This window comes from Equus asinus, chromosome 24 (assembly GCF_041296235.1).
Source record: "Equus asinus isolate D_3611 breed Donkey chromosome 24, EquAss-T2T_v2, whole genome shotgun sequence".
Taxonomy (NCBI): domain Eukaryota; kingdom Metazoa; phylum Chordata; class Mammalia; order Perissodactyla; family Equidae; genus Equus; species Equus asinus.
In genome coordinates, this window is record NC_091813.1 from 65,675,306 (window position 1) to 65,963,663 (window position 288,358).

Sequence of the window (288,358 nt, forward strand, 5' to 3'; positions counted from 1 at the left end):
CACCAGCTTCGTGTCGACAACAGCACTCGGTGCCGTGCATGTGGGATCCGAGCCCCGTGCTCAGCTGGACTGAGAGCAGGCGAGCTCAGTCAAATGTGCCTCCCACCATCAGAACATCAACAACAACAAAGTGAGCTCTACCATGTGTCAAAACTCAATGAGAATTTTGTGCTACGATTATGGAGAAAAATGCCCATCTCTTGTTTCTATACCCAAAGCAGGCCCCACATGTGGGCAGCAATCTGCACGGTCAGATTTGGGGCACTGAGAAAGCCTTGGGCCCTCATGTGTCTCACACTGAGTTCCCCGTAATCTCTGAACATCAACGTTCGTCAGTCAATCTTTCCCCTGGGCTAGAAATATCTTCTTTGTCATTTTTTTCATTCTTTTCTTTTATGATAAGAAGAAGCCAAGGGTTCCTATAAAACTCCTGGAGGTGAGAGCAGGTGAAGAAATATGAATCTAATCTTGATGTTGTAAGAACTGAATTATGTGCTACGTGACTATTTGGACTGACTCCTGCCACCAAACTCCGGGGTAACTCCCAAAAATCTTTGCCAAGTTCACAGTGGTACTTCGGGCCAGACACAGCTATTCACAATTTATAAAAAATAAACCCACAAAAGAATTTTTTGCATAATTTGCCAATCTACTTTTAAATGTATTATTTAAAAAATTCTACTCATATTTTTTTCCCAAACCAATAGAGTAGAGGCAAAACACTCAGGGGAATTTAATCACCTAGCAAGTCTGCTCGAACACATTCATTAGGAAGTTATTTGGCCAGTAATGCAAAGAAATCAGATCCTGCCCCCTTCCGGATCATCTGAGGCCGAGAGAGGCTGAGTGTGGAAAGACTGAGACGTGGCACAGGTCAATGAATTTAGGGTGGAGGAATGGCCTCAGCAAAAGAGTTCCATTCTCTTTATGAAAAAGGCCTAGCCCAGTGAGCTGTGGCTTTGGATGGAGAGGTCATCTAAGAGTCATTTTTGGAGGACAGAATCAAAACCATTCCTCAAGCTGTAGTAGTGGTAGGAAAAAGATCTCTTCCCAAGAGAGTTTATTACTTGTCCATTAGAAGGCTTAGCATCAAATCCCACACTGGGGAGATCTAAACAAGGGTTATGTGATAGCTGGGTCGCCCTGCAGTGGCAGAGACAGCCTAATTACCACCCAGGCTGCTCCTTCACTGACTGCGAAGTAACATGGAAAGAGCGAAAGAACGGGAGGGGGAAACCAGTAATATGATCTATTATTCTGCAATTAACTCGAGACTAGCCCCCGTCCACTGTCAGCACTCACACTACACTCACATCACACCCACAGTCACACACTCATACCATGCACACACACTCATACCACACACACACACACACACGAGGCTGGATCTCCAGAAACCCTAAATCAGTTTCCTTCTGTCTCTCACCCTCAGGGTGGCTAAGCCAGCCTCACCTTCTTCTGCATCAAATCTCAGGGACCAGGACCCCAGGCTCCCCACTCACCTGGGAGAAACTCGGCTAGAGATTTCATTTATGCGCATGTCGCCTCTACTGCTCTTCCGTGATGCCTGTTTCATGACACGGATTGCATCATGTAGTTTAAATGCAAATTATTAGAAAAATCCAAATATTACCTAACTAATTATATTTGGCTTTAATTACAAGTACTAATTGGTGTGGCCTCCTAGAAAAATACTGGTTGATATCAATTATATAACTTTACTGGAAAGCAGGTCCAATGCTTACTGGCTTATCCATACTAGCTAATTAAGTAAAAATTCATTGCTAAAAACTCAAGCAGATTAGCATCATTTGTGTATTTTAAATTATCACAAAAGTATGGAAAATGAAAACCTTTGCAAATATTGTAAAATAAAATGCAAGGTATTATTTGTACATCTTTATCAGAAAACTCCAAAGAATTGTTTTAAAAACTATTAAAACTAATAGATTTCTGAAAAGTAGCTGATTGCGAGAAAAATATACCAAAACAAGGAATACTAGTTCTCTTACATATCTATGTACCTATGGAAGTGAGAGAGAGAGAGAGAGATCTCTGTAGACAGTAACAACAAAAATATAGATTACTTATATTAGTATTTTTTTAAATATGAAGGAGCTATACTAAGAAAACAATAATGTGTCCAAGAAGACAATAAATGAAATGAAATCCCATGTTACAGATTACAAACATTATTTTAAAGATGTTTATCTCCTGTAATTACTTTTCGAGTTGAACTCCACCGCAGGTCTCCAAATCCAATGGCGCAGGTATCGTGCAGGAGAAGCTGGGGCTCTTCCTGATGGATCTAAACGTGCACCTGGCCCAGGAGTTGGAGAAGACGAAGGCGGATCCGGAGGCATCGGCCAGGTGAGCTAGCAGATATGCGACAACACGTGTGAGCTGCCGCAGTGCCTGGTGACCCTGCACCAACCTTCTGAGCACGAAAGGCTTATGTCCTCGCTTCGCTTCCACCTTCTAAATCTCATGCAAAGGTCTCTTCTGGCCCAAACAAATGGAATGACGCGGGGAACAGAATTCTGTGAGACGCACTTGCAAGTTAGCCGAGTTGACACGACACAAATTCACCACAATCATACAGACACAAATTTTTCAAAAGCTGCGATTTATAGATCTTTGAGGGTACAAAAAATTTTTCTAAGCATGATACCAAAGGCAAAAGACATCAAGGAAAGACTGAGAGATTTGACTTCATAAAGTTATTTTAATTCTGCTTAAACAACAACAACAAAACCAAATGTAAGTAAATAAAAAGACAAAGAAAAAAAGGGAAACACTTGCAATATAGTGAGAGACAAATAGTTAATCTGTTTAATATATAAAGAAGCTTTCCAAATCAATAAAAAAGAGATGAACAACTAATATTTAAAATGTACAATGGATAATAACTTTTAATTCACAAAAGAAGGAAGAAAAAGAAACAAAATGGCCAAAATACATTTTTAAATGTAAAGACCCATTGGAAATCAAATAAATGCAATATGGTGTTCCCCAATCTGTTGGCAAAGGTGTAAAAATAAGTATATATCCTAATTTGAAGAAGATATTGGGAGATCAAAACTTTAATGTATTCATATACTTTGACACTGATTTTTAAATTTTTATTAATTTATCCAGAGGAAAATAACACATCACAGAATGATTATCACAGTATGCCAAGGCAAAAAACTAATAAATATTTTTGAATGGATGTGAAAAAATTCTTCTGCTATAAGAATGTTTATAAAAGCAAAAAATAGAAGAAAACTGAAATGTCCCAAAATAACGCATTAGTTAAATAAACTTAGCCATCTCCATTCACTAAAATACAGTCCAGTTATTGAAATTTTTTTGTTATAAATGTAGAACTATACTATATATCAATAAATGAAAAATAAGCAATTTAAACAGTTTTGTCCTGTGGTCTCATTTTTTGTAAAAAATGTTGTATATCTACGCATACACAATCACCCACAAACATAGATAAAAGTAATGGAAGGATATACACTAAATTATTAATAGAATCACTGTATTTATTTTCAATGAATGTGTGTTATTAATGTAGTACAAGAAGCAATAAAAGTTACTTTTAAGTACTGTTAAAAATCTTGAACACATGATAAAACTATTTATTTTCCCTTTCTTCCTCCCCTGAAATGTCTGTACTCTTACTGAGTGTATGAAGCATGAAAATAATGAAGAGAATAAGATGGATTTAGCTGGAAGGATGCGGGAACTCTTCCTGAAAGAGGCGACATTTGAGATACGTCTTAAAGGATGGGCAGAATCTTAAGTGGGAGAGTTGGGGCTGGCGGGAAACGCCGGTGGATGTGGGAGAAGAGACGAGCTCAGCTGGAGGAGGGGCCGGTGTAGAATTGCATGTCAGACATGCAGCTGAAAGGCTGGGTTCAAAAACGATAGGTGGGCTTCTCCATCCTAACGAGGAGCAGAATTTATCAATAAGGACACATTGCATATTGATGTGTAACCTGGAGCAAGGCCTGGAAAGTGTGTCTTGACCTTCACTCGTGGGTCATGTGCCTGGAGCCCTGTAAAGGGCCCAGAGCCGAGGATTCTCGGTACAGTTCCACGCAGTAAATGGTCACAGAGATTGATCCAGGTGATTTGTTTATGAACACAAAGGTATTACCACTAAGCATTCCCGATGCATTTGCCGCCCACAGAAATCATTTTTGAAGATGGATATTGATAATCTAGGTCAAATGAGTATGAAGCACCATATTCCTTTGCTCTGGTTAACATTATTAATGGTAAATAAGTGAGAATGGATCCTTTTTTTTCTTTTTCATCCCACAATATTCTTGTAAGATCCTTTTCTCTGGAATGTGCACATGTCACTCTGAAGGTAAGCCCAGGCCCACGGGTCTGATTGCCACAAGGCAGATCACGGAGCTCCAGATCCACGGGACTCCACCTCCACTGATCTCAGAACCCACCCTCCTAGTTCTATGAGTCTTTGTCTAAAAATGCATAGAGTTTGCCCATCTTGACTAAAATGACTAGTTATTTCAGGTCAAACAAACAATTCATGTTGATTTTTTTAAATTACACATAGTGTCTGCCCATTTTCATGGGACCGACTGATTCGATCAAAATCACCCAACAAGTCTGCACCCACCTTCGGAAAGGATTCCCAACCATTCGTCAAGGGGAACCACTGCGTGCTCTCTCCACGCCATGGACAAGACTGTCGTTGTGGTCTGTTATCACTGCACAGAACCGCCGTTGAATGTTAATTGTGTATCCCTCCAGCTGACTGACTCTTATGACTGGAAGTGAGCCTCACAGAATAATTACTGTGTGTTCATTGATAAAATGGGAAACAACACCATCACCAATCATGTTTAACCTTCAGCTTCTAACTAGGAATAGCACAAAACCATACATTTTTATTATTTCCATAGATCATCCTCCACACTCCTGGAATGATGTCTCTTCTTCCCACCCTCTCCAGTCTGAGCCTATCCATCCTCTATCATTTTCTCTAGTGTTTTAGATGATTGGTCACTTAATGTAAAACTCTCACTAAAGCTTATGTAATAGCCACAAATAAAAATTTAAAATATAGAAGACTCTAAATTAAAAGTATCTCTTCCAAGTGGAATTTGCTATTTAACCAAACCACGCAAAGCAGTGAATAATGAAAGTGTTCTGCTCACTGGCCCAGTCCAAAGAGGGCCACTTCTCCCAGGTCAGTTATTGCCCGTACCGCTGACGTATAGACAAACTCTGCTCTCATTTCTGTACAGTGAGGAAAATCCTAGGAAGAGCAAGAAAATTGTTCACAAATTAAACTATTCTGAAATTTGATATCATGAACCATGAATCACAAACCAAAGAAGCCAGAAATACGATGAAAAGTGTCTTTAACAATTAAGAAAGCACTGACTTTAGATCACTTCTGTCCAGATGTACAGCTAATCCTCAAAATTCTTACCAATCTTACTTGAAAGTGTACATAAATACACTTCAGAAAGTGTAAGTCTGTCAAGGTGTTAGGGCAAGAGATGTTATGAAAATTATGTGCGAGTGCTTAGTTGGGGTTAGGAATCAATTTTCCCAGTGTTTTTGCTTTGCTCTCCTACTGCTTTCCAAAGTTTGATGTTTCTCATTTACAAAAAAATTGGAATATATTTCATTTAACAGAAAAGTTGGATTTAACTCTATAATTTGTAAATATTTATGCATATTTTCAAAGAATACATGGGCTTAACTACATTTTTCCCTGATTACTTATATGCCTAATACATCATGTTAGATCTCACATCTCGCACTTTCACAATAAAACGTTCAGATGAGAAGGCGATAACCCAAACAACCTGACAACGAATCAGCAGACACTTGGAAAGAAGAAAACCTGAAGTTAGATAGAATCTATAAAATTGGTGCAGATTTAATTTGAGGGCTATTTTCTACTTAAACTTCAAAAAAAAATTTGTGTGTTCAAGGATGAAATTTCTGTTCAGATTTTGCAGAGGGTTAATAAACAGCCTAACAAACGACCAGCTGGTGTCAGCGACCCTACCCCATTTCTCTTCCACCTTCACTCACATGGCAAGTGGGATATGAACGCGTTGTTCTGCATCGTATTCAAGGATGACACTCATGACAGTGATTGCTCCACTCCTGCTGTGTGACTGAGAAGCCCAATATGGTACCAGGAGTCCTTTCTGTAATTTGCACATACGAAGCTTGTTGGGAGATTTGTGACTGCAGCTGCCTTTAACAGAGCCTGCCATTGTTTATATCTCTGCCTCCAAAATACAAAATGGGCCGCTGCTAGGAATGAGCCACTTCATTTCCTGACCACCGCGAGCCAGACTGATGTCTCTGCTGTTCTTTCCCAGATGTTCCCCAGCACAGCCATGTTGCTGGAGAGTTGTGTTTTGCCTCGTTCAGGGATGAACAAGAGAAGTTAACTTGAATGGTAAGCATCCCTTTGGTTGAGGACTGTGTACACTGCATTGACTCAACAATAAAAAATGAGAACCGGTTCTAGGTAGGTACTCTGTGTTAGATAGCTGTGATGAGCGGTGGACGGAACACAAAGAGCGTGAAGCCTAGGCTGTGCCGTCGAGGTGTTTACGAGGTGGACACACTCCTGAAATGGTGCAAGTCAATGAGTGACAGCACAAGGACGGGACAAGGACTTCTACGAAAGTTAACTAGAGGCAGAGACTGTTTCAGGTGTGGGCATGAGGAAATCCTTCATGGAACAGAGAACATTTGAAACAAAATGATCAGAGAGGGCACTTTGAGCAGGTAAGGTGTGAAAAACAACACCAAAGTGGCAAATTGACAGCATGTTTTGGGGATGAGTATACAGGCTGGGTCCAAGGAAAAGACTAGAGGATATAAGAAAACAAAGCAGGCTGGAGCCCGAGCGTCAGGATGCAAGCCATTAGAGATTGTAAGGAGGCTTAGAAAAGAATTCAGTTAAGGGGTAACCAATCCATGAGCATGCTTGAGTAGTCCTGATGCTGGCACAAACTAGTTGTATGATACCGATCAAAGGATTTAACCTCAATTTTCAAATCTGCAAACTGAGAAGATTAGAATAGAAAAGTAGTTCTCAACATCTGAGTGCAGGAATATTTAGAAAATTATAAAGGAACAGTTACGGCTCCCACGAAGACTTGAGACAGGAGACAGGTCCATCCTGGCATCGAATGGACCTAACCAAGGATGCGTGATGTTCTGTTACACATGGAACAGTCCCACCCAAAAATGTCCCCCAGGCATAGTGGAGTAACCTATTCATTACTATCTGAGCCTAGAAGCCAATTCTGTTCTAAGTTCTAAGAATGTTGTGTGCAGGTCGAAAAACTGTGTATGAATTCTATTTCAGCTAGCAAAGAGGATGGTACAAAATATTTATAATTCAAAGGGTCACTGTGCCCACTGTGGTTGAGAACATGGGGTGAGCTGGTCCCCAAGGCCCTTCCAGATCAAACCATCTATTATCGTGCTGATGAGACAGAGTCTGGCTCAGATGTGTCCAGTGAACTCTCAGAACCTCGGCGCGCGATCCTTTTGCAAACACAGCCATAGATTAGTAAGTGATTCCTTAATGGACCAAAGGAGCAATGCCAAAACAGATCCTTCTTTCACTAACTGAATTCTATTTATCCCTCGGCTATTTACTCTTCTGGTTAAGTATAAGCTTGAAATCCTTAGGACTTTTCAGTAAAATCCTCATCAAAAACAAAGGGCTTTTCCCTTTACTGTTCTGACGCATGCCTCTGGTACCCTATGCCTGCTAAGCATATTCATCTGATGGATTTTAAATGACATTTGAAATGTCATGACACACATTTTCTTCCCCTCCCATTCTCATTCTGCCTCTTGCGTGAAAGCAGGCCTGGCAGTGATATTTTTCACCATGTCTTCGGTTCAGCAAACGTAGATTTAAGCCTTTACACTTTCAGCATGTTCTGGACTGTCCCCAACACACCTTGAGCAACCCCCTGGCCAGCAGTGGGTGCAGGCACAACTGGAGCCTGGACCATCGGAAGACCCCCGCTCTCCCTGCCGGCTGTCGGATGTTTGCAGGGCCCCAGGGAGACGCTCAGCTAATCAGTTACAGGCTGCCTCATCTCTCCAGCGCTTTGACTATCTGCCCGATCTCTCCAAGTTCCTAACCTCGTGCTTCCTCTTTCCTCCTACTAGATGTCCTTCTGGGAGACACTGGATACGGGATGAAACATTTCGACTCCTCGGGCCTGTGAGCTGGTCAGCATGTTCAGCCCCGGGGCCCGTTGCTTTGTTTATCTTTCCTACTTGTCCAGTGGGAGGTTTGGCAAAATGGGAAGCCTTCAGATTGTGAGTCTTGGAAAAATATCTGAATGGTTTGTTGTTGTTTTTTTAAATTCCAGTCATTAATAACAGAGGGCTGACACTGTCTTGCTTGAAAATGAAATTGTGCGGTTGAATATAGCAATCTTTCCGCTCTGACAATACGGAGGATGCTTCCCATTCTACCGTGTTCTTTTAAAACTGGAATCAGGGGTCCATTAGTGACTGTTTCACGCAAATCGAGGCTAGCAGCACCAAAAGTAAGATATCTTCATGTTAAAGAAGCAAAAATGTTCTTTCCCAAGTAGAACCCTGTTGACCGTCAGTTAAGCCATGCTTTGTTCTTGACAGACTGAACAACCTGAAGGAAGAGAAACTTGGGGATAAAAATTTTATGGATGCTCTCTGTTTTTTAATGATAGAATAATGATGACGTTTTCTTGTGGAGACACTATGAAGGGAACTGAAGCAAAGAGGCCTCTCAGTGAAGGATAAATGTCATGAAACCTGATCATCGTGCTCAACGGGCTTAGAAGCACTTGCAGATCTGGGTCCTAGGCAACAACAATGTGGATAATCAGAGCTGGATGGATTCTTGACCCTTGATGTGGCCATACCTCTCCTCTGGACACAGAGGCCTTCAAAGGGGCCTGCTCCTGGAGGAGGGTTCTGGTGAGCCAGGGGCTGAGACACTGGTTGAATAACTTCAGTCTCTGCAGAGCTGTTCATCACAGCTAAGCCTGTGAGTGTTGGAATGATGTGTATGTTATAGGCGGGTAAGGCCTCAGCTTCAAAGGCTGTAAAACACAGTATGTGGTATCTTACATCACTTCTCAAATCTGTGCGAATTCTGATTTCCCTGTGACAAGGCCTTCCCGTTAGAATGGGAAGTTCAAAAGTACAGCGTGGTTTGGATTGACTGTCCAACAATAAACATCCCTGTGAATGAAAAAGTCAAAAGTAATTGATAAATCTGCTAGTCCTCAGGATGGGCCACAAACCTCTGTCATTTATGAGATATCATTTATCCATCAACTGTAATGTACCTTCTTCCTTCTCCTCATTTCCTCTTATCCTGTATGATAGCTGATTATTATCATTATATCTTTGTTAGTCTGAACTCCAGGATCTGCAATAAAGGTCTTGTGGACTGAAATAGCACAATCTGTCATGCGCTGGAATTCGCCTGCTTCACAGAGACTTCGAGTGAAACACATAATTGGAGCGCTCCTTTGTCTACACTTTATCCACAGCCATAAAATAGGGAACAGGATAGGGCGAGAAGTATGGTGTTTCAGTTGAAACCAAAACACTAAAAGTGTTCTAGAGTTCAAAACTTCTTGAGTAGATAGCCTATCACATCTACAAGAGGCATAGCTACAGTTAAATAACTAGTTCTCTCTGCTAATCTGTAGAAAGTGTAATCAGCTAACCTAACCGAGAAGTCGGTGTGGAATATCATTCTTTTGCTGTATTGTAATCATTCAGCATTTTCAACAGTTCTACAGACACTCAGCTCATGACACAGTCTTTTCTCATAAGATAAGCATTCTTGAAAGAGTAGATTGAGAGAAAATAAAAAGCATTTAGAAAAACATTTCCACTGACATGACTTTCCATTAAGATAAAGAGTTTTTCCTTAAAAAATTAAAAGCGAAGAAAAAGAATAGAAAAAGAAAGAAAGAACAATTACAACAAACATCAACCACGGTTGTGGGTTTCTAGGAGCAAGAGAAAACAAAATAAACCACTGAATCTAGAGACCTGGGTTGGAAGACGAGGCAAGTCACAGGACCACTCATTGGTGGGATCGGAGGAGTTGGGAAGTATCTAGGTTGTTACGGTCACTTAAAACTGGAAAATTCTATGACTTAAATGTCGTAGATGAACTTGGTCCCTTCACATGGGGCCAGGTTATCAGTGGTACTTGCAGCTCAGCCCAGTTGAGAAAGGGTTGTGTTTTCTTGAGGGCAGTTGTTTAGTGAACTAGGCAGAGCCGTGTACTGGATGGTCAAAAAAGCTGGTGTCTAGCCCCCTCTTCAGAGGCAACAAGCAAAACATGAATCCCAGTGCTTCAATGTGTCCACTAACAAACCTTGATTCTGAGTACTTTCTTTCGTTGGTTTAACACCAGGTCTTACACTGTAATATAAAAACAATAAGACAAAGTCCTCGGAGGTCCAAAACATGGCTCAGGTGACATGTTTGGTGATTCCATTTGGTGATTATCTTTGACATGCTACTGCTTTGATCATTCACACCTTTAAAGAAGCCACTTTTTGAAAGAACAAACTTTAGAAAATTTTTAACTAGAAAACAGAAGCCTCCTTAGATTTATGGGTATTTATTTCCTCTCCAAGGCAGAGTAGTGATTGCTGCCCCACCTTCTATTCCTAGTACTCTCTGATTTTAGTAGCTACTGATTTTGCCAAAAGCTGAAGACATCAAGCCCATTTGCGATTAGTTCTACTGGGCAAATAACCTTTTAAAAAAAGGATTTTACCCCAATTGGTTGCAAAATTGCTAGATTTGAGTGGGATATTTCCTTAAGTCTACTAAGGAAAATTAGATTCTGTGGGTTTAAAAAATACTTTAAAACCAAATGTAATCAGAAAGAAAAGAGCCAGAAGTCATCTCATTCCCCTACGTGGTTGGTGGCCAAAAGCTGGGAAGGGACAATAGTCAATAGTCTCCCTGACTGTGAAAGGTGATCCACTTGCTGTGGATGGTATGGAAGCCAAGAGTTGCCAGACTCAAGTCCCATCAGGTCTTGCCTCATGAGAAAACTGAAACCAGAAATCTTACTTGGCTTTGAGCTACATTCAAAGGGATGTTTTTTAAATTATTGGGATAAAATCTAACTAAGCCTGATATGATTTAAGAACACAAGTCTTCTCTTCCTTGGTTATTTCTTTCATCTTTCTTTTATTCCATCTCCATCACCTGAGCTTTCTTTCTCTCCAAAAATGCAGCAAAGATGGGAAAAGATAAAAAGCAGATTGGCCCATTGCGTATTTTTTTATACTGAGATACTTTGAAACAACCATTTTTTTGTCCCAAAATGTTTTCAAGGTCAAGGGGCTAAAGGACCCTGAGTGAGCTAAAAAATTTAGAGCATCCAACAAATTAAACTCCTTCCCTTAGCATGTCCATTAGGATCTTTGAGTCTTTAATATAATTTAAAGCATTGTCCCCATAGGGAGGTCTAACATTTTGCACAGTTACATTGAAATAGTTGACCTGCCTGAGGAAACTAGAAGAATTTCAAGGGTATATTTCAAGACCTTGTTTCTGTTGATAATAGTGTTCCAAAATTTATATTTATTAATATTGCTTTATTTTGGTCAGACTCCCACAGGAAATCCTGAGGAGTGTACGTTTCTGGCATATTTTATCTTAGATAGTTCCATCCCTTTGGTCTTGCATCCTGATGGCTAGACGAAGAGTACCTTTGAAAGGCTCTGCTCTTTAATAGAGCTGAGGATGACAACAAGCAGGAACTTCAACACTCTAGGAAGACAATCTATCTACTTTCTCCAGTTATCATTAAAATGTCTTTTAGACGTAGGTCATAACTGGAAACCTATAAATGATGTCTGTGTAGTAAGCACTTCCCACAGAGCTGGAGTCCCAAGTGATTAAAATTTATCACATTGTTCTTATGGTTACAAATACTGCTGATATGTGTCATTACTTAGAAAGTACTATTCATAACATTTTGATTTCAGTCCAAATAGTTTTTTTCCTGAATTTCCCATAAAATGCTCTTGATCTTTTTTTTTAAAGGTCGGATCCACTTCTCCTCTGAAAGAACAAAGAAAAAGGGGTTGATTGTTCTCTAGTTTACATTTTGTTTCGTGTGATATATTTATTGCCTGGTGGGATGCATCTAATTTTCCACTGGCTTTTCTGAGAAAGTAATTAGGATAGAACTTAATCCTGTGCAACAAGCAGGCTCTAAGCTCTTTCATGAATTAAAAGTTATGGGGTTTAGTATGTCTATTAAAATGATTTGTAACCACAAGACCTCATATTTGAGCAGTGCTTTGTTTTTCAAATATGCATCTTATGAAAGCACAAATTTGCTCTTCGATTTAATGGCACAATATGCATTGGTGTGCCCCAGAGTGAGCCCTTAGCCTGGTAGGATTGGTTAGAACACAGGACCACAGGGCAGCCTCTCTTTTAGCCTCCTGGAGAGCTCAAGATTTAAAACATTTTCAGCATGATTTTGTAACCCTCATGCATTATTGCCATGCTCCTGAGAGTTTATATCTTAAGGCAAAAGGTTAGCGCAGTGTCTCCTCAGAGATTCGATTCTTAGGAAGTATCTTGCCTGGAAAGCAGTGGATTGAACTGGCTTGTATTTTTTGAGAAAATAAAGTTATGGAGACAGCATGCCATCTGCTCTTCTGCCTACATGTTCATTTTCTGAAAGACAATTTGAGATGACTCTGGCTGGACACATCTAGTTTGATTTCTAAATTCTGGAACTAAGTGTACCGTGTAGTAACATTGAGCTATCAAGAAAGGGAAGGGAACAAGATGCTAATGGACTTTAAAAGCAAGAGTTTGTAACTAAGGAATATATCAAAACTCCTACCATGATTTCGACTCCTAGTTATGAAAAGTTCAACACCATCTAAACATCTAAATTAACAGACAAATATATACACTATTATACTATAATTTATCATTCTACATTTTACATTTCAATGTAATTTAATGTGACAAGAGATGCTATTTAAAGATGCCCCAAATTTTTACCTCATAGTTTTAGAAATAAATGAAAAAGATAAGGTGAGCCTCTTCCCTTAGAATTCTGCAGTCAAGAGAATTTGAGGATTAAGTAGGCAAATTTCCAAATCTAGGATTTTTTTTTTAATTTTCAAAACAAAATGTACTAGTTCTTTCCATTGCTGACATAGTTGGCTCTATGTAACTTTTGGAGCAAATCTCTTTTTGTATAATTATCTTGCAGTTTAGAGTCATTTGTGGTGGGAAAAAAAAGCCAGCTGGTGGCTAGAAGAAATGAAATATAAGGGGTGTTGATAGGAAGAAAAAAAAAAAGGACCATAGAATTGTTTTTATGAATCTTATTAAACTCCAAGGAACTGACTTATTTTGTCATATGGGTATTTTATAATATCAAATATTCTTGGAAACAAGAGAACCATTGGCTGGCACTTCACAAGCATTTGTTATCTAGAGATTTTTTGTTGTATGTTAAAAGACTAGAAAGAGACAATGGCACGTAAATGCAACCAACACAAAATTTCTGACAGTAAAGGAATTTTACAGTTAATGTACTTTTCAAACTGCTTTGATCGGGGTTTTATGTATATTTGTTCTAATTCATTGTGCCTGTTTATATTGAGAATTATATTGAAAAGGCATGTATGTAAGCAAGACGACCAAATAACCAGAAAAACAAGCCATGTCTCCTAGATACCTGAGCATCAAAATTGAATTTTCCAGTCAATCAACCAGTTTCTTTGTCTATGTGATAACAGAAGCTAGCTTGGTGTTTTGCTTTTATGTTTTGTAATGTCTCTAAATTTCCTAAAATAACTGATTGTTTCAGAAGGTTTGCATACCAGAAAAACATTTGTAAATATTCTAAACATCCTTAGAATTGCACAATACCAGATTCAGAAGGGACTACAAAGGTCTGGGTCTAAATTCAATGTGTCAGTCATCTTTCTTGAGCCTCTCCAGCAGGCGAGACGTGCTGATCACCTGAGGCAGCCCATTCTGTCTACACAGGATTGACTATAAGTTCATCCTTATTTGGAAACTCCTATGTATTGGTCTTTGTATACATTTGACAGTAGAGAGAATAGACCTTTTCCTCTTTAACAATAAAGCTCTTCTTTCCTCCAGATAAAACATCTTCTGTTCCTGTAGTTTTTCTTCTTTTGACATGATTTTATATCTATCCTCTCACCAAGTACATCTTGTGTTTTTCAAAGCGTGATCTCTTAAAGAGTGGTGCCTAGATATGAACTCAGGATTAAAAAAAAAAAGTTTTGACCACTGTGGAATGTTGAGTGGGGTTATCACATCTTCCTTAGCCTGGAAAGTTTACTCCAACATTGACCTAAATCCTATTAGACTTATGGAAGCTCCATTGTTCTGTTGAGTTATTTTGAACTCACTATTACCTAAGAGACCTAGGCCATTTTTTCCCAGCGTTTTCAACGTGAACTATTTTTCCAGCTGGTTTTCTGAACCCAGGTACAGGGCTATGTATTTGTTGTTTACTCCTATTAAACTTCGTTGTATGAGTTCAGCCATTTGTCCAGCCTGTGAAGCTCATTTTGAGCCTAGTAGTGTCATCATCAGATTCAGTAAACCCCAGCTCATTTGACAAGCTGCCTGCCAAACCATTGAAAACAACATCTGGAAGGCAACCCATTCCAACATGCTCAACTCTGGCCCCTAAACCTTTCTCGCTGAAGTTTTAATCCTTTCCCAGGTAAGGCAAGATCTCAAATAGACCATGCTTAAAAAATGGACTTATCAACTCACATCCTTGATTACTAATAGCACTTTATTTTTAAGCAAGAATAGCATGCCTACCAAAGTAAAAATAATCCAGGGAAGCACAATGCATCAAAGTCATTCATTATGACAACATCTACTTTTGATTATTTATCTTGTCTTTATATGAAAGTGTTGATGATGAAACTCAGATTGTGTTTACCATGTTAGATCTTTTCTTTCCTTAACCTCATCTAAAGTGAGGACAGGCTTAAGCAAAGGACTGTGAAATCTCCTATTAAATAAAAATGAAACCAAGGCAAATTCTCCAAGTCAAATAGAATTTTTGTATCTAAGGGTTTTCAAACTCTGCTTGCTGAGCTACGGTGCCCATAGGACTTATGCCATTGTTAGACACTATGAAATAATAAAAACAAAATAATACTGTTGGTAAAATGTAACGGTTACCAAAACTTCCCCCAGAAGCACGCACACACACACACACGCTAATCATCGAGACAGAAGTCTCTGCATTTAACTTTAAAATGTACGATCATCAAAATGCTTGAGCAGCCCATGTGTAGGAGTGATAGGTCTCGCACATATTTATGAGCCGCCTTAAATCCTTTCTGGAGCAAGGAGGAAAGTAAATAAAAGACACAGCCGCGTATTTAATGAGGAGGGAGAGAGAAATCTAAATTGGTATGCAGTCACTGCTCCCACAAACCATTTTATTTTGTAAATAATGAAATCTTTAGATGCCTCCTTTCAGCTGACACTGCTAATGCAGGAGACACACTATATCATCCAATGTCATGGATATGTTGGACATCGTTAAGAAGAAGTACAGTAACAAAATGGCTTTTTTAATGATCTATTACCCTTTGAAATTTAAATAAATGTAAGAATGCCACCTGCCATCCACAGAGTGGTTCCCAATCGTCCTCAGGGGATATGCCTTCTTCTGTGACTCTGGGAGGAATTCCATGGTACTGAGTCAGAGCAGAATGTCTTTAGTTTAGCTGGAACTCACACAGGGATAATACAATTCTGCCTGTCTTTTCCCCCACTTAAAAATTAAACAGGAAACACATATGTACCATACATGTAATATAAATGTATCCTGCTGGTTTTATTTAATTTTCTCCTCTCTAATCCAAAAATTTCATCCTTTTCTCTTTTCATTTTTCAGAAAAGAATAACCAGACACTAGTAGTTTATTTGCAGGTTTGTTGGAAATCATTTTATTATACGTCTCTTTGAACAGAGAAGTCCTTTTCATCAGAGACAATGTTTTGTTCAATTGCTTTTTGTTTTCAATTAAGTGACATAAATTACCCCATTCATAGGGCAAACAGGTGTTCATTTGTAAGGTAATCTTGTTTTTGTTTAATTAGTTTATTGAGGTCAGATCGGCTTATAACATTGTGTAAATTTCAAGGGTACGTTATTATATTTCAGTTTCTGTGTCGACTGCATCACGTTCATCACCAGTAGTCTAGTTTCCATCCATCACATGTGCCCCTTTACCCCTTTTACCTTCCCCCCTTCCCCTTCCCCTCTGGTAACCACTAATCTGTTCTCCTTATCTACATGTTTGTTTATCTTCCACATATGAGTGAAATCATACAGTTTTTGTCTTTCTCTGTCTGACTTACTTCACTTAGCATAATACCCTCAAGGTCCATCCATGTTGTTGCAAATGGCACTATTTTGTATTTTTTATGTCTGAGTAGTATTCCACTATATATACACCATATCTTCTTTACCCATTCATCCATTGATAGGTGCTTGGGTTGCTTCCACATCTTGGCTATTGTGAATAATGCTGTGATGAACATAGAGGTGCATGTATCTTTCTGAATTATTGATTTCATGTTCTTTGGATAAATATGCAGCAGTGGAATAGCTGGGTCAAATGGTATTTCTATTTTTAATTTTTTGAGAAATCTCCATACTGTTTTCCATAGTGGCTGCCCCAGTTTGCACTCCCACCAGCAGTGGATGAGGGTTTCCTTTTCTCCACATCCTCTCCAACACTTGTCATTTCTTGTCTTGCTAATTATAGCAATTCTGACAGGTGTAAAGTGGTACCTCATTGCAGTTTTGATTTGCATTTCCCTAATAATTGGTAAGGTTCAACATCTTTTCATGTGCCTGTTGGCCATCTGTGTACCTTTGCAAAATGACTTCCTATCCTCTGCCCATTTTTGGATTGAGTTGTTCATTTTTGTTGCTGTTGAATTGGATGAGTTCTTTGTATATTTCAGAAATCAACCCCTTGCCAGATATATGATTTTCAAATATTTTCTTCCAGTTGCTAATCCTGTTTTAGGATTAAACTGTTTATCCTACATATGGCAAGAGCAGATCCTCTGTCATTAAGCCCCAGCCCACCTCCCTCAGCACTCCTTCCACTGCTCCCAGCCTTACACACACTCCAATGAAGCCCAAAGGCATAGCATGCCAGATTTAGCAAAAAACTTACAGAACGCCCAATCAAATTTGAATTTCAGATAAACCACAAAGAATGCGTTAGTATAAGTATGCTCCAAATATTGCACAGGATATACTTATATTAACACATTCTTTGTGATTTATCTGAAGTTCAGTTTTAACTGGGTGTCCTGTATTTCATCTGGCAATCCCGCAAACACATCTTCTATGCATTGTTTCAAGCCATTTTGTGCAGATTTTCCCCTCCACCACAGATGACCTACTGAGCCTTGTCAACATGGAAGACCCAGCTCAATTGGCTTTTTCCCCTCCTCCATAAAATCTCGGCTGACTTGCTTCATCCCAACCCCAGCAGAGCTGACTATTCCCTCTTTGTGCTGTGACTACGCCCTGTACATACTTGAGTGTAACAGTTACAAGCAGTATCTCACCATTTGTGTGTGTCACATTGTGAGGTCTCTGGGACACAAGGCACTTTACTCATCCACATCACCAGTGCTAAAAGATAGTAGGCACCACCGGAGAACTTCCAGGTGGAGGCAAGAGCAGAGGGTTGGAGCCAGAAAAACGATGGGTATCCTGGCCTCTGTCACCCTATTATTAAGACGGTGGACAACACAGTTGGACTCTCAGGGCCTAAAGTTTCTCAACTATGTATTTCTCTGAATTAAAGATCCCTGGCCAAGTAACTGTTGAAAATTAAATGAAGCTGTTTATATGTAAGGGAACTGTCACCAAGTGCACGGTCTCCAAAATAGTCACCTTCTAATCACACTGCCCTCGTCCAACTGAGGGTACACTGTCTTTCCTTTTCTTTCTTGATCATCTGGAGAGAATTTCAATTCCAATTTTCAAAACAAGTTTTAAATTTTGTCTGATAGTGGCCTAATATACTCCCCTTTCAATAAGATATTTTGGTTGTTTTACCAACTTTATCCCCAAATTCTGATCGAATGCCTGGTTCTGCATGTTCTCCCTTTGCGATCAAACAGTGCTTCCAATCCAAGCATAGAAAGGGAGCAAAGCTCTGCTCCCAAAAGCTCGCAAAGGAAGAGAGTTTCTAAAAATTACTCTTGTCTCATCTGTCTGACTCACATTCATCTAAAAATAAAAGGAAAACTAGGAGAAAAAATAAACGAACAGGGGATAACGTGCAGCCTCACGTCTCTAAGTCAGATAACGAGATAATTTTTCTGCCTGCTCTATATTTCACTTTACTCTCCAAAATGACCTTTCCACCCCCTCAGCCCTATCACTAAAATATAAATCCATTAATGAGGAATCTTTTCTTCCCCTGTCTTTTTTCGTATCAATCTCAGCAGGATGCTAGTCTGTTCTTTGCGTTCATTCACTTTATAGCTATTAAAAAGAAAATATAGTCTGGAGACGGCCTGTCTCCAATTGGTTAAGCACAGGATGAAGAAATAAATTCCTGAGTTTCTAGCCTTCATCTACCACTTGTTTTCTATGCAAAGCCTAAGGAACTTTCCAAACCTCTTTTTTATTTTTTCTCTGTGAAATGGGTGAATCATTTCAAAAATATCTTTCACTTATACCATTTTTTAACAGAAAACAAAAAGTTCTTAAACCATTAGTGTTATTATAGTTAATGGTTTTCAAAATATACTTGCCTGACTTTGGGTTCCATAGGATTTAATGTCATCGCTCATCAGATACTATGAAATAATTATAATAATAATAGTAAAATGTAACAGTTACCATAACTTTCTCCAGAAGTACACACATTCTAGTATAACTTTCAAAGCTAAAGAAACTAGAAGGATCACTGAGAAAAATGTGTAAGAATCAATTGGCAGACATCTTAAGAGACATATATAGGGTGGTGCCAATCCATTCACCCATTTCCTTGTTCCTTCATCAAATGGTTAGTGAGCATATACTATAAGCAAAGTTTGGTGACAGACTCTTTCTGAGTTCCATTTCCTCAATTTCCTCATGGCAATGGGACTGTACTAATAAGTGTACAGCAAGCATAACTCAGGGGTTAATATCTTAATGTCCCTAAATTAACCCTCTAATAATTTTGTCAATATAAACATTCACTGAGCTTTGCTGCCTCTGAGATCACATTCGTGCTTTCCTAACAGAATGGCTGCCTCCTGAAGACTAAGGTAACTTTCAGTCGACACTGTGCATGCCCCGTGATGCTACCTTCTCTGCAAGGTAAACCATGAAGGGGTTACTAAAATCTTCAAAGACCTTCCTCATCTTGAAATTGACGTTAAAGGAGTCTGTAAGGGGCAGAGTAACCAAGCCACCCAGTTTCTAAAGAGCTCAGTGGTGGCCTGGCTCCAATGTCCACAACAATATTTACTGTTCACCTACTCTGTGCAGGACCGGGGTATCTTCTCCCTCTTCCAGTAGGACACCATCCACATATAAACCTAATGTTAATGAAAAACTCAAAGCTTCCCCAGGATGTCTATTTGATAACACCTAGTGAGACATACTCCATGCTAAGAAAAGATGAATGATAACTTGAGCTCCCGATTCCAAGGGTCCCATGGGTATCTTATGTAATTAAATTTTCTCTGAATTAGGGTATGTATGTAGATCTTAAAAAGAAAAGGAGAAACAGAGTTTATGCAGTTTCATACCACCTTTTGTGCATTCCTAGAAGCAGCTTTTTCAAGATGGCTTGAGAATTCGATCAGGAGGACCACATCTATGCATATACTCTGGAATGATGACTTTTGCTCTACCCAGGAAGGTCTCACAACCCACAGCCTCAAGGGACACACAGAGAGGAGAGGGAGAAAGAGTGAGACCACCTGAGTAAACCAGGGTATCAATAAACTTCATAACTTCATCATCTCACATGTAGGTAAGTTTCTTCCAATGGAGGGAGGGAGAGATCTTGAGATAACAACACCTTACCATGAAGGCCTCAGCAGGGTACCTTGAAGATCTAGCACAGGTAACCCTGTGGCATGGAGAAGCCTCTGGAGCCAGCCTGAACCACGCTGTTAGAAGTGCAGGAACCATGAAAATAAGGCCTCAAATCCTAGTCCTAAAAGAGTGATCCTAATGAAAGTCAGGAAGGCAATGTAAAAGAGATGAAGTATACTTTTACTACACTGCTTGAAGTTTTTGTAATAAGCATGCATCACTTTTACAAAAACAATGAAAATGTTCCTAAAGAGAAGGAAGGAAGGAAAGGAGGGAGGGAGGAAGGGAGGGAGGAAGGGAGGGAGGGAAGAAAGGAAGGAATGGAGGGAGGGAGGAGGGAGGAAGAGAGGGTACCTGCTTTGCCCTTTTAGAACTGGTACTCATAGGAGGCTGTGGCTTGCAAGACTAGAGAACACAACCGAGTGCCTTTAACCATATGGTTCTCTAAAGCACTTCATCATTTCTGAGCCCAGATGATGCTCTCTGACTCCTGCAGCCGTAGAGGTTAGTGTAGGAACTTTGGATCAGCTCCCATCTTCCCTTAGTTCCTCAAGAATTCACTTTGGGTGCTGCAGCACAGAGCGCTGGAGAGGAAAAAGAACTCCCTCCACTTAGAAGAGCAGATGAGAAGATTCTCAAAGCTTTCTGCACTGACGGGAAATCATCATTCTTGACCTCTTTCTCTCTCCCTCCAGAGGCTCACAGCTCTTTGTAGACACAACTGGAGAGATTGAGCAGTTTCTCCCATATTTCCAGGTCAAAGGGGCAAGGCTAAAGTTGTTCAGATATTTACTGAAAGCCTAATAAGCACAAAACATAATATTTGGCACTATACAGATCCAAAGAAATAAAAGATACGGTTGCCACTAGAGCAAGAACAAACATATAAGCAAAAAGTAGACGACAAATGAGCAGGAAAACAAGAGATTTTAAAAGGTTATGGCTAAAGGCAAACATACAGACCATGAGGGCCCCCTTGACCAAAGCAATGTATCTCTATACACTGCCTTCTTGAAAAATGCATTTACCAACATCTGTTAAAGGCACACGTGCACACACACGCATGCACACATATAGATATACACACACACACTCACCAGCCTTTTAGAATAAAATTTTTAAAAATAATCAGCAGTTATAAAAATATACAAAGTTTAACTATTACAGGGAGGGCAGAGATTAAGAATAGATGGCATATACTGAGCATTTGACAGTGTTAAATGTTCTAAATGCATTTGCTCAATTAATTCCTGCAAAAAACTCATGGGATAAGGATTATTACCATTTTATATCTGAGGAAACCAAGACTTAGAAAGGTTTAAGTAATTTGTCTAAGATGTCACAACTAACCCCATGTCCCTGACCGCAGCGGTATGTTAGAGATAGAGATATCCCCGTCGGGGATACGTTAGAGGATCGTGGGCAACATTGTACATACACAACACTAGCCTGTTCTTAGGGAACTTAGTGTTTCAGACAGATTCAAGAGTGCCGTAGCACCAGCTTAGTTATTCACATAAAAAGACAATTATTAGGGGCCGACCCTGTGGCTGACTGGTTAAAGTTCTACACCCTCCACTTTGGTGGCCTGGGTTCGTGGGTTCGTATCGCGGGTGTGGACCTGCTCCACTCATCAGCCATGCTCTTGTGGCATCCCACATACAAAGTAGAGGAAGATTGCGTAGATGTCAGCTCAGGGTAAATCTTCCTCACACACACACACACAAAGACAATTATCACAAGAAAGATTCAAGTAGGTTTTGGCAAATTGGCTAAAGAATAGGATTAGCTGAGAAAAATTGTTTGAAGGAAATGGAGGTTGGAAGTAATTTGTAAAGAAAAGCACATGGACTGTTCATTCATATTCATCATTAAACTCCTGTTGAACATCTAATATTGCAAGTTCCTCCCTTTGATGATGACAACAGAAATATGAACAAGACAGATACAATTAGCTGCCTTCAAGGAGCTAATAATAATCCTGTGGGAGGTGATGGGATGGCGGAAAGGTGAAGAGGAAGTGGACAGACAACACAATGGGCAGTAAGTCCTATTATGGAGCCGTGAACAAATGTGGAAGAGGAGGGTGGAATCCCAATCTCCACCTGCGGGAGCTGGGGATGGCTTCACTGAGGTGACGACAGCTGATCTGGGCCTAAACAGATTGGCAAAGTTTGCCTGAAAAATAAAAGATGGGGACATTTCTGACAGAGAAGAAAGTAGGTACAAATGTATGAACTTAAGAGACTAGGTTTTCTGTAGGAGAAAAATCAAGCACTTCTAAAATGCAACGAAACTAGAAGCTCTATAAGGTAAACTTGGCCGTGGCCTACCGGAAAATAGGGAAAGGGAGAGGGGCAAGCCCAGTTAGTGTGAGAAGCAGGAAAAAGGAAGAATGGTGAAGAAATTATGGCTGCTCGTCGGGAACTAGGAGGTTCAAATGCCTCTCCTTTTCTAGGCCAGAAAACGTCATCCTAGTCCATCCCGTTGTTCAACCCAGAAACCAAAGCATCATGCCTCCTTCCACTCCTTCTTCCCTGCATCCCGTCAGTCACCAAGTCCATCCATTCTGTCTCCTAAAGCCTCTCCTAAAGCTCCACTCCCTTCTCGGCACCCTCAGTGCCACCCAGCTAAGATAGGTCCTTGCATTCTCTTGCTCGGGAAAGTGCAGTGGCCTCCCAAGCGTGCCCTGCCAGGCCATTTGCTCCCTTTAGCCAGCAAGGTCTTGTTAAACACACAAGTCCACTCACGTCACTGTTCCAAAGGCTTCTCAATATCCTTAAGGTAAAGTTCCAACTGATTCCCATGCTTCCCAAAGCCCTCTCCAGCCTCTCCGTGTTGTTCCCTGTACCCCCTCCCGACTCTGCCAGCCCTAAAGCGCACACACACTCCGCGGTCCGCTAATGTTGAACTCCCTTCCTTTCCTGACACGGGGTGCCCTCTCTTCTTGACTTTTGCTGGTGCGGTTTCCACTGTCTGACGCGCCTTCTGCACTTCAGTTGGCTGACTCCAACTCACCCTGTGGGTCTCACTGGACGCGCCACCTTTTCTGGGAAGCCTTCCCTACACCGGTTTACGCATCCTCCCCAGTGACTACCCGACACATTGATCTTCCTCTTTCCCAGCCCCCTGAAGTATGTAACTGCCTGTTTACATATCCGAGTTCCCAAATAGACCTTAAGTTCCAAAGAGCAGGACCACATCCATTGCGTTCATTTTATCCCGTAGCAGCTGGAGCGTCATTAGACAGGTAACGAAGGGCTGAACGAATCTTACTGACTCTGGGCCAATGCTGACGGGGGATAGAAGACTGGTGAATAACAGTGGATAAGTTGCATGAGGTTCAGCTACCAACTCCCAGAGCAAACCAGCAGGGCATCTGAGAGTTAGGCAGCTTTGATCAGGTGGCTTCCAAGCAAAACAGGCTCGGGGCTGCCCAGGTGTTCTGTCCGCCTGCACCTGACTGTGCAGCTTAGTGGAAGCCAAGAAACTGAGTCCCCTTTCAGGGCTGGGGGAGGTTCTCTTCACAGCTGGGGTCCAAAGGAGGGGAGTCCTACAACGAAAAAATCTTGAATGTGAGGCTTGGGCCAAGCTGGGGTGAGAAAGTCAAGAAAGCCACAGAGAAATGATCTGACATAGCCGATTGGAGAAATACCAGAAATTAGTTTTTAGTTCTCTACTGTAAGAAAATACCTAAAATATTGGACATCCTATTATAAGAGGTGCAGTAGATAGCAATTTATAATTTATTCCATAAAACAATAGGTACTACGTACTTCAAAGAAACGCAAGAGTCTAATTTTCTCATCTCCTAAATCGAAACAGTCTCTTTGTCCATGTCCTCTACTTTGCACCTGAACTTTATTTCATTCTTTCACTGTAATCATCTTCCCTGATGTTTATCAGAGTCCTTGTACTGGTTTAAATAAAGTGGCAAGCAAAAGCAAATAAACCATGGCAACCTGCTCTTCATGACAAAAGGATAATGCCCTAAAGTTGGCTTAACGCAAATTCGAATAAATATCTGGCTATTTGGAAAAGTCAGAGGAGAGGGCAGGAAATGACACTAGATAAAGGAGGGCAACGGTACCTGGCGAAGGCATCAGAAAGGTATGCTGCCCTGCTGTATTTGAGATCTGGATCTCGTCCTTGCAGTTGGCGACTGGTCTCCTTGGAGCAGCGTCTGTCTGGAGGTAGGAAAAGCTCGTCATTATCTGGGCTTTAAATTGTGTATAAAGGCTGATAACACTTTCTGTTTTCGAGAATAATTTAAGCTTTTCTGAACTTTTTTGGGTAAAAGCACACTTCATCATCATGGAGCACAGCTGGAAGCTGGCCAAATGCAGGACAATCAAAGAGCTTTCTCTCCAAACGCGCTGAGCCGGATCCCCCAGCATCGGATAAGGACTAGTGGGAGAAAGGCAAGGACCCGGGTTCTGGAAATCTTCAAAAACTTTCTGAGTTAAAGCAGATCCTTCTACCCTTCGGAGTAAAACTTCAGACTGGAGCATGAAAAGGAGTGAATAGTCCACGAATAATAATTTTTATTTAATAAATAGAGAATATAGAACAGTGTGCAATTAACAGCCATAAAGATAATTCTCAAGCAAGAATTTCTTCTTTAATTGACTTGTCTGAATGTCCGTCCTCCCTTCCCCCCCAAAATAAACCAAACTATTACTGGCTTTGGCAGTTTTATACTAAAATGCAAGGTTATATATAATCTGGGAAAACCTAAGATAAGCACATCCTTCCTAATTGCCTCTTTCTAAGTTATGTTTCTTGTAACTCCTCATGTTCGAGGTTCAAACTATATTTCCAGGGTATTTATCACCTTTTATGCCTCTCACTGTGCAGTGTTAGATCTCATGGGGCCCATGCTAGGGAAAGAGATAGAGACACAATTTAAGTGACTCCCTCCTTCCTTAACAAACCACACTGGCTGTCAAGGCTAGATGGTCTTGTTCCTCCATTGATAATGAAGCTCTCATTTCATTTTATACACAATTGTGAAAATAAAGAGAAATCAAGGACTTGGAAATGTATCGGCCGATAGTGACCAACTCTGCTTCTGCTCTGTCCTTGACTGGAGCTGATCACTTACCCTTCTGTGCCTCACTTGCTGATTTTACAACTAGGGATCGGGGCCAGAATGTTCTCAAAACCCCTCTCTAAAATTCCAGGCTTTCTTGACCTCCTCTGGAGGTATCATATAAAAAAATATAAAATTTGTTCTATATGACAAATGTCACCGGTCTGCCTTCAATTTTCATGTTTACTTTGCAGTTTTTTTTTCTTTCATAGTTCCCTATGTTTTGATACTTTCATAGTCTAATTTTTTTATATGTCAATCCACTTGGAACTTTGTAAATGTTACAATATGATACAAGACAAAATTACATAAATCTCAAATATTGGTGAAGTCAACATTAATGCATACCTATCAAAACAGAGCTTTAAAGCTTTAAAAGGCTTTGAATTTCTTTTAAGTTTTTAATTTCCGAAAATACATTGTAATAAGTATTCCTACTTATTCGACTTTGAAGGGTTTGACTGAGTTGTAAATAATGTGGTAAGATAGACTAAAGATAGACTAAAGATCATATGATTTTGTTTTTTAACATACTAAGAAATAATGCTGGCTTGGAAAAATATAAATTATTGGGTGTCTTACTGTATTCAGTGCCACCTAGTCCTCACTTGGTACATGATCAGATGGACTATTCCACAGATTACTATGGGCAGAGAGCAATCGGACGTCCATATATTCCCATGGATATCAACATTCAAGTGTCACTGCCTTGAGCTTGAGGTATTAAACCTCCTTTTGGAAAGAACGCTTCCTCTCCTCTGCCTCTGCTCCTATTTCCTATCCCATGTTACAATAACCTCCAGTATTCTGAGAACTTCTGTTACCGAGTTGTTGTGTCTGCGTAGCTCATGCTCTGTCCATAGCCTGCATTCTTCTTCCTCCAATAAACATTTACGAAGTGCTTACTCTTGAGGGCCAACGCTGAAGGCCACAGAGTCAAATGGACACAGTGCCTGCCCCGGTAAATCCACGTTCTCAAAAAGCTATGCACCCCCTCTAAGGCTCAGTTTCTTCATCTATAAAGAGCTAACAGTAATTACTACATGAGCTTTTGTGAGGATTAAATGAAATAACAATTTCTAAATACTTGGCAAAATGCTTTGGTAAATACCTAACACTCAATAAATTCTGTTTATTCCATTCCATTCCCTAGGTACTATGGTAGGAAAAAACTCAAATAAGGAGATAACGTTTGAACCATATCTCAAAAAGGATTGGTCCTCAGAGGAAGGAAGATGGAAAACAGTCCAGATATTGGGAATAGACAGTCTGAATATAGGAAGTTTGAAAGAGCATGTCATATTCTATTTTAAAGAAGTGGAAAACTGTCCCATTGAGCTAGAAAGAAAAAGCAGATTTGAAACCGGAAAGCTAGGCTGGTTCACTGGGTTTAATCCTGCATAAAACAGAGAACTGACAGGGACTTTGAAAAAAGAAAATCACATGATTCTACTTGTGCAGTAGGAAAATCAACAGGGTTTCCATACGGAGAGTGGGTTGGTGGTACAAGAACCTGAAGGGAGCGAAATCAAGTAAGAGAATACTGAGATCAGAAAAGAGAAGATGATATCTGAACTAAAACAATGGCAGTTATTGAGTGACGTAAGTCGAATCAAAAAATGTTTTAGAGGTGGCATCTATCATATGTGACCACTAAGTGAATTTTGGGGTGAGGGGTGACCCTGAGGTTTTCAGTCTGGTGGCCAAATTGATGAATATACCATTAACTAAAACAAGGACCACAGGAAAAGGGTACGTGGATTGGGGAAGCAGAGGGTGAAGGGATGTAGAAAGTAGGAGATTATGGACATGGTTTTAGACATGGAAAAACCCAATGAAAGACTAATCCCCCAAAAGGGCAGGGCAAAGAGAAGGAACCATACTGAAAGTCTGTGAAGAAAGGGTATAATCAGAGACAATAATGCATCGGAAGCCAAGAGAACAGAGAGTTTCAAGAAGGAATTAAATATCCATGCCAATATCATAGAGAGGTCAAGTAAGAGAGCTAGGGGGAATCTGGCTCAATCTTCTAGCCCCAGGCCTGGGGGAGAGAGAACGTACAGTCCCCTCCGGATGGGTTTGAGAAAGGGAGTGTCATCACAGCAAATTAACGTTTCAGTTCAGTTGAGAAGGCAAAAGGGGCACTCTATAGAAAGCTTAACAAAGTGGGGAAGAATTAGGAGGTCCAGTATTCCAACGAAGATGGTTGGGAAGACAGCCAGCAGGCGGGGGGGCGGGGGGGGGGGGGGAAGTCACCAGACCACCAAGAAAGGACAAGGCTGACCTGGATAGAGATAAGAGTATGGGAGGATTCATGATGAAGGGACTCTGATTTCTTTTTATCTTTATCTTAAGTGAAATAATTTTCAGCACTTCAAATTCCTTTCTGATATCACATTAACTTAATAATTTAATCCCCTGGGTGTTCCGCAGTTCTACCCCGTATGTGAAGGCGCTATGCCAACCTAAGCAACAGTGGTGCCAACCCCCGTAATGAGAAAGCACAGCAAAGTTGTTGCAAAACTGTAAAAACTTTTCCCACTTAGGTTGAAAGCCACCAGTTCCCCTGTAAGCTTCTCAAGTGTCACCTCGGGATTTAATGACAATCTTGATATGCTACACAGATAGCTGTTTATGGTGGACTCGTCATTTTCCCAGCAAGGAAAATGCAAATCTGCATTCTTCTGATTTAGCTGCTTATCTCTGTAAAACACATATAGAACTGTTACTTACCAGCCAAGCCAAGACATTATCCTGCAGGAGCCGCCTGAAACCCCAGCGCCACCACAGAAGAAAAGCTGGCAGAGCCTACGTGTGCCCCTTGCAGTTCTTCAATAAACGAAGGAAAAAACACTGGGTAAACCACATGTCTAAATCAAGAGATAAAGTTCTGAAAATTGTTTTTGTCACCAGATATGCCTTGTTGAGAGCCCTGTTTTCTTTTGCCAAGATGCTGACTCTTAATATTTTACAGCCAGCTTTTTCGGCAGTCCTGTAGTTAGAAGAAAAGATGGGCTGCTACACTGACCACATCTGGACCAGCGCAGAAGTAATTTAATCAACCTGGTGTGAAGGACGTTGTTCAAGCGAGCGGTTTTCTCTGCTGTCAAATTATGAAATAAACAGATCTTCAAGGTAATTTGTTGATATGTTTACCCTAGTGTGGTAAACTTAGTACATGGCCCCAAAATTCCAGGACGCAACTCCTATCAAAATGCGGGGTCTATATTCCATCCCCTTGAAACCTGAAAGCCTCATGATGGCTTCAGCCGCAGAGGAAGGTATAAGTGAGGTGACCTCCGAGACCAAGTCAGAAAAGGCTCTAGAGCTTCTGTCTGGTCCTCTTGGGACACTCTATGGAAGAAGCCAGACATCATGAAAGACATTTAACTACCCTGCAGCCACGATGCTGGAAAGGCCACCTACAAACACTGTCAAAACCTCCAGCTGAGCTCCCAGTGGACAGGTGAAATCAACTGGCAGCCATGTGAGTGAGGCTTCTTGGACATCCAGGCCAACTGAGCTTTCAGGCAACTGGATCCCCAGCAACTGCATGGAAGACCCCAAGAAGAATTGCCCCTTCAAGCTCTTTCTGAATTACTGGTCCACAAAATCACAAGCAAAACAATAAGATCATTTTAAGCTGCTAAATTTTTAGGGTAATTTGTTACACAGCCATAGTAACTAAAACAGAATTTATCACCTGGAAGTGGGATACTGCTGAAAACAATAACAACAAAACCCTAAAACCTGTGCATTGACTTTGGGACTGGGGACTGGATGATGAGAAAAAGCTGGAAGGGCCTTGAGGAAACTGCTCAAAAGTCTAATGGCCCTTGAAGAAATTGTCAGTGAGAGCTTAAAGGTAATTGAGGAAGACGTTATTGGAAGCTGGAGGAAAGGAGATCCTTGTTCAATAGTGAAAAACTTTAGCAAAACTATTTCCTGCAGTAACATGGAAAATAGAAAATGTACCTCATAAACTGATGGACTGGGCTAAAGAGATATCCAGGCAGAGTGCCAAAAAATGCCAACTGGTTTCTTTTAGCATATACATGTCACGGATACAGCAAGATAAGCCAAAGAAGAAGTTTTTCCATTTCCCGGATTATGTAGAGAAACTATAAGAGAACCAAGGTTTGATGGGCTCAAATATAAAACTCTTTCCAGTCTCTTCTAGAAGAAGATTCTCAAAGTAAAAAGGATCTTAAGAGACATATCAAATCTAGAAAAATGTGGTCTCATGGTAAATACAAAGCCAATATTGTGGCTACATTATTAAACCTTCAGAATTATTCCGGTGGTGCCTCAGAGACATTTTCCAAGAAGAAAAGCCCTTCTACATTTCCGTGACCCCTCCATTAAACAATAAGGCTTCTAAGAATGATGAGTGTTGTCTCTCAGCAGCTTCCTAGGGAGCTCAAGGTAAAGAAGGGCTCGCCTGGAAGAGATTTGTGAGCGTGACTTTTACCTGATGGAGTAGATTTTAAATTGGCACACTGGAAGCTCATAAAGTTTTTGAAGGAATTGTGCCAGTTTGGACTGAAATGGGCATAGTACAAAATGAAGAGAAGACTTTGAGCAGGAAGCAGACAGAAAAGTACTCAGCTGCACCAAGGGCCATTTCTCATGAAAGGAAGGATTAATCATAGGACAGAGCCAAGGTTCTCAGGGCAAACCAAAATCCACAGAGAATTAGTCCTAGGGAACAGCACTGATCCCTAATTTAAAAACCGGCAATACCTGCCCAGCTGTAGTTCAGATATGCTGTAGATCAGTGACTCCTATGCCTTCTGTTTTCCCCCTTTTTGGAGAGGAGTGTTTGGCAGTTACCCAAGGCCTATTCCACCATTTTTTATTTGGTATGTGGAAGCAGATAACTTGTTTATTGAGATTACAGATCTTCAGATCGAGAAGAATAGTATTCACAGAGCTGAACACAAGGAACTATATCTGAAGAAACTCTTCTCTCTAAAGCTGCTTTAGATAACAAGATTCTGGATCTCATCAGGTCTGAGCTTGATGTTGTAATGGGATGAAACGTGAGCAGGTGGAACGGGGGTGGATCCTGACAGAGGATGAGTGTATTTTGGATGTAGAAGGAATGAAAATAATTGGTGACCAGAGCACAAACAGTGGTTGCTTAAAACATGGCTCCAAAGATTTTTGACAATCCTTCCATCAAGAGGTGGGCTATGTGGGTGGACTTAATGACTATTTCAATCAGTAGAGTATGAAAGAAGTGATGCTATGTAACTTCTAAGTCTAGATCAGAAAATTACATACACCTTCTGCCTGGTATTATTGGAATTCTCACCTGTGAGAAGGTAGCCACCATGACAGATGTCCTACTACTCTGCGACCACTGCGCTGGAGAGCTCATCCACAGGACTCCAGTCCACATCACTGATACCAAACACCAGCCACGGGAGGAAACTATCTAAGTCATCCAGCCATGTCAATTCTTTAGATGACCAGCCCCAGCCAATATCTAACTACAGCTTCAGTATGACTCCAAGTGGGAACTCCCCAGCCAATCCCTTCCTGAATTCCTCAAAATATTGAGCAAAACAAAATGGTTGTTTTATGCTGCTAAGTTGTGAGGTAATTGGTTACGCAGCAGCACTAAGTGAAATATCTAGAAATAGTTTTCAGTGATAAATATTGCCTTCCAGGAATGAAAAGCCCCTCCTCATGGGTTCAGTCAGAGAGGAGGAAGATCAAATGCTTGGCATAAACCACATGGAATCCAGAGACAAAGGCTGGACAACATGGATATCATAAGGAATATTTTGAAGCCATTAATTGAAAGTTTAGGGCTATTTGATTTGACTTGGAAGGATTTCCATGAGGAAATGTTAAATGAGAAAAATAAAATGAAGAAGAGTGTATTAAACATCTCCCCTCATACATGTGTGCATCTGTATACTTGAGTATGTATTTCTGTGTGCGTGTGTGCGTGCATATGTGTAGAGAGAGATATTTTCAGTATATGTGCTCTGGAGGGCTGTGCATGCATTTTATACGTATGTACGCATGTAATTTGTAAGCACAGACAAAATATGGAAGGATACAAACCAGCTTGCTAATACAGTTACTCTGCACACGGGAGACAGGGTTTAGTAGGTAAGGCTAATGCAGGAGAAGAGAGGAGAGAGGAGGAAAGAGAGCCCAGCAACAAAGGAAATGAAAAAAATGACTGTATTAGGAATATACGGTAAAACATTTATGACTTTGAGTAAGATATATACATATATGCTTACATTATTTAAATTATTTATATATGAGCACGTGTATTTATACAGACTTTTTTTTTATATTGGGAGACTGGGACCAGAGACCATGGATGGCAATATTATTAACGGCTGTCAACAGGATTAAAAGAGAGAAACAGACACAGGACCAAGACAGCCATGACAAAACAAAGAAGGCTCAGAAGCACAGGTGTGAAGCTGGCTAAGCCCAGGAGAAACCACAGTCCAGGTGACAAGCCCTGAATGAATGATCTGAGGAAAGCATTGATACAGGGGGTCAAAGGGAATAAACAAATCCATCTGAATCAGAAGACTCCAGATACTGGACAACAATAGGAACATTGGGAAAAGCAGGGGAGAGAGTAAGGAATGAGAACACCCAAAATAATAGGAAAGGCAAGGCGAGGTATAGGGCAGGGACAAGGTTCACGGCGCAAGCGAGAAGTCTGAGAAGGAAATGCTCTGGGCTGCCAGCCACTGAAAGACCTGGAGAACTGAGGCCGAGTCGTGTCTTGGCCAAGGAGCTCAGATCATGATATGTGTAGATTACTTTGGGCAGGCAGTCATATGGTTTAATTACATCTAATTAGGGCCAGCCTAGGAAACTCAAAGGCTATTAAAGTAAAGCGACTTAGGATGGATAGAAGCAGTGTTCACCAAGCTTTAGAAACTCTTCGGAAGAGCCTGAACGTGTTGTCAGAGGTCGATTCTAGGGTCTGCCTATCTGCTCACAGATTTGACAACGAGAGACATCGTTACTACGTTTCCTTGGAAATTTCGTGTTGACTTTTGTCCAACAACTAATTTAGTTAAGCTATTTTCACCGCTGTCTAGGCAGCTTGAGTTTCTTTCTCTAGAGATCAAAACCACTGTACATTTATACGTGTTATTTAATTCATTTTAGAACCACAAACATCCCAATAAAAACGTACTGGTCCATACGTGAATCTCCTAAGTCCTTCAGGTGGAAATTGTAAGTATGGTAAAGCTTGCATCAATCAAAAGTTTCTCTTCCCCAATGTGTCAATGATATGCATCATCCAAAAAAGTACTTCAGAATTGCCTGTCTACACTAGGGAAAATAGTAAAACTTGGTGGAATAAAGCGTCAGGCAAAACTGACTGGGGAAAGTGTCTGCAAATAATTTCATTCAAACAGAGGTACAACCAGCCTAGGCAGAGAAGAACTAATTACTCTGACTGTTCTGTCCTCTCCTAGTTCACAGAGAAAGATAGCATTATCACATATTTTTTACATTATGTGTTAACGGCATTCAACAACCATGCGAGCACATACCAATAAGTTAATAAAGACTCTCCTAGGAAAAGGACGAGAGGTGAGGGAGTTCGAATTTTTGTTCTTTATTTCATTCTGAATTGGCTTTTTTTAATAAGTTTCCATTATTTTAATATAATATAAAACTTTTTAAATAATTTAAAAAATTAAAACAGCAGGAATAATATCGCAAGTGGTTTCATGCCAGTTCCATGCTTTCTCTTAAACAACAAAAATTTAAAAGTTATTCCCAGTGAAATTGTATTAATAGGGCATAAATAGCCTTTCTCATTCAGGCAGCATTCAGTGAGATATCCACTGCCACAATTCGATTTTCGACTTTAGAATAAGAGCTCTCACCGTCACAGCAAACCATCCATCAAAATGACAGCTCTTCACATACCCTTTAAACACATGCTGAAATCACCTGTCACAAGTCTTTTTTAATTATTATTTAAGGATAATATTCTCTTTGCTCTCAAACTCTCCTAGGACGCATTTTTTAATGGAAAATTTAGGTCAATTTTTTCTATTGAAATTTTGTTTTTAACATCTGTTATGGGTTTTCTTTCTTTTTTATTATGGATTTTCAGTGAAAGAAAGTGGAGACTATGTAGAGAAGTTCATGTCAACATTTGGATGTCTATACTTAAAATTCAAGCATAAGAAAAGTCAAACCTCAAACTTGAAATGCCAGATGCATAAAAAATTATCGAAGGTGAAAAATATTTTTTATCTCTGTAGAGTTTATTTTTAAGCCTATTTTTCAACTGCACCAAGTTATATTTCAAGCCAATTTGGACTAAACTGAAGTCTGAAAGAGAGTGGGAAAAAATCAGTAATTCAAAGTCATTTCAAACTTGGACGCATGAACTAGCATGACTCAGACAGGGCGACAAAAATGTCTAAATGTCCAGGGCCTTACAAGACTTGAAATTTTCAATCTTTAAATCCTAATGGTTTACACTTGATTTAAAAATACAAGTACATGGAAGATTTCTAGGCCTGTACCCAAAATAAAACAACTTTTTTTAGCTATTAAATTGGTTCATATACAAGTTATATTTTCACTCTTTAAACTAAAATAGATTTGTATATTTGACCCAGGGTTTCTTCATAATTCATCTTCTACTAATATGGAATGAAATGTAGGCAGATAGAGAACATTATTCAAGTGAAGAGGGTCTGAAAACAATATCTCTATTAGCTCTGACTAGTGTTAGCAGTAATATCAACCACATATTTATACCCTTAAGTGTTTAAACAATACCACTTAAACTGAGTAATAAAAAACATTGTTTGGATTTTTGACATTGCTTCTCTACCTCAAATGCAGGGCTAGAGTATAACATAATTCTAACATTTATTTTTATTGCATTTTTTACCTATAGTATAGTGTCCTAAAGCCTGTGTCCAGAATAATGAAAGACTTTGTTGAAGGTAAAAATACAAATTTAAACCCTAAAAGAAAAAAAATAGAAAAGTAATGCCTGGTAAAAACATTTACAAATACATCACACATTGTTTTTATTAGGTATCATATGGTAAGTAATAGATTTAGGACTTATGTGTTTTATTACTAAAGCAATTAAGTAGAATTTGTTTGTGGTTGCTAAATGTCAGAATTTGTAATGTATCAAAGCACTATTACATGCACTGTGGGAAATTATAGAACATGAAAGATGATTCTTTCCTCCACAAAACTCTACATCTGTTTGGGAAATTAGCACATAGATTCAATGATAAATTGAATTACTTAATTTGCCCACATTCACTCATGTTCACAAGGGATCTAAGACACGAAAATTTAGGTATTAACAAACAAAAATTAAAATTTTATTTATATTCCATATTCCCCAAAGGATGTGAGAAAGGAAAAGTTAATAATAGAGCAAGCACTTATAATGTAGGTAAGAAATCATACCAGGGAAACGTTGTAAATTTCAAATGAACAGAACAGATATTAGTGCAAGAGGAAGAGAGACGAGAGAGAGACCCACAAAATACCATTGAGCAACTGAGCTAACACCCCATAATAACAATTAGCACTTTATACTCATTTCACTAGTCTTCACATGAACCACCTCCATGAAAGAGCTTATAATTATCCAGGCTCTATAAACAAGATCACGGAGGCTCAGAGCGGATTAAGTGGCACAGCCAGGATCTCAGCCCGGGGTGTCTTCCAGATCAAAGTCTCTGTGATAACCAGGCGGCTGCACAACCCATCAATTTTGTGCCCATCCCTGAGTCCCCCGGCCTTAAGATGTCCCGAATCTCACCAGTACCTTTCCTCCTGTGATAAGAACACCACCAGCAAGCAATTGCCCAAACAGAATTAAATTTTTTCTCCCAAAAATCACTGGAATGAAGTGTGCCAAGCCATTTTGGATCAGAGCCAGATGGGCATTTTGTGTTTCTTAGGCGAAAAAAAACAACCAGTTTTGATACTGGCCACTTGTCAAGTCACATCACATGATGAGTCTTTTCAACAATAGGCCATACTACACATAAGCGCTGCTGCCTTTCTTGAAAAGAAAATGCTGTTGTCACTCTTACCTCAAGAAATCGTCATGATGGAATTGTTTCTCACTCTGATGCAGGCCACACGGAAATCTTCCAGGCATTGGACACAGCCAAGGTTATCCACGACCGTGGGAAAGGTTGTCAGTTCTGGGGAAATTAATTTTATGAGAGAACTGATGTATACACATATATTCCAAGGCAAGTTAAAGATTCCTTTTAAGGATTCTAGATTCATTCTTTCCATCCCTGAGACTGTGTACTTATTTCTGGTATTCAGAAGAAGTGAAACTTTCCATATCAAACTACATATTTTCGTGTCTAGTTTTCTTTTCTTTTGCAAAAACTGATTATCAAGCTGAGTAATCCAGTGCTCCTAGGACCTGACTGAGCAGCTATGGACAATCACAGTAAAACCCTCCCCGTTAGCAGTGATACTTAAATGCAGACTAATTCTAGAAATTAAAGCAGTTCAACAAAAATATCTGCTAAGGGTGAAATCTAGGCTTCATTTAATCTTTTTTATTTTGAAAAATAACATTTAAAAGACAGGAAAGTACAAAGAATAATATAACTAACACCTGTATTCCCACCACTCAGAATTAAAAACTGTTAACATTTGGTTACATTTACTGCAAGAAAGTTTTATATATGTACTTTAAAAAACTTATACAAGTAATATAATCCTATATCAGAAGAAAGGAAGGGTGGGGAAAAAGGACCGAGGGACAGAGAGAAGAGGGGAGGGTGAGGTGAAGAAAGAAAAGATGAAAGATGGAAGGAGGAAAAATGGAGGAGGGAAGAGGAGGGAAAGCGGCAGGAAAAAGCCAAAAAGAACAAGAGACAGTGTTGAAGAATTATAGATAAAATTAAAGACCCCTTTGACCACGCTCACTATCCCACCTTCCAGTCTCCTCTGCCAGAAAACGTCCACCATCATGACTTTAATGTGCATCCTTATAGCACATTCTAGAATTTTTTTTAAAGATTTTATTTTTCCTTTTTCTTCCCAAAGCTCCCCAGTACGTAATTGTGTATTTTTAGTTGTGGGTCCTTCTAGTTGTGGCATGTGGGATGCCACCTCAGCATGGCTTGATGAGCAGTGCCATGGCTGCGCCCAGGATTCAAACCGGCGAAACTCTGGGCCGCAGAAGCAGAGTGTGCGAACTTAACCACTCGGCCATAGGGCCAACCCCATCATTCTTTAATTTTATGCTTGTGATTTATTCCATCATACTGATAACATACCCACTGTCATTTGACTAATTGCTTTATTATTCAACATTAAGTTTTGAGTTCCAGGCATGGTGACGTATATAGGTCAATGCCATCTATTTCAATTGCTGAATAAACAGCATCTGAATACAATACATTCTAATTATCAACATCCCTATTTGATGTTCCCAGTTTTTCCCTATTAGAGCTAAGGCTGCCATGTACATCTTTCTGCATATTTTCTTACCCACAGATATAAATATTTTTCTAGGGAATAAACCTAAGCTACAAATAAAATAGCTTGGTCTGAATATTTTCAGTTGTACCATAAACTGCCAAATTGCTCTCCAGATTGGCTTCACAAATGTATACCAGCACCACGGTACAGGACAATTCTGTTTTTGCTATACCTTCACCCACCCTTGATATTGTCAGAATTCCAAAATTTTTCTAAATGTGATGATTAGAAAATTATAGTTCATTGCTGTTTTTAATTTGCATTTCCCCAATTACTAGTGAAGTTGAATTTTTTGTATGCTAATTAGCCACTTACAAATGCTATTCAAAAAACAAAAGACCCCGAATAGCCAAAGGAATCCTGAGACAAAAGCTGGAGATATCACACTCCCTGATTTCAAAATATACTACAAAGCTATAGTAACCAAAACAGCATGGTACTGGCACAAAAACAGACACACAGATCAACAGAACAGAATCAAGGGCCCAGAAATAAACCCATACATCTATGGACAGCTAACTTTCAACAAGGGAGCCAAGAACATACAACAGAGAAAGGAGTCTCTTCAATAAAGGGTGTTGGGAAAACTGGACAGCCACATGCAAAAGAATGAAAGTAGACCATTATCTTTCACCATACACAAAAACTTAACTCAGAATGGAGTGATGTCTTGAATGTAAGACCTGAAACCATGAAACTTCTAGAAGAAAATATAGGTGGTACATTCTTTGACTTCGGTCTTGGCAGCATATTTTCAAATACCATGTCTGATCAGGCAAGGGAAATAAAAGAAAAAATAAACAAATGGGACTACATCAAACTTAAAAGCTTCTACAAAGCAAAGGAAACCATCTACAAAATGAAAAGACAACCTAACAATTGGGAGAAGATATTTGCAAACCATATATCTGATAAAGGGTTAACATCCAAAATATATAAAGAACTCATACACCTCAACAACAAAAAAACTAACAACGAACAATTAAAAAATGGGCAAAAGATCTGAACAGACATTTCTCCAAAGAAGATATACAGATGGCCAACAGGCACATGATAAGATGTTCAACATCATTATCTATTGGGGAAATGCAAATCAAAACTACAATGAGATATCACCTCACTCCAGTCAGAATGGCTATAATTATCAAGACAGAAAACAACAAGTGTTAGAGAGGATGAGGAGAGAAGGGAACCCTCATACACTGCTGGTCAGAGTACAAACTGGTGCAGCCACTATGGAAAACAGTACAGAGATTCTTCAAAAAATTAAGAATAGAACTACCATAAGATCCAGTTACTCCACTGCTGGGTATTTACCCAAAGAACACGAAAATGCAAATGTGTAAAGATATATGCACCCCTATGTTCACTGCAGTATTATTCACAATAGCCAAGACTTGGAAGCCACCTAGGTGCCCATCAAGGGACGGATGGATAAAGAAGATGTGGTATATATACACAATGGAATACTACTCAGCCATAAGAAATGATGAAATCTGGCCATTTGTGACAACGTGGATGGACCTTGAGGGTGTTACGCTAAGTGAGATAAGTCAGAGGGAGAAAGTCAAATACCATACCATCTCACTCATAAGTAGAAGATAAAAACAACAACAAACAATGGAGACAGAGACTGGATTGGTGGTTACCAGAGGGGACTTGAGGAGGGAGGAGGGTGGAAGGGGTGATTAGGCTCATGGGTGTGGTGATGGACTGTAATCAGTCTTTAGGTGGTGAACGTGATGTAATCTACACAGAAATCGACATATAATGATGTACCCCTGAAATTTATATAATGCTATAAACCAATGTTACCACAATAATAAGTAAATAAATAAATAAATACATCAATAAATAAAACAAGTGACTGAGGAAGACTAACAACCCAGGCTATAAGACACACTCTTCAGGAGGAACCAAAAAGTTGAAAAGCATAAAGCAGCTCTGGGGGCTGATAGAAAGAAAGGGTGAGAGAGAGTATAGAGCTAAGAATTAAAGCCAGAAGCCAAAAGCATGGGGACAATTGAATGTGTGAGAGGAAGCAGTTTTGAATATCCATCACCCTGTGGACTGTGTCTGTGTTGACACATGACATTTGAATCTGAAGCAGAAGACCACTGAGACAGTCTTCAGGAGCCCTCGCATGTGCTTAGCTAAGACTAAGGTGGCCTTACGATGAATTTCCCCACTGTCTTCCATAGTAAGGGAGCAGAGATCTAAGGCGACACATTCATCTGAAAAAGTTTACTGAAAACCTTCTGTACATAGGCTAGATCTGTGTCAGCACCAAGAAGATACAATTAGTACAATATATTCCTGACAGAAGACAGTGATAGGTTCTGTAACAGTGGAATGAGCAAAATTTCATGGAAATAAAGAAAGAGGGCATGAGAGAGTAGACAGAAAGAGCCTGGAGAAGGGCAATTGGAAAATAATTCACGGACCCTATCTTTTAGGAGCTGGGAAACTGGGACGACTTTAAACAAAGGACTCAAGCAATTAGAAATAAAATCAGAACTTGTTATAACTAAAATCTAGGAACAAAGCAGAAGCCTACGTACTAGAACTAAGGAGCCAGGGCCAAATGAAGACTGACAATAAAACTGACTTGATCTTTAGTGCCCCAGGCATAGATCTCTATTTCCAGAAATCTCTTCCCTGATAAGAGGGAGCCGATCTCAGAGCCTAGACCTGGAGGATGGACCCCTAGGTGATGATGGCACCCTAGGCAGGAGGAATAAAGTTGCACAGACAGTTACTAAGTAGTCTGCCATGACTAGGGAGTGAATAGGTACCTATTGATTCGGGTTCTTCTTTGATACTTTGTATCTAAGATATCAATAATTTTTAAATGTTAGCCCTGGTGAGCATAGGGGTGAAATAGCTCAAATTCTTCATCAAATTCCTATTTTCCTTAGAACATCACTTCTAAAGCATTTCAAAGGAATTAGTACAAATGGCAGAGAATATATAAATATATGCCGTTTGTTGGTTCTGATGGCCCAGCCAAAGTGGCTCTCCTTAGGCATCAATTTTGTACTCATTATTCATCCACGTTTGTATTATTTGTGTTGTTATTAAAATGCTTACTTCAAAACATTTTAGTAACAGATATTACAAGAAGATATACACTTTATCAAGCAGCTTTGGGTGCTACTGAAAGCCCTGCCGTATGTTACCAAGGAAGAAAACTCAACTTGAAAAGCTAATAAAAAACAATAACAAAAAAACACAAATGTTATTCTGTGATTTGTCAGTATTTCTATTTCAATGTTTTTTTCCCTTAGTCATCAAAATAGTGTGGATAATAATCCTTTGTCTGCAATATACATTACAAATATCTTCTCCCACTTACCTTTCAGCATAGAGTAATTTTTGTTTTAAAGATTGGCCCTGAGCTAACGTCTGTTGCCCATCTTCTTCTTTTATTTTCTTCTTCTCCTCAAAGCCCCCCAGAACATAGTTGTATATTCTAGTTGTGGGTCCTTCTGGTTGTGCCATGTGGGACCCCACCTCAGCATGGCCTGATGAGTGGGGCCATGTCTGCGCCCAGGATCCAAACCGGCGAAACCCTGGGCCACCAAAGCGGAGCACGTGAACTTAACCACTCAGCCACGGCCGGCCCCTGAATGCACTAAGTTTTTACAAATTTCCTCCAGTGTCAATTTTGGCATTTTATGTTTACAGATTTTTTCAAGTTACTAGCACATCATCTTTATACATTCCCATGATGTTCTCGCGCTTATTCTGTCGACACTCACTTGCTCTGCATTTAATAGCACACCCTCCCTCCTTCCCCGCCACTCTCACCAAGGCCTTGCCTCTCTTAGGATGCTACTGGTTCAATGACTCTACTCCACTGCTCCTCGATAGCCTCATTCTCTATTTCCTTGATATGGACAAGTAACTTTAGTGTATTTTTCTTCCTTATTTACTTTTTTAAGGCATTATTGAGGAAAGTATAGAGAATAATAATATGAACACATTTACACCACTACCCTGTTTAAGAAGGTAAACTTCACCAATAGAGTTTAAACTCCTATTTACTCTTCTTTGAGGTGTCTCCTACGCACCCAACGCCAGAGCTAAATACTATTCTGAATTTCACGTGCGTCATTCCCTTACGTTGCTTTATACTGCTACCATACACACAGACATCCCTGAGTAATGCATAGCGCTGTTTGCCTGCTTGTAAAGTTTGTACAAATGGTAATATGTAGATATGCAAAACAGGCAAGTAGATAGCTAGCTAGCTAGCTAGACAGATGAATAGATAGATAGGTGAGAGATAGATGATAGATGATAGATAGATGGATAGAGAGAGAGAGATAATAGACAGACCATAGGTGATAGATAGATGAGAGATAGGTAGGTAGGTAGGTAGATAGGTAGATAGGTAGATAGATAGATAGACAGATAGATAGATAGATAGATAGATAGACAGACAGACAGATGAGAGAGAGACGCTTGTTTTGCTCAACATTTTGGCTGTGGGATTCATCCATGTTCCCTGGGCTCACCTCCCAAATGCACTTCGCAGGCCTCTCTGCCTCAGTGTCTGCCCTAGGGGAACCCAGACAAGGACACCTTCCCTTTCCAGTGTATTCAAAAGTTTTTTACACGGTCACCACGAAGTGTTTAATATTTTACTACCTCTGTGTCTTCTGAGAAGTGTTTTCCTTTAATCTCTTAATGTGCGGAATTAAACTGAGATTGTTTAATGTTCAATAATCTCTTTATTCCTGAGAAAACCCAGTTTAAACTTGATCTAATCTTCTATTTAGATTGATAACATTTTGTTTAGTATTTTACATCTTCGATAAGTGAGATTAGCCAGTAATTTCCATTTCTAATATTTTCTTTATCTGATTTAATTAACAAGGTTAGACTACTTTCATTAAAAAAAAAAAAAAACCATTGGAATGTGTTCCTCTTTTTGATTTCCCGGAAAAATTAGAGTAAAAATGAAATTACGTTTCTTGATTCTGAATTAAAGTATCTCTAAAACCATATGGAACCAGCTTTTTTCTGAGCAAATTTTTAACCTTGATTAAAATTATTTAATGGATAGAAGAAAATTCAGGCATTTTATTTCTTCTTGAATCAGTTGTTAAGTTGTAGCTTTTCCAAGAAATTTCCATTTTATCTAGTTTTGGAAATGTTTATTTCACAGTTTTATCTTTTTGGTCTCAAGTATCTACAATTGCCTTCTTTTTCATTTCTAATATTGTTTATTTGTACTGTTTCATCTTTTCTTAGAGCCTAAAAATGTCTATTTTATTAGTTTTTTAAAAATGAACTTTTGCCTTAGTTGATTCTCTCTACTGTATATTTGTTTTCCATTTGATTAATTTCCACTCTTATCTTTATAGTTTCCTTCCTTCTACTTTCTTTGTGTTTATTTTGTTGTTCTAACTTCTTAAGTTGCTTAGCTCATTTATTTTCAGCTTTCTTCTTTTCTAGTATAAGCATTTAGAGCTATAAATTCACTATAAAGTATGCTTTAGTTATATCTTACAATTTGGACATATAATATATCTGTTATTATTCATCTTTAACTATGAGTTATTTAGAAAGTCTTTTAAAAGTTAATTTTCAAAGGTATGAATTTTTTCTCTACATCTGTTATTGATTTCTAACTTACTGGAAAATGATTTAGATGATAAAATTTCTGTGAAATCATGTCTTTAGGATGGGCTCAGTTTTCACAACTGTACCTTGTGTGGTTGAGAATAAGATGTAATCTCTCATTTGGGGTTATTTATCTTTCATGTCAAGCTCGTTAATGATGTTATTCAAATTTTTCATATACTTATAAAAAAATTTTGCTGCTTGATTCATCAGTTACTGAGAAAAGTTTGCAATTTTTTGATTTTTGGTTTTTTTGGTGAGGAAGGTTGGCCCTGAACTGACAGCTGTTACCAATCTTCCCCTTTTTGCTTGAGGAAGATTGTCGCTGAGCTAACATCTGTGCCAATCCTCCTCTATTTTATGTGGGATGCCACCACAGTGTGGCTTGATGAGCAGTGCTAGGTCCACGCCTGGGATCTGAATCTACAAACCCGGGGCCACCAAAGCCAAGCACGTGAACTTAACCCCTATGCCACCGGGCCAGCCCCCTATAACTCCTCATACTCTTCCTGTAGATTTTTCCATGATGGTGTTATACATTTTGAGGCTATGCTACAAAGTTTACACAGATTATATCTGATGAATTAAATTTTTATCATCAGGTAGCAATCCTCTTTATGTGTGATAAGTTTTGCCTCAAAGACTATTTGACTGGCAAATCATTTATCTATTTGTCTCTCTATCTACTCTTATTATTCTGGTGGATAGGAATTTAGTATATCTTTTCCTATTTTTTCACCTTTGACCTTTCTGTGTACTGATATTTTAGGTGTTTCTTTTCAACTCATTTGATAATATATGACTTTTAACTATCAAGTCTATTGAATTTTTAGAATTGCTATTACTAATAGATCTGGATTTATTTCTACAATTTCGTTTTGTGCTACATCTCCTGATATAGAAATAGTTCTCTTTTTTCTTCTTCTTGCTTTATCTTGATCTAGTTAAGTTTTGTCTCTTTTCTGCAGTGCTTCAGCTCAATGTATCTAGATGTTGAATTCTTTTTAATGTATCCTATTGGGGATGTCCTGTTGATCCATGTCGTTCATTAACTTGGGACTTTTTGCTATATTCTGCTTGAATATTGCCTTTCCATCATTCTCTGTATTTCTGGAATGCTAATAAGATCTCTCTTAGAACTTCTTCTTCTATATTCTAACAATCTTAACCAAACTTTTTAGCCTGTGAGTATTTTTCTCTCAACTGGATTCTGGGTAATTTCTTCAGATCCTTCTTCCATTTTACTAATTCTCTCTCTAATACCCAAAAGAAGAAAGAAGCTCAGGGTAGAGCCTAGCAGTTAAGTTACCATTCCTCTAGGGACGTCAGGCAACTGTGAAGTGAGACCACTAGAAGTCTACGAAGCAGAACAGAGGGCTAAACAGACTCACAGAGTGTGGCGCAAAAACTGAAGCTCAAGACTACCAAGCAGGGAGAACACTGAGGAACCCTTGAGGTCTGGCACTGGACCCATAACGGGCTGTACCTGGGAAGACAGGTAAACTGCAGGTTCACTTGATATTACAGCTGCAAATTCTCTAGATTCATATGCTAGACTGACGTGAGTAGACTGCAAGTGCCTGGCCTACCAACCTAAGGAAACAAGTGTAAATCCTCTCTGAAGAAGGAAAACATGTTGTTGTCCTCGAACGTTCTCGTTTCTTACTGTGGAAGGGCAAGTCCATCATCCCTGGCTTTCATAAGTGGAGGCTTTGGGACCTGATAACTCACATCCTAGTAGAGCTGTGGAGCCATAATGGGAAAAGTCGTAAAACAGAAAAAGGGATCCATTGAGACATGCATTTGAGGTTTTGTTAGGCATTTTGAAGAACTACATTGTCCCCCTCAGCTTTTTTATACTAAAAAAAAAAAAACCCCTACTCTCATGACCGATGTGCCAGCAGCAGCATTAATTACACTGTGACAGATTTAAGTGATTCTTTGAAGAAAACAAGGATGCTTCTTGTTGGATATTAAGTGTTAGGGACAAGTGATGACATCTGTGGTCTGTCAGACTGGGAATTAAGAGATGTGGTTTTTTAGGTCACGTTTCTATGATGCACTACAAGCTTGCCTGGGCCGGTGATGTACTTTCTTGGTACCCATGGAATGTGCCATCACTGAACTGGGAAGATTAATAGATTTTCAGATTCACGACAAAGAGATGAGACGAAAAAATCTCTAGGGGGATTTATAATATGGAAAAGCATATTCATTCTTTAATGTTAATCTATGATTTCATATTGCTTTCATAATACTATCTACCGAAGGTGAATTTGCCAAGTTCCTCTAACCTGGTAAAGATAGGCAGCAGTTAGACTTTTAGTTAAATCCAAACCTTATTAAAAATTACCTCAGGAGGTTCTTAGAAATAAAACACTCTAGAAGGAACCTCACCCCAGGCTTTAAATATTATCCGTCTTCCACTCCAGGCTGAACCATCCCCCGATATTCTCTCACATGAGTTTACTTGCTTCTCCGCTCTTTGCACAGTCTGTAGGTACATTTTGTTTATTTGTGACTTCTTTTAGTTCAGTCTCTCCCAATGGACAATGAGGACCCTGCTGAGAGAGACCTTGAGTGTTATCTTCTCCATCCTGTTCATAACACTCCAAGGCCTAAAACCTAGGAGGTGTTCAATAAATATGTGAAAGAATGAAGGAATGAACAAATAAACCAGCAGAAATCCCTGCAACGTGACCCAGGAACCCTTATTTGTAAGGAGTCCCAGAGAAGGTTTTGATGACCAACCCAGTGAGGAACACACTGCTCTGCCTCACGGCAGAGTGGTTTTCAACTAAGCAGAATACATCAGAATTTTTGATGGCATTGGGAGCAGGGCCAGCTTCATGAGGGTCTGACCAGTGCAGTGGCCCAGGGCCAGCTCAGAAGGGCCTCCCTCCCTCCTGTACTTAGGGCTCCAGGCTCTGCAGTCCCCATCTTGTTAATTTTATCCTTCAATTTGTGTTCTGTAAATGAACTCTGATGGGACCCTGGCAGGGGCTTGGAGCCTCTGCTTCGGGGCAATCCTGCTCCCCTGACCTCTGCCTCCCCAGGAGGAATTGTCAGCTGCCTACGCCCCCACCCCTACCCAGCAACCGCAGCCACCCTCACCCTGGGTGGGGCTGGGCACAAGTTAGGAAGGGGCAGGGCCCTGGGGTGCCCGTGAGGGTCCACATTTGTGCAGGAAGGTTGAAGTTAAACAACAAAGAAACCATGACAGGTTGAGAGACACCATGGGAAACACCAAAATGCTCTTTTCCTGCTTTTTGAACAAGGGGTCTAGCATTTTCATTTTGCACTGGGCCCCCCGCTCTCCCTGCACCCCAATTATATAGCCAGTCATGAAGGCAGGAGATATTCCTTTACCTAAAGGGGGTGCGTGTATTGAAAAGCTGAAGGCACTGTTCCCAGGTTCGTTTCCTTCAAGGAAGGTCGCTGTGAAACCAAGGCACGTTGCCACCCTGTAAATGGTGGTGTCTCGGTGTCTTGTGCTCCTAACAAATAAAATTTTCCATAACTGATACAAGGACTTCTTTCCCCTAAATTATATTTTCTTGATGGGAACATGGTTTTCCTAAAAAGTCAAGCTTAAAAAAAGTTAACTACTTTTTATTGAAAAATGCATTTTGTATATCACAAGTTGAAGAATTGCATATAAGCAACTTACTCACCCTTGGTCTTTTAAATTTTTATTCTTTAGTCTTTTCACTTCAAACTTACACTCTGCCCCTCCTCTCCCTTCCTCCAAAACCTAAAGCCTTCAATACCAATACTCATTTTAGATGAAATTCCGGTAGCTTCCAGTTTGCTCTCTCAGATTCCTGACTCCTTAATTATATGTCCAAGGGTTTTCCTTTCTCTAGGATCTCCAACCTTCCCTCCATGTCACTTTACAGACGTCTCAGGTGCTGAGGTGTCAGGGGAGAACCTTGAGTCCCCCAGGAAATGGCCCATTTAACACCAGGGATGGAGATAGCCAAGAAGCTGTCTGGGAAATGCTGAGCCACTGGGTTAAAGAGAGAAATCTGATTTGGAAGCAGACTGCGCTGAGGCTCCTTCTGACCAAGAAAAAACAGCTGCTTTCGTTGATGGGACCTCAGCTCCTGCTTCATCGCTTGCGTGGCGTCCCCAACACTTCACCGTGGCTCCATGTTTGGGGAGTCTGTTCTCTGTCTATCTCCATACCATTCATCTCCAAGTTTCTCCGTAAGAGCCTTTTCATCCTGGGAAGCAGCTTTCCTGTTATTGGTTCTTTGTTAGGAATGACCGCCGACTTTCTTTCCACCGCTCTTGTTCTGTTAGGGTTTTCTTTAACTTGTCCCTAAGTCTCTTCACCAAGCCCCGACTGGAACACCTAACCCAGCCTCCCACTGGCTGCACGTAGGCCAGCAGCACCCATCAGCCAATTACTGTCCAGTGCAGACCACTTGCCCAGCACTAGCATTACTGGATGGAGCAGTTTATGACTACTTCCTGGACCCCATAAGAGGGGCACGACTTCTTCCCATTGAAGAGAATCAGAGCTTAGAAGCACAGCTTTTCAATTCTGGTTGATTTCAAAATGTGTGACCTTTCTATTAGGTTGCAGAACTACTGCTCCCCTTGGCCAATAAAAGCACAGAAAAGTGTTCAAAATCCCGAAATGGAAGGATGCTTTGAGTCACATGTGGTGACTCTCAGGTGGCCGCAGTTCAGTCTTAGAGGACACCATCTCATTGCATGGAGATAAAGCCCACCTGGCGGACCAGCCCAGAACATCTTTTGTGAGCCAGGTGGGTGAGGCCATGTCCTTGCTGATCCCCTCTTGTCCTTGGATCTAGCACAAGCTGAATTCCCAAGTACGATTCCGATTTCCTATAACCATTTCATTGTATATTTTCCAAGCTCCTCTCAGGACAACCTTTAACAGCTACAGATGGGATGGCTGCAGAGGAGAGAGCAAGCAACAACGAAGGCAAATTCCTATTTCCATTTTGGTCATGAGGAACACTCATCAGGACCTTCTCTGATCAGCACTGGTCCTTAAAAAGAGGAGAAATTCTCAGCATTGCCTTATGGAGAACTCCTGCAGTCTTACACAAAGCTGAGGTCCTCTCTTCACCTGTAGATGCCCGGTGAGCTCCATCGTCCAGACTGACTCCATCTGAGAAGAAGATCCAAGATGGCGGCGTGAGTAGTCTTCTTTGTCGCTCCCCCTTCGAATCTACAACTAATTGGACATTCATCGCTTAACAAAGGATATCCATATAGCATCTCAGGATGCCTGAGAGACCCACGCTGCTATACATCAGAAGGCAGACGGACTTCCCTCCAGGAGGAGGTGGAGATAGGTGAAAACTCTCCGACCCCGACCCCCGAACAGCCTAGTACCTGCAAGCAGCTTTCTTCCAGCGAATGCACCCAGAACATCGCCACACGCCAAGGGCAGGAGGGAGCACACACCAGAGGAGCGACAGTGGAAACAGGTGACCAGAGCCCTACCTAAGCCCCCTGCAATTACACCTAAGCCCAAAGGGAAGCTCCAGAGTTACACACCAGAGGCAGTGGGGAAAACCCCTACCTGCCATTAGCGGAGAGGCCCCGCCTAGCATCCACGACGCCAGGAGGCTCCCGGAGAGAATCCCAAACAGCACAGCGGCCCACCAGCTGCCGCCGCCAGCTCCACTGACCAGGCTTTTGCCCGGGAGGGGCTCAGGACTACTGGAGATCTCCTGGGAGAGGACTGGGGCTGGATGGAACTCCAGTGGCTGGCTCCACGGCCCTGGGGGGAAACTCCAGAGTTCCGTCTGGGCAGCAGGCAAAGTCTCTACCTGTCATTAGCGGGGAGGCCCCACCCAGCATCCACAATGCCGGGAAGGTCCCGAAGGGGAGAATCCCAGGCAGGGCAGCAGCTGGCCAGCTGCCACTGAACTCAAGGTCTCCGGCTATCCCCCAGACAGGGCAAGGGGCTCCCCGAGATCCTGGGGGAGAGGACTGGGGCTGGGTGGAGTTCCAGCAACCCGGCTCCATGGCCCAGGGCTAAACTCTACAGTCTCACAGCAGCCTCAGCGATAGCCTCTGCACAGCACTAGTAGAGAGCACCCACCCAGCAACCACAAGGCTGGAAGACCCTGGGACAAAAGTAGCATAGCTAGGTGAGCTAACCACAGACTGCAGAAGATGCCCATAGCTCTGCTGTGACCCATAGTGGACAAGTGAGATTTTGTGGGCTCTGACAGTGACAGAGCTGCAAATATAAGTGATCTTGCCCCTGGCTGCTGGGAAAGCCCATAACACCACTGCAGACCCTAAGGAGGGAGCACGTCTAGGTGGTCTGCAACAGTAGGCACCAGCAGCCTGAAGCCCCCTTGTGACGGCCTCCACAGCTGAAGAGGGAACCCACAGGACCAGAGTGACTGCGAGGAGGGGCCCAGGCTCTGTTAGCAACAGCTGATAGGGTTCCTGGCTGGTGCAGTATAAACAGCTGTCCCCCCACCACACCAGTAGAAACAAGTGGAAGCAGTAACTAAACTCTATCTCTATGCGGAGGCACAAATATACACCATCAAGCAATATGAAAAAATATATTAAATCTCCAGAACAGAAGGAAAATGACAAACACACAGAAAACAATCCCAAAGACAATGAAATATATCACCTAAATGATGATGACTTCAAAACAGCCATCATTAAAAAACTCAATGAGTTAAAAGAGAATTCAGATAGACAACTCAACGAGCTCAGAAGCTATGTCACAAAAGAGTTCGATACTATAAAGAAGAACCAAACAGAAATACTGGAAATGAAGAACACAATAGAGGAGATTAAGAAAAATCTAGACGCACTGAACAGTAGGGCCGATAATATGCAGGAAAGAATTAGCAATTTGGAAGATAGGAATATAGAAATGCTGCAGGCAGAGGAGGAGAGAGAACTAAGACTAAAAAGAAATGAAGAAACTCTCTGAGAATTATCTGACTCAATTAGGAGATGCAACCTAAGGATTATAGGTATACCAGAGGGAGAAGAGAGGGAGAAGGGGGCAGAAAGCCTATTCAAAGAAATAATGGCTGAGAACTTCCCAAACCCGGGGAGAGAGATGGAACTTCATGTGACAGAAGCCAATAGATCTCCAAACTTTATCAATGCAAGTAGACCAACCCCAAGGCATATAGTAGTGAAGCTAGCAAAAGTCAATGACAAGGAGAGAATACTAAGGGCAGCCAGCCAGAAGAAATTAACCTACAAAGGAACCCCCATCAGGCTATCAGCAGATTTCTCAGCAGAAACTTTACAGGCTAGAAGAGAGTGGAATGATATATTCAAAAACCTGCAGCCGAGAATTCTCTACCCAGTGAAAATATCCTTCAAATACGATGGAGAAATAAAAACTTTCCCAGATAAACAAAAATTAAGGGAGTTCATTGCCAAAAAACCTCCTCTTCAAGAAATGCTCAGGAAAACCCTCATTCCTGAAAAATCAAAAAAAGGAAAGGGGCTACAAAACCAAGAGCAGAGGAGATAAGTAGAAGGACAACAACAGAGAGTAGCAGCTCTCCATCAGAACAGACTAAACCATGGGACGAGAAACAAAGGAAATTGAAGAGAACTGGAAAACAAGACACAAAATGGCAGTGGTAGGCCCCCACATTTCAATAATCACTCTAAATGTAAATGGATTGAACTCTCCAATAAAAAGACAGAGTGGCAGGATGGATCAAAGAACAAGACCCAACAATATGCTGCCTCCAGGAAACACACCTCAGCCCCAAAGACAAACACAGACTCAGAGTGAAGGGATGGAAGACAATACTCCAAGCTAATAATGAACAAAAGAAAGCAGGTGTCGCTATACTAATATCAGACAAAGTAGACTTCAAAGCAAAACAGATAAAGAAAGACAAAGAGGGACAGTATATAATGATAAAAGGGACTCTCCACCAAGAAGACATAACACTTATAAATATATACGCACCCAACACAGGAGCACCAAAATTTGTAAAGCAACTCTTAACAGAACTAAAAGGAGACATCAACAACAATACAATAATAGTAGGGCATCTCAACACCCCACTAACACCAATGGATAGAACATCCAGACAGAAAATCAACAAGGAAATTACAGAATTAAATGAAAAATTAGACCAGATGGACTTAATAGATATATATAGAACACTTCATCCAAAAACAGCAGGCTACACATTCTTCTCAAGTGCGCATGGAACATTCTCAAGAATAGACCATATTTTGGGAAACAAAGCAAGCATCAATAAATACAAGAGAGTTGAAATAATATCAAGCATCTTTTCAGATCATAATGCTATGAAACTAGAAATCAACTACAAGAATAAAGCAGAGAAAGGTGCAAAAATGTGGAGACTAAACAACACGCTACTGAACAAACAATGGATTATTGAAGAAATTAAAGAAGAAATCAAATATTATCTGGAGACTAATGAAAATGAGAACACATCATACCAAATCATTTGGGATGCAGCAAAAGCAGTCCTAAGAGGGAAATTCATTGCAACACAGGCTCACCTCACTAAACAAGAAAAAGCTCACATAAGCAACCTCAAACGACACCTAACAGAATTAGAAAAAGAAGAACAAACAAAGCCCAGAGTCAGTAGAAGGAGGTAAATAATAAAAATAAGAGCAGAAATAAATGATATTGAAACAAAAAAGACAGTAGAAAGGATCAATGAAACAAAGAGTTGGTTCTTCGAAAAAATTAACAAAATTGACAAACCCTTAGCCAGACTCTCCAAGAAAAGAAGAGAGAAATCTCAGATAAATAAAATTAGGAATGAGAGAGGAGAAATCACAACAGATACCAAGGAAATACAAGGGATCATAAGAGAATACTATGAAAAACTATATGCCAACAAATTGAACAACCTGGAAGAAATGGACAAATTCCTAGACTCTTACAACCTCCCCAAACTGAACCAGGAAGAAATAGAGAATCTGAATAGGCCAATCACAAGTAAAGAAATAGAAAGACTAATCAAAAACCTCCCCAAAAATAAGAGTCCAGGAACAGACAGCTTCTCTGGAGAATTCTACCAAACATTCAAAGAAAATTTAATACCTATCCTTCTCAAACTGTTCCAGAAAACTGAGGAAGATGGAGTACTCCCTAACACATTCTATGAAGCCAACATCACTCTGATCCCCAAACCTGACAAGGACAACACAAAGAAGGAGAACTACAGGCCGATATCACTGATGAACATAGATGCAAAAATCCTCAACAAAATTTTGGCAAACCGAATACAGCAATACATCAAAAAGATTATACACCATGATCAAGTGGGATATATACCAGGGACACAGGGATGGTTCAACATCCGCAAGTCAATCAACGTGATACACTATATTAACAAAATGAGAAACAAAAACCACATGATCATCTCAAGGATGCAGAGAAAGCATTCGACAAGATCCAACACCCATTTATGATAAAAACCCTCAGTAAAATAGGTATAGAAGGAAAGTACCTCAACATAATAAAGGCCATATGTGACAAACCCACAGCCAACATCATACTCAACGGACAAAAACTGAAAGCCATCCCTCTGAGGACAGGAACAAGACAAGGGTGCCCACTTTCACCACTCCTATTCAACATAGTACTGGAGGTGTTGGCCAGAGCAATTCGGCAGGAAAAAGGAATCCAAATAGGCAATGCAGAAGTAAAACTCTCGCTGTTTGCAGATGACATGATCTGATATATAGAAAACCCCAAAGAATCCATAGGAAAACTATTAGAAACAATCAACAGCTACAGCAAAGTTGCAGGGTATAAAATCAACAGACTGACTCCATCTTTAAACAAGCACTTTTAACCTGTGGCATCTGAAGATCCAAAAAGTCCTTGGATTTGTATATCAAAGAATGTGTCTGTGTCTGTGTTGGCAGGTGCATTTTTTTAAAGGAAGTTCAATAGATTTCATTAGATTTTTAAAGGCTCTTCATGATCTAAGGATGTTTTAAATCTTAATCTTTATTGATTTGTGGGCAAGTTGCTTTATCAACCAAGATGTGAGACGTGAGGACATTTCAGACCAAGACCATCCATGCAATAAAACCCTGGACAAAGGCTGCCAATTGACCTTGGATCTTATAATTCATGAGCCCCAGGACTATGCATTGTAATCAAACCCCAAGAGAAGACAATCATCTGAGGCAGTGGTTTTCAGAATGTGTATCAGAGCAGCTAGGAGTCCATGGGGGACCTCAGAATTGTCTGTAGGGAATGACCAAGATGTAGGGCTCCATATGCAGCTGCAGCCCATGAATTCCTGTCTTATATGGTTTATATTTTTTGCTATGAGTCAACACCACTTTTTAAAAATTTTATTGGAAAAAATGTTTGGGACTTTGTTTTGAAGTTTGCAAGTTACCGCTGTAGGATGCCACAGCTCATTTTTTATCACTGATTCTCAGGATCAGGTGGTTGGGCCAGCATAACATCACCAGACACTGAATTTATTAATAAATACTACTACCAGCATATATACCACCTACGCTCAAGGTAGTAGATAGAATTCATTTCTCATGTCAACTGCAGCCAATTGGAAGAGGATGCTTGGGAGACATTCTTGAGAAGGCTACTGAAGCAGGCTCAGTCAGCAGGAAATGGGACTATTAATAATTAGTGATGTCTGCCACGGCCCCAGGAAGTTGTGTATCTGAGACTCCTATTCTGGGTCATCTGGGGGGAATAGCTGGCCTGAGCCTGCACTACAGTAAACATGACTTCCAATATGGTTATTTTGTCTCCGTGGAAACCGAGACTTAATGTCCTAACCACTTTTATCAATTTGATAACCTACAAACTCTAGAGACTCGACGCCTCCCAGCCCTTCCTCTGCTGCTTTGCCAGACTGACCTTGGACCCACAGTAGTCAACTCTACTGGTAAATGTCAAAAAATAATTTGAAGGAGAAACACCCTGACTTCCATTTCTGTACAGACAGGAGTACGAACTTATATGTATGGAGCAATGTGAGTCAAATTACCAAATTAGTTATTAACTCTTACTCAGTCCCCAGTGTGCACTCCAGGAGAACTACTTCTGCCCTCCCAGGCTATTGGATGATTTCATTGCATCATCATCCTTTCTTTCCCTAGCTCTTATCTCAGTTTATAATTGAGTGTGTGTGCATGTGTGCTTGTATGTGCACATAAGTGATTAAATTCTGCCTCTCCCATCAGTCTGTGAGCTCCAGGAAAGTCTATTTTTGCTCACCATTTTATTTTCAGGTTCTTGCATAAAAAGCCTGTCACCCGTGTTCCACCCAATGATACATTACTGCTGCTTTCAGCTAAAATTAACCCTTACAAGTGAAAGGACAGACAACAGCAGGGGACAAGATGACAAAAGAGATAGGGAAAAACCAGGAATCAGCTTCATCTGAGAACATCAACTACCCCTAGAGCACACTGCCCATAAGATCAGGAAGGATGGCACTGGAGCACAGCTGGGAAGGCGGGAGCCATTCCAGCTTCAAACCAGCATTGAGCATCCAGTTCTGCTATTCCTCCTAGGAGAACTCTCAGCTGCAACTCCTACCTTAGCTTGGCCCCAGACTAGGTGACCATACCTTGAGCTTTCCCAATAGCCCCTCAGACTTGCCCTGAGCAGCCTAAATATTCTTCCAATCCTTCCAGCCTAGCATCTCCCTATTGCTTGGCCCAGTGCCATTCCGTTGGAGTTATGAGATGCCAGGTCTGAAGTCAGGTTGGGGAAGAGGTAGGGAAAACCAAGAGAGTGGTGTCCCAGATGCCAAGAGAAAAACGTGTTTTAAGAAGGAGAGAGCACTGCAAATATAACAATGAGTAGACATGTTATTAAAAAAGACAAAAAATAAACAAGCAAAATTAAATACATAAGGGCAAATAGTGAGAAGGTCTTTGAAGAAAGCAAAACTGGTGTGGGGAAAGAGGGTGAAGGGGAGAAGGATGGTGATAGTTCCAATCATGCAGTCAAGGAAGCTCTCTTTGAAAGGGTGATAGCTGATCAGAGACCTGGATTACGTGAAGGAGTGGGAGAAGAGCATTCCCCACTCAGGGAATAGCTGTGTAAAGGCTCAGATGGTTTAAAGAACACCAAGAAGGCAAACAGGACTCAAGCGAAAGGAGTTAGGCAGAAAGTGGCAAGAGAGTTTTGCAAGAGTCAGATAATGTAGAATAATGGATTTTATTCCAAATGGGAACGAACAGGAGACAGATCATAAGGATAGCACCAAGGAAGCGGGTAGCCCAGTTAAGAGACTACGATAGGAGTCTAGACATGGCATGACAGTCAACTGTTCCAGAAAGGGTGGGAGCAGTGACAACAGTGAGAAGTGGTCAAATTCAAGATATATTGGGAAGGCAGACCACGTAGCACTTGCTAATGGATTTGGTGTGGAGGGGGGAAAGACAGAAATGTATTATGATTCCTAGTTTGAAGACCTGAGAAAAATATAATGCCAGTTATTCAGTTGGAGAAGCTTGGGGTAAGATTTGTTTTGGGTGGGAATACATAGAATTCTACTTTGGACGTGTTCCGTTTGAGTTGCCTATTAGACACTCAGGTGGAAACTTAAAATAACCAGTTCCATATACGAGTCTGAACCTCTGGAGGGAAGTTGTAGCTGAGGAATATGAACTTGAGCACACTGAAGGGGTTTAAATGGTTACGCAGAACCAGGTCAGCTAGGAAAAGTGTGCAAATAGAACAAAAAGGAGGGCTGAGGCCTGAAACCTACGGCAGGCCAACCTTCAGAGGTCAGGTTAGAGAAGGCGAGGTAGGAGAGGGGACGGAGCAGTGAGGTTACAGGTACAAGAGAGCGGCGTCTCACTCAGCTGAAAGAAGAAAGTGTTCCAAGAAGGAGCGAGCCATGCTGAGAACACAAGCTCTCAGATACTGCAGAGAACTGACCACTGGCTTGGCAAGTTGGAAGCCAGTGGGTCCATTGACAAGACCAGTTTCTGTGGAGTGGCGAGAGTGAAAATCTGATTGAAGTGGGTTCAAAATATTAAGGATATATTGAGAATACGTAAGTCATCCCAGGGATTTTACTAAAGAAGAGCAAAGAAATGGACTAGAGGTGGGTGTGAGGTCAAGGGAGGGTTTGTTTTTATTTAAGACAGGGGTTATTATACTTGGAGCCTATAGGAATAATCTAGTTGAGATAGATCATTATAAAAACAATGATGCACGAGAGAGGAGAGAATCGTTATGGGAGTAAGGATGGGAACAGAGGTCTTATAGGAGCACAGAGCTCATCACTAACAGGAGAAAGTTGGCGTACAAGCACATGTAAAAGTTGGTCAATTTGGTGATGGGAAGATGAGGTCATTCTCTTCTGAACGCTTCTATTTTCTCAGTGAAATAATTAGTGAGGTCACCAGCTGATAGTGGAGAACGGGCAGGTGGGGTGGGAAGTTTGATGACAGAGGAGATGATATAAATTCGCTTTCTCAGAGACAAGGGAAGCAAAGACACAAGGGAGACACAGGATCATTATCACTTTCCCTACTTCCTTCCATTGCTCATGGCCAAGCCTGGACACAGACTCCCACTTCCCCAAACTCATGGTTGTTAAAGAAAATCTACTGAATTATTGTTCAAAACTGAGATGTGCTTCGTGTAGTCATAGACCTCAACTTACTTAGTTGAACCACATGCATAGAAAACTTGCTCCTTCCTGCCTTTCGAAAAGGTAGACTGAGAATATGAAGAATGAATGTGAAATCCTTTGACAGGAGAATTGTACTCTACATGTGCAAGGCAGAGGGGAGACAAACCAAACATCCCGTCTGCAGGAGGAGCATCCTTCTCTTTCGGGGTGGAATTGACTAGAGATAGAAGTGGACAAAATGAAACAATCTCTCTGATATTAACACCAGTGCCTTATGTTTTTATTTTTCATATTTTTAATTTCACACTTTTCAAGGAAGTTTCACTAATGAAGCATGCCGTGACTCGACTCCCAGCCATTGACATTAAGGTTAAAAAGAAGATGCCCTTGAAATAACTTAAAGAACTCCAGAAAGAGCAGATTAACCCCAGAACTATGTTTTGTCAGCCCTTCAAGGCTCCTAGAAAGAGAGAATGCAGCAGTAACAAAATCAGATTTAGTTACAATCAAAACAAGTTTTCACACGTAGAACCATTCAGCCAAATAAGTCTAAGACATGGGGGTAATATGATGAACACCTTTTACATTCTTTTACTTGTGTTTCGTTTTGGCAGCTTTGAAATAAACCAGCATCCATTGTATCAATGAAGTTATGTGAGAATGTAGTCTTTAGAGATTTAAGTAATAAGCAGACACGATATCCTTCTTTTAGGAAATAAAGAACACACTGAGGTAAGGAGCAATTGGGAAGATGGTGGGTAAAGCCAAAGGCCCATAAATGTGTTCTGAGTTATTTGTAAATGTTGTGTTTATTTGCCTGATCCCTCTGTTACTTAGCAGTGTTATACGAGGAAATGGTCGAAATTCCTAGAAGCTATTTTACACACTCACATAGCCTGAAGTTAGTAAATCCTGCAGTCTCTTTGGCAAACTCCTCATGTTCTCCCAATGGAAATATGATAAACTTGTTTATTCTATTTGTCAGTTTTCCGTTTCTGAGTTTCTTCATCGAATTTGTTATCTTCTTTATGTAACCAAGCTGTCCCAAGCATTGCATGGTCACAGTTACAAAGAAAAAGTAAGGATATGGGTAATAATAAAGAATAATAGTTTGTGTAGCACAAGGTTTTGTTAATTGTAAACGATTTGGGGCAGTTATTTTAGCTTTACAGCATACTGCATCACACTAAATCTATGTCTTCTAAACTGCCTTTGAAAAATAGTGTCTTCTCCATCTCTGTGTGACAAGATGGAGTTCTTCCTCTGCACGGAATGGCACATATTCCGGTGCTGGGATGTGAAGGTTTGAGAGAGGATTGACACAGCATGTCACAGAGGCTGGAAAGCCCTTCAGACCCAGTGCTCTTGGCCTCCTAGTTCTGCCCACGAGACGATGACCATTGAGCGTGCGGCTGGGGCAAGTGAGAGCCGCACAGGGGAGCCAGGCTTCCTTTGCTTTCCTCACACCTGGAGAAACCACGAGTGCGCTAGCCATGCTAGTGGTGACATCCGTCACTGAAGGACTTTTCTTCAGTAAGCAATGAGAATGTCATTGGAAAGACCAAAACATTTGTGTTTCAGTGGCAACCATAGGAACGAGACTCCTAAACTCTCCCGTTCTCTCCCTGGGACAACAGTAAGCAGCACAGGCCCATTGACGGTGACAAACCCCAGGGAGAATCTTGGAGTTCTCATTGGAAGAAGAACCCTGGGACAGAGGTAGGACCTTCTCATGGGTAGACTCAGTGCTCACAGTCATTTCATTTAAATGCTACTTACTCCAAGTGAGATAAGATGTATCGGTTACAATTGTTACTCTAGAAACACAGGGAAAATGAATTCCTTCATTATAGCAATCAGTAACTGTTTGGCAAATAAGTTCTGCCTAAATTTTGTAATACATCAGAAAACAGTACTAAAGAAGTAGCCCAGCCTCCCAAATTATGGTATTAAATCTATTTGCCTCTTTCCTCTAAGGGAAAGACACAATTCCCTGCATATTATCACCACTCAACCTTTTTGAATTGAATTAAAGAACTCTGAGATTTTAAAGAAATTGTTGAAATACATTGCATTCCCCCTAATTAACCATCTCTTCGGTATTAAAAACAATCAGTCGCCTGGTTTGATGAGGATATTGTTGGATAAGTCTTGTAGTTCCTCAAGAAACACATTTTTGGTGATAAAATTAACTTGTACACTTAGATCCATATACAATTCTGAGTTCAAAATACTCAACAGGCTCATTAAATATATACGGTTTCTCAACTATGCAAATTAGAAAATCTTTGGATTATTTGCAAAAGATAACAATTAACATGTGCTCAGCACTTTAGAAAGTGTTTTCACATACATGATCTCATTTGTTATTCATTACAATCTCATAAGTTGGGAATTTCCCTATTTGATAAATAAGTTAACAAAGGCGCCAAGAAGATAATTAACTTCAACATCAGTAAGAGGCTAAGACATGATCCCTCTGTATCCAAATGCCATGTCTTTCTCATTATAATGCAGAGTACGACACAAGCTAATATTGCAACTGTGTCACAAAATAGATCACAGCCTTGTTGAAGTCCTAGGATTTACCCATCAGCCTAATCTTTTAGCTCGCTTTTAAGCAGAGCATAAGTCCTTTCCTTACATTCCATTGAATAAGTGACCTTCCCTGGCAGTGGACATGGATCTCTACAGTCCAGTTAGCAGGATATCAGCCCTGCCACATTTTTCTGGGCTCCCAGCCACACGTTTACACCTTGTGGCCCTACCTCACCGGTTATAGTTGATTGGCCTGAGGCAAATAGCTCCTCCTAATTGAGAGCCTCAGATTCCTTCTGGCAGAAATTTGGAATCAGGACCATGAAAGAAATAATCAGTCTGCTTGACTCAATTTAAATCATGTATAACCTGAATCACAGAGTGACCAGGTTCCTCCTTCTGGACTAGAGGAAGAAAGAAGCACATATACGAAGAGAAGAAAGGATAAATTCTTAACCTTGAATTTCATAAACTACCCTTCATCCTTATAACAATCCTATTTTTTTTTTGCTTAAGCCAGAGCCAATAGATTTTTATTATTTGCAACTAACATCCAAAATCATATATCTGATAATCCACTAAATTCATCTTAATCACTTCATTCCCAAACTTTGAGCAGAACTTTGAAAACTCATTAGACAGATGATTAGGGGAAGACAATAGCAATTAAAAGTTACTATAAATTGTGAGATTTTTCATTAAAAATACTGTAAATGGATTTGTGGTAAAGAATTTAACCTAGCCCAAAGAGAGGTCTGGCCTTTGCCCTTGGCTACTCAGAGGAAGTCTCTAGGTCCTTGGAATGCCATGCCTGATAGGAGTGTCTTTGTTTGCCTGGGGACCTCGAGTCACACTGGTAGTCTAACAATGTGATTTAGAGTGGGGACTGGCCACACCAGATAGTAACAGTGTATTTAGATGGGGAGCTTTGGGTCACATGGTATCAGTGGACCTTTGGAGAGACTGGAGACTGAGATCAGCCAAGTGAGCAATCAATCATGCCTATATAATGGAGCCCCAGTAAAAACTCTATAGACACTAATGTCAGGGGAGCTTTGCTGGTTGGCAATACTCAATGCTGACTGTCACATGTGGATACCAGGGGAGTAACGCTGTCCTGCTTCCATGGGCAGAAAACAATGAGAAGCTCCATGTTTGGTATACTCCTGGACTCTGTCCTACGTTTCTCTTCCTTTGGCTAATTTTCATCCATATCTTTTCCCTGCACTAAACCATAACCATGAGCATAACAGCTTTCAGTGAGTTCTATGAGCACTTCTAGTGAATTACCAAACCTGAGGGTAGTCTTGGGAACTCCCTAGAATTGCAGTTGGTGTCAAAAATGAGGGTAGACTTGTCTGGACTATTCCCTCTAAGTTCACAGTTGGCTTAGCTTTCACAATGGATGGCTCTGTTTTTGCTTTTATTTTATTAGAGAAAGCAAGCTCTTTTCTATCAGTTATTTTAAAGACTATAAATAGTCTCACCTCAATCAGAGGGGTCAAGATCCAAGAAGAGTTCAAGTTTTATACATGCTTCTTCAATTGACTTGATAATTGTGTCCATTTTATTTGTTACATCTCTCCCTGGCCTCTTTGACTATGATGTTCTTGTGGAGAGGAACTGTGTCTTCTTCCTCAATATATCCCCAGTTTCTAGCATAATACAGATACCTAGGTGGCACTTCAAAATGTCAAATGGCAGATGGATGGATGGATGGATGGATGGATGGATGAATGGATGGATGGATGGATGGATGGACAGAAAGAAGGATATATGGGTGGATGGTTGGTTGGATTAATATCACAGTTTTGCAGAGTTACAGTGAGACGTGCAATGGCCTAGTGAAATTCCAGTGAGTGAGGATCAGAATGAGCACACTCCTATTTTCCCCCAACATTCCCTGTGTCTAGATAGTGAGGTTTATACAGAACCTTAACAGAGAGTATTAGGGAAATTGTTGCCTATATCTCTAAGCTTTCCCAGGCGGAGAATCAACCTGAACAGTCTGAGAAAAGGGAGAGTTCAAACCAAAACCATTTAATGGACACCAGCCCCAGGCATGGCCACAAAGAGGTAATGCCATCCTGGACTTCCAGGCAAATGTCTAGGTCAGCACTGAAAAATGTTTGTGTCGAGTTTTTGAAGGCCTGATATTTAACTGTTTTCATTATTATTTCTACTAATAGTGCCCATTAACTCTTACAATGTGCTCAATATTTTACATATTCTTATTTACCCCTCATTTCAACTCACTGTGGTCAATATTATGAGCACCATTTTACAGATAAGTAAGCTGATGCTGGAGGAGATTATATCACATGTCTAAGGCCACATGCAAGGAACTGTGCTAGGAGTTATGAGCAACAATAAAACAAATAAGGTCCTGCCCTTAGGGAGCATATGATCCAACATGGCAGAGAAGGAGCCTGCATGTGGGACAGCCCAAAGCAGACTGTGAAACAGGCTGACCAGCAGGAGAAAGCACCACAGTATCCAGAAATCATCCCCAGTTACTGTGGCCAGAGAAGAGCTCCTAAAGGGGACAGAATCTCAACTCATGCTTGAAGCCAAGGATTTTATAGAAAGAAATTTGGGGTATTTTAGGCAGAACGAGGAGAATCAGAGTAGAACAAAGCATATCAGAGAACACCAAGTGTCCCAGTTTGGATGCAATAGACAAGTGTACATTCTGAGTCAGCTCTCTTTCTCTTCACAGGTAGGTACTCTTGATGACATCTTTCTACTTCCTGGAGCCAGAGTTTTCTCATTTATAAAATCAGGAAAATAACACCTACCTCAGAGAGTTACTGTTTGGGTTGAATAAGGGAACAACAGGGTGGTGCAGACACTCAATAAACACATACTGTTTTTGTTGGTGGTGCAGGCATAGAAATTCTCAACTAGGGGCCATCCTGCCCCCATCTCCAAAATGTATGGGCATGTTAGTTGTTATCACAATGTCTGGAGGGTTCTCCTGGTATTTGTGAATAGGATCTGTGTGGCTAAATGGTCTGTAATTCTTGGGATGGAACAACAAAGAATATTCCTTGCCAAAAGGGCAATACTGTTTGCATTGAGAAATATAGGAAAGAATGATAGAAGAAAAGGTTGGAGACATGAAACGATTCTATATCACGATAAGCTTTGAATACAAGGCCGCAGAGTTCACTCTCATAGACAAGGAGGAGCCACTGAACCTCTTAAGCAGGAAGTAGTTCCAATGCCTTTGGAAGGTTAATATCAAAGGGCTGGCAGGATAGACTGGAAGTCGGCGGGGGAGGGTGAGATGCTCCCCACTGCCTCAGCATGAAGACCAGAGGCTTGATAAGCATGTCAATCACAGGGCCTTCTTGAACCCTCCAGAAGCTTGTGGCAGATTAGAAATGAAACACTTTTTTGATACCTTCTTGCAAATTACAAAAATGCTCCCCTCCTCCAGGTGGACACAGCCCTACGCCAGGGCATATGAGCTGAATTTTAGCTCCTTTACTTCCTGAGAGAGACACCTTTCTCAGTTATGCTGATGGTACAAGAGGGGATGGAAAGGAAGGGTCAAATTCCAGAAGGATCACAAAAGAAGAGGTACAGAAATAGGTAATTACTTCTGCTCACATTCTGCTGCTGAGTCACATGGCCACATCTAACTGCAAGGGGGGCTGGGAAATGTTTAGGAAAAAAGGACTCAGATTTTTGGTGAACAGCCAGCAGTCTCTGCCCCAGGGTAGATTAGTCCTCTTCTCTTTAACTACAAAGTCTGTGAGGACAGAGACAATGCTGGTCTTCTCCACTCCATCTTGATCATGCTGTAGGACGTCTGATGCCTACAAGTGTGCAACTTTTGCCAAATAGAGGTATAACTGAAGCTTCGAGTGTGAACAGAAAAGATCTCAAAAAGAGAAACTATAGAAAAGAAAGAAGGGAGAGCAAAGGACATTTTAACAATAAAATTATCAGGTTTCACTGTTATCATTCTTGCTACCATTTGTGGAGTACCTGATACATACCTAACCTTCACAACAAGGCTGCAAGGTTGTAGATTCTATGAAGCACGTTTTAAAAATGGGGGAAACTGCATCTCCAAAATGTACACCGCCAGAAAAGTCCAGAGCCAGCATTTAGCCCCAGGTCTTCTTACTCCCCGTGCCAAGATCTTTCTAGCAACACCAACTTCCATTTAGTGGGGGAAGGATGAGAAACCTTGATGATTGCGTTGCTCCCTACAAAGAGAGTTGTTTGAGAAGACAGGGTAAGGTAAGTCAGGTGGCTGCAAAGGTAAGTCAGGCGGCTCGGCAGATTCAGCCTCCTCCGGTTATGCTGGGGCATGAGTCGAGCCGCCTGGGAAATCAGGAGCCACTCCATATATAACCAGTCTCGAATGTCCTGCTTTGTAGCTTCATGCAACAAGCCTTCCCAAGAGAACTCCCAGCTGTTGCTGCTGACCTTAGCTTGGCCACTATCTTGCAGTAACTTGGCTTTCCCGTTTCTGACAGAGCATTTTACCACGTGATGGTCTATTACTTGTCTACCTTCTTCAGCAGCCACCTCTGCTGATGTCACATAAACGCCACCAGCCCCTCCACAGTGAGGAAGATGGGTGCCTCATCAACTTAGGCTTTGCCCATGCTTCCAAGGTTTGCTAGGTGAGAACTCTAGGAACTTTCTTACTGATGTTATCTTCCAGAAGTCCCTTGAACCTCTCTAGTTTCCTCTCTTTCCACCACTACTGCTATCAATTCTCCCCTGAACTATTTTAACAGGCCCCTGTCTGGTGCTCCCTCATCCGTCTTTCACTCTCCCTCTAATTTATCCTCCACAATACAGAAAGAGTGATTTTTTGCAGTGTTCATATGATCTAGTCATCTCTTTGCTCAAAATACTTTAAGAACTTACTTCGGCCTTAGCATAAAGATCAAAATCCTTAGTAAGGTTTTAGACAGTGCAAGATCCAGATGTGGCCTACTTTGTGGGACACATCCTCCCTCAACTGCTGTGTCCTGCACTCAGTGGCCTTCTTCCAGGTTTGCACACAGGCTGTGTCTCTTCCCAGCTCAGGACCATCACGCACGATCTCCTGGCTCGCCTTTTGCCTAGTTGTCTCCTGTTCATTCTTTATATCTTAGCTCAGTGGTTGCTCCTTCACAAGATTCTTCCCTATTGCTCAGCCTAAATCAGCCCTCTCCAGGCTCCCCGTGTCTTGCCCTCATATTTCAGATCACAGTCTGTGATTATATAATCGTGTGTGTGATCATTGGATTAATGTCTATTTCCTCCGCTGTTATCTCATCAGCACTAGCACATGCCAGTTGGCAAGCAAAAGGTATTTGCTGAATGAGGAAATGAAGGAGTTTGCCATTTCAGAAAATAGAATGCGTTTCCTTGTAAGAACAGTCCTTGGAAAAAGACTTTCAAATTTGAGTCACTTCATAGTGTTGCTTCTTGTTTGTTACTCAGTGAGTAATTTTATTTTAAACAAAAAATATTCTTTGGTTGAAAAGTCAATAAATTAGTATGAATCACAGCAGGAACAAGAAAAATTAAACTTCCTAGTATGGCTGACATTCACTTCTGAGTATAAATTTATGCTACTTTATATTTACTAGTAAAAAGATGATCTTTTAATGTGCTTTTCTGCTCCCTAGATTCACAATATTTAACAGTCTTTGTTCTTCAAGGTTTATTTTTCCTTTAAGGATTTTCAATCCAAAAGTTTAGTAAGTGGAGGATATATACAGTTCATGAACATATTTTAAGACTTTTGGGAAACACTCAAACAAAAGCTATTTTCAGGGTTAGGAAACAGCTTGTCTGAGTATTGCCAAGAGAATTTGGAATAACCTTTCTGTGGGATGCAAGGAAAGAGAAAGGCAAGAACTTCAACATTCTCAGTTCAAGGTTACAAGAGAACGTGGACAAAAAGTGTTTCTCATCCTGTTAACTCTTGGACACACAGGACATAAAAACAGTGTCTTCTTTCATTTAAAAAAATTTTAAACACACAAAGGGAAATTTTGACCCTTTTGCCTTTTAGCTTCTATGGGAGGGACCCACATAGATTTTGACCTCCTTTTCTCCTTCCCAGCGTCTTCCTGTGTGTTGAAGGAGCCTGTGTATTTAATGGATACCTGGGTGTCCACTGTATACAGACTGAGTTGGCCATGGGAGAGGAAGAGGGGGCCTCCAGATGTGGCGTGTATGATGGGGAACATCGCTGTAACATCAGGCCTTCCCTCTCGGCTACGAGCTGAAGGAGAAGAAAATGCTTCCCTTCTAACACGTTAAATATAAATGCCCTTTTTAAAAATGGGCAAAGATAGGTGTATGCTGGCAGTCAAGCCAGACAGTCAGCAATAATAAGTTCTTAGGCAAGGGTGACTACACCTCTCAAGAATTAGGAAGCTGCTTCTGAAGGCTGTATGTCTTGAATCAAATATTTTGCTCTATAATTGAGAACTTCAGAGCCTCAAGTACTATTTTGTTTGTATGAAAACTGCTATCTATTCTAAGAGTGTTGCATATAAAATAAGTGTATTATATAAATGAGGTAAGGATTTAACATAAAATAAAAATGTATTTAAGGAGTGCTTGCTTGCAGAAATACCATAATTCACAAACAGACCCGTAGACCCAAAGAGAATTTCAGATTAAACCAAACCTAGTGTGGCCGGCACCCCTCCAGGAGACGTGGACACTGCCCACTCAGCCTGTGGGGCTCGTCAATGTCCTCCGAGGTGAAGGAGATTTGCCAGGAACTGGGCACTAGAGTCAGGGAATCTCCTGGAAAGACAGGGCCAGCGTGGAGCAGCGGAACAGAGAAGGAGCAGAGAGAAGAACTGACGGTAAAGATGAAGCCCAAAAGTGTTGCTACGGGTAAAAAGGAATCGTGCTGTGAAAACGAAGACTCCTGTCTGTGGCAGTCCTGGCGCAGACCAGCCAGCCAACTCTTCTCTGCCCGATGCGTCCACGTTCGTGTACTTGGGAAAGCTTCCTCCTATAAGAATAATTCTCAGTTTTCAGAAAAGAACCTTAGAGAGCAAATAATCCACCTTATTCAGTTTATACTACTGAATACAAATAAATATATTTATTGAGTATGCTGTTACATAGAGAAATAACAGCACCACTAATTTTGTAAATTGAAAAATAATATACTAAAGCAAGAGACTGAAAGAAAGATTTTGAGGAAATCTAATGAATTTCTGCTTACAATTCACAAAGAACGAATATTGTATACAGCAACAGATATGCTAGGGCAAAGCTAATTAAGAACCAATTGCTGGGGGCTGGCCCAGCTGCATAGTTGACGAGTGCTCTGGCTCTGCTTTGGTGGCTGGGGTTCACTGGTTTGGGTCCCGGGCATGGACCTACACAGGGCTCAGGAAGCCACACAATGGCGGCATCCCAAATACAAAGTAGAGGAAGATTGGCACAGATGTTAGCTCAGGGCCAATCTTCCTCACAAAAAATTACAAAAAAAAAAAAACCCAATTGCATTCGCAAATTAGCCAAGAAACTATAGCAAATTTTACTTCAAAAACAGGGTCTTCCCTAGATTTCACTTCTTTAGGAGTAGTCTAACATCCTTCATCTGATGAGGAGGAAACCAAAGCCCACACTCCTGACATCACACAGCTACAGGAGGGACAAAATCAGCACTAGATCTCAGGCCATTTGGTGGCATCAGAAATCCAGATCTTTGTTTAGGATACAGTCTGTCCTGTATGTTTGCCCCCTCAAATCTCATTTTTCTATAATGCTTCCCTTCTTTGAAAGTGGCCATAATAGCCTCTATTTTTTTATATTTATATAGTACCTTGTATATATTTGTTTCTACTTCAAGCATTTGTTTGTATTTTATTAGAATCATTCACATAACCAAATTAAAGACTGTATTCGTTAGGATAAGCTATACTGCTATAACAAATAGGCCAGAAAATTTTAGTGAATTAAAAGCAATAGAAACTTATTTCTCACTCAGGCAACAGTTCAGGGCTGGTCACCCTGCTAGTGGGCCTGTCTCCCTGATCTATCGTGTGGCTCTTCCATCCTCCATGGACGCATCATCATCTGTGTCAGCTGGCAGGAGCTGAAGGAGACCAGAAAGGACCCCATAGGCACACTTCTGAAAAGTCCCAGTCCAGATGTGACCCGAGTCACCTCCACTCAAAGCCAAGGGAGAAAGGGAAGCGAATTCTGGGTGTCTGTCTAGCTATTGTCCTTTCACTAAAGCATGGGAGAGACTGGACACTGGTAGATAGCTGACGATCTTTGCCACCATCACCCTTTCAAATCCAGGACTTAAGGCTTAAGTCTTGGGGGGTCGGGCATGGAGTCAAATCTACAGCGGCATTTTTTTCCCTTGGATTTGTTCAATTCATCCATTATTTATTGAGGGCCTATTCTGAACTAAACACCATAATAATACATCCCTGACTTCTCAGGGCGTATATTAGCTAACAAAGAACACAAGGCTGTTCTTATTAAATAGGTTTCACAAACAATATTTTCAAAAATCAAACTTATACTCCAAGTTAAACTGAAATTAACTTCCATTATCGCCCAAGCACAAAATTAGTTTTTTTCCCAAATGAATCAGGCAATAATTTAATACACATTTCCTGAACATATACTTTGCCATAGGGCCCCTCTTCATCCGTCCTCTGAATACAAATGAAGAATCTCAAAGTTTCCTCTCTGGTTAGAGAACTAATAACACAAGGCAGTATTTCTTTCTCAATTTTAAAATCTACAATGCTGTTGCTACACACACAAGCTCAAGCCATTCCCTTCTCATATATAACTCTGATCTCCTTCTTTTTGGTTTTTGTTTTGTTTTCTGTTGGATGGCTTTTGTTCATAAAGAGTTTCTCTCTCTCCAACATACTACTTCGGCATCAAATGTTCCAGCTATATGTGATCATTTCTTGGTCTCCTCTATCACCAATCTCACTGTAGACAAAGCAAGACAGGCCACAGCCTTGGTCTAATTACAGCTTCGCCAAATGAGCACACACTGCATGGTGTCAGCCGCCCAAATCAACAGGCCACCCACCGAGAGAGTGAAAAAGAAGACACCGGCTCTCCCCACAGAGAACTGGCAGAGCTTTCGATGGAAATAGGAGATAACGGCGTTTTGCCATTGGAAAGTGCAAATCGTGCCTAGCACAGCAACACATATGCCATAACAGTCAATAAATATGACTGAAAGCATGAAGTAAAGCGAAAAATAGTGGTTTGACAGATGGGTGGCACAGCATCCTCCCCATATTCCTGAAGGAGCAATTCTAGGAAGCCTTCGTGGGAGAAAAGCACGTTTGCCTACGGATATACGACGGGACTTCCTGAACTGAGATTCAAAACACTTTTAAATAAAATGGTTGTGACACTCTAACTGGATTTCAAAATATGAAAAAACCATAATGCCTCTTTTTTATGACATGCTAACACTCTAAATGGTTTTTCACTTAGCAAAATTCCTAGTTAGTTTCTAAGTCTTCGTTTAAATTTTGCCAATTGGAAGCAAACAGAAACTTGCGGATGTGCTATAGATAAGCGATTCTCAAATGGGAGTGGGTGGGTGACTCTCCGCCTCTCTGCTGAGATAACGGAGCTGGGAATGCGCGGTTTGGAAAACCTCCCCAAGTGACCCACAGCTCCCCCACCCTCGGCCTCAGTTAGAACTACTGTTTCAGCCATGACTTAGTAACCTAAGACAGAGCTGCCGTCATAGATGTAGAAGACCAAGTCCAACACATAGAAGCCCTGTGAAGGAAAACAAGGGCCCGTGGAATGTCAATTGGCGCAGCCACTATGGAAAACATCAAGCATCAAAAATAAAGGCTCCTCAAAATATTAAAAATAAAACTCTCATATGATCCAGCAATTCCCCTTCGAGGTATATATCCAAAGGAAATGAATCACTATCTCGAAGAGATATGTGCATCCCATGTGCATTGCAGCAGTATTTACAACAGCCAAGACCTGGAAACAACCTAAGCATCCACTGATGGGTGAATGAATAAGGAAAAAATAGGGCCAGGCTGGTGGAGTAGTGGGTAAGTTTGAGAGCTCTGCTTTGGCAGCCCAGGGTTCGGGCATTTAGATCCTGGGTGCGGACCTACACACTGCTCATCAAACCATGCTGAGACAGCATCCCACATACCAAATAGAGGAAGACTGTATAAATGTTAGCTCAGTGACAATCTTCCTTAAGCAAAAATAGGAAGATTGGCAACACATGTTAGCTCAGGGCCAATCTTCCTCACCAAAAAAATAACAGAAAGAAAATGTGGTGTGTATATATGTACCTATGTATATATGTATCTACCTATCTATATACATATAATGGAATCTTATTCAGCCATAAAAAAGAAAGAAATATTGTTATTTGCAACAACACGAATGGACCTTGAGGGCATTATGCTAACTGAAATAAGTCAGATGGAGAAAGACAAATACTGTATGATCTCACTTACATGTGGAATCTTAAAACAAAAAAAAAATGAACTCATAGAAGCAGGAAATGGATTGGTGGTTGCCAGAGGTGGGGGGTGGGGAGTGGGGGAAACAAGCAAAGGGGGTCAAAAGGTACAAAATTCCACTTATAAGATAAAAACGCTGTGGGGATGTAACGTACAGCATGGTGACTATAGCTAACAATGCTGTATAGTATACTTAAAAGTTGCTAAGAGAGTAGGTCTTAAAAGTTCTCATCACAAGAAAAAAATAACTGTAACTATGTGAGGTGATGGATATTAACTAAAATTATTGTGGTAATTATTTTACAAGACATACATATATCAAATTATCATGTCGTACACCTTAAACTAATGCAATGTTATATGTCATTGATATCTCAATATAAATGGAGAAAAATGGCCCATACAAATTTTTTCTTTTCCTAGGAAGTTATAGAGAGACAAGGAGGTTTCAGAAGAATAGTCAATAAAAGGCAAATTTCTTAAAAAGACATCTGAGTGGGATGAGAATGAATGATTCTTATTTTATCTATCAGGAATCAAATTTTGCTGTAATTAAGAGATACCAGGAAAATAGTGATTTACACAAACAAGACTTTATTCTACCAAAAAAACTGGAAGTGGGCAGTCCCAGCTGACATGGCGGCTTCCTGAACTCTTCAGTGACCCAGACACCTTCCCACTCTTTTTGGCCAATCAATCCTAATGCTAGTAACTGCCTCCACCTCATCATCTAAGATGGCTGCTAGAGTTCCAGACATCACATTTGAGTTCCAGGAAGCCAGTAAGAGGGAGAAAAGAAGTGCATGTTGATTTACTTTAAAGAAGACTTCTAGGGAGAACCACCTAAAATTCCCCAACCTAGTCACACAATCTTATCTGGCTGCAATCGCACCTGGAAAATGCAGTTTTACTCCAAACGGTAAAGCGAAAAGATAAAATCAGATGTCTATATTAAAGGAGGAGAGAAGGGCAGTTGGGAAATAGCAGTTTCTGCCACAGAGACCTTTAACAACCTCAAAATCAGCACATAAAATTAAATTTATATGACATATCCTATAAATTGCAAATATATACAGATTTGCGTTAACTGAAAATCATTTGGAAAAAGACTAATCCAAATTTTTGGAATGTCTGAGATAGAATATGAAGGAAACATCAGTTTAAAGGTCAGTTAGGTTAGGATCAGTAGCCATATTTTCTGGTTAGTAATAAGGGCCATCTTCAACCTCAGAAGTGACTTTAAATTGTTTCCAATTATTTTTCCTGAGTTCATCAATCGCTACCAACTTTTTCTAAGCATTCAAAATGTGCTCGCTGCCCTGAGGTTTCAAAGTTACCTTACATGTCTATGATTTGTCAGGTAAAAAGAAAAGGACTTTCTCCAGGATTTAAGATAAACAGTCTCACCGTTTTTGGTAAAGTACCTCTTTTCTCTATGTCTGATTTCCACAACTTAATAATGAGTGATTGCAACATTAGCCAATGTCTTAAGATCAGGAATTCAGTGGAAGATGCTGGGAGGGATGAAATCCCAGGATAACAAGGTACAAAAGATGACTTTAAGCCACATATTGAACAAATAACCAATTTTTAACCGTCTAATATATTCAGAGATTTTAATGAATGATTAAAATCTTTGACAGGAACCCATTTCAATTATTGAAATAATACTCAACAAACTCCTTCCTTATTCAGTTTCACTTTGTAAATTTTTATTCTGTATAAGTCCAAAGTAAGCCAAAGAGCTTTGTCATTATGCTTCCATTGTTGATTTAACTAAATCGTAAAATCTGTTTTTATAACTCGAAATCCACACGGATCGAACTCACAAGAAATGCAAGTGAGTTTCATTGAGGACTTTAAATGAGAGAAAATGCTTAAAAAAAGAATTTGGATTAACTAGCACAACTTCAGGGTCAAAAACTTCCGAGAGCTTGTCCTACCCCCTACTCGGCTGCTCACTCCCAAGGACATAAGCTAGACCTCGTCATCACTAATTACTGCAGCCTTTCTATCATCTAAATTTTTTTTTATTAAGATTATGATAGTTAACAACCTTGTGAAATTACAGTTGTACATCATTATTAGTCACTTTGTAGGTACACCACTGCACCCCTAGTGCCCTCCCTCCACCACCTCCCCTTTCCCCTGGTAACCACCAATCCGTTCTCTTTGCCTATATGTTAACTACCACCTATGAGTGAAGTCATACAGAGTTCATCTTTCTCTCTCTGGCTTATTTCACTCAACATAATACCCTCAAGGTCCATCCATGTTGCTGTGAATGGGACGACTTTGTCCTTTTTTATGGCTGAGTAGTATTCCACTGTGTGTGTGTGTGTGTGTGTGTGTGTGTGTGTGTGTGTGTGTGTGTGTGTGTGTAGATATATATAGATATATCTATATATACACCATATCTTCTTTATCCAATCATCAGTTGCTGGGCACTTAGGTTGGTTCCATGACTTGGCTATTGTGAATAATGCTGTGATGAACATACGGGTGCATGGGACTTTTGGAATTGCTGATTTCAGGTTCTTAGGATAGATACCCAGTAGTGGGATGGCTGGGTCATAAGGTATTTCTATTTTTAACTTTTTGAGGAATCTCCATACTGTTTTCCATAGTGGCTGCACCAGTTTGCATTCCCACCAACAGTGTATGAGGGTTCCTTTTTCTCCACAGCCTCTCCAACATTTGTCGCTCTTGGTTTTGGATATTTTTGCCATTCTAACAGGCGTAAGGTGATATCTTAGTGTAGTTTTGATTTGCATTTCCCTGATGATTAGTGATGATGAGAATCTTTTCATGTGTCTATTGGCCATCTGTATATCTTCTTTGGAGAAATGTCTGTTTGTGTCCCCTGCCCATTTTTTGATTGGGTTGTTTGATTTTTTGTTGTTGAGCTGTGTGAGTTCTTCATATATTGTGGAGATTAACCCTTTATCGGATAAATAACTTGTAAATATTTTTTCCCAATTAGTGGGCTGTTTTTTTGTTTCAATCCTGTTTTCTCTTGCCTTGAAGAAGCTCTTTAGTCTTATGAAGTCCCATTTGTTTATTCTTTCGATTGTTTCCCTCGTCTGAGGGGTTATGGTGTCCGAAAAGATTCTTTTGAAACTGATGTCAAAGAGCGTACTGCCTATATTCTCTTCTAGAAGACTTATTGTTTCAGGCCTAATCCTTAGGTCTTTGATCCATTTTGAGTTTATTTTTGTGAATGGTGAAAAAGAATGGTCAATTTTCATTCTTTTACATGTGGCTGTCCAGTTTCCCAGCACCATTTGTTGAAGAGACTTTCTTTTCTCCATTGTGTGCCCTCAGCTCCTTTGTTGAAGATGAGCTGTCCATGGATGTGTGGTTTTATTTCTGGGCTTTCAATTCTGTTCCATTGATCTGTGCACCTGTTTTTGTACCAGTACCACGCTGTTTTGATTACTGTAGCTTTGTAGTATGCTTTGAAGTCAGGGATTGTGATGCCTCCGGCTTTGTTCTTCTTTCTCAGGATTGCTTTAGCAATTCGGGGTCTTTTGTTGCCCCATATGAATTTTAGGATTCTTTGTTCAATTTCTGTAAAGAATGTCATTGGGATTCTGATTGGGAGAGCGCTGAACCTGTAGATTGCTTTAGGTAGTATGGACATTTTAACTATGTTTATTCTTCCAGTCCATGTTCATGGAATGTCTTTCCGTCTCTTTATGTCGTCATCGATTTCTTTCAAGAAAGTCTTGTCGTTTCTGTTGTATAGATCTTTCACTTCCTTGGTTAAATTTATCCCAAGGTATTTTATTCTTTTTGTTGCAATCGTGAATGGGATTGAGTTCTTGAGATCTTTTTCTGTTAGTTTGTTAGCGTATAGAAATGCTACTGATTTATGTATGTTGATTTTATACCCTGCAACTTTGCTGTAGCTGTTGATATCATCTAAATTTTAAGCAGCCCACTTTCCAACCAAGAGTTCCTATTTTGGTAGTTTATTCCTTCCAGTACTCCAACTTCAACAATCCATTCACAGCGTCACCTTTTCACTGTCTCTTAGACCTCACTTCCCTTCTGACACAGCTAAAATTCCATGCGCAGTCACCGTAATTACACCCCTGAATATACCCTTAACCTTTCACCTCCTCTGCTTTGTTGGATTTGCTAGGAGAATCTCCAACCGCGGTTAAACGCATCTTTCCAACACTCCATATCTACCTCACATCCAGCTCAACGTGGAGAGAGAAAAATACACAACGACGTCAAATCTCCAAGAGCTCGTTACCCATCCTCTCTCCCAGTGGATGCCCTTGCTTCCAATTTTCTTTTTTTTAAGATTTTATTTTTGCTTTTTCTCCCAAAGCAACCCCCCGCCCCGGTACATAGTTGTGTATTTTTGGGTGTGGGTCCTTCTAGTTGTGACATGTGGGATGCCGCCTCAGCATGGCTTAATGAGCAGTGCCATGTCCAAACCCAGGATTCGAACTGGCGAAACCCCAGGCCACCGAAGCAGAGCACGCGAACTTAACCACTCTGCCACGAAGCCGGCCCCTCCTTGCTTCCAATTTTAATAAGAAAAACAGAAGTTCCCCAAACTCTCACTCTACCCACATCTGCCCACGTACCTCCATCTGTAGCCACATACTTTTTTCCCACTCTGTTCCTATAAATGTGCTCTCTGTGGTCCTATCAAAGATCAACATTTCCATTTGTACCACATCCCACCCCTTCTCACCTATTAAATGGCATCTCTCCAGCAATTCTCCCCTCTCTTACGCCTAATCAATTGTTTCCCTCCATTTTGGATCATTCCCATCAGCATACCAATAAGCTTTTATTTCACCCATCTTACAAAACAAAAACCCCCCACAAAAACCTTTTCAACCCCATTTCCCTGTCAGCTATCACTTCTCTGCTCATTACAGAAAAGCTCCTTGAAAGAGTTACCCACTCCTGCTGTCTCACTCTTCTCCTGCCATTCTCTCTTGGACCCACCTCATTCAAACTTCCCTCCAGGCCACTCTACCTGAGCTGCTCCCGTCACGGTCTTCCCTGACCTCCACACCGCTCTATGAATTCTCAGTCCTGACCCCACTTACCAGCACCAGAGGACACAGATGGCCATTCTTGAAATACTTGGTTCACTTTGCTTTCAGGATACCATACCTCCTGATCTTCCTCCTGTCTTACTGGCTGCTCTCATTTACTAGTTGTTGGAATACTCAGTCCCATTTGCGAGTTGTTGGATACTCCAGAACTCAGTTCCTGGACTTCCTATCTAGCCACTTACTCCCTTGGTAATTTTGTTCAATCTCAGGCTGATGACACCCAAACATGTATCCTTACCCTGTACCTCTTTGTTGAACTCCAGCCCCTTACATCCAACCAGCTCTTCCACAGCTCCACTTGGACATTGAATAGGCATCTCAAATCTCACACACCAGAACTAGACTAGTCACTCTATATATACCCAAAACCCGCACTCAGTTAATGCCAACTACTTTTCTATTAGTCAGGCTAAGCCGGGTTATGGTGCAGTATCAAACAAGCTGAACTTTTACCAGCTTCCAACAACAAAGATTTATGTCTTGCTGCATATCATCCGTGTGTCTCCTGCAGTTATAAACCACACTGGCTTAGCTCCAGGCACCAAACTGACAGAGCAGCCTTTAGCTGGAACATTGCTGGTTTTGTGACAGAAGGAACAAGTGACACAGAAACCCAGCACGGGCTCTTAAAGCTTCTGCTTACTGATTATGGGTCAAGCATGTCACATGGCCTCCAGATTTCAATAGGACAGAGATGTATTATTCTCCATAGGAAGGGACTCTACATTGAAGGAAACTGAAATATTTGGTAAACAGTAAAACAATCTACTACACCAGTCTCCAGTTACTCCAGCTAAAACTCTTAGCTCCCATCTTCTTCTCAAATCCAATCCATCAGTGAGCCCATAAACCACTTCTCAGTGTTAGCACCTGGCCCAAACCACCATCTCTGGGTTCCTTGCTGGTCCTCCTGTTTCCACCCTTCCCTCCTGGTCTATTCTCCAAGTAGCATCCAAAAGTGATCATTTTAAAACACAAGTCAGATCCTGTCATGCCTCTACTCAAAAACTCCCAAATGGCTTCCCATCTAACTCAGAGTAAAAGCCAGTATCTTTTAAACAGCCTTGTAAAATCTAACTTGATCTTCTCCTCTGTCACCTCTCTGACCCCACTGCACTCTTCTTCATCTCTAGCTCATTCTCTCCCAGCCACATGGACTCTGCGATCTTCAAACTTACCAAGTACTTTCCAGCCTCAGGACCTTTGTACTTGTGATCTCCTCTTCCTGGAATGCACTTCTCCCAGATAGCCACATGGCTCACTCCCTCATGTTCTTCAGGTGTTTGCTCAAATGTCACCTTCTCAGTGAGTCTTCACCTGGCCAATCTATTTAACAGTTCAGCCCAGCCCCTCACCATGTGCTTCCTCTCTCCTCTCCTGCTTTACTTGTGTCCATGGCACTCATCCCTATGTAACTTTCTGATGAATTTTTGTTTATCATCTCTCTCACTCCACCAGAATATACACTCCCTGACCACATGGATTCTTGTCTATTTTATTCATTACTGTAGGACAATAACATATACAACGACGTCTGGATCAGGTGACACTCAATAAACACTTATTTATTTAACGAATAAATTAATGAATGACAGAAACCATGGATAGCTTTGAGGAAGACAAAGAAGGATGTAACTTAAAGATGTGGAGAAAAGTACGGTAAACGTTAATAAATATTGTGCACGCACTCAAACTCAAGAGGCTTGCTGAGTTATTTGTCTCAAATTGAGGAAAATAACAAGAATCGGAGAGGAGAAATAACACTAAAAGTGTAATTTCTAAAACTATAAAATTAATGATCAAGGCAACACTATAAAGTTGCCTATTGGACTATTACAGGATACGTAATTTAAATTCGAATTTGAAAGTATATATGTTTTAATCCTCTATTTCTACCAAAGCAAAAGTGTAGACCATTTCATAAATAGCTGTATCACTCTTACTAGAAAATCAAAATTGCTTTCACCTCTGACTCCAGATTAAAAGATAAGCCTTTCGGTCGATGAATTACCTGCTTCCTAGGCACTCACTGCCCAGAAGAGGCTTTCTCAGCCTTGGAGCTGTTCGCATTTGGAGCTGAGTAATCCTTTGTTGTCGGAGGCTGCCCTTTGCATTACAGGACGTTGAGTAGCATCCCTGGCCTCTATCCACTAGATGCCAGTAGCATCTCCCCAGTTGTGATGATGAAAAATGTCTCCAGACATTGCCAAATTTCCCTGAGTTTGGGGCGGGGGGTGATGGTGCATTACTCCCAGTTGAGAACCACTGCCAGAGAGTATGACAATGCCTATAAAGTTAGCACTCCTGGATGGCTTCAAGCTATGACCCATAAAATGTATTGTGGGATTATTACAGAAGTGCAAGACCAAAACAGACAGGCAGATCCCATGAGTATGATTTAGAAAAACACTGAAAAGCTTGCCCCTGAATAAAGCATCCCTGATTTTATTTCCCTAGCTTTACTTTAGTTTGGCATTGTAGAGAGATGTGATCTGGAAGGTAGAACGCATTATTAGGCCACTTTGGTCACTAACTTGTTCGTGCGTCTCTGAGGAAGATTCACCCTGGGCTAACATCCATTGTCAATCCTCCTCGCTTTTCGCTTGAGGAAGATGAGCCCTGAGCTAACATCTGTGCCAATCCTCCTCTACTTTGTATGTGGGATGCCTCCACAGCATGGCTGACAAATGGAGTAGGTCTGCACCCAGGATCCGAACACACGAACCCGGGGCCACCAAAGTGGAGCATGTGGCACTTTAACCATTCAGTAACAGGGCTGGCCCCACTGATGCTTTAATAATAGTCTGGGAACAGAGTTGAGGACCAAGAGAGAGACAAAAAAGAGCCTTAACAGGGAGAAAGAAAGAAAAGTCCAGAACATGGGAAGAAGGCTCTGCAGTGGGGAATCCTGTTTATTTAAGGAACGACATGAGGTCTTTGGGTAGGATGAGAAACAGAGAGAAAATTCCATTTGCCAACAATTTATTTAGAATTGATTCTGCATAGTAACATCAGCTGAGGAAAAAATAAAACTGAAATAATCAATTAAAAATAATATGACAGTTTCTAACCAATATTAAATACTAAATTTTCCTACTATTACGGTCTGTGCTAATACGGTTCAAATTGAAAATAATTGAAAATGAAATTATTAAAAATAACAGGAACTCAGACATAAGAACACTGGTCAAGTCTGAAATCCTTTTAAAATCTACTTTTAAATTAACTCCTCAAGTATTAAAACTTTAAAAAAAAATCTTCTTAAGCCTTTTATGATTAAAAAAAATTTGTTTTCTTTTTCCTGGCAGTTGTTAAATTCTCAGACTTAATGTTTAAAAAAAAAAATGTAGTAAGATAACATCATGCGAGAGGGACCCTTACTACATGAGCATAACAGCCAGCAATGCTGGTTCAATTCTTTTGGAAATCAAAAAATAAGAGTTTTTAGATAGATATTTTAAAGTATTTGGTGATTTTAAATAAATACATTTTAACTACTTATAAAAAATATATTATCAAATTATTATATTCTATATTTCTTTCTCTCCAATAAAGACATTCCAGCATTGAAATATCTATGGTTTCTACAACTTAAATCCATTTTTCAATTATACATAGTAATTAAGGGAACTGGCATAAATAAATCTAAATGTATATATCATTAGAAAATTTACTCCAGTTTGTGGAGTAATTCAAATATTCTCAACTTCATCTGCCTTTGTACTAAAGCTATATTCAAGGAACAAAGTTGACTAGTTTGAGTTTCATTTTCTATCCTCATCCCGAAAAAATTACACAAATAAATTACAATTGCACCATAAGTAAGAAGTTAACGGAAATTGTTAAATTCCATTGATCTCTTGGGTCTACAAATTGGATAACTATTCTCTAAAATTATTCACTAGTTACAATTATTCGTACTTTAACATACTCTTAGTCTGACATCTAAATATAAATTGAGAAACCAAAAGATTTGCCTTCATTTGTTTCAAAAACTCTTGAAACACACTTTTGTTTAATATATGTCACTTTTACATGTTTACATATTATACTATGATTTAAAAAATGATTTTTCACCAGAAAAAAAAATAGCTTATCCATCAGTAGTATGAATTGAGGCTTTGAATTTAAGAAGAAAACTATGAACACAGACCAAGTTCTCAAGTATCCATTCATAGAGGATTCTCATTCGTCTGCCAAAAGTTGACTTTTAAAGAAACTGTATTAAAAAATAGAGCGAAAAGAAACGGACAGGAGATTCTTGCCAAACCGCTTGCAATGTGTATATTCTTCAAGATTTTTAAAGTCTCAGCTTCTATTTAGTTGTATTTCCAACTGTTTAGTTAATCTTTATTGACTTGTATATAATTCTCAGGACTAGGAACGTATCTGTGACTCGAGAGAAGTTTCCTGGTGTGCTAAAATGGACTGTTTACTTTCCTTTGCTAATTCTTGTGCCTTGTTTGGGATCTGGAAGTTTGCAAAGCCTAAAATAGTCACCTGGAACCCTGCACCCACAGGAGTGGGTTACTTTTGCTAGATGCATGTCCTACTTGAATCACAGAAAGAGCTGTTTTTGTTTTATTTGGGTTAGCACTAGTCAATTCTAGGAGAGATAAAAACCAAGAGCTCTGGAGCCTTTCTGTGGGACAGGGGACAATGACCAGAAACACCATGAGATGCATGGCACAGTGCAAACACAAGTTAAGAGGATGCTGTGACAAGCTGACCACCAGAGAGAGTCAGGCAAGGGCAGTTTTGATTGCACAGTGGCAAAATATTCACACTCAAAGTAGCGCAATCTGAATTATGAGGACCTACATTTAAGCGAAACAAAACGAACAAAAACTTGTGCTGTGTCCCCATCTCAGTAAATGTCACAAACCCAAGCCACATCATTTCCAATTCCTAGCCCCCAAAACCTATGCAGCCGTTAGTCATCAAGCCTTGTTGATCGTGCCTCAACATGTTTGTCAAATAAGGCCTCTCCCCTGCATTTTCATTGCCATTGCCTTGCTTAAGGCTTTATCCCTTTCCAGCCACGTCATGACAGTCCCACCCTGCAAACTCTACTCTTGCTTCAACAGACTGTTTGCATGGACTAGAAACACCAAGAACCGTTTGGCTGTTCCTTGAGTTGGACTTTGTTACCTCTATTCATCCTTCAAGGCCATCGACAGCCCACACTTTCAGCAGAATTCACCCCCCTCTTTTGAGCATCCCCCTAGTAACATACTTGTACTGACACCATCGTCCTACCACAAGATTTACAATTAGATGAAGACAATGCTTTCTACTGAGGACAGGACTTGTCTCATTTCTATATCCAGCCCCTGTAACAATGTCCAGCACTTGATTAATGCTCAATGATTTATTTTAGTTTAAATAATCAACTGACCACAGAACTGATCAAACAATGAACTACTCAAAATTAGCCATTTGAGGGAAAGGTATGCCTTGGTAACCTATATAGGATTTGGTCTGGCTTCAGCGTTCTGCACAATCTTCATCCAGCTTTAGAATATCCTCGTAAGCTGGGGATCAATTCAACTTAGAAGAAACCCAAGGAAGAATGTGACTTGGAGTAAAATCTTCATTCCTAGCAGTTGCATTGATAAACCATCAGCTCCCCAGTCTGAACAGTAGATGGTTCTCAAGGGTAACGCCCCTTCGCACTTCTCACCCCAGCACGCGGACAAGCGCTGGCATTGGAGGAGCCTCTCAAAGAAAAGCTGATAACAGGGAAAACTAATAGAACTCACTTCCTCAGTCTGAACCTGCTTCTCTCTTATATTGACTTTTATTTCCCTAAATAGAAGAGCTTCCCATACGTCATATACATTTACATATTTCATCGAGAACAAGAAATATCAACTGGCTGGAACTATAATTACAACATATTTTCTTTTCCTCAACATGATGAAAGGTATTTTAAGTACCTCTTTATGGGCCCTTTTCTAAGCACTGTACGTAACTGGTTAAGAAACCACGAAAATCATTTAAGTATTTCTAATGTCTATAAATAATAGTAATATTTAACATTGAATACTGTTATAAATGTTACATCTATTTACTCAATTAAACATTAATAAAGCCCTTTTGTTAAGAATTCTTTTTAGCCTCATTTTACCGATATAGAAAATTAAGAAACAGAAAAGCTCAATGATTTGGGCACATTACATAGCTAGGATGTGGCAGAGCCTGGACTCAACCCAAGCCCGTGTGGCTCGGAGCCCACACTCTTAATCACCATCTAAGCTTTGTGGGGGGAGAGGGTGCAGGAGGGGCAGGGGAGAATTGCCACCAAGCTGTTCAGCCAAATTGTATTCTTCGGTAATAATATGCATCACCTTTCAACGTTTCTGTTCCTTCCACGTTTAAACTCCCCGGTGTATACGTATCTGTGTATAGTCATATATGTAGGTATATACATATATATATTTTATGCTGAATTATGTAGAATCGTTTTTCTAGGATGGAGAAATATACAAAATGCACAAATACATTTTGAAGAGGGAGTAAAAAATACTTTTAAGTATTCTCGAAGTCTTAGAAATTACAAGTTCAGATATCATGAGATTAACGAAAAATAACCACAATTTTTTAAATTATCCTTGGAACGAAAGAGGTGGGACGTCAATACACTAGCATTTAAATTCTCAGTTTTGGGAGAAATTGAGTTTTCCTTAAGGCTGTGAGCCCTTTTCCATTAGCAGTGAAGCTGAGCATCCCCCTGCATCCTCTTCTGCCCTCAAGTGAGAACTGAGTTATGACTGGCTGTCTCAGGGAGAAAATGACGATTACAGGACATCAGATGGGGTGGGCTGGGGGGTGGCTGAGGACAGGCCTGACATGTAGCTTGTAAAGTGCAGCAGCTGTGGCCTGTTTTCACTAATATCTGACATGCTTCTCTGGCCACTTGCCAAATTGAGCTGTACCCAGGACCTCTCCCATCCTTCCTGTGCCTCCAGGACCCTTTGTGACTGCTACTTGAGACTGCAGGCCACTCCAAATCAATCCCCTCGGTTCCTTCCTCCGCTTAATGTGCAAGCATCCCACCCTAATTAATTAACCCAACACCAACCTCACCCAGGACCTTCCCACACCATGCCCCTTCATGCGGCCCAGAAACCTCAGCACATTCCTGACTCCATCACTTGTCAACTCCCTTTCTGTTAAACACCAGTGTCCCTCTCCCTGACCTGGCCTCTGATTTGATCTCGCTTTAAAGTCTCCCACTTTAAGAGACAGTAACAAATGCTGCCTTTTTCCTGTTTGGTTTGTTTATTCGCGATCGCCCGACCTATTACAATGAAAGACCCCGGGACTCAGACGAGGAGCCCTGGAAGATGCTTTACGAATCTGATAAGCGGATAAACTCAACCCTGGATTTGTAATGAAGCCTCACGTTTCCCATTATTAAGTGCGTGACCTCAGGCGAGTTTCTCAAGCTCTTGTCACTCATTCAAACACTTCTTGAGTGCCCATGACCATGCTAGGTTCTGTTCTAAAAGCTGGTGCCGCAATTAAAAAACAACAAAAATAAAAACACCTGCCCTCGGTGAAGCTTATATTTGAGAGAGGGGAGACGACCATTAATAAATAGACGAGTAAACACACTATTGGAGGAGGAGGAAAGGTGGCAACTTGGGACGGAAGCCTCAGGAATTCCCTGATGGGATGGGGACCAGACCTCAGGAGGTGGGAGAAGGGACGTGTGGCTAGCTGGGGACCAGGACTGCCAACAGAGGAAACTGGAAGTGCAGAGGCCGTGAGCCAGGAGGGCCTCACCTGCAGGGTGGGAGGCCCAGCGGAGAGACAGCGACAGCCAGCGGAGAGCCGCAGGTAGCGGGAGGTGATGTCAGTGGATGGGGGACCAGAACGCCGAGGGCCTCGTGCGGGTTTTTCTCTGACTGCAATGGGAAGTCACTAGAGGGTACTGATTAGAAGAGTAACATGATGTGACTTCGCTCTGAACAAACCTCAACTAACGGCTTTGTAAAATGGGAAAAATAATAAGAGTGGTTAAGACCAGACTGCCTGCTCCAGTCCCACTCACCAGCAGGGTGACCTGAAGCTAACTAGTTAACCTTTCTAAGCCTCCATTTTCTGAATTTAAAGTAGAATTGACAGCAGTTCTATGGTCTAAGACTGTTATGACAATAAATTAACTAGTGCATGTCGCTGTGGTGCTTAGCACGGAGCCCACACAGCACAGGGAGAGGCCCGATACTCGCTGAGGTTCTCAGGCTGGTGAGAATCAGGGGCCGTGATGAATGCAGAGGACGCAGTATGTTATTCAGCACAGTGAGCACTTACATGTCGTCCTGGCATTATCAACCACTAACCCGCTGGCGGTACTTTGCACATTTAAAAATTTTACAATATCACCCTTAAAAAGAGAGGAGCAAGGGGCCGGCCCAGTGGCGTAGTGGTTAAGTTCACCTGCTCCACTTTAGCAGCCTGGGGTTCACAGGTTCAGATCCTGGGTGCGGACATGCACACCACTCATCAAGCCATGCTGTGGTGGCGTCCTACATACAAAATAGAGGAAGAATGGCACAGATGTTAGCTCAGGGACAATCTTCCTCACCAAAAAAAAGAGAAAGAGAGAAAGAGAAGAGCAAAAGTACATGGATAATTTTCCAATGTCTCAGAGGATCAATGTAGCATTAATGGAGTGCCACTCTGTGCAAAATACACTACTAGGCACTGGAAAGCCATATGAACTCAGGTGAAAAGGAATACAGATATGGTTAGAGATGGATGGAGACAAAGAGATAAAAAGATTGATCAGTAGCTAGATTAATAGATAGATACACTTATATATATATCTTAAAATATACACAATTTTTTTCAAGGAGGAAAGAGACTTGGTTGAGACAAGCTTCTATGTCTGCTGACTCCTGTTGTGCAGACAAATCAGAACTGGTCTCCTGAAAGGAAGAAATGTGGATGCTCCCTGGTCACACAGATCTGGAAGCCCATCTTGTCCGCAGGAGCGATTGCACGCCCCCCGGGCAGCAGCTGGGGGTCCTGGAGGCCTCGTGGTTCCTCACAGCCCTGCTTCTCCTTGCCTTCTAAACTCTAAAGGTGGGCTTACCTCTCAAGCGATACAAAAGTTACAACATGACTAAATTAAAACAGGTTCTTGTTAGACTTCTGATCCTCTACTCTTTATCTCTTCCTTCCTCGCCTGTTTATTTTGGCGCCCTGCTTCGCCGGGGCCCTAGGACGCTCTCTTAACGCCTCTTCCTCCGGTAGTGACCAATTGTACTAAAAATCCGTTATACTCTTCTGTCTTAATGGGAATCAAACTCTTTGCTTAATGGGACTCAAACCATCAAAAGAGGTAGATAAAGCCAGGGAGAAGCGACATTTAGACCTCCGCCTGACAGAGACGCATGATCAGAATCAAATAATCAAATGCAAAACATCAAGAAATTGGGTGTGCCCTTTTTAAAACACAATCTTAGCAAGGGCACAGTTAGACATCTTAACTTCAGGGGCACTTTACTCCCAGATATATTGATTTTGTTTATGCAAAGGCTTACCCTTGCCTGCAGGGGTAAGTGGGGGAAAATGAAAACACACAAGTGCTCAGTCGTCTTTATCCTCCCGGTTGATTTAAGAACACCTGAGAAGAAACCGTGGCCCCTTTAAACGGCATGTAAGGACCAGTCTGCTCCTCTTTTCCTAATACACTCCCGCCCTGTGCGCTAGGGGTGGGAGGAGAGGTAGGGGAGCGCCTTTAACCCGAGAATTCACAGCTTCTCCTTGCCCTCTACTTTAACACGTATGCCTTCGCATAACTACCCCCGTGTTCTTGTTTTCTCTTCCAGGCGAGGCCTCCCTTCTAGTTCTACCCCCCCTCCTCTTCTCCTCCAGAGGGCGCCATTTCCACGGGGTACTCACGTTGAGCTCCTGGGTTTGCGGTTTGGTTTGGGTAGGGAAAGCGCTGTCTTGCGTCTGTGCCAGGCGCCTTGTGCCGTCCCTGGCCCCTTCTGCCCGGCACCGCTCGCCCATCCTCGGTCGAGTCAGGGCTCCGTGGGGGCGCGCGGTCCTCGTGCTCCGGCTCCTGGGGGAGCTCCAGCCAGGCTGCCCCGCGCTCCCCGCCTGCGCGCTCCCCGCCTGCGCGCTCCCCGCCATGTACCCCTTGCTTCCAGCCTGCGCGCTCCAGGTACCGCGCGCTCCCGGTGCTCACGGCTCCCCGCCTGCGCGCTCCCGATGCCCGGAGCTCCCCCCCTGCGCGCTCCATGTACCGCGCGCTCCCGGTGCTCACCGCTCCTAGCCTGCGCGCACCCCCGGGGAGCCTCACCTTGGGCGCAAACCTCACGGAAACCTGCACCTACACAGCCCTGTTGTCAGCTCTCTCTCAGCCCCGACCTGGAATTTCTCCCCTAGGAGAGAAGTTGGGACACAGGCGTTCCATTGCTACTCCTGTTACCTTCCAGGGATGGAAGGGGCCCACTTTCCCATTCTAGCTGCAATCCGACCTTTCCCCACTTCCGGGTAGCTCAGCCTCTTTCCTAGATCTATTAAGATGGGTGAGGAGCCGGGAGAGAGGTTGGCAAGTCAATAAGGCAACATCACTTGGAACGTATTCCAAAACCTCACCTCATTTGCTTGAGTAGAGTACTGAGGGCCTAGAACGTGCTGTCTCTGGTTATAGTATTTCTCCTGCACTGTGCTGGCGGACTTTGAGAACAGAGCTGCTTCTGTTCTCTCTTTGAATCCTCAAAGGTACAGCACACAGCCCAGGACTTGGCACCGGGTCATTTGATGATTGACAAATAATGATCTAGGTGGAGATTTGGGTGAGTTTTCACCTTTGCGTTCTTTCTTTTGTTTGAACTTGACCGGATAAATGGAAGCACAAGAGACAAATATTTACTATCTTGTTGAAAATCTTTACATCGTAACCCCATTCATACATGCAAATATTAGTAAGACCATGCTAACTAAAGTATCTGTCTCTTGACTGTTATCAGCAGTAGGAGGGAGCATTTTTGCTTTTTAAAAATTTTAACACATTCCAAAGAAATGTGTCAAAATAATTATTATAGCATCTTACCAGTTTTCTTTTTTTTTTTTGGCTTAAAACATCAGAAGTGTATCATTTACAGTTCTGAAGGCTAGAAGTCTGAAATCAAAGTCTTGGCAGGGCCATGCGCTCTCCCAAAAGGCCCCAGAGGAGGGTCCTTCCTTGCCCATTCAAGCGTCTGGTGATTGCCGGCGGTGGCAGCCATTCCTTGTTTTGTGGCTTCCTAACTCCTGTCTCTGCCTCCATCTTCACATGGCCATCTTCCCTTTGTGTCTGTGTCCAAATTCCCTAGTTTTATAGGGACATCAGTCGTTGGATTAGGGCCCACCCTTATCCAGTATGACATCTTAACCTGACAACACCTGCAAAGACCCAATTTTTAAATTAGGTCACAGTAACAGATTCTGGATAGATATGGATTTGAGGGCAACAGAAACAGTGTTCAATGCAACAATTATGTTTGGGGATTTTAACACTCCAGTCTCAGTAATTGAAAGAATGAGTTGATAAAAATGAATAAGGAGGGGCCGGCTCCATGGTCGAGTGGGTAAGTTCTCGCACTCCGCTGCAGCGGCCCAGGGTTCGGATCCTGGGTGCGGACATGGCACTGCTCGTCAGGCTACGTTGAGGCGGCGTCCTACATCCCACAACTAGAAGGACCAGCAACTGAGATATACAACTGTGCACGGGGCGGGGGGGGGGGGGGGGGGGGGGGGTTGGGAGATAAAGCAGAAAAAAAAAAAAAGATTGGCAACAGTTGTTAGCCCAGGTGCCAATCTTTACGAAAAATGAGTAAGGATATATCAACTAACTTGACCTAGTTGACACAGAACACTAACAATGGCAGGATGCATAGTCTTTTCAAGTGTACCTAAAATGTTTCCAAAAATGGGCCTCTAAAAACCAAGTTATAATCAATTCCATGGGACTGAAATCATACATGGTATGTTTTTTGATGAAGATGGAATTAAAATAGAAATCAATAACGAAAGATATATATAAACCCAAATACCTGGAAATTATGAATGTACTCTCAATAACATGTTTCCAAGTAATTTTGGAATCATACAGCAGGCTTCTAAATTTCTTTGGTGTCCGAAGAAGTAATTATAAGAAAAATTAGAAACGTTCTGAACTGAATGTTACTGAAGACATGAGGGATCTAACATCCATTTTTTTACACACTTACCTAGAAAACTGGCATCTCGTGAACATTTGAAATCAAATACTAGGGACGAGGGATGTTAAGAGATGAGGGTAAGATGGTCTCACCAGCTGCAGTGAGACAAACTGCCCTTATGTCCATTGCGTGTTTTTAGCACATGCTTTTATGTCATTAAAATATTGATTTCTAAAAGCCAGCACATCTGCCTTCATCCATGGGACTAAACGTCCCCTTAGATGGAAACAACCAAGATTTCCATGCTTTTAACTACTCAGGGAGATTTTAAGGGAAGTTATTTTTTTAAACTAAATATATGTATATCCTATAGCATATATGTGAATGCATACCTATTCTATATCATATATAAAATATATCAATTTGTCACAGGTTTTTCCAGCCTGTGATCTATGATCCTAGAGGTATGATGAGCCTCACTGAATATTCAAATTTTGCAAGTGTATGTGCATTTCTCTGGAGAGGGGTATGTAGTGTTCATTAAATTCTTAGAGGAATTCATGACTTTATTCAAAACTTTAATTCATTCAAAACATTACAAATCAATTTTAGAGATTACAGTATATTTCAGTGCTATTCTTTACTCTCCACTATTCTCTCCCCTCCAGTGACCTGTTAGAGTCTTGGTCTGTTATTGGCGTTTTGGATATCCAAGTGGTGAACATTGCAAAACGCTGAGAATAATCCTTTTAATGCAACGAATGACCAGATGTGATAACATAACACAGCCCTGTTTGAGACTCTTGACTTGTTTAAAATTTAAGTAGCATTACATCTCTTTACAGAACTGGCTTAGAATAAGCATGGAAACAGCTTTTATGCTGTCTAGGAGGCCAAAAAATAAATGCAACTCTGCACATTTTTTATTTGAAAGCATTCACAAATGACATGCAAGCCATAAACGTTGGCCCAAAGCCACAGCTAAGCATTGTGTTAAAAAACACTGTATGTTTTTAAGCCAAAAACTATTTAGGAATCAGTTCTTTGTTTCCTAATTATTAAATTAGGAATAAAACCAGGAAAAAAAATATGTCAAAAGGGATATGCTTTAAGTATTGCCTTTCAGTGTAATATTCATGACAACTTTTAAAAATCCAAACAAAATTCATCCACGGCCTATGTAAACAGCCATGCAAGACTGAGAAGATGCTTCCATTTAGATTAACAACAAAATGGTGCTAGAGGCAGCTTGGTGACACATTGAGAAATAAAATTAATGAAATAGCTGTGTAGTAGGAGAAATGATTCTACACACATGGCTGAATGCTTCTGCTTAGATTAATGTTTTCCTGCAAATAAAACTGGTTATCATCTAGTTCAGGTCAAATAATGCAGCTATAAAGATGAAGCTACAGTAAGCAAGGTATTTAGTCATTCAGAGCCAAGAGATGAGAGTTATTCTAGAAAAATGGTAAATGAGCAGAAACACTTTGGAATCTCTAACTACAGCACATATAAAAGTTTTAACCTGTATGACAGTGGATAATGAAACCCCAAAACAAATCCAAATTTCAGTGTCTTCAACGTATATGTGTCAGCATTATAGATCATGGAAATAATACATATCTTATTTGACACACCATTTAAATATATATAGCTCTCCACTATCTCTGAGTAAAGTGTTGACATGCCACTCACCCTTAATCATGATGCTAACATCTATCTTGGAATCCACTTCCATCTTAGAAAGATTTAGTAAGACGAACATGGGTAGGTACCGCTAACAAGTCTTGATAATTTGCTTTCAGAAGGGGAAAGTCTGGAAATGACATCACAACTAAAACATCCTCTTTGAACCCAAAAGTCGAGATTAGCAATGCATTTTTCACATTGTGTGCTTTGCTTCAGGGTTCCATCAGAGGCATAATCAATTTATTAATAACTATATAAATGAATATAAGTGGAAGATTTATGAGTCCAGGGAAAGAGACACTGAGAAGGCAGTGTCACCTTGCCTGCTGTCTAAAATTGGTCTCAGGAAAGTCCAACAGACAGTGTCATCACCTCGGAGGACTTCTCTTCCCTGACTGTCCATCTGTCATAGAATTGCCACATTCTTAAGCCGTGTTTCGTAACTTCGTCTGACTCTAAGTACTTTGAGCTGTGGTTTAGGTCCATTTGCTTTTTTTCATTCCCCAGTGGAGATTCCCAAATGACACAGAAGTGCGAGGAGGAGCTCGAGGCATTCTGAGAGATGGTGTTCGGCAGTCCTAATTGTTGTCAGTGGGGAGTGACTTCCTCAGCCTTCCGCTGTCTTGGACCAGTGCACAGAACCTGCAAACCCAAAGGCCTTCAGGGCCAAGTGGGTCACGTGAGGTCAACAGAGAGCAGAGGTGTGGGGCCCTTGGTAGACGAACAACCACTATCCGTATTCACCTGTCACCTTATGAAAAGAACACTAAGTGTAGCTTTTCAAGGTTATTTTCAAGACAAACTAGAGATCTGAATTTTTGTATTAATAGTCCTGATTGCTAAATACAGATACTAATTCCAAATTTCTCAACTATTGTGTAGGCCTAATATTTCACGAGTCTGTAACCTCTGGAAAAAGATCTCTTGAAACTGGCTTTGGCCATGCGGCCACGTACCTGGACGAGTGACATCATCTGTAGGATGGGTGAGAACGTCGCCCTAGCAGCAGCCTCTGGGGTCCTTTGTAAGGTGGGCATTCATCACATCTGAGGTATAATCATCCTCCCCACATCAGATCAGTACCAGCTCTCGGACATGGACATGGCTTCTGCCCTCACCACTGAACAAAGGATCATGTGTACATCACTCTGTCAAGACCCAGTGTGACGAGCTTTCTGTATTCGATTCCACAGCACTGACTTTTATTAATTTAATGTAAAAAAACTTGGCACTTCTCATTAGAAAATCAATTAAGATTCACTGTAGAAATATTAGTAAATACAGAGAAACAATAGGAAATCTCTTTAAAACATTTATATTCCCACCAGGTACCTTGATATAGATCCTTTTAAGTCTCTTTCTAAATGTATTTTTTTTTTTTTTTGAGGAAGGTTAATCCTGAACTAACATCTCTTGCCAATCTTCCTCTTCTTTTACTTGAGGAAGATTGTCCCTGAGCTAACATCTGTGCCAGTCTTCCTCTATTTTGTATGTAGGTCACTGCCACAGCATGGCTTGACACGTAGTGTAGGTCCATGCCTAGGATCTGAACCCACAAACTCAGGCTGCGGAAGCAGAGCACGTGGAACTGTAACCACTCAGTCACGGGGCCGGCCCCAGTGGCCTGACTTTTTTACTTAATATATTATTCAAGAAATACTGACTTTTTTAAAGGAATATAAATGCAATTCTTATGATAAGATTAATTTCAATTCACTATGTTCAACGTAAGCACGAATATGTCCAATTTGTCGAGAGGATCAAAAAAACAAAACAAAACAAGATACAAAGGAACCTTTGCCCCCAAAAAACAGCTTCCCTCCAATCATCCACTAACTTAATGATAGAATTTTCAAAATGTTGAGAAATCTAGGATTATTACCCTATACTAATAAAGCCTTAGATATCTAAAGCAAAAATAGATCAAAATATGTTCATCATAACATGAGGGACATGATTTAGATGTAAAAACAAAATACTGGAGAATGTAAGTTGTGAGTCTGAATAATGAACCGAGGCAGGGGCAGGGGGAGGACGGAGAGACAGGAAAGTCATTGCCACCAACTTTGAAAATTCTTTAGTGCATATGTGACTGGAACAAGAAAAAATAGATATAAATCATATATCGTAATATGTAATAAATATATTTATGTATTATATATTAATATAATAAAGCATATGTTAATAATATAAGCAAAATGCCAAGTATTTTGAACTCTCTTCTTTACTAAATCTCTTACTGATTGAAACTAACAACATTTTCTTATTAATTTGGGATTCAGCAGTGGTACAAATTTCTGTTCACATTTTCCTAGAAGGTGCTAATTAGTGAAATAAATGACCAATAGACTAATTCATAGCTGAGAAATAAGAAAGCAACACTTTGGAAGGTTATCTTTACTATATCTCCATTCTTTGGCCTTCTCTTGACAAAAACTGACTGTGTTACGAAAACACAAAGCCAAGAGCAGACGAGTCACAAAGCTACCGTGAAAAAACTCTTAGACGATGCAGCAAGACAGTGAAATGTTTTTCTTAGAAAAAAATTCTCTCCCTTTCAGCAGCTCCAAGTACTAATATAGACTTTATTTGCAAACACGTTTCCTTCTTAGATCTGTTTTAAATAAAATCTGATTGCTTTAAAAGTTTTTCTGTTTTGCAGAAAAACATGTATTACTGGATTTGATCTGTTCAATAGAATTTCATGGTTTCCCCTCAAAGTTGTGTGCACCAATATTGGGTCCCATCAGTCTAACAAAAAAGACCCACAAAAAAATCTATTAAAGATGCCGTGTCACTAGTCTCATACTAATATTCAGACATTATTCGGCCCATCTGAAGTTGATAGAGCTTTCCATGTTTTCATTTGCTTCAGGTATGCAAACCACTGATTCTTCTCGTCCCCGCTAAGCATCCTGTCCCCCATTTCTGAGATTAAATAAATCAACTTTATGAAACCATCTTGCAATACAGATGCTTCCTTTTCCCAACCCACATATTCTTATAAAAATTTAACAAGAAAATTTTAAAACATTTCGTCAGCATTGTTTTTACAAAGCAACTGTTGGTTATAAACAGTCTTTTAGGTCTCAAGGAGATTTAAGACACTTCAAAGACTTCATCTAAACCCCTAAATCCAGGTTGCTGACATGTATCTTCTAAGACACGGCATGTTAAGTTTAATGCTTAAAAATTTTTTAAAGTGTTTTCTTAGGCACTGGAAAAATTTTGACTGATCTCCTTCTAAGATACAGACATTTGTGGAATTTCCATTTTTATTAGTTCTTTTCTTTTCAAAAGATAAAGAAACTAGTGCCTATGTTCACTGTTTTTACATAAACATCTTTGAACTTGTTTAAAGAAATAACACATTTCATCTGCCCAAGACAATGTATATTAATATATTTTGATGCATGTTAAAAAAAGAAATTCCTCACAACCTGGGTCTCACAGATGGTCCTCTCGGTTTCTCTTCTTATCAGGAAAGAGGTTAATCTGTTTTCTTTTAGTATATCCTATGGGTCAGTGGCAAGAAAAAACAAATAAAGGCTGTCTTGATAATTATTAGAAGTTTGTGCAAATATTAACTGTAAGAACCATGCTAATCTGAACTGCTCAGTTAATATTCATGGTGATGTTTTTTAAATTCTGATTTGAATAATTTATAAAAGCATGCACAATGGTGAGTCTTTATTTTAAACTAAAAGTCATAGTGTATGTTTTCTCCCCTAAGCTTTAGGTGATAATGTAAATGGGGTTTACCGTGGAAAGTTTGGGTTATTTGAAACCACAATTTTTGAGGACACTATTTTTTATTTCACAAGAAAGCTTCAGTTGGATCAAATAAATAATTCGTCAGCTTTCCGCTCTTCTTTCCATTAGTAAGAAAGAACTATAAGGAACAGTGATTTATTTTTTCTTGTTTTAGTACATATTTTGAAGTTTTTATAACCAAAAGGAACACAGATTGTTCTTTAAAGATTCGTTTCTTCTAAAATAAAACAACGCATAGCTCTCATCACTGACTGAATGTAGTCCCCTCAGTTTTGAAATTGGAGACGAAAAGAAGCAAATGTTTGTCTGTTTTTATTCTAATGCCCACTCTATTTATCCATGCAGAATTGCAGAAGCTTTCAGAGGCATTCATTTACATACCTATTTTGCCCAATGAGATCTGTAATCTTCCCATCTTCCCATACAATTTACAGAAAGTGGTAAACGCTTAGCAGGACGCTGAAGGGGCATCAATAAAAACATAATCTTATTGCGAGATTTATTCAGAATTAAATCATGGCTGTAATTATTCTTTGCCTTGTTCTTTCTGCATTTTCAAATTTTTTCAAAATGGATGAAATGCACCTAGAAGAAAGAAGACAATTCGAATCATGGTTTCTAAAGTCCCAAGGAGTTCTGGCAGATTAAACACCACGAATTTCCTAGTCCAGCTCTCAAAACATACAGAGACATCAATAGCAATAAAAACCAAAATTTTGTCCTCCCTTCACAAGATGTTTTGTAATGATTGCTGCTAAAATAATACTGTACTTATAGTGAAAACTGGTATTGAAACTGATAGTGAAAACTTAGTCTGTCTCCTATTACAAAATTAACACTTTAATTTTCTTTTTTATTTCATACTAATAATCCTAAATAAGAATCTTTCTTTTGAGCACTTGTGTGCCTACTTTTGTTAGTTACCAGAGAGCAGTAAGTTGCAATTCTTTTTTAGCTCCTATTTGACTCTCTCTCACACACACCACACACACACACAAACACACACACACAGACTCCCAGCACAGAGTTGTGTATCAGGGCACATGGTAATTTTCAATCAAGCCGTCGTTGACACTTCCTGGACAGTCATGGCGTTAGTTAGGCAATGACTCTCTGTCTGTAATTCTTCAACTCATAAGGTTACAAAAAGAATACTTTTTCTAGTTCATACACTCAGACCCCAGGTTCCTACGGGGGGAAGATCAGTGTTGACCCCAGTGGCTTTGTCGTTCTCTGTATTTTCTTCAAGATCCAGCCCCCATCCATCAATAGAGAATCTCCAAAAGACTTATATAAACATTTTTAAGTTCCCTATGAGATACATGCTTATTTTCCTGTTACTCATTCCCTATTCCCCAGAGCATGAGCCTTGACGACCTGTGTAGTAAAGTAGCCCAAGCTGTTTAACTGTCCAGATAATAATAGTAACTAATATTCTTATAATGCAAGGAAACAAGAGAAAGGGTGATAAGTATCATTAGAATAAAATGCAAATTATATAACTAGGTCGCCAAAGACTATGCTAAATTTCTCCTGCCTTCTTATATAGACAACAGATGTTCTAGATTTTATGGTGTATCCATTGCATCATTCATTCTTTCGTTTATTCACTTATCCTTGTGTTTTTTAATTGAAAACCAGTAGACCTCCATATAATGGTTTTAGAGAGTGATGCGTGTGCTACTAATGTCAATATAACTATAATGAGATTAATTACTGTATCCTATTCTGAGGAGAGCTTGTCAGGTGGCAAGTGTCCTTCGATATGTAAATAACATGGAGTTATAAATCTCTGTATAACTAAGACGATAAGCACCTACAGCTACAAGAAGGACTAAGTTTATGCATATCCATGTAAGGAAGTCAGGTCTCATTTCTTTTCTTGCAAAGGAAATTACCAGAGAACCATTCTGCCTTGAAGAGTCCTATGCCTAGGAAACCCAAGCACATCAAATAGCTTTAACGCTCTTCATTGCACCGAGGCATCTTCCTCTGGTATTTAGCACCCCACGATGTTTTGTCCTGTGCAAGAGCACACTTGGAACCAAGCTCTCCAAAGCCCAATCCTTGCTGTGCAGGGTCCCTTTTGAAGTGCTAGACAGGAAAAGAGGGTCACAAGCCTTGGCCAATTAAAGGTCGACTGAGTGGAATGTCTAAAGCATAGATGCATTTAGTCAAAATGACACAGGAGAGAAGGGGAACTGGAAAGCCCTGAAGATCTGTTGGATTTCATTGCATTGACTCTGAACCTCACGTAGCTCAGGATAGCCCGTGTTTTCTTTCGAATGAAACGTAATCCCGGATCTGGACTGCTGAAGTTAGAGAGAGTCAATGGTATTTTTTCCAGGATTATGATTTTAACCCTACCTCCATAGCTGAGCCTGAATATCTAGAATCTCTCTCTTTAAAATTCCCTCTTGCAAGTGGAATGAGACCTGCTTTATTTCCTCTGAAACATCATATACATTGAGATTTTTACAAAAGTGTTGCTGATACTACCAAAGTGGATTTTCTCTGTCCGAATTATCTACAATCATTAACTATATAATAACCACCACCAGCACGATAACTCACTTTGCACAATGGAAACTTTAATTAGGTTGGAATTGAGTCAGTTCTATAGTTTCTCAACAGAACCAACTGCATTTCAATGACAGGAAACTGTTGTGAGCTACAGATTATGCTCCATGTAATTTTTGAGTTCCCAAAAGGTCTCAGGTATTCTAAGAGGTGCTAGGTGAATCTATGTAATAAATCCCTGTAACAAATAATATCCTAAAGCAAAAAGATTTTAATACTTATGTTTGGAAGCTATATTTAAATATATTATACACGCTTAACCTCTCTCAAATGATGCCACGATTCAAGAGTGGCTCAGGCTTGAGCAGTATTTTATCTATTTTAATGAGGAGAATATAAATCCTTAGTTAAATAAAAAACAAGTAGAAGAAGCTCATCAACGTCAACAAGATCAGCACTGTGTTGACAGGCAATCAATAAATATCTGCTGCATGAATGAATGTCTGACCCTTTTTTACAAAGAACATGTACAAGTGCTAACAGCTGTCATTCTGTCTAGTATCGTACCATCTGCTCTCCTTGGAGTTCAACTTTGGAAACAATAAATGTTTTAAAATGCATGTTGGAGCCAGATGCATCACACTTGCAAGGCAGAACACCAGAAGCATTCTACCTACGTGCTTAAGAATGCAAATAAGCCTGCAGTCATAGAAATCAAATGCACTGGTAGCACCAAATCAAAATAGGCTGAAGCAGCTCTGCCTACCAAATGGAGGAGAATACTGTCTAAAGCGTAAAGTGGATATTCCATAGGAATATAGGAATTACAACAGCAAGCAAGCATTCAAGAATTTAGGGTTAGCCGTCAACAAAAGAAAAAACATCATCCAATGCACTAGATGGAAAGCCCATAAGCAAATAGAGCTAGTTTCTAATACTTGAATATAGCTTAATTTGGTTAACTTTATTAATTTGCCTATCTGCAAACAAAAATAACTTTTTCTGTTTTCCAGGTCTCTTTCTTCTAACTGGTTCAAATAAATAGACAAATAACTTTAACTCCTACGGTGCTTCCTAACAATTCACAGCCTGGGAAACAGGCAGAAAAACAGGGTTAGAATTTTGTTTTTTTCAGGGTGGAGAGCAAATTTTCATAGTGTCACGTGGACACACAGGTCAAGCTGTGCTTGTCACTACCTACATGAGCAAAGTGGAACACAACCGTTTGTACTCTTGTTCACAGCATTATTCCTAGTAGTCCAAAAATGGAACTAACTCAATGCCCATCAACTGATGAACAGATAAATAAAACATGGTCTATCCATACAGTGGCAGAGTATTCAACCATAAAAAGGCATGAAGGACTGATGCAAGCTACAACCTGGAGGAACTTCAAAGACATTATGCTAAGTCAAAGAGGCTAGTCACAAAAGAGTAAATGTTATGTGATTCCATTTATATGAAATGTCCAGAATAGGCAAATCTATAAAGATGAAGTCCTTTAGTGGTTGCCTAGAGCTGGGATGGGAAGGAGTGACTGTTAATGGGCAGAGGGTTTCTCTACAGTGGAGGGAGGATGAAAATATTTTAAACTAGATTGTAGTGATATTTGCACAACCCCATGCATATACCAAAAGACCTTGAATTGTATACTCTAAATGAGTGAAATGTGTGGTATGTGAATTATATCTCAATAAAGTTGTTTTTCAAGAAGCAGAAGGAAGGTTTGAAGAATTATCTGGGTTTAGATCTGTTATTTGAAAGCACAATTATTTAATTACTTTTCTACACAAATCAAATTCGCTAGAAAATTACCTTCAGCTCTTTTTTTTTGATAACGTGATTCCTGTATTTCAAAACTATTTTTAAACTTTTTTAAATCTCCCTTTGAAAGAAATCTGAAAAAGTTACAAAATGTGACAGACATTTTAAATAAATTATGTCAAAGTAGGATAACCAAAAGTGATACCATCATCACAATTGGCATGAAATTATCTTAATGTTTTCTTCCCCATTCCCTCGCTGTTGCTCTTGTTCTGTTCCAGTGCTGTAATAAGTGGCCTCAACCGTTCCAAAAGGAAGTTTGCTTTCATGCTCGTCAGCATTACCCTGAAGCTAATCATTTACCTTGGGGGTTGTCCAAAAATGATTTCTTTTTAGGATAAGTTAATAAAATCTAAAACAAAACTGTTATGCTCTGTCACCCACCAAAATACTCTGGAGTAAAAAAGAACACTCAGTTGGTCGACTGTCCTTGCACAATGTCACTGTCAAATGAATTCCATAATGGACAACTCGGAACTGTAACTCCGTAATCCCGAGAAACTCCCACCGGCTCCTGGTCCCTCCCCCGCACCTTCTAAGAGGTTCAGGAAACAGCAATCGCAGCATCGACAGCTGGCTCTAACTTGCAGAAGACCTGTATGTTCTCCTTGGTCTTCTCCTTAAAATCATCCTAGCTTTTGAAGCTTGAAGATGCTGTCTTTAAGCTGCAATTTTCCTATGCCTGTATTTTCTGCCATGTCTTTTTGGCAGAGACACAAACTGGGAAACATAAACAGGAACTACCTCAAGTAACAAAAATTGTATGGCGCCATTGGCTCCACAGAGAGCTCCAAATCTCTGAAATGTGGCAGATCTTTTCCCACAGGAAGGTCTTAATAACTCCCGGCGTATGTCTATACCGTCTCTGTATCCACGGTTTAAACTCCATCTCTGACTAACAAATCAGGCGAGTTCTCCAAAACTGATTCATAAAACAGGGAAACTCTATGCTCAACAGAGTTCCAGAAGTTCATCCGTGAGAGTGAAGCCGCAGTAGGAAGGAAGACGTGAAGCATCACGGGTCTTGATTGAAGATTGCGCCCCACGCCGGCTGAGCCAACCTCACGCTGTCCAGGTGACAGGGACGCTGGAGCTGGAGCGAGGCCTCCGCTGACTCCCCTCTGGAGCTATCAACCCAAACGAGTGCCAGGAGCAGTTATGAGAACCTGGAGCTCTGCTCACGGGCACAAAGGCAGGGCCGACGAGAGCACTCCCCCCTGCCCCCGCGAGCCTTATCTTCCCCTTCAAAAGACAGCCATTTTCAAACATAATCACCTAAAAGTATCCACTATCTTTCCAACGAACTTAAATGTTTAGAAATATAAGCCCAGCATATTCTTCATTTTCAGCGTTTTATAAAGAGTTTTGCATAATAATCATATGCAGGCCAAATGATTTGCAAAGAGTAAAATTTGAAAAGAATCTTAGGTAAGAAAATTGAACAAGAAAATCCAATAACAGCTAAAAATATGTTATTATTAAACTATTAGGTTTTGCTTTTGTGAAGAGAAATGTCATAATATTGTTTTTATTTGTTCAAATAAAACCCACCTGACACTCTTGCAAATGTTTAGGAAAAGAAAGTCCATCTCCCCTTATATTTATCATTTCTCTCAGCATCCCTGCCGTCTACACGCATATAACGGGGTCATCTTCTTGAACGACTTACTTTACTCATGAAATGTAAATGATATCTGGAAATAAGTCCATTGCAAAATTATGTTACCTGGAATCTTTCTAGTAGTTTATTTGATTATCATCAAAATAAAATGAGTGAGATTTCCTGCTTTCTTCAGATTTGGTTTTGTTTTGTTTTTTGCTTCAATAACGGTTTTAGAAGGAAATGGAATAATTCTGTTTTACTTTAGATCCTCTGAAGTTTGCTTGAAGACCTGCTGGACCCCTGTACAAAAGCTGCCTGTGGACCAGTCCTGGGCCTCACACTAATTCCGCAGACTTTGGGAATCAGGGCTGCGCGGAGCAGAGGCGGGGAAGCAACATGCAAGAGATAGCAATCATCGGGTCTATAAAGTGGTTCCACATCGTCCCGCCCAGCACTCAGGATTCACCGTAATTCCCGGTGTTAGCGCTCGCTCAGCGAGCGACAAGTTGACGGGGCAGAAGAAGGTGGGGAGGAAAATGACCCTGGAAGCAGAGTGTTGGTTTTACACCCGCTGGGTATCTGTTACAAGTGAATTTCCTCTGGCGCCAGCAGGTATTTTGAGCAGGCCTCCAGAGGGATCCCCGAGGGGAAGGATGGGAGTGAGGGAGAGGCAGCTCTAAGTGTGGGCATCAAAGCTTTCACGATCTCGGAGGAAATCGGTGAGATCCGGATTGATTGGCTCAAAGGCTGCAAGTGGGCTACGGAAGATATTTGGAATTTCTGAGGCTTAGAGAGGCAGGGGCGGGGGAGGAGAGGCAGGGAGTGAACAGGATCCCAGGGAAGAGAGACCTTCCCCAGGCCAAGGAGGTAAAATTCCAGACAAACCCGCAAGGAAGAGGAGAAGCTCTCTCCTGGCTTTTTAGCCCGGCCGCAGCTCGTGCCAGCTCTCTGGGCTGGGCGGCCCCCGCTGCCAGGGGCCCCGCGTGGCGGCAGGGGAGACCGAGGCTCGGGCTGTCGCCCCCTGGGGTCTGCTAGGCCGCGCCGGGAACGACCACGGCCCGCGGGGCGCTGGGGAAAAGGGGCTGGATTTATTTGCACTAGTCACTCCAAAGGGCTGGGGAGACAGCTATTTATCCGATGCGGGACCTTGACAAATGGACTGGACAGTGCGAGAGAGGACAGTCCCTCTGACCCGGGGCCGCGCTGGGGCGGAAGGCAGGGCCCTCCCACCTGCTCCCGACCCCCCGGGCGCATCGCGGCGACAGGCGCGTCTCCACCTGCGGCCAGGGGCCCTCTCCCGGCTGGAGGGGCTCGGCTTAGACTCCGGCCCTTCCGCGGAAGGGCCGGCCCCCTCTCCGGCGGCACCTTCTCCCCAGGTTCCCGGAAGGTCACCAAATCTGCGACCTGGCCGGGTTGCCCTGGAGGTGACCCAGTCCTGAGTTCACACTGGAGGATCCACCTTGGTAAAAATCATTTGGTCTGGCAGCATCCGGGTCATATATCAGAGAGGTCGTTTAAAAGTCTTTTCGAGTTTTTTGAGAGAACTGACAAATGATTTGAGCCTGAAATTTAATTCCACGTAATATGAAATGCACTCATAATGTGCTTACTGGTTCTTAACTGAAGATAACTCAGCGCCTGGTGTCACTGATTCTCCAGAAGATCTGATCAAAAGCCGACGACTCTTGCCTTTGCAGTGCATAGCCTGACGACAAGAAAAGAGCAAACCACTGCCAAATTCACTCTTTCTATATTCCAGAACTTAGTGTATTTCTTAGAATGTATTTCTGTCGTTAATATGTAAAGTGCTTTGCGTATTAAAGTCCTTTAGAAACAAAGACATTTGTACTAAATATCGACCAACAAAGATAAATAGGTGAATTTCTAACTTGAAATGCAATCAGGAGGAACTATTTTTCCAACAGCACATTGCTTTTAATGTAATTCAGTTTTGCCAAGGCTGCGTTATCTTGTAGCCCGAATATGTAAGGCTAGATCCCTAAATACGGAATTCTGAACAGGAGCTCAGACTATTGATAACAAGTAAACAATCACTTTGCTTTCAGGATCGGAAATAGCACTTTTTGGACAATCTCGAAAAAACTCTGCATCAAGCAGTGATGTTAATTTCTTTCATTGTTCGCCTTTATTTTGGTTAAAAACCTAAGACTGAGAGAGTAATTTGAATAAATTCTTTCTTATTCAGTAAAAGAAATCGAAATCGGATCCCACCAGTTAAAAAGATGAAAGTTGAGTGTGGCCAGAAGATGAGGGTTTTAGCCCTTTTGATGGAGACTATTTGAACCTGAAAATTTTGCGTGGCTATCTATCTTGCTAAAAGTCAGGGCGAGATAAAGTGTAATCTGGCTCTGATTTCTGCTGGAAAGAAAACATTGAAATGACTGCTCATTTATCACTGGAGCCGCCCTCCCCCTCTTCCACCTTGGTTTAATTGACAATGTAACACCGAGTTGTTTGTGTCTTCCCTTGACTGTTGGAAATGAAACCAACCCCGGTGAAGGCAGAGTTCTAAATTACCGGGTTTATTCTGTAAAGAAATCATAAGGAAAAAGTATAGGAAGTGGTTATAAAAACTCTACCCTCAGCAAGAGCAGTGGAGAGGCATGCAAATTCTGTGATGACTCATAAGGTTTTCCTTCTTGTCTGACTGCTTGGAGAATCTGCATAGGTAACCCTGACCAAGGGGAGCTTATTCCTAAACTGATTGCAGGAATACCTACTCTTGTGATTATGGGAATTAAAATGATTGCATCGTCTGTGTCCAGTCCAGACAGCTATTTTAGCCAAATAGACGCAGCATTTATTTCCTCTAAATACATCTCTAAAATCACAACAGAAAAAAAGTCAGTATGCACATATAATAAAATTCAATCTCAATTGTAATCATTTATATAATATTAGGACAATAATAGGATACCTTTTCTAATGGTCTAATTAGTCAGGATTTCTTAAAATGGTAATAGCCAATTTCGACAAGAGTCCAATGGAACAGCTACTCCCACAAAAACTGCTTGAGAATGTATAAATTAGAACAACCTAAAAATGTCCAAAAGTGTTCTTTAAGCGACTTTGAAATATATATACCCTTTAATCTAGTAATTCTATTTCAGGAATGTGTGCTATGGAAAGAATTAAGATTTGAATTAAGATGCACAAAGATTTTACTTAAGGGATACTCGTAATAACAAAAAGCTGGAAACAGATATATACATGAAAAATGATTTTGCCATTCAGTTATGTCATAGGAGAACATTTAATGACATACAGAGATATTTACAGCATGTAAGAGAAACTGGACTACTATAAAATATAATTCAATTCTTTGTGAAAAAAATTTATTCATAGAAAAGATTTGGGAAGATATATATGAAGGTGGTTTATCATAGGGGTGTGGTATTCTACTGTTTTGTTCAAAAGCTTTATATTATATATATTTACATATATATAATTTTAAAATAAAAAAACATTGTGCAATGAAAAGTAAGTCTTCCCTTTCATTTCTCTTATCCATGTTGCTATTTGAGTTGTTGTCTTCTTTCATACTGGTTTGTATAGTTCTTAATAGATTAAGGAAATGAGTCCTCTTTCTGTCATATATTTCCAAATACTTTCCCTATTTGAAATCTGTCGTTCGATTTTGTCTATGTTTAAAGCACGTGTGGAAGCACATTGATCCATCTTTCACTGCTCTCAGGGTCTATATTTGTTTGGGGCACCCCCTCACCTACACGCACACACACACTACATTTTTTAAAAGCTTCTCACTTTTCTTCTAGTAGTTTTATAGTTTTCATTTTGAACTGTCTCTAGTCCATTTAGAATTTATTTGAGTTAAAGAAGTAGAGATACAGCCTCTTTGTCCTAACACAATTTATTAAGGAATATATTTTTTCCTTGATCTAAAATATCACCTTTTTCAGAAATTAAATTTTCATTTACACTTGGATTTCTGGACTCTTTATATTATTCCAGTAGTGTGTCTGTGTACTCAGGTGTCAACACACAGTTATTTAAATTAATATAAATTTATAATATATTTTAATATAGGCTACTACTCCTCCCTTATAACTTTATTCCTTATTCTTTTTTTGGAATGTTCCCAACACTATAAGCTCCTGTACTTTCTGTATATTTTTATTGATATGGCATAAAATTTATTAATTAAATAGGGAGAAATGATGTCTTCAAAATATTGAGTCTTCAGATCAAGAACAACATATGTTTTTATGGGGGATTTTTATTTCTAATTTCTTTAAATATTCCTCAGAAAGTTATATAGTGCTCAGGAGGAATTATATTCTACTGGCTAAGAGTATAGGCTCTCAAGCTTATCAGACCTTAAGCAAGTTACATAAACACTTTGTATCTCCATTTTCCTGCGTGTAAAACAGAAACAATAATTGCACCTGCCTCAGAGAGTTGTAATAAGAATAGAATGAGTAGCTTCATTCAAAGAACTTAAAACAGCCTCTGGCAGTAGCAAGCACTCAATAAGTATTTCCTATTACTAGATGTTGTACGTAGCTTTTTCAAGTTTTTCCTAAGTATTTAATCTTTTGCAGTTGTTACTGTAAATGGAATCTTTTCTTCTTTTTTAATTTTCTAGCAGGTTGTTAGTCCTATTAAGAAAATTGTTAATTTTGCATGTCAATTTACAAATTGCATTCATTAGGTCTCTTATTCTTTCTATAGCTTTTCACTTGGTTCTCTTCAATCACCCAGGTATGTCATTTTATCATCTGAAAACAACTATAAATTGTCCTTCTCCTATGCAGTTTTACTGTTCTTCCTCTTGTTTAATTGCCTTGGCTAAGACTTCTAGAACCAGAACGAATAATAGTAGAGATAACACAAAATTTTTGCCCTTGACTTCAGTAAGAATGTGTCCAGTGCTTCATCATGTATTTTATCACATTACAGAATTTTGTTTAACTATATCATAATAAGATTTTTTAAATGAGTGGATGTTCAATTTTGTCAAATGACTTTAGCTCATATAGACATGTCTGTGGTTTTTTTATGTGACTTATTAACATAATGAATATATTAGTAGAATTAGTAGAATTAGTAGTAATAATATTAATATTAGTAGAATTCCTAATATTATACACTGTATTTGTACATATAAAAGCGTGAGTACATTTATGTGTATCCTATTAGTCTGTCCATATACTACTTAATTCTACTTATTTATATTTTGGTTAGGATTTTTGCAAAGGTTTACATGAAAATAAACTAGAGTTCTTGGGTACGGTGAATGGCTGTTATGAGTTCAAGTACACTAGCATTTTTTTTGGTATGAATATTATACTCCTTGCATGAAAATAATTTTAAAGCTGTTTCTTTCTATCCTCTGAAACTGTTTGAGTAATAATGGAGCTATCCGTTCCTTAGAGACTATAGAATTCCATGATAAAATTATCTAGGCCTGTTGCTTTTTGGTGGAAAGTCTTGACAACTTTTCAATTTCTTTTAAGGACTAATAGATTCTCTGGTTTGAGTTTTACTACATCATATTTTTCTACAAAATCATCAATGTTTTCATAGAGTTGAGCAAAGTAATCTCTTCAGATCATTTGGATTCTGTGGTTATCTATGGTCACTTTCCCATTCTCGTTTCTAATTTAAAACTTGTTTAACATGTAAGAACAATATTCACACTTACATTGCTCAGCTCTCATTTATTAATCAAATGGCAGTTTAGTAAAATGCTTTACACAGTCTCCTTGATATCTTCTTGTTTAGCTGCTCAAGAACCTCGTGAAATCAGCTATGGGTTACTCAATGCTTTGTATGAGCCAAGCTCTTCAAAGCAGATTTGACACGAACGGTCCCTTTTCATCTTCACAATAGGAACTGTTGGTACCCTCTGCTTTCCAGGTGGAGAAATGGAAGCCCAGAGGGGTCAAGTAAGTTTTCCAAAAGGGAGTAGCAGATTTCAAACATTGACAGTCTGACTCCAAAACCTATCTACTGTTAACCCTTATAGTGTACACCGTTCTATCTACCATGTTAGCCATACAAGTGAGCTCAAAATACACAAGCGCTAGCATGTGGTTTAGAAAATTCTCTAGAGAAACAATTCTTGTCTCCATAGCAGATCAGAGTAAGTTTTCATAATATCAGGCCATGAGAAAAGGCATGGAAGACACTACTCCTTTGTAAATATTTGAAATACCACATCAGCATATGTGCCATGCTCAACTATCTCCCACCAAAAACTAGTATTGGTCTTTACTCTTAAAAGCAATAAAATCAAAGGGTTTTAAGCAGAGAAGTGAATTGATTAGATTCGTGTTTCCAAAGATCACTCCGGCAGTGTCATGAAGAATGGTTAGAGGTGAGCAAGAAGGGATGTGGGGAGACCACTTGAACAAATCCAGTTGAAGTTATCAAGGTGAGGGAAGGGGTAGCTTGACACTAATGTTGGCTGGGAAGGTGGAAGAGGTGGATGATTTCACGGCTTTTGAGGAGGTGGAATCAACTGAATTTGGTGATGGATTATCCTATATGGAAGGTGAGAGAGAAAGAAGTGTCAAGAATCAGTCCTCTGTTTCTGGCTTCTGCAGCTGCTGCCGCTGCAGAGGATGAGGCTGGCTTGCTCTGTGTCCACGGCCTGGGATCAAAGATACCCTTAGGAACAGGATTACCTCAACTTTGAGACTCATGAAAATAGGAACATAATTAATAAGTTAATATACATATTGATATAATTATTATAAGTATATATACATTACAATGATACCAAACCATGTCCCTGAAATAATTTGAGTAATTATAAAAAGATGGATTCCCCAAGAATCCATCTCTGAGAGAACACCATTTCATCTGATAAAGAAAGGCATTCAGAATTTCTCCCCTAAGAAATATTTCTACCAGAAGAGGGTAATTAGGAAGCAGTGGGAGACAATGGAGAAATATCAATCAGAAAAACCTGGATTCCAGCAACTTCTCCCTGCTTCTGAATGAGTGAACTTGGGCAGATAATCTTGCCAAGTATTAGTTTTATGTCTGTAAAGGAAGACAATAACATCTACCTATAAACATTATTGTGAGGATTAAGCGTGACGACACATGTCAAGCAGTCAATCCACCTGGTACACAGTAGTTCTTTCCCTTCAAATCAGAAGTTTTTCAAATGACCACATTTGCTTTTAATAAACAAGTAACTCCTGAGAGTAAGTCAGCCAGTCCTTCACACCTTGGTGCAAATTACTTACTGCCTTTTAAAAAAAATAACACTCTTGGAGGCTAATATTGATGAAATGAGTTTGTAATCTTATAAATTCTTAATATCTAATGCAGAAAGAATTACTACAAAGGAGTATACAAACCTGTATTTCTATAAAATTACCAAGTGCACTGAAGAAACATAAAGTGTGATTTGGTCACAGAGAAATGTGGTCTTTTAAAAGGCATAGGACACAGGTATTTTTCTAATATATTCCTTTGCTTTGAATTTCTTTAAATATCATATGGTAGAAAGGCATTCTTAGAGTTGCATAACAGAGCTTAGCAGGTCCATAAAAATTATAACAATACATGTCTAATTCTGTTATAATAATCTTAAGAACTGCTCAAATATTTTAGTTACCTTGAAATTGATGTTTTCATTATTGTCTATTAAAATCCATAAATTAATGCCATGGCTTTGAAGTCATTTCATTATATTGAGACTTTCACGGTAAGTGGGTTTGCTCAAACTCATAGCATTGGACTGATAGCCTACAATTCCCTAAAAGGTCATGTTGCACAGACTATAATGATTAATTTCTCTAGAAACTTTAGGTTCAGATATAATCTAAACGATCAGAGAAATAATATATTTTACTTAGAGAAAAGAGAAGAAAAAGAACCATAATCCAGAGCTTACTAGAAACACAAGATAGAGTGTGTAACAGTAAGAATTAATACTTATCGAGCACTTAGGATGTGCTAGTTTGTGTGTGTGTATGTGCGTGTGTGCGTGTGAGATCTCACTTCATCCTCACGACAATCCTATGAAGCTTAAAGAGGTTAATAGTGTTCAAACTTACACAGCCAGAGAGAAAAAGAACCGCGATGACCCTTCCCCTGGCTCCAAACCTAATGGCGTTCTTCCACCTCTCATAGGTCCCCATCTCTCCGCAGCAGCCAGTTCACTGAAAGAAGACAAGAGTCGCAATAAACTAAGGTCTGCTTCAGAGCTGTCTATTTTGCAGTCAAACAAACTCAATTCTTTTATCTGGAGCACAAATTTAAATCTTTTAAATAGATTCACTCAGAGATACGCCTGAGTTCAAAACATGTGTGAAATGAAAGGAGAAAAAAAAAAGCCCATCCTACATTGCATCTGCTGATTGGCGCTTTGCAAGCACAGCCCACAGCCCTAAACAGCGTGCTGTGGCCAGCTAAGCACCTTGCATTCCAACCTGACGAATAAGGTGGAGATGAAGATGAGCGAGAGTCAGGTGAGTGATAAAGTGCACAGGGCCTTGTATGTTACTCGACTCACAGAAGGCTCTAACAAACGTTTGCTGAATGAAAAAAGGATCCTGAAGGACTGACGAGGCGCGGGTTGTTACAAGTGTTGATGGCGTCATTTTATACATTTCGGGAGTGGCCTGCTTGGACAGGAATAATCCCCGTTGTTTGTACTCTATACATTGATCAGTTTATTGTTTTTACAGTTTTATTAAAAGAAAACACTATTACGTGACTAAGAAATCAAAACCTACAATTTAAGAAAAAAGTCTTCAACCATTTCAGCAATGATTTCAAATTTACTTAATCAAAATTCTCACATTTAATTGAAATCACAAATCTAACACAGTAGGTATATTTAAACACCTCAAACAGCTTACACAATAATTATAAAACTTCTTCCTATACTGAAATGGATTAAAATGTATTAATACCTTGAATTTAAATTTGCTCCTTCATCATCCCTATACTTATTCTCATTTTTAAAATTATTTTCCAGGCTCTAGGCAGACAGTAGTGAAACTATTTAACAACCAGCACTGCTGACGAAGCAGACCTGCACGCCTGTGGTACTGACGCTCCCGAGCTCCCCACCTCCTGCCCCGTCAGTCAGTCATCCCAGGCATAGCCTCTTAGGAGCTAAATCAGGGGAGATCTGTGGAAGTGCAAGGGAGGATGGAGGAGGTTGGGGTGTTTACTGACCTGAAGGGAAGTATTTCAATGTTAACCACTGGTATAGCCATCGCTGTACTTACCAGCTGAGTACCAGCCTTTCTTATGATAAGACTACAACACTCAGAGAAGAAAGGCTATTTTTTCAGACCAGCCAAAGTTAACCTGGGTTATTAGCCAAGTGACCAACTGTACAGAGACAGTGTGTATTCACACCATCCAAGACGACTTGAACCCTAACCAAAGGTTATCTGATTGGCCCCTTTTGATGGTTGGATTTTGGCTACCATAAACTTGCAAAGAATATGAGGCTCTGATAGGTAATTTTGAGGTTTTGAGGAAGATTAGCAGCCAATCCTCCTCTTTTTGCTGAAGAAGATTGGCCCTGAGCTAACATCTGTGCCCATCTTCCTCTACTTTATATGTGGGACACCTACCACAGCATGGCTGGACAAGTGGTGCATAGGTCCTCATCCGGGATCCAAACCGGTGAATCCCGGACTACCAAAGCAGAATGTGCAAACTTAACCGCTCTGCCACCAGGCCAGCCCCACTGACAGATAATTTTCGCTATCTTACAAGCTTAGTTATTTTCTCTATTTGTTGCTTGCTTTTTAAGTTTTTTTTTTTAAGGTTTTGCTTTATTATCATTATAAAACCTTATTTTCATCCTCTTGCATAACTTGGGCCTGGACTGGTTTGATCAAGCTGGAAGCCTCTGAAAAGTCTGGTTCTCTGTAATCCCAATTCTTCCTTCTCATCAACAATCAGTGTTGACACGGAGAAGTTAGTTTGCAGGAGAAAGGAAAGAACTTAGTCTTGTACACGCTGCCTGTGAGACACATTCATATGGAAATGACCAGGAATCATATGAAAATTCATCCCAAGCTTTCAGGAATTGAATCCGGAGTAAAGACATAACTGGAGAACCAGGCGTATAGAAATGCCAGTGAAGACTTGGAACTGATTGGGATCATTAGATGTAAAAGGAAGAAATGAGAAAACTAGCAACAGAACCTTGAGAAATGCCCATATTGAGGTCATTTGTGTAAGAAGACAGTGAAAACAAAACAAATGATCAAAGATAATGTGAAGACAACATAAGGTACGTATGTCACAGAATCCAAGCAAAGACAAAATTTTAAAAAATATATACAGAGGAAAGTGATATCATTGTGTATAATAACAAGAACAAAATGTTAATAACCTAAATGCCCATCAATCATCAAGTGATTAGATTACGATTCTGTAATACCATAGACTGTTACACAACCATTGGAGTAAGGTAGACCTATGCTTGCTACCATGGAAAGATTTCCAAGTCATATTGTTAAATTTCCAAGTAAATCACAGATATATATATATAGAGAGAGAGAGAGAGTAATTCCAAATATGCAAAAGGAAAATAAAAAGCGTTGTATAATACATATGTAAGATATATATTCAGGCACATTTCTGTATATCTAGATCCATCAATTGATCAAGCAATCGATAGAGAAATATAGATAGAATAGAGTATTTGGTGGACTTTCAGGTTGACCACCACTCTGGAGAAGAGGGCTTGGGGAAAGTGTGACGTGGGACTTGTGTATTTTGATTAAGGTACTTTTGCTTTGTTTGAGGCCTTACAATAAAACTATGCTTATACAGTACTTGGATACAATGGTAATAAACTATGTATAATTTTTTATAATAAACCAATAATAAGCCAGCAACCAATGCTGTAGGAAGAAACCAAAGGGGATGAAAACCAAGCGGAAGGCCACTGTTTTTATCACTAGAAATTGGATGGAGGCCTTAAAAGAGCAAGTTCAGGACACTGGTAAGGAACGAGTCCTGATTACAAGGGTGAGAATAAGCGAAAGTGGCAGTCACAGGTATGTCTGACTCAAGATCCTTATCTATGCCTTTGGGAAAGACTATAGAGAACAGGTAGCCACAGGCGACTTTTTCAGGGTTAAGTCTGTGGAGTATCCGGTGAGCCTGTCAGAGCCACTGAGTTGCCATGAGGCCTTTGGCTGGAGCTGTGGGAGAATACTCCCTCTTCTGTATGGGAGGAGGGGATGGCTGGACCTTCAGGCAGTGATTCTGTTCCACCTGGAGCCCGCTACAGACGCCAACCCAGCAGACGGCAGAGGAGGAACATGAGTTGAGTTCGCCAACCCAGCAGACGGCAGAGGAGGAACATGAGTTGAGTTCTAGTGATGAATTTCAGGGCTAAACCTCAATGTGCTGAACCAACTATATCCTTGGACTTTTCACCTGTAAGAGCCAATAAATTCCCCTTCTTTGGTTAAATCATGCTGGGTTTTCTGTCACTTGTTGCAGAACCCACCCAAAAGGCCTATTTTTATTTGGGACTCTACCTAAATAACACAAGAAAGAACATCCTAAAGTGAATTTCACAGACAGCCAAAAAATTTAGTATGGCCATTAATTTCAGTGTCTGTCCCATCGTTCTCAACCAGCACAGCTTGCTAACCAACACAGAAATAACATTGGGCGTTTTGAATTTCACCGCCTCTCCTTTCCTTTCCCTCCTCTCTAATGGAGGTGCTTAATGAGTAGTGAAAAGTGCCAAAAGGTGAACGAGAAGACAACTGGATAATCAACCCCAAAGGCTAAAGCAGTGAACCCCAAAGCTATTTAGTCAAGTCAGTAAACCCTTGTTTGGCCTCACTGAAGTGTTCATTTTCAACAGGCAGCTCTTCCTGACATGCTGCTAAAGGGTGGATAGGAGATTTTTTTTTTGAATGTTAACATTTGAAATATTCAGTACTATTGAGGAATGGGCTTATTAGAAATATAAATCTGTTTCCACAGTATTTGAGAGGAAATCATAAGTGAATGACTTCTTAAAACCTAGGAGGTCGTTTCAGGCTTGTTTCGTGGTTTGATATCAGAAAGTACAATTATATAATATTTGATCCACACAAAAGAAATTATGCAACACATATGTATATTATGAAACATAGTAATAAAAAACACTGCGATAGACTGAATGCACCCGGCCCAAATTCATGTGTTAAAAGCTAATCCTCAGTGGGATGGTATTAGGAGGTAGGGCCTTTGGGAGGTGATTACGTCCTGAGGGCAGAGCCCTCATGATTGGGATTAATGCCCTTATAAAAGAGACCACAGAGAGCCCTCTCACCTCTTCTGCCGTGTGAGGACACAGTGAGAAGACCACCATCTAGGAATGAGGAAGAGGCCCTCACCAGACAGGGAATCTGCCAGTGCCTTGATCTTGGACTTCCTAGCCCCTAGACTGTGAGAAATGAATGTCTGTTATTTATAAGCCACTCAAGTCTACAATATTCTGTTACAACAGCCCCAATGGACTAAGACCAACACCTAGAACCACCATTCAATATAAAAAGTGGAACATTGCCAACACCAGTGACGCTATTTTGTGTGCTCCCCAAGTCATGTCCCCTACTGCCCCTGGATAAAATCGCCACTCTGGATTTTGTGTTCAGCGTTCCTTATGCTTCTGTGTTGTTTCATCCCATATATATGTATCCCTAAACAATCACACTATAGATAGTCTTCTATGGCTTGATTTTTCATTCAATGTTATGTTTCCATGACTCATGCATAATGTTGAGTACAGCTCTAGTTCATGTAATTTTCCCTGCTGTATAACATTAAGCCTTTGGTTGCCATCTTGTATGGTTATTCATTTTCTTCCTCTTTCTTCATACCCAATGTAACCTGGGGGCCTAGGGGTAGAAACAATCCATCCCAGTCAGTGTCTGTATAGAAAGATCACAGTAGGAAGACAGTTTCTCTTTCAGGAGTTATTGACTTAAAGAAAAACTTGCTAACTCATCTATTACAGCCTTCCCAGAACAAATTGCAGTGTTGTCTTCATAAAAAACCTAAGTAGAAACTATGAGGGACCATGGGGAAAATTCCCCCAAAACTGTAAGGAAAATGTCTCTAACTGTTCTAATCTTCACACTCCATTATGGTTTTCAGAAGTGAAAAGAAAGTACTTGTCTTTTTGTTCCTCTTGAAAACACTTAGCATGTAGTTGTTAATATTAAGAAGTTCTGTCCTTTCATTGGGCTGTGTTTCCACACTATGACAAATACCTCGTCAAAAATTAAAATGCAAGGATATCGTTCACCAATTAAAAGGCACAAAATAGTAAGTTGTGTTATAATATAGATGAACTTCACAAACAGTATGCTAAGTGAAAGAAAGAAAATGCAAAAGACCAAATATTCTATGATTTATGTAATTTATAATTTATATAATACGTCTAGCAAAGGGACATTTATAGACACCGAAAGCAGTAAAATGATTGTCTGGGGCTGGGGCAGGAGTGAGAACTAACTGCCGATGAACAAGAGGGAAATTTTGGGAGGGATGGAAATGGTCTAAAGTTGGATTGTAGTGATGGACGCACAACTCTAAATTAACTAAAATCATGGAGTTTGTAAGGGTGAATTTTGTGGGGTGTAAATTATACTTCAATAAAGCTGCTAAAAATTGAAGTGCTGTCATAATGTCTCTAAAATACTAAATCTGATACTTTTTTGATAGTTTCGCTTAATTATTGCAATCTAGAAGTTGCTCGGGCTTTTGAAGAAGCAGCTTCAGTCTGCTAAATTTTAACGTTTACGTGGTTTGCTTAATGTGCCCATTTTAAAGTAAAACTGGAATGGGAGCCGTAGGGCAGCTTGAGAAGACGCTGCTCGTGAAGACGCTGCTGAGCAAGGAGGGGCTGCCAATACGACGTGGAAAGATTACCACCGCTCCACAGAGAAGTAGCAAAATCCTAAAACAGCAGCAGATTACCCAAGGGATCCTGTGTCACGAAGAGAAAGGATTACAGGAAACTGCCACTAACACTTTATTTTCCTTCCTGGAGCTCCGGGAGAGGCTTCAGTGACTCAGCGGGCAGGTCAGCAGCTACTCACACTATAGAGTTACCCACAGGCCTCACCGTAACTTATGCCTCGCCTGCTCTTTGTAAAGCCCTCTTCCCTTTTGTCAGAGGCATTTAAGATTTTTATTTCCACAAGTTTGCAACTCTCTGTTGAGTTTGGCTTGTGAGCTGGTAGCTGTTAATTGAAGTGGAACACCAAACAGGCCTTCAAAGGAAACCAACTATAAAAAGCCAGGAATAAAAGGATGGTTCGGCCAAGTCAATCCCACTCTTTTGGATACAATTCTAAATGAAACAGCATTTTTACCTCAATATGGACCAGACCTAAAGCTAAAATATGGAAAAGAAAGGTAAAATATTAAAAAATATTTTTAAAAAAGTTTTTTTTTGAGGAAGATTAGCCCTGAGCTAACTGCTGCCAATCCTCCTCTTTTTGCTGAGGAAGACTGGCCCTGAGCTAACATCTGTGCCCATCTTCCTCTACTTTATATGTGGGACGCCTAACACAGCATGGCTTTTGGCAAGCGGTGCCATGTCCACACCCGGGATCCGACCCAGTGAACCCTGGGCCACCGAAGCGAACGTGCGCACTTAACCGCTGTGCCACCAGGCCGGCCCATATTTTTTAAATTTATAATTATGTTTGTGGAGCAGAGAAGGAAGGCAATTGTTTAGATAATTTAAGTTCTTTCTCCAAATGCCACTTTTGTCAGTTATCTTTATATTTTAGGAGAAGAAAATTGGCATGGATTATCCTAATGGTGAAAATTCCTCTAATGGTTTTGCATATATAGTAAAAATGTAAGTGAAGTGTGGTTGTATGGAGTTTAACGTTCCAGAAACAAGCAGTCAAAAAAAGTCATTATCGCTCTCAACGCTTTCCCTATAGAGAAAATTGTAAGATGACAGAGCCTGCCATCTTACAAACAGCCACCAGCCTAGTCTGCACTGCATTTTTCTTTTATGTTACGAAGAAAAGAATCTTGCTCCAGATATTTGGTTTTTCTATGGCACTCTGATTACTAAAAAAAAGTAGACATCAGTCACATGATTTAAAAATTCATCAGAATCCTAGGATGTGAGAAAGAGTGTTTCATTCCTACATGCCATCTTTCATAGGTGAAGAATAAAAACATATCTACAGAGACTTTAAGATAATATTAATCTAACATAACTAGTTAACATAACTGGTTTCACATGGTATGTGTCAATGAGACTTCTAGCATTAAAGATGGAAATCTAATGCAATGCAAGTCATTTTTATGGCAGTGTTTTATTTTTAAAAAAGAGCACATCTGAACCAAGCACCACTAGTGATGATAGCGCGCTACAGAATTTCTCAGGAAGGTCACTTTTTAGCATTTCTCCCATAGACTCAGTGGATTTCTCTGCTGGTATAAGTTGCTGTTGAAGATCGAAGTCAGTTTTCACATCTCACCGAACACCCTGTAATAAAAAGAGAACTGAGCAAGAAGAGGGTGTACTTGCCATCCTACTCTATCTTCAACCCACCAAGGCCATGTGCTGAAATTATATTTTCTAGAAGAGTGCAAAGCATTAAAATATAAATCCAAAGAGGCCAGACAGCTCACTGTGTGACGGCCCGATGCTTTCTGTAGACCTCTGAAGGCATTCTGTAATTCTTGTGAACCTGTGATAGACACACAGACCCTTGTCCTGACGATACCTCTGCAAGGGAAGAACAGAAATACGCTTTTGGTTCCAAATTAAAGCTTTAGAATCAGTCCCAAAGTTCACGGAGACTAGAATGTGACCAAATCATTGCACTAAATAATAATTTTAACAGATTATCATAAGCGTCATAATTAAAGGTAAATGCCAGAATAAATAGGGGTCTCTTACTTTCAGAAGACCTTTAAATTAATGTTTGGCAAACTTTTATTGTAACAGTGGAATCCTTGATTCAAATGCACCTTTCTTTCATTTGTTACAGTGTAACTATTTGATTTGCTTATTTTCAATTTTACAATTAGTGGCTGTTTATAAAGAACAGATATTCATTCTCTTCTGAATTTGTATTTGTCAGAGTTAAAAAGAAAATGTTGAGTACTCCAAAGGTTTGCTACATCAAGACAAAGAAGAGTGAGCGGTCCCCCGCTGGCTGGGTGATGACCTGGTTGTGCGAGCAGAGGTGAAAACAAACCAGCGCTGCCGCAAGCAGAGCAGCCGCCTGGAGGGCAACCAGGTCTTCAGCCGCTCCAGCTGCCACCAAACGATCAAATCATATGGATCCTTGCCCAGAGTAAATTTTCATTGGTTGTATCATATTCATGTCATCCTTTAAATTAAAGAATTTTTTTAATCTAAAAAGGAGAGTATGTGTAGAAGTAATAACACAAATTGAAAGAGCCCAGAGAAATAAAAACACATCTGTTTAACCAGGAATCTCTTTCTTCCGCAATGAGAAAAATTATCATAAATTTACAAGAAAAGAAATACCACCTAATTTGCATAATTGATGTAATGTTTCTAAGGCTATCTATTTATTGTTTAGGAAGCCTACAAGGCTCCTGAGCCCTTGGATAAAAATCCACAAGGGATGGGGCAGGGCACCACATTCATTCTTAGATTATCCTGTATAAGATGTTGACTTCGGACACTTTTCAAAGAAAGGCAATTAACGGGGGAGCTAAGAATGCAAAATGATTGGAATCAAGTGGAGTTACTTGAAAAACTTGAAGGTAAAATCCTTAAGCCTTTCATACTTTTCGTGATGTAACAAGACACTATAATTTTTAAATTTCTCCTTAAAGGCAAAATGATGAACAATACATACAATAATTGGTTCAGTTTTTAGATGATTTGTTAAGACTTGATCTTTTGTAAGACATGAAATGTATATGAATACGAATATATGTATGAAAATTAAAATAAAAAATTATGTATTTGAGTAACACTGAAATAGAGGCTCCAAGATTCTATAACTTGTGTCCATTTAATGGGAAATCATATGTAAATATATTATTAGAGAGGCATGATTACTTTTCCTTCTGTTCAAAAAGTTTAAAATCTTTTATTTAACAGGGTCATTTTAAAAAGCATTCCTGTGTGTTTGGTTGGTTTGTTAATTGGTGGTTTTCCCCCTATCACCAGAAGTAAAGGTTGGCCCCATTTTCCACGTGTATAAATATCCAATGTAAGTCTAAATTTCTTCATGATGAAAACCAATGACTAAATATATTTCTTCACCTACTTGGATTCTCTCACTCCATGGAGACCCAACTTGAGACCCGTGCTCATGGTCATCTGTGGTGTAAATTACAAAGCAAAATGGAGACCTATGGGGGTTGAATAGTGTCCCTTCCAAATTCATGTCCACCCAGAGCCTCAGAATGTGACCTTGTCTGGATATGGGATCTTTGCCGATGTAATTAAGGCAAGGATCAAGATGAGATCATACTGGATTAGAGTGTGCCCTAAATCTAATGAGTGTGTGCTTATAAACGACAGGACAGGGCACAGAGAGAGACACAGAGAGAAGGGCCTGTGAAGATGAAGATGGAGATCGAAGTGATGCAGCCACAAGCCAAGGGACACCTGGGCCACCCGAAGCTGGAAGGGGCAGGAAGGAGACTTCCCTAGAGCCTTCAGAGGGGCTGTGAACACCTTGGTTTTGAACATCTGGCTTCCAAGACTGTGAGAGAATAAATTTCTGTAGTTTTAAGACCCCTAGTTATGGTCGTTTGTTGCAGCAGCCCTGGGAAACTAATGCAATCTTGTGCCTTCAGACCTTTACATTCATTCGTCAGTCACAGATACGAAAGACAAGTGTTGTTCAAGGTATTGGCCTTTCTTTTTTATAAGAATGAAATCAGAGGCCAGAATTCTAGGATGTGACCATTTTGGCTCTTGGCTAGAACAAGCTTTTTACTGAGATCTAATTTTAAAAGTTGGTAATGCAAAACCGGAGAACGGGCTACAGGTCACCTTCATTTCAACAGTTAATTTTCCTTCCTAAGAAACTCAAGCAATTATCTAGAATAGGCTCGCAGGCAAATAGAACAGAATAGAATAGAGCCAAACAGAATGGGCTCACGTAGGCAAAAGCAAAAATCATGTACTAATAGAGTTCCATCACTTTTTAAAATCACAAAAAATTCAAAAGAGATGTTAACCTAGCACCAATTTTAAAATAAGCAACTCAAAAAAAAAAAAAACAGTTGTATCTGCATTTTAATCTTTGTTGATAGCTCTTTTAAAAAGTGTGGTTACTTGCACAGTAAAGAAAGTTGTGATTTTTACCCCACGGTCAAATAAGCTTGGTGATATCAGTGATCTACTGGGAGGCTCTTGCAGAGCATGCGATATCTTTATTCCACTATGACCTGAACTTCATAAATTTAATTTGGGGGAAAAAAAGAATGATTGCTAATGAAACAAACAGTTAAATCACCAGACAGTGAAGGGAAAGACTAAAGTAGTTATAGCTTAAAGCTGAACAGATTTTTAATTTTGTGACTGAGACCATGAGCTGCTTTTCATCCAAAATAATAGAATTCTAGATTTTATTGAAATTGTTCCTCTCTCTCCCACACACACACATTTTTAAGGCTTAGTTTTTAGAGAAGGTGTTTCTTTGATGTTGTTGAAAGTCTTATAGTCTTCATAATCACACTCCTAGCCCAAAGTGAAAACGGAAAAAAAAATAGAAGGCTACTGTCAAAAAGCGCCCTAGAGATAGTAATCATAGCAACAACCACCATCACAACAACCGATATTTATAAGTGTTTACTCCAGGTTAAGCACTAAACTAGACCACTCCACAAATATCATCTCAGTTAATGCACCCCAAACACTAAGGAACCCATCCCTGCTGTCACCGTGTTAAACAGGACACCGAGACCCAGCGAAGTTAATGGACTAGTCCAAGTCCACACAACTAATCAGCTATATAAGCAAAAGTTAGACCCAGTCCCTTGGTTCACAGTCCAAGAGTGTTCTACTATGTCACCATAACTTCAGAGAAAAGCTTAAGAACAAAAACCATAATTCTATGAAGAACATTCATGTTTTATCATTTAATCGGCTATGAGTATCACATTTTTCATCCAATATTTAGTTCACCCTTCTGCCCAAATTCATTTGAGAAATGTTATACTCTACCCTTCCTGGGAAGATTATCTCATTGTGGTCAGTTTTGCAGTTGGGTTAAAAGAAAAAAGAGCTTACTTATCCATGTGAGAGGAAGTTTAATATCTGCCGAACATTCTCGCTGAAAATAATACTGGCTTTATCTAAAATATGTCAGAGTGACCAGTTAGAAAGACCCCAGTGCAGTCAATCAATGTTTGTTTTGTCTATAGAGTAACACCCCAAGAAATGTTTGGCAAATTTTATTGCTGAATTGGTCTAACCCATGTCTATTTCTGTGTGGGAGCTGAGTGAAATACTCCAATGCACTGGACGAAGAATTCCTAAATTCTTCTACTAATGGGTTCCTTAGAGTTGATTTAGAGTTTCTAACTAAAGAATGGTCTTCCTCTCTTTGGGAGGATTGCCCTCTGCGAATTTTAGGAATGAGTATCAGATGACCCTCCTCGTCATAGACCATGAATCTGGATTTAAAGCTCTTCACCCTAATGATTCCTCAAAAAAGAAACCAAGACAAACAGAGCCCAAGATTTGTTCTACTTGTTGTTGTCATTGTTATTGGTATAATGACATTGGTATACAGTACACTCTCCAATGACAGAAGAGTCCTAGGCATATCTCCTCTTAATCCTGAGTACATGGAAAGTTAGAAATAATAATAAATAAGAAAAACCATTCTCCAGTTATAATTTCTGAAGATAAATGCTATGGACTGATTTTGTCTTCCCCCAAATTCATATGCTGAAGCCCTAATCCCCAATGGGACTCCATTTGCAGATAAAACTTTTAGGAGGTAACTAAGGTTAAATGAGGTCACAAGAGTGGGGTTCAATGGGATTGGTGGACTTAGGAGAAAAAGAGATCTCCCCCCACCCCCACATACTCAGAGGGAAGGCCATGTGAGGACACGGTGAGAAGGTGGCCATCTGTAAGCCAGGAAGAGAGTCCTCACAGAAAGCAACTGTGCTGGTACCCTGATCTTGATTTCCAGCCTCCAAGACTGTAAGAAAATAAATGTCTGTTGTTCAAGCTACCCAGCCTATGATATTTTGCTGTGGCAGCACAAGCTGACCCAGACAGTAAACTACTATCAAATCTTGAAAATAAGTCAAAAAAATAAAAAATGGGGGGTGGGGGGAAGAAGCTTGCCACTCACTCCCAACCCTTTACACCTGTTGCATGATCAGAGCAATAGAAATTAAACAAGCAGCCTGGAGGGCTTTAGGGAGGGCCAATAGTTGCTAATATAAATAGCTTTAACAACCTGCACATTTTTACTGGTCCATCCTCAAAAACGGTAACTTCATAAAGCCACTTTACTGAGTGTTAAGTTAGTGACAACCTTAGTTGGAATGGCTCACACAGGTGCGTGTTCTCAGACATGTAGTCAGAGGTAGGTTGTTAAATATGTTTCAACTAATTCTGAGCTCCAAATGAGAACTGAAGCCTGGCTGGCCCAGTGGCATAGTGGTTAAGCTGACGGACTCAGCTTTGGCAGCCTAGGGTTTGAGGTTTTGGATCCCCAGGGGTAGACCTACATATCACTCAAGCCATGCTGTGGCAGCATCTCACATACAAAATAGAGGAAGATTGGCACAGATATTAGCTCAGTGACAATCTTCCTCAAGAAAAAGAGGAGGATTGGCAACTGATGTTAGCTTAGGGTCAATCTTCCTCACCAAAAAAAAGAAATGAAGCCCACTGGTATTTGATTTGAACTAAGTATAAACTTCATAGCAAACTTGTGATCTGCATATAAGTGATGAAGCTAGTTTATACACAAAGTGAATTTTCTTTTTTTTTTTTAATGCTAAATCTATACTTTCAAGTTTTTTTTTTTTTAAAGATTGGCACCTGGGCTAACAACTGTTGCCAATTTTTTTTTCTGCTTTATCTCCCCAAATCCCCCCGTACACAGCTGTATATCTTGGTTGCACATCCTTCTAGTTGTGGGATGTGGGACCCTGCCTCAACGTGGCCTGACGAGTGGTGCCACGTCCGCGCCCAGGATCCGAACCCTGGGCCGCCGCCGCAGAGCGCATGAACTTAACCACTAGGCCACGGAGCCAGCCCCTGAACTTTCTACCAAACAAAATATTCTACTCCGTACATGGCTAATTTTATCCTTTATGCTGCAAATACACTGGCAGAAACGGAATTGGCTATCCTTCTTTTTACTAAGGGATTCCTCAACTCTAAGTTTCAGCACAGCATATTTAGAGACAACATTTCCAAACTTTCCTGGCAGATAAAGAGGCCAATAGCACGGGAGTGGAAGTGATATGTATAACTTTTCAGGTCCCGTTATTTTAAGGAATCTGCTTGCCCTCAACCCTCTTCTCCCGTTCCTAAAAGCTGGTGAGGGCAGGCGGACTGCACTTCTGCACGTGAAGGCACCCCTACCCCGAGGATGGCAGAGCAACAAGACAGAAGGAACCCAGGTTTCTGCAAGTGTTTGTGCAGCAGACACCCATCAGCTGGACCACCTGCCCAGGTCTGCAGAGAACTAAGAGGGAGAAGCAGGCTTGGGGCTTGTCTGAGCCACTGTATTTTGGAGTTGTGTTCGTTAGTTGTGTTAGTGCGGTGTTGTGTTAGTACTCTAAACAATGTGCACCTCTTGCAGTTCACAGCGCACCTTCCACAGGCTGTGGTCTAGAACATCCATTCATTCTTCGCCAACTGTCTATTAAGTGAGTAGTGTACGTCAGCCCTGCTCTAGGCTCTGAGCGCACAGTGAGCAAAGCACTCGAAGAGCCTGCGCCCTGGAAGCTCTCGTTACAGTGAGGGTGGAGGAGGGCGAGCCAAGGGACGATAACAAAGTAAACACAATTAAACAAAATACTTTCAGAACATATTGGTAGTTTCAAGTGAGGGCTCTAGAGTCAGATTGTCTGCATTCAAATCTTGACCCTGCCATTTATCCACTGTAGTAACCTGTCCCCAAGCATGGCGCTCCCACTCTGAACCATACTTCCTGGTGTTCACGCGCTTGTCTAGGTCCCTCCCCTTGAATTGGGGCGGGCCCCATGACTGACTTTCGATCAGTGATGTTGCGTGACTCCCAAGGCTAAGTCCCAAGAAGACCTTCAGCTCCACCTGGGTCTCGTAGAATGGTCGCTCAGCAGGAGGCCAGCTCCCACGGAAGAGGCCCAACCACCTGAGACTGCCAGGAAGAGGAAGCCGCCTGGAGAGGCCATGTGAAGAAAGATGCCCCACCAGACCCGAGCTGTTCCAGCTATCCCAGCTGAGCCCCTGGGTGTGTGAATGAAGACAGCCTAACCAAGTCTTCAGGTGACTTCAGCTCCAGATGCCTTCTGGGTGCAACAAGATGAGAGACCCGAGTGAGAACCACCCGGCTGAGGGCAGTCCACCCACAGAACCAAGAGAAAAAATAATGTCACTAATGTAGGCTATTCCACAGCAGTAGACAACCGGATACAAACTTTGTGAATTAAACAAGGCTTTTAATCTCTCTGTGTCTCAGTTATCTCATCCGTAAGGTTCCTACCTCATTAGATTGTTAGAAGAACTAAAGGACTTAGTCCCCAAAGTGCCTGGTTTGTGGTAAACACTTACTATACGTTAGCTACTAGTATTTATTATTAACAAATAAAATAGGATTATGGGACAGAGGTATCTTTAAGTGGATGCTCAAGGAAGTTCTTATGTGGAAGGTAACACTTGAGCTTAGACCTGAAAAATAAAGAACCACCCATACAGAGAGAGAGCCAGAGAAGGCCATCCAAACAGGGAGAAGAGCAAGGACAAGGGTCCTGGGGTCAGCAATGATACAGTGTCTTTGAGAGACACAGCATGGCCAGAGTGGTTGGAGGGTGGTAAGCAGAGTAAAGAGGCATACAAGCCAGGATAAGGAATTCAGATTTTATATTAAACACAGCGGGAAGCTTGAGGGATTTTAAGCAGAGGAACGACTAAGACCACTCTGTTGGAAATGGATTTTAGAAGGGCAAGAATGTAAACAAAAAGATCCTGCAGGAGACTTCTGTAGTCATCTGAGTAAAAGATTTTGATGACTTGAACCAGAGTTTAGCAGAGGAGATGGAAAGAAGGGCTTCATCAAATGAGTGGCCCTTGGGCTGCCCATCAAGCCCCCATGGTGGAGATTAGATCTCAGTTTAACAAAGTCACTCTGGAACTTACCTTACTTAAACACCCTTGGACAGGTTCCAGCCGCTATCCCCCAGGATGGCTCAAATGTGTCATTTTATATAATTCGAGGTTCAATTGTTACAAATTCTTTTTACTAAATAGGGGATAACAGAGTATAAATTTTCTCACACATTCCCTACTATTCACATAGGAAAAACAACTCCAAGCAATCTGGCTTAGTGGAAGGAGTTTTACACGGCAAATCAGGACACAGGTTCAAGTGGGAATACTGTCACTGACAACCAGCGTGGACCTGTACAGAATTCTTGACCATTTAGAGACTCCTCGGTTCTCAGCCCCTTCCAATTCTGACAGTGTGTGACTTTGGGGCTCTATTCAAAATACTACATCACCGGGAAATATTTCATGTTCCCGAGGTCAGGATTCACACTCTCAGTACTTTCCTGCTGGTCCCAGGATCTAAACTCCACGACTCTTGGCTCCTCAAGGCTGAGAGCACCTGCCATGAGGACATATCCCAAGGAGATGATCACCAGAAGGATTCTGGTGCCATCTTCTCCCAGCCTGACAGCAAGGAGGCTGACAGCAGGATGGCCCGCATCTGTTTTATAGCCATCAGTAAACCATATTTAACATATAAGTGCTTTACAAGTATCTTTCATAGAATCCACAAGATTTATTCTTTTTAGGAAAATTTGGGGGGCTTTGCTCTCAGTCTTTACATTAAGATACAGAAAAGTCTTCACTCAAGCAAGTTTCTCTAAAACTTCATCGTTATGGGCAGAAAGTCTCTGGCACACATTTCTGATAAGATTTTCATTTCATACAGCAGCTCTTCCTTCAGTAGTGACAACAGAAAGGAGAGACTCTGTATAAAATGGGAGGATGGAGGCAAGGACTCTGACCTGGTGCCTGACTGGAGAGTTGCTCAGTTTTCCGCCACTTCTTTCCTAATATTGAGCAGGTCTAATAACATTATTCTCATATTGAAGACTTAAGAGGACATTAAACTGGGTTTGTAACGCTTTTGCCGCTCACCATCTGCCTGAGTTTCCTTCAGCCCTCTGGTCTGTGAGGTAAAAGCTGTCCTTCATGTGCACAGCCTTGGCTGCCTTCAAAGTTACATCACAAGCACGTGGGGTGGGAGATTGCCTCTTGGCTCGAAAGAACCATGATGAGTCTTTCTTTGGACTTAATTGTTGTTATTTGCCAGCTTTACATCTTAGAGTTCTGGCATCTGATCTACAATTCATTGAATTAAATGTGAGAAGTTGGGGGTTAGGTGAACATCAAGGGGCTGTCTGATTACTGGTCATAAGTGACACAGGTACAGAGACCAGCAACACCCACATCGCCAGTCTCACTGACTGGTGCTATCGTCACTGCGGCTGCCAAAACGCAACAGGCCAGCGCCATTACAGTTTGGAACAAGAAAGGGGAGACGATGCTTGCTTTACAAAATAAGTTAAAATGTAGTAAAATAGAGTCAGGTTTCAATGGGCTTATGAGCAGAAGATGGAAAGCAATCAACCACCAACAAATGGTACAGTGACAATGTCAAATGGAGAAAGAGGCACCGATTTGCATAGAAGGTCACATTGTTGAAGAGGTGGTAGCTGCCATCAAACAAAGACAATAACACACCTGCAGGGGCTAATTAGGAGCGAAGGAAAAAAGAGAGAATTGGCTGTTTCACCAAGTTGCCAGCCTGTGTGCCTTCTGCCAAATAGTGGGGGGTACAGACAAGGATTAAAACTTGGATTGAAAGGCGTATTTTTATGTTTATGGGAAAGAGAATGTGATGGCATATGAAGTCAGTTCAAAAGAAGCCTGTGATGTTTTCCTTCTCATAAAAAAGGAAGCAAATTATTCCATCCAAGTGCAGTTGAATCAAATTTGAACTTCCTGAAAATTTATCAGTTGATAAACCAGGATTTAAGTTCAAGGACACATTCCACGCCTAATCTTCATTTTACAACTTTTGGAGATAAATTTTCCTTAGCACTGAAATCTTTCAAAGATAGCCTTTCTTGCAAAACAAATTGGTAGAAGTGTGCGGCAAATTGACCAGATGTCTCTGGGGCACAAACTCTCTCTTAAAAGTAAGGTAAGAACTTTTAGTAACTAAGTCATGCTTTCAAACCACCAGTTTTCATTTAGTTCTTCAAAACAGTAATGTTTAAACTACTTCTCTTGTTATCGAAAGAGTTAACACAGCTTCTCAAAAATGCTTCTTTTCTCAGAGAATACAGTTTATATTTTGGGAGAATTTGGCACAGTCTAAGTTACAGCTTCACTGATTTTTCGGTGGAATCCGACAGTAAGTCACTTCCCCACCCATGTGTACCTAGCATTTATGAGCAGGGAGAGACACAAAAGGTCAAGAGAAAAACAGTATGATTATACTAATCTACTTTCTTCAAGACTTCACATCCAGATACCTGAATAACAGCCTTCTTCATATCTTGCTCCCAAACAGGTAGCTTCTCTCACCTTGTAGAGTTTTTATGAAGACCCCAAAGTTCGTTATCAACCTACCAGCCCTTCCCAGCCTAAATGTATCACTGCAGGATAAGTGGACTGAATTCTGGCTTATCTGAAATAAAGTAATTTCTAGGCACAAAAACTAGTTTTGCTCCCTTCCAGAAATTGCTATTTTTAAGTTTTCAGACCTTGAAAAAGTAGACAGATGGCAGAAATCTATTCAGTGGTACATATTACTATGATTGTTACTGTCCCCAAACAGCCTGAGCAGCCCACCAACTAAGGTGTAGCAGAGAGCCAGACCCAACCTCCCCTCAAAAAGGGTGGCTCCAAGAAGCAAAATCTTTACAGCTTAATGGCCTGGTATGTGGTAAGGCCATAGCTCTGATTCTTAATTATTATCTCATTGCAGAGCCCAAATAAATAAGTTATTTGTAGTTATCTGGCAGATATCTCAGTAGACACACACACACACACACACATACACACACACGTTTCACAAAGTATTGGCCAATGCCATTTTCACATAGCTCTTTTAGTCTAAAAATAACTTTAACTTTCATGTCTTACCAAGACTGAGAAAAGGGAGGGCAAATCACAGAAATCCAGTTTGGGAATCACTGGGGAAACGTTTAACAGGCCTGCTGGGTGTTCTCTTAACGCTGTCTCAGATCTCAGATTAAATTATTATACTTTCTGTGTTGTAGTACTGGGTCATTTGTGCACAAGGACAAAGGCAACTTCAACTTGATATTTCTGTCATCCCTGCTGTGGGAAGAGTCCTTTTCCTGGTTTATAACATCAATCACTCTCGCAATAAATCTTGGTGGTGGATATGGTCATTTAAACCTCCACCTGCGCAAACAACAGAAATGAAGGAGCTCATAAATCTCTGCACTGGTGAGTAACAAATTTTGGATCCTGGGCAAAGATATTATGGTGGGGGGCGTCTCACTAATTCATTAATAAAGACTGATTTGCTGACAATCTGTTTAGTTTACAGCATAGGAGAAAGCAAACAGGACCCTGCTAACAAAACAAAACGTTGGAGGTTAGCGAATTCCCAGCTGAGCCAGGATTAGAGATATGATATCTTAATGTAGGAGAGGGGTGCAGACGCCGAGCCAGAAGCTGAGAAGCCGCTCTTACACTTTGCTTCAGCCCCTCGTGTTCACTGCCTAACTGCAAGGAAAAACAACCTGGAGAAGAAAGAGTAAGAAAGATTCATGCACTCAGTCTCTCCAATTTCATGGCATCAATTCCGTCAACCCCTGGGTCTCTGGTTCTCTTTGCTCTTCCACTCACTCCCCAGATTTTCATATTCTCCAGGAAACATGGTCCAGGCTGGGCTTAGGGATGCAAAGGAACGTTCCCCAAAGGGATAATCCTGATCAGTGCTCTGTAATGTCAGCTTGGCCTGTGCAACCCTTGTAGCACAGGGGATGTAAGTAGAAGGCCAAGGAAGCCCCAGGCAAGGTGAAGTCTGAGAGCAACTCAGGTTCTTAAGATAATAATAGGTGCATTTCTAGAAAGAAAGTTAGGAGAAAGTTTTAAATTCATTAAGAAAAGATTATCAACTAAGGAAATACTTTCCACACACACCTGTGACTCTCTCATTCCCCCCACTCGCACTAAACTGTGTGGGTGCGTGTGGTGTGCAATGGTCAAGCATGTCTGTGTACATGCAGGCTGTTCCTTGATATCTTTAAAGTGACCAGATGCAGACGGGTGTTTTGGTACTTTCTCTGCCATCAGCCTAAAGATGCATAAGCACTAGTTTTCTTAACTGACCCCAGTTAAGGCGTGAGGATGTCTTGGTAAAGCCATAGAGTCTTTCACGGTGCTGGCAGGCACAGTAGATCCCTGCCTGGACTTTAATTGGTGTTTTCTGGGGAGGGTGGGGAGCCAGGGAGAGGCTTGTGAGATTTGTGGGTGGAAGGCCCAGAAAGAGCAAAGAATCCGGTCGTTTTCCTAAAGTTCTCAGCAACGCCCAGCTATGATCTCTTAAGAGGGAAAGTAGGCTGTAGAAGATGGGCCGGCAGAGGGGCTGGGGCCTTGCCCAAGCAGAAGAAGGTGACGGGTCTCCACATGTTGCCGATGAGTTGATTTACATTATAAGTTGGAAATCAGGGTCTGTGCGTGAGTTTCCCTCCGCTGTGAAAGGGGTCTAAGAGTGCTGCTGGGGCCCGGCAGGCCCCTCCCCTGGGCTGCAAGGATCCGCCTCTCTATTCCCCAGATAAATTCCTAGTGTCCACCGAATTCCTCAGCGCTCTCTCACACTCCTCTACGGCCACGACTCCGGGGGTGGGGAAACAGAGCGCCGGGTTCCTTCCCTCCCGCAGACGCCCTCGCGGTTCCTTCTCACAACGCTGCGAAGGGGAAGGCGTGTGCGACCCAACCAGACCCCCGGCTTCAGCTCCCAACGCGAGGTGGCTGCTCCACACTCCACACTTGGGGGCCCATTGGCGTTGGGGTCTCTCTCTCTCTTCTCTTTCTCCTCCCCCCCTTTCCTCTCTCTCTCATCCTCTCCCCCAAAATGTCCACCGGCTCCCTCAGCGACGTGGAGGACCTTCAAGAGGTGGAGATGCTGGACTGCGACGGGCTGAAAATGGACTCGAACAAGGAGTTTGTGACCTCCAACGAGAGCACCGAGGAGAGCTCCAACTGCGAGACCGGGTCTCCGCAGAAGGGCCGCGGCGGCCTGGGCAAGAGGAGGAAGGCGCCCACCAAGAAGAGCCCCTTGAGCGGGGTCAGCCAGGAGGGCAAGCAGGTCCAGCGCAACGCGGCCAACGCGCGCGAGCGGGCGCGGATGCGGGTGCTGAGCAAGGCTTTCTCCAGGCTCAAGACCACCCTGCCCTGGGTGCCCCCGGACACCAAGCTCTCCAAGCTGGACACGCTCAGGCTGGCGTCTAGCTACATCGCCCACTTGAGGCAGATCCTGGCTAACGACAAGTATGAGAACGGGTACATTCACCCGGTCAACCTGGTAAGCTCCCCCGCGCGGCCCCTGCCCACCCCGCGCCCCGGGTCCCGCCCGCCCGGTGCCAGTGTGCGCGCCGGCCCCGGGACCCACGCGTCTCGGCCACCGCCAGCCAGCGCCTCCGGGGACCTTCGCAGGAGATCCCCACACGGCCCCCACTCTCGGCCCTGCAGGCCCAGAGCAGGGTGATTTATTCGAGTGTTTGACGTGGCAGCCCAATTAGGAGTTTCCAAGTGCATCGAGCGGGCCAAGAGGAGGGTCCGCGCACCGCGCCATCAGGGCCGGCGTGGAGGGGCTGGTGCTGACAGGGAGCACTGACAAGATGCTGCGCGCCCAGAAGGCATTTTATTAATCCCTTTATTCCTCTCTTAGGTGAAGAGTAGAAAATAAATTTCCCTTCTAAATCTTACGAATAAGAACACCCAACTCTGTTTCTTCCCAAAGTGTATTTAGGACCATTGGATATGGACACATTCATGCTCCTGATAACAGTCATGTATGTCTCCAACTACTGCTCTTCTCCTATAGGTGGATCAATATTTTTAAACCCCAGAAGTTCCAGCAAATGTCAGCATACTCAGTAAATTCTCACTAGTATTAGTGTAATAAATTATATTAAAATAGATCACTCTCATCCAAGATTTAACATGTTACTTTTTGTCTTAAGAAGTAATGCTCACTGAGTCTATATTTTCTCAAATGTGCTGTACTGTTTAAGGAATATATTCTAATTCCTTTTTATTTGATTAATTTCATTTAATACATTTTAAAACTTCCAGACTCCAAAGAAAAACAACAAGGACAACTTACTAGCACCTCTGTTTATGTATGATAAGAAGGAGAGGTTTTCCTCTTAAAAGTCGTCTTATCGCCCAACACTAGTGAGAGGTCTGAAGATCTGAACTGTCTTCTCACTGAGTTAGTTTCAGGAACTGGGGAGAGAGAATGCAAAACCACATTTTGCCCTGAAAAAATATTTCTCCCTCCAATTAAAAGTTTATTTTTCGAATGAGATAAGTAAATAGCGTTTTAAAATCTGGAACTAAAATGAAAATAGTGCCTTCATTTACAATTGCTGCTGCCTTCATCTTTGAGTAAGAAACTTAAGTGAGCTCACAGAGATGGGAAGAGAAATCTGTGGTTGCTCAGTCCAGTAGGAAGATGCTCCTAAATAAAATGTGCCTGTATATTCTTTTATTAGCAGTATTTTTGTTTTCTTAAGAGCCAGTCGTTAATTTAGAAAATGTGGTCCAGGCTCGTGTTTGTGATGGAGGAAATGAAAGTTGGCGGTAGGGAAATCGATGAGGATGAAAGCCAGAGGGCCGGGAAACCTGAGCACGGCCTCGGAATAGGGGCCAGGGGAACGCTTCGCCTCGAACCTGGTGCCCAGCAGGCGCGAGGTCCATCTGGGCTTCCCTGGTCCTGCTCACAGTGACATCTGCCTCCCGGCTGTGCCACAGCACGAGCCACTTTGGGCTTCCCAAAGGCCTCCTCTCTTGCGTTTCACTTCGAACCCAGTATGAGCCCCCCTCTTTGCTGTACCACCCCGAGGAGCTGTGATTTGGCGCCAACGCTGCTGTTTGCTTTATCCAGCCACGGGGCGCGCCAGCACGCCGAGGAAATTGCAGAGATAACGGGTCTCTGCGCCTCACTGCCTGCCCCCACTGCGCCCTCTCCTTCCGTCTCAGGCTCCCAGCCCATCCCACCCCTCCTCCGCGGCCGCTTACCTCCTCCACCCTCTTCTCTCCTGCAGACGTGGCCCTTTATGGTGGCCGGGAAACCCGAGAACGACCTGAAAGAAGTGGTGACCGCGAGCCGCTTATGCGGAACCACGGCGTCCTGACCTTGGAGGTGCGAGTCTGGGAAAGGCGCGCTCCCGGGGGGAGCGGGCCTCGGGAGGGCGAGCGCTGCCCTCCCTGCTCTCTGTCTCTGCTTCTCCCTCGCAACGCTCCTCTCCCTGTCCCACCCCGCGAGAACACTTTACTGCGACGAGGAGATTCGTTTCCAAACCAGAGGAGATCAACTGTCCTTACAGATTCCCACCTATTTAACTTTATTAACTTCTACCGTGAATGACTCTGCGAGCCTTGCTGGTCCAAGTGCAATATGTAATTATAAATATATAAATAGATAATAAGAGCCTATCAATGTGTATCTTTTGTACAATATGTTGTAAAATGTAGGTCATAGAATAGCTGACTTTGACAGTCACATTTATAAAGTAATTCACTTAAAGATATATTTTTTTCAAACAAGTTTTGCTACTTTCGAAAATAAATCTTTCTTTATATTACTAAAAGCCCCGACATTGGTGTGATTTTTAAAAAATTTATTTGGAATAGAAAAGTGGGGAACTATGGGGAAGTTTGATAATAAAAGTGGTTCTTCTGAACCCCAATCTAAACTTCTAGAGATAGAAAAGGATTCAGTGCGATTTTCATGTGAGGGTGCAGATCATATTTTGGGCTGAAACCTCCAAAAGAAACTCTAGTCTCTCAGATTCACAGGTCACTTTTAAGACAGAAATAAGGTGACTGTGAACAAAGAAAGGGCAGGATCAAAGTTATCAACAGTTACACAGTTCAAGGGAAAAACACACCAGAAACGAAAAATCCGATTTTCATGTATTGCACAGTATAATTGCTGACACGAGCAGGAAGGTCAACTCCATGTTTTAGAATTTTCTAGGCGCGGACCTGAACCCAAACAACGCAAAATTGCAAATCAGTGAAGAAATGCTGGGAGCTGTAAAAATGTAAATTCCATAACCTTTAGGATGCGTTTTACCATTTTCCAAGTGCTGCGACATGCATCACACATTTCTTATCAGTAATTAATGAATTACTTCTAACACCGCGCACGCCTGCTTTTCAGCGACCGTCAGCCAGTGAGCCCAGCTCCCCGCCACGACTTCCGGCGGACTGGGTTTTAATTTAAACATCTTCCAGGCTACGGAACAACTCGTTGGGGAAGATTAAGTTGAGATAAACAGAGAGACGAGGCCGAGGAGCCTGGGACCGGGTTCCCTCGCTGCCCCAGCGCAGCCCGCGGCGGCCGATGCGCCAGATGCCACCGCGGCTGTTTAATGTTCGGGGTTATGACCGCAGTGTTTACAAGACGTCTTCTGTTATTTATACTGTTATTCCTCGCAGAGGGCCTTGAAACTTCCGCTTCTTTTGCTCTTGCTTTCGACTTTTTTTTTTCTTTTTCTCGGCTCAGTTTGGTACCTGGAGTAAGAGCTTCCCCGCTCCCCCTCCCGCGCTTACCTCCGACCAGAACGCGGCTTAGCGGGTGGAGCCCTCCGCCTGGCTGTCAGGGAAGGAGCCGGCGGTGCTAGCCCCGAGGAGGCAACCACTGTGGCCCCGGGGATGTTCTCTGCCAGTGATAGTCACCAGGGTACTAAGCGCGATTCTCCACTCTCCAAGGGCTGGGAACGTCGGTGACTCCTCATCCACGTGCCCCTCATTCGCACTTAAGTCGTGGAACTTCTTAAGGTATTAGTCTACACCCCCACCCCCCACCCCACATTTGACCTTCAAGAGCGCATTTCAAGCTCTGGCCACCTCCACTTTCCCCAAATTCGCGTGTTCGTTCCGTCTACTGGAGGAACGGGGCCCTCGCCTCCCCCATGCTGAGTTCAAGCCGGGGATGAATCCCAGCGCCACTCAGTCGTCTGCATTTCAAGCTAAGCAAGTTTTCGAGCTCCCACTCAAGTTTTTACAGACCAAATGCTCAGAACTCTGAGCACTCGACGCAGGAGGCCCCGTAGAGAAAAAAACTTCTGCTTGCTCATTCTGATGACCCTAAACTGCAAAAGGATTTTTTAAAAGTCCTCACACCTCCTACTTAAAATTTGAAGCCTTTGCTTAAATTAAGCATGAGGCTATGAATACGGTTCGTGTGGCTTTAAGCCCTAGTTCCACGCCTAGCTTTTTCCTGAAAGGGCCTGGATCCTCAGTTTTCTCATCTTCGAAAATGGGGATAAATGTGATAATGATAATATAATACTCATAACTCGTGCTTTTCCTCTTTCGCCTCTCAAAGCTTTAGTGGGGCTCAACTGAGATGGTATTTGCGCACTTTGTAAAGGAAAAGATCCGTGCAAAGATCGGTTACTTTTACTAAGTGGCGGCTGGTGAGCCGCCTAGACCCAAACGGGAAGAGTCTATGCAGGAAGCTCAAAAGGGTATATATTTGTAAGGTACAGGTGATGGCCTTTTCATTGCACGAAGCAAAACACCTCTCTTCCATAAGGCAATGTTGAACATTACAATTTCTCTCTCTCTTTTTCTCACCTTTACACCTCCCCAATGTTCTCCAAATTCGTCCAGAGCTTTCTGCCAACATGCCTATTTTCTGGAAATCTAGAATCCAGAAACATTCAGAGAGCAAAGACAGGGCCTGGGACCAGCACCGTGAAGGGCTATGCTGGTATCAGGGTGTCTGGAAGCCCCGCCCACCGGGGCCTCAGCCTGGGGCCTCCACATGCTGCACCCCAAGGTTGTTCACAGACAGCACTGAATAACTGGGTTGTGGCTACCTCCAGCCCCAGGAAAGTGACAGCATGACTGCCCCCACTCCTCCACATGCACATCCACAGTCTAAACATCTCGCCTTCCCCCTGGGCCCTTCTCCTACTCCAGATCAGGACCCCGTGCCCGCCAGGTCCACTGCCCTGTGTCTGCTGCTCTCCCCCGGTCTGCCCCAGCAGGGCGCCACCACCAGCTTGCCAGGTCCTTGGTGTGTCTCGATTTGAATAGGAGGCTAGTGGCTCAGAAGGACTGGAGGACCCCCTTTGCCACAAGCCAGATAGGGGTGAGGGGTGGGGAGTGTCCTGTCTGTGACCTCTTGGTTATGAAAACTGTCTTAGAAAATGTTTCAGAAAGAACCAGGGGAAAAAAAAGAAGAATCGGGAGAACAACGGAAGCAGGTCATAGAAACCTGGAAAGAGAATGAAGTGTTGCAAATAAGCGTGTCTGCGAGTTCTCAGGAGGAGCAGATGGATCTTGAAACTGGACTGTAGCTGGGAACGTCTCTCTCTCTCTCTCTCTTTCTCTCTCTCTCTCACCCACTCTCTCTCTCTCACTGATTGCTTGTATGATTTTCAAGCAATTCATTGTGTTTCTAGCAGGTTTTCCCACTATCAAACCTGAGACACTTTCTAAACAGAGCAGTGGTAAACCGAGTCTGGTAGCCGCTGGTTATATGCAGCAATAAGTAGGAAACACTGCCCAAGGCGACTTTTGAGCTGGTGGTTCATCAGTGTGTATCAGAATCACCTGGAAGGCTTGTGGGCTCCACCCACCCGAGTTCCAGATTCAAAAGGTCTTGAGTGGGAACCCGGAATTTGCCTTTCTAACAAGTTCTCGAGCAATGCTGACTCGGCTGGTGTGGTCCAGGGACCACACTTTTGAGAATCGCTGTTTTGGGATGTCTCATTAGAGAAACAAAAGAAGTTAATGCAGAGGGAAAGAAAATACTTGATTTTTTTTTTTTTAAGAGGCTGCATGTTCTGGCCTCCGGTTTCATCCACTTTTCTGTTCACTCCACGCGGCATGCAGTGTATTCTTAATGCTTAAATACCAGTCCTGGACGTCAAACCACTGTCCTCAGAAAACAAGAGATTTGGGTGACCCTGGTGTACGCACGCTTCTGCCCTCAGACAGACTTCATCAGGTAATGAGTTAAAGATCTGGGGGGATTAGAGCCCAGCTGCTGTTGGCTCTCTTGCGACCCCTAAGTGGTAGAAAGATCTGGGCGTCCGGGACTGGCGCCCCCTGCGGCTCCTCGTTGCGCAGAGGGTCCCCCGGTCCAGGCCAGGCCAGCGAAGGTTCCGCGCTGGTCTGGGGCCCGGTGCATCGGGCTCCTAGGCAGTCGGCCTCCTAGGCAGTCGGCCTGGGGCTGGGGGGCAGCGGCGAGGGGTGGTCGCCGGGTGAGGCCCGCGGGAGGGGAGGCCCGAGCCGAGAGGCCGGGTGGGAACGTCCCCTCCGCGGCTTTTCTGCTTTTCCAGCCCCGAGAGGAGTTTAGGGGAGGAGGATGGAGGCTCCGAGTTCTGAGCCCAGTCTACACAGCCTCCCGGGGATCCTAGTACTCTGGTACTTCCGACACCGCCGGGAGCGGGGGCCGCTGCCCACCGGCCCTGCGTGGACGCGCCGCCAGCCGAAGGTTCCAGGGTTAGGACCCCGCGCGGCCCGGGAGGGGGGTTGCCGGCCCCGCGCGGTTGGCGAGCCCAACTTCCTTTCCTAGCTTTGCATCCTCCTCTCTCACTGCTGGCTCTGCCCCTGGAAACGCGCGGTGCCAGCGGCGTCCTGGAGGGCCCTCTGGCTTCCTCCAGGAGTCTTGGCTCGACGCGCCTTTGATCTTTAGATCTGGCCGCCTCCGCCGGTCCACCCTCCGGCCTGCTCACGGAAGGATTAACCACTCCCAGGACCCGGCTTCAAGATCCCCTCCCAGGGCAGAGGGAGGAGAAAGGGGTGGGCAGGGCTGAGGGAGCACCGTTTAGAATGTCTCCCGGTTGAGACCAGACTCCTAGAGAGACTCGTCACTTCATCCTTTGCACCCAGAGTATGCCTGGCACCTCCATGAAGGCCGGATCACGAGTGAATCATTAACCCTCTGCGGCTGCGGGGAAGAAAATGGATACGACGGAGGGCGTCGGAGCAAAGAAATTGACAGTGGGGCTGTTGCCAGAGTTTCAGTTGAAACTGAACCTCCTACGTTGAAGTTCAGGCGCATACTCGAGGAAAGAATAAAGCAAGCTGACTTGCCAGAAGTAGATGGCATCAGCTGGGGCGGGGTGCGGGGGGGGGGGGGGGGGGGGGATGTTTGACCTGCCACCCCTGACGCTCAGATGAAACAGAAGAAGACATTATCAGTTTTGAATTTATATGGCCCTTAGGTAGGAATCATCAACTTAAAAGGTGCTTTGAATAGTGGAAATAATTGGAGACACTTTATAAGAATAAAATGTTCACAAGACCTTATTTTAAGATTAATCCAGTTGGTGGTGGGGAGATAATTTGTTGCCTTTAGCAGGCGCAGGTTAGATCTACTACTGGTGGATGGTAGAGTGGAAAGAGCTTTTGACTGAGTCCTTGAACAAGATACTCCACTGTTCAGGACCTTGCTTCTTCCATCTGTAAAACGGGTATAGCAATGACCGTTTTGGTAAGCTAATGTAAGTGGGAATGTCTGATACATGATAGGCATTAATTAATTTTGGTTGTCTTTCCCCCTTCTCCCCTTCTTCTGGTCATTATGTCACAAAGTGCCTGAAAGAATGATGTGCATTTCCCCTCAATAGTTATCTAGCCAATAGTAAGCAGTTATTAAATTCTTGTGATAATGCAATCGCTTCAAGTCATCTTGAGTATGATTAAAACCGGTTATCATTAGGTCTCTTCTTTCTTTAGTGAGACCTCACGGCTTTGTCCGCAGTGGACCCTGTTCCTAATTCTGTATTTCAGCCCTTATCATCTGATCAATAACAGGTGTTATTTTCTATGATTTCTTTGTGTGTTTACTTAGTTTGTATCTATCTTCGCTGGCTCCACCAGGGTGGGGCAGGTGTCTGGCCATTTCACCTAGGTTTCCTCAGCCCCTAGCACAGTGACAGGAGCATGGTAAGTCCTTGAAGACTTCATAAGAAGCTCCTCAGAGATGCCTGTGTCTTCTAGGTAAGTTCATGTCGCATTGCCAGGACCACAGGTTTGCTCAAATATATTGTCTAATTTTAATTTTAGAATTTGGTAAGAGACGCTTATTCCATAATAAAAATAAATGTATAATGAAAAAATCACCATCAGTGCTGTTGAAGGGAAATTAACCTGAAACATTGGTCCTCACCACACATGGATTCTTTCCTTAGCACTAAAGCCCAAGAAAGGGCCCATATACAGTGCTGTGTCTTTCACAACAATGTTCGTCTCCCTTGAGCGTTCTTACCGTCACTGGGGACCAGTCATCTCTAAACTTCTCTGTTTGGTTCCTGGGCTCGTTCACTAATGCCCCTGATCTAGAATTCTTTTTCTTCCTTTGCACTTTATATGCATAACACCATCTTCTGCTGCCCAGAATCTCTGACTTTCAGGCACCCATCACCCACTCAATAGCTCCTTCCTCCACCATTTTTTTTTTCTTAACAAGCATTTTTTTCTCTCCCCCCACTAAGGACTGAAAAAAAAAATCCAAGTCATCTCTAAACCCAGGGGAATTTTTCAAACCAGCAGGGGTCATTTGGTTACAAGGAACAAAAATCCCTTCGAACTGGCTCAAATAAAAAGGGGAATGAGGCATTGTAAAGATAGGCCAAGGAATCTGGCTGACATCTCCAGGCAGAAAATAAACACTGGGAAAATGTATTGGGAAACTGAAAGTCAGGAATGAAACTCCCTCTCTCTCTCTCTCTCCCTCTCTCTCTCTCTGGGGCTCTCGGGGCCCATAGCTCTTCTTTCTCTGCCCATCTTTTGCATTTCCTCCTCTGCAATGTGATTTTCTGTGCTGGCTCACTTTCCACTCCTCCTGAACTTTCTGTTTCTTACGGGGTTGCTTCGTTAGGTTGGCGACTATGGCCTCAGTTCTACAAGAACCAACTGCAGCCTCCACTATCCAAATTTCAGTCTCAGCATCTCTTAATTTGAATTCTCAAGATCAGTACTACTATAGACATGTTCTAAGGGGCTCTGATTAAATTCTTCAGGTCAGTCGCATGCATCTTGTCCCCTTAGCTGTGGTTAGCTGGGGACGGGTGAACAGGTTGGCTGCTCGTGGGGGCAGTTTTTTTGAGATGGAGGCTCTGGGTGAGACAAGAATCCTAAATCTGTTTGCAAAGGATGTCATCTAATGTGATCAGGGCTGGGGTGTCTGCATATGGGCCGCCTAGTGTTATTCTGCTGCACCAATGGTGAGCAACATGTGTTTGGGGAAAGGTTATGTTCACAGGTCTTGTTGTGTCTATGATGCGGGTATGGGGTAGGGATAATAACAGCCAGAAAACGTACTCATATAACCTAAAATGATCTACTTCATGGAATAGAAACATTTCATTGAGAAGATCACCACCACTTTTTAGCCAATAAAATATTATCATTGGGCATATTTAGAAGTAATGCTAACTTGCATAGATTCAGCCTTCTTAATTTTCTTCATCCATTTGCATTACACAGAGCACATTCATATGCACTCTCATATTTCATCTTCAAAACAACCCTGACCAGGAGGTATTATCATCTCCATTTTTCATATAGGGCAACTGAAACTCAGAGAAGAGAAGTAAATCACCAAAAATTATATAGTGGATAAGTGACAGAAAGCTCAGTACAGAATTATTGTATCTCATTGAAACTGAAATTGGTTCCTCCTGCCTTGAACATAAGAGAGTCCTCAAGATAAAAGAAATTAAGGACAGTTATAACCCTAAAATAGAAAGAAAGACTTCCAATAAAAACATGTCATAATGATTTTTACAGTTAGAATTTTTTTTTCTTGGTGAGGAAGATTGACCCTGAGCTAACATCTGTTGCCAATCTTCCTCTTTTCTTTCCTCCCCAAAGCCCCAGGACCTGATTGTATATCCTAGTTGTAAGTCATTCTAGTTCTTGTATGTGGGATGCTGCCGCAGCATGGCTTGCTGAGAGGTTCATAGGTCTGGGCCCAGGATCCGAACCGGCCAACCACAGGCCACAGAAGCAGAGCACGCAAGCCTAACCACTCTGTTACAGAGCCGGCCCCTACAGTTAGAATTTTTATTCTATACTTATTAAACATCTCTTTTAGACTCATTTATAAGTATACGTTTTTATACTCTTATCACCATTAAGGACACATAAAAGGATATTATAAGCAAAATAAGTTAGTTAAATATTCCAAAGACTGTTTCATATTCAGAGTCTAAATTATTTAGAACTATTTATTCACTCTGTCATTAAAATCTGGTGATTTTCCGCCTATTATGTATCCGTTAGTTTGTGTCACATAATAAACTACCTCAGAACCTGGTGGCTTAAAACAAAAAGCATTTGTTATTGCTCACAAGTCAGTTGTGCGGTTCTGATCTGGGCGGAGCTCTGCTGTTCTCTCTGGACTTGCTCATATGTATGTGGTTGGATGGCAATTTGTCTGAGGGCTAACCAGTCAATGATAGCCTCACTCACATGTGGGTGGCTGGCTAGCTGTTGGCTGGGGTAATGAGAGTGAATGAGCCGCATGTCTCTCTTCATCCACTAGGCCAGCTTGTACTTGTTCCCAGGGCGACTGGGGAGGCAACAGAAGCTCACAAGACTTCTTGGATCTAGGATGAGAACTGTCATAGCATCACTTTGACTGTATTCCATGGGCTAATGCCAGTCACAGAGCACGACCTTTTGATGGGAGAAGCTGCAACGTCACGCTGCATAGAGCATGGATGCAGACAAGGATGGAGATTTGGGCCACTTTTATAATTAATCTGCTATATTATGTCTTCCTAAAACTTTTTCATATTCAGAGACTAGCCCTTCTGAATCATTTCCCACTTAGAATACAGTATCTAGTGAAACCCCCCAATTTGGTCCTCAGGGTTATTAAGCACATTCCGCAGAAGAGTTCTCCTCTGTTGTCCCTGTGATTTTATTCCAAGCCACTGATATGTGTTCTGCAAGTTTCAATGCTGACCCTTTCTTGATTTTGTCAGAAGGAGCATAAAGAAAATACCAACATAAATTAGTCACACCAAACTTTCTTTTACCTATTCTTAGAAATTTGGAGGTTTTTCTGACTCTGGTTGCATTGCTTGGCATGTGTAGTGGGCTGCATGGTGGCCCAAAGGATATGAGATCTTAACCTCTGAAGACTGTAAACGTCACCTTATTTGGAAAAAGGGTCTTTGCGGATGTGATTCAGTTAAAGGTGCTGAGATGGAGAGATCCTCCTGGATTATGTGCATGAGCCCTAAATGCCGTTGCGAGTGTCTTGATAAGAGAAAGGGGGAGGCAGATTTGAAAAACAGAAGAGGAAAAGGTGAGGTGAAGACAGAGGCAGAGATGGGAGTGATGCAGCCCCCAGAGGCTGGAAGAGACAAGGAGTGGATTTCGCCCTAGAACCTCCAGAGACGGTGGGCCATGCTGACGCCTTGACTTCCACCCAGTCCAACTGATGTCGAACTGCTGGCCGCCAGCTAAGACAGAATAAGTTTCTGTCATGCTAAGCCCCCAGGTTTGTGCTCATTTATTATGGCAGATACAGGAACCTAATACCGCCTGTGATAGGCCATCTGTTGTGTGTGTCTCAGTAACAACGTGAAACAGGGTCGTCTACCTGTGGTTTACTTCTTTTCTTACATCTGTAAAGCACTTGGATGTTGCTTTATAAGAAAATACAGAGTTATGGATATTTCTCCAGTAAGAAATACTTTTGTTCCTACACATTGCTTCTCTATTTCCATTCCTTTCTGTGTATAACAAAATATTTATATTTATTATTTATAAAACAAAATAACATTTTTCTGATGTTGAATCAGAGTATAATCTGCTTAAAGAGATTTTTATGGCGATTAAACCCAACATGGATAATACCAACAATATAGATAATTCAAACAAAGAGACCAATGTTAAGATGCATCACAATTTTAGATACGAGAAAATGTAGAATGATGACATGCGGTAGCTCATTCCATGCCTCGTCGCTGGGTGTCCACTGTATGCAGGACCCTGTCTTACACACTGGAAATAGATAAGATGACGCCTTCCTGACCTCCAGCTTGGGGTTTCCTTTCCAGTAGTTACAGGGTCTCTTCTCTGCAACAGCCTGGAAGAGCAAGGCAGCCTGTGTTCTGAAAAGCACCAGCTGTGACGTTTTCCTGAAGAGTGGGCTACCAGGACATGCTGGCTGCCCAGTCACCTTCTAACCACCAGGTTATGGACAGACCAGCCTGTCATTCACAGATAGCACAACATGGAGCACTCCCCAGCTGCCTCTACCCCAGACTAACCAGTCTCCCAGCCATGGGCAAATATCTGGAGAAGTGATTTCAAGAAGTCCTGTTCCACATCCAAGGGGGTGGTCCCGGAGGCTTTTATTTTCCTGAGGCTAAAATTGGATCTCAGGTCATTTGGAGATGGGCACTCTAAGGCAGGCCTTCATTCTGCCACACTGATCTAGGCCGCCATTTTGCAAACGTACTCTTGGTCCTAAGCAAACAAATTTCAGGATATGATAGGTGCATGAGCAGAAACTACCTTCACTACTGGGACATCAACGCCAAAACTATGACTGATGGATCGTCCGAGTCAGCCGTGCCCTGTAAGAGTGAGCTCTGTGATTCCTCCCCCGCCTGCCAAGCCTTCTGCTCCGTCTCAGGGCCTTCCCCTCAAGCAACTTACAAACTTGCCAAAGCATTTTGTCTCCAGAACCCGTCTTTTGCTTTTTCTTTTCTTTTGAATCTTATAAATCAGTTCACAAATTATATGTAATTTATACTATCTTTCTCAATATTTCATATCAGGTACACTCTAATTTATTAGAATAAGCATTTTTAAAAGTGATATTTTCAGAAGCTCGTAGCCAGGCCTGAGCTTTGGGGGCGCTGCCACTTCGTTGCTCTGACCCCGAGCTAATCATTTAATCTCTCTGTGCCTTGATTTCTTCACCAGCAAGAAGATTTCTAAAGTTCTTTTCAGCATTAAACAAAAAAGTCATGACTCTAGAAAAACATCCTGTGGTTTTTGAGCCAAACTGCTGGTGTTTGGCAGGATAAATGCCCAACCAGTCTGAGCTGGATGTTGTAGGAAGTCCCAGACATTGTTGGTACCATGACCAATTTTGGGACCTCTGCTGGCCCTGACGGTCAGAACTAAGAAAAGCATGAGATTTCTTCTAAGACTCTCTCATTAGAACAATTTCTTTTTCCACACGTTATATAATAGTTAGAGAAAATTCAAAAACAAATGATGTGTTCACGTCTATTTAGTTACTGTTCTGACCCTGGTCTGGGGCTCATCTCCACCAAGTGGACAAGCAAAATGGGGCTGAAAAGATAAGAATGATGGCCCAAGGGCATGGGACTCTTGGAAGACTGTCACCTTCAGTAAATTTAATATTTTATCACATTTTTTTTCTCTCTCCACCATCTAGGTAACCATCCCCTGATTTGCAGATATTTAGATTGCCTTTAGCTCTGTACTGTTTCACTTCAGGCCATGACGCCCATCTTGGATTTTTGTCTGCATCTTCCAGAAGTAGAAGGTCATTCTGGGCCAATGAGCATGACCCATTTTCGGCTCTTCACACATATTGCCAAATTGCTTCTCATTTTACGCCCCACCAGCAATTTCCTGCTTGGACTGAATTTTCCATTTAACTGTTTTTTCTCTTGGCCACATAGGGAAGTCTAACCACTGAGCTATAAAGAGAATGAGGGGTTGAGATGAATGAGTTTCTCTCTTCTCCACTCACTTACGTCATCACCCCTTTTGGATCAACTGGGCAAGGGCTGAGGGAGAATACGAGAAAATGAAAACTGTCGTGATTGTGCAGGTATTGGCAGTGGGAGTGAACTTGTTTCTGAATTTTTGCCTTTCCATTCCATCCCTAAAAAAAAATTTCATCCTGTATGCCTCTCAGGAAAAGATTTAACCCCCAAACCAGGAACTCCCAAAACAGATTGCTGCCAAATTAAAACAGATTCTATTATTTTTTTCTGATAATAAAAATAATCTATGGTTATTTCAAAGCATTAGTTTTGCTTTGTTTTCTGTAAAGATTGGCACCTGAGCTAACATCTCTTGCCAATCTTCTTTTTTATTTTCTTCTTCTTCTCCCCAAAGCCCCCCAGTACATAGTTGTGTATTCTAGTTGTGAGTGCCTCTGGTTGTGGCGTGTGGACGCCACCTCAGCATGGCCTGATGAGCTGTGCCATGTCCATGCCCAGGATCCGAACCGGCGAAACCCTGGGGTGCTAAAGCAGAGTGCACGAACTTAACCACTCCGCCACTGGGAGGCCCCCCATTTCAAAGCATTTGAAAAGAAAAGATTTGCTTCCAGAGAGACAGATTGATAAATATAACAAAATTATGTTAATGTCATAGATACAGTTTATATCCTTTTTGTCTCTTAATAATATGAAATAAGTTTTTGCCACAGTATACAATGTTGGGGGGATATACTGTTTTTAAAGATTGGGCAAAATTCCATTTAATGCATAAACCATAACTTATTTTTGGACATTTGTTACCAGTTTTTCCTGTAATAAGTAATACTGCATTGAACATCCTTATTCATCTATACATCTTTAATTACCTCTCAGATTACTCCTTAGGATAGATTCCTAGAAGAATCTAAAAATATTGCAGAATTGCTTCACAGAAAGTCTGCCCATTCAAACTCTCACTAGCAGTGTATAGGAAAGCACATTACAATGAACCCTTGTGAGCACTGAATATTATTTTCTAAATCTTTGTCAAAGATGTCTCATTGATATTTTTCCAGGTCACTTTCAAACCAGGTCTTGGTAGCTTTACTAATTTACTTATACAGCTTAGAGAGAGAGAGAGAGAAGATTCTGCTCCCGCAAGTGTTCAAGGATTGCTCTGGAAGACAAGTTATTTCCCTCTGCAGCATTTGGGTTGTGTAACTACTGAGTTGTGGTCAGCAGGAGTCAGGCACCACCAGCCCTTCGAGGTCCCCATATGGTCTGGTCACGTTTGCTTCATAATTAACTTTACTCTCATGAAATATCGAGGGACGGGTAGAACAGATGATCTTGGTTTGCATGGAGCTCAGAAGGCCTGTGAGCAATAACTTGAACTCTGTTTACAATTGGAGTTGAGAGCTATACAGACCTGGTAACCTGCAGGTCCCCAAATTAATCTGCAGTGGAGGGAGGACAGTGAAGGCCGAAAGAAAAACACCACCTTGAGTGAAAAGAGCGGAGTGGAGTGGGCCCAACTGCGCAGCGGGGTGTGGCTGTGGAAAAGAGCATTTGCTCCAGGGAGAATGAGAAACTGGGCCCCATCATCCTCTGAACCAGCCTCTGACGGCTGGAATGACCGTCTCCCAGGAGATCAAATCACTGCGCTGTGAGAGCCCCCTTTTTAAGAGCGAGTCACCAAAAAGAGGAAATGTCCTACAGTTAGTGTGAAAAAAACACCAGGAAACTATCTCAAGGTCATCAGGGGAGGCGGCAGCAACCCATGGGAGAAGAGGGAGTCAGCTCTCCAAAGAAGCTGACCTTGGTTCAAGCACAAGAGCGACAGCTGTCAACCGAACAGGAAGGAGGGGACGCTAACCCTGGCTCAAGGGGGGCCAGAGACCGTGGCCCTGATGGCCTTGAGAGGATGGCCCTGGCACTTCAGCCCAGCTCCTGCCCCCACAACCTGTCCTCCAGAGATTCAGACTTTGAAAACGACCTACACATGGTCATCCTCCTAGGGATTCGTTAGGCAAAAGAGCACTGCTTGCTAATCAAGATGGGGGGTGGTGGTCAGAGCACTGGGATGTGTGAGGTACAAAGATGAAAGATTTATTCTCATCCAGTGGTGACATCTTTTTCATCTTTATGAAACTTACGGGCATTTTCTCATCTGGCTGGAACTCACAGGGTGTTCACCCATTGTTTATAAAGGAAAATTTTTATTTCTCAAATTAAAAATATATTGGTTATTATAAATTTCATCTTTATATATGCCAGTGTGTGACCACTGTTAATAATGGAGTGCAGAGCCTGCAGAACAGTTTTCTTTGCTTAGAGAAAATATACACATATAGACTAACAAATATATACATACATATGCATGTCATATGTTGGTTAGCAGTTTTAACTTCACAGGGATAGAAACATAGACCAATTTTCATTTTTCTACCACTACTGTGCTATGTCAAATCTCCTTTTCCTAATGCGGAGCAGATCCCTAGCGATATCTTGGGCAGGTACCACAGCATTTCCAACATTGTTATTAAAAGACAAATTCAGTGTTATCCAGTTTAAAACTTGAATCTTATATCTAATGTCAATCTCATCTCCCGCACTAGCTGTGGCCCATGGCTCCAAGGACCCGTGATGGGCTTGCTCTTTGGATCTTCTACCAAGTCACTGACTTGGGTTGGAGTGAAGAGAAGGGGGTCTGGCTTATCTCTTCCTCTACTTTAGTCAAGAACTTATTTCTCTGATGGTGGAGGTTGAATAAGCATTCCCCTTCTTTTTTCCCTGGGAAGCCAACGGAGAATAGTCAGAGCTTCCACATGAGCCAACAGCATCCGACTCCAAAGACTTTTCCCTACCCTACCACTATCCCCAGGTCTTCCGTTTAGAGGCTGTAAGGGAGCGCTGAGGGGATGATTGATGGAGGATGCGGGGGTGGGGGTATGGGTGCCCTGGGATAATGATGGGAAGCAGCAGAGCTAGTCAGCCCGGTTGTTCATAAGCCCTAGTAGAGATGTTGGCCCCTAAATGTTTGAGCTTCCTTGGAGGGCGTCACTGTAGAACAAGATACTTAACGCCGCTTATCCATAGCTTTTAGTCTTAGTTGCCAATTTTAAGCAACATGAAAAGATCACTCAACAGTTTTTGAATGAAAAATGAGAACATGCTATACATTCATTTTTGCAGCTCACTTTTTAAAAAGTCATGGCTACGTAGAATTTCACTGATGGATACTAATATTTTTCACCATTTCTCCCTTTATTGATAAGTTGTTTTTAATTATTATTCCTGTAACAAACAATGCTAAGATAAGCATCTTTATTCCTTATGTACTCATGTTAGTATTTGTGTAGAATAGATCCTTACAAGTAGGATTGCTGATTTTGTCAAAATTTTTGGATGGTTACTATCAAATTGCTCTCACTAAAATTTGAAAAAGTTCATACTCCTAGTACCAATTTCCTCACATATTTGACAATAGTCAGTGTTATAAAATTTTAAAAACTTTTGCTGAGGACTTCTGCTTCCCGGAAGATGAAGCAGGTTGTACTTCTCTCTATTCTGACTGCTAAGTACAACTAGACACTCTGGACATTTTATATAAAGCAAACGTAAGACCCTGAAACCAGCTAGAGACCTTGCCACCCAAAGAACAGCAAGGAACAACCCCCCAGCAGTGTCAGTGGAGACCATGTGAGGAGACTGGACCTCCATCCCCCACTGGCAGTATGGGGTGACCCACCCCTTCCCTGCTGGGATGGTGTTGAAGGAGGTCCAGTGGAGAGTCAAGACTTTGTGGAAAAGGCAAAATTATGGAGCCGGTAAAATGATCAGCGGTTGCCAGGGGTTGGGGGGAGGGGGAGGGACAAATACGTGGAGCACAGAGGATTTTTAGGGCAGCGAAAATATTCTGTATAGATATAGTGGTGGATACATGTCATTTACATTTGTCCAAACCCACAGAATGTACAACACCAAGAGTGAACTCTATTGAAACTATGGCGTTTGGATGATGATGCATCAACATAGGTTCATCAGATGTGACAACTGTATCACTCTGGTGTGGGAGTGATACACGGGAGAGGCTATGCGTGTGTGCATGCGTGGAGGAAGGCGGGAAATGGGAAATCTCTGTACCTTCACCTTCCTCTAAATTTTGCTATGAATCTTAATCTACTCTTAAAAAATAAAATCTTTAAAAAAAAGTCAACAAATGCCAAAGCTGAGATGACAGATGTTAGCATTATCTCACAAATATTTTAAATCAGCCATGATGAAAAAAGCTTCAATGAGAAAATACAAACATTCTTGAAACAAATGACACAACACAAAGTCTCAACGAAGAATTAGAAAATCTCAGCAAGAAGAGGAGGGGAGAAGGGAAAGGAGGAGGACGTGAGAAGAACCACATGGAAACTTTAGAACCGAAAATACAATGACTAAAATAAGCAGCTCAGTGGATGAGCACAACGGCAGAATGGAGGGCATGGGGGAAAGAATCAGTGAGCTAAAAAGTAGAACAACAGAAACTACCCAACTGAACAAAGGACAAAAACGCACTAAAAAAATTGTTAGGTTCTCAGGGTCCTGTGTGATTCGAACAAAAATCTGGCACGTGTATCATGAGAGTCCTGCAAGGCAAGGAAAAAGAGAACAAAACTGAAAAAGTACTCAAAGATCTAATAACTGAAGATTCCCCAAATTTGGCAAAAGACAACGACCTACAGATTCAAGGTGAGGGAACTCCAAACAGAATAAACCCAAAGAAATCCAGGCTAAGATAATTAAAATTCTGAAAACTAAAGACAAAAAATCTTGAAAGCAACCAGAGAAAAATGATACCTTAACTATGTGGGTGAAGCAATTAGAATGACAGTGAATTTCTCATCAGAAACAACAAAGGTAAAAAAGAAGTGACAGAAAATTTTTCAGGTGCTGAAAGAAAGAATTGTCAAGGCAGGATCCTATACCAGAAAAAGGTTTCTTTTCAGGAATGAAGGGAAAATCAAGACAATCTCAGATGAAGAACAGCTAAGAGAATTTGTCATCAGCAGACCTGCCCTAAGAAATGGCTAAAGGAAGTTTCTAAATAGAATGAAAATGATAAAAGAAAGAAGCCTGGAATATCAAGGAGGAAGGAAGAATGAGACAAGGAAAAATATGTGTAAATATAATAGACTTTCATTTTCCTCTTGTCTTCTAAATTATGTTTAATGGTTGAAGCAAAAATTACTCTAACACTGTCATATGTGGTTCTAAATGTAGGTAGGGAAAATATTTAAGACAGACAATGTTATTACAAATGGGAAAGGGAAAATGAACATAAAGAGAGGTAAGATTTCTATACTTCACTTGAACTGGCAAAATTATGACGCCAGTAGACTGTGATATGTTATGTATGTATAAGGCGATGACTGGAGAAACCATTAACAAAACTATATAAAGAGATGTAGTGAAAAACTCTATAGGTAACAAAATGGAATTCTCAAACTACATTCAAGTAATCCATAGGAAGGCAGGAAAAAGAAAGCAGAAACAGAAATAAACAAAAAACAAAATGGCAGACATAAGCCCAACAGATCAATAATTAGCTAAATTAGTATTTACGATCTAAATATACAAATTAAAAGACAGAGGTTGCCAGAGTGGATTTAAATACATGGCCCAACTATATGCTGTCTACATGGAACTCACTTCAAATATGACAACACAGATAGGTGGAAAGTAAAAGGATGGAAAAAGATACATCATACAAACAACCAAAAAAAAGCAGGAGTGAGTATATTAATATAAAAAAGAGACTTTAGAGCAAAGAAAATTACCAGAGACAGAGAGGGACATCAATATAATGATAAAAGGGTCAATCCAACAAGAAAATACAACAATCTTATGTGTGTATAAACAAATCAACAGAGCTGAAAAATATATGAAGCAAAAATTGATATAACTGAAAGGAGAAAGAAAAAAATCCACAATTATAGTTGGAGAATTCAACATTTGATAGAACACTAGACAGAAAATAAGTAAGGATATAGAAGAAATGCAACATGCTGGGAAGACTTTCCTTTCTCCAAGATTGTTATTAAAATTATTTTCTAAAATTGGTCTCTTATCTTTATAGCTTTTTATATTAAAATCTTGCTTCCACTTGCAATTTATTTCTGCATGTAAAGAAGAGATTTAACATTTTTTCCAAGTGGATAGTGATTTGTTTCAAAATAAGTTATTAAATAACTCATTCCTTGTCAATTAATTTGAGATGTCAACTTTATTGCATACACATTTCCCACATACAGTTGGACCTTTTTCTGAGCTGTCTGCTCTGTTACTTGTGCAAGAAAGTGAGGTGGTTTCTATCTAGTAATGTATTCATGTCCAACTTCTTATTTATAACGATGTGTTCTTTTTGCCCAAGCACAGCTGACTGTTAAAGCAAATTTTTTTCACTTAATAACACAAAGTAGTGTCTTCTATGTAGATTTCAGTTGAGATAATCTGCAAGTATGGAGAATAGCCAAAAGCATACACAATCCGTCCCACGGCCAAATACTCTAAAACCTGCCCTTGGTTGTACAGTGGAGCAGCAGAGAGCTAGCTGCGGACCACATCAAATCCTCTGTGGGTGGGACTCTGTTGACTCAGCTGTGCTGGTTACACACAAAATATTATGTAAAGCAAGAGTTCCTTCGTTTGCTCCTGCGTTTATTGTAAGGGTGGTGTTGTGAACTTCGCAGCGTATGCTCACCGACTGCACCAATGATCCAGAATCCCAGGCGTGGTTGGGCTTCTCCTGCCAACTGCTTTGTTTCTCTTAATATTGCGAATGATGTAATGTGTCTCCCTTTGCACAGATGCTTGAAAGATCGTAGTCAAATCACAGACAGAAAAATCACAGCACCTATTCTGGGTTATGTAGTCAATTTGATGCACTGACTCCACCACAGGATTCATTTTAGTTTTCTCACTCCCAGTATCCCTTTGTCATATTCTCTTCTTTCACTTATTTTTAGCTTTTATCCTGCCTTGCATTATCCATATGTAGTAGGCAGAATAATGGCCTCCCAAAGATGGCCGCCTAATAATCTCTGGGACCCATAAATATACTACGTTACATGGTGTGATGCTCTTCCTGATATGTCAGCTTGAGTAGCCTGAAGTCCCCAGTTATTTAATCAGTCGCTAATCTAGGTGTTGCTGGGAAGGTATTTTGTGGATGTAATTAAACCACAATCAGTTAACTTTAAGTAAGAGAGATTGTCTGGATAATCTGGGTGGGCCCGATTCAATCGGTTGAAAGGCCTTAAAAGCAGAGCTGCGGTCCTCTGGATGGAGAAGAAACTCCACCTGTGGACAGCAGACTCAACCTGTGCCCAAGGGTAGATTTAGCGAATGGATGCATTATCCACTGTTGGGATTCCATGCAGCATTGCTTTTGATCAAAGAACTCACTTCACAGCAAACGAGGTGCAGCAATGGGCCCGTATGCATGGAAATCTCTGGTCTTACCATTCCAGACTGAAGCAGTTAGCTTGGTACAATGGTGGAATGGCCTTTTGAAGACTCAAGTGACAGCACTAGCTTAGTGGCTACACCTTTCGAGCTGAGGCAACATCCTGCAAACGCTGCATATGCTCTAAATCAGCATCCAACACGTGAGTGCCTCCCGGCGCCAGGATTAGCGGGTCCAGGAATCAAAGGGCGGAATTGGGAATGGCTCCATTCACTATCACCCCTAGTGATTCACTAGCAAAATTTTTGCCACCTGTTTGCATGACCTTACACTCTGCTTGTCTAAGGGTCTTAGTTCTAAAGGAAAGATGGGTTCCACCAGGAGACACAACGATTCCACGGAACTGGAGGTTGAGACAGCCGTCCAGCCCCTTTGGGATCCCCATGCCTCTGAACCAGCAGGCAAAGAAGTGGTTACAGTATTGGCTGCAGTGACTTGTCCTGATTAACAAGGAAACTGGGCTGCTACTCCACAATGGAAGTAAAGAAGAATGTGCAGGAGATACCCTGGGGCATCTGTTAGTACAGTCAGTTCTCCAGATTTGTGGTAGTTACGTTCTATAACGCTGCTGTAAACGCTGAGTCGGCAAATACGTGTTGAACCACTGCTCCTAGGGGAAATGTGTGTAATGTATACACACGTCCACCTCTCACATAAATTGCAATCTTAAATTCTTAAACGACTCGTCCTGGTAGACTCTACTTTCTTTATTTTACAGAAGTAAAAATGCTACAACCATCTCAAAATAAAAAGGTTAATTTTTTTAAAAAGTTGAAATGATCCTCAGAAGTGTTGAGTGACTTGCCTGAGCCACCACTAGCAGGTGCCGGATTTGGGATTCAAACCGTATCCCCGGCCCCCAGGTGGAACTTCTCGCGCTGCACTGCACTGCCCCCTACTGGCTCCATCTTCTGGTCCTCTCTGTGAGAGCTGAAGCAGAAGGCAGTGTCGCCTTGTTTGTAACCTCACCTAGAATCAAGCCCAGGAGAGAATTCACGTTTTTCTCTGCTCTATGCACGTCTGAGAATGACCACAAAAGCCTGAGAGCATTGCTTTTGGGATTATAAATAAATTTTAGCATAGGCAAATTTGCAAATAGAAAACCCTTGAAGAATGAGGGTTGATGGTACTATCACGCCCTGTGTATTAGTCAGAGTTCTCCAGAGAACCAATAGGAGTGTACATATATATATATATATATATACACACAATCAATTGACTGTGTGTGTATGTATGTGTGTATATATATACATATATATGATTTATTGTAAGGAATTGGCTCACATAATTAGGAAGCTAAGAATTTTCAGTCTGCCACCTGAAAGACGGAGACCCAGGAAAGCCAGTTGTAGTTCCAATCTGAGTTCAAAGGCCTGAGAATCAGGGGAGCTGATGGTGTGCATCCCAACCCAAGGGCAGAAGAAGAGCTGTCCCAGCTCATGCAGTCAGGCAGAGAGAGTGAATTCTCCTGTCCTCTGCCTTTTTGTTCCATTCAGGCCCTCAGTGGATGGGATGGTGCTGCCCCCCGTGGGGAGGGCCATCTGTTTCACTCAGTCTCCCAATTCAGGTGATGATCTCGTTTGGAACCACCCCATAGACACATCCGGAAACGATGTTTAACCAATTATCTGGGCACCCTGTGGCCCAGTCAAGGTGACACATAAAATAAACCATCACACTCTATAATTAAGTAGACGGAAAACTATAACAATCCAATTCAGCCAGGACTCCTAATGGCCCAGACCCTTCAGGAATGAAGGTTTGGGTCTCCCCACCAGGTAAAGAACCACGACCAACTGAGGTGCTTCCTGAGGGCAAAGGGGATATGGAATGGACGGTGGAATAAGATGGCTATAAACACCAGCTCCGACCACGTACCCAGCTGCAGAAATTCAGGCTATAATAGTAATGAGTATTTCTTCTTTGTTTTGTCACAAATATGCTTGTACATATCTTAAGCACTCATGTTTTTTTTGTTCCCTCTCTTATCCCCTTGTCATCTAACATATGACATATTAAGGACAGTTAACATTGTATCACATTATTTAAGTTACAGTATAGCAAGGAGAAGAGTGAGCACTACCCAGGGTCCTTGCATCCTCTCCTGGAGAAAGGGCCAGTGTGTTTTGGTTGTATGCAGAATGTGCGACGGCAGGGCAAAGTAAGATTTTGTTGTTGTTGTCTTTGTTTGGAGGTGAAGTGCAGTTTACGGAAGTGTGGATGGGTGCCAGGATGACGAAGGGTGAACTGTAATGGCCTTTTAGACATGTCAACTTGGCTAGACTATAGTCCCTGGTTATTAAATCAAAAGTCCATAATCAACGGCCGTTGAATTTAAGTCAGGGAGATTGTCCTGGGTCACTTCAATGAACTTCCTTCAATCATAAAAGCAGAGCCCAGGCTTCCTTCAAGAAAAAGAAATTACACCTGGAACAGCAATGTCAGCCCATGCCCAGGGTTCCAGCTGCCCTTCCTGACGGTCTGCCCTATGTGTTTCAGACTTGCCTAGCCAGCCGCCACGATCGCATAAGCCAATTCCTTGCAATAAATCTCTTAATATATATCTCCTACTGGTTCTGCTTCTCTGGTTGAGCCTGGATTGCTATACTCGCCAAAAGAGAATTAAGGCTGCAGATAGAATTAAGCTCGCCAATGAGCTGCAACTGACTTTAAAATAGGGGGATTATTCTGGATTATTCGGGTGAGCCCAATGCAATTATAAGAGGAGTTAAATGTGGAAGAGGGAGTTGGAAGGGTCAGTATCAGAGTGAGGCAGCATGAGAAAGACTCAACTGCCATCGCTGACTTTGAAGATAGAGAGGGGCCACAAGCCCAGATGCTGGCAGCCTTTGGAAGCTGGCAAAGACGGAAATGGATTGTTCCCCAGGGCTGCCAGAAGGAATGCAGCCCTGCTGGCACCTTGTTTGTGGCCCCGTTAAACCCATTGCAAACTGCTGGCCTCCCACACTTAAGATAATAAACTTGCGTTGTCTTCAGCCATTAAATTTGTGGTAATGTGTTACAGCAGCAATTGGAAACTAATATGCCAAATCTATGAAAGCTGTCTTAAAATTTTCCTAGAATAAGAGAGTGAAAAATATACATATAATTGAGGTTATAAATATATATAGTTTATATATATAAACATGTATTTAGCTTATAAAATATATATAAATTTATTTATATAAATTTTGATACAAAAATTATAGCATTGACAATTTATTCCTTATAAAAGAAATTCCGAAAAAAATAATCAGGACCAGTATTGTATGAGAGAATATTAAAATTGACGGTTTTACTGAGACAGTACAATATAACGGAGGTTCAGATTCACGACAGAGCCCCTTATGAAGAATTTATAAAGAAAATGGTCCAGGGCCAGCCTGGTGGCTTAGTGGTTAAGTTCATGTGCTCTGCTTCGACAGCCCAAGGTTTACATGTTTGAATCCCAGGTGCAGACCTATGCACTGATCATTAAGCCGTGCTGTGGCAGCATGCCACATACAAAAAATAGAGGAAGATTGGCACAGATGTTAGCTCAGGGCCAATCTTCCTCAAGCAAAAAACAAAGAAGAAGAAGAAAGAAAGAAGATGGTCCAAAAAAATTGGTTTTAGATCCTTGAATCTGTCAACCAAATGAAGAATCTAGAAGGGACAGGACAGTGTGGAAAGAAGATTTTTGTGAAGGGAGACTTTGTCACAAGAATGGTACTTTTATGGTAGAATAGAGTTCATTGGGTTTTCACAGAAGCTGGATGAAGAATCCACCTTTATAGTCAGAGTCCCATCAAAAGGCAGAAACCACATAGCAATCTGAACAAGGAAAGTTTAATTTTAAAAGTTATTAATTACAGCAAAGGATTAACTCGAAAGGGAGAACACCGGGGCTGAGGGTGTACCCATGGAGGGAATAAACTTGGAGGAGCAGCCCCCTTCCACGGCTAGGATTCAGGCCTTCCTGATTGGAGAAGTCCACTGGATGAAGATCCTGGACTGTTCTGGGCCAGAGCTGGTCCACGGCTGGTTGGAGCAGAGGCTGGCAAGCGAGGAATTTCACCTGAGACTAGTATGCAGGGAATATCTTTCTGGGGTGGAGGAAAGCAGAGGCTGGCAAACTGGGAATGGTGTCTGGGACTCACCGGGAATTTGCCATCTGGGAATTCTGCAAGGAAAAGCCATCCACAAGAGGTGCCACACCATGGAAGTAATTGTAAAGCCACTGGAGGAGATGCTGGCTGGAGGTCCCCACACGCAGGTGCTGTGTTCTGTTTGCCACCAGTGGCTGTTGGCTGCCAAACGTGCCACAGGAGCCTGGCCTGCAGAAGCTGCCCCACCAAGGAGCCTGCTAGAAGGAGGACAATGTGCCAACCAGAAAGGGAAGCCCCTTCCTCCTGCAGCATCCCTCCAGCGCCCTCTACTGACAAATTTTAGCATCGTGCCGCTGCAAGAAGAGATGCTTATAAAATCCAGCTCCAGAATCGGGCATTTGGAGCTGAGAGGCAGTTCGTGGATAACTGGAGCACTACCCAAACCACTCTCGTCTTGTGTTTTTATTTTTCAGTTCATCACACAAAATGGTTTACAAATCAACTTCCCGGGTACCTCCATCCCAGGGTTTCTCTAGATACCACCATCATCATCATCTAAGAATCCCAAGGAACAAAGAAGATTTATTGAGTCTTGCTCTTGAATAGATGCTTGCATACTTTATCTCCCTGATGCAGGATAACGAAACAAGCGCTATACTATGTAAGTACATGCTACTGTTCTTTTCGTTTTAACAAATGAGGAAACTGAAGCTCAAGGACACACAGTAAGTGATCGATCTAAAAATCTGAACCTGGGACCATCTGATTAGAAAATTGGTGCTGTCTTCAGTCAGCCTGAATTTCTCGCCGAGAGACTAATTTTTCTGTGATGTGCTAAGAGATTCTAGGCTGAAAATGTGGTGCCTCAACTAAGGTCCTTTCTTTGAGAGATGCTGCTGGGAAGCATCTGTTACCTTTTGGATGGCATATCTTTTCTGTGAACGCCTACAAAATGCAATCGAAGTTACATTTTTTTTCTCATGAAATTTGATGGCTGCGTTGTGCACACACTACCCTGTATAAACCCTCCTTTCCCTTCAAGCATCGCACCACACGGTGGCAGCCTTGTTCCTCGTTTCCTCTTCTGTGTTTTCACAGCAGGGATCCCGAGTTACTGAATGAGTATGGAGTTCGGGAGGAAGACAAGTGAGGCAGAACCACATTCTGGCGTGGACCTTTGTTTCCTTACTTATAAGACTGATCTCCAAAGTCCCTTCTAGCTCTAATTTATGATTCCAAAGCTGACTTGGCACTGAGCCTGAATCTACTAAGATTGCGAGAAGAGAGTGATGAGACAAAGTCTTCAGGAGCAGGCTGAACAAGCACGTGCCCAAGAACAGGGAAGTGAGGGGGGCGAGAGGTGAGGGCGTTCCCAGCAGATGGAAGGTAGGAAAACAGCAAGCTCAGCAAACCTCTGAAAGTTTGGGGACCTCCAGGGAAAAATGAACTAAGGAAGATTGTGATGGAAGTTACAAATGAAAACACTGGTGATCAGTGTTTAATTTGTATACCCTAGACAAGGTGCTAAAATCAAACTTTATGTATAAAGCTACCATCTCAGAGGAAAACTAGAAAGAATCAGTTCCTAATGGAAGTAACTCTAACAGCTGCTTGGAGGAGAGATACAAAATCACCCCAATCCAGTGAAGGGGGTAAACACTGCCCTGGATTTTTTGTTTGTAATACCCTTACTTTTAAAAAAAATCATTATTATTAGGGGTTTTTTAACCTTTGTTTCAAAAGAGCTTTCCAAGTGTGCTTCACTTTGCTTGTCTTTTAGCTGGCATCATACTCTGTAGTCTTTGCAACATGCTCATGACACTCAGTATTAAATGGCTAAGATGAATCTGTATGATTGCCTCTAGCTTTAGTTTATTCAGTTTTACTGCTATAGAATATCCCTCTCTGTAAACACACCACAATTTACCCATTCTATCCTCAAGAGATTCTGGGATTGTGTATAACTTGGGCTATTAGTAACGCAGCTATGCATGTTTTCATGTAGGTAGCCCATCCAGGTGCAGGAGTTACCCTGGTGATCACTAATGAAATGAGATGGAGCATCTTTCCCTGTTTCACTCACTGTTTATTCATATGGTCATGCTTCTACTGTGAAATGCTCTTCATGCCTTTTGTCTATTTTTCAACTGGATTGCCTGACCTTTTCTTATTCATTTATAGACGTTCTCCATACAAACTGTACACTACACTAATCCTTTATGTAAGTTACAAATATATTCTTCAGGTTGTAGCTTGTCTTTCCTCTTTCTCTAAGGTGTTTTTTCTTGGAATGAGGATACGAATTTTAATGTTGTAAGATTTAACTACTTTATGGTTAGTGCCTTTTGTATCTTGTTTAAGAAATACTTCCCACAGCCAGCCTGGTGGCATAGTGGTTTAGTTCTCGTGCTCCGCTTTGGCAGCCCAGGATTCATGGATTTGGATCCCAGGTGGGGACCTACACAGCACTCATCAAGCCATGCTGTGGCAGCATCCCACATACAAAATAGAGGAAGGTTGTCAGAGATGTAAGCTCAGGGGGAATCTTCCTCAAGCAAAAAGAGGAAGATTGGCAACAGGGTGAATCTTCCTTGGGAAAAAAAAAAAAAAAAACTTGTGGCGATCTGGATTGAAATTCTATTGAATCAATAGAACAGTTTGGGAAGAAATTACTTCTTTTAGATATTGAGTTTTTCTATCTATAAAAATGATATATACCTGCATTTCTATAAGTCTTTTTCAATTTAATTCCATAATGATTTTTATACAAATCTCTTGCATATTTTATTATATGTATTCTTGAGTACTTTGTTTTGTGGATTCTGTACACATCATATTTTTATGTTACATTCTTTCAACTTTTTGTTGCTAATTCAAGTGGATGTGGTTGATTGACCTTCAGTTCTCATTTCTACTCCTTTCTAGTGTCACAGCGGTATTATCCCTTTCACTTCTAACAGAGTCTGGGAAGCTAAAATCTGTATCCTGCAGATTCTCCTGAAGGTAGCTTTATCTCTGTGAATTAGTTTATACCAAGTATATAAATTTACAGGAGATTTGGAAGACAGAAGTAAGGCAGAAGTCATCTTTCTGTCACTTTAGTGGCTTGGGGCTAGTAAGCAAGGTCGCTGAGATATGGAACCTGTCTGCAGCAGAGTTCTGGAATCCAGTCGCACTCCATGGGTGTTGAGTTGAGAGGCAGTTGAGAAATGGCTTCTGATTCCACATTTCTGAGTTGCAGCCTTGGTGGCGTGTTACTGGACGCAGTTGCCTGTGTCTCTAACCTGTCCACTGTGATGTTCGGAGGCTCATTCTCTGTGGTTCTGAGATTCACACTTGGAAGCCCAAATCTCCCAATGGTTTCATATGCATCTGATGTCCTCTATCACGTCTCTTTCTGTTTAAAGTAAAGCGATTTCTAGTTCCTGGTTGTTAGCTAATATATAGAAATGCAATTAACTTTTGTGTTTTTATATATTTATGTTTTATTCAGCAACCTTGATAAACTCCTTTTTTATTCTGATGACTTATCTATAAATTCTTTTGAATTTTCAATGTACATGACCATCTCATCTGCTAGTAATGGCTATTCTGTTTTTAAAATTCTTGTATCTTTCATCCATTTTTCTTGCCCTACTCACCTGGCTAGTACTCCAGTAGAGAGCTGGTTGGAACAAAACGAAAGTTTACTAGCAAATGTCCTTGTCTCAGTCCCATTCTTGAAGGGAAAGTGTTTGGCGTTTCACCGTTAGGTATGATATTTGCAGTAAAGTTATTATTATGAGTTGTAGTAGTACTCTTTATCAGTTTAAGGAAGTTTGGTTTTATTCCTGACTTTTTAAGTAATGTTTTAAATCACAAATGCATTTTGAAATTCATCAAATGTCTTTTTTGCATCTATTGAGATATTCGTCTGATTTTCTTCTTTGATCTATTCATTTAGTGGATTACATTTATGTACTTTCTTATGTGAAAGCAATCTTGCATTCCTGGGATAAACTCACGTGGTCATGGTATATTTCCCTTTCTATGTCTTGGCTAGTAGGTTAAGCGCTTTATCAAGGTATAATTGACACATAATAAACTGCACATATTTTAGTGTACAATTTTATAATTTTGACATATATATGCACTGAAGAAACCATCACCACAATCAGGAATGACCCTATTCATCTCTCCAAGATGTTTCCCTATGCCCCTTTCTAATGTCTTCCTCTCACCCCTCTCCTTCATCCCTAGGGAACCACTGACCTGCTTTCTGTCTCTACATATTAGTTTGCATTTCCTGGAATTTTACATAAATGGAATCATACAGTGAGTACTTAGTTTTGCTGACACTTTTTTACTCAGCATAATAATTTTTGATTCATCATGTTCTTGTGCCCATATCAATAGTTCATTCCTTTTTATTTCTGAGTAGTGTGCCATTTTGTGGTGATTTCACCATTAGTTTGTCCATCCACCTGTTGATGTACATTTGGATTACTTCTTGTTTTTGGCTGTTAAAAATAAAGCTGCCACAAATATTTGCATGCAAGTCTTTGCATAAACACATACTTTCATTCCTAGGAGTAAAATGGCTCGATCATATGGTAGGTATAGATTTAACTTTTTAGCACGCTGCAAATGGTTTTCTAAAGTGGTTTTACATTTTACGTTCCCACCAGCAGTGTATAAGAGATCCATTTCCTTCACATCCTTGTTAATACTTGGTTTGACCAGTTTTTTTAAGTTTTAGCTGTTTTAATAGCTGTGTAGTGTTATCTCATTGTGGTTTTATTTCCATTTCTCTAACGACTAATTATGTTGAACATCTTTTCATGTGCTTATTTGTCACCTGTATATCTTCTCTGGTGAAGAGTCTGTTAAAATCCTTTGCTCCTTGTTTCATTGAGAGTTGTTTTCTTATCACCGTGTTCTTTTAAAGTTTTCATAAGATATATGACTTGCAAGTATTTTCTCCAAGTCTGCAGCTTACCTTTTCATTCTCTTCACAATATCTTTCGAAGAGCAGAAGTTTTTAACTTTGATGAAGTCCAATGTATTAGTTTGTTCTTTAATGAATATTCTTTTGATGTCATATATAAGAAATATTTGCCTAATCCGAGGTCACAAAATTTTCCCCTACGTTTTCTTCAAGTAGTTTCATAGTTTCAAGTCTTAGGCATAGGATCTATTTTGAATTAATTTTTTTTTTTGAGGAAGATTAGCCCTGAGCTAACATTCCTCTTTTTGCAGAGGAAGACTGGCCCTGAGCTAACATCCGTGCCCATCTTCCTCTACTTTATAGGTGGGACACCTACCACAGCACAGCTTGCCAAGCAATGCCATATCTGTACCTGGGATCCGAACCCCAGCGAACCCCGGGCCTCCGAAGCAGAACTTGTGCACTTAACCGCTCCACCACTGGGCCAGCCCTTTGAATTAATTTTTATATGTGCTTCAAGGTATAGATTTGACCACCAAATTAGTCCAGCACTATTTGTTGAGAAGATTATCATTTCTCCACCATCTTGTTCAAGAATTTTGTCTAATGATTCAAGCTGCCCAGTAATTTTCATATCTCACACTCTCTCTGCCCTGTTTTGGTAACAAGTCACTCTAGTTTCATCAAATGAATCTAGGAGTATTTGCTATTTTTCTAGTATTTGGAACACTTCATGTAAGATTGGAATTATTTTTCCTGTTTGAATGTTTGCTACCTGAATGTTTGTTATCCACAAAAAGCCATCTGGACCTGTAATTTTCTTTGTGGGAAAATTTTGGCTATTAATTTAAGATTTTAGGTGTGGCAAAATAAGTTTTTCTAGGAATTTGTCTTTATCATCTACATTTTCAAACTCATTGGTATGAGCAAATGTTTGTAATGTCCTCTAATTGGTTTTAATTTCTACAACATCTGTAACGTCTTCTTTTGTATGCCTGATAATAATTGTTTGTACTTTCTCTTTTTCTCAAAGAATCTCAATTAAATGGACATTTGTAATTCTTATTAATCATATATATATATATATATATATATATATATATATATCACCCATTACTTCTTCAGATATTATCTCTGCCCAATTTTCCGTCTTCTACTTCCTGGGTTCTGATTAAGTGTATGTCACTCCTTTCTCCTCTACCACTTACGTCTCTTGCCTTCTCTTCTGTATTTTCTTTTCGTCTATTTCATTTTTAAAATATTTTTTCAGACCAATCTTCTAGTTCACCAATTCTCTTTTCAGCTGTGTTTACTCTGCTGTTATAGCTACCAACCACATTCTTAATTTCAGGAATTACATTTTTTGGTTCTAGAAATTCCATCTCATCCCTTTTCAAATCTGCTATGTAATTTTTTTCCTACAGATATTTCAAATGTATCTTCTATTTTATTAAATAGTAAGCATAGTTGTTTTATTACTGTTTGATAACCTTCTAAATCCAAATATTAAGTATTTGTGGTTCTATTTCTGTTGTTTCTGTTGTTTCTTGCTCATGTTGTCTTCCTTCATTATGTGCCTGTTTAAGTCTAACTACATATGTGCTGGGGTAATAGTATCTGAAAACTTATTCTTAGGAATAATTTGAAACCTACCTTCTTACAGAGAGGTCTATGTTTATGCTAGGCATCTAGGGACACTATTAGTCTGAGATCATCTTACTATAAATTCAAAGCTTGAAATTCCCTGGACCACTGGCATGATGGAAAAAGCCACAAGAGGACTTGTTTACTTCAGGTGCATCCTTACCCTCAGGATATAGCCTTTTATGTCCCATCTTAGTGCCAGGAGGACTTCTTATTCACCTTTCCACCTTGTGCAATCCCTGGGTTATTGCCCTGCCCTTCATTTAGTGAGGACATCAGAAAGAAAGTTCCAGTTCTCATGAATGGCCAATGCTCACAGAGCAAAAATACCTTCTAATGTTCATTTACCTTTCTTGGTTCTTCTTTGTTCTTAATTTTGGTCTCATAGTTTCTTATTCTCTTTTCAGTATTTGCTTTCAAGAAAGGTTTCTAGATTTTTCTCCCAGCATTTTTACTAGTTTTCAGCAAGAGAATTGGTCAATTTCCAGAATCCAGAGGTCTTTCTGAGTCATTTTTGCTAACCTATTTTTTAGGAAGTTGTGCATCTCTTTGAAATGTTCAAATTTATTGGCATAAAGTTGTTTATAGTGTTCTCTTTTTATCTTTTTAGTTTTTGCTGTATCTGAAGTTGACTTCCTTTTTCAATCCCAATTGTTTTTATTTTGGCTTTATCTCTTGTTTTTCTTGGTCAGACTCATGCAAGTGTTGTCTATTTTATTACACTTTAAAAAAATAAATAGAATCCTCTCTATTTTCTCTGTTTTCTATTTCATTAATTTCTGTCTTTATGTTCATAATATATTTTTTTCTACTTTCTTGGAGCTTCTGCTTTTCTTTCTCTAATCTTATGTTGGACCCTTAACTCATAAATTTTCAGGCCTTTTTTTATTTAAAAGGCATATTAACTGTGTTAGTAAAATCTTATGTATCTCTATTAATTTTTGTGTATCAATAAATTCAGAGAAATTTATTGGTATATCTACCCTGATAGAAATTTTTCAGTTTCTCACCATATATCTATTAATTTTTGCTTTTATTTTGTTGATATTTATATGGTTACTAGTTTTTATGGTTATTATTTTTCTGGAATCTTTTCTTTTATTTAGTTTTCATACTTTTTTTTCAAGTATAAAGAATTTTTTGGAGACATATATTTTTTTTTATTTGTATATTTTTTAAATCTAGCAGAACAATCTCTGTTTTTAAACTGGTAAACTCAATATATCTATACACAGAATGTAATGGAATGATTTTTAATCTATTATTATATTTTCTCCTTTGTTTTGCATGTGAGTTTAATCCATCTACGTGTATTATGTTTACTGGAAGTTTAGAACTTGTTTCCACTATCTTATCTTAGGCTTTATTTTTGACTTTTTTATGCTTATTTTTTCCTCTCTTCCTTTTTAATATTTGTTTAATTGTCTCTTTGTTTTATTACTTAATTTTTGTCTTCTACTAGATGGAAATTTATACTCTATTTTTTATTCTCTTTATAATAGTAGTAGTCTTTTAGTAACAGCATTTAACAATTCGACAAGTCTAAAATTAATCAAATCTTAACTCCTCTTTCAAGCAGTACAAGTCTAAGGACACACTTCTTGCATCAACCTCCACCCTTGTTCCCCAACTTAATGGTGTTGCTAAGAGTGCAGGATAAAATTTTGAGGGTAGAAATAAAATAGTAGATAAATTTCCCACCACTAGAGGGCAAGATGCAGTTTCAAAATAATTTTGTATTTTATATATTTCAAAATAATGTTATTTATCTTAGTTGTGAATCGAATCACTTACCAAATGACCGGCAGAACTTTTGTTTCAAGAAGATGGCCTAGAAGCACATATTTATCTCATTCGCAGTTCAAAATGCAATTAAATTAGCAGAAGAAATATCACGGCAGCACTAAAAATGAGTCTGGGTGCCACCAGCATACCAGGAGAGTGGAGAATTCCTGAATCATGTAAAGTAGACGTCACACTATGGTGTTAATTCTGAGGAGGGAGTGGACGGGCAAGAGGAGGGAAACTATAAAGGATTTCATTTGTGTGTATGTCTGTGCTGTCTGAATTTCTACAGAGAAAATGTATTCATGTATTATTTGTGTAGAAAAAAAGGTTACATCTTCATTTATAAGTAAACTAGATGGATAGAGATTTGATGATAAAACCTAACAGAGCTGAGGGTCTATGAAACGCATACAGTTGACAAATGTCATAAGAACTCCAAAAAGAAGCTAAAATTAGAGACAGTGGGGATCTTTAATCCATGTGGAATTTATTTTTGTTAGGAAATACAGATCTGACTATATATATATATTTTTAAATGAATATCCAGCTGTCTCAATACTACTTATTGACTGTTTACCCTTTTCCAACAGACTTTAAATGCCACATTTATCATTTACTAGATTTAAATACATGCGGCTGTATTTTCCATTCTTCCTCACTCATATTTTTGTCCATCCCTGCCCCAATTCTATACTACATGAATTATTGTTGCTTTTTAGTGTGTTTTTCTATCTGGCAGTTTAATATTCTTCTTGTTCAAAATTGTCCGTGTCATGCTCTTGCATTTTCCTTTTCAGGTGAAATTTAGAATCTGATTAGTTTCATTAAAGTTATCATTAGCTAGATGGAGATAACGTTGCATTTACAGACACATTTGAGGAGAACGGACTTCTTCACACCCTCAGCCTCTCCATCCAAGCAGTCGTGCGTGCGCTTGCTTCTCTTTTCTCTGCACCTCCTGTCTCTGCTTCTCTCGCCGCGTCAGCTTTGTTATCTCTAGTGAGGAGAGTCCTCGCCTTACAGAAGAGGATAGATCAGCCTGTCGCCCTCAATTCACACCTTGCCACTTTCACCGCCAGACAAGGAAGCTGTTCTTTTTCCCAGCTGTTCCTCAATAAACCCTGAGGGAGGACTCTGTTTGACCTGGCGTGGTCATACAACCTCTTCCCAGCCAATCACAGGACCAGGAAAGTGGGGTGAATGAGTGCCATCAGGAAAGGGAAAGCCGCACAGTAATTTGAGCAGACACAGTACAATGTAAAGAATGAACTGTAACAGGGGGTTGGAGTACCGAGGGCTTGGCTAGTAGGCAATAAGGAACACTCTAAAGAATGTAGGACTAGCACATATAAAGAGCTAGAACTAACTCCTGGGCTGAGACTGAGCGCCCGGGAGGAGCCCACCCCACCCCGCCCCGCCCCGCCCCGCCCCGCCCCCGACGTGGCTGAGCTCCAGACCTTGTGGGCGAGGGCAGGGCCACGGCTCGCTGAACGACTTAGGATTTGCGGTGATGTTTCACAGGTGAAATCCACTGGAAACCCGCCGGGTAGGTGGTGGGGAAAGCGGTCCACAGGGAGCTGTCCCGCTGAAGGGGCTCGCCTACAAAACCACGTGATGGGGAGGAGGTTTGGGGTGCCCTGCCGGGTGGGCTCTAGGAGCCTCGTGTGCTGCAGGAGGCAGACGCCAGAGACGCTGCTCACTGTGTGGGTGTCATGTGCCCTACAGGACCGTGCCTGAGCACTCAGCTTCCATGGCACCTTTCTACAACAGAACAACCCTGCATTTCTGTGCAATAAGAGACCTCTGTCCTTCTTACAAGTGAAGTTCTCTCCTTTTCCCCAAAATAAGGAGCCTCAGAGCCATTGTATCAATCGCTGGCTATATTAATTAATCCTCAAATTCAGCCACAGTTCCTCTGAGCATTCTGTTACCTAAAGAGCAGTCGTAAAGTCAGCTTCTGTGTGAGTTGCATTGTGGCCTCGAGAGAGAATGTCTAAGTCCTAACCCCCAGGACCTATGAATGTGACCCTATTTGGAAATAGGGTCCTTGCAGATATAATTAAATTAAAGATCCTGAGATGAGATCATCCTGGATTTAGAGTAGGCCCTAAATCCAGTGACCGGTGTCCTTATAAGGGAAGGAAGAGGAGGATTTGAGACATAGAGACACGGTGGAAAAGACGATCTTAAGATGGAGGCAGAGGTTGGAGTGATGGGTGACAGGCCAAGGAATGTCGAGGATCACCAGGTGCCCATCAGAAACTAGGAGACAACAGGGCTCACGTTCTCCCTCAGAGTCTCGGAAAGAAACCAAAGCTGCCGACTCTTTGATTTAAGAATTCTGGTCTCCAGAACTGTGAGAGAAGAAAGTCCTGTTGTTTTAAGCCACGAGTTTGTGGTACTTTGTTACAGCATCCCCGGGAAACTAATACAACTTCTGACAACTTGAATATAAAATTACAATGGGAAGGAGAGAAAGGAAAAAAAAAAAAAAGGTCAGCAAAACGCAGATAAACACATAGATGGAACAAAACAATAGAAACTCTGCGAAGATACTGCAGTCCTCGTTTCTGTAATTGTTCACCAGGCTGTGATGAACATCTGTGGCTTCTGTTTTCCTCTATCCATTCTGTATTTCCCCTGCCCTCAGCCGGAACGTCTGCTGGTTGGGATTCTTTGTTTGGTGGAGGGACCCAAACCTTCTCTCCAAAGCACCTCATCTCTTATTTTCAGTTGCCGTAATTTTTCATTAACCTTAATATTAGACATGGAAGTACGAGGGGGATCCCCAGACAATCTCCTGGGTTCCAGACTGTCTTCCTCGCCCCCATTGTGTACAAGTAAGCCAATGTCCCTCAGTGTCACCATCTGCGGGTGTCAGTTCACTCAAAGTTTACAGCTCTGGTGAGGGTTTTATTTGTTGTCGATAATTAGGTATAAGGAAGAGTTTAAAATTGCTCTAATTTGCTTGGGTGTGATTTTCCCATGTAATTTCTTCAATTATAAAAGTAAATATTTAATGATCTTTTTATACATTTGTATGAGTTATTTATGCAGCAAATACTTGTAGAAGTAAAAAAAAATTAAAAGATTACTCCAGCCAGCAGATCCTCCCTATTTTTGCTTTCCGTTTCAGGGGTAAAAGGATCCCAAAGTAGCCAGGCGGTAGTCTCGCCTTCCAGTTCAGTGGAACCAGTGTTGCATCTCTCGAGAGAAGCATTCTCCCCTTGGGGACTAAGGTCCCCAGCAGTAGTCAGTCTCTGGTTAAGGGAGGAAAATTTCTGAGTGGATTATTAGGTGAAATTTGAGACAAGCCACGCCCACTGACATACCTGAACTCAGATGTATTCTGGTGATGGAAGAGAGAGTACTGTATAACAGTCTCTGATTCAAAATATATCCTGTAAGGCAGAATTCCATTTTTCTAGGGTGCTGCCTCCCAACTGTGTCATACCTGAGTCTTCAGCAAGTCATTTCACTGTTTAGCTAAGCCACCTGCTTCTAAGTTATGATGTATCTGGTAAGATCAGTTAATTCCATAGACATGGACCCATTCCTGCCTTCCTTTGCTGTGAACCGAGTTCCCTGGTCAGATGCAGTGTTGCTTGGAATGCACTGATGGTGGATAAACCATTTTGTGAGTTCACAGATAGTGGTGCTGGCAGAAACATTATGAGCGGTAAAAGCCAATCCATTTCCAGAATATGTGATTATTCCAATGAGAATGAATCTTTGTTCCCTCAATGTTGGAAGAGGTCCAATGTAATCAACTTGCCGCCAGATGGCTGGTTCATCGCCTGGGGAGCAGGGCCATATCAGGAGTCAGTGTTGTTCTCTGCTCTTGACACATTAGGGACTTGGCAGTAGTGTCCGCAAGATGAGCCTCGGTAAGGGGAAATCCAGGTTGTTGAGCACATGCATAGCCTGCTTTCCTACCACCATGGCCATTTTGTTCATGGGCCAGCTGAGCAACACTGGGGCGGCTGGGCAAAGGGGCTGGCTGACAGACACAGAGTGTGGCATTTTGTCCACTTGATTGTTAACAGTCTCCTCTGTAGTGTATACCTTTAGCGTGCATTCAAATAGGACACAGACAGCTTGTGCCCATTCAGAGAAATCCATCTTTCTACCTCTTCCCCACACTTCTTGTCACCCATCTTCCAAACCTATTCCCTCCCAGTCCCTGTCTAGGATTCTAGAGAAGCCTTCCACGCTTCAGGAGCCTGTCAAGGGAGCAAACTGGAACCCAGAAGCAAAACCCATTCCTACTTCAGTGTCTCTCCAGCGCTAGCTACTGACAAAGCTTAACCCTGCGGTACCTAGCAAAGAAGCGTATTCAAAGGGTCAAGATCTATCTTTGCAGAGCAGGCATCAAGAGTGAATTTGGAACTCCATTACAGGACAAGTCCTATATAGTTGCCCCAGCTTCGCTTAGAAAACCCCCTCCCTAGCCTTCACTGTGGCTATGGCACCTCCCATTCGGACCCACATGAGGTTGGAGGTGGGCAAAGAGTAGGAGTAGTTCCCCCAAATAAGAAGGAAGAGTACCCACAAAAGAAGAGAGGAGGTCTGGGTTGACAAAACAATAAATGTTCCCTCCATGGCACCCTCTGGCTGCTCAGTGCACACACACACACACACACACACAGGCACACACAGAGTTTTCTCCATATCTGTAATTTCTCTTAACATAAAGCAACTATCCCACATGCAATTGAAAGTGTACTCAATCCCTACCCAGTGGGAGGGAAAAAGTCAAAGTCACCTCCAGCCCAAATTCAGGATCTTTGAGTGTAGTCAGTCTTGATCAGGTCCAGATATAGCTAAATGATGAACAATGAATTTTTCCCCAATGCACAAATATACAAGGGGGCAGGGCGGAATGGGATAACAAAAACTGAGGAGAAAGGGCAAAAAGGAGTCACAATATGCGATGGTGGTGAGCATGTACCAGATCCTGTTGGACAAGGGTAACGGTGTAAGAAGACCTCTCTTCTTCAGCAGAGAACTGAGATCTTTGGTCAGCCGATCAGAGTGCCAAGATGTCCTTTGTTCTCCTCAAAGACCCTGCATTAGAGTAGTGAGAAGAAATCTCCTGGGACTGCCCTGACAACCAAATTCACCTTTCTGCACATACGGAAACTGAGATGTTGTCTTTGAGACTATACACCAGTAGATGCCATTTGCCAGGCTGAAGACTTTCTGGCAATACCTTAAAACTGACTTGGCTGCCAGTCAATGTCATTTGGGGGAAATCCATTAGCTTGTTATCAGAAATTTCATTGAGTATGGACTCTGCCCTTGCTGTTTCTCTCTTGGAAACTGGCTTGGCTACTCTCTCCACCTCCCTAGATCTTCGTTCACCATGTTTGCCACAGACGCTATCTGAGAGCAGGGGCCAGGTGGGGGAGGGCACAAGCTGGGATCATAAAGCCCAGTTACAGCATCAGACTCTATCCCCTGAGTCGTACACCGCTTGAATGCCATAACAGGAGGAACTAACTTTTCCCGTTGGTAAGGGGGCACAGAAGATATTTGAGAAGGGTCCTGAGGACTGAGGCCCCCGTGACACCACTGCTCTGCTGGGTCTCCACATTTCTAGTCAGCGTAGTAACTTTATGTGGGGCAGAACATTTCGTTGTTTCAACTGGCAGAGTAGCAATTATGTGATCCCTGTCAGTAGAGGAAAACTAAACCACTGGCAGAAAAGACTCTTGTTATCAGTGCTGTGTAAGTATCACCCCCGCTAGTGCCCATCTCTTTCAGAATGGCCATGGAGAACCACAGTCTGTCTCTCACTGCACTGTGAGAGGCAAGCAGTAGCCAACCTAATCTAACAGCCTGATTTTTTTAAACCAAGTTCATAAAGCTAAAGCCTTAGTGGACATAACTCTCAGTGTTGAAGGATCATTGTTTTTTTTTTTTATTTTTAGTGACCAACCCAACACAGACAAATCCTTTCATAAATACGAAATTGCATGCTCAGATGTCACAGTAATGCCAATTATTAAAAGTTTCAAAATGCTCCTCTCAGTGTCCATACCTGTTTCATTCAGTACAGTTTACAGACTGGCTTCAGTCTCTATACCACATTTTAAGAAGCACTGATCTAACTGATGAAGCCCACTGTTTTCCCAGACCAGGTCTCAATTTCTTTATTAATCAAGAGTCCTGGTTCAGAACATATACTGTATATTCTAACCTTACCTGGCACCCGAATAATGGAGCACATTATAAGACCAGTGAAGCCTGTGGGCTTTATCTCATTGTCCTACTTCTTTCATAATGCAGTGAATTCCTTGGTCAGAGGAATGGTGTATGAGCATTCAGTAAGTCTACAGAGAATGGTGCTCGCAGCAAAACCGAATCCAATTCCAGAACGAGGAACTATTGTAGTGAGACAAATTGTTGAGCATCCATGACAAAAGGGAGTCCAAAGTAACATGCATCTTGCTGGTCCCCTGGAGGGAGGGTGCCTCATAACGACCTTAGAACTGGTCGCTGTTGCTGTAAAATTGACTTTTCAGCAGTGGCAGTGATCACTGGAATAGAGCCTTTCCCCCGTCATTTCCTTGGTAAATCAGACCATGTCACTCTACAGCTTAAAACCCTCACTTCCCCTAGTACGTGGGAGAAAATCCAAACTCCCTTCTATAGTCTAGGAGGCACTGCAGGTTCAAGGCCTTAGTTTCTCTCCAATTTCATCTCATCACTCTTCTGCTTGCTCCAACCACCATGCCCCTCCCAGGCTAATACTCAGTACAGCAAACTCTTAGCATATCCTGTTCCCTCTGCCTGGAACACTCTATGCGCATCCCCTCCCCTCCCACCCTTTGTAGCTCACAGCTGAAATGTTACCTCCTAAAAGTCGTTTCCCCACTACCACACAGACGGTACTTTCTAACCCAGCCTCTTGCTCATTTTCCTCATAACACCTAACACAAGCTATAATTATTTAATATTATTTGAAAAATAAGTTAGTACAGAAATTGAAACAAACTGGAAATTCTATAATTTCACAGAACTTCTAAACGCTCAGATATTTTTCTGAACCCTCAAGAGCGGGAAGCAAAAGACCAAAAGGCATCCTGGGAGACCCCATAAATAACGAACATCCCAGATATCTGCATACTTCCATATCCCCCAGAAGTCATCCCGCGTCTTCTCTGTCAAAAGGACAGTGGCTTTATCCTTTTTCATCCAAGATTCGCATCAATCAGAGGCCCGGCACCCATGAGCCCGCCTCGTGGCCTTTTATTAAATCGGAGGCACCCATTGGCCCCATCCAGGGCCGGGGGCATGCGACTGCAGCCCCCCACCTCTCCCCGGGGCAGAGGCCCGCGCCGGCCTGGGAGCGGGGCTGCGGGGTCCCGGCCGTTACTGAGGTCTCGCTCCGCCGCCAGCGCCCCCCTCCCCGGCCACCCCCGAGGGCGTCCCGGGCCCCGGCCGTTCAAACTGGCGAGCGTGCGCCCCTCGGCCGGGCCGTTCCAGGGCTGCCTGGCGCAGAGCCGCGGAGCCTCCGTCCCCAGGCGCTCGGCGCCCTGCGAGCGCCCTCCGCCGCCGTCGCCCAGCCCGCTCGGCTCTCCGCCCGCGCCCCTGCCTGGCCTGCGGCCGCCGCCTCCTGCACCCGGCCGCGCGGTAACAGCCTCGGAGCCCCAGCCCGTGCAGGGGCCTGACCCACACCCCCGAGGAGTAAGGATGGTGGAGGGGCAGGCGACAGACTGACGCAGGCTCCCTGAGTGATCCATCTATCTCTATCTATCCATCATCTATATCCATCCACTCATCACCTATCTATCCATTATCTATCTACCTATCATCTATCTACCTACCATCTATCTATCTATCTATATCTATCATCTATCCATCTATCTCTATCTATGCATCATCTATCTCTCCATTTATCTACCTACCCGTCATCTAGCTAGCTATCCACCATCTATATCTACCTATCATATATCTATCTACCTACGTACCTATCATGTCTATTCACCGTCTATATCTATCCATCATCTATATCCATCCACTCATCACCTATCTATCCATTATCTATCTACCTATCATCTACCTACCTACCTACCATCTAGCTATCTATCTATCTATATCTATCATCTATCCATCTATCTCTGTCCATCTACCCATCATCTACCTACCTATCATCTAGTTATCTATCCACCACCTATATCTATCCATCATCCATCTCTGTCTGTCCATCTACCCATCATCTACCTACCTATCTATCATCTAGCAATCTATCCACTAACCATACCTATCCATCATCCTTCTACCTCTATCTATTCATCTACCCATCATCTATCTACCTACCTACCTGTCATCTAGCTATCTATCCACCACCCATACCTATCCATCATCCTTCTGTCTCTATCTGTTCATCTACCCATCGTCTATCTACCTACCTATCATCTAGCTATCTATCCAGTACCTGTATCTATCCATCATCTATCTATATCTGTCCATCTACCTATTATCTATCTACCTACCTACCTATCATCTATCTATTCACCATCTATCTGTATCTATCCATCTTCTGTATCTATCCATTTACCCATCTATCCATTATCTATCTACCTATCATCTATCCACCATCTATCTGTCCATCATCCATCCACTATCTGCGTAGCTATCCATCCATCATCCATCCATCCATCCGTCCATCCTCCATCATCTCCTCTCTCTCTATTTTAGGACTAGGACTAGAATTCCTGAATGAGAGCTTTAGCGCGACCAAGTAAATGAACGCGTTTATTTTAACTGAAAAGGCGAAGTAGGGCTTTTTCAGACAGAAAACGTCTAAGTTAGACTTAGAAAGTACATTTAGTTCTTCAGGACTAGCTTTGCTGATGATTTTCAGCGGTGGACCTTTTCTAGAAGTTGAAGGAGCTATGGAGAAAGTCCTAAGGTTTTGACAGAAAAAAAAATTAAAGTCCATTTATATGTGCTCCAGAAACTACTACTCATGTTGAGATATCGGCTAGAAACGTACAAGGGACACACGGGTTTTTTTGAAATCTTTTTAAGCGATTCTCCAGCCAAAAAGTCTGGCCCAAGAGTCCGCCCCGCCCCCACCCCGCCGAGCGCGCGGGCAGGACGCGCCCCACCCGGGACCGGAAGGAGGCCGGGAAAACGGGGGAAGGGGCGGGCCAAGGGAGCAGCGAGAGCCGGAAGTGGGCGGCCAGCGCGGAGCCCGGGACGGCCGGCCTGGCGGCGCTCTAGCCCCCGCGCGCCATCTCTATGCCCCGCCGCGTCTCGTCTATTTATTGTCGCGGGGAAGCGGCGGCCGCCGGGGACCCGGAACAACAAAGCGCGGAGCCCGCAGCTCGAGCCGCGGGGGCTCCTAGCAACGGGCCGGGCGGGAGTTCCATGGAGACTGGGGAGCGCGCCCGCCTCATCATCATCCTCGTCCTCCAGCTTCTCCTTCGCGTCCGCCGCAACCGGCAGCAGCGCTGCCGCCGCGTCCTCTGCCGCCGCCCCCTCTTCCCACGGTAACCCCCGGGGACCGCGGGCGGGGCGCGGGGCGGCAGGCCGGGGATGTGGGGGCGCTCGCTGGGGATAACGGCGGTGGCGGGCGCCCCCCGGCGCGGGGCCTGCAGGGTGCGGGGGCAGGAGAGGGGGCGTCTGGGGACGGCGGGAGGACGCAGAACCGCCTCTGTCCCGGGAGCCCACCCCCAGGGAGGAGGCGTGCAAGGATGCTGGGGGGTCCCCGCGCCCCCGGAACTTCCCGCGGCGCCTGCTGCGGCGGGAGGGCCCCGAGTAGCGCCTCGCCCGGTCCCGGCCAGCCCGCCCGCCGGCAGCCCCGCTTCGTTTTCCTATTATTGTCATCACCCACGGTTGGGCTTGTAGGAGGAAGGATCTGGAACCGAGGAGGATGAAATGGATTGTGTGGGTCGGGCTAAGCAGGGATGCGAGGCTGGACGAGCGCTTAATCACAGCCAGCAAGAGCCCCGAAAGTGCATTTAAGGGGGAACGAAGGCGTTGAGAACTCTCCCCTTCCGCCGAGACGTGCGTCCGCGGGCGCTGCCAGGGTGCTCGCCGCGCCCGGGCTCAGGCTGCAGCCAATCCACAGCTGGGAGCCCTCTGACTGCATCTGTCACCTGCAGTTCCAAAGCGACACTGGCGGCGAACCAGCGTGGGCTTGTGTCTTTAGGGTTAGGGACGGTGCTTTAAAACTGGCTCAAGAAAAGGAAAGGAACCAAGCTTGGTGTGTTTTTTGTTTTTTGGTGAAGAAACAATGACAGGTTCCTTGGAGAAATTGAAAAAGAGAAATAGAAGAAGAGAAATAGAAGGTTCGGCGCTCTCAGCATCATCTGCAGTCTCTTTGAAAGTTTGAGAAAATGGCAGTTCCTTCGAGAAGGGGCGTTTTTTTCCCTATCTGCTTTAAAGGATTGTTCACAGTTTGAGATGGCCAGTTAAATACTCTTCAGTTTAAGCTCTCTCTTTAAGCCTTACATCACTAACTACTTAATGGCTTTATACTGTCCAAAACCATTCTAGGTCAGTAAATGAGGTTTTCCTGTGGCATTCTGAAAAGGCCACATACAGATACCACAGTAATACCATTTTTGTGTCCAGTGGGAACAAAGCTCTCTCTATATAATTGGAGATTAAAGATGAAAATAAAACTAATAAATCACAGAAGCAATTATGTCAACCACAGCTTCTGTCTGTCCCCCACCTTTTTCTCTAAGCCTGGCTTGTGCTAAACAAAAAGGTGTCGTCCTTATCTCCAGCCCCCTCTTCTCATATTCTCTGCCCTCAGAATCAGTCTCAGAGACTGTCATGATCTGCTACTGTGTGCTCCTGGTTGGTTGATTGGTGCTGGAATACAGTGTTTAATTCAGACATTTTCATGGAATTGAGGTTCAGTCTCTCTTGTTAAGGGAGTTTCACGTATGTGCAAAGAGGTGGGCAGATTCCTTTAACAAAGATGGGAAATGTAAGCATTGGGATACTTAAAAGTGCAATTTAAGACTCTCGGAAGAAAAACCCAGTATTGTCCTCTTTGGGTTAATGTATCAAGGCCTGTTGCTTAATCTTTTCATATAGTTGTTCTTGTGTGAAGGATACATTGACGGCTGACCGCACTTGAGGCTGCTGGATGTTGAGTGCCAGGGTTCTGATAGTGCCTCTGAGACTTAGTGAATTCCCTCCATCTCAGCGCTGCCGACAGACTCACTTGGCCTTGACCTTCTTTGTTGTTGCCACTATCCCTTCTGTGTTGGAGTGGGGGTCGGGACGTAGCTTCCGCCTTTATTAACAATCCAGTTTCTGCTGTCCCTGCTCTCTGCTCCAACCCTCGCGCCATTTGTTGTTGTCTTAGTTCCTCCCCTCACTTAATCAGGTCCCAGTCAAAAATGATTTTATATGCTCTGAGTGTTATTTCTGTTTCTTACGGAGTTTTCCAGTCCCTATGTCTTTGGCCTGTGTGTTCTTTGCATTAGTGCTATGTTGTCTGTTGCATTTTCCTTCTGTGTCCCTCTCCTTTATTGGAGAACTGGAGTGGTCCTCTCGGATGTTCTGTGCTCATTCTGAGTGACTGTTGGTTGTGCAGGGCAATGTGTAAGAGCCTTTCTCAAAAGACTGTGTAGCAATAAGGCATGTAAAAATATTTGGACTTTTCAGAATAAAAGGTATTTGAGGTCCAAGTGGTAATAATGTAATTGTAGACATAGTCACATTTTTAAAGATAAGAGTATTGTAGAGCCTGCTTATTGTGTTTTTAATTGAACATTAGATTTTCGTAATTCTTATTCAGAAAAACTTTTCTTAACATCAGTTGTTTCTGATCATTTTGCATCTGAATATTTGACTGAAATTACCTTTTGCCATATTTGAGGGAACAATTTAAGTGATTCCCACAAAGTTTTATGCATTTGGAAAATTGTCATATCAAAATTTTTGTGGATGTATACACATATAGAATGTGTAGAATTTGCTCGAGAGTAGAACGAATAGATATGAAATAGACAACTGAATATTTTTGGAGAATGTTATTTCTAACCATGGATGTGGCACACTGAAAATCAGCATATCTTGTATAACTTAGTTGAGTGGATGTCCGTGCTGTTTTTAGGTGAAGAAGGCCCAGAATACCTAGTGATTGATTTCCTTCTGTTGCGTCATAGACCATGTGATGAAATTATTATTGCTCTGAAAAATAAAGTTTAAATTTATTTTAGAAGAATTTGTAGTAGAATGTTTCCATAATGTCTCTGAATCAAAACTTGTAGTGCTTTGAAAATTTGGCTTATTGTGGCATTTGAACTAATCGAGATTTCCTGAAATTTACACCCATATTTGTTGCACCTTTTATATGCCTGGTGCCACGTCAAGTGTGCAAAGCTGTAGGAAAAATGTTTGTCTTCAGGTCCTTTCTGTGCACTTGTACGTGGCGGAGAAATGACATGCATTGATACCAAAACAGGACAGACACACATGCACACATGTGAATCTTAAATCCTTTATTACATACTGCCTGGTGCTATAGCTGTCGTGTACGGATTTCGTCATGCCTGCTAATTAGAAGTTTCTTGAGGATGGGGACCGTGAGTTGCCATCATATTGTATGTTTGTGTTATGTGCACATGTGTGTGCATTTTGAAGATTAGCATGTTAATAGGAGGATGTATGTTTTATTTTCTTTCACTTTAGGGACTTACCTAGTGGATGAAGGGAACCTTAGGTATCTAGTCTAATGAGGAATCTAATTCTTGATGTCTAAAATGTCAACTTTTTATATTGGCTGCAAGTTATAAGCAGCACAAATTTCTCAGACATGATGAGGGCTTTTTTTAACCAATTCAAACAATAAAAGTAGTGGTTTGCCGCCTTGAGTAGGTTCAGTCTGGACTCTTGTCCCACGACTGCCACTTTAGGAAATTTCAGAAGGGCAGAGGATGTATGCATAGCTGAGGTCTTTCCAGGACATGTAGGCTAATTCAATTTTTGTATTGTGACACAACCAACCTTTTATTTAGAAGAGAGATGGAGTGTGTTTGTATAGATGTGAAAAAGCAGGATTCCAGAAGTGTGTTATTAGTGGAAAGGAATCAGGTCTTATCAGAAACTGTACTCATCTGGTCTTATCTTGTGACTAAAGGGTGATAAAATTCAGAGTTTGGTTTAAATGGCTGGTTTTGTGCTGGGAAGCATGCTGCTGGGGATCCCATTAAATGTTTAAAACACACTAAGGTGAATTCTGGGACAGTGCAAACCTGCCTTCCTGTGGGAGTCCATAATGAAACTTTAAAATTTCACCCAAAAATGCGGCATAGAAGTTTGGCTGGCGCCTCTGACCGGGCCGTGTGCATCCATCCGGAAAGAATAGTGAAAATCGGATTGTGTGTTAAGGGAAGAGTTTTCTCACGACACATGTGAGAGACTTAGTGCTTCAGTTGTGTTTCGCACCGTGGACATCTGTCTAGAGACCCTGGTCTGTGGTCTGTTTTTGTTTCTTAACTCACTAGGTGAGAACGTACATCTTAAAAGAAGTACAAATTTGTTTTCGTTAGTCAAGTGGTTCCAAAGAATCAGGCATTAACCTTCTTCCTCCTGATAAATTGCAAGTATTTTCTTTGTGAGACAGAACGGTTTTGATCAAAATCAGCTGCACTTTCTTGGAATTGGGGTTAGTCTAGGGCTGGTGGGTGTGGACTGGCTCCAGGCTGCCTGTGTTCAGCGTGGTGCCTCTGGGGCTTATTAGCAGTATGGCCTCAAACAAGTGACTTCGTTGCCCTGAGCCTGGTATTGTTATGGTACATTGGCACGTAACGTACCATGGAGTTGCTGTGAGAATTCAGTGTACGGCGCTTAGAGCAGCGCTCCGTGTAGTTAAGAGCTAGAAGAATAGTAGCTGGTGCTGGCAGCAGTGGCCTAGGGCGTGCATTGAAGGCCACCCTTAAACCACTTGAATACTTTGTTTCTCGTGTTTAGGGACTTCTCTTAAAGCACTGACATTCTTTCTGATCGCTGAAGATTGGACTAATCTCTTCGGTTAGGTTTTGGGAGGGGAAGCACTCTTGTCTTAATTTTGAATTGTCACACAGGCATGGTTATCACTTATGACAGATGGACTAAGTAAAAGGAGCCATCTCTGATTCTTGGAAAAGGAAGGCCAACAAAGCGTGGTCTGGCACGGTGTGGCCGCTGTTAGAAGGCTGTTTCCCTGTGGCCCTCACTGCTTGTTTAGCTGTGTGGGGCTTCTGAACAAGAAGAGTAGACTGGTTTCACTTCGCAGAATTGGTCTTTCTTTAGAAGACACTATTTTTTACTTGTATGACCTTAAAGGTGGTAAACTTGAAACTCGGTGTCATTGTTAAGCCATTTAACTTGAGTTTTCTGTGTCACTATAAATGTTCTACATAGCAGCTTTCTTGTAATTTTAGAAGTAGCTGAAACTGCTGCTCTGCTCCAGTGACTCAGGAGCTCAGGAGTGGGGACAGGAGATGGCAGAGTTCTTTGTTGATGGTGAAGCCAGCGCTGAATCCTGGGGCTTCCTCATCAGGGCAGGCGCACCATGATTACAGCTCTATGTGGGCTGCTGGGGAGATGGCTCGCTTTGTGAAGTTAGGTCCAAATGTTTCCGTTTAGTTGTATGGATATTTGAAACTGCTGACTGGAAAACAAATATTTCTGCTTAAACACAGTTGCAACCTGTTCTTTCATATTTTGGCCAATATCTAGGTTTTGGTTTTTAGTTGAAATATATTTTCGTAAAATATATAGGTTTACATAAAATGTATTATTTTTTATCCTCATTAATTTTTTTTTTTGCTGAGGAAGGTTCACCCTGAGCTAACATCTGTGCCAGTCTTCCTGTTTTTTAGTATGTGGGCCACCAGCACAGCATGGCCACTAACAGAGTGGTGTAGGTCCACGCCCGGGAACCGAACCCAGGCTGCTGAAGCAGAGCGCGCTGAGCTTGACTGCTAGACCTCCGGGGCTGGCCCTAAAATGTATTATTAAGAGTATATTTTGCTTTAAATGTGCAAGGGTAAAGTTTTATAATTCCTTCTTCCATATCGTACTGGTTTTGCTTATTTGTTTTGGTTGGTTTTTATAACTGCCCCCTCACACTCGCACATACACACACACACACTGAAGAGACTGGCAAGTATGCTTGTCTTTAGAGGTGTGGCTTTTGGGTTCCTGTTTAAAGAGTGAAGTCTAGTTGATACTGTTGATCGAGTTGAGTAATGATTATGTTGGCCAGAATAGATTTAGTATTGACAGAACATTGTTAATGTTATTTTCATAGCCATCGTGGATTCTGGATCTAAGGATCATTGAAATAAGTGAGGAAGTGATCATGGCTATTTCATATCCATAGCTCCTTTAGTTTGAGATAATCCGAGGGCTGTACTGGGAGATTTTTAGGAAAACAGGTCTCCAAGCAGTCAGTACTATTGTCCAGAGTAAAACCTGCCTGATTCGAGGTGAAGGTCTGTCCACCACATTGTTAATGTTTCCTGGGTATCCTTTCCACCCCTTTCGCAGGGACAGATGTTGCTGTCTTTCAGACGTGAAGATGATAAAGCCAATGTGTAACCCAAAGGTACAAATATGAGGAAGGGTGTTTGCTTTATGACCATGGTCAGCGTTTATAGAACCCATCACTGTTTGAACCTCAGCTAAGATTCATGGTGGACCTGAAGCTTTTGTGGAACAAGATATTCATTGAATTCGCCAGATACTTTTTCTGAGCCTCAAAGCCTTTCTGCTCTCGCGTGCTGCGGCCACAGTGAGCTCTGGGGCTCCAGTTATTCGTGCGCCTGTGCACCCAGCGAGGAGCAGTGAGCATCCCTCACTGCCCGTGGGTTGGCCACGTCCCAGGAGCTCTGCTGGTGGCCGGGTAGGGTGGCTGCAGGAGGCACAACCGTGTGGAAGGCACAGTCACCAACTCATTAGACCTTCCTCAACACGATCTTGGTGTGCTCATCTCTAAGGACACTAGATTTCTTAACCCAGTTATCTACTCTTTTTTGGTGGGGGCGGTGACCTGAGGTAAGGGATGTCATGTGCCTCAACAGTTCACAACTGATAAAAAGCTACATGAACAATACTTTGATCATCTTCTCAGCAGCGTGTTGCTAATGCCAATCTTTAGGTCAGTATAGCAGAGGAAATCTCTGGCTAGTAATCTTGAAAATTCTGATGCAAAACATAGTGCAAAGCTACCTGGATAATTGTTTTATTTGTCTGTACATTAAAAATGTGTGCCTTTTGGGGCCAGCTTCGTGGCACAGTGGTTAAGTTTGCATGTTCTGCTTTGGCAGCCCGGGGTTCACCAGTTCGAATCCCAGGTGTGGACATGGCACCACTTGACAAGGCATGCTGTGGTAGGCATCCCACGTATAAGGTAGAAGAAGATGGGCACAGTTGTTAGCTCAGGGCCAGTCTTCCTCAGCAAAAAGAAGAGGATTGGCAGCAGTTAGCTCAGGGCTAATCTTCCTCAAAAAAAAAAAAAAAAGTGTGCCTTTTGGGCCAGCCCCAGTGGCCTAGTGGTTAAGTTAGGCTCGCTCTGCTTCAGCAGCCGGGGTTCAGTTCCCAGGAGCAGACCTACACCACTCATCTGTCAGTGGTCATGCTGCTGTGGTAGCTCACATAGAAGAGGACAAAGGCATGTCATTTAATTTACTCTTTGTAGGCTTTTTGTTTTGGGCTTGTTAAATTGGAAGAGTTTCAAATGTCTGAAAGTGTATTAACTTAATCTGTCTTGTATTGTGTCCTCACTCTCCAGCTCTGTTTAATTGGGTGGCTGATAGGCTGAAAGTAATCAACAGGGTAGCCAGTCTATAGCCAGCTCTCCTGGAGTTACTTAGGAGATGGATGTGTTAGGGCCCTTGGGCGTGAAATGAAGAGCAGAACCGTTAGAGGACGGGCCAGGGGATATGTGTCAAAGGTCTTGAGGGACTATAGTATGTTTTAATTAAAATCATTCTTTCTTTGCCTCAGAAATGATTCTATTTCTGTATTTGTAAAAGTTCCTGGAACACAGTTGCCCTTCAGGATTTGGGGTCTGAACCAGAGCCAGGAAGAACTTGCTGGATGCAGGAGCACTAAGCCGGATATACCAGAGTGTCAAGTAAGGAAATCGTAGGATGCTGTCCGAGAACTTGAGTGGTTTGGGGCTACTAAGATTCTTATTATTGTAGTGAAAAATGTCTACTCTTCCCACTTGTTCCCCAACTCCACAATTCTTTCTTTTCAGTTGTTCTTAAAATATTCATTTAATTCAGCAACTATTTATTGAGTAGATGACCAAGTGCCAGCTACTAAGCCGAGTTCTGCGGACACAGCTGCACGTTAGACGGTTCTCTGAAGGAGCTCGGTGCTGCGGGCCATGGGTGGTGGTGATGCAGTCAGTGCCTTTGTGTTTGCTGTGCCCTCTGCTTGGGGTCTCTTCTCTCAGGGTTTCATATGACTGGCTCCTCCTTGTCCTTCAAGATCTCATTTTAGGAATAGTTTCTCATCTCTGAGGAAGTTAAGAGGCCTTCCTGGACTGTTCCTCCCAAAGTTTGTCCTGTGTCATCTTATTTCCTTTGTAACGTAGGTCACATTCTCATTGTTTTGGTTGCTTGTGTCTCTGTCTGTTTCTTTCGCTGAAACCAACTGCGGGAACGGTCCTTACCGGCCGTTCTGTTTGGAGCTGCGTCCCCAGCGTCTGGCCACAGTGTGTGGCTCGCGTCGGTTGCACGCTAAATGAGTGCACTTGTGAGTGTTAGCTGAAGGGGGAAGGGCATCCTAGGCAGATACGAATCAGGAAAGGGGCTGCGCTCGCAAGAGGAATGGGACAAAGTGGAGACTGTTACAGGTGTGTTGGAAGGGGAAGATTCAGTTACACAAGGTGAATTGGAGGCATGAAGAGCACTGCATTCCAAGCCAAGAAAGTCAGATGCTGTTTAATCTGTGTGAGAGAGCCAAGAGGGTTTTCTTTAAGCGGGGGTGTGGCACAATTAGGGAGATAATTCTGGAAGCTTATTTGCTAAATGGACTAGATTGTGGAGACTGCAAGCGGAGTTCCATTAGAAGGCGGTAGCTGTAATGACAAGAGAAACACAAAAAACACGGATGCTTTGGATGCAGAAGAGAAACTGGATGAGAAGTTAACTGGGTATAGCAGAAGAAGAAGAGATGAGGGGTGGTTCTGAAATTTCTCATCAGGTGTGTGAGTGTTGGATGCTGGCTCTGCTCTAAAATTAAGACTCAAGGGACGGCAAGTATTTCTGAGGGGATTCATTAATTTTATCTGTGTTGGTCTGATTTAATGAATGGGCCTAACAGACCTAGCTTGGACTGTGGATTCAGGGCTCGGGGAGGTCAGGATTGATGGAGGAGCCAGAAATCGCAGACGGCAGTTGAAACCTGGGAGGCTTTGAGGAAAACAGGGTTTAAGGCAGTGGGTCATGACCTTCAAGGGTCTTAAGCTCCTTTGAGAATAGGAAGAAAGCACTGATTCTTCAGGTGCGCATCCCGAACTGTGTCTAAGTTTCAGGGCTTCCTCACTCTGGGGCCTCTTGCCAAGCTTTGCAGGCACTGTCATGGACTTCAGTGAAGAGTTTCTCATTTCAGGAGCAGAGAAGGGTCAAGACGGGAGGAGAACCCAGGAAAGGTGCCTCCGAAGCCAAGGCTGGGGTGGTGAGTGAGGTTTGAGAATCAGGGTTCCCAGTGCGTTATACTCTGGAGAGGTTCTCGAGGAGGGCTTTCCTCTGTGACAGTGGATTCAGCAAGAAGCCGTTCGTTTGTGACATTTCCTCCCATGCAGAGGCAGAAGGCAGGTGGTGAGGGTTTTGTGCATGAGTCCAAGTTAAGGAAACAATGCATCGTAAACAGAGTGCAGAAGTCTTGATGTTCTCTGTGATAAACAGCCCTGAGAGGAGAATATAGCCCATTTGAAGGACCTCCTGGAAGGGAAGTTCCATTATTTTGATAAGCTATTGTGGCGCTTCAGCCCAGTGGTTCTTAACTGGCTGCTCGTTAGCTATTGCTTGGAAATGTTTTAAAAATTAGGTCCCCACGAAGGTTAGTTAATCAATATCTCGGGGGTTGAGCCTCTTCATAGTTTTTGTTTTGTTTTGTTTTCTCTTTTTCTTAATAATTAAGAACCAGTGTTCCAATCAGAAAACATCCTTATCACTCTTGTGTGTTCTACATAAGAACCCTTTCTTTTACTTGTGTATTATTATCTAATTACTTGGTTGACTGTTGTCCCAGTCTTAAATCAGTGGCCTTTAGTCTTTCTCACAGACCTGAGTTTCCAATTTAAACAATTGTATGGCTTTCTTCTGACCTTTATCCACGTTCTCCATAATTACCTTTTTTGAGTGACACAGCCCTAATCAATTAAAACTCTGACTAGTTCTGGGTAAACAAGAACTTCTTAATGATGCTTTCATGTGGGGGAGTATTCATTCCGTAATCTTGTTTGCTTTTATTTAAGTATGTTCCATTTTTTTACTAAGTAATAAAAACTATTTTTTAACTAGAAAAGTTGGAACTCTGTACACAGTTTTTCAGGTAGCTAATTTCATAATTTTACCTTCCTTTTCTTAAATGGCAGTCAGTCGTGCGTGACGTCATCGACCTTGAACAGATTGCCTCCAGTGGAGCGGACGTTCTCTGTGAGGGTAACCTGGAAGGGCAGTGGAAAGGGAGCTGTCGGAATAGGAACCCTCAGCTGTGTGTCCTCCCCTCGCGGCCCTTTCTCTTGACTTCTCGATGAACTGCCAGTGGTTCACAGCTGAACCCTGCATTCACACCCTTGAAAGAAAAACTGCAATACAGAGAATTTGAACTTGATGCGTGCCAACCCTGACACCAGCCAGAAGCTGAAAGAGCGTTTATTCGGTTTGTTAACTGCCTAGTGAATTAACATTTATACTTGCAAAGAAAATAATGATCTTTTAAAAATTATGCTGTTTTATTAGCATCAGCTAAATGGCTAAATTAGTCTCACAAATTGTAGTTGCTTATTTTGTGAGTAATTTAGGACAAATACCATGATTCTCTATAAAGATTCTTTATAAAGAGAGTCTATATAAAGAGATAATAACCCTCTTGGTTTTTAAATGATAGCCATAACATGGGAAAACAGGAACACATGTAAGACTTGCTGGGGAAAACTGATGCCTTATGCTTGAAATGAACATGCTCAATGTACACTTCTATGAAAGGAACATGATAACAGTTTTGTTGCAGTTGAATATCCAGATCTGTTGTACTTCTTCTCATTTTCCTGTTGTTGCAGGTACCTGGCTAAGTAAAAGTTAGCGAAATATCTATTTTGTAACGGGTAATAGACGTGGTCAGACTCTTCTTCCCTGTCTCTTGCTAGTCCTCTTCTTCCCCTGAACTGCTCCCCTCAGAAAACCCTCCACAGTCAACTCCTGCTAGATGTTTTGGTGTGAAATGGTTTTGTTATTATTGGGGATTTTTTTCTAATTCACTGTTAAATTCAGTTATTCTTTTTTAATACTACTTTCATTTACCAGATACATCAGAATTGTATTCTTTATTTTTACCTCTTGCTTTTAGACTCGAAGGAACATGATCTGTTTTTGTGTTCCAAAGTTGAGGACCACAAGGAATAACTGGAAATCCTCTCCGTTTTTGGGCTTTTCTCTCTCCGTGGAAGAGGGAGAAAGGAGATGACAGTAGGAGCAGGGAGAGCAGCTCAGGCCGGATGCTGCCTGTGAAGTGCTGTGCCAGAGCTTTGCGTGGCATTTCAGTCTCCACAGCACGCAGACAGAGCCTGCTGCTACCTGCCTTATCTGCAGATGAGGACCGTGAGGCACAGAGGCGTTCAGTAACTCACCCAAGGTCACACGGCTGATGGGCGGGGGCGTCTAGATTAACCCAAGTCGTCTGCTCCAGAGGCTGAGTGTGCGTGTAGATACTGCTTTTTAATAATCTCAGGCTAACAGTTAAGCTCTTGCAGACATTTTATTGAATGTTTAGTGCCTTGGGAACTATGCCAAGGCTTGGGTACAGAAATAAGTAAGATTTGATCATGCATCTGAGGAGCTTATTGTCTACCCAGGAGGCGTATATAACCAGGAAGTTTCCTGTAGCGTGCTGTGTGTAGCAGGGCGGCAGCGGGGCTCAGAGTAGGGGCGCTCTTGCTCAGTCTTGGGGTTGGGGTTCGGATGTCTTAGTGCCTTTGATTTCATATTTTACTGTCATGGCTGTGAGTACCTTCTGTACTGAGGTTTCCGAGTTTTTACCTCCAGTCTAGACCTGGCCCTGTCCTGGGCGGTGACTCTTGTCTGAGCCTCTGCTCTGGGCTTCCTCCCAGGGCCTCACAGGTTCCTTCAGCTCAGCACATCCACAGCAGAATCCTTACCCTCCTCCTCTCCAGTCTCTGCTGCAAACCTGCCCTCCCTCCCGTGTCCTGCCCCAGTAAATCGTACCTTAGGCCACAGACCTGGAGTCTTCCTCCGTCTCCCCTCTGCTCTTCCCCATGTCAGTCACAAAGCTCTGTCCACTCTGTCTCCTGAAGTGTCTCCCTCTGTCTCCATCTTTCCATGTTCATCCGCCCTGGCCCGCACTGCTGTCGTCTCTCACCAGCCCTGCCACACTCGGCCCTGATTGTCCTGCCCATTCTTCCAGTCCATTCTCCTGTTACAGAAGTGGCAGTGATAGATTTAAAAAGCAAGTACATCGTGTCTTCTCTTGCTTCTCTTGCTCTTGGGATGAATATGAAACTCCCTAACGTGCCCTGGACCACGTGCTTTGAGCCCCCCGTGCATCTGCAGCCTCCTCTCGTGCCCTTTTCCGTTCACTCTCTCCACTCTGACCATGCGGGCCCTTATTCAGGCCTGAACAGTTCGTGCTCTGACCTCACATCAGAGCTGAAAGCACCTGCTGTCCCCCGCCAGCTCTTGTTCACTGCTGGACCCCCATCTCTAGGGCGGGGCCTAACACTTAGATTTCCAATTCATTGTCACAGAATTGACTGGCTGAGGGTGGCGCTGAGCTGTAGAACAAGGCGGAGTGAGCCAGGTGTAGGAGCGGGGGATAGATCATTTTAGCAGGAGGAACAGCAGAAGAGGCAAAAGGCCAATATTCTTTATAGAGAAAAGCTTTTATAAATCGGTAAGATATCTCAGAAGGAAAATGAACAAAGAATATGACAGTTAACATAGAATAAATACAGGTAGTTAGTAATATTTGAAAAGTTCATTTTCATTAGTATTCAAGGAAAATCAGTTAATTCAATTTTGTTCTTTTTCATATCTCAGGTTGTCAAGATTTTTAACAAAGTCCTTTGTTGACTAGATACAACAGCATATGATCCCAATCTGGATTAATATGCACGTTTTAGCAGCCTCAAAACATGTGCCTATCAAAGCACAGAAAAAACTTAGTAATTATCGCTGTGGTAGGAGTGTGGGTGAATTTTTTTTCCTTGAGTATTTCTCATGTAGTCAGAAAATGATGTGCTGTCTTCTTTAAAAATCATACATTAAGATCGTTTATTTGAAATAATAAGAAATCTATTTAAAATAAATATTGCTTTTTCATGATATGGAATCGATACTCCAAATTTCTCAACTTTGAATCCCCAAATTTCAAGCTGTGTTCGGTAAAATACACTTTTTTCTCTTGTTGTCTGTGATAGTGCAGTGGTTAAGATTAACAGGAGTCTGTGAGCATTGACTAACATGGCATTACTTGAATAGAGCATGTTATAATTGTGACGTGCTCGTTAGTCTTTCCAAACAGTCATGTGGGGAGTGAGTGGTGGTGTCTGCATTTCACAAGTAAGGGGAGCCAGCCCACCATCACACAGCTCCCGTGAGGATCCGGGTCTGAACATCCAAGTTCCTTACTTTCTAAGTACTTTTTAGTACATGTTGAAGTAGTGAAATTATTAAGTAGGCTACTGTTTAAACGTTGTTAATAGGGGATAGGTATTAGATTATGTCTTTTTAAATTGCAAAACATTTTTTCAACTGGAACTTTTTCATGAGCATGTAAACCATTGACTTATCTTTCCTTAAGCACTCATTCAGAAAATCTGCATCATTTAAATCTTTCTTCCACCTTTTGGGCACCATTATAAATGTTTTTATCAACTGAAGCATAAAATATACTCCTTCTTACCGTTTTTTTTTTAATAGATAGTTGCTGGCCACCCTCAGGGTTGTTAATTAATTTCCATAAAAACACAGTATTTTTGTAGTTGTCATAATGTAGATTCTTTAATTCCTTTTGACGCAAGTTATTCACATGAACAACGTGCTTACAAGTCTTCAGAACTGATATTTGAGTCAGAGATAGGTGGAGACATATGTAATCAATATTATTTAACTGTGTGTTTGACTTAATGTAATGATGGTTTTGTACATCAGATACTTTCGCTTTTACTTAAGCATTTGCTAATATTTTATATAATTTGGGTGGTACAATATATAATCCTTTTCTTTGAAAAATACAAAGGCTTTTGTTGCCCGGCATACTGTTGATAAAATTTTCTTCATGTGGCTAGAATACAAAAATGCTGACACCGAGGACTGGCTCCTGAAGTCTAAGCTCTTGGGCCATGCACGGAACGTCCTCACGATCTGATGTCAGCCCGCCCCCCAGGGGACCGGTTTCGCGGGTTGGATCTGCCTGTGCTGTTGTCCTTGAGTGCGTCTAACTCCCGCTGCTGCTCCTTCGAACCCAAATGCACGTTGAAGGGAAGGTGGGCAGTTCAGAATTGGGATGTTGCTTTAACTGCACTAACATAATAGTTCTGCAATTAAAATAGAAAAATTCCGAAGTGTGTCTACCGTATGTCTTCACCTAGGATGTTAGAGTCCTGGGATTGGAGAATTGGATGGGGTATTAGAAACCATCTAGTCTCTTCTCCGCCCGAATGGATGGCTCCTTCTGCAGGGCCCTGACTGTTGGCTGAGTGGCCAGTCCTCCGCCCCCTTGTTGACACTCATCTTCTCTGCAGCCCACTGCTTTGCACGTCTTCGGGTTTGGGTGTGGTTTCATGGGATCCACTTCCATGTGACTTTACTGGGATCTTTCAGTTTCCTTTGTATTTATATATTTGAGAACAACTGTCATTCCTTTCTTCTGCTAAATATCCTGAGACTTTTCTCACACAGCTATTTTTATATCTCATACCATCTGACTTTCCTCTGGATAGCTGGATATCAGTGCCCTCTCTAAATGATAAGGTCAGGATATTCTACATGTTTCAATAGCAAAGAGGCTGTTACTACTTCCTTTGCTCTGGACACTCCTATCTAACCTGGGTTTCTGTGTTTTTTTCTTTTAAGTAATATAATTAAAACGCTCTGTTGCCTCAGTGTGACCTGTTGTGAAGAAAAGTGTTTTTCTTCACAGCTTTTAAAAACTAGGATGGAAATTTTCAGACAGAAACATAGGGAGGGTAGTATAATGAGCACCCATATATCTATCACCCACATTTAACAATTGTTAAGAGATAAAGCAATAATATGGCACTTTTTGTCTTAAAATACAGTTATTCCTACTATCCAAATCTATTCTGTACCTCAGAATAGATTGTCCACATTTGTTTGTTCCTGTGGCAAGATTCCAGATATTGAGGGAGTCATCTGAAACTTCCTCCAAACCTGGTTGTTACTGAGTTCAGATAGTGAAAGATACCTGTATTTAATTTAATTTATTTCTTTCCTCCCCAGAGCTCCAGGACATGGTTGTATGTCCTAGTTGTAAGTCCTTCTGTGTGAGCTGCCACCACAGTATGGCAGCTGATGACGCGGCCGGGCGGGGGTGGGGCGGGGGGTGTGTGTTCCACAACTGGGAAGCGAACCCAGGCCGGTGAAGCAGAGGGCGTGGAACTTGACCCACTAGGCCATCAGGGCTGGCTCCAGATACCTGTGTTTTAAAGTAAATTAGAGACGTGACATTTCTCCCTGAATGTTTCCATATGCATGTCTAAAAAGCATGTTTGTCTACTTAACCACTCTCTTATTTCACCTGACAAAGTAACACTAATTGCCTAATCTCATCTGTCACTGAGATCCATACTCAGATTTCCCTCAAATGCCTCTTGCAGCTGTTTTTTTCATACCAGGATCTAATCAAGGACAGTAACACGCAAGTTTGTTGTTCATTTTGATAAAAATGTGAGCTTTACGTTTATCAGCATTAAATTTTATTTTATTGATGTTGCCTCATTAGGCTAGCCCAGAAATCAGCAAACTTTTTCTCAAAGGACCAGATAGTAACTATTTGAGGCTGTGGGTCATTTGGTCTTTGTCACACCTGCTCTGCTGTGCCGCCTAGGTGAACACGCGAGCATGGCTATGTTCCAGTAAGGCTGTTTTTACAAATCAGGTGCCGGCCCATTGGCTGTAGCCTGCTGACCTCTGCCTAACCTATTGTAATCTCGATTTTTTCCATCTCTTATTTGACCATTCTCAAGTTTTGCATCGATTCATTCAATAATACTATTTGGTTATGGTACTCAACTACCTGTGACTCCATCAGACGGTACCAGCTACCATTTAATGAACATGTGCTGTGTGCTTGACATAACCCTGTGTGGTCCTTAGCAGCGCCCTGAGAGATGAGGCGATAGTATCACCGATTTCCAGAAGAGAAAATGAAGACTTAGAGAGGGCTCAGGTGGCCTCCCAGTGCCACATGCCCGGATGTGAGTGTTGGGTCGGCACCCCTTTTGTAAGTGGGTGTGTACTGCTAAACAGACGTGAGAGGACACCCTCTTCTAAAAGGTGGAATGTTGCCTGCTCTCGGGCACGTGTTGAGAGACTGTCAAGTCATCCTTTGGAATCAGGAAAACAAAGTGTGTGTTTCCTCGTCTGCTGTAAAGCATGGGAGGTTAGTTCAGGTGGCGTCTTACTTTTAGAGATGAACGCGCCCAAGAGACCAGGTGGGTTTACGTGGTTAGCCGATGGGTCTGTGCCAGTCTCCCCAACTCCTGCAGGCTCTCAGAGCGTGGACCTTCCCTCGGCGTCCTCAGGTGCAATGTGAGTGTACTTAGAGGAGCTAGCGTCTATCCTTCTGTGTTCTCAGTTTACTTAGTTGTACTCTTTTGGCTTTTAGTTATGTTGGAGTTGTTTTTGCTCTGTCTCTGTGACAGGGTTTGCCGTGCCCCTCAGTTGCAGCATCTTGCCTGGTGGAGATTCACAGTGTGGTCGTCTTGGGTGCAGTTTGTCTGAGAAGCCAGGAGGTGGCAGTGTTTCCCAGGTGCTGCTGGCTGGTTGCGGTTTCCCTGCCAGGAAGAGGGCCGAACCTGGTGTGCTCTGTGCATGGAAATCACTGAGCCAGGAGGACGCTCGGGCGTCTGTGATGCCCTTTCACAGACACTAAAGCACGGGGCTTCCTGGAGCGAGGACAGCTGCAGCTGTCAGCTTTCTTTTATTAGAAGGAGCTGTTTGTTGAACTAACACTAGGCATTCGCTTGAGAAACAGGACAAAACACCTGATTCGCCATGTCTTAATGTTAGGCCCTGGGCAGTGGGAAGACTACTGATGATTATATTTAAATCAAAATGGAATTAACTTTGTTTTTCTTCTAGTAAATGTAATATATATTTGTTATTTTTTTTTAAATCTAGACTCTACAAAACAATAGAAGAAAGAATTTTTTTAAAAAGTCACTCTGATACCAGCTCTCTGTATAGAATAATTGTTAACGTTTTGGCAGGTCTAAGTGTATAAGTACATACGCAGATGTGTAAACCACAGTGAACTCTTATCAAACATAATTTTGTTCCCTTGTGGATCTTTGTGCACGTGCATGTGGTTTTGTAGTTTCTGAGTCTGTGTAGTCTGTTGTATAGGACTGTGCTGTGCTGCTGTGTTCACCCACTCCCTTTTGGGTGGACATGCAGGTTTCTGTTATTAAGAGAATTGCAGTATATAGTCTCACTTCTGCTTTGCTCAGTTGAATTATTTCTCAAGATGCAGTTTTAACTGTTGCCTGCAATTTGACATCTATGCATATTTTTAGTTATTTGAATATGTACTGCCAGATTATCTCCTGTGGGAAGTTCTTGTACCAAATTTAAGAGAGTGCTGGTTAACTCACACCTTCCCAGCACTGTTTGATACTTGCCCATACAGGTAGTGGTATCTCATTTTTCTAAGTTAGCGTTTCCTCATTACTAGTAAACTTAAAATCCGTATATTTCTAAAGGCAAAGAACTTCTACATAAGTAATTCCAAGAAAAATAATAATGGAAATTTAAATATTGTTAGAATCGAATCAAGGGATAATGAAAACATTGTATATCCAACTTCAGACACAGTTAAAACACTGGATTATAGTCGCCCTAAATGTTCATACAAGAAAAGAGGAAAACTTCAAAACTGAGGCATGAAACATCCAGCTTACTTACCAGTGTAAGAAATTAGAAAAAGAGTAGGTCTGCAGAAGGAAAGAGGGCTAAACGTAAGGCAAAAAATTTAATAGAGAGGATCAACTAACTGCTGATAGTTTGTTCTTTGGAGAAACGTAATAAAATAGAAAACCTTTCAGCCAGATTGATGAAGGGAAAAAAAGCAGAGATAAATGATACTGTAAGGAAAAAGAAATATACCACAGTAGAGATTTTAAAAATTTGTAAGAAAGCCGTGAAAAATTGTATGCCAGTAAATTTTAAAATTTAGAAGAAATGGAAAATTTCCCAGGAAAATTTAATTTAGGAAAACTGAAATAGAAGATGTCTATTGTCTAAAAACTCTTAAATTGAATTAGTCTTTTAAAATCCAAGCAAACAAGCAAACAGTTTTCAGATAAGATCTTCTAAAGTGTCTTCCAGAGAATTTAAAAAAAAAAAAGGAAAAAAGAAACTGGTGTAACTTATCTCGTATTCTCGTATGTAAGTTTGATACTCAACCAGATAAGGACAGTCCAAGAAGCGAGGATCGTAGGCTAATTCTACTTATGAATATAGACAGGTCAGTCCTAAAGGAAGTGTTACCACACCAAATCCATCAGTGTTTTCTTTTAAAATCATGACGTAATTGGGTTCAGGGATATGATGTATATGTAACAAGTTTAGGAGAATGGTAACACACTGATTCGGAAGGCCGTTTCCTGCAGAGGGAGAGGACGAGGCTGTGAGCTGGGAGAAGCCAGAGGGCATCAGTTGTAGTGTAACTGTGATTTTTTTAAGCTGGGTGGCGGTACATAAAGGTGCATTGTATTATTCTTTTTGCCCTTCTATATGTCTTAAATATTTCATACCCTAGTGTAAGCAGGCTCAACAGCTTTGTGAGTTTAATTGTCACTTTCAAATACTGTTTTTTTTATGGAGTTACTTAAACACATCCCCTTGGCACTATACAAACCAGTTTTTAAAAACTTATCTATAAGCCAACATGAAATAAAGCATACCACATATGCATTTTCATGGATATTGTGTTAGGGGACTCATAGGGAAGAAGATGACTCTGAGCTCTTTTGCATTTGTATGAAAATAGGTGGCTTCGGAAGCAAAGTTTCAGGCAGACTAACTTAAGTTTTTTCCATGCCTGGTATTAAGATAAATAGTTGGAATTCTAGATAGATGAGAAATTTGATGCAGACTGGAGATTGAGAGGTTGGACTTTCTAGCATTCGCTCACCAAACAACTACTGAACATTTACTATGTGCCAGCTAAGGTGCTGGGCCGAGGGGATGCTCAGCCTTTCAGACGTGCTCTTTGACCTCAGGAGGGTCGGGATGTAGGAGGTGAAGTGGACCGTCCGGATGTTTAACTGTAGGTACCGTAATAGTCGCAGTTTGGACTATTTCTTCCCTAGTGGGAATTACTTTCCCCCGTCTTTCCTATGGCAGTTTGGTTATTTTTTATTTTAAGGAAGTTTTGTGTGTGTGTGTATTTTCAGGAATAACCTAAGCTTTTTGAACTACTTTTAGGGGTAATCAATTCCTTTTTAATGCTGAGAATAAAGTTTACTCAGGTGGACCTTTTCTACCCATTGGTAAATTATTTAGCTACACTTAAAATTAGAAGGGGATCGGGGCCGGGATCGGGGCCAGCCCCGTGGCCGAGTGGTTAAGTTTGTGTGCTCCACTTCGGTGGCCCGGGTTCGTGGGTTCGGACATGGCACCACTCATCAGGCTGTACTGAGGCGGCGTCCCACCTGGCAGAGCTAGAAGGACCCACAACTAGCATATACAGCTATGTGCTGGCGGGCTTTGGGGAGAAGAGGAAAAAACAAGAAGATTGGCAACAGATGTTAGCACGGGGCCAATCTTTAAGAAAAAAAGCAATTAGAAGGGATGTGATAGGCTGTCAGACGCTCTGTAGAAATTGAGGTGGTCTCTCCCACTGGGCTGCCGCTGTCGTATTTCAGAGGGATGTGACGTGCTCGGCTCTCAGAGTGAATCTTTATTAGTATTTGGTACTACTCTCTTGTTTTTCAAGGTGGATAAACTGCAAATGGGTCTTTCCTTTTTTGATACCGCTTCAGAAACGTGCAGGCTTTCGAGTCGGATGCCTGTTTTTTTTTAAGTACCGACTTCTTCATATTATATCCTTGATTTGAAACTTCCTACAGTAATAATGTTTTCTGAGATGCTTGCCAGGTTGCTCGTCTAAAATACGAAGACTTCCTAATTTATGATGAACTCTGCCCACGACCTCATTTTTAGAATTCAAGTTGCTGCAGTATAGAAACAGTCAGCAATTTTGAATTAATTTCAAGGCTTTTTTGCATTCACAAAGATTTGCTTTACTCTTTCTTTCTTGACTTACTCTCACCTCCTACATTGTCCTAAGTGAGTAGTTTAGTACTCAGAGTAGGAGATCTGAGTCCATTTGTTTTAGCCTGTTTGATGTAAAAAATCTGCATGCAGCAGTGAATTTGACATGGTTTCCTCATATGTAGTTTCTCCTTAAGGAATGCTTTCTTGTAGCCTGTTCTCATGGGATGTCTATCAGGATTAGGTTTGGCTGCATATTACGAAACTCCAACATATGAGAGATTTAAGATAGAAATTGACTTTTCTCTCTAAGTCCTGAAGTCTGGAATTAGGACATGCAGGGGAAATAAGGAGCTACACGGTATCGGGACTCAGGCTGCTTCTGCCTTACTGTTCTACCATCCTTACCTCATAGTCTCGTGATCCCAGATGGCTACTTGAATGCCAGCTCTCAAGTCCAAACTCCAGGCACCAAGAATGAAGAAGGGCAGAAAGGCAAAGGGGGTCTCTGCTGGCTTAGTTGCCGCTAGCCACACTTCCCAACGACACAAAACCGTTCCCTTTTATGTTTCATTGACCAGTGCAGAGTCACGTGGCCTCTTGGCTGTACCTGTCACTAGGGAGCCTAAGAAGTATGTGTTTTATTTCTGCCATGGCATACGCAGCTAGACGCCTGGTTCTAGTCATTGTGAAGGAGGGTGGAATGACTGCTGGGGTAAGCAGCTAGCAGCCTCCTCCTCAAACTTATTTCACAATTTTTGTGGGAACATAGAAAACGTGGTGGTGTCCAGATGGCTCAGTATCTGGGTTAGAATCTAATCATGGGAGGTGATGCTAAGCAATCTCTGCTCTGCCTGTTGGTTTGAACTGACTTCATTCATAATCACTGTCATTTTTGTGTTATTTCCCAGGTACATGTGCACAGTATTTTTCATACACTTGTATAATCCCTTCAACACTTCTCTGGTAGGCACCATCTATTCCATGTCACAGATGGGGAAACCGAGGCACAGGTGGATCACACAACACACACTGGGCTAGCCTGCTGCTTGAGATCAGCACTGGGGCCTGCTTCTGTCCACCTCTGTTTCTGTCATGGCCACCCCATCCCACCCCGTACACAGAGATCATTGGAGGTTACTCAGACAGACACAGGGAGCAGAGAAGCGGAAAGATGCACAGATTTAGGGAATATAAGAGGGAGAACATAGGATGCCGCTGAGGTCCGCTCGGCACACAGGACGGAATGCTCTGATGCTGGAGAGGAGCTGGAGCCTCGGTCTCACTTGTTGTCTTGTTCAGTCAGATGCCAGAAGGCAGAAAAACAGGATCGGGTGTCCTCTGCTTGGACTCTTGGCATGGTCGTTGTGTTAGTCATGTAATAATTCGAGTCCCCGTGGAGAGTACTAGCCCTTCATGTTGTGGCCGTCAGGGATCTTGAAGACAGTTATAGTAGTATTATTACGATTTTCTGATTTTCTCTTTGTGCCTTAGGTAAGCTGCGTTGCCATTACTTATTTTTTAAGGTGCGGAAACCCAGTCAAAGAGAGGATTTTTTAGCTGGACATGGGTCACATGCTTAGTGAAGGGCTCAATTTTGTTTGTTGGTTGATTCATAGAGATGCTCCTATCATAGTTTTGAAAACACGTATTTTGGAAGAGTGTGGTCTTGATAAAAATGGTGTCATGCCGTTTATTCAAGCTCCTCCCTCCACACATAGGCTGTGAGCCCCTTGAGGACAAGAGGCTTGGCCTCATTCATTTTTTCTCCAGTGTTCTCAGTGTATAGAAGGTGTTCAGTGAGGGAATAGTGGCTGAATGACTAGTAAATGAGAAAGTCAGTTAGCAAATGTTATAATTAATATTTCTGCTTCTTTACGCTTAAGTCAATTACTGTACCCAAAATAGAGGAAAAATGGGTTATGCTTTTTATAGCCCTGGCAAGTTGTGTGAGGGGGTAGGGTACCATTGCTGGTTGGACGTTGGGACCGCAAAGCCCGCCTTTGCAGGTGGTGTCTGGAACGGCCGTGGCTGTGAAAGGCCAGAAGCAGGAGACAAGTCTGGTGAGCTCCTGGCCTGGAAAAGCTACTGATTAATTTTAAGGAATGAAAGTTAGGTCCAGATTTTGAAGGATTTTGTATGACATGTTACCTTTTAAAAAATGATGTTTTTAGTGGGAAAAAGAAGGGACATGATTTGATTTGAGTAACATTAGAAAAATAAAATAGATTCATTTCTTGCATTTTAGTTTTCAAGATTATTTGTTGAAAATAAATTAACAAAGCATTTGAGTTTTATGACCTGACTTTGTTTTGTTTTATTTCTCAGGATGTGATCTTCGTGGTGGGAAACCGAGTTTTCCAGCTACCCCAATGGATGCAGACAGTGATGTTGCATTGGACATTCTAATTACAAACGTAGTGTGTGTCTTTAGAACAAGATGCCATTTGAACTTAAGGAAGATCGCTTTGGAGGGGGCAAATGTAATTTATAAGCGTGATGTTGGAGTAAGTATCTGAATTCTGGTATGTGTGCTACAGAGCTCATTTTATAGTGCTCCAAATGATCACATAAACTGTGTTCATCCTGCAGGTAGTTTATGAGCCCCTGGTGGGGCGCTCAGTGTCCTGGAGTCGGTGGGGTCCTGCTGAAGGCCCTGCCTCAGGACAGTCGCTCTGGAGACACCTGTCTCCATGCCCTGCCGCAGGACACACCGGCCCCCAGACAGCCGCTGAGCCCTCAGGTTCTGTTAACACAGGAGGGAACAGCTAGACTTTCATGTGTCCTCATTCGAATATCATTGCATTAGAGTGATGCCCATACATATACACACACAGTAATTTTTGTAGTACGATGTCATACCCCTCTTTAATTGGCCAAGCTAGTTGGTATTCTTTAGTAACAAATTGCTGAAAATATTATGGTTCATATCCTAACCTGGACATTTTGAATTCTAGTTTTTGTTAAACTCTTAATATTTAAAATAAAAGCTAGTAAGTTACTTTTAACCTTAGTGTTTTGAGATTAACAATATAAATGACAACGGATGTTCATTTGGCTTTTATAAACCAAAGAGTACTAAGATATATATCTTACTATACGTTTATTGTGAAAATTAGGACTGTGTATGAAGACTCTGTTTAAGCTCTAACAATAGTTGCCAGTATACCATGGGAAATTATCATTAGTTCTTAGTACTAGAAACTAAGTGAAGATGAATTAAGTTCAGTTAAAAATTTCAGAGACTCACAATTAAAGATTTCAGGATGCCATTGTCATCAGTAATGCCATTGTCACTCTAAAAAAGGAATGAATGTGTCCAAAAAGAGGAAAGTGCCTGATGCTGCTTTGAAACTTCAGCATGCCCTACGGCGGTGAAGTCGTTTTTCTTAGGAAGGTTAACTGAAAAATCTGAGTTGATGGACAAGCTAGTGGTGGAAGACAGTTAAATGTACAATACGCTCAGTCCGGGGTTCCTCAGCCACTTGTGTATGAACTTTTATAATGTATTTTAGCTCACATTTTATTTTGGATCTTTGGTAAATTTTGTCTCCTCAGATTTAATAGCTTTCTAGTTTGATAATGTGGCATGGGACAGAGGAAGGGAGGAGCTCAAAATGTAACATGCTTCTTAAGGAGCAACATCTGATTCATTTATTTGTTACATTATTCAGCAAATATTTCATATTTCATGAAAGAAAAGTTGGAATGAAAATTTAAACTCACATGTTATCTTGGACCTTAATCCTTGACCTATTTATCCTCAGTCTGTAGGTAATTTCCTTCAAACCCGTAGCTTTAAATGTCTTTCATATCTAAGAAGTCTAAAATTACATCTCCAGCTCCAACATTTCTCCTACAGTCAAGATTTGCTTATCGAACTTGAATATGTAAGAGGCATCTCGACTGTGAGACACAATATCAAGTAGGGATGGGCACCATGATGCAGAATAAAGCAGGTGAGAAGTTAGAGAGCCAGCGAGAGGGGTCTTTTGGTGGAATGGTCAGGGAAGGCCTCTCTGTGGAGGTGGCATCTGGTGGGAGACCTGGATGAAGTGAGAATATGGAAGGAAGAGTATTCCAGATGAAAGCAGCAGCTACTGCAGAGCTCCTGAGGCATGGAACAAGGTTGGCGTGCGTGAGGATCCGTGCAGGTGGCACATTCCAGTGATGTGACCCGAGGGGAGTGAAATTTGAAGTCTTGACGTACTTGTAATATCTTGCTTTCAAGTGTGTGGTGAGAGATTTATACAGACCTTGTACTTTTAATTGATTAAGTTTCCTTTTGGGTTAAATGCTCTTTGTGTTCAGCTGGTCCTTGATTTCAGAATGGTAATTTGGAGAGGAGTTCCCTCAATCCTGGGTAAGCCTGGAGAGCCATTTCAACATGCAGATGGCCACAGAGCAGAACCACGTGTGGAAATTAACACTTACCATGTAACGAGGATTGTTTTGTTTTGTTTTGCAGAAAGTATTAATGAAGCTTAGAAAACCTAGAATTACAGCTACAATTTGGTCCTCAGGAAAAATTATTTGCACTGGAGCAACAAGGTAGATGTTGCTTGGGTTTGTAACCTTTGTTTTTTAATTCTCTCCTCACGGGAAGGAGAGTGTCGTAGATTTAGCCGCGTATACAGTTAGTTATGGCCCTCGGTGTAGACTGACCCGTGTGACCGGCGGTCTTCTCTCCTTAAACCGCAGTGAGGAAGAAGCGAAGTTCGGCGCCCGGCGGCTGGCGCGCAGCCTGCAGAAACTGGGCTTCCAGGTAACTTTCTGAAGAGCGTCCAAGCTGCAGACGTTCAAGCGTTTCTTTTTGTAAAGTTAAAACTTGTCGTTTAATAGACTAAAGAAAGCCCCACAGAAGCTCCTCTTATGACTGACCTTTTTCTAGGCTTTTTATACTATCTTTCAGTACAAAAATGTAGTAGTAAAACTTGCCCCCGTGGGTGTTTGTAGAGGGTCCTGGCTTTTCCCAGATCCCTTTCCCCGGAGACAGACTTGTTTCCTCACAAGGTAACTGTCTAGTCGACTCTTCAGCTTTGTCACTTCTCACCAAAAAAATCGTCCTTGTGATCATGTCGAGAGTGGTATGTCAGGCTGAGTAGAGCTGCAGCCCCATGGACATGCACACACTGGCTGGCAGGCTCTCACACTCGTAGAAAGGTCACCATCGCTGGCAGGTCAGTCTTACCAAATACAACTTCGTAGAAGCATAAATTTGAGTAAAATGAGTACGTGTTGTAGACTTGCTGGGTCACTTGCGAGTGGTGAGTAAATGACAGAAAGAGAAGGTGGGCTGTGCGCTCTGCAGAGGTGGGCCTGGGCCCTTTCGGATTTGGACGGGAAATGATGGGGGCTGAGCTGCTCTCTCGTGACCCCGTCTCCTCTGAGGCAGAGGTGACAGAGGCACTGAGGTGCGGGGAGGGGCTGTCAGTGCTGGAGGAGAGCAGCCATGTGGAGAACCCTGGGTGCTGGTGGGCCACTCTGCACGGCTGTATGACTTTCTGCACCAGCTCTGTGCCGGCCCTGAGTTGGAGGATGGTTGGTTCATCCAGAATTGCGGTTTTACAGGAACATGTGAAAAGATAGCGGGATAAGATCATTCAAGATGTTGATAGGAGTGGCTGAAGTTACTAATATTGAGAGGACATTATTTTCAGCCTTGGAGCTTCTTTTCTTAGTGTAATATTAGAAATGTTGAGAGAAATCCTAGTTGGTTATAAACATTTTTATCACTCTCTCCCCCAAGGGAACACAACATCCAACATCTAAGCTCACCGACCCGTCCTTTTACTGACTGCGTGGAGGCAGGTCTGACCCTCAGAGTTCAGGGCACACTCACTAGTTACTGAGTGTTAAGTGACAGCTTTTCCATTTTGACTTTTTAAGGAGGACTCTGCTTTAAATTTTTGTCCTCACTATTTTCTCTTTTATCCTAGTAGATTGAATATTCCATTTAAAGTATTAAAAAATTCAACTAAATCTAAGGTTCAAAAGACCCCAGATGTACTGTTTTAATCCTGTGATTATCTCAGGCTTTATTTATTTTTTTAGTGAAGTTTTTGAGGTTTTTTTTCCCTTTAATTATAACATTACAGATTTACAGATAATTTAAAGTACTAAATCCACGCTTCTGATGTTTGCTTTATCTTATTTGCTCTCATTTAAGGATTGGAACTTAATTATTAAGATTGCCCTGATGAGCAGATTTTTTGTTTCAAAATAATTCATTGAGTTTTACTTCTCTCCTAAAGGTAATATTTACAGATTTTAAGGTTGTTAACGTTTTGGCGGTATGTAACATGCCGTTTGAAATCCGTTTGCCAGAATTCACAAAGAACAATAGACCTCATGCCAGGTAGGTCTTTGAAGAATCAAGATAACTAACCAAATTTGAAATTACTCATCAGGCTACAAATACATATATTAATTGTCTTTTTTTGTGTAGTTACGAACCTGAACTTCATCCTGCTGTGTGCTATCGGATAAAATCTCTAAGAGCTACGTTACAGATTTTTTCAACAGGAAGTATCACAGTCACAGGTATTCTATGATATTGAAACCACGCTTGCCAATCATGGATGGAATGAGATAAGAGCTGCCCCTACCAGAACAGAAATATTGTCTGATTTGTCCCCTTCAGGAGAAGCAGTCTCCTGGCTTTTAACGCTGTGGATTAGTTTCACCTGCTTCTTCATCCTGTTTTTAAATCTTGCATATACTATTTGGTGTCTCTCTTCTCTCCCTCCTCATCATCTTAGTGAGAGTCCCCGTGTGGTTCCGTGGAGCTGTAGGTCATTGCTCATTGCTCTCTAGTATCCAGTGTGTGAACTTACTCTCCACAGGCAGTGGGGGAGTTTTCAGTGTGGAGCTGTTAAGAATGTTCTAGTCTATGTTTTCATAGTATGATTTTTTAATTTATGATATCTTGTATTTAAAATACCCGAGAAACCCATTTTATGAACTTCGTAGAGGTTTTACGTAGGCAAAATACTCAAAGGTAATTGATAGCTGTTTGTTACATTTTGTGTGTATTTTGTTACATCTTTTGAGTCTTTAAGTATTTGGAAGGGGTGGTTTCAAAATAGTGACATGGAAGTCACAGGGTAGCATTAGCATGCCGAATGATTTTTAAAGGTACTGTGGTTATAATTATTCAGAGACAGTACTTGGGAGTCAGGCCCAACCTTCAGCAAAACTGAGATAAGAGAAATTTCTTCAGTGTCCTTGAAGTTTTCTTTTTATTTCTTCAATCCTTAGAGGAGGATAAAGTATTAATTGACCCCTTTAGATGCTTGACAGATAAGCTTGAGTTTTGGCTCGTCTGTGGGTTTTTGCATCTGCCTTGGAGTCTTGTGAAGTATATTGCCGGGGCTGTGCCTGAATCTTAAAATGGAGTGGTGGGTACACGTCTGTTTCCGCTATCTGTTTCTACATTTTCGAGTCCAGACTTCTGAGAGGCCCCAAATTCTATTGATAAGTTTCTGCTCTGTTAAGTTTAGAGTAAAACAATGCATATATAAAATCTTTATTTATTGTGTTAATCATTAAGCAACACAATAGCAAACAAGACAGTTGACCTGGTTAATAAGTATGCATTACATATTTACATCTGGAATATACTATGGCATGTTAACACTTCGGTGAACACACACATGAGTGGTTCCCATGGGTAGAGCGCTGTCCTGTGTGGAGGGGCGAGGTGAGTCAGGAGTGGACGGGGGTGTGTCAGCGCCATCGGAGTTCATGGCAGGTGCATATGTTCCTTTTCAGGATGTTTCAATGTTAGTGAAACCATTTTTATTCAAAGTAAATTTTATGGAAATATTTTTCATTGTCCTTTTTAATGTTTCTTTTTGGCTATTTAAAAGATCACAGTGTTAAAGTTATTCCTAGTGTTATCTGGACTAGCGAATAAGTAGCATCACCTTGTGCCTTCTCTTCTGTTGACTGGGAAGCAGTGAGGGTGAGAGGGCAGGTCTGTAACGAACGCGGGGACACCCAGTAGTAGCCCGCTGTGGGGCTGTGGACTGCAGACCACGTGGTGTGGACAGCCCTCTGCTTGCCCAGCACTCAGGGGCAGCTTTGTGTCCTCTCCCGGCTTCCTCTACACTCCTTTGAGTCTCACTCGAAGGCTAACCAAAAGCCAGACCAGGTGACCACAGGACAGTGGTCTCTGGTCCCACCTGTCACGCTTCCCTCGAGAAGCACGTCCCCACACTTTCCTCCTCCGTGGTGATGTGTGTGTGGTTTGCATGTTCACTCTTTCACTCTGGTCCCTGAAACAGAACGAGTAACCTCAGCTTCTGTTTCAGATTCTCTTGAATTGTCCAGAAGAAATGTTTATTGTCCTGGTTTTTATGGTGACTGTGGGTATATAATTACATAAGTGAAGATTTTTTTAAAACAATTAACGTGATGTCCTGAACTGCTTGGATATCTTTAATTCTGGGAAATCAGCTTTCCTCTGCTTTCCTTGGCCTCCTCTCACTGCCCCCCCTCCCCCGCCCCGTGTGTTACAGGCCCAAACGTCAAGGCTGTGGCTACTGCTGTGGAACAGATTTACCCGTTCGTGTTTGAAAGCAGGAAAGAAATTTTGTAACTCGTCACTTAATTGGTTAGAATCCCTAACTGAGCACCTTTTAAAACCTGCTGCACATTGGACTCAAAACAGAAGGAGAACTGGACCAAGAGTAACTGAGGAAAGACTCTGAAGACCGCCATCGTTCACAGCTACAGTGTAAGCTCCGCCCGGTGGATCTTAGCTCAGACCTTGCTGTAATGTAAAAGGAAGTTTACAAGACGTGACGTTGCTGCTTTTACACGAGGACGTTCTATTTATTTTCGCAGGAATTCTCATGTCCCCATAGCAGAGCTGTCACAGTGTGCACTACCTTCGTTGTTTCGTTGTTGTCATTATTTTTTCCCAGTTTGAGCTCATGTGTTTTATTTGTGAATAGCCTTTTACATTTTTGTATGCTGAATATGGGCACCAAAGAACCTGTAAAAGTTATCTTTTCAATTGAATGTGCACAAATAAAAGTTTGGAAAAGATCTCTCCTCATATCCATTCTGTAACTTTCATTCCTCATTTTCTATTTTAACAAGAATTGTATTCATAATTCTTTTTTTTAATCTATGCAAGCTTAGACTTTTGCTAAAGTGCGTTGGCTTCTTTTTGAAGTGTATTTTGTACATATATGCCACATGTGTATAGTATCTTTTAATGCTCTGTTACCAAATATCAAATAGAAGTTTTTTTCTCGCAGATTAGACATGAAAATGTGTATAGAAATTCTAGGGAACTGGAGTAGAACTTTATAGATTAAGCATAATGTTTTACGTTGCTAATTTAATATGATGGAAAATGTTAAATATCTTTTAAAAGTTACAAAATTGTAGTTTTAAAAGGAGAAACCTCTTACCTACGAGATGGATGTGAGGAAGAAGCTGTGCCGGGTTGTGCCTCGGATGCGCCTGTGTTGCTCTGGAAGGACTCAGCTCTGGTTGTAGGAAGGTCGTGATGTCAGGCTGGTGCTCAAGGCTCTAATATGCGCCTTGTCAGAAGCTGATGCATTGTGCTGTTTTACAAGAAGTGCCCACAAGCTGCCTCTGTGCCACAGGATAATTATAATAGAGTTCAACTTGAACTTGAAAGCCATTTTGCAAGATATGTCTTTTCCCTTGCTGTGTCTTATTTGATGGAGCTGTAGAGTGACTATTCGGTATATGGGATTGCTATTCCTAAGGTCATAAGAAACGTGCATTTGTGAAACAGCGCCTCTGGCCCACCCCCGAGCCCCGGAGTGGGAACGCAGGATCAGCCGCAGCTGTGCTCCGATGCGCATGTAGGAGGTTAGTGTCAGCGGCAGTGGTTTCACCGAGGAATAAAGCTGAGTGTAGAGTCGAGTTAGCTCTCAGTTACGACTTAATGGAGACAGTGTTCCAACACAATCTTCCACTAATACCTGAATTCCCAAAAAGTTTGGAAACCTGTTGGAAAATTGCAACATCTTAACCTCCATGTTCCAGCACTGTTTCTGTTTTCCTTACCGTATTATAAAATCTTGAAACCTAGCCTAAGCACTGCACTGAACAGTACCTAATATTTTATGTTTGTTTTTATCTTCTTCTCGATGCCTTCCCCTCCCCCGCCTCTCACTCCCTCCTAAGTGAGGGGCAAAGGCGAACTTATATTTTCTTTCTTGTGAAAGACTTAATTGTGATTTTCAGACTTCTGTTCTTTTTTTACATTTGTGTTTATTAGCTTCATTTCAAGATCCAGTAGGATAGGTAGCCACATTAGATATAGAGAATAAAATTCAGTGAAGTAGTTATAGGTACTAGGTAGACTGTTTTAAAAATTTGATATTTTCCACTTAGTTTTAATTAACAGTAATAAGTGACCTCCTGTTTTGCAATGTTCACAAAGAAGAAATATAGAAAGGAGGCAGAAACATGATGATATGGCCAAGGTGCAGATCCAGATCTCGTAACAGGTAGATCAGGAGCTCAGCAAAATGCTTCCTCAGAACCGAGGAAGAAAGACAATCTGGTCTGGGTTCAGGGCTGCAGTGTGAGCATTGCGTGCAAAGGGTCGTTGGTGACCCCAAAACTTAAACCTGGGGAGAGAGGAGCATGTCGGGTGTTTTCTGCTGGCTTTTCACAAGTGCTGTAAATTTTTTATAAATAAAACTGTGAATATATACATACAAATTATAAGTATTTCCATTTTTTGTTTTTGAACTCAAAAAGCTCTGATTGGGAGTGTTTTGGGTTAAAATTAGTGTGAAGACAATTGTTTAGTTTTAGACTGAGGATAAAAGAAAAATATGAGTGTTGAAGACACTGAAATCATTACTGATAAACCTACTAGGTTTATAATCAATTTCCTGCCCATTTACAACGAATGACTAAGCCAAAAACTAGCTAAAGTGTATATAGTGTTTGAACTTCGAAGGAAATGTAACAATCTTCTTAAATACCTTACAATCTGTGATGCTTGGGAAAGAAAAAAATGCATATTGATTATCTGTCTTGATTTTTCTTTTTGAATCTCAGCATATAATTCTACCGACGATTTGTAATAAACTTCTAATCCTCTACAGAACACACTTTCTTTTCTCCTTCTAAAACCAACAAATGAACAGAAAACAATTCGTGCTCAGACTTGCTGAGGAAATGCACTGCAGCAGAACTACGATCTCAGATCTCCTCTCCTCGTAACTGCCCCACCGATTTCAGTCTAGACGGCACATTTCAGAGGCAAGACTGGTAGTCATTCTCCTGAGTCTCTGATGATAGTTTCACTGTTGCCTGCATAGACTGTAGTCTCATTACTCTGTCATAAGGAAATGTAGTGGGGCAGGCAGCCTTATATCAAACTGGGGCAGTGTGTTACTGGCTAATAGGAAAATTCCAAGCTAAAAAAGAAAGGATTTTTGACTCTTAGGATTCTCTTTTCTTCAGGTTAATCATATTTTTGTATCCTTTTTCAAGTTAAATTGTTCATAGTTTTAAGTTTGTGTGTCTTCTATAGCTTATAATATTAGTGATCCGATGGGTTACTACTTAAGTGGTTTGAGATTCTTTATTGTAGATTTTTCAGTCATACCCAAATTCTATTGGTAAAATGCCTCAACAAGTCTGAAAATTCAGCTGGAGAAAGACGGAAGAGAGCAATGCCTTGAAAACCCGTGTCGGGTACAGCGGGCATCTCTGTTCCGTCATAGAGAACAACCCCGGGAGGGAGCTGTCCTGGTGACTGAATGTCATCTGTCACGTCTGCAGCTACCTAAAGTCAGCACCATGATGGCCTATGTGCCACACCTGAGGTGGAGACAGTCCTGAGGAGGCAAGGGCTGCAGGAGACTGGGTCGCTGTTGAGTTATTGTGAAAGCCTTGCAAAGAGAGAATTTTAGAAGCTTCATTTAACAGCTTAAACCTAATTGCTTAGAGATCTGTAAATAACTTAATGGCCTGCTCCTCTTTTAATGGTTTACTAACAGCTATTTCTAAATAAGTATGGTGCCAGGATTTTGAAATTGCCTTTTCTATGCATATTTTTAAAAATGGATGGGGAAATACTTATTTCTCTCCGCTGTTTGCAGAATTGTTTCTTTTAATATTTTATAATACTAATATGAAATTCGTAAAAGGATATTTTGCATTACATTGTAGTTCATAATTCATAAAATAAGCTGTGTCATCGTCATACTCGTTGAACTGTAATGAGGAGTTCACCTAGGATCCTCACCAGGAGCCTATCCTAACCTAGAAGGTGTGCCATTGTCCACACTGCGTCCTGATGCTTTTCTACACAAGACCTCGTGCAAGGAGCGTCTTAGTGGGCGAAAGCCGGGACGCTCGTGTTTGGAACACTCCTGTGTCTGAGTCATGAAGCTGCAGCTGGCCTCTGTCCACACAGACCTCAAGTAAAAGTTGATTGCATCGCTAGTTCATAGTCTTTCACAAGCTGCTCTGTGAAAAAGGCTGGAAATACTGCACCAGCCGGTATTTTTTTGGCCTGCTATCCTGCTCAGAGTAAGAAAGAGGTTACTTGGGACCCTGTACCTCGTCTACCTTTTGTGGTTCCTTTTAGGGGTGGGTGGAGATTAAAGATCGTCTTTGTAATTTCAGGGCGTTTCTTTAAAACTGGCTCCATTCCACTGAAGAGAGAGCACGGGCGCGGTGTGAGACACGCTTCCGCTCTGCTCTCAGCCTCCATCAACTCCATGAGGTCCTCAGGGCGTTAGGTCTCTGGAGAAAGCTGCCCGGCTTGTCCCCTCTCACACAGCTTTTTACACTCCGAGAGCTGCTCCTGGGGTTTTCTCTCCTGAAGCTGTTTGGGCACTAATTCCTCTTGGTGATGACTCATAAAACAAATGTTGTTTTTCACATAGTTCCTGAAAGAGAAAGAAGCGCTAGAAAATATCATTCTTAGTTTACAGAACTTGAAAGAAATGTGCAGGCTATTATTTTTTAAATTACCCTGTGGGGTAATGTTTTAGCTACGCAAAAAAGACATTTATTGCCAAGCCTTGGTGCCTCGTGAAATTCAGGATACGCCAGCACTTTGTCAGTGTCATGAGGGTCAGCTGGGGGTCTCCCGAGAACACGGCCGCATCATTCCTGTCTGCAGGGAACAGGTCCAAGGACAGTAGGATGTGAACCTAATGGCGATAACATCCCAGATCCTACTTCACTTTTTTCATTTCTTGAACTCTGCCAATATGCTATATTTATGTCTACATTGTCTGCCTTCTGCATTATTCCCTTGCTCCTGCATTAACAAATTCTTTTCTACAGGATTCTTCTCGTCAACATAAAAATATGTTCTAGTATCTTACGTTTACTTAAAAACAAGAGGAGGCCGTCTTTGAACCTCCCTCCCTTTCAAATATCTTTTCCTATAATTTAACCAGTTAGTCAGTGGCTGCAGCATGCCTGCTACTGTGGCTAAAGACTCCTGCTTTCAAGGACGTTACCTTGTCCTAGAGGAGACCAGCACTGAACGAAGAGTATAATTGCAAGTCGTGAACGTGCTAATGAGGAAAGTAACAGGAAAGGAAGAGGACAAAGTTGAGGGGGACTCTGTCATATTGCGGGCATCTCTCAAGTGACGTTTGGGGGGCCTGCTCAGTGGCGCAGCGGTTAAGTGTACACGTTCTGCTTTGGCGGCCTGGGGTCCGCTGGTTGGGATCCCGGGTGCAGACAAGGCACTGCGTGGCAACCCATGCTGTGGTAGGCGTCCCACATATAAAATAGAGGAAGATGGGCACGGATGTTAGCTCAGGGTCCGCCTTCCTCAGAAAAAAAAGAGGCGGGTTGGCCGATGTTAGCTCAGGGCTAATCTTCCTCAGAAAAGAAAAAAAAAAGCGACGTTTGATCAGACACTGGAATGAAGTGTGAAGAATTGCAAGTAAAGTGTGTTTACAGAGAGACCAGTGTGGCCAGAGCGTAGCCAGGACGTGGGTGACAGAGATGAGGTTGGAGGGGTGAGTAGCAGCCATAGTAAGAAGTTTGCATTCTGTTCAAAATGATTTTGAGCTGAGGAATGACGGTCTTTAGATCACTCTACAGGACAGACTAGAGTGCAGAGCTGGAAGGCCAGTTTGGAGGTTAGCATCGTGCAGGTGAAAGATGGCGGCTTGGATGGAGAATGGTACTGTGGGAAGTGTCAGAGGCATGACACGTTTCATTAACAGAGCTGATGACGTACTGGCAGTGTAGATGCGGGGTGCAGGGGATAGCGTGGGTGACTCCTGAGCTGCTGGCCTGAGGAACCCCCTTCTCAGCCCCCAGCAGGAGGCTTGTGGAGGAGTGTGTGTGTGTGTGTGTGTGTGTGTGTGTGTGTGTGAATGAGACTGGGAGTCCGGAGGTGTGTGTAGGTCATGCCAAGCTAGAGATGCCTGTGAGACGTTCCAACAGACAGTGTTAGGTAGGCAGGCAGATCTGGAATTGGAAAGCCAGGTAAAGGTCCCAGCCTGGAGATCCACTTTTGGGAATCGTCAACTTAGGGGTGGCGTACAGAGCCGCGGGCATAGATCTCGGAAGTGAGTGTAGGCAGAGGAGAGATCTAAGGACCGAGTCCTGGGCACTACTGTATTCCAAGGGGTGGAGGAGGAGCAAGAGGAGGCCAAGGAGACCACGGAGTGACTGAGGGAGGAGGAAGGGCAGGGAAGCATGGTATTCCAGGACACAAGTGAAAGAAACGTGTTTGAAGATAGGAAGCACAAGGAACTGGCAAGTGCTGCTGGGAAGTCAAGTGATGCGGGACGGAGGCCTGCGCCTGAGGTTTGATAACTTGAAAGTCATAAGCCGCCTTCGGAGTAAGACAACGGGAAAGAACGCTTGAGTGGAGTGAGTTCAGAAAGACTGGAAGGTGAGGACATGGAGACAACAGACATGGAGCGCTCTAGAACGTGAAAGTCCGGGCAGGAAACGGGGCGTACCTGGAGGGAATCTGAGGTCTAGGGAGGTGTTTTGTTTATGATGGGCAACAGTGCAGCTCGTGTGTGTGTGTGCCCACGTGCCTGGGGGCACAATGATAATCCCATAGAAGGGGGATATTGATGCCATACTCGGTGCTCAAATGGAAGCACTGGCCTTTGCGACCAGGCAGAGGCTGTGGGCATGGACATGAGTAGGTGAGTAGATGACGTGGAGGATGAGGTGGTCTCTACTTCTGCTGTCTCAGTGACCTGAAAAAGCAAGATCAGCAGAGCGTAGGGAAGTGGGAAGGAGCGCTGGAAGCTCGAGGGTGGTGCACGGTGTGCGGTACTCATCTTGGAGAGCAGGAGAGCCACCCGCTGGGGAGATGCAAGATGTTCCGGTAGGCCTGCTTGAGATTCATGTTCATCCCTTGAAACTAGTCCTGTCAGCATCGTCGTGTGTTTTCTTGAGCCATGTTTAGCTCCTCGGATGCAGGGATGAAATAAGCTAAGTCAAGTGGTTCAGTCAGAGTGAAGCCTTGCCTGAAGGGAGGGCTGGTGGTCCATGGAATCTGAGCAGATGAGTGAGGACGTGGGATGGCTACTCGATGGACTCCAGGTCCTGCTGTGGCTGGAGATTGTTGAGGTGCAGGCATGCGAGCCGGGACACAGAGTGCGCCCAGGGTGAGGGGGGCGCTGCGAATCAGCAGTGATTGGTGGTGGCAGTCTAGGGTGGGACCATCCCGTTTGCGCCCCCTCAGAGCCAAACTGGAATGAGTGGACTGTCGCTGATTCCTCACGAACTTCCACTCCCCTCAAACCTCTCCAGTCCCCGCTGGTCCTCTCACTCCACTGGGACCGCCTGACAAGCCTGGGGTCACCTCCCTCTTTGTGTGGCCCCGTGGCAGCACGCACCTTCATCCAGTCCCGCCTCCTTAGACACTTCTTTCAGTTTCAGTGCTACTGCCTGGCTCCCCCGCCTTACTGCTGCCTCCTCTCAGTCCTTTCTGACACTCCATTTCCTCTGCCTCCTCTCTAAATGTTGGCGCCATCTTGGGCTCAGTCCTGGACCTCAGGACCGTCTCTCTGCTCTCTGACTAGGTGATCTCATCCAGTCCCATAAACTAAAGACCACTCACAAGCTGATGGCCTCCCAGACCTGACCCTAAGCCTCTGTCTCCAGAATTTCAGACATACGTATTCAGCTGCCGACTAGTAATGTATCTATCTGGTGTCTAATGGACATCTCAAAATTAATACATCTAAAACAGAACTCTCTAGTCTCCCCAGCCCTGGAACCTCGTCCTCTTCCAGGCTTCCTAACCTCACCATCTGTGCAGTCTCTTAAGCTAGAAATGTCAGCATCCAGACTGCTTCCTTGTCTTATTCCTATATTCAGTTCATTCACTCATCCATCCATTCCTTCATTCAATTATGAGCTTCAATTATATGTTAAGGAATTATTCCAAGTTCTGGGAAACAACAGTGAACAAAATATACAAAATTCCCTGCCATCAAGGAAGTTAAATGGAGTGAGAGGAGACAAACCATAAACCAAGTAAAATGCAGACAGTATCAGATGTGGAAAAAGGTGAAACAGGACAGTGGATGCAGAGTTGGGGACACGACTGTGATTTTAAATAGGGAGACAGGAAAGTCTGAAGGAGGTAAAGCAGGAGAACAGGCAGATGTCTAGGGAAAGAGAATTCAAGACAGAAGGGGGTAAGTGCAAAGAGCTTGGGTCTTGCACGTGCCTGGTGCATCCGGGATGCAGCCACGAGGCCAGTGTGGCCGAGGAGAGGAAGAGGGGAGAGCAGAAGGGTATGCAGGGCCCTACGGGAGTCAAAAGGCTTTTATTCTGAGATGAGAGCAGCCAGAGGATTTGAGCAAAGGAGTGGCTTGATCTCATTTAAAGCGATCCCTGGCTGCTGTGTTGAGAGAAGACTGGAGGGGACAGAAGGTGAAATAAGGACCAGGCAGGTGGCTGTGACAATAAAAAGGAGAGAGATCGTGATGGCTAGGATCAGAGGGTAGCAGGGAAGGTAGTCAGCTCAGCATATGTTGAAATAAGCAAACACACTTTTCTGATAGATGGAACTGTAGAGTGTAAGAGAGAGAGTCAGGGCAGACTCCAAGACTTGTAGTCAGAGCAGCCATGATAAAGTGGACGTCAGCTGGCATGGAAAAGCAAGTGGAGTAGGTCTGGGCAGCATCAGGGTTCGGTTTAGAACATGCAAGTTTGAGATATCTGTTAGACATGTGAAAAGAGAGGTCCAGCAAACAGTTGACAGACAAGCCTTGAATTCAGAAGAGATTGAACCCGGAGATGTAAATTTCGGAGTCAGGGCATAAAGATGGAATAAATGTGACCAGGAACCAGGCAAGGAAAGGGTTACTGAGAATGTGATCGATAACTAATGTGGACTGTCAAATGTTTTCCAGATAAGGAGAAACTAAATGTTCTGTTTTTCAGAAATTGATGTCCCCTTCTTGCACATGTTGCCATCTTACAGTGAAATTTACATGGTTGCAGCAAGACCCCTGCAAACTGCTCCAGCTCCAAATGTCCAAATGTTACCATGGACCTGTTATGTAGTGACATGTTACATTGAACTCATTATGTAATGGCATGTTGCATTGAACCTGTCATGTAATGGTACCTTGATTTCCTGGTGTAATGACCTGCACGTGCACCCTGATTGAGCTCAGTTGTTACAAAGTTGGTAACATATCCTCTGCACTCTTATGTATAAGGTCTACACTGGTGCTAGGCTTGGGGAGAGACTGCTTTGGGAGCTATCCCCAGGGTTCTCCATTGCTTGTGCAAGCAATAAACCTTTTCTTCTCTTACTTCTGCCTTGGTTGTGCTTTTCTGCTCTGCACTCCCCAAGAGGCAAACCCCTTGAGTTCTGCTACGTAAATGCTGTAACTTTGTCTGAGAGCAACGAGCCAGTAAAGGGGCATAGAGAAGTGGCTGGAGGACTAAGCCCTAGGGCATGAAAACTTTAAGTTAGGAAGTAGGAAGATAGGATGGAACCAGCAGAAGATGCTGAGGAGGAGTGACTGGGAGGAGACAACCAATGTAGTCCCTGAGGGCAGAGAAGCAAGTATTTCAGGAAGGAGGGCATGCTTAGTCAGTCAAATGCTGGGGTCATCACTGAGCCAGCCATGAAGGGGAATGAGGATTTATCACTGGGCTTAGCAACCTGGAGGAGACTGGGATGTTAAAAAGAGCAATTTCAGTAGAGGAGTGGCCATAAAAGTCTCATTGGAGCAGGTTCCTGAGAGAATGGGAAGAGAGAAATTGAGGACAGTGAATCTAGACAAGTTTAGGAGAACTTTGCTATAAATGGTAGCAGACAAACAACAAAAGCTAGAAAGGAAAATGGAATCAAAGACCTTTTTTTTTTTAAGAGGGAGAAAAAAATCACTCAAGGTTTGAATGCTGCTGAGTAGAGATCCAGGAAGGAGGTAAAATATGGATGATGCAGGCGTGCACAGGGAAAATTGTTGGAGAGCGTCCCAGAGAAGGGAAGGGATGGGGGTGTATTTGGATCAAATACTGATGTGTAGGCTGATGTCAGAGATTATGGAAGCTCCCCTCTGACTGTGTCCATTTTCTCTGTGAAGTCAGAAGCAAGACCATCAGTGGGAGCAAGGAGGGCTAAGGAGGTGAGGAGGTTTCCAGAGAGAGAAGGTGGTGTTGAACGCTGTCCAGGAGAGAGGCGGTTAATGGCCAGGGACACGTGTGACAGCCAGGCTGCATGGAGGGCCGCTGGAGGTCAGTGATCATGGTTTAAAACGAGACCCAACGCTGTGCTGGTGTGCCTCCTCAGCACGTTCAGCTGGGTGACTGCAGACGCTCACTTGACATGCCTTAAAAAAGTAAATCAGATTGTGTCACTCCCCTGCTTCAAATACTTGAGTAACTTCCCATCACACTTGGAATGAAATCCCAACTCCCTCAGCTTGCAAAGCCCTGCACAACCGTCTACCGACTTTCTAACGGAATCTCAGATCCAAGCCCCCTGGTCACTTCCCGTTCCCAGAACGGGTCAGGCGCGTTTCTGATTCAACCTTTGCACTAGCTGTTCTCTTGGCCTGAATTCTTTTCCCCCCTATCTTTGTGGGGTTGGACTTTATCATCACCCAGATTTTATCTTAAATGGTACCTCTCAGAATGACCTCAGGTCAGCCAATCGAAAGCAGCCCCACCCCATCATTTACTATCTTATCAGCACAGTGTCATTCTCAGGGCATTTGTTGCCTGACATGCTCTTGTAGCATCTGGTGCAGAGCAGATACTGGGGAAATGTGTTGAAGAAATGAATCTGGATGAATGAATGAAGACATGGCCACCTAAAATTAACTGCAGCAAGTGAAAAATAATCTAAGCCTCAGAACAAAAATGTTTACAAAACATGACCTTGTTGCGTTTCTCTATTTGTTTCCACTTCAACTGGGGAAAAGAATCAGTCACAGCTGAAATAGCAAATATGGCAAATGTCCCATTTTGAGTTTGTAGCTGGCAGGGCAGAAGTTCAAAATAAGATCCTTTCAAATTACATGATTGCTGAAGTCTTTTCTGACCTCTCCACTCAGTCACTGTTTAGTTTATAAGAAGCTTAACCACCTTGGAAGAATGTTTGTTGTCTCAGCCTTGTAGAAATAGAAATAAAAGACCTCAGCTCCAAATATGAGAAAGGAAAATGGTAAGCAATGTGAAGTATCAACTTGGCAGTGAACTTGATATTATAAATAGTTTCCTTTCTTACTCTTTGGAAAATCATTGGGGAATACACCTCAGGACCGTCTGTTCCCCTGGTGACAACAGTTGCTTCATTGTTTCATTAACTGCTAAATTCTTAAAGACACCCTTAACCCAGCAGTGTCCTTCCTCATTCTTCAAGGTCACTTCAGCTTCTGTGTCCTCGCAAGTCCCAGAGCTTTCCATCACCCCGCATTTACTTAACTAGTTTGAGAACTTTTCAATACCATTATGTATTTTACTTTGTTTTTATTTTTATCTCTGACATTTCCTTCCAGGGAACCTTGTTTAACATACATACTTCATACATACTTTGGTCAATTTACACAATCCAGGCTGCTTACATTTCCATGTTAAAAGCTTCTCCAGCCTGCTGCTTCCTGCTAAGACAAGCCCAGGCTCTCCAGAGTTGCATCAATAGGAGTGAAGATCTCAGAAAGCACACTTTGTTTCCTTTCTGCCCTCAGAACTGGGCTTCCCCACAACATACCCCCTAGTAGATACTGTAGCTGCTGCTACACATGAGTTTAAAATGCAGAAGGATGTTGCCAACTCGTCTTTCATCATCCTCTGCATCAGCATCCTTATCTAGCTGTGCTCTTCACACCAACCTCCTGGCGTCTGTCATCTGCTGGGGCCCCGCAGCACTCTGGCCTCTGGATCTCCTAATTTACCATTTATAACTTTCTTGGAGAGAGTCTGGATTTAAGTTTGAGTAATTGCAAAACTCAAAGATAACAGAGAGTGATGTCAGCATCATGGTGGAGTGAGTTCTCCCAGCGATCTCTCCCCTCCACCACAGAATGAAAAAGACCTTCATACTCCAACAGAGGACATCCACACAACACAAAAGATGTCCAAGAGACCCACACAGCCACAGCTTGGAGGGCGGAGAGGCTGGAGACCCCCTCGGAGGAGGTAGAACAGGGTGAGAGAAGACTTCACTCCCTCTCCAAAGACTGCAATCCGGGACTGCTCAGCTTCTGAGAGTGAAAGAAGGGGGGAGGGGATGCCCGTTTGCAGAAACATCCAAGATCCCCAAGGTCCCTCACAGCTTAGGGGAAAACTCCTACAGAGGTGAAAGCTAACTCAGGGTGACCTCATCAAGCCCACACCTCAGGAGAGCAGATAGCAAGGGCAGAGCAAGAAAACCCCAAGAGCACGCAGGAGAAAGTGCCTCTCTCCCGACCCACCCTGCACTATACCAGCCCCAGTGCCTGGGATTCTGGCAGAAGGCACGGCCTCAGAATATGGGGCTCTTGACCCCCACCCAGTGGTGATAGGTGGGAACTGCAACCAAATAATACTAGGATGTGAAAGAACAAAGTCATGCCCTCTAGCAGTATCAAAAATTACATTATTATGTTAAATCTCCAGACTAGATAGAAAATGACAAGTACCCAGAATTCAGTCCTGAGGACGCAGAAATATATAATCTAAATGACAGGGAATTCAAAATGGCTATCATCAAAAAACTCAATGAATTATAAGAGAATATAGAGAAACAATTCAATGAGTTCAGGAGCTACTTCACAAAAGAGATTGAAACTCTACAGAAGAATTAATCAGAAATATTGGAGATGAAAGACACAATGGATGAGATAAAACAAAATATGGATTCTCTGAACGCTCGAGCAGACATCATAGAGGACCGAAGCAGCATAATCGAGGATAGACATGTTGAAATGCTCCAGATAGAGGAGGAGAGAGACCTAAGACTAAAAATAAATGAAGAAAGTCTCCAAGAAGTATCTGACTCGGTTAGGAAATGAAACATAAGAATTATAGGTATTACAGAAGGAGAAGAGAAGGAGAATGGAGCAGAAAGGGAAAACAGGATCGAAACAAAAAGACAACCCACCAATTGGGAGAAAATATTTGCAAATCATATATCCAACAAGGGGTTAATCTCCATAATATATAAGGAACTCACACAACTGAACAAGAGAAAAACAAACAGCCCAATCAAAAAATCGGAAGAGGATATCAACAGACATTTTTCCAAAGAAGATATACAGATGGCCAATAAGCACATAAAAAGATATTTAACATCACTAGTCATCAGGGAAATGCAAATCAAAATTACACTAAGATACCACCTTACACCTGTTAAAATGGCTATAATCACTAAGACTAAAAAGAACAAATGTTGGAGAGGGTGTGGAGAAAAGGGAACCCTCGTATACTGCTGGTGGGAATGCAAACTGGTGCAGCCACTATGGAAAACAGTATGGAGATTCCTCAAAAAACTGAAAATACAAATACCATATGACCCAGATATCCCACTACTGGGTATTTATCCAAACAACTTGAAATCAACAATCCAAAGTAACATACGCACCCCTATGTTCATTGCAGCACTATTCACAATAGCCAAGACCTGGAAACAATCCAAGTGCCCATCGACTGATGATCAGATAAAGAAGATGTGGTATATATATACCATGGAATACTACTGAGCCAGAATAAAAGACATTCATCCCATTTGCAACAACATGGTTGGAGCTGGAGGGTATTACGCTAAGTGAAATAAGCCAGACTGAGAAAGACAAACACCATATGATTTCACTCATATGTAGAATACAAACACATGGACAAAGAAAACGGTTCAGGGGTTACCAAGGGAAGAGGGGTGGGAAGTGGGCACAGGGGGTGAAGGGGAGCACTTATGTGGTGATGGACAAGAAATAACGTACAACTGAAATTTTACAATGATGTAAACTATTGTAAACTCAATAAGAAATAAAGTAAGAGAAATGTGATTCTTTCAAAAACATTTCATAATTCAGTTTTACGAATTTAGACAGATTCCTTCCCCACCCTGAATTCTGAATGAATACATTTTGTTGAGTTGTAGGTGCCTGAATCATGTGTTCTTAGGGAATGTCTTATTCTAGAGTCCACTGGATGGAAAGGTTGGCTTTCCTTACGTTTTGTCTTCAAATTTTCATTTAGTTTGCAATTGGATACATTCTGACAGCCCCATACGAAAAATAGATCTAAGAGTTTCTTAACCTGAACATGTACAGAACGTTCCACTTTCAAGTGGAGTTTTTAGAAAGGGAGCAGTAAGGACTGATAATGAAGTAGGCCCTTAGCTTCCTGCAATTAATTCCTTGTGACTTTCTCCCTGCTTCAGTTTTTGTTCGTATCGCTCACAAGAATTTTAGCAACCTTCCTTTCTGAAGGAATTTTGCTCCCCCAGCTAGTAGATGCGTAGCTCAAAAGTGCATATACACAAGGTGGATTTCCATGAAGCCATAAACTTTCCATAAAGGAAACTTCAGCTCCAGGGCCCCTCACTTGCACAGCCCCTACCAGGACACACAGAGTCAGGCCTAACTTTACATTCATAATTTGTATTATTTTTCTTAAAGACGGCCCTCAAAAGCTTAGGCTCCACAAAATGTGGGTCTGCCCCTGCTTCCATAATTTCGTACCTATGGGTTGAGGACCAAATTATCTCCAACACAGACATTTCCACTCAACTCCAGCACCCAGGGTTCACCTGCCTTCTTTCCCTTCCATTGCATGACACAATGGTGCCTCAGTTGCAGTCAATACTGAACCCAGCGTTGTCCCCAACTCCCCAGAATCCTGCCTCCCCAGCCTGCTCCTCTTCCGGCTCTCACGTGGATGAATGTCTCCACTGTGTACTGGGTTAGTGCTCTCAGCTAGAGAGAGATCCCACTTCCCTCAACTGTCTTCCCCAGTCTAGCTGCCCAGGCTCTAGCCCTGCTCCACCCCTGAGCCCCAAGGTTTCCCATCTACTCCCTCCCACAGACTCCTCCTAGATTCCCTCATCCAGCATCTCCTCTTTCCAGTTTCTATATTTTGCCGGAGTGCGCCTTCAAAAATCTGGTTACTTTTTAACCCCCAGCTCTGTTGTTTGCCTGCCCGCCAGCTCTGCCTTCAGGATGAAATCCAAATTCTTCCCCAAGATGGACAAGATCCTTCCTGACTGCTCTCTGCCCTTTCTTCTGGGCTTACCTTTCATCCCCAACTCAGAACCTGTCCTCTTCATGCGACTCCGATGAGGATACAGTTCTCTGCGTGTGACCCTCCTCTCCCACGCATACTTCTTTGCCCAGATAACTCCTTCAAGATTCAGCTTTGGCGTTATCTCTTTCAGGAAGCTTTTATAGATGAAATCCTCCAGTATACGTGACTTTCCTTCCTGCTGGCCAACACTGTGTGCTTTCTTGTCTGTCTCCTAAAGTAAGGAAGCTATGGATTCTTTGTCTCTTATCTCTTCGATTCTTTCCTACTTCAGTGTCTGGTCCATAGCAGCTGGTCAACAAAGAATTGCATAAATAATATCGTGAAGCGGTGGAGAGGGGAGTGGTATGGAATAGCCAGTATGTCTCATTCATCCGAACACACAGCTCTTCCTCCTCCCATTGCACAGATTGTGTTAGAACACAGATTAAATTACATCTTACGGTTCATACATCCAAACCTGTGTGGTTGATACTGTTATCTATGATGCAGGATGTGGAATTTCCATCCTCGTATCTAACCCCCACACACTATGAATTCAGCATTGGCCTTGTCCACAAGTCATCAAATTGAACAGTGGATACTTTTTAATTATGTGCTAGGAATCAATGTCAAGCTAGGCACTGTGAGGTTACATAAGGAAGAAAATGGACGGAGACCATTCCTGGGAACCAAAACCTTATAACCTGGTTAAGGAGGTGAAACCACAGGCATTTTAGCTAAGACAACATAGAAGAAAATGAGACTGAAAATGCTGAGAATCCAGGAGAAAGGAATGCCAGCCAGGGCTAGAGTAACTCACAGCTTTGAAGATGAGGATTTGAGTTGGCCCCGAAGGCATAAGGATGTAAGGCTTCAAAGATAACTATAATGTAGGAACAGAAGGAGAAGTAAGGATAAGAGTCAGTGAGGTGGGGGGGGATCCAGGGAAGAAGACTGTCTCATAGGAACTAAAAGAGAATTTCAGGAAAGAATGGGTGTGGTAGATGAAATGTGGCACTAAATTCTTTGTCCTTCATCCCTTCCAGAGATGAAGCCATTTCTACACCACTGGAATCTGGGCTGGCCTTGGGACTTGTGCTGAAGAGCGAAAGTGGTGGAAGTGGCGTAGCATGACTTCCCCACGGTTAGCCAGCACCTATTGCCACAAGGCGAGTGAGGCTCTCTCAGACCTTCCAGACCAACCACTCCTCCTGCCGACGGTGCCACATGAGCAAGTCCAGGTGAAATGAGCAGAAGCAGCACCCGAGAAACCATAGAATCATGAGAAATAGTAAATTGTTGTTATTTTAAACCACAACTTTTTGGAATGGTTTGTTATACCTCAATGGGCAACCAATGTGAACAAGCTACAGGGAAGAAGGGAAATGAAGGATGACCAAGAGATTTGGAAGTCGTCAGTGTCCTGACATCCCAGTTCTGGAAAAGGCCCAAATCTGCCACAGATGCTTCCAGTTACAGATGACTGCACTGAGTTATCAAGGTCTGAGGCTGTTAATTATTTGACTCGTGTATTTGTATTTGATAGTCTTGTTCAGATTCTGTGCTCGCCAAGAATCCCAATCATTTGGCTTCAACTTTCAAAGAGCCAGGCAATGCGCTGGTCAGGACAAGGGTAGAGCCAGCCTTCCTGACAATTATACTTCTCTTCATAAATGAATAATTTTCATTTTCATTTAATTTTAAAAACAGGGCCTCTAGGGGGCTGGCCCGGTGGTGTAGTGGTTAAGTTTGCACGCTATGCTTTGGCAGCCTGGGGTTCACGGGTTTGGATGCTGGTGTGGACCTACACACCATTCATCAAGCCATGCTGTGGTGACATCCCACATACAAAAGACAGAGGAAGATTGGCACAGTTGTTAGCTCAGGGCCAATCTTCCTCACACACACACACACACACGCACACACACAAAACCCAGGGCCTCTTCTGTATCAAAAATTAGCTCTAGAATTTGATATTTAACATATGGCTTAAATTAAGAGAAAAGTTTTTCTGCTTACTAAAGTGAAATGTTTTAAAAATGTAAGCCATTTAAAAGTATATAAGTTATAAGGTGAAAATTGTCCACAGTCCTATTCACTATACACCTTAGTGAACCAGGATTAACGGGTTGGTCTATATAAATACATATGTGCACATCTGCCTACCAGCAGTTTACCTAATCGGGTTTACTCTTCCTTCAGAGAAAAGCGGAAGAATCACTGTGCCCACACCTTCTGTAGCAACCACACATTTCTTTCTAGTGTATGGAAAGTAGTTTTAGAAGAAAGCCACAAACTGTAAATCTGTAGTTTCCTCCCATTATATTAAAACCCAAGAACCAGTGTCCTTCCATTTTCCAGTGTAACAATTTTTTTTTGGAGGAAGATTAGCCCTGAGTTAACATCTGCTGCCAATCCTCCTCTTTTTGCTGAGGAAGACTGGCCCTGAGCTAACATCTGTGCCCATCTTCCTCTACTTTATACATGGGACGCCTGCCACAGCATGGCTTGTCAAGCAGTGCTTAGGTCCACACCCAGGATCTGAACCAGCAAACCTTGGGCCCCTGAAGCTGAATGTACGTACTTAACCTCTGCTTCACCGGGCCGGCCCCTCCAGTGTAGCAATTTAATCCTAGGAAGAGGGAGCGGTTTCCCTCCTTCCTGCCCCCGTGCATCACGCCCTCTCCAGGCCACAGTGTCCGCCGGCAGAGCTGAGTTCTGCAACTGAGGGAAGAGGGGAGTGTTCTCGGCCCACTTCTAGGTCAGATTGCTTAAGCAGTCTCTCCATGTGAAATGTATTTAACCAGGTTTCTAGATGCCTGTTCCTAGAAGAAAGTCTTTATTTTCTTAAACTTACTTTGTGCCATATTTGGAATAACTGTAGACATTTAAGCCCAAGAGTTTTTCCAACAGTCTCAGCTTTAACAGGTAAAGAGATCTACACGTATGCTAGAGATGGAAGAGCTGGAGCCCATGGTTCTAGCGCAGGGTGAGCGCGACATTCCAAGACCCGCCCGAAACCCCAAACCAACCCCTGGTGTGTGGAAGCGCTTGGGAGATGGGAGGGCTGCTTCCGTCATCACTGAAGAGAGCTCTGAAGCTTCACTTGTTAGAAAGCACTGGTTATGCTGATTCCTTCGCTAGTCACCCAAATTAAACACACAGCAGGGAAACTGGAATTATGCTTTGACATACAGTTCCACACCAAAGGGAATATCCGAAAATAAGTGTAGATATTATTGTTATTTACTTGCATACAAAAGCTGCACCTTTGACCAGAGTGTTGTTCAGAGAGCAAAGCACATTAACACTTACGCTTTTGCCAGCTCCGTCGATATTTGTTCCAAAGAGCATCCCTTTGTCTGAGGTATAAACACAACAACAAAGGCCAGGGACGCCAGACTCATGATTGTATAGAAGAAGCACACCCATGGCAGGCCAATGTGATCTGTCAAGGACAGAAGAAATTGATTAGAAACGCGCTATGCGTTGCTTTGATCCTGCCTGTGGACGGCCAATTCTTAGAATGTACATAAAAACATAGGTATTTTCACACGCACGGGTAGGATCCAGGGAAATAGCAATTACAAATTAAAAATACACAAAGCCAGCCGCTGACAGTTTCATTTGTACAAACTATGCCAGCTTTCTCTGATAAAGTCGACAGCAGTCTTGCAAGTACACGATTTAAACTCAGTGGCATCTTCTTGGGAAGCACGCTTTTCTTTTCAAAATGGCAGTACATGCGCTCATGGCGAAAGAGACTGCACTGAAACCTAGAAAGCAGAAGGTAAAGAATCTCTTCTCACCCTCCGCCATTCCTCTCTTGGAGCAGCGTGGTTTCTACTTGGTGGACCTTTTTAAAGACATATTTATACAGATGGACTTTTCTTCGAAGGAGCTCACCCTTCTTTACTCTAGTTTGCATAAGTCATTTCATATGAGCAATATTTCAGCATTTTAGTAGCAGGCAGCATATCTGTAATACTTCTTCCCAGGTTCAGAGAAAAAAAAGTGATAATGGTTCTAGTGAATAGTTCTGCTTAACTTACTAAGATGCATCAGCAAGAAGCAGGATCCTCAAGGTTTTGATGGATCCCACCTGCCAGCCTAGTTTTGCCTCTGACCACTTCTAGCCAAAGGTATCATCCCTTTGTAGTTACAGGCCAAGATCAAGGTCTACTAACTGGTGAGAAATGGCCCCCAGCGCACTGGAGCCTGCCGTTTGCAAGGTGCTGCCCCCTGGCTCAGCAGCAGAAAGTCCAGTGTGGAGAAGAGTCGAGAGGAGCAAGCTGGCTTTTTCTGCACACGGCTCAGACCGACTGCGGCCTGTGCCAGTGCAGACGACCCTCCCCAGCTGCATCCACAATCACGATGGGTCAGTCAGCACACTGGCCGAGCAGTTCTTAGTGAGGCAGCTTGGTGCGTGAACGTGGCGGGCAAGGACCTCAACGTGTAACCACGATCAGCCAGTTGTGCTGAGCTGGGAGAAGCAGGAAGAGGATTGCGCCTCCGCTGGCAGTTTTGACTAGAGTCCAGTCCTCAGGGCTCTTCTTGCTGCTGGCTCACGGTTTTGCCCAAATGAATGTTTAATACAGTGCTTGTAGAATTGGTCCTTCTTCCCTCTCTGGAGCATGAAACCAGAATGTAGACAGTGAAAAAAACCATACAGGGCCTCTCATCAAACTTGTCCCCTGCTCTGTCTGAGCACTTTCAATGATAGGGAGCTTACCACTTTGCAAAGCTTCTCGCTGCGTTGTGAGCCAGCTCTGCCTGTTCTAAAGGGATTCCTGATGGATTCCGAAGTCCAAGTCCGCCCTTCGGGACCTGCTGCTCAGAGGTTCTGCCTGGTCCCCTGGACCAGCTGTCCCCTGCCATCTCCATGACAGTAGCACAGGTGTCTGCATCTCCTGTGTCCCTTCCCTCAGCCTCCCCTCTCCGAGCCTAACGTCCTGAACTCGCTCTGTCCTTCACAGGCTGCAGGTCACATGCCCGTATCATGCATATGGCCCTCCCTCGGTGGACACACGGCAACCCTCTTAACATGTTTAAAGAACCCTCTTAAAATATCTTGCTCAGAGCAGAGCACAGTCCTGCAGCTGTGTCATGACCATGCAGAGTGAGCTTTTCCTCCAGAACACTCCGCTTTTATTGATATAGCTGAAGTTGCAATACAGGACTTGGCTCCCAGGGCTTGCGGCCAAGCAGAAACCTTGCATTCTTTACTTGGAAAATTGATTTTTGAAAATAAGTATAGAATTTCAAACTTAGTCCAATGAAACGTCATCTACAGGTTTGAGACCATTCCAGGTTTTCTTTTTAAGCAGATATGCTTTCCCAACATCTGTTCTAAGAGCCATTGCGGGAGAGCTGCTGAATCTTCGTTAGCTCATCCTACACGTTAGCCATCCTTGCCAGAGGTGTGTGTCTTTTTCACCCCTCATCATTTCCGTTCTTTCTTTTATAGTTCTCTTTCTCCACACCAAACAGCAGGTAAGAGGGGTGTGTGTGTGTGTGTGTGTGTGTGAATGTGGAGGGCACACGTCCATGTATGTGATCAGAGCAGGAGAGGTGTGGGATATAAACATTTGAAAATTTTATGTAAAAACCCAAATCATACTTAATCAATAACCCCAAAAGTTAATTTCCAAAAGTATATGTACTAGAAAAAAGGGGGCTGACAAGATTCAGAAGTACTATATATAGATACATATTTTTTTTTTTTTTAAAGATTGGCACCTGGGCTAACAACTGTTGCCAATCTTTTTGTTCTGCTTTATCTCCCCCCCCACCCCCGCCCCGTACACAGTTGTATATCTTAGTTGCAGGTCCTTCTAGTTGTGGGACGTGGGATGCCGCCTCAACGTGGCCTGACGAGCGGTGCCATGTCCGCGCCCGGGATCCGAACCCTGGGCCGCCGCAGCGGAGCGCGCGAACTTAACCACTCGGCCGTGGAGCCGGCCCCAGATACATACTTTCTTGAGTATACATCAACTTTTGAAAATTTGTATGTTATATATATTATTTAATATTTATATATTATATATATAAAAAAGGAAAGAATGAAAACTCAAGTCATTGGTCAATTTTGGAAGTTGCTGGGAACCATCTCATTATTTTGAAAGCTAGAAAATAAAGAGAAAGTTTCAAGTATTTATCTCCCCTTTCTTAAATGATTCATATTTCAAGGCAGGCAAATTAAGTTTCTCCTTAGAGGAGCAGTGCTTATGCAAATGTAGAAGGAACGACAGAATGGAAACAGCGGGTCTGGGCAAAGATTCTCCAAGGAAGCAACACGACAAAGTGGGAGACAAGTGATGGGACGAGCCTCTGGGGGCAGGACACACGCCAGCACCTGTGAAACCAACCAGAAAATCTGAAACCCTCCAGCCTCTGGATCTAAGTGGCAGTTTGCAGGAAACACAGGGGACAGGAGTCGTGCGATAGGACCACACTCGGGAAAACCCTACCAGGGGAGAATTATGGGAAAAATGACCCAGTTTCTTCATTAAAAAGATAGTGTGGAGAGGAGGGGGAGAAATGGAGATGAAACCCACCAATTATAAGGCCCGTATTAATCAATTGTAAATTGTGTATTTGGATCATGATTCAAAGTATAAAAAATAATTGTAAGACAATTGGAAGAATGTGAACACAGACTGGCTACGTGATACCAAGGGATTATGATTAATATTTTTAGGTGTTAGTATTGTGATTATAGCTTTTAAATGCCTGATCTTTTAGAGGCCCATGCTGAAATTTTATAGACAAAACAGCATGATGTCTGAGATGTGACTCAAAGCAATATGCTCGAAAAGAGTAAGTGGGCTTACAAATGAGTGAAGGTGGATAACTGCTGAAGTTGGGTGGTCGGTACGTCAGATTCTTTGCCCTTCTCTTTACTTTCGAATGTGTTTGAAAAGGTCCACAATGCAACATCTTTTAGGTGAGTGTGCTTTCCTGACAGTTGTCCTGCGAGCACAAAGGCACTAGAGGAAAATAATGATTTCTTACCCGTCACAGTCAAAAATGTCAGAGAGATGAGGAGGTTGATGCCCCAGTTCATGATGGAAGTTAAGGCAATGGCTCGTCCGCGAATTCCTCCAGGAAAAATCTCGCTCAGCAGCAGCCAGGGCACTAGGAGAAAGCAAAGGTGGGGAGGGGGACGGCAAAATTATCAAAAGCCCATTGGAACCGAGGGCCAGCCCGCGGATCCTGCCCTGGTCCTGCGTGGTCTGTGGTTGGAGAGCTGAGCAGGTCCTTCCTTGGCAGAAGAGAGAACGGATGTCCCTTCTCCTCACCTTCAGCCAAGTGAGAAAGGGTCCAGGAGAAACACTGAGAGCCTTGACAATCGTCCCTGGAGGTACAGGGAGGGTCATACAGCACTGGTATGTGACACAGGCCTGAGAAATGCAAATGGGAGGGGCAGCGGCTGGGGCCACCCGCCAGAGAGGCAGCTTTGGACATCTGCCAAGCACAGAGCCTCGGTGCCAGACCCCGGCTCTACCTGCTCGACGTCCGGGCCCTTTCCTGTCATCTCCTTTGCCACTGACCTTGGAGAAGTCCAGCATCACAACTAAGGAGTGGGTAGGAAATAGAGCTGGGAGGCCGGGAGGAAGGAAGCCCGCTCCTGTCACTTCTCCCACTTGGGTTTCCCAGCCTGGGGCAAGCTGGGTAGAGAGAAGCTCTAAATTAAATAGAGCTTCAAGATTTGATTATTAAACTAGACTAAACATTTGAATTTCTGAAAGGAGACTCTTCTTGGCACGAAAACTGATCAGAGGACTTTTCACTAACTGAGAGTGACAGGGAACATTACAGGACATGCCTGGTGGGACTAGAAAGGGCAGGAGACAGGCGAGTTAACTTACCTCGCGCTCACAGCCCTCAGACCAAGTTTGCCTAATAAAAGAGCTGCGAGTTCTTACGTGGACTGAGCCCTTTACAAACTTTATCTCCTTTAATCACAAAATCCTACAAGACAGGAACTGTTACTCTTGTCTTTCCTAGAAGAAGAAACTGAGGCTTAAGGAGTTAATAATTTGCCAAGGTCACAGAGCTCCTAAGTGGCCAGAGATGGCACTGAGCCCTGGCAGTCAGGCTCCGGAACTCATGCTTTTTAATCACGGTGTGCTCTTGGTGGTGGCTCAATAAATATTTGTTAATGAGTAAATAAATGTGTGGTAGAAGGACCTTTGATTCTGAGGAAAGAAGGAGTTAGGAGCTGCCCCAACCCCAGCTCCCTGCTGACAAAGTCACCTTGTATTGGAGAGCCAGCATTTATAGACCAACCAGCTGCGTCGTCCTGGTGCACAGGAGACCATGGTGGGTAAGAAGCAAGAAGCCAGGGAGGTGCCCCACTCATCAGCAACCACTTGGGCCGCATATTTAAGAATCAAACAGGGGCCAGCCTGGTGGTGCAGCAGTTAAGTGCGCATGTTCCACTTGGGCCACCCAGGGTCCGCTGTTCACGTCTGGGGTGTGGACCTACATACTGCTTGTCAAGCCATACTGTGGCAGGCATCCCACATATAAAGTAGAGGAAGATGGGCACAGGTGTTAGCTCAGGGCCAGTCTTCCTCAGCAAAAAGAGGAGGATTGGAAGCTGATGTTAGCTCAGGGCTAATCTTCCTCAAAAAAAGAAGAGAATCAAACAGCCAGCTATGTTTCTAATTTAACGGCTTGGTTCTCAAGACAAGAAGATACTCTGTACAGAAAACATCTGCTTGTTGTAAATTTGCTGTTTTAAAGTAAGAAAAAGTAATTTAATTACAGAAGAGAGCTAGAAAAAAGTTTCTTTTTCTTGACTATCTTCTCCAAGTGAATCTATATAGGGTTACTTTTTGGGCATGGAAGATAATGCAGCAAAAGAAACATGATTGTTATTGTTCTAATTAATAGGGAATTCACAAATAAAATTGCATGTCCCTCCGCCGCCCACCTCAAAAGACTTTCACTAGTTTCTTGAAGATTATATCCTTGGTGGGGTCCCTTTGCTCCCAGTGAGGCCAGTGCAATACCCAGGTAACCTTGTCTTGAGCTTTGCAAGACTGGGATCTGGCTCTGAGTAGAGTGACGGCTGTCTAATTCTGGTGAAGCTTTTGTAATGACCTGCCCTTGGACAAATGCAAGGTAGATTTTGTAAATCCAATTTTTTGAGGCTAAATAATCTATGCCACTGACCAGTCCTCCCGTGGCCCTTCCCGCCATGGGCATTTGAAATGGGTTCGGGTGGAGCGAAGGGTTCCGTGTGGCCTTTTGCTCTGGTGGCCATGAGGAGGGGGTGGGGGAAGGGACATTCTTTCATTTTCTTTTTGTAGAGGGGTTAGCACAGGTTGTCTTGATCTACTTCCGTCCCCGAGTCATTACCTCGGAAACCCCCTCCCCCCTCCTCTCCTTGCTACCTTTCATCATGATGGCCTCTTGGAATTGTTTCGTGGGATTTGGGGAGTATCATCACTGGGGTCATCAGAGCCATGTTGGCCTCAGATGAGAACGAGTGGCTCTGGCTGTTATAGAAAGTGGTGGGTTTTGCCAGTGAGAAGATGGGACAGTCACACAAAGCACAGTTATACGTGCTCGGTCTGAACTGTCAAGGGTTTGCCTAAAGGATCCCAAGATCCACGCTGAAAGCCTGTCCTAGGCAAGCATTCAGTTCAGCAGCCGAGCGAGCCCTCAGGCGGTTTAGCCGGTCAGAGAGCAATGAACTGAGTACTGAAAAAGACACTGCCCTCAGTCTCTGATGAGAACTTGATGTCAGGGAAACCCTACATCTGATGTTTCCAAAACTAATGTATCATTGCCAAAAGCTTCTCTTCTTTTTTGATATAATGGAAAGAATTCAAGAATTGGTGCCTTGGTTTATCTAATATTGACAAGCTGGATGTTGCAGCAATTGACAAGTGTTTTGACAAGGATGGTTCAACCTCCCAATCTGGAACCTGTCTGTTCAAAAATAAGGAGAATATCATTTTGACAAGGATTTCAGAACCATAAAATCACAGGTTTTCAGGTCCAGAGAGAGTGAAATAAAAATCTGAAAATGGCGCTTGCAGCAAAATGGAATTTGCTGAGAGGGTAAAACTCTCTCTCCCCTTGGCTGACTTAGGAGCAAAATGATGCCAGAATCTACCATCCTCCATGTTCCCTGGAAAGAAGCTGTGAGTGCCCAAAGCAGGAGGAATGAAAAAGCTCTATTCCAGTTTATAAGTAAAGAGGACAGAGATATAAACAATCACATGGGGGTTTAATATGTTGATGTTTATAATGACAGGTGGAAGTTTTCTTAAAATCACTGATTTTTTAATGAGAGGGCCTAATTTCTCTCCCAAGGAAAATCAAGTTATCGCTATAAGCCACAGTGAAGAAGTGGTGGCTCTCTCTGGGTGTCCTTGTTATGCCCCAACCTGATGATAGAGCCATAGGGGATGCTTCATGCTGTTTGCTTGTGAGGAATCCACAGGGTGTTCAGAGATGCAGTGAACGTTTCTACAGTGAGCACAGCTGCTGCAGTTTCCAGGCTCTGAGACAATTCTCCGGGACCTCTGTTATTCCACCCCGACCCCATCATTCCACGGCTAACTCAGAGCCACATGTGCTTCTGTAAACGTCAGAGTCTGCACAGGTCTTTAAGGTCTTCAAGGTCTTCTCTATGCTGCATGGACTGAGGAAATTTTGGCCTTGCTGGGAGATCACTGTCCACACCCGCTGGAACTTGTATTTCCCACAGTATTAAATCACCAGGGCTGTCTGTCAGAACTTGCCTGACCCAGATGAAATCTGCAGATAGTGTTCATGGCAGCACAGAGAGTCATGACAAGACCATGAAGGACAAATGCTGAAGTGTATCTGGGTGCAGTGGACTTGGATTAATAGAGGCAATCAATGGAAATGTCTCAGCCCTACCGCGTGGACACTGCCATGCCTGTCTCCTGCCCCTCCCTGTTTCTGCCGCTGCCATATGTTTTCCCACTGGAGCTGTCATTTAACTCCCTTTGCTGCTGGATTTAAACCCTGCGCCTCTCCAGGCACACTTTCCATTTGACGAGCTCTTCCTGAACCACCTAACGTGCTAGCCCCAGGGTTGAGAGACTCATGGAGATCTTGAAACTCTTACCAGAGAATTCCTGGCAGCTCTGGAGGAGGTCAACATGCGGGCCACAGAGTTTTCACCACTTGATCTGCCGAGGAGCCATGCCCTATACTTTGTAGGATTCCTATGGCTTTTCTTGCCTTTGCAAGCAGCTCCAGCACCCTAGCTCTCTGACCACAAGGGAGTACTTTGTGTGAATTCGAGAGGGAAATATGCCCATTTCCTTCCAACCAGTTGTTTAAATCCTGACCTCATAATTTCCCTAAATGGGAAAATTATGTTCTTTAAAAAATACGCTCCACCATAAGCCACCGTTTCCAACATCAGCAATGATGTGGTGGTTCTCGTATTTTTATTTTTTGTGTTCTCTCTTCTCTCGGTTTCTCTGAGTTTTGCTCCCTCGTGTCCTCTTCTAAAATAAATGCTTTATTGAAGAATGCAGTCGTCCCCCCCTTATCCACGGCAGATATGTACTACGACCCCCAGTGGATGCCCGAAACCGTGGGTAGTACCGAACCCCATGGTCTGTGTTTTTACTATATAAGCGTACCTATGTCAATAAAGTTTAATAAGTCATTTATGCACAGTAAGAGATTAACAACAATAATTAATAATAGAATATGACAATATACAGTGATGAAAGTTATGTGAATGTGGTCTCTCTCAACAGCTCTTCTCGTACTCTCCTCACCTTCTTCCTGTGATGACGTGAGATGACACAGCGCCTATGTGATGAGAGGAAAGGGGGAACGATGTAGACATTGGGACCCAGGCTTGGGCTACTGTGGACCTTATGCTTATAACTTAGAAGGAGGAGCACCAGCCTCCAGGATGGGAGCTGACCTCGGGTGACTGAAACTGTGGAAAGTGAAACTATAGATACAGGGGCACTACTGTATTATCTTGGATTAGTTACGTAACAAACCAAGAAGAGCAATGAAATAAAGCTTCCACGCTCCCCAATCTTTCTATCTTAATGATTTCTAATCAAAACCAACTGAAATGACTTTTTAAAAATGGTTTAGGAGAAATTGGACGAAATGGAATAACCCTCAGTAAAAAATGCCAGAGTTAAAAATGGACCCCTTTTGTGAGGTGGTACCCAATGGGAATAAGAGAGAAGTATGGCATGGTGTTCAAACTTTCTCGCTTGTGTAGCCTTTAAATTAAGTTGAAAAACTAAGTACTTTGTTCCATTTATAAGTCAAAATCTAACATTTGTTTCACCGTAAATTTAAATGATAGCAAAGAATGCAATTTCTATTGTATTATAAACTCTAACATTTAAAATAGAACACATCACTTTTAAATATTTCCAGTGAAATTTAAATGCCTTTCTTATTTGATACTCGTCATCATCCATTTAAAAAATATAAGAATAACGTATTTAACATAAATGTCATAGTTTCTTTTTCACCTTGAACTTAGTACTTTATCCTACTGTAATGCGTTTTTAGGCTGGAAAGTCTTTTATTGATCACTGTATCATACTGCTCTGAAAAAAAATGACCTTAAATTGAAATTTTAGGTTTCTTTTTATTTCTGCTAAGAGCTTCAAAGTATTTTTTCTCATTGAAGTTATTAACACAATAATTAATACAAAATAGATCAAAATTATAGAAATATGTTACAAATTTTTAGAAATAAGTATTAAATATGAAAAGTGAAATTTATTGGAAATATTCCTCTTCATGGATGGTGAGTTTTTCCTATATTATGTACCTGTGGGTGAATGTCACTTCCTTCTAGAATAACATGATACATTTCTACCCTTTAAAGAGATGAAATTTATTGTTCTTAAGAATAATGAAAATAGATGGGGAGTCGAAGAAATTTTATAATAGCAATGTCACTCAATTCTTTGAATTAACAAGTTGTTTGTAATAATATGTCAGCTGATAAGTTGATGAGATCTTCCTTTAGTTTTGTTGAAAGGAAATTATTGGGACTATCTAGGCTTATGAAAGGATTATTATCTTGTCATTAAAGTCATTTCCCACACCATGCCCACACCAGGATTCCTGACGTTCTTTCAGTTACCTGAGTGTTCTGGAGGTTTTTGTACTTTGGGACATGTGTCATAGTAAGTTTTTTTGATGGGTAATAGGTGTGCTTTCTTTTCAGTGGAAAAACAATTACCACTGGGGAGATAGGGAAGAAGAAATTTTGGGAAATGGATTTTTCCTAAAAATCAAGAAATTGATTTCCTTTGACATATCATTGAAGGAGTACTCTGGAAAGCAAAGCCCGGGAATATGCATGTCCCTATCTGCAGACCACTGAACTGAAGTTCAAAATGAAAAACAAAAAAAAGAAAGGAGCTACAAGAAATTCATTTTTCCTGGTTTAAGCTTGGCTTGAGCGTTATGTTTCAGATGTATTATTTTGTGTCGTGCTTTCTTCATGACTGATCCTTCGGGTGTCAGTCAGAAAAGTATTATAGGTTTTAATGTTGCAAATGTCTGTTTCTTTAGTTCATAGTTTTCCAGGGATCGGACTGTGACTGTAGTGCTGGGTTGAGAGGAGAGTTGAACACCGACACACAGTTGTGACGTCATGGAATCGATGGTGTCGTTTCACTGTGTGTTTAGCTGTGCTCACGCTACAAGATTGCACTTGTAGACTCTGGTTGGATACTACTTCTCCATTGTCTAACTAACTCCAAAGAGGAAAACGGGATTTAATTAACTAAAGGCACATATTTCTGTAACATTTTTCCTCTTTTGCTTGGATGCAAATTTAGTATGAAGCTGTTCCGATACTATTTTCAATTTACTTTGCATTATTTTAATGATTAACACCAGAAGACCAAATAATTCACCACTTTAATCCATCAAAATGACCTATAACTTAATTAATTGGAAAAAAGGAGCAGTATTGGTGTGAATATTGGTGATAATTGAAACTTAAGATTTAAAAGAAAAAAAAAGATTTGAAAGATCTTAAAGGTAGACACACTTAACACAAACCCATTGTATGACTATGATTTATAATGGCTATATTTGATAATAAAGCTCTCCTGTTTAAAGAATAATAATTTATGCAATATGCCTTGATTCTCTAAAGCTATATAATTATCCTACAAAAATGGTGGGAAAGGAAGATGATCACTAAAAAAGCCTTTGACCGGGATGGTTCTGAATATTAGGGCCCTGAGTCTAGGAGGAAATATGAAGACTATCAAAATCTCTTTGAAATATTTGATTTCCTTCTGGTCTGTAAGCCTATCTCTTCTAAACCCAGGATAATTTGGAGTGAAGCAGCTAAGTAAACTTCCAAATTAAAACCTGCTGTTCCACATCCCTGGAATTGTCATAATCCTTAGCTGTGCAAACATCGTATGAACACCTTATTTTTGAAGAGCTAGAGTTATTTAGGTATGAAATCTAAATTTAAATGTTATGGCAGATGAGTCTTATGCTTCCTACTGATACCCATCCTCCAAAAGGCTGGTTAAACTCCATAAAACCAAACCAAACAAAAGGCTAGGCTCTATAGTCTTTGAACTTTAAAAAATTTTAGTTTCTTGTTTAAAACACAAAGACGGTCTTTTTAGGATATTTGAGCTGAGAGACAGTTCTCCACGGGTCTCTCGCCTTCCTGTGTGTCTTGTGAGCAAAGGCGCTGACTGTCTTTGTTCCAGACTGTCTTTCCAGGCATGTATGTACAAGAACTGCCTTGGAAGACAGAGATGGGGTCTCCTCTGAGGCAAATGTTTGTCTACTATCCAGTAGATTAAAGATAACGTCTCTCTCCAGCAAAGAAATAGGCTGGCTTACTGTCTATTCTAAAAGATTTGGGTTCTCTAGGCTTGGAGTTCCTCTCTTCTACAATAACCCATTATCTGTGTAGGTGTCATCTGGCCCTTCATGTTGCCCTGTGGGTATCGGGGCTTGGAGAACTGACGCAAATGTCAATATTCTGGCTATTGCTATTGCTGTGAATAACAAACTGTCCTTTGTCTCTGACCCAGGAGTCTTGTGTCTTTTGCCAACATCCATGATACTGTGACAAGCTAACTTGTTAGCTTGCAAGTGGGCTAAAATATCAGCCAGTTTATAGTTCTTGAGAGTTTGACTACTTGTTGCTATGATATGATTTTTCTACAAAGATCTTGTATTGTTATTATTAACTTTGGACTGCCCATTCACATCTGACGGATTTAACAGGATTCTCAAGCCTGAGATAATCCATTGAAATATTTCTATAAGATCTAATGCTAATTAAGTAAACAAAAGCAACCCCAAAATTCCAGTTCAGATTTTCACTTATTTCTCTTAGGAAAACCACAAAAGAATTACCTCAAATCTCTTTTGTAAAGAGTCAAGTTTAAAAACATTCAATTATTAAACCAAAGTAGGAATAATTATCCCATGATATAACTAATCGCAATCTTTTTTTTTTTTAGGGGAAGAGCTGGGTCTCATATTTGGAGAAAACAATGGAAATTTGTAAATGAATGTTTTGTCTGATACCATAAATTTTTTTAAATGGCCTTAATTTTAGTAAATTTAAAACATCAACCTTCTTTAGTCATCAGATGAATTTGAGATGGCTCTGCATTCTCGATTGAGTTGCTTTATTCAGATATAATTTTGGTCAAATGTGCATGGGGTTCCACACAAACCATATTTTTGTCTCATTCTCTAGATATTGACTCAGATTCGTACTAGAAGACATGAGGATATATCAACCCCAGACTGAAGGACTCCCCTTTAATCACAGGAGAGAGTTCTAGAAACATCTCTTTTTTGGGGGAAGTTCTTGACTTATCTAACAGATATTTATTGAGCCCCTTTTGTGGGCCAGGCCCTAGGCTAGGCTCAAGAATACAACAGCAGACAAGACAAAGTTTGTGTGCACCCAGGACATATAGTCTAAATCGGCTGCACCAGTTTAGAAGAGTGGACATTTGAGTGTTTCTCAGCCTATATCACACCCCTCACCTTTCACTAAAGCCCCAGGATTTTCTGTGAAGCCTGTCAGGTTTCCTAGGAAGCTCTCTTGACTGTAGGCAATCCAGAATTGAACCATACTTCACAAATCTACTCTCTTCAGTGGTGACCCGACTAGAATGGTGTATAGAAGGGAGTTGAGGAGGACCCCGGCATCCCAATTCAGCACAGGACTATGGAGGGCTTCCTGGGTGTCCTCACCTGGCTGAAGCATAATGCCTGCTGAAGTCAGTGCTGGCATGATCAGAACCATTCATCTCACGTCTAGACCAGGACCAGACATTTAAGAGCACTAATCACCAAGTGTACGGAGTCCATGCTGTAGGCCAGGCACTGTAATAGGCACACTTTATACAGATGGCTTCACTCAACCTCTGTGAAGTCGACAGTGTGGTCCCATCTCCTCTATGAGGAAACGCAAGCCTGGAGAAGTTAACTGACTTGCCCCAAGTCCTACACCGTGGAGCAGGGATTCGAGGCCAGGCAGTCTGATGCCAGAGCCTGGTCAGAATTCAAACCCTGCATTGTACGGCCTCAACAGACATTCTTGCTGTTCTTCTAAACCTTCAAGCTCACGTCCCCCTCAAGGCCACGTGATCCGCCGTTATCCCTGCTTAAAACTCCCCCCTCCCAGATCTTCACACTGCTTTCTTCCTACAAGCCTGGGCCAAATGTCACCACCCCAGAAAAGCCTTCTGTGGCCGTCCTACCTGGAATAACCCTCCTCCAACCGTGCTCTTTCACATCCTTCTTTATTACCCTTCCCTCCACCACCGTGTTAACACTTCTCTCCGGAGGTTGTAGTATGCATTATTCGTTTTCTGGCTTATTGCCCATCCTCAACACTGGCTCCATGGGGACGGGCTGTGGATCTGGCTTATCCATCCCTGAATGTCCACACCTGCACCCCGCCTGGTGTGCTGTGGATGAGCAAGGCACGCACGCTGGATGGGAGTGAGTCAGTGAATCACCTCCTCTTTCTCCCTCTCTTCTCTTCTTGGTCACTCCAGGATGCTTTCTTGCTGGAACTCCTGCCTATCTGGTAGAAGAGATTGGGGGCAGTGATTTGGTGTCACCTGTCATTCAGTCTTCAGTGAAAGGCTCCGCTTGAATGTGTGAGAACAAAGATAGTTAAAGGATTACAGTCACAGCCTCATTACTGAACTTAACGAGTGGCCTTGGACAAATTCCTTCTGTCTGCTCATCATGAAAAGATATTAATCATGAGATGGAAGAGGAGGTTAATTAATTAATTTATGCACACAGGAATTTGGGGATTAAAACAAAGCCCAAATAATTATTGTGAAAAGAATAGCCACATACATTTTTCTGAGTTCCAGTGGCTATTTTAAGCAGAGCTGGGTTTGTACACAACTAACGCCTCAAATGAACTCATGAGAGAATAACTTTATGCCGTGGGTTTGGGCTCCTCTCTGCTTCACTTTTGAAGCACGAGTCAAACAGAAATCTTCATGTGGCTCTCTGTCCTCAATGCCAGGAATCTTTGGTTCTACTCTGAAGCTTGAGCCATGACAGAAAAACGTTCAGCTATTCAAGGGAGCTAAAATGATGCCCAGAACCGCCCCAGAAACATATTGGAGGGTGAGGTTGAGATTCCAAACATATTTTAAAGTGAAGGATGAGGTATGGAAAACAGAACGTTTAGTCGAAGTCTCCAGTAGAAGCAGTGGAGTGTTTATCCTGATTATTTGACGGAAGAGCTCTAGTCTTAGTTACAGAGAAACAGAGGGAGAGGCTCTTAACTTCTTTTGGACCAGGAACCCCTTCAGCAGGCTGGTGAAGCCTGTGGATTCCTTCTTAGAATAATATTTTAAATGCATAAAATAAAATACATAAGATTACTTGGTACCAAATTCATGCCCCCTCCTGAATCCTAGATGCTAGAGTAACCCCCTTATTTTGCAATTAGAGAAACAGAAGACCAGAAGGCAAAACAATGCAGGACACACACTTTAACCTAAAAATAGAAACACTTTTCTGGCAGAAGTAAACCATGCTGGGATCTAATGTAATTAAGGAATTTTGTTCTAAGTCAACCTGTATTTAAGAAGTTTTAATAAGGAGGCTTAATCCTACTTCCAATTTTACTTTAGAACAGCAAGTACTTTTCCTTTATACCTCTGTTGACACAGGATTTGCTTCTATTACAAGGAGTAAACTCTCTAATTGAAAGACCTGAGCGGTAATCACATCAGATTAATAAGTTTTATGATGCATTCAAGATCTGGTATGAGAACCTTTTTCCTACTAAAAACCTTCTTTAAATTCCGACTGGTTCACACAGTTGACACCAATGCCCTAGAATGCAGTCTTGGTAATCAAATTGGAATTCCTATGGTATGTTTTCTTTAGAAAAGAAAAATAAACTACAACATGAATATGGACATAAATGATTGACTCTCAGCAAGAAAGAAAAAGACAATTATTCAGATCCCTTCTGAAAATCCTAGGAGAATTGATAGCCTCAGACCATGGATGTGAAATGACTTCTTGTTCTCCTTAGAGAGGGCGGTTCGGGACTGGGTCTCAGGCTGCGTGCCTCCCAGCCGCAGGTGTGAACCCAGCTCAGTCCTTGGAACTGCAATTATAAGTTGGAGAAACCACGAGATGAAGGGTTATTTCCCTTTCCTGTGCCTAAATCTCTTTCAACCCTGAGATTCCCTGTCTCACTAGCACTGCTTTTGGTCTAAGAAATCTTGAAAGGACTCTCTTCTCCATGTTGTAGCAAAAACCAGAGGTGTCTAAAAAAAAATCTGGGACTATTTTCAGATACTTTATGTCCAAAATTCCCAAATAACTATGACTTAACAAAGAAAAGTTCTAACTGCCTCCCATTACCTGTTTCTGAGCATTAATAACTTCCCTGCCCCCTTTCCTACAGGCAAAACCAGAAAGAGAGCTTTAGAAATCACGTCCAAGTGATGGAATGTTCTGCAAAAAACCTCATGATGGTGTCTGGCAGGAAGAGGAGTTTCTGTGGCAGCCCGACCTTTCTAGTTCACTCGGTACTTAGCCTGCCCACTGGAGAGCTTGCCACGAGTGAAGAAGCACACTTTGGGATCTTTCCTGGATCTACATCTTAGTTCTAAAGTCCTCCTCCCCTGCCCCCTGTAGAAACACAGCTGTATCCCCACATGGTTTTCAAACAGACTGATGTGGTGCTCAGGCAAAGGGAGTCAAGGAAAAAATACGAGATGTTGTTTCTTTCCTCAAAGAGCTTACAATCTAGTAACCGTATTCTGGTTAATCAGCCAAAACGAACGTACGGAAGCAATATGCTGAATCCTTAAGGACTAGGTTGTGTTATCTCACTGTGACTTCCACGTATATCCCACTCTGGAGCATCCGAAATATGCAGGAGCTCACCTACACCGAGATAGGACAGGTGTGATGATGCCCAATTCACAGATTAGACCCAGCTTCAGAGAGGATCAGTGACTTGAAGATCACACAGCCAGTAGGTAGAAGAGCTGGGATTAGAACCCAGGTTTTCCGATTTTAAATTCAGCTCTTTGTAGGCCAGAACTGAACTACCCTACACCAGAAATACACTAGCAGCTCGTACACACAGAGATCTCTAAGACATGGAGTGAAGTCACGGAGGAGGCAAGACTTCCATTGAGCTCTAAACACAGGAAGGATGTGGGTGAGTAGAGGGGCAGGAAGAGAACACAACTAGGGCTTTGTGTCTCTTGGCTTGGGGTGGAGCAGAGGGAGATAAAGAAGCCCAGAGAGGTCAAGTGTCACCTCCTTGCACAGCACCAGGGGGCATCGTTCATTGGTATTCCGCGCAGAGTCTCTATGCACTTCTCTATGAATGGTGGCCCTGGAACACAACTCCACAGACTACAATGTAAATGGTGCCCCCCAGAGTTGTGATAGAGTTGGGTGAGATGATGAAGGGCCTTGAACATCACAGTTTTTCCCTCACAGGTGGGTGGTATGGTGGCGGGAAGAGCATGGAATGAGGCTTCCGCTGTCTGTGGCTCTAGGCTTGAATTGTGTGAACACAATCTCTCAGAGCTTTTTGTTTCTTGTCTATAAAAGGAAAGTATTGGACTAGATAATTTCTAGTCTCCTTTTCATCTTGAAAGGCATCTGACCTCTCTGATGTGGTGGCAACTAGGATGCCATGGAAGATTTGTGAGCATTGGTGACATGAGGAGCATGGTATTTAAGGAATATTGGTATGGAGGATGGATGGGCGTGAGAAGGGCCTGGAACGGAAGAGATGTACGGGAAGGGTCTTCAGTAATCCAGGAATGAGAGCATGAGGGGTAGACTAAGAGGGCGGAAATGAGGAGGAAAGGAGAGACACACGAGCCATTTGTGAGGGAAAATCCAAGGGCATTTGGTCGTTGACTGGGTTGGAAGAAGGCCACAGAGCATCAGAGCTGAGAGACTGGCAGCATGCCTGCCCCAGGAAAAAGAAAGGGACGTTCCAAGGGGTCGGGGAAAGAATTCAACATTGGGCTCCTTGTGTTTGGCTGACAGTGAAGCATCGGCGTGGAAAAGTCTAGTACTCGATGGGATAAAAGGAACTAGAAATTGCTTGAGACCGTAGAACTGGAGATAAGTGGGAGTCGTCAGCTCAAGGGAGATAATTAACGTTCCTGAGAAGATAAATATGAAAGCTTTTATAATGCATTAGCGAGAGAGTGGTTTCTGCTTTTATGGCTAAAGAAACAAAACCCAAGAGACATTGATGAAATGACCTCACCTCTTTTTTGGAATTGGATGGAATGGAAGCTAGTCACGTATTTTAACAATTAATGTTGTCATTAAAAGAAAGGAATGTCTATCACAGCGATTGACAGAATACAGGGCCCTTGACCTTCTGAAATACTCTCTCTGTATTCACATCTATTCTCTCTCAGCCCAGAGTTTATGCCTCTGGTGGTTGTGTCCTGTGTCGATTTAGCGAAGCTGGAACGACCTTTACCAGCACTGCCTTCCTCTACTTCCCGGTGAGGGTCAGGAGGAAGAGACATTTGCGTGAGCCTTGGAAGCCCAAAGTGGCACCTCAGCCCTATGCTTGGGGGCTGGTGCAGGGCCCTAGACATCACTGCAGCTTGGACATCTTGTGGTCTGCTGGTTCTCCTTGTTGGCGCGGCCAGAGGTCCTCCGACTTCTCCCAATAGCAGGCCAGGCACACTGTCAGGGACCTGTAGAGAAGGTCACCAGTTTTTCTGCAGGTGGCCTGTGTCATCAGAGTCTGTGTGATGAGAGACAGACGTGGGCTCCAGTTTCTTTGCACGATTCCAGTTTGTCCCAGAGAGGCTGTCGTCTTTGTGTCCCCCTGCTTGAGTCCAGCTGTCCTCCAGCCTGCCCTGCTGACCTGCAGAGATTTCAGGCCACAACCAGAGCAGAAGCAACAGCCTTCCACAGACTTCTTCACCAGCTTCCCTTTGTGGCTGTGAGTAGTGACTTTCTCCTCTTCCTCTGACCATCTCCTTACAGACTTTCACTTTCTCAGCGTCTCCCACAATCTCGTGAGGTCTAATCCCGGTAAGAAAGTCTTTATCCTGTATCCCTCACAGTGGCTGTGCTTCCTGGACAGATTGCTCACACTGTCTTGTAACCCAGGCCTCTCTGTGCGCAGCCTCCTTTAATTGACTGCACTTTGTGCATTTCACCTATTCCCAAAGGACCATTAGCTATCGGAAAAGGGTGATGAAATTTTAAAATGCATCTTAATATTTTTTAAATGCCATTATGACAGACTGAGAAGGAGTGTCAAAGCACTGGCCGCTACCTCTAGGCCCGCCCCTGGCAGCCTCTGGACTACACCTAGAGCAGCCCAGCTCCAGGCGTTAAGAGAGAAAGACACATCTTTCTTGTGGAAGCCATGGTTATTTTGGTCTTTGTTATAGCTGGGCTTCAATTCTAGCCAATATATACATTGAACATAATCAAGGTCAGTTATTCAAGTAAATGCACACCAAAAACCTGTACATTATTATCATTGTCCTCTTTTCTCCTGTAGCTCAGCCTTATACATGTATGTGTTCATGTGCCCAGCAGAGCTTCAGAAAAAGAGAGACTGTCTGCGTCTTGAAGAGAATGCAGCATGGCCCAGTTGATAGGCTCATGCAGTGGACAATGGCACACTATTCTCATTCATTCTGACTTCTAATGTATCCTCATGGAGAGGACTGAACCAAAAATCAACACTGAGTATCAACACCAACACAGGACTGCCTATTGTCTTGGATGAGGGATGAACGCTGAAGTCCAGAAGACAAAGAGGTTTTCACGTATTTGAGCAAGTCACTGACTTCTCTGAGAGTCAGTGTTGTCATTGTGAAGTTTGGTGAGCACCCTTTCTTCACAGGCTTGTCAGGACGGTAAGATGAAGTACTCCAAAATATGCAACGACTTCCTAGCACAGTATTTGACATAATAGGTGCCAATAAATATTAGTTGAATCTAAAGCTTAAGTTATATTTTGAAAGAAGTAGTATAGAATACTATTTAAGGAATCCTAATGGGTAAATAACAAACAGCCTCCAATAATTTTTTCCAGAATCAGATGGAGTTTCCTGAAAAGGGGAGTCTCACTCTAATACAACAACGTCTCCAACGATGTGGATGGACTGAGGGTTTGCAGTGTTTTTCAAAGTTACACAGAGACTAAAGAGAGAAGGGCAGCATGAGCCTGGGAGGCTCTGACCACGAACAGGCTGTTTCCAGAAGTTTAAGCCCAGTGTCTCTCGTTTTATAACATGTGCCATGTCATCCTCTCTGTCAAACTGAAACGCTCTCTGAATTAAAACAAAGGGGCATCCTCTTCCTTTTGCTAAGCTTTTCTTAGATTCTTAGTTGAGCCCTGATATTTTGAAAGACTGGCTGAAGAAAATTGATGTAAAAAGGAAATATTTTTAGTTTTATGATGAATACACAGAAAAAAGGTGCTGGCAAAGGAGATCAATGGGACAATAAACACCACGTGCAGTTTATCAGATGAGCAAAACTTATTGCAGGAAAAAACTAAGACAGAAAAGTTCACCAACAAGGTTACGTTGTTCCTGGGACAAGATGGCTCTCATAGCTCGCCCTCCTGATAGACTTCAAAGAGTTCTGAAAATAAAATGTAAGACACTCGCTCCGATTTCATCAGCCTTGTCAGAGTAACCACATAAACATTGCATGGAGTGCATGTTTGTCTCTCTCCTAAAATTTGTATGTTGAAACCCTAATTCCCAAGGTGATGGTACTTGGGGATGGGCCCTTTGGGAGGTAATTAGGTCATTGGGGTGAAGCCCCCATGATGAGATTAGTGCCCTTTTAAGAAGAGACTTGAAAGAGCTAGCTAGTACTCTCTCTCTCTCCTTTTCTCTTTCCCTCTGCCATGTGAGGACACAGCAAGAAGGTGGCCATCTACAAGCCAGGAAGCAGGCCCTCACCCAGAAGTGAATCTGCCAGTGCCTTGATCTTGGACTTCCCACCCCCCGAACTGTGGGAGATAAACGTTGGTTGTCTAAGCCACCCAGTCTTAGGTCATTTGTTACGGCAGCCCAGACTGACTAAGACAAGTATTTCACAGGTGTACACCCAAGATAACTGAATCCTGAAATACTGGTAGAAACCTGCTTCCACGTAACTGTTCATTAACGATAGTCTTTATCACTGTGATGTCTTAAAAAGCAGAGTCAGGGTCCAGAAACAAGCCAGAGAGGTCAGAGGTTGAGGGTGCTGTAGTGTTCACTCTGTCTGCCCATGCACAGAGTGCCATGCCTTATGGCAAAATCTGTCTACTCATGGTGCCAGAGGAAGGGCCAGCTTCTGGTCATCCATGTTTTGGCCAAATCTTGCCCCAGCTGATTAGACTAGAATCAATACCTGTGAGTTGGCACAGCAAAGAGCAAAGTCAGTCAGATTCCCTCTCTTACTCTGGAATTTGAACAAACTGTTATCTGGAGCATGATCTCACTTGGAAGCAGCAGCAGATGAAAATAAGAGGGAGCAGAGTTGGAGGAAAGGCCATTATCAGCCACATGTAAGTCCAGTCATTAGTTAACTGAAATTAAGCAGGCCAAACCTGCTGGTTGCTGACCAGAAAGAAGCAGACACGAGGAATACAGCTCTCTCGACTCAAGTATAAGCTCCTTCAAGACAGGGACAGTGTCTGTCCTGTTCACGACCGTTTCCTCAGTGTTTAGCATAGTTCTCGGTCATGAAAAAATTAGCCACTCACCACATACCACCTGGATGAATAGTTAACGAGTTAATGGTGGATCACTTGAGCAAGCCCCAAAGTGACTTTCTTCCCAGAAATACTGTCCAGTTCCTAGCACCAGAAACCTACATTTGTCCAGGAGTTTCCTTCATCAACTTAACCTATGTCTTCTTCTTGCTCTTAACCTCCAACACTTCCCTTTGTTTAGGCAAGTTTCTTTGGTCCCTGATCTTTGTAAACAAAAGTTTCAATACCAACTCTGTAAGAGAGAGGGAGAGAGGAAGGAAGAAAGACAGAGGGAGGGAGAGACTGAGAGGGGGAGAGAGAGAGGGGAGAGTGGTGGGAGTTGAGGGTGGTAGAGAGAGATTAGCCTGAAAGTTTTTCTTTTGAGGAAGATTGGCCCTGAGCTAACACTTGTTGCCAATCTTCCTCTTATTTTTTCCCCTCCCCAAAGGCCCAGTGCATAGTTGTATATCCTAATCATAAGTCCTTCTAGTTGCTCTGTGTGGGATGTTGCCACAGCACGGCTTGATGAGCAGTATAGTTCCACACCCAGGATGGAAACCCATGAACCCCAGCCACTGAAGTAGAGTGTGCAAACTTAACCACTACACCCCCGGGACGGCCCCAGATCAACCCTACGTTCTAAACACTTCATTTCCTAGTGAGATGTACAAAAGACCCCTCACAACTTCCCTAAAGAGAGGTTTTGACTTTCAGTGTGAGGCTAGAAGTCTAGAGAACCACAAGAAACAACCGATTATAGAGCCTTTGCTCAAGAGAAGTGTTTAAACTTTGTCGTGGGAGTAGACGAGCTACATCAAACAAACCGCGTCGTAGCTCTCTCCCGGTAAACCGTATTGTGTCCAATGGGGGTAACTTGACTCCCCTCCTCCTGCTTAATAAAGTGCCCAGGGAGGTTATTCCACTATTTACATAGACTTAAAGAAATAATGCCTCCTTCTTCCCAACTCATAATTCCCTTCTTCTGTATTATTGCTGGAATCACTATTGTGTCTTGAAGAAAATTTAAACATTTGATTTTTTTCCTTCCACTTAGGAAGAAACTCAGGAGTGATATGGATAAAAATGTTATCCCAGTAAACTTTGCTTTCATAAAATAATATGTTCTCTTGGGCAATAAATGTGTTTCAAGGTCTGATTCATTGCCAATCAACTGGTTTTAAAGTATCCTCATACGACAGATAAGAGACTCTAATCCTCCTTCGGGGGAATACGAGCCCAGCACGTGTCACAAAGCAGATACAAGCCAAGCATACTTTCCACATTAGCAGAGACGTCAGGTGACCAATGTCATCTCTGTCTTGCTTCTAGTAGTTCTATATACGAGACTCCATAGCAGTAGGATGCTCTGACTGATCAAAAGAAATACATTAATATTCATAAGGGGAAGGGGGAAGGAATAAAGAATAAAATACTTACTTGGTCCTAGACCAATTGAAAAAGCAGCAACATAAACAAGCAAGCTGGCTAAGGACAGCCATTTCAAAAAAGCTGGGACGTCCTCTGGGTCTGTGACTAGCTGGCGTTCAGTCTGGCTCAGTCCAGCGTTTGGTAAGGATGCGGAGGTCATCTCCCCTCTCTTGTCCATGTCATTTCTCGTGGGCATTGGTGAGCTTCTGCTGGGGGACATGATCTCCTTAAAGGGCTCTCTAACAATGTCATTGCTGGCTGACAGGTTTCCTGGTCCATAAAACACAGACTCCTCCATGGACTGGTTGACAGGGCTATGGCTTCTGCAGATACTGGTGACGTTCATGTGGATGTGGAGATTCACGATGCCCATGGTCACCAATGAAGCTGCCATCACAGAGGACCCGACACAGAGGAAGGTTTTGCTCCCCACGTGGTCTACAAGAAGAGTGGCCGGGATGGTACCGATGACCTTGACAACCCCGACCCCAGTGGAGGCGAGGCTAGCCGCCTCGTTGCTTTGGAAGCCAACGGACTTCAAAACAGTCGATGCATAGAATAATATATTTGGCTGGCCAGTGATTTGTACAAAAAACACCAGTGTTAGGCCTATCATTATTCGGGTCCTCATGTTGTCCTTGGAACGAAACAGATCCCAAAAACTGTACTGATATTCATCTTTCAGGGAAGACTTGATCACCGTGAGTTCCTCCGTCGTATCTGAGATGGCTCTCAACCTCCTGAGAACGTGGCTAGCAGCTTCCTCGTGTCCTCTCATCACCAGAAACCGGGGACTCGGAGGAAGAAAGTACATGGCGATCGCCTGTAGAAATCCCAAGGGAATGACGAGGCCGAACATGTACTTCCAGCCCTGGGAAATGCTGGCGAAGGCGTAATTGGAAACGTAGGCAAACAGAATGCCAATGACAACCATCAGCTCGTTCAGTGACACAAGAAGGCCTCTTCTGTGCTGCGGGGCAATCTCCGCGATGTACACACAAGTGGCGATGGAAGAGAGGGAGATGGACACCCCTATAGCAATGCGGCCCACTAGAAGAACGGGATACGACAGACTGAGGATCAGGACCAGGCTTCCGAGCCCGAGGAGGCAGGACGACAGGATGATGGCAGCCCTTCTGCCGAACCTGTCAATCAGGACCCCTCCAGTGAGCGAGGCCAGCAAGGCTCCGATGAGCAGGGAGCTCACCACCATTTCCTGCTCGTGGCAGGTCAGCGCTAACAAGGTCCGTATCTGGAGAAGAGCCCCGGAGATGAGCCCAAGTTCATAGCCCATGAGGAGGCCACTGACGGCAGCAGTGACAGCCGACAGGAGGGTGAACAGGCCACAACCTGCGAGCAGAGAGGAGAGACGGGGTCAGTTCTGAGCTGTGACTTTAAACACCTTGTGTCTGAATGGAGACCAGACCTCGTACAAGTGAGTTTTTCATAGCACGGAGTCTAAAAACACACATGGTTATAGTAAGATACTATACTAACCCAACATGATTAGATATGGAAGGAAAAGTCCTTTTCATTTTTGGGAGGAGAGGGGCGGAGAAATCTAGAAAGTCATTTCCTTCTATTTCTGATGTTAATGTTGTTTTTAGTTTTGAGCAGACAGCCATGAAGATGGGCAGATGACAGATGCTGAAGACAGAACAAGCAGCAGTACTGTTTGGGTGCTGCCTGGCACTGGATCCCAGTGGTGTAGTGGTTAAGTTTGGGTACTCTACTTTGGCAGCCCAAGTTCACATGTTCAGATCCCGGGTGTGGACATACACACCACTCATCAAGCCATGCTGTGGCAGCATCCCATGTGCAAAATAGAGGAAGATTGCCACAGATGTTAGCTCAGGGCCAATCTTCCTCACCAAAACAAAAAGAAAGAAAGAAAGAAAAGGAAAAAGAAAGAAATCCCAATAATCCTGATAGCAGCTCCTCTGGTCCCACTGCAGTGCCCTGTGGGCAAAGCCCAGAGGGCAGGGGCCTCCAGAAGTGCTGCAGGCTCCCACCACGTAACCTGGGGAGATAATTTTTGGTGACAGCTACACAAGTGTATGTTATATGTTTGTAATTTATCAAAACAAAAACAAAACAGAACAGGAGGTAGCCGAGGGAAGAGCCGTTTCCAAGGCCTGCCTGAGGACAGGAGCGCTCCAGCAGGGGACGCCAACGCACCCCGTGTCGGGCAGCATGAGCCTGGAGAGGTGAGTGAGACAGGGCATCCAGTGCGTGTGGGTGGGGACAGAGGGGACGCTTCCCGCAGGGCCTGGCAGGTCACAACGACAATTTGCTCTGGTATTCCAAGTCGTGAGTCGTGTCACGTGAGCGGGAGAGGGTCCTGCCACCATGAGATTTGCCGCCATGTGGAGCCCCGCCTGGTGGTCGGGAGGAGTTGGCTGCCTTAGTCTCGACAAGCAACGATGCTACCTTAGATGCAGGCGTGACGAGTGCAACTGAAGACAAGCAGAGGGATTCACAAGTTAATTCGGAGGTAAAACGGCTACGCCAGCTCATGAATTGGAGTCGGAGGGTAAGGAGGTAGGAACCCACGGTGATTCCATGGTCTGAGCCATTGGTTGGGTGATTTTACAGCATTCAATGCCCTGATCCAGGCCTCTGTGCCACACAGCACACCATACTGACCCTAGGGAGACTGGAGGAGGACCGACCATGGTGGAGGTAAAGGAGGAATGGAAATCAGAGGTTCCACTGAAGACTTACGAAATGTCTTATTTGTTTTGCCTGTAAGACATTCAGATAACAACGTCCAGGAGGGGCCTGGTGTGCAGATTTGGAGCCTAAGAGGCAGGTCAGGGCTGGAGATGTGTATTTGGGCTTCAGTAGCATATGCTCGGTCTTGAAGGCCACGGGCGTGGATGAGGTCACTGAGGGAGAGAGAGTGGAGAATGAGCAGCGGGACCAGGATGGGCCTGGGAACCCCAGCAGTAAGAAGAGCAGCAGAGCTGAGATGTGTGTGAAATGGACTAGAAGCATGCGCTTGGGCACGCGATTATCCCAGGCGGAGCTAAGGCTGTTTAACTGGTCGGGGGTCTGCTTTAAAATGCTATTCAGCTCTAGTGAAATGAGCAGGTCAAACAAAGCTGATCTAAATCCCTTCCCACCATAAATATCCAAGGTATTTAAACCTCTGGGATCCTGGTGGCATATGAAAAGCAGGAAAGTCCAAAAAATAAATAAAAGGAGGATTGAGTATTTAGATGGAGGAGCCAATAAAAATGCAATAATCAGCAACAAAACCAAACTAATTGATGAACACTGCAAACACAAACCATTACATTGAAATTAAGTGGGCAATTTATCCAGCTGATCAGAAAACAAATATTTAGCCCCGTTCCACACAGGCATCTTCCTGGGTACCGAGGGCTATATATACAGCAATGAAACAAAACAGGTGTGGTCTTTGCCCCTCAGGAAACTTAACATTTTGGTGATATCTCTATGTTTTGTTATTTATTATGCACTGTCTTAATTTTTACGGCAAAATGACTCTAAAGCGTTCTCTTACAGTTTCTCTCATGTCCTCATGTCCTCAGTTTCCACATATTCTTTTTCCCAGGTCATCTTAAAATCAGTAACAACAAATTCCTCCACCACAAGGAGAGTTAGGTCAAATTCTCACATTTGGATAAGAATATTGTATTGCTTGTCTGCACTTGTCATTGTTCACTTTTTCTATGTCTGACGTGTTGATTGTGCGTTTTGACAATTGGTCTCGATATTCAGGCTGGAGAACTAAGTGACTTTGGAGAAAGAAACACTTGGGAGGCAGATTGAGTGAGACCCCCAGAAAGGGGTTTCGAGTGACAGAGGGCAGCGTAGGACACTGAGTGGAGGATGTGGGGCATAGATGCCAGAACTGCTTGTGCAGCAGGAGGTTGTCCTCGCCACCTCGGCCTTCTCCCTCACCTTCCGTGTTTTCCTTTTCGTTAGATGGGAAACAGAGCTTCCTCACAAAAGGAAAGACCCCGTGAGATACAAGAGGCCCTTCCTTTGCAGCTCCATCATCCTACTTCAGAGAGAGTCTGAGGTGGTGAGTTGAGGAAGAGCGGGGAGACGGGCGAGGGAAGCCATGAAGCCAGCTCCTCGCCGTCTAGGGCAGTCCCTCGTGACGGAAGAATGATCTGGCTCCTTCTTCTGCTTTCTGGACTTAGTTTCATGTGCCTAGTCCTTTTAGCCTGGATTCATAGGACACTGACAAATTGGGATGTGTGCAAAGGGTCTGCAGACCATGCCAGTTTGTCAATGTCCCTCTCGAGACTCAGCATCTAGCACTGAGTATAATTCTTCAGAGACGTAATAAATTTTTTTTCCATAAGAATTGGTAAAATTTTTTTTGTAAATTGCAATTAAAAAAATTTATATATCATATTATATCTATCTACCTACCTACCTACCTATCTATCTAGGGAATTTGCTTTTAAAAGCTTAAAAAGTTCACTAGAATATTCCATGACCCTATTCCCACGTGGGGGCGTAGCGATGTGGGTTACATGCTATAGAATTAAGCCAAGGTCCTCACTGTTTGTCTGAATTTTACTTGAAGGGCATATCGTCCCCATTATATGCCTTGAGGATACTGCCCAAAACTCACTTCCCTGCTCATCTCACAGCTGCGACTATGACGGCTGAAGGCCCACGTGATCCTCAAGCTGCCCACCCGGGATGCTGAATTCTAATCTGGTATGGAAGGCTAGTCCCTAAGGCTCCCAAGGTCGCAGCCCTGTGACCCTGGGACTTCCACCACAGGAAATGTTCCTGGCGCTATTTTACGGTATAAAACAACAGAGAGAGAGATAAACAGCGGGCTTTTCCTGTGTCTACTTTCTGGTTGATGATGATAGAAGCAAGATGTCATCCTACAGATACTAGGAAGTACAACTTTGCCAAGAAATCTGGCAGGGAACAGGAGGAAAGAGAGAAGACACGGCAGGAAGGTGGGGTTTGTGGATGGGAGAGCCCGGGGCAGCTGGGTGGACTGAGGAAAAGCAGCCCGTGCGGAAGCAGAGGGCAGGTGAGGAATCGCAATTAGTTTCTTTTCTAAAAACACGCAGCCCTGAGGTCCAACAGTCTGCACTTAACATTCGTGATGAAGGTCAGCATCTCCAGCCATTTCACTCAGGCCCTTGCTTCATAGGGGCCCTTCCTTTACATCCGTTTTCCCCCAAAGCATCAAAGGGAACTCTCAGCCTTTCGTGGACAACACACAGTGGTGGCGTTCTGGAGACTTACAGCTGGTATCCACAGGCTGCCGGGTTGCTGCCTCTGTGTCTGGCTGCTTTGCTACCAGACCAGCAGTGTTCCTTTTGATGCAAAGATGCTTCTTTAATAAGGCAATAAAATAAAACTGTTCCTATGGATCACAACCAAGGGGCCTTATGCAAATGAGCACTGAGACCCTCAGGGAGGGCACAAAGGACAGGCAGCCCCATAGCGCGAGAGTCTGCACGGCCACCACAACAATGGCTGCATTGTCCGCGCTCGCGGAGACTCAGATGACACCACAGCTGGAACAGGCCCCCACACGAGACACTCGCTTCTCACAATATTTGCCTTTCTGCCTGCCTTCTCCTTTCTTCTCCGTATGCCTGTTACAGCGTGTTTACCTAAGGGACACGCAGGAAACCCTCCCCGGCTGACCAAACTCTACCAGTCTGAAAAGTGGGCACACACAGGTCTTCTTTCTTGGCCGGCAGCCAGGTGATTGTGTAGCTTGACCGACTGGGAATGCCTCTCAAATTTAAAAGGCCCTGACTTTATGCTTTGCACGAGAAAAACTTGCAAATGGCCTTGCCCTTGTGGTCTCCCCTTTCTCTGCCCCTTCTCCTCGGACACCTTAAATCCCCATCCATCCTTCAGGAGTCATCTCAAGTGCTGCCTCCCCTGTGAAGCCCACCCTGCTCTGCCTCGTGCTGCCCCCATGCCCCCCATCAGCCAGCTGTGCCCCCACTGTGCGCACAGTGTGTCCTTTCAGAGCGTCTGACACATCGTAAGGGCCTCATTTATGCACTTGTTTGTCTTCCCCTCTTAGACTAGAAGCTCCTCCAAAGTGAGAACCTGCTTTCCTTATGCTGTCTCTGTACTCTCACCTCTCATCTCGAGCACCAGGGAAATGCTCAGTGAATGTTTGTTTTGAGTGAATGAATGAATGAATGAATGATGACAGCACTCTTGAACACTGATCCTTGGTCGTCCCCTCCCACAGCTCCGTCAGCAGACTGAGGTTGACCCCCAGTATACCGTAATGGTTAGCATACGGAACTTCGTATTCACAGAATGCTTAGCACACTCAGCATTTCTTCAAAGCTCTCAGCACCATTATAAGCCTGTTAATACAGCACCGTTGCGGAGGCCACATGGTGTTTCACGGCTCTAGACGCCAGCTGTGTGTGTGGCCTTGGCCTCTAGTCCTCAACCCTGCAGTTAGCAGTCCCCTTTCAGCTGACCCACTGCAGTCAGATCCCACTGTGGTCTCCAGGCACCATTCTGGACCCCTCGCTGTTTCTGGAAAATGCTGCACGCTTTCCCAGGCTTGTGCTGTTCTTCATGCTGTTCCCCTCACGGCGGGTCCTCCTTCCTCCACAGCCGAGGCAGACCCTACTCATCTTCAAAGATCAGCTCTAATGTCCCCTCCTCTCCAAAGCCTTCCCAGACTCCCTCTCTTTGGTTTGCATTGATCTCTTTCCTCTCTCTTGCCTTTGGTCCCTGGCCTTATAGCATCCTCGATTGCGTTTAGTTACGCCTGCCTCCTGCCCTATACGGGGAGCATTGGGAGCAGGGCTGTCCGTGTCGGGGGGCCCACCCGTGCCTGGCAGAGAGCTCAGGAGGTTACTGGATGCCCCAGAAGGCAGAGCGCTGGCTTCAGCAGAAAGCTCCTCACAACCTCGCAGAGGGCACGTCCCATGGGGAACTGAGGTGTGGTGTCTCCAACGGCAGCCAGAGGTCCCAGATGCTGCCTCCAGGCCCTGGACCACACATGGTGCCTCCACGGTGGGAAATACGGCGCACCATCCTTCGTCTAACCGCTAGCCCCCTCCCGACCCCAGTCCTCCCTTTGACATACAGAGGAGCCAGAAGCAGGAACCTTGGCCTCCCTCTATACCTGCTAGCACTTGACCTTTCTGGGACAAAAAGATAGGAATTTTGCTGTCTTTCTTTTTATCTTCCCAAACGCAGGTTTGACTCAGCAGTACTTTCACAGACACGCTTTGAAGGCTGAAGCTATTCTGCCTGCCACGGGGGTGTGAAGCAGGGACACTGTTGATGTCCCACGTCAGTGCCACCTGCCCCCAGTTCTGTTGGCAGCTCTTCTTTCTGCTGGTGGCATGCATGCCCTTCAGTCTTTTCTTTCTTCTCTTCCCTCCTTCAAGGTGCAACTTTCACCGGGATAAATCCAGGTGTCTGTTTCTTCTACATTTTTCTGCCGCTCGTTGAGTTCTTCTTCTACTCAGAGAAGATTTCTTCTAGTATTTTGGGTTTTCCCTCTCATTTGTTTCGGAGTAATTATTTACATATCAGTTATTTATATTGATTTCCTCTCTCATGCCCATCTTCTTGTCCTTTTTATGTGCATCCTAGAATACCTTCTCATATTCATCCTGTGCATCACAGATGTCAGATAAGCTTCTGCTCTTGTGTTCCAGCCTCCTCATCCTCCTTCCAAGTCGTACGTGATCTCTTTGCATCTTTGTTCTCAGGTAGCTCCATCTTCACCTCCGTTTTCTCTTGCCATTGGATGTTGTCCTACAGCTCTTTTTTAGCAGACTCCACTTAAAAAAATTATAGACAGAAATTGGACGCTTTCCAAAATTTATATATGTTTCCTGTAAAAAGAAATCTTAAAATGCATGCTTTGCCCTTGTATTTAAAACATAATTGCCGGGGCCAGCCTGGTGGCATAGTGGTAAAGTTTGTGTGCTCCACTTCGGCAGCCCGGGGTTCATGGGTTTGGATCCTGGGTGCGGACCTACACACCGCTCACCAAACCATGCTGTGGCGGCATCCCACATACAAAATAGAGGAAGACTGACACAGATGTTAGGTCAGGGCCAATGTTCCTCACCAAAAAAACAGTAAAATAAAAAAATAAAATAAAACATACTTGCCAATAACCAGATTTGCTGCATTCTCTTAACCCAGCCCCCAAATCAGTTACAATATTTTTGAATGGAAGAAACCAAAAACCTAAAAAATAAAGGCTTAAAACTTCGTGGCATTTATTGTTTACTTAGCAAGAGGTTGAGCTGAGAGTCTCTGAGGATTCGCATTCTCTCCATGCTTCTGCTTCTGCCTCCTCAGAGGGCTGGCTTTCGGCCCTGACCTGTCATCCTGTGTGCAAAGTGGCTGCCACAGCTCCAGGCAGAAGATTCTTTCACAGTCAGATTCAAAGGCAAGAGACTATATTCAGAGAAGGCTAAGGGCAAAGCCTCTCCTTTTCTCAGGAGCGAACTTTCCAGAAGCACCTAGGAAGATGATGGGGTTCAGGATATGCTACCCCAAAATATGACACCTTGGCATATCGAATAATTTAAGCTGAAGGAGTTCGAGAAAATGGCAGAAGCAGGAGGTCCCTCTGACCTTGCCCTGCCCTTCTGCCCTGAAGCAGGTCATGAGACCCTCATGTGGGAGGCGTCCGCTCTGTACCCTGAGGAAAAGAACCACCTTATCTCCGAATAGGAAGGGACAGGGACGCCAAGAGGAATCTGAACAAACAAGCCTTGCTAAGTGTGTCCTGGCTTACCACACTCGCCTCGTCCTCCTTGACCTGTCATCTTCTACTTGCCTCTTCACTCTCCATCAAATCCAGCAAAAAAATACTCAGCTTTAACCCTTTCTTTGGGTCTTCATTTCCTGTTGAAGCATCTCATGTCATCTAAAACTTAAATAAATTTGGGTGCTTTTCTGCTGTTAATCTATTTTGCTGGTTGAATTTTCTGACCCAGCCAGGGGCCCCAATTGAGCTGAGGACATTTCTCCTCCCCTCCAAAGATGCACCCCGATGTCTCGCTGACCAGAACCAGGGTTCCATGGTCAAATCTGGCTGCAAGAGAGACTGAGAGGAGGGTGTCTGAATCTTTTAGATCTCCTGATACGAAAGGCAGAAAATCAGAAGGGAGGTGGACCAGCTATCGGGTTTTTAGTGTCTCACGCACCTTGTTCCAGTTACCCGGTTGCAGCTGGAAACTCCTCTTGGTTAGACCTGGGGGAGCAACTGATGTGTAGCTGCGAGCCAACTTCCTGATGGCTGGGAGTGACTTTTCTGGTGAGGCTCCATTGGACTGAGAAAAGGATTCTTTTTGGTCCCCTGACTATGAAGAAGGGATATTATTCCTGCATTAGTTAAAGCAGTCTGTAGTTCTTTGCTTGTTAAAAACAGTACATACAGGGGCTGGCCCTGTGGCTGAGTGGTTAAAGTTCTGTGTGCTCTACTTTAGTGATCCTGGCTCATGGGTTCGAATCCTGGGCGCAGATCTACACTGCTCATCAGCCGTGCTGTGGCAGTGACCCACATACAAAATAGGGGAAGATTGGCATAGACATTAGCTCAGGGAAAATCTTCCTCAGCAAAAAAAAAAAAAAAAAAAAAGCAAAAAAAACAACAAAACCCAACAAAACAGTACATACAAAACTACAACTTCTAGAATGCACCATTCTAGTGGCTCCTCTAGGATTTTCCCCTTCTTAACACTGATTTCACATTCAAGAATACAAGCCACTGTCTTTTCTAACTCGCCCAGAGTTGCTGAAATCCTGGAAACTAGCCTCTAAAAGATGGAGAAAGAGACGTGCTGATGACGGGATGGGATGGGAAGAAGCAGGCTGTGGAGCAGACCTTCCAACAATCTGCAAGAGCAGCTCCAGGGCTCTGTGGAGATGTCTTTCTTCCCCGGGTTGGTGACAGTTCTCTCAATTAGGAATGCACAGTGAGAATCTGTGGGAAGTTAAACTTTTACAGCCCTATTTTGTACATTAGGCCCATGTTGCATTTTACTTAGGGTTAAGTCCTAACTCACTGAATATATCTGGCTTTAATGCTATTGTAATTTTGCATCTTTTTCTATGTTTTCACGGGGTTTTCAATAGATAGTTAAGAAGGAAGGAATCTTGAGAACAAGCCAGCAGCCGTCTTCCCTGGACAGCCCCAATGTCTCCGGGATGGGGATTCTCGACCTGTGTGAGCTGTGGACATTTGAAAATTCACAAAGTTTTTAGAATCCCATCAATGATTATTGAATGTTGGAAAAAATAATAACGTGCATATCTGTACGTCAAGATTTCAAACATATGCAGATGTGATGAAAAAAATTCTTTAAAATTTCAAAGCGCTAGTGAATGCACAGTAGCTTTCTGTCATTCTCTGTCTTCTAATCAATAAACATAAAACTGCAAAGACTTCTATGTGAAGATTTGAACTTGTTTTCTATTTAAAAAGGAGTTCATGTACTCAAAAATGGTCAAGACTCACCCTTAGTGCTTTTAAAATTCTTTAATTAGGGAAGTAAAATGGTAAGAAAATAAATAATATTGTAAAGCCTGTGGATGTAAATCTCTTGGGAAGAATAATTTTATTTACTAAAAATAAATACCTGGATGGTTACCTGGGTGTTAAGGGAGAAGCCCATGGGGGATGTTGACGACATACGGGTGGACTGTGGGAGAGATGGGGGGAGAGGGAGAAAAGACCAAGAAGGGAGAATGCTGATGTGTGTGCATACATGTGCGTGTGTGTGAGAGAGAGAAAGAGAGACCAAGAAAGAATGAGTAGAAGACGTGGAAGCAACTCCAGTGCCCATCAATGAATGAGAAGATGTAGTAAATCTGTACAATGGATTACCACCAGGCATAAAAAAAGACAAAATCGTGCCATTTGCAACGTCATGGATGGACTTTGAGGGTATTATGTTAAGCGAAATAAGTCAGACAGAGAAAGACAAACACCATATGATTTCACTCATCTGTGGAAGATAAACAGACACATAGATAAGGAGAACAGATTAGAGGGTACCAGAGGGGAATGGGCAAAAGGGGTAAAGGGGCGCCTGTGTGTGGTGACAGATGGAAACTAGACTACTGGTGGTGAACACGAAGCAGTCTACACAGAAATTGAGGTACAATAATGTAAATCTGAAATTTACACAATGTTATAAGCTAATGTGACTTCAATAAATAATTTAAAAAAGAAAGAAAGAAAGAATGGCTAAGAGAGCCCAGAAATAGGAGAAATGGAAGAAAAGGTGAAGACTGGTTTCCAAGTTTGGAGAATGGGGACGGGGAGTGAACACAAGGGAACACCAGAACAAGAGGCCAGTGGCTTTTTCCAGGAAAGTTGATTTACAAGAAATTCCCTACGGTAGACTTGACAGGAGAATTTTAAACGAGCCCACCTAATACTTAAGTGTACCAAAGCCCTCTTCAAATCAACAGTAAAAATCTGCAAAGAGCTGGTGTGAATGGGGTTTGAGTATAGGAAGGAAAAGGGCTGTAATGTACACATAGATTGGAGCAGGGATAAGAGAAAAGCCCAGTTGCAGGAAGGACAAGAATCCAGTGGAAACAAGAAGTTGGTGCAAAAAGTGATGAGAAGAACTACAAGACTCTCAGGCATGCTGTGTGTTTGAAGACGGGCAGAGGGTGGGCAGCCAGGAGGAGTGTGGGTTTAAACTTATGGGGGTTGGAGCTATTTTTATTTAAATATTAAAAGAATGGTGACCCCGTGAAGCTGGAGGATTTAAAGACGTGCTCGTGGGGTTTTCCAAGACTCCCAATTCTATCACCACTACCATCACTTTCGGAAGCTTTCTCAATTTCTTTAAACTGACACGGTCTCTTCCTAAGAATTCCTCCTCTCATGGTACCACGCACCCAAAGGTTTCACGACATGGTCCCTGTTTATAGCTTCAGATCCCTTTGTCATCGTCTTTCCCCCACTTTGAACTCATACAAGAATATTTTGCAGTTCCCGGAATGTGCCATTCTCTGTTCAAACTCTTATACAAGCTATGTTCTCTCTAGAATGCTCTCGGTAAACACAGTGGCCTCAGTTATACTATCTTGACTCAGCTTAGTCATACCGTTTTCCAGGATCCTTCAACTGACTGAGCTGCCCCCGTGCACCACCTTAGTACTGTGCCTCTGGCCGCCTCCTCCTTTGTAGGTTTTCTGATGCCTGTCTCTTTCCACTAGCTGGTAATGGGCATTTGCACAACATGGATATCTCGTTCCCCATTGGACACAGGGACTAACATCAGGCCTGATTCTAAGTAGATACTCAAAATGTACTAAATGGTTGGCTTGCAGTTATTTATATTCTCATCTTTCTGATGAGTTGGTAAAATCTATAGATGTGGAAAATATCTTAGAAATCTTTTTTTACCCTGATGTATCCAGCACTGCGCCTCTCACACGGCAGGTGCTCAATAAGTAGTGCCGAATAAAAACAGTCTTCAGTTCAGTTCAATAAACACGTCTTCACTCACTCACTCATTTAACAATTAAGCATGGAGTATGTGTCAGCACTGTTTAGGGCACAGATAGAAGACAGGTGCATCTGGGTGGACAGTGCCATCAGCAGGGTGGCCATTGTAAGCACTGTGTTGAGACATTTCCTACGTTACGTCTCCACTGGATGGCACAAGACGGTGGAAACCGTGCCACACGCATGTGAACCCATGACAGAAATAGGGAGAAAAGGTATTGTCCCTTCCTCTTATGAATTGCACAGTACCTTCCAAGCACTCCCATTGGCTCAAAGCTCTGATAGGTACAGGAACGTCTATTTTATCCAGGAACCTATAATCTTATAGAAAAAGACATAGTACATGGAAATCTAAGGAACTAGCTGAAATAGAATGCAAGAAAGTTCTGAAATGAGTGTAACAGGTACCCAATCACAGATCAGATCACAGAACAGAGCAGGAAGTGGAGACGTCAGCGCTGGATGGTATCATTGGTCAAGTGGGTGAAACCCTGGACTGGATTTACGTACTGAGGTTCAGATTCCGTGCTGCCACCTATTAGCCATGCTCCCTGGACCAAGTCACTTCACTTCTCTCCGGGAGGTACCTGGGCTTCACGGTGAAGGACAGTCAGGAATCAGAGTGCTGCTAGTTACCATCTAGACTTTGACATGCCCCTTAACCTGTCCCTGTGTCCTCATTGCTAAGATAAAGACAAAATTGTTATCTACTTCATAAAGTTGTTACGAGAATAAATTTGATAGAGGAGTGTCTGGTACGTGACAAGAAGCACTTGGTAAATGTTAGCTGGTGTTCTCTGAGCCTCAGTTTCTTTATCCGTTGTAAAGATAAGAAAGAATGATGGTCATAGAAGCGCTTGGCTCACAAAAATCCCTCAACGAGGATTGGTTTAGTCTAAATCAATGGGGTAGAATGTTCATAACACGGAAGTAAAACTTGGAAACAGTGTCATTGATGTTGAAGGAAGTAAAACGATACCTTGTTTCTAGCAATACAACTATGCCTTTTCATAAACTCTTGAATTCCCTTGTTTTTGTTAATACCTACATAATTGGGCTTCCATCTGGAAAAGCTCTCCCTGTGACTTTGCCTTGGGACCTCTACAGTTTTGTCTCCTGGTGGAAATGAAACATTTCCTTAGCTTAGGGATGCTCTCTCACCCTACAGACTGATTCTAATTACAGCTCTTCTTCCCTGTTCTTAAAAAGTCTCGCACATCTGAGGTTGAGATGCTATTGCAGGCAGCTGGCTAAATTAGCATTGCCTGTGGCTCCCGACTCCAGCCTCCATACAGTGTGGAAACAGGTGCACACGGGAGCAAAACATTTGGGATTCAATAATATGGAATTAGCTAACAGCCCCAGAGCCTGACAGACCAGGCCAACCTGAGTCTTGAGTATTTCTGAGAAAAAATTACTTCCAAGGGAAGCACAATTTAATAGTTTAAAGGTAAATTACACTTGTATTACTTAAGGAAAAAAAATACCCCATAAGTCAAAAGACTACATTTTTCTCCCTGTTACTTTGGCAGAACAGTATAAAGTGGGTCATTGTTCAAAAAGAATGAAAGCTGCTAAAATTAGAATAATGTGATAAATTATTTTAGTCTTATTATTACTTCTGCCTAAATTAGTCTACCACTGGGGCATAGCCATTTAGCAAATGCATAAATGAGTGTGCCGTGACATAGGGAGGAAAATGATACCCATGAGCCAAAACAAAACAAAATCGAACAGAAAAAACCCATCTAAACTTATGATTTACTATAAAGGTAATATATTTGACTCAAAGTTTCAGCTGGGAAGTATTTGGGGGGATTTCAGGTGCTGTGTCTTTAACTGAGGCTGGGTACTTTTGGAGGGAAGATGGGATGAGAAATCATCCTTATTTGGTATTTGGTCAAATAGCCCCTTGGGAAGACGTCCATCCGAGCTGTCCCCCTTTCTCGCTACCACCACTTGGTGTCCTTTGACATGGTTTTCCATGCCTTATTTTGCTCAGTAGCTCATCCTTTCGGGAAGGCTGTTCATGAGAAAAAACTGAACTAGGAAAGCCCTGTTGCGTCCAACTTAAGAATCTTATAAAACCAGTTCTCGCTTGTACAAGCTGAGTAAACAGCCGCTTCACTCTCAGAGCCCAAGCGGAGGGCTGCTCCGGGCTCTGGGAACTTTCTAAGCCCGCAGGCTAAGTAGAACTTCGGGCCGTCCTCCTGAGAAAACGCCACCTACCAAACCCGATTCGAGAACTAAGTACTCATGCAGGAGAAACAGAATCCCACACACCTGCAGCCACTGAAATTGCATTGTAGCATCGGCCGGCTCACCTCCGATACACACGTGTCCGTGGGAGCTTCCTCAGCGACTCCAGGGTGGCCTCGCCGTCTTGGAGTGCTGTTCTCACCAGCGTCCTGAGACCTAGACCACCACAGAGCACCCCGTGAGAATTCACACGGGGTGCACCTGAGGGCTCGCCTCCGGTCCTGCGAGCTGCCACCAGGCGTGCTCCTGGGATCTCAGCTGGCCATCTTACCAGGGAGGAGGGCGACGTTTAAAATATGTAACCACTGTGACGGGGGCAGTGACTTATCAGAGTTGACACCGGCTGCAGAACCAGTTCGGGCGCGCTGGTGGCTGCCGGCTCATTTCAGTCCCTCCGGGTCCACTGCTCCTCGGCCTGGCTTGTCCCAGTCTGCTGCAGCAAGTGACAACTTCTATGCCCCGCTAGGTGAGAACAAGGCCTTAAAGGGGAACAACGGCTCTGCTGAGGGCCGGCGTGTCGTTCAGAGCCTCTCCTTTCCCAGATCCGGCAGAAGCCATTGCCCAGGCTGGCAGTCACCAGAAGCCTCAAGTGCAGACTTCAGATGCCATTTCCCAGGGAGGTAAAATGTGCGTCACAGAGATAAGCCGATGCAAGTAAGAGCGCAGGCACTTATCTTTACATCTGGTCTTATTTCTACACAGAGGAGTCTACAGTCCCGCATAAATTCACATGTCTGTAACCCCTGTCATTTCCTTGGAAGCATCAAGCCACGCACAACCAGTTTTGGTTGTTATCAGTCATCAATTTGTTAAATACACATGTTTTTAAAAGCACGAAATTTTTGTCACTTTGTAGTATATGAAAAGCCTGGAAAAATGGGCAAGGCCAAGGTCTGGGGCTTCCCACAGTGATTGGTCTGTGTTGGAATCACTCGTCTCACAAGAAAAGCTCTGTTATCAGCTCAAGCTGGTCGGCCTGACTTTCTCTGTCCCAGGGGTAAGTTTGTTCCCAAAGTTTCCTCAGTCTCTCTTACAAGTAGATTTCTCCTCGGGGGGATAGACCCCAACAACAAAAAAAAAAAACCCCGCGGCCTGCCTCATCAGAGTAAGGGCGGACCTGCGGGCTTGCTCCGTGAGACGCCGGGATCCAGGGGCCTGCTCAGGGCTACGGGGCCAGGAGGGAGCAGGGGGCGGCCAGGCCACAGTTCCCTTACACTCCAACTCCCCTCTTTCTACTAGGGCGGGCCGTGGGGACCTGGACTGACCACCCGCTCGGCGTCCACTTGGACCAAGTTCACAGCTTCAAACACATTTGAGAACCACTGCCGCAGGGATTTGTCTGGTTCGCAGAAGTGGCGTGTCTTTAGCCTCAGACCGTGGTATCTCAGATTTAGAAGGGTCCTAGGGACGAAGTGCGGCCCTTTCCGCTGGGTCACTGAGTGCAGTCCTAGTGACCTGGGGGTCCCAGAGCATTCAGCAGCTGCATCTGCAGTGCTGAGAACCTGCCCTCATGCAGTGAATATTGTCCTTGGTTTCTGACCTTTAGGGCGGGCGGATCCGAGGAAAACCCAGTGCTGGTGGGGTGAGGTGGGCTTACGGAAACCCTCCCCCAGCCAGTCATTGGAATCATGAAGGGAGAAGCTGGGGAGCCCCAGCTCCTGACGTGAAGAGGAGGCGTGGGCCCCTCGGCCCGGGGCCACCAGGGTCGCTTGCACCAGCCACTGCGCCAAGTGGAGCCGTGGAGCCGACCACACGTCCTCTGGCCTCCTGTTCTCCTCGTGTGAGATGCTCCAGCATCTGTGTTTCTCACTTCACCTGTATCTGTCATCAGCTCTAGGTACTAGGATTTCAAACTGAGCTCAACTCTGACCTGTAACGTCAAGTATAACATGTCCATGAACACTGAAAAATTTACTAAAAATGCACTCACTTTGAGTCATGGCTTCCTGAAAATGAATTTACGCTCGTTAGCCTCTAGACATTGGAACAAAGCATTCTGCCCAGTGTAAGAGGGGTTTTTGGAGGAAGACCTGTCGCGACTTTTCATTGTGCATAATAACATCGGGGGTGCAACACAGCACCCCCCATTAAATCTCACGGGATTGAATTCCCTTACCCTGGGTTGTAGAACTCTTTCTTTTTTATGCTTTAATTCCCACCTAGGAATGTAGAAAATTCTTATATGGAAATATATAGAAAAACTTGCTACCTTCAAGTGCAGGAATACTATGGTAATTATTGAGCATATTTTAAATACCCTGAATTTCCTGGATGAAACTATAGAAGTTTAAAATGTAAAGAAGTTGAAAGGAGTATTTGACGAATATTATTTCATTAAACCTCAACATCTTCATAAAACAGAATCCTGATAGCAGAGGTTGAGTAACTTGTTAAAACTATAAAGTGATCTGCACTATGCATTCATTATATACATAGAGATACATATAACTACCTTTAGGTACCATGAGATGCTTAAGACAATTTAGGAAAATTTACAAAAGTTATACTAAAAAGTTTGTATTTGGGGCCAGCCCAGTGGTGTAGAGGTTAAGTGTGTGCACTCCATTTCGGCGGCTTGGGGTTTGCAGGTTCAGATTCTGGATATGGACCTAGCACCACTCGTCCAGCCACGCTGAGGTGGCATCCCACGTTAAGTAGAGGAAGACTGGCACAGATGTTAGCTCAGGGCCAGTCTTCCTCACACACACACACACACAAAAGGTTTGTGTTCATCTAAAGATCTACCCTATATAGCACAAATCAAAACTGTATTCATTTAAGATTTTATGGAAACATTTTGGCATCCTCTTCAATATAATAAAGATATGGTATTTATTTGGTATTTGTCTCATCTAAAAGATACGGTATTTATTCATTTATCATTTCTTTACAGAAACAGTTGCACTTTAAATTGAATTATGTGCACACAGTCAACCTTCACGAACTTAAGTACATGTGGCCTCCTTCGGGATAACTGTGAACTCATGTCATTTAACCTACAAAGAGTACACTGTGCTTTCAAGGCCATATTGAAATTAAATAGCAAATTTTTAATTGTTACCATGGAGACCCTTCCAGGACACTGTCTTTCCTGCTTCTTTGTGACATTGTCACTGCCTCTATTTAGTGAACACTTTTGTTGACATCACCACCTCAGCTGACCCCACAGTTCAATCTTGCAGGAATTCAGAGGAAGAACTTTGCCTCCTTTCCCTTGCCCCCCAAATACAAATTTCCCTCCCCTCCTCTTGGACTTAAAGGCCAGAGAGCTCTCTTAGAGAAGGGGCAGCTGTGCGAAAGAGGGGCCGAGGCCATGCTGCAGGATGACCCACATGCTCAGTCTTGACCAGAAGTGGGAAAGCAAGAGAAGGCTGAGCAGGGATGAGTGACCACTCCTCACTTCCCGAGGGGGTGCCCCCATGCCTCCGAGAGAGGGGTCGTGGATTCAGGCCCAAGATCAGATGAACCCACGAGGCCAACACGAGTCTATACTGGATCCATCCCAACGGGAGAGGGAAATGCCTTCTGTAGTGCTGGAGTGTATATGTATATGGAACATGCGAACTTAACCACTGCACCAACTGGCCGGCCCCTACATTCCAGTATATGGCCTGGGGTCGTGTTATATGACTCGGGGAGTGGAGTGGAGGAAAGCAGCAAGAAGGAGAGGATTATTTATGTTCGATTTCATTTCATGCTCTGGTTCATTTCTATGCTATTGAGAACAGACTAGATGAATAGGAAGAGGCAGCTGACAGTGTGTAGGGTGTTCATGGGAACTGTCAATGTGGAGGTGAAGAACAGCGTTTGGTTTGGAGAAGAAATGAATTAAAAGTGTTCCAAATTTCACCTCCAGAGGCAAAGTATTGAACAAACCTCCGTTTGAAAGGCCGGTTTTAAAGAAGGCAGGAACGATGAAGCTGAGGTTTTAGCCTTCGAATAATGCTCAAATTCATTCCAAACAGATACTGGGAACTTCAAAAGAAGGTTGTGGTCATTGATTATATAAGTATTAATTTCATGAAACCTACCTAAAATGCTGATTTAAAAAATGGTGGCTATAATGTCCACTTTTTACAGATTGTCCATTTGTGACAATAAAAGAAAAAGTCTGCATGTGGGGGTGTGGGGGTATGTGTTTACACATGTGACTATCTTGCCAGTCAATCTTCCCAAAACGAAAAAGATTTACACATTATATTGTCAACACGATCAGTGCCACCCAGCTTACCAGCAGTGGGACTTCAATCTTCACATTATAGCTCCTTGTCACTCCTCCCACCAGATCCTGTCCCCTTTTCTCCACGCACCTAGCAGGTTCATGTGTACACACACACACAAACTCACACACACACCCGAGTGAGACCCGAGAGAGAACCGCTCACTCCCCTGGCCGGTCACCAGAGCCCGGCTAACTCGTTTTACCTCTCGCCCGGGGAGGATGCCGGCCACTGGCTCTGTCGCTGCCATCCGTCTCCGCCGCTCTCCCCTTCAGGTTCAGCAGACTGGGGCCCTCCGTGTTTTCAACAGGTACCATGGTCACGCAGAAGTTACAGCCGTTCCCTGGGCACCGAGCCACCCCGGCCGCCTCCACGGGCAGGAGTGGTCACTTTCCCCATGGTCGCATGCTAAAGAAGGGTGAAAAAAAACTTCGGGCAAAGGCAGCGTGATTTGTGACCAACTTTGTTTCTATTTCCGAAGGCTTTGCCCTTTTCGGTGACACAGGCTGTTGCTATTCCAAGCAGCCTATCACAGCCGGTGGGAGGGCCGTGCCTCCGAGGACTGTTGTTGCCTCAGATGCGGAGCTGGAAGCGTGCTCGGGGTTATGGGCTTGGGACCGGCAGCTCTGACACAGGGTTGGGCCACTAGCTGGGGGCAGCTCTTGAATTCTTGCACCTTTGAAAAGAGGCAGAGAAGGAAAACACGCCGACTCAAACGCACACTGACAGGGAGGGCCCAGAGTCCCCACGGACGGCAATCTTGCAGCCAGAGGAACAGTTTACGCAAAGACGTACCAGAAGGAAAACTGTGTCAAGTGCTCAGCAAGGCTCTTATTCCAAGAGTCATGGCACTTACCACCTCAAACAGAGCATAAAACATCTCTGTTGTTTCCACCAGATTTTACTGGAGGTGAACGCCTTCTGGCTCTCTCTCTCCGAGGCCTGTCCGACGGATCTGGGCCTGAGGCCACGCACCTGCAAACTCGGGATGCAGAGATTCCTGGCGCTTTGGATGCCCTGTGGGTGTATACATACTTATTTGTTTATTTATATTTATTTATATAATTATAGCAAAGTAATCCAATTTATTTATGCCTAGTTGTCTTGAAGAGAGGACCTTCTGTCAGGTTGTGTGACAGCCTGATGGTAAGAGGAGGTGTTTCCAGCCTGGGGAGGCCAGACTAACGGGCCCATTGTGTGGGTGTGGGGCTCAGGTAATCTGAACCAAATTCAGGGTACGTGGGGGAAGTTCTTTTTTCTGATTTGTGAGTATATTTATATAAAAGGTCTTACAGAGTTATGACACTTTATCTTTAGTTATGTATTCAGCAAATGATATTTATTCAAAAATCTTAGGAAATGGGATCATTTTAGAAAACCATTAGGAGTGGAAACTAAAATTTCAGGAGCATTTATTATGTGCCAGAAATTGTGCAAAGGGTGTGAACTCCAAAGATTCTTTTGAGAAAACTTATCAGGCACATGCTCACGTCACAGGAGGGGACGTGGGGCTGAGCAAGTTGCCTAGTCTCACAGCTGGTCAGTGGCGGAGCGCAGACTGGAGCCAGGTGGTGTAAGGCCAGAATCTCCTCTGTCCTGACTTCCCAGGTTTGTCCTTCCCTGATTTTCTTGTCTTTCTTCACTTTCATCCCTTCTTGGCTTTAAGAAGATGCCCTGAAATATGGCTTTTCATCCTAGACATCCCTCTGGACAGAGAAGCAAATCTGTGCTCATATAGGCAAAGCTGAACCACACAGGACTCACCTTTGGCATTTTGGCTGGATCATAACACGGCTCTGAACTAACTCATCATTTGTACATTTCCTTTGCTCATCAGTAGGTATTTCTACGTCTTTCTTATCCTCCAGGGAATCAGGTAGCAAATGGGAACAAAACTGTAATAATTCAGCAGGAGTTTATTATGCACCTATTGTATGTCTGCAGACGCTGCTGGGGAGTGGAAATTCTCTAAGCATCGCCCAGCTGCGTGCTGACTCAGAGGTGAGGCGTTCAGAACCCCGCAGACCAGCGTGTCCCCACTGAGGAATCTGCAGGGCTGTAATGCTTCAGGGTTTTTTTGTTCCCAGGATGTGTGACAATTGCAGGACCAGCCGTTTTTGTGTGACACACATACTTCTCATCAGCTCTCCATATTCTCTTGGCTTCTATTTCTTTCTGCTCAGAGCCAATACCTCAGTTGGAGAACACATTCTTGCAATGGGTCAGTGGTATAATTGCTTCATGTAGTTGATCCCAGGCCCTGTGTCTCCAGCAGCATCTTGGCACCATGCAACTGTTGGGGAGTTTGCTGTAGTCTTTGACTAGGCAGAAGATAAACCTAACTCCAGAATTCCTTACAATGGCTAAAAGCAATTTAATAATTCTCCCTTTGCTCTCCGTAGCCTGACCATACAGAGACTCCTCAGGCATAGAGCGATGGGAAATTGGTAGGACAAAGCAAACAATGAGACTGACCACATAGCCTCCTGGTGTACCTCATTCTGTTCCTCATTCTGTTGTTGAACGTGGGCCACTGGCTATGCCAATCTCTGTTCTGTGCTCACCTTACTCTCATAACTCAGAGAAAAGTTTAGGGGGAAAATTCTTTTCACTCAGGCTACAGGGCAATATTCTCCTAAATTTCCTTAAGAACCTGGTCCCCCTCCTTCACGATATTTTGCACACTTATATTCTACTTAGAATAGTCACACTAAGCAGTGATTTGATTAAAGCTGCCTATTGTGCTAGACAGTAAGCTCCATGAGAGTGTGGCCCACGTCTGTTTGGTCCATAATGGTCTTCCAACTGCCTGGCACAGAGTAAATTCTGAATACCTGGCTGATTCCTGTAAATCCACTGGACTTTAGCATTCCTAGAATGTACACTCCCAGGAGACAGGTATCTCCGTCCATCTAGGTTCGCCAGTCTCTGTGTCCCCAGCTCCTAGACATGCAGTAGACCCTGAATATTTGTTAAATTAATGAGTGCTCACAGAGCTTTTGATGAGCTGAAGAGTGATTTAGTTTTTTGATATCAAAATCCATATGAGGATTGCCTAATGAGGATTTATCCTTCCCTTTTTCATTCTGTTAGTCTCTTTAGGGCAAGAATCACCACAGACTGCCCCTCCTCCATGGAGTTTAAGCCACTACCATCATTGAAAGATATTCCTTCACTCAGGGAACATACAACTAGCAGACAGCAGACAGACAGTTCATTCCCATAACCCCAACAATTTCACTACATACCACTTTGTACCACATGCCCAAAGGCAGGCACCACTATCAAATCCAAAAATACATATTGTGGCTTATAAATTGACAAGACAGGTAAGAGGATGAAAGAGAAGGCACGCAATATCACAGGGCACATGGACATCTACTATGTACCAGGTCTGTTTGGGGGGCAATGTTTCTTAAACTTTATAACAACTTTGTGAAGTAAATACTATTACCTCCATTTTGCAGAAATTGAAACTGAGAAGTTGATGAAATGTGTCCCAGATTAAAACACACTTTGCAATGTTTTATCATGAACGTCTTCAATCATCCAGGAGAACCTAGATTCCATAGTCAACGTGCTCCTGTGCTCGCTCTGCCACCTATCTCTCTCTCTATGGCAACCCTCTACCCAGCCATTGATCCATCTTGGGTTTTATGCGTTTCACAGTAAGTTGAAATACTTCAGTATGTGTATCATTAACTAGAGTTCAATATTTGTTTAGGTTCTTTTCTTCTTTGAGACATTTTACATACAACGAAGTGCACAACTCCTAAGGGTGCCATCATACGAATTCAGAAAAGCACATACGTATGTACAATCCAAACTCCTACCAACTTACAGAACGTGACCATCTTCCCAGAAAGTTCCTTCATGTCTCTTCTTAGTAGATTCCCATCTCAACCTCTGAAGCAACCAATGTTCTGGCTGTATTCTGGGTTAGCTTTCCTGGTCCAGCTCTTCGCATGATGGAATCATGGAGTATGTTCTTTGGTGGAAAGCTTCTTTCACCGAGCATAATTTTGAGATTCATGCATGCCTTTGTGTGTATCAGTAGTTCATTCTGTGTACTGCTGAATAGTATGCCATGGGTGAACATGCCACAGTTTATTTATCTACTTTCCTGTTGATGGACACCTGGGCAGTTTGGCTTTGGCTGTTAAAAATAAAGCTGTGATGAGCATTCTTGTGCAGGAATTCCTGTAGAACATAACATTTCAAAACACAGCAGTCCAAGTCCATTTCTTTCCAAAACCCACACGCCTCCCCCTGCATCCCGCTGTTCCTCCACAGTGCATCCCGCTGCCCTGTGTTTATGTGGAATGTACCTCCGGAGTTTGTAATCCTGAAATGGTTCCTGACAGTATAAATGCAAATGGGGAAATACAATCCTCAGACAAAAAATATCCAGATACAAATTCAGCTCTTTATTAGCCATATTCCAATAAGATACTCATCCTGGTGTGATTTTTTGGAAGATTGTTCATTATTTTACGTGTATATGTTATCTAAACAGCTCCTTTCTCTAAAAGTTTTAGTGTAACTTTGCTCTTATGCGTAGAATATTACCAATCATAGCATATTGATTGAATTTCCTCAAATTTCCAACTGTGGTTGAATTCATTGTGATATGTTCACTTGATACAAAATTGTGTAATCAGTCATTAAAAGAAAGACAATATAGCATTGTGAGAAAATATTATTTCTATTATTTTAAGTGGAAAAATCAGAGTAGAAAATTGCATGCTAATTACCATTACAATAATTTTAAAAATACATGTGCATATCGGTAAGAACTAGGTGGGAACTTGGAAAAATTGAAAATAACTAATACGTTCGAGTGGTAAATCATTGAGTGGTAAAAAGTATTTTCTGAAAAAATGTTTTCCTGATGTTTTTATAATGTATATCTAATAGTATAAATCTGAAGAAAAGTTCTTCCAATTCTGGGCTGCCATGTCCTGTTGTGCAGTCCGTATGTTGCACAGCGATAGGTGGGCCGTTCCCGTTCACAGACAGCAGACGTTTCTTTGTTTATTTATAAAACAAATTTTCCAGAGAGCGATAGTAAAAATGTCACACAGAAAGGGCAGCTTTTTCTAATTTGCACAAAGAAGCATTTGGGCAACTGGTGGGGCTGTGCAAATTGTAATCTTCCTTTAAACGACGCCATCTTATCTGTTAGATTGGCCTATGTCTGCTTTTGTACTGCTTACCTATATAAAATGAGCACCTTCTCCATTCGATCAGTTACTTTTCCAAATAAATTATTTCTCATTTTTTAGTCTCCCTCTGTACTTTTACTATCCTCTTTGGATGAAGGCATCCACTAGAAGTTGTTCAATGACCGAGCCTTTCCTTTGGGTTGTCTGTCCTTTCGTACCAGGATGACAGAAAAAGTTGCTGCATCTTCTGTGACAACAGCAGCCTTTATTGGCTCGGGGGCTCTGCTCCTCCTTTATTACATGGTGGAGGGCACGGCATAGAAAATCAACTGTCTTCCACATAGAAGCTGGAAGAGCCCCTTTTCTAGCTTCCTTTGCCCTCAGGGCCAGGCTATGCCAAGAGATCACACCCTGCATTTTGCATCAGAAGCTGGCGTCATGAAGTAGCAGGATTTACAAGCCCCGTTCCCACAACAATGGTGGCAGTGGTTCTGGCTGCCACATCCAGTGTTCAAGGTTGCTGGACATACACTGGGAGGTATGTGCCAGGGGCGGCTGGACCAGCTCAGAGCAAGACCTTGGGAACTATTCTTGACTGCAGAGTCTCCAGGTTGGAGTTGGCTTCTGGACGCACCTAGCTGAGTCCTTTTTCATGTGTGCAGAGGCAGACCCATCACAAAGCTGACGAAGTTTAAGCTTCAGGACCCCTCACTCACATTGACCCTTCCAAGGCCCTGGGAGGGGCCCAGCAATGCATTCAGATGATAGTCTATTTTTGTAAAATTGGCAAAAGCAAAATATTTAACTACAATCAGTTAAGACCACTAATTCTTTGCACTCTGACACTGACGTCTCCTTGTCATGTTTTCCTTGTGTCCGGTGACATAGGAGTGGCCATGGAATATTAGGGATCTGGCTTAGGGGCAGTGAAGTTGGAGACCTGTTTGGTGTGGGTTTCGTTTTCAATGGCTCACAGGCACGTCTGTGTGTTGTTAAGCTCTAGTTAGCTCCCCTGGGAAAGGAGGACCTCCAGGAATTTTCCTGGTCCCACCGTGCCAGCTCAGGTTGCACATAGCCCTCGTGACCCCTCATGTGACACGCTGATGGAAAGGACAGGGCAAGAGGTGCTACATCTCCCAGCACCAAGAGCACGTGGGTGGTGGACGAGGGCCGTGCTACAGGACAGACTGGTTCTTTCTATTCTCTCTAGAAAGTAACGTCACAAAAAAGCATTGTGAGTGAAGGGGGTGGGGAATATTCTTAGAGGGGTGTATCAAGCAATCCCTGGGTTATGCAATGTTTGTAATACTTGGCGACTTTTTAACATTTTGTAATTTATCTAATTAAATATTCACTTTCATACCTAACTTTGTGTTCTTATTTTTTAAACTAGGAGCCCCCAAATTCTTGTAAACTTCAGGCACCACAAAATTTAGGTCTGACCCTGTAAATAGGTTTGGGAAATAGAGTTCTTTCCAGATGACCAGGCTCACTAAAAATCTCTCAGACCCATTCCCCTCTCCCCACCCCCACTGCCACTCTCTTAGTCCAGGCCACCCCACGGCCTCCCATGTGGACGGCTGCAGCAGCCTCTGACAGGTCTTTCTGCTGCATTCTTGCTCCCTGAAGCCCATTTTCCGTACTGCAGCCAAGAAGATTGTTTCTAAAGTCTAGACCCTTAAATGGCTTCCAGTTGTTTTACACCTTTCATTAGCTTCCTACTGTTCTTAGGATTCATCTAAATTTCTTAATGAGGCCTAAGATGCCCTGCACGGTGGGGCTTGAGCCGACCTCTCCAGACCCATCTCCTGTCGCTTCCTGACCTGAACTCGACAATCTGGTTCATCTCGGGCTCTGTGGTGGGCCCGTCAGCCAGTCCGAGCCTCCTTGACCTGATCCCCTTCGACACTCCTGTCTCCCTCCTCACTGTGGCTGTCCCAGTCTCACCCCCAGCACGACTACTAAGCCAGGGAGCCAACGGCCTGGCTAGGTCCTCTCTTTCCTGTCTTCTCTCTCCGAACTAAGTTAGGGACTGTTTGTATCTGTCAGAGTTCAGAGCAGGAATCTTAAGCAGGAAGGAATTTAACACAGGGAATTGGGTGCTTATAAAATCATCGGGAGACCCGAAAGACCAGAATTCAAGCATTCATAAATGATGCCCAGAATAATACAGAGCTGACTCATCAACTGAGCTCCTGTATCGAAGGCACCTCAGGGAGCAATGAGTTCAAGAATGCATTGCTGAAGTCCAGGGCTCAGGCCATAACTTCCCTCTGACTGTGCTCTCCAGGAAGCTGTAGATGCAGGAATGCTGCCTCAGGAAAATCTCGCATCTGCCTGACCCCACAGGCTAGCAGAAACTGTCTACAGAGGCAGAGAAAATAGCCAGTCCATCATATCTACCTTCATGCAGATGCATCTCACTGATGTCTAGAGCCTGATTGCAAGGAAGTCTGGAAAATGTGGCTTTCTAATCTCCCCACCAAGGAGGGTGAAATGGAGGTTGAGAGGGCCCCCACGCTGTATCTGCCCTAATGGTGTTTGGGTCAATAGAGCATATGGGGTGAGGTCAAGGGTCAGGGCCACAGCAGGCCACAGTTAGTGCAAGCCAGAGTCAGGGTAGAGGGAGCAAAGGAGATGTGCAGAATAAGAGAAAGCTAGGCACAAAGAGAGCAGAAGAACAGAAGATCAGAGGGAGTCAGAGGTGGAACTTGAAGGGGCCCATGAGAATGGTCTTTGGTTTTGGTTTTCCGGGAGACCTGGCTGTGTTTTGCACTACTGGGAGACATGATCTTTTCCATCCTCCCCAGTCTCTCCCCATCCCCCTTTGCCAGGTGTTTCAGTTCCTCTGACCTCGGTTCCCCTGGGCTGGGCCACGTGCCCCTCCTCTCTGCTCCTGTGGTGGCCGTGACACAGACTGCAGCACTGACATGGGGTTAAGCACAGAGCGCTGGGATGACTTTTTCACCTGTTCTCCCCACGAGCCTGTCAACACTGCGAGGGCAAGTCGTGACCACCCTGTTCCCCACCACTCTGCTAGAGAAACCTCGAGTCGCTCATGGAATCTTTGCTAAAAGAAATACCAGAGGAAAGGAGGGAGAAGAGGGTGTGAGCAATAAAACTCCATACTGATCTTGTGTTGTTTCATTACAGCATGATTTTGAACGTAGGTTCTAGACTAGTCTTGGGTTTAATTCTGACTGTACCACTTACTAACTCTGGAACCTCGTTATGCCCCAGCTTTCTTATCTCTAAAATGGATAACAATAGGACCCACCTCACAGTCTTGTAACTGCCTGCTGTGACAATTAGATCTTCTCTCCCCAGAATGCGAGTCCTGAGAGGCGACCCAAGGACTCCATCTGGGTGGAACAGTCAGTCATTCCCAGCAGCAGAACCCAAAGACTACCATCCACTAATTCCTATTACCTATTTCTTCAGAACCTTCCTGCTTCTTCCCAAGACTTTGTTCTTCGTATTTTTTTCCTTCAGTTTTATAAACCGTTTCAAAATCAAGCAACAAATTCTTTTCTGGCCAGTGCTGTCTGGAGTCCAAAGATTCCCTGACATGAACTCTCTCAAAGAATTTTAGTTAAGATAAGATCAGATGAAGAATTTGAAAGCAACTTAAAAACTGTTGAGATACCATGTAAATAGAATCTCTTCACCAATGCAGCAGCAACAGCAGCTGTAGAAGAGAATCAAGCTCATGCTAGTCTATTTGTTTGTCCATTCAAATCATGCTCTCTCTTTCTAAATAAAGACAGAAGCAGCATATGACAGTAGACTGGCAATGAGACAGCGAGGATCAACCAGAAGGACCCACGGGCCTCCAGCCTTTACAATAGCATCACCTCACGACATCTCAGAGAGCCACGTACCCAACTGGAGGCTCCTGGTGAGATCTTCACTCTCAGATGAAAACTTGGGGGTGGCCTTGCCTGCAGGCGTGGTCAGAAAGGAAAGTGCAGTATGAAGGATTGGGGGTATATCTGCCTTTTTCCAGCTCCATCCTTACACGGTCCATGCCGTGGAATGGCGGTGGTCAGAGCATCCATCCTGCTCTCCCTGTTGGCAAACAGAGCTGATGTCTTCACGCTGAGAGAATCAACTTTGGTAAAGACAGGAATGGATTTGCTAGGACAGCACTTCCTAATTCGTCTTCTACAGAGCCTCAGCGCCCCTCGAGATGTTAATAGTCCTTCTGAAGAACTGAAAACTGAGGGAGCTCTTTCACCATCCAAAAAGACGGAGAAATTCTTCCTGTTATGTGCTGTTCTTGGGACACCAAAAAACATTTATATCTATCTAAGAAATTTTTCCATAAAGACAGTAAATAGTTTCAATATGGATTTCTGCCAGCTCCTTTAATTTTAGATCCTTATTTTCTCCACACACAAAAAGCCCAATAACTTTGAGACAGACACAGTTTGGGAAACCGGCATCAGGGTATTTGTGGGAGTGGGTGGCTCTGTGGCAGACATTGACTCTCAGTCTGCTCTTCTCTGCTGCCCCCTTTTGATGGATAGAGGGAAGAGCAAGTTTCAGCCACTAGGGACTGAGGAGAAGACAGGGGGTTGGGGCCTGTGCGAACTGGGAAAGAGAGAGCTCCACATCAGTCCTGGGGGTTGCTCTGGCCAGCTGTTCTGCATAGTTTTTGTGGCCGATGTTCACTGCTTGCTCATGCTACATCTATGCCTGCCCAGGTGTCCCTGGACCCCAGAGGGAAGGGAATATGGGTATTCATTCAAAAGCTCATCCATCCATCCATAGAAGTATTTATCGAGTGCTGACTATGCACCTGGCACAAAGCAAGGCGATAGGAGAGTGCCTCTGGCGGAAGAACCAGACTTTTCCAGACCGTCTGACTGCATTCACTGCACCTGTGCCTGACCTTCCTTCTGACTCGAATATCCTTCCTTTCTAAATGTGAATCTCAAGGACTGAACTCTTTGATCAAGACTTCCTTCCTCTTATCACATCCAACAATCCTCTTTTCACAGCTTTCCAGATCCCAAATACTATTTCATAAGGACATTTTGCTTTTCAGTCATAAATGGATCCTCACTCTGGGAAGAAATTCTAATGGAATTCCTGAGGTGCAAAGGTGTTATCCTGTTGAGCATGAACCTTGTTAGGGTCCCACAGAGTTTTTTTCTGATGCACAGTCATTATTGAGAAGTAAACTGATTCCTGATCATTTCTTCTCTTAGCTTTGTAATGACATCACTAAGAAGCACGCCGTGTGAGGGCTGAAAGGAACCTCAGACGCTGTCGAGTTCAGTGCCTCTTTTTGGCAAGTGGAGAAGTTGAGGTCTCAAATAGTTACGTCAGTAACCTTAAAAGGTCACATAATTAGCCAGAAGTGACCTACTCAGCAGGTTTAGGTTGTAAAGGAAGCCATTAATTATTACGCAGTAGAAGAATTAACTTTCATCTTTGATCTTTAAAATTATCAAAAGCCATTTGTTGACTCGTGCTGCTGACCCTGAGGTGGTGCTGGGGCTCCCTGGGCCCTGCAGAGGCAGCTCTCAGGTCGCCTGCCTCCTGACAAAGGACTGACAAGGAAGGGGACTAGTCTGAGGTCAAGGGGCGGGTGAGGAACAGGACAAAGATTAACATTGAGCCCCGATAAACATTATTTTCTCTTTCCTTATTCTCTTAAGTACTTTCTTTCTATTTCCTTCCCTACACACCGAAAATTTCAAACACCGCGGTGGGCAATTCAAAATGTATAGAAAGGCCGAATTTGCCAGGGTCTGGGAATTAGATGATGAGTAAATTTTTTGGTGAATATTCTGAAAGAAATTTTATTTTCATCATCATCCTAATGTGCGTTACACACTTCCCTGCCTTAGTTAACATGGGGTGAGAACCAGATGGAATGTTTTCTGGATTACTCTGGGTAATGAGTGTGGTACGATGATGTCCTGAAGAGCAACTGCTGTGTGAAGTACAAACCAACTTAGCTCCTTCCACAGCTGCTTCTGGCTGGTAGTCCCCAAACATTTTTGCTCAAGTATACCATAAAAGAATCGAAAACTCTGGAAAAACTCTGTACCTCTTCACACATTTTTAAGCTGACTTCTAAATGTTTTTGCCGTAAGTTTAAATAGTTTCAAAGTCCGTAGTTTCCAGGGTACTTGTATTACGTGTATATTCTTTAAATATATTCCTTAAAAGCAAGGAAATCTCGACTCAATCTGTGGCTAACATCTGTCCCGTATTGTAACAGGCTTCGGCATCAAAACAAACAGTCACACAATACTGATTTTCCACCAGGAAACATTTGGACTCATTTTTAAGTTCAAATAACCACACGGATGTGCATCTTCTGTGACCGTCTTCTCGCTTCTGAGTTCTTGTTCTAAAATAGATTGATGAAATTGGAAGGAAGGGAGGAGGTTTGCCCTGAGTTGGAACTGGAGACCTGAAGTTTGCAGGAGGAGCGGGCAGTCCCAACAGTCATCTCATATCGGAAAAATCATGAAAAGCAGCCAGAGCCATCAAGCCCTGGAAAGGTATCTGAAATGCATATCACCGAGTGAAAGAAGCCATTCTGAAAAGGCTGTGTGCTGTATGATTCCAACTGCGTGACGTTCTGTAAAAGGCAAAACTATGGAGGCAGTAAAAAAGATAAGTGGTTGCCAGGGGTTGGGGCAGGGAGGGACAAACAAGTGGAGCACGGAGGGCTTGGGGGCGGGGAAACTGCTCTGTCTGGTTCTGTAATAGTGGATACACGTCTTTATACATTTGTCCAAACGCATCCAATATACAACCCCAAGAGGGAACCCTAATGTAAACTGTGGACTCTGGCTGATAACTATGTGTCAATGTGGTTCATCAGTTGTAACAAAGGTACCACTGTGGTGGGGGATGTTGATAGTGGGGAGGCTATGCGTGTGTGGGGATGGGTGGTGTATAGGAAATCTCTGTAGCTTCTAAGTTTTCTGTGGACCTAAGCTTATTCTAAAAAAATTAAGTCTATTGAAAAAAACATAGACTGGTTCTGACCAAGCTCAATCTGAACTGGTCTGTGACTGTCTCGCAGGTTGTGTAATAACAGACGAGCTCCCTCTGGCTTGGGGAACCATGTCGATGCCTGCCTGCTGTGTGTGGATGCTGTTATCTTGCTCAGGCCAGAGAAGGTCAACCCTTCTGGACTGTGGATGCAATTTCAGGAAGCAAGTGGAAATTTCCACCATGGTCCTGAGAAAGAACAGAACTAGAAACCCAAAGTGAAAGCTTCGAGGTCAGGGGTGAGAGTGGGTGGGGTGGGAGGGAGACGTTCTTGCTTTGGGAATTTGGGGAAGAAGGGTTCAAGAACGAGAGGGAACAAGGCGCCCAGGGAACTCTGCTGGAGGCCCAGCGGTGAGAGGAGTTGGCTCCTGGACCAGAGGCAGGCGGTAGACAGCAGTGAAGTTCAGGTGAGGACAGCCCCGAGCCCCTGAGCTGTTATTCTTTCCACAGATCTATTCTACTCTTCAAATCTATTCTACCGATTTGGCCAAAGGTGGTGGCTGGTCTTGGCTATGCAGTGGGGAGTCGATGTAGTGGTCTGTGCACGTGCTCGCGTCGAGGGCCGGCCCAGGAGCGCAGGTGCCTGAGGGCCCCGACGCCGCCTCCTCTCCTCCTCTGTACATTCCCACCGCTGACCAACCAGCGAGGTCCAGGGAGGCCTAGCAGCTGTGACTCCTTCCTTGCTTCACCTTTCCTGGACCTCACATTCTCTACACCTCCATTTCCTGCTTGGAACCCAGCAAGTAACTTCAGGCTGGAAGAAAACAGATGCCCCAAGGCATCTGCATAATTAAACAGGCTCTGAGCCTGAGAGGGGGAGGGGTGACTCCGCCCTCTCCTGCCCAGTAACACGCACAGACCTGTGATGGCTCTCATGAGTGGCTGAAGCCATTTTTTTGTGCTTATTTCTGAGTTTGAGCCCTCCCTGGGTGAGTGGCAACACCAGATACGTGGGGCCCAAATATTTGCAGAGATGGAAAAGTTCAGTTCTAAAGACTCATCCAAGAACGTCTTTTGTCCCCAACAGCTATAGGAATATTGTATGAATTCCATACGGATAATTGATGGAGATGCTGAGTGTGTTCCCTGGTCCTGGCACATCCCCGCCCGGGCTCCCGGAGGGAAGTGGGGCTGGGAGGGCCATGCCTGGGGCTGTACGGCCGTAGGAAAACAAGCTGCCTCCTGGCTTTGGATTTGCCAAAGTCCAGGCTGATGGAGAGGATCGTGCTGGACTGTCCAGCTGACAGTGGGGATGCGGGCCAGTGCTTGGGGCTTACTCTGGTTTCCTGGGGCTGCTGTAAAAAGGCACACAAACTGGGGGGCTTATAACAGACATTTATTCTCTCATCCTTCTGGAGGCTGGAAGTCTGAAATCAAGGTGTTGGCAGGGTCATCCTCTCTCTGAAGACTCCAGGGAAAAACTCTGCCTCGCCTCGCGCAACGTTCCAGCGTTGCTGGCCACCCTGGGTGCTCCTTGGCTCGTGGACATGTCACTTCAGCCTTCTCCTCCGCTGTCACTTGGCTTTCTCCTTTTATGTCTGTTTCCTTTCTGCTCTTCTTATAAGGGTGCCAGTCCTAAAAGAAGGCCCGCCCTACTCCAATATAATCTCATTTTAATTAATTACATCTGCAAAGACCCTATTTCCAAATGAGTTCACATTCCTGTTTTTTTTTTTTAAGATTGGCCCTGAGCTAATATCTGTGGCTAATCTTCCTCTTTTTTTTTCTCCCCAGAGCTTCCCAGTACATAGTTGTGTATTCTAGTTGTAGGTCCTTCTGGCTCTGCTATGTCGGATGCTGCCTCAGCATGGCCTGACAAGCCATGCTAGATCTGCGCCCAGGATCTGAACCAGCAAAACCCTGGGCTGCCAAAGCAGAGCAAGCAAACTTAAGAATTCGGCCATCGGGCTGGCCCCTGAGGTCACATTCTGAGGGTCCAGGAAGGACATACCTTGGGGAGGCCACTATTTAATCCAATGTAGACTGAGGAGTCAGGAGCAACTCTTGACAAGTGGGGCTTTGAGAATTTGGGGGGGAGACAGTTTTGTGATGCCACAATTAGTAGGGACCCAGAATGCCGCCCCCATGGGGCCCCAGAGAGGTGCTAGGGACTCAGTCACAATGACTATCTGGTGGACTTAGAGGGGCTTGGGCACAAAGAGCTGTGACTACTTCCTCAGCAAAGATGCCTGGGTCCACGCAACAAAATCACCCCATCAAGGGAGCATGGGGCTTGTAAAGCAGAGGGCTCCACAGTGGCCATTGTAGACAATGACCAGAGGGTCCATCTCAACACTGTGAGCCGTGTGAAACCTCCACGTCATTCTCCAACCTGGGAGAGAAAGAGCCCCAGTGACTGAGATGGAATTTCAGCCCACTATCAGTCAGTATACTTGATTTATAGGAGTTAGAGAAAGGCGGTATTTCTTACACCCCATGATGTAGAATGAAATTCATAACAACCACACGTGAGGAATAGTTCCAGGATTATCTGAATTCTTTTGTCTTCTTTTTTTTTATTGTTGTATAATTGACATATAATATTGCATTAGTTTTAGGCATACAGCATAATTATTTGATATATGTATACACTGCAGAATAATCACCACAGGTCTAGTTAACATCGTCACCACACATAGTTACAATCTTTTTTCTTGTGATGAGAAGTTCTAAGATCTCTCTTAGCAACTTTCAAATATATAATCCAGGGCAACGCCATGGCTGAGTGGTTAAGTATGCACGCTCCCCTTCAGAGGCCCAGGGTTTCACTGGTTCGGATCCTGGGTGCGGACTTGGCACCGCTCATCAGGCCATGCTGAGGCGGTGTCCCACGTGCCACAACTAGAAGGACCGACAACTAAAAAGATATACAACCATATACTGGGGGGATTTTGGGAGAAAAAGCAGGAAAAAAAAAGAAGATTGGCAACAGTTGTTAGCTCAGGTGCTGATCTTTATAAAAAAAAGAGAAAGACATTAGGGTCTGAGATTAGAGGCATTTGTTTAAAAATATATATATATATATACACAATCCAGTGTTGACTACAGTCACCATGCTGCATATTACATCCCCAGAACGGATTTATCTTACAACTAGAAGATAACTAGAGGTTTGTACTTTTGACTACCTTTACTCATCTTGCCCCTCCCTCGCCCCCACTCCCCGCTCTGCCTCTGGTAACCACCAATTTGTTCTCTGTATCTATGAGTTCCTTTTTTATAGATACCATACACAAGTGAGATCATACAGTATTTATCTTCATCTGTCTGACTTATTTCACTTAGCATAATGCCTTCAAGGTCCATCCATGTCACAAATGGCAGGATTTTCTTCTTTTTATGGCAGAATAACATTCCATTGTATGTATATGTGTATGTATCTTATTCTTTTTCTATTCCTCTGTCAATGGACACTCAGTATTTGCATTCTTGTACAATCCATGGCTGATTACAACCCGTAAAATTGGATGCCATTGATTTTTCGACAAAGCCTTGACCCTTTTGGAGAGTTGGTCAACAGGGCTGAGTGAAGACTTTCATAAGTCCCAGCCGATTTGGGGAAAAGCAGTGGATTTTGAAATAATACTTAAAAAAAAACCTATAAAGTGCTTCAAAACTCCTGGGCAGATGCTAGGTAAGATGTTCAACAAAAATGTCAGAGAGAACACAAAGGCAGCCTCGCTTGAGTTAATGGCAGAGCTTTATTTTGCTGTACCCCAGGAGAACATCATGAAAGGGAAGGACACAGATAGAGATCTTTAAGGCCTGTATCTCAGATTCTGAATTTCTTCTGAAAAATTAGCTTTTTCCAGGAATACTAGAGCAGCCCCCATGTCTTTCAGCCTGGCCGTGCCACCTGAGGTGCAGGCTAAGCTGCTGGGATTGGTGGTAAGGCAGCCCAGGGTGGAAATCAATCAGAAAATAAGCAACCGTAGGTCCAGGTGGAGGGCAGTGGGAGTATTAAGTAGGTGGTGCCACAGTGACACACCCAAGGCCAGAAATGAGATCAACTCATGAAATACCCTCGGTGTATTAGTTTGCTAGGGCTGCTGTAACAAAGTGCGGTGAACTGAGCTGCTTAAACAGCGGAAGTGTATTGCCCCACCATTCTGGAGGCTGAAAGTCCGAGATGAAGGTCTCAGCAGGACCATCTCCCTTTGATGTGCCGGGAAGGGACGTCTCCACCAGTTTCTGGTAGTTCCCCGCCTGTGGTAGCGTAAGTCCAGTCTTCACCTGGCATTCTCCCTGTGTGTGTCTGTCTCCAAATGTCCTCTCTTTATAAGGACACCCGTCATACTGGATTAGGGACCCACGCTCTCCTATATGACCTCTGCTTAGCTAATTACATCCGTGAAGACTCTATTTCCAATAAGGTCACATTCTGAGGTCCTGGGAGTTAGGATTTCAATATATGAATGGGAGGGGGGCACAGTTGGAGCTCTGCTCAGAGCAGCTTTTCTTCAGACGTGGCACCTGAACAGCTGAGAACTTTAGAAGAGGATTCAGGATGCACTGAAACCAGAGGTCAGTTCCCTGAACACCCCCGTGAAGGCTGCCGAGGAGCCTGGGGTCTATGTCCGTACTCACATTAGAGTCTTCGGACAGAAGGAGACGGCGTAGGAGACTGAGCCACGTGTAGCTCGGAAATTGCTCGTTTAAAGCACGCGTGGACACGTGCAGAGCTGGGTGCCGCTCTGCTGCATACTCAACCCCGCTGGCCCTGTGTATCCCCTCCTGCACCCCGGTGCTTGCCTATCCACTGAAGCAGGTGGAGGAAAGTGGGGTTCCAGGGGCAAGGAAGCCACCGCTCACTCCCAGGAGTACGGGAGAAGGATGTGAACGGGTTGACCTCAGTGGCCCGTATTTGCCTGCTGGGATGGATGGGAATTTACCATGGCAACGAGAAGCCCTGACTGTCCTTGTGCAGGATCTGGGGAGCTTAGTGTGGACACCCTTCCACAGGCCTCCTGGGAACTGGCTGCTGAGGCACAGAGAGGACCCTTGGGACTGGTACCCCTCAGAGACGTGGCTCTCAGTTGATCCTTGAAGGAGTGGCCTGGAACCCAAGTGAAGGAACTACAACGTGGAGGAGTCCCCCAGGGTCCCCAGCGAAGACCAGGAGCCCTGCTTAGCCCTACGGTGGGAAGATTCAGAGCCAGCCTCCTAAGGCTTAGGGAAGCCCAGTGACCCATGTTAGCTTTTCTTATGGTAGATGGCAGCCAGGAATGAGCCACAGCTGAACAGTGGGAACTGGGGTGTGATTGCTGTGATCATGGGGAGTCAGGGAGGAGCAGGGTCTGGAGACACTCCAACAATGGGAAAGTAGGCTCGGCTGGCTCCTCTACTGTTCCCCTTTACTCCACACTATGGAGGTCCTAAAACTGGGGGGAAGAACAGGGAGGAGGAGGAGGGCACAGTCCTCTCTCACTGGGGACCAGATCTACTTTTGTCAAAGATTGACTGTCTTCCCCTCCAGCTGCCTTTAAGTCCAACATTGCTCCCCCAGACTTGAGGTTTATAGGGGCTTCACCAGATGAGGAAAATCCTAAATTTGAGATGCATAGCACGTTGGGGAGTCGCCTCCACCTCCCCTTGCTGGGGACCCAGTCTTCCCCGCCTAGTCCTGAGGATGTCTGGGGAAGGTTCTGCACCAATTGACACACTGCTGCTTCGGGTAGGGAGCTAACATCCTGGAAAACCACACCTGGTCCTCTTGGAGGGACGACAGAGTAGGGAATATGTTTCCTTTTCAAAGACTCCAAGATTGTGTGTGGAGGTAGGAGGGAGAGAAGATGAGGTAAGACCATTCTGAAATATCAGTCTGTGTGTGGGTCTTGCTGTGAGGGTGTGTACCTCCCCCATCCCAGAAGATAGCCAGCCTTTGTGTCCCCAGGCAGCCGGTGCTTTGTGTGGCGCTGCAGGAAGGAGCGGTTGCCAGGCACCCAGAAGACACCCCTCCTCCTGGCTTTTGTTTCGCCTGGGCCGATTGAGGGAACTGGGCTGCCTAACAGGGAGAGCCAGCTCTGAGCACTCAGGGTAGAAAAGCCCCCAGCAACCGCAGGGGAGGGAGCCTTTCCAGAGCTCCCTCAGGAACTGGGAAAGGAACGGGGGCTTTTGTGCGTTCCACACCTGGAGCTGCAACAGTCCTCTCCTCTGAATGTTCTCATTGTCTTGAGCATTTTGGGGCAGGGCTGGCAGAATCTCAGGGGAAGAGATTTTAGATTCACCCAGAAAGGCTCCCCCTCCCCTCCCCACTCAGTCCTTGTGGAAATTAGAGATGCCCCAAACTGTCTCTCTCACACACAGGAGTTGGTGAGCAGGGAGCAGAACGCACTTCAGTTTCCCCTAGCTCCTTCACTTACGCAGATCTCGTCAGTCGTCTCTCTTCCCAATTCATTATAACTATTTTTAATCCTTCTATTGGATTTTTCCACGTGTCTCCAGTTCTCACTATAGCACCTCCCAACTTCTGTAACTAAACTTATTTTTACATTCTTTTTATTTTTATTTTTGGAAGATTAGCCCTGAGCTAACATCTGCTGCCAATCTTCCTCTTTTTGCTGAGGAAGACTGGCCCTGAGCTATCATCTGTGCCCATCTTCCTCTACTTTATATGTGGGACACCTGCCACAGTATGGCTTGACAAGCGATGTGTAGGTCTGTACCCGGGATCCAAACCAGCGAACCCTGGGCCACCGAAGTAGAACATGCGAACTTAACCACTGCACCAACTGGCTGGCCCCTACATTCTTAATATTTATAGCATTTATGTTTTTAGTTTCTTCTGCTGTAAATAATTTATTCATGCTTCCTCTATTGATTGACTTTAAAAACTGGTATTCACCATACAGCATTTACAACAGGATGATTATGAATATATTATTCTCTGGAGAACTAAATGAAGTAATGTGATGGGATACATAAGGAAAGAAATGTGCTCATGTCACTCAAAGCTGTGACACTAGAAGAAAAAATACATCCAAGTGTTAAAATCAATTATTTATTTTCTTACACTCTATCAATTGCTCAAAATTATACCATATTTTAGATTGCTTTATATTTGAGCCTTGACTTTCTTAGAGGGATGTTTGTTTTTCTTTTAGTTTCCAGTTGCCTTTGTTTTTTCCTAAAAGAAGCATATGCCTTTACCTTTTCACTAAGGTTGTCTTGCTTCTTAATATTTGCCAAGGTGAAGCCACTTCTTTGACTTCTTGTTTTAATTTGAACAGGTTGCTCCCCAGGTCTGGTGCATGATCTTCATCATGGGTTAGTCTCCTCTTTCTCGACATGGTACCTTCATTCTTGGATTTATATCCTCAATATATTTTTTTTCAAAGGAGTTAGTAAAAAACCGTCTGAGGTATGTATGTCTGAGAATACTTTATTTTGCCTGCATGTTGAAGTAATGGTGCGGGTTGATATACAACTCTGGGTGAAAAATAATTCTTCTTCCAAACTTTGAAGGCATTCAGCAATAGGATGTCCACTTGATTTTCATTCCTTTTGGAGAAACTATGACATTCTACCCCCTCAAAATCTTTTAAGTTCTTTTATTTATCCCTGGTATTCTGAAATTTCATATCTTAGTATGAATCTTTTTTTCTTTCCACCTATTAATCCCTCTCAACACTTTTCAATCAGAATTGTTAAAATTTTCCTTATATTTTAGAAATATTCTTGTATTATATGAAAATTTATTTTCTCCCTTTTACATTCTCTATTTTTTATTTCCGGAACTCCCTTTGACCAGATTTTGGGTTGATCCTGCATGTATTAGCTATCTATTGCTGTATAACAAATTACCACAAACTCAGCAGCTTGAAACAAAGCACATTTACTGTTTCACAGTGTCCATGGGTCAGGAGTCTGGCATAGCTCAGGATCTCAAAAAGCTTTAATTGAGGTGTCAACTGGGCTGCAGTCTCATCTGGAAGCTTGACTGGGGAGAATCTGCTTTCAAGTTTGGCAGAATTCATTTCCCTAAAGCTGTGGGACTGAGGGCCAAGCTTTTTGGGGGTTGTTGGTTAGAGGTTGCTCTCAGCTCCTAAAGGCTACTCTCAGATACTTGCCACTTGGCTTCCCAACGTGGCTGTCCTCCTCTTCAAAGCCAGCTGGGGAGAGAATCCCTAGCACTAGTCTTCTAGCAAGAAAGGGTCTTCAACGGAACAGAATCGAGAGCCCAGAAGTAAACCCACACGTTTATGGACAGCCAATATTCGACAAGGGAGCCAAGAGCATGTGATGGAGAAAGGAAGTCTCTTCAATAAATGGTGTTGGGAAAACTGGACGGCCACATGCAAAAGAATGAAAGTAGACCATTCCCTTACACCATGCACAAAAATCAACTCAAGATGGATTAAATACTTGAATGTAAGACCCGAAACCATGAAACTTCTAGAAGAAAACATAGGCAGTACGCTCTTTGACATCAGTCTTAGAAGCATATTTTCAAGTCCCATGTCTGACCGGGCAAGGGGAACAAAAGAAAAAATGAACAAATGGAACTACATCAAACTAAAAAGCTTCTGCACAGCAAAGGAAACCATCTACAAAATGAAAAGACAATTTCGTTTTGGGAAACTAACAATTGGGAGAAGATATTTGCAAGCTCTATATCAGATAAGGGATTAATATCCAAAATATACAAAGAGCTCATACAACTCAACAACAAAGAAACCAACAATCCAATTAAAAAATGGGCAGAGGATCTGAACAGAGATTTCTTTAGGGAAGATATATGGATGGCCAACAGGCTTATGAAAAGATGTTCAACGTCATTAGCTATCAGGGAAATGCAAATCAAAACTACAATGAGGTATCACCTCACTCCAGTCAGAATGGCTATAGTTAACAAAACAGGAAACAACAAATGTTGGAGAGGATGTGGAGAGAAGGGAACCCTTGTATACTGCTGGTGGGAGTGCAAACTGGTGCAGCCACTATGGAAAGCAGTATGGAGTATCCTCAGAAAATTAAGAATAGATCTACCATAAGATCCAGCTATCCCACTGCTGGGTATTTATCCAAAGAACTTGAAAACGTGAAGGCATAAAGATACTTGCACCCCTATGTTCATTGCAGCATTATATACAATAACCAAGACTTGGAAGCAACCTAGGTGCCCGTCAAGGGACAAATGGATAAAGAAGATGTGGTATTTATACACAGTGGAATACCACTCATCCGTAAGAAACTATGAAATGCGGCCATTTGTGACAGTATGGATGGACCTTGAGGGTATTATGCTGAGTGAAATAAGTCAGAGGGAGAAAGTCAAATACCATATGATCTCACTCATAAGTAGAAGATAAAAACAACAACAAACAAACACATAGCATTGGAGAATGGATTGCTGGTTACCATAGGGGAAGGGGGGGAGGGCCAAAGGGGTGATTAGGCTCACGTGTGAGGGGATGGACTATAATCAGTTTTTGGGTGGTGAACATGTTGTAATCTACACAGAATTCAAAATATGTTATGATGTACATCCGAAAGCTATATAATGTTATAATCCAATGTTACTGCAATTAAATAAATAAAATTAAAAAAAAAAATCTAAGCACTAACTGAGAAAAAAAAAAAAAAGAAAGGATCTTGTATAATGTAATCACAAAGTGACATCCCATCGCCTTTGTCTTAGTTCACTAGAAGAAAGTCACAGGTCCAGCCCACACTCAAGGGGAGAGGGTTATACCAGAGTGTGAACACCAGGAAGCAGGGGTCATGGAGAGGGCCACCCTAGAGTCTGTCCACTGAACACCAGGTCTCTTAGTCAGCCCCCAACCCCAACACAGGTTTTCATTTTTAAATTTTTTTTCCCTTTAATCTATGCTCTGGAAGATTTTCTCTCACTTATTTGCCTCTTCTTCCTGAAAATACAAGGCCCATGAAGTAGGAGAAAAATCACCTACTAGTGTGACATCCTAGAAGTCTAGCGAAGGACGTGTTTCAAAGAGGAGAGAGTGGTCAGCAATATAAAAGCTGTGTCATATTTGCTAATGTGTCAAGAAAGATGAGGACTGATAACTCACCATTGGATTTAGCAACATGGCATCATCGTGCCTCTGGTCAGACAGTTTTGGTAGAATGATGGGGGTAGAAGCCTGTTTGACGTGGCTTCAAAAGAGAATGAGAGGAGAAGAGCTAGAGCCAGAAACTATAGACAACTCTGTGGAGGAGTTTTTCTGTTAAGAGAAATAGAGAAAATGGGGCAGGAGTTGGACAAGGATGCAGGCTGGAGAGAGATTATGTAAGACGTGAGACTTCTTGCATGTTTATATGATGACAGCAGTAATCTAGGAGAAAAGAGCAAAAAATAAAGTGGCACATGAGAGAAAAGGGACAACAGCTAGAATAGCAATCTTAAATAGATAAAGGACAACAGAGTCCAATGCACCAGTAGAAAGGTTGTCCTTAGATGGGAGCGCAGACAGTTTGTAATAAGAAGAATAATGATGGTGGGGAAGGGACAGGCTAATAGCAGGAATGTGGCCTCCTCCCCACTGAGTGGACGTGGAAGGCCATGGTTGAACTTCAGCAGACCTCCCTATAAATATGTTAATGATATTTACTGTTAGAGAGAGAGAAAGAGAGAGAGAGAGAGCACCACCAGGTGTCAAGGTGGTAATTAAGACAACCTAGAGTTATATAACGACCCACACATCACTGCAACGTGAAAGCAAAATACAGACATTCTCAGATATGCGTTTCTCAGAAGATGGACTACTGTTTGCCCTTCTGAAAAAAAACATTGAGGGTGAACTTCAGCAAAACTTAGAAATGAATCCAAGGAGGACGAAAGCATCAGGTCGAGGCTGTTTATCGTAAATAAGCATGGGATTCGTGGAGTTATGCAGCATCTCTGGCTGCAGGATGGACAGCATCCAGCAAACATTGTTCAGAAACCAGCTGTGAATCTGAAAACAAATACATTCTAATGGGGGAGAAAGAGACGTTTTTAAGGGGCTGCGTCTGACAGATTTGGGCTCCTTCTGAAAGAAATGCTGCATCTACACCTGTTTCTTACCCAGGGTCTTCGAACTCTTGGTGAAGTTTGGTGCTGGGTAGACCCACGATTCAAAGGAGGCTGCTTGGCCATCAACCCTTCTCCTCTGAAGGCGGGTGGGCAGGTGCTGCTGTAGGAGTGTGGGGGGCACAACAGCTTCTCTAATTTACTTCTTAGTTCTCTTGGGTTCCCTGGGTAAACTATGATTTCTCCAGAATTAGTCATTCTGTTTATTCCTCTTGGTCCTTCTCTTTTGACACTCATTTTAGGAAGCTGCCCTTGGTTACCTGGCAACAAGCTGGCTGATACTGATGGTTCAAGCCTCTGGGGAGCAGAGCCTGAAATTTCCTGTGTAATCAGGTGCCCCACCTGTCTCCTGCTCCCCGAATTCAGCTTCTCACTGCAGCAGACACCCTCAAATGCTCTAGAGGTGGACAGCTGGCCTTTCCCAGGAGGTTCCTAAATAACTGGCACTCAGCGCTCCGGGCCAGAACGGTTATTTTTCTCATCCAAGACCACAGTCATGCTCACTTTATTCGAATCAAGAGCCACAGGAATCAGGGGCTGTCTGCTGGAGCACAGCCCCACCGTGTGTTCAGCGGCTCCCTAAATCAATCCCGGCTCTCTACAGGATGTGAGAGAGTAGCATCCTCCCAGCTTCCACCACGTCAAGCGCTGGTTTGGCGATGGTCTGGTGATCCTTGGTTGTCCTTTCTCACCTCTGTGTGAAGGGCTAGACTGATTCATGGAGGGCTTGGCATGCTTTCCAAAGCCGCTGTGTAGGTCTCTTCCCCAGTGATGCTCTTCCTGAAGCCGGCATGCTGTCACAGTAGAGGTATGCTTGCGTGTGTATATGTGCATGTGTTTGCGTGTGTGCACGAGCCCTGAATGACAGGGCTTACTTTGGGGTGGAAGCCGTCTAGGGAACACATAGGCTAATTTTGTTGACACAAATGCTAGGGCTTTACTTTGTGCACCAAAGTCCACCCTTGGAGCCCTAAACCTGGGGTGATGGGTCCCTCTCTCTCCTTAGCTACCACTCCCTGTGTTTTACTTTGTCCGCAGGGCCAAAGACGATAGCGACCAGTTGCTTGCGAAGTGTGAGATGAGGGAAGATAGCTGGCAAGGAGCCTCCAGCTCTGCTATTCTGTGCAAGTCTCCAATAAACACCGGCCTCCCGCTCCCACCCTGGACTGCCGATGCCAAACTGACCGCCCCTGGAGTGGGCACAGGGGACCAGCTGCCGCCACCTCTCCTGCAGCTTCTCCTGGGGGCAGCTGGAGGGCCGCTCTTGCTGCTCAGTACTTCCCCATCTTCTTTCCATGTGCCAGAAGTCAGTCAGAATCTCTAGTCCACTCCTCGCCTGCCATGGTTGTTTTCCTCGCTGAATTTCTTTGCTTGTAACATATACTCATCCAGCATTTTGTACCAGAAACCTAACCCCTTCATTTCAACAGGGGGCTCTGAGCCCTGCCTTTTGTGTGTACAGGAAGTCAAAATAGGACACTTTTGCTCTCAATTTTGACTACAACCTCAAAAAATTACATCGAAAATAACAGGTGTCAGGTGCGGCCACACTACCAGGGGAGGCGCTGCGCCGCCTAGGCATGGCTAGCAGAGGAAGCGACCATAGAGCTGTTTGCATGGCCCTCCTAGCCTGGCAGCTACAAAAGGTATAGGAGGTTGGGGTTGAAGATGGAGGCCCTTGGACAAGGTGCTGGCAAGCTGAGACTCTTCTCCTCCCCATCCCAGACGTTGGGTAAGGGCGAGGGCTGCTTGCTCTTTACTCGAGCCTCTTGAGAAGGGCTTCAGAGACACCCTCAGAAAGCTTGATGAGTGTTTCTTAGAGTTTGGGAATGAGTTTGAGCCATATAAAGGCAAAGCTTAAAGGCGAAGTGGAAGCCATGTATGAAGACAGGAAAGGCAAGAGGGTAGTGGTGGGGGCAGGTGGCATACTCAAGGATGCTTGAGCATAGCGTGGACTAAGGGGACATGAAGCTTGTCACTGGATCCATCCGGAAAGAGCCCCACACAGGAGAGCAGCCCAGTGAGGTAACCCCATTAGTGTTAGGGTGAAGGAGGCCCATTGAGTCTGTGCTGAGGGTAGGGCTTGTTACAACAGTTCATTAGGAATGAGTTACCCATGTCAGGGACCTGAGCAATGTGAGGTTTCACAGGGGCCTCTGAAGAACCCCTCTGCACTCAGAGAAAAACGTCAGCCTGGAACCTCCATACCCCATGCTCAGTGAGAGCCCCAGATCAGCTGGTCGAGAGGAGAAAGAAGTCAAGGAACTAGAAAGGATACTGACCACGCCCCTCTTGCCCATTGCAAGTTTCCAGCCTGAAGGCGGCCTGAACTGGATAAGGAAGAAGCTTTCCCTTAAGAAGGTTCGGAGATCTTACTATGCATGGATCTAGATATTGATATTGAAATAAAGCTGTTACCATGACTAGGAGTAACTGGAGGTCTTTTTTATTTTCTGATCGTTATTCTAAGATTCTTGGAGCCTGTCTCAGATTTTATCCAGCAGGCAGAGAAGAAATACCTCTACCGGTGGTGGGTGAGGGCAGTGAAGAGAAAGACGAGAGCTGTTTCCTGCTTGCACCCCAAGGAGGTTTCATCTCCATTCTGCTCCTTCAGATCCAACTTTCAAACATACCTTTTGAGGAAAGATGACATTGGAATTAGAGATAGCAATTTAGATGAATAAAGACAACACGTATGTGGTCAAAGTGTCCAGATGTGGCGAGAGTCCTTCAGGATTACTTCATTAAAAATAGGTGGATCACCTACTGTGCATGGTGACCTGGGCTGGGCGTGGGGGCTACAACGTGAAGAAGAGCGAGCCTGTGCTGCACAATTCTAAGTCCGATGGGAGAGTCAGACGTGAGAACAAATAAATATGGCACGAAGTGACATCACGATACAGATGTAGACACAGAATCATGTGGAAGCCTTTTCAGATCTCATTATGTTCATTTGCATTTGTTATCTGCATATCCTTAAAGTTAAAATTTACTTGGGGAGAGCCACTAACCTAAATTTGGGATTTCCTAGTAGGGAAATGGGCAGACCACGAGGAATAGGGGGTGGGGCCGGGCCCAGGTCATAGGAAGGTTGACTCCGGCGGGCTGAGAGAGTTTGTCCACCTCATGACTTTGCTGAGAGCCCGAGCTACTTGCCAAGGAACCAGTTTTGTGGCAGCTATTATGCAAACTAAACCCAACTCTCTGGAATTAGAGCGGGTAGGAATTGGCACAGCCATATGCCTTTTTTCTTCCACATATTAAAACAAAAATCTTAACAAAACTAAAGCTATTTCTTGCTCTCCACTTTTGGATTTGGCAAACGTTATGGTGAATGAGGAGAAAACGGAAAAATTTTAAATGCTTTTGGCATTTTGGCCTAGTCAAAGACAAGAATTAAAAGTGAGAATAATTATAATCTTTAACATTTTAAGTTCTTCAAATCCTTTTCCTTAGAGACTCTGAAATGAGCAAGGTACAGGGACTACAATGCTTTTTTCAAAGGTCTTGAGGAAGATATTTTTTGATGCTGCTATTCTGGCACGTTGAGTAAGATCCACTCCTCAGCTATATGGTATTTTGGCCATCCAGCTATTTAAGGATTACATTAAATCTGACAACCATTGAATTAACATATTTGGATTTATTTCTCTATATAGAATCTTTAACAATTTTTGTATGGAGAGAACAGAGCACTACATTTAGCCTTTTATTTTACTTTTTTATTTATTTTTTATTTATTTATTTATTTTTTAAAGATTTTATTTTTTCCTTTTTCTCCCCAAAGCCCCCCGGTACATAGTTGTATATTCTTCGTTGTGGGTCCTTCTAGTTGTGGCATGTGGGACGCCGCCTCAGCGTGGTCTGATGAGCAGTGCCATGTCCGCGCCCAGGATTCGAACCAACGAAACACTGGGCTGCCTGCAGCGGAGCGCGCAAACTTAACCACTCGGCCACGGGGCCAGCCCCTTATTTTACTTTTTTAAACATTCAACCTTCCTCTCTTTGAACCTAATTTACTCGAGGCTGGGGTTTTTTCCCCAAGTGATGGAGTAGCTTTACGCAAAAGAATTATCAACTTTTACTGTGTCCATATAACGGCCATATAGTTCAAAGGAAGGCCCTGTGCTTTCCCTTCCTAGCCCACCCTCCAAATCTCTCATAACAGCTACCCTTTCAAAAATAAATTTGAATTATTAGTAGCAATTTTGAATGTGATCTACAGTACTTATTTGTGAGAAAGATTGTACTATTTACTATAAATGAAATACATTGACCATGTTTTGGGTGTGTCATGAAGGCTCTGAAGAGTTCCTTTGCGCCCTCAAATACAGAAAAGGTTTCTAGTCTTCACAACATCACTGCCATGGTTAAGAAACTCATCTGCCGTGTTCCCACTGCTGAGAACTGTGCCTCGCCCATCGCAGCCAGTCAACTAACGTGTGTTGAATAAATGAATGAATGCTTGATGGCTATTCTAAATGGACAGGAGGATCTGTTACTTCGGTGTCGAAAGCCATCATTCTTAGTCGTTGGTATCTGAAGGGGTCAATACATGGCACGTCCTGTCTCCCCTGCTTGAGGTCAGGACCAGCTGAGAGACCAAGGCAGGAATAGTGCAGAAGGAGATCAAAATACCGCTGTAGATCCTGACGAAGCTCTTCTGGGGAGAATGGCCAAGTGGTTTGTTAGCACTAAACTCCAGAGCTCCACAAGTTCACCCACCAGCTGGACTGGTGTACCCATCCAGCCCAGGCTGCTCCGGGCAACTGCATTCCCCTCCTTTGAGGCAGAGCCTGGAGACCGACAGCAGAGTGGAGCAGAGAAAAGTGGAGAAGACCTGGGATGTGCAGGCCTGGTGTTTTCTCCAAGCTCGCTCATCAGAGCAGTTGCTTCTCTCCCCCGGGAGAACTGAGTTACGGGTGCAGAGAGCCCAGGTGTTTGACTCCCATGGAGGTCTCTCCATAGAGAAGCAAACGTCAAGAGAGGGAACAAGGGGCTGGCCCGGTGGCATAGTCGTTAAGTTCCCCTGCTGCACTTCAGTGGCCCAGGGTTCACAGATTTGGATCCCTGGCACCAGACCTACACACCGCTCATCAAGCCATGCCATGGCATTGTCCCACATACAAAAAATAGAGGAAGATTGGCAAAGATGTTAGCTCAGCGACAGTCTTCCTCAAGCAAAAAGAGGAAGATTGGCAATGGATGTTAGCTCAGGGCTGATCTTCCTCACCGAAAAAAAAAAAGAAAGAAAGGGAATAAGTACACCCCCTTGACATCAGTATCCAGTTTCTCCATCAATGGTGAGCCGTCTCATAAGGGAGGTCTGATGTCCTCTTAGGGCTCAAGCCCCCACCCGTCGTGAACCCCAAACTATCTGTTCTTCCTCAGGCTCTGGAATGAACACTCCCTGCATCCTTTTCTGGCCAGTCCTAGCTCCTCCACCAGCCTCCTTCAATGGGCCAGACTCTCAGGACAAAAAGGTCAGTGGGGCAAGAAGGGCTTATTCTGAGAGACGCCCACCTTCTGTTCTGCGATAAGAATATCCCTGAAGCTGTGGAGCACGTAGTCAGAATCTAGTTTCTTGGGAAACGAAAGGAGGAAAAACAACTCTCCTCCTTCACATTTCCTACAGAATTAAGAATCAAATGCCAATATGTATTCTAAAAATTCTTTTTACCTTTTTAAAATTGCATTTACAATTTAAATAATCGGCCTTTTGGGTGGCTTGGTTTAAAATTCAGCGCTGATGAGGGGGATGAAAGATAACATTTAACTCTTGCTTCTCCTCACGTGACATTGATGATTTAGCACCAGAGCTCAGTAATTGTAGGAGGACAGAAAGAAGTCTTTTTTGGAAAGCTGGGACTCTGGCCAGTTATAAAATAGTCAATTCTTAATGTTCTCCTTCAGAGTGGGCCTTCTGGTGGCCCAGGCAGCTGCCTGCTGAGAGACATGTCTGACTCAACATGACTTTCAAAACAGATCTGCCGCCAGGAAGGCCAGCATCGAAATGTAACCATAAACGCATCCGTGGACGGGCTTTCTCCCTGGACGCGGATGAAGAGAGAGGTCAGCCGGATATCACTTGCCACAATCTTGTGCACGAAGGGGAGCCAGATTTACACAGTTGGAACAGTAAAAGAGAGATGCTGGTCCTTAATGACATCTTTGAACTCGCAAGTCAAATCAATCCTCTTCTGCCTCCTAAATTTTGAGTTTCATGAGCCTATAAAACATCTTCATTATTTGAAACAATAAGTAGATAGAAAATTTTTTAAAGGAACGGTAAGGTCTTTAGCTATTTTCCACCATAAATTTGGCTTTTTAAATCAATTCCTGTCACGAAGCAGGCTTTCAAGAACCGTAGCACGAGGCAGCTATATTTTGATAAGAGGGGAGGGAAAGAAAAAAGAAGGAGGAAAAGAAAAGGGAGGGGGAGGAAGAGGAGGCGAGAAAAGTAGAAAGGAATCTTTAATGCCAGCCTCTGGACCCAAATTTTCACCAGACTGAAACAAAATGAGAAAAGTAAAAACTGTGCAGAGAGTTTTTCATGAAGGTAAAGTCACTCACTTTAAAGGACTTTATTCTGGGATTGTGTTCTTCCAACTATTGTTTGGTATTGAAATATCCATTAAAAAAAACATGAATGTTGGTGATAATAGATAGTAGTTGCTTTTTTTTTTTTTTTTTTTTCAATTTCCCCACCTGACATAGAAACTGGGCAACTTGATCACGGTCCACACTATGGAAATAAAAGTGTATTGGTCCATGACATCCAAGATTTAAGAACCATTTCACCAGAGGGTGAGCTGAGGGCTATGAATGTCTGGGCTCGACAGGAGCCGAGTTGAGGCAGAAGAGGAGGAAGCTGAAGCTGACAGGGATAAGGACGTGGGAAAGCTCAGGCGAAGAGGCGGCGAGGCCCATGGAAGGAGCGGAAAGGGCCATCAAAGGGAGAATTAAGGGGCTTTCCTTTGTGTGATCTTTGACCTCTTAAATGAAATATCTGTATTTCACAGTGCCTGGTGCAATGAGCACTATATAAGTGTTTTCTGTTATAGGATTAATATAATTAATCCATACTTATGTAAGGAAGAAAAAAAAGAAAAGAAGAAAGCTACTATTTAATATTTGATGCCTGGCATCCATTATCTCCTTGGATCCTCACAAACTGTCTTTCTATCCCCTCTTTACAGCTGAGGAAACTGAGTCCCTGTGCAATTATCTAAGGCCATAGGGGATGAAGGCCTAATTTGAACCAAGGCCGTGTTCTTTCAGCTCCATCGCACTGCCTCCGGGTGAGGGTACCCAAAACA

The 288,358-nt window shown here is 42.7% G+C and overlaps 3 protein-coding genes and 3 long non-coding RNA genes across 13 annotated transcripts; 3 read left to right on the plus strand and 3 right to left on the minus strand.

Moving 5' to 3' along the window:
* Positions 1–1,791: 1,791 nt before the first annotated feature.
* On the minus strand, positions 1,792–84,448 carry LOC123279534 (uncharacterized). Its single transcript, XR_011497722.1, has 5 exons — positions 84,035–84,448; positions 35,347–35,460; positions 27,992–28,087; positions 24,257–24,353; positions 1,792–23,719 (listed from the first exon to the last, which is right to left on the minus strand). It is a non-coding gene; the product is annotated as an uncharacterized lncRNA (long non-coding RNA).
* A 2,325-nt stretch (positions 84,449–86,773) lies between these two features.
* On the minus strand, positions 86,774–128,203 carry LOC123279614 (uncharacterized). Of its 2 annotated transcripts, XR_011497743.1 has the most exons (5): positions 127,267–128,203; positions 105,754–105,858; positions 92,131–92,334; positions 91,416–91,490; positions 86,778–90,067 (listed from the first exon to the last, which is right to left on the minus strand). It is a non-coding gene; the product is annotated as an uncharacterized lncRNA (long non-coding RNA). The 2 variants fall into 2 exon arrangements; XR_011497742.1 differs by having other exon boundaries at positions 86,774–91,490.
* TCF21 (transcription factor 21) lies at positions 125,482–128,755 on the plus strand. Its single transcript, XM_014850563.3, has 2 exons — positions 125,482–126,462; positions 128,210–128,755. Exons 1-2 carry the CDS (start codon positions 126,013–126,015, stop codon positions 128,297–128,299), a joined length of 540 nt encoding a protein of 179 aa, XP_014706049.1. The 5' UTR covers positions 125,482–126,012; the 3' UTR covers positions 128,300–128,755.
* Positions 128,756–151,824: 23,069 nt separating this feature from the next.
* LOC139041838 (uncharacterized) lies at positions 151,825–161,123 on the plus strand. Of its 2 annotated transcripts, XR_011497829.1 has the most exons (4): positions 151,825–152,108; positions 155,687–155,761; positions 156,738–156,894; positions 160,604–161,123. It is a non-coding gene; the product is annotated as an uncharacterized lncRNA (long non-coding RNA). The 2 variants fall into 2 exon arrangements; XR_011497828.1 differs by lacking the exon at positions 160,604–161,123 and having other exon boundaries at positions 156,738–160,213.
* A 7,846-nt stretch (positions 161,124–168,969) lies between these two features.
* TBPL1 (TATA-box binding protein like 1) lies at positions 168,970–198,548 on the plus strand. Of its 2 annotated transcripts, XM_014850569.3 has the most exons (7): positions 168,970–169,309; positions 191,813–191,991; positions 193,953–194,035; positions 194,186–194,249; positions 195,739–195,842; positions 195,933–196,027; positions 198,007–198,548. In XM_014850569.3, exons 2-7 carry the CDS (start codon positions 191,857–191,859, stop codon positions 198,084–198,086), a joined length of 561 nt encoding a protein of 186 aa, XP_014706055.1. In that variant the 5' UTR covers positions 168,970–169,309; positions 191,813–191,856; the 3' UTR covers positions 198,087–198,548. The 2 variants fall into 2 exon arrangements, with proteins under 2 accessions (XP_014706055.1, XP_044610080.1); XM_044754145.2 differs by lacking the exon at positions 193,953–194,035 and having other exon boundaries at positions 169,001–169,309; positions 194,091–194,249.
* Positions 198,549–200,336: 1,788 nt separating this feature from the next.
* SLC2A12 (solute carrier family 2 member 12) lies at positions 200,337–258,308 on the minus strand. 5 transcript variants are annotated; one of them, XM_070496137.1, is made up of 6 exons: positions 258,028–258,302; positions 253,668–253,758; positions 238,857–240,197; positions 220,181–220,303; positions 216,482–216,614; positions 200,337–202,389 (listed from the first exon to the last, which is right to left on the minus strand). In XM_070496137.1, exons 3-6 carry the CDS (start codon positions 240,139–240,141, stop codon positions 202,236–202,238), a joined length of 1,695 nt encoding a protein of 564 aa, XP_070352238.1. In that variant the 5' UTR covers positions 240,142–240,197; positions 253,668–253,758; positions 258,028–258,302; the 3' UTR covers positions 200,337–202,235. The 5 variants fall into 5 exon arrangements, with proteins under 5 accessions (XP_070352238.1, XP_070352239.1, XP_014706051.2 ...); XM_070496138.1 differs by lacking the exon at positions 258,028–258,302 and having other exon boundaries at positions 253,627–253,734; XM_014850565.3 differs by lacking the exon at positions 253,668–253,758 and having other exon boundaries at positions 200,586–202,389; positions 258,028–258,308.
* Positions 258,309–288,358: the final 30,050 nt, after the last annotated feature.

What these genes read in the sequence shown, in the direction of transcription:
- TBPL1 (XM_044754145.2), top strand. Translation starts at nt 191,857, where the DNA reads ATGGATGCAGACAGTGATGTTGCATTGGACATTCTAATTACAAACGTA. An exon ending in TTTATAAGCGTGATGTTGGA is followed by an intron (nt 191,992 to 194,090) that starts GTAAGTATCTGA and finishes CCTCACGGGAAG; the next exon opens with GAGAGTGTCGTAGATTTAGC. An exon ending in AACAATAGACCTCATGCCAG is followed by an intron (nt 195,843 to 195,932) that starts GTAGGTCTTTGA and finishes TTTTTTGTGTAG; the next exon opens with TTACGAACCTGAACTTCATC.
- TCF21 (XM_014850563.3), top strand. Translation starts at nt 126,013, where the DNA reads ATGTCCACCGGCTCCCTCAGCGACGTGGAGGACCTTCAAGAGGTGGAG. An exon ending in ACATTCACCCGGTCAACCTG is followed by an intron (nt 126,463 to 128,209) that starts GTAAGCTCCCCC and finishes TCTCTCCTGCAG; the next exon opens with ACGTGGCCCTTTATGGTGGC.
- SLC2A12 (XM_014850565.3), bottom strand. Translation starts at nt 258,139, where the DNA reads ATGGTACCTGTTGAAAACACGGAGGGCCCCAGTCTGCTGAACCTGAAG. An exon ending in GCATCCTCCCCGGGCGAGAG is followed by an intron (nt 240,198 to 258,027) that starts GTAAAACGAGTT and finishes CTCTGCTCGCAG; the next exon opens with GTTGTGGCCTGTTCACCCTC. An exon ending in GACATTTTTGACTGTGACGG is followed by an intron (nt 216,615 to 220,180) that starts GTAAGAAATCAT and finishes TGTCCTTGACAG; the next exon opens with ATCACATTGGCCTGCCATGG.